The 288,358-nt window shown below is 44.2% G+C and overlaps 1 protein-coding gene and 2 non-coding genes across 7 annotated transcripts; all 3 read right to left on the reverse strand.

Annotated features, from left to right (window-relative positions):
* Positions 1–18,686: 18,686 nt before the first annotated feature.
* Positions 18,687–169,616, reverse strand: WT1 (WT1 transcription factor). 5 transcript variants are annotated; one of them, XM_069740543.1, is made up of 10 exons: positions 169,226–169,616; positions 160,760–160,882; positions 158,879–158,981; positions 147,837–147,839; positions 61,123–61,200; positions 54,494–54,596; positions 34,950–35,100; positions 34,354–34,443; positions 22,024–22,116; positions 18,687–18,933 (listed from the first exon to the last, which is right to left on the reverse strand). In XM_069740543.1, exons 1-10 carry the CDS (start codon positions 169,614–169,616, stop codon positions 18,812–18,814), a joined length of 1,257 nt encoding a protein of 418 aa, XP_069596644.1. In that variant the 3' UTR covers positions 18,687–18,811. The 5 variants fall into 5 exon arrangements, with proteins under 5 accessions (XP_069596644.1, XP_069596642.1, XP_069596643.1 ...); XM_069740541.1 differs by lacking the exon at positions 147,837–147,839 and having other exon boundaries at positions 22,033–22,116; XM_069740542.1 differs by lacking the exon at positions 147,837–147,839.
* Positions 169,617–227,343: 57,727 nt separating this feature from the next.
* TRNAS-AGA (transfer RNA serine (anticodon AGA)) lies at positions 227,344–227,425 on the reverse strand. Its single transcript has one exon. It is a non-coding gene; the product is annotated as a tRNA-Ser (tRNA).
* Positions 227,426–227,453: 28 nt separating this feature from the next.
* TRNAS-AGA (transfer RNA serine (anticodon AGA)) lies at positions 227,454–227,533 on the reverse strand. The gene has a single exon. It is a non-coding gene; the product is annotated as a tRNA-Ser (tRNA).
* Positions 227,534–288,358: the final 60,825 nt, after the last annotated feature.

Consider the following 288,358-nt stretch of genomic DNA (forward strand, 5'->3'; position numbering starts at 1 on the left):
ATTCATCCAATTCATGCGCAGGTGTGAGTGAGCCCTAAGGATCACAAAATAATCTAGACAAACCTTTGTAAAAATGTTTTCTGGTCGGTTGGAAATAAAATAGAGCTTTTTGATATAAAAGAGTAGCATTGTACTCTTGCTGAGTGTGGGCTACTCTGCTGAGTAGCACAAAATGCTATAAGGTACAAAACAATTTCCTGGGCTAGATGCAGTTAAAAATTAGTAATTAGATCAACAGGCGGTCTAGCTTCCTTCACGGGTGAAGTACCTTGGTGAGTAGCACCAAATTCTACTAGGCCGAAAAAGGATTTCCTGGGCTAGATGCCGTTACAAAATAGTAGGTAGGTAAACAGGCGGTGTAGCTTGCTTCATGGGTGGGGTACGCTACTGAGTAGCACTAAATTCTCCTAGGCCCAAAAGGATTTCCTGGGCTAGATGCCGTTACAATATAGTGGTTAGGTAAACAGGCAGTGTAACATAGTAACATAGTAACATAGTTAGTAAGGCCGAAAAAAGACATTTGTCCATCCAGTTCAGCCTATATTCCATCATAATAAATCCCCAGATCTACGTCCTTCTACAGAAACTAATTGTATGATACAATATTGTTCTGCTCCAGGAAGACATCCAGGCCTCTCTTGAACCCCTCGACTGAGTTCGCCATCACCACCTCCTCAGGCAAGCAATTCCAGATTCTCACTGCCCTAACAGTAAAGAATCCTCTTCTATGTTGGTGGAAAAACCTTCTCTCCTCCAGACGCAAAGAATGCCCCCTTGTGCCCGTCACCTTCCTTGGTATAAACAGATCCTCAGCGAGATATTTGTATTGTCCCCTTATATACTTATACATGGTTATTAGATCGCCCCTCAGTCGTCTTTTTTCTAGACTAAATAATCCTAATTTCGCTAATCTATCTGGGTATTGTAGTTCTTCCATCCCCTTTATTAATTTTGTTGCCCTCCTTTGTACTCTCTCTAGTTCCATTATATCCTTCCTGAGCACCGGTGCCCAAAACTGGACACAGTACTCCATGTGCGGTCTAACTAGGGATTTGTACAGAGGCAGTATAATGCTCTCATCATGTGTATCCAGACCTCTTTTAATGCACCCCATGATCCTGTTTGCCTTGGCAGCTGCTGCCTGGCACTGGCTGCTCCAGGTAAGTTTATCATTAGTAGCTTGCTTCATGGGTGGGGTACGCTGCTGAGTAGCACCACATTCTACTAGGCCAAAAATGATTTCCTGGGCTAGAAGCTGTTACAAAATAGTATTTAGGTAAACAGGCGGTGTAGCTTACTTCATGGGTGAAGTACGCTGCTGAGTAGCACTAAATTCTCCTAGGCCCAAAAGGATTTACTGGGCTAGATGCCGTTACAATATAGTGGTTAAGTAAACAGGCGGTGTAGCTTGCTTCATGGGTGGGGTACGCTGCTGAGTAGCACTAAATTCTACTAGACCCAAAAGGATTTCCTGGGTTAGATGCCGTTACAAAATAGTACTTAGGTGAACAGGCGGTGTAGCTTGCTTCATGGGTGGGGTACGCTGCTGAGTAGCACAAAATGCTATTAGGTACAAAACGATTTCCTGGGCTAAATGCAGTTAAAAATTAGTAATTAGATCAACAGGCAGTATAGCTTGCTTCACGGGTGAAGAACCTTGCTGAGTAGCAGTAAATTCTACTAGACCCAAAAGGGTTTCCTGGGCTAGATGCCGTTACAAAATAGTAGTTAGGTAAACAGGCGGTGTAGCTTGCTTCATGGGTGGTAAAAGCTGCTGAGTAGCACTAAATTCTACTAGGCCCAAAAGGATTTCCTGGGCTAGATGCCGTTACAAAAATAGTACTTAGGTAAACAGGCGGTGTAGCTTGCTTCATGGGTGGGGTACGCTGCTGAGTAGCACTAAATTTTACAAGGCCCAAAAGGATTTCCTGGGCTAGATGCCGTTACAAAATAGTACTTAGGTAAACAGGTGGTGTAGCTTGCTTCAAGGGTGAGGTATGCTGCTGAGTAGCACTAAATTTTACTAGGCCCAAAAGGATTTCCTGGGCCAGATGCCATTACAAAATAGTAGTTAGGTAAACAGGTGGTGTAGCTTGCTTCATGGGTGGGGTACGCTGCTGAGTAGCACCAAATGCTACTAGGCCCAAATGGATTTCCTGGCCTAGATGCCGTTACAAAATAATACTTAGGTAAACAGGCGGTGTAGCTTGCTTCATGGGTGTAGTACGCTGCTGAGTAGCACCACATTCTACTAGGCCCAAAATGATTTCCTGGGCTAGAAGTCGTTACAAAATAGTATTTAGGTAAACAGGCGGTGTAGCTTGCTTCATGGGTGAAGAACGCTGCTGAGTAGTACTAAATTCTACTAGGCCCAAATGGATTTCCTGGGCTAGATGCCGTTAAAAAATAGTAGATAGGCAAACAGGCGGTGTAGCTTGCTTCATGGGTGGGGTACGCTGCTGAGTAGCAGTAAATTCTACTAGGCCCAAAAGGATTTCCTGGGCTAGATGCCGTTACTAAATAGTAGTTAGGTAAACAGGCGATGTATCTTGCTTCATAGGTGGGGTACGCTGCTGAGCAGCACCAAATTCTACTAGGCCCAAAAGGATTTCCTGGGCTAGATGCCGTTACAAAATAGTACTTAGGTAAACAGGCGGTGTAGCTTGCTTCATGGGTGAAGTACGCTGCTGAGTAGCACCAAATTCTATTAGGCCTAAAAGGATTTCCTGAGCTAGATGCCGTTACAAAATAGCAGTTAGTTAAACAGGCGGTGTAGCTTGTTTCATGGGTGGAGTACGCTGCTGAGTAGCACCAAATTCTACTAGGCCCAAAAGGATTTCCTGGGCTAGATGCCATTACTAAATAGTAGTTAGGTAAACAGGCGGTGTAGCTTGCTTCATGGGTTGGGTACGCTGCTGAGTGACACCAAATTCTACTAGGCCCAAAAGGAATTCCTGGGCTAGATGCCGTTAGAAAATATTATTTAGGTAATCAAGCGGTGTAGCTTGCTTCATGGGTGAAGTATGCTGCTGAGTAACACCAAATTCTACTAGGCCCAAAAGTATTTCCTGGGGAAGATGCCATTACAAAATAGTACTTAGGTAAACAGGCGGTATAGCTTGCTTCATGGGTGGGGTACGCTGCTAAGTAGCACTAAATTCTACTAGGCCCAAAAGGATTTCCTGGGCTAGATGCCGTTACAAAAATAGTGCTTAGGTAAACAGGCGGTGTAGCTTGCTTCATGGGTGGGGTACGCTGCTGAGTAGCACTAAATTCTACTAGGCCCAAAAGGATTTCCTGGGCTAGATGCCGTTACAAAAATAGTACTTAGGTAAATAGGCGGTGTAGCTTGCTTCATGGGTGGGCTACGCTGCTGAGTAGCACTAAATTTTACTAGGCCCAAAAGGATTTCCTGGGCCAGATGCCATTACAAAATAGTAGTTAGGTAAATAGGTGGTGTAGCTTGCTTCATGGGTGGGGTACGCTGCTGAGTAGCACCAAATTCTACTAGCCCCAATTGGATTTCCTGGGCTAGATGCCGTTACAAAATAATACTTAGGTAAACAGGCGGTGTAGCTTGCTTCATGGGTGTAGTACGCTGCTGAGTAGCACCACATTCTACTAGGCCCAAAATGATTTCCTGGCCTAGAATTCGTTACAAAATAGTATTTAGGTAAACAGGTGGTGTAGCTTGCTTCATGGGTGAAGAACGCTGCTGAGTAGTACTAAATTCTACTAGGCCCAAATGGATTTCCTGGGCTAGATGCCGTTACAAAATAGTACTTAGTTAAACAGGTGGTGTAGCTTGCTTCAAGGGTGAGGTATGCTGCTGAGTAGCACTAAATTTTACTAGGCCCAAAAGGATTTCCTGGGCCAGATGCCATTACAAAATAGTAGTTAGGTAAACAGGTGGTGTAGCTTGCTTCATGGGTGGGGTACGCTGCTGAGTAGCACCAAATGCTACTAGGCCCAAATGGATTTCCTGGCCTAGATGCCATTACAAAATAATACTTAGGTAAACAGGCGGTGTAGCTTGCTTCATGGGTGTAGTACGCTGCTGAGTAGCACCACATTCTACTAGGCCCAAAATGATTTCCTGGGCTAGAAGTCGTTACAAAATAGTATTTAGGTAAACAGGCGGTGTAGCTTGCTTCATGGGTGAAGAACACTGCTGAGTAGTACTAAATTCTACTAGGCCCATATGGATTTCCTGGGCTAGATGCCGTTACAAAATAGTAAATAGGCAAACAGGCGGTGTAGCTTGCTTCATGGGTGGGGTACGCTGCTGAGTAGCAGTAAATTCTACTAGGCCCAAAAGGATTTCCTGGGCTAGATGCCGTTACTAAATAGTAGTTAGGTAAACAGGCGATGTATCTTGCTTCATAGGTGGGGTACGCTGCTGAGCAGCACCAAATTCTACTAGGCCCAAAAGGATTTCCTGGGCTAGATGCCGTTACAAAATAGTACTTAGGTAAACAGGCGGTGTAGCTTGCTTCATGGGTGAAGTACGCTGCTGAGTAGCACCAAATTCTATTAGGCCCAAAAGGATTTCCTGGGCTAGATGCCGTTACAAAATAGCAGTTAGTTAAACAGGCGGTGTAGCTTGTTTCATGGGTGGGGTACGCTGCTGAGTAGCACCAAATTCTACTAGGCCCAAAAGGATTTCCTGGGCTAGATGCCATTACTAAATAGTAGTTAGGTAAACAGGCGGTGTAGCTTGCTTCATGGGTTGGGTACGCTGCTGAGTGACACCAAATTCTACTAGGCCCAAAAGGAATTCCTGGGCTAGATGCCTTTAGAAAATATTATTTAGGTAATCAAGCGGTGTAGCTTGCTTCATGGGTGAAGTATGCTGCTGAGTAGCACTAAATTCTACTAGGCCCAAAAGCATTTCCTGGGCTAGATGCCATTACTAGATAGTAGTTAAGTAAACAGGAGGTGTAGCTTGCTTCATGGGTGGGGTACGCTGTTGAGTAGCACTAAATTCTACTAGGTCCAAAAGGATATCCTGGGCCAGATGCCGTTAAAAATAGTACTTAGGTAAACAGGCGGTGTAGCTTGCTTCATAGGTGGGGTACGCTGCTGAGTAGCACTAAATTCTACTAGGCCCAAAAGGATTTCCTGGGCCAGATGCCGTTAAAAATAGTACTTAGGTAAACAGGCGGTGTAGCTTGCTTCATAGGTGGGGTACGCTGCTTAGTAGCCCCAATTCTACTAGGCCCAAAAGGATTTCCTGGGCTAGATGCCATTACAAAATAGTATTTAGGTAAACAGGTGGTGTAGATTGCATCCTGTCCCTCAAAAACATAAGCTGCCATACAGCTCTGTCCGTGGAGAAATAAAAAAGCTACAACTCTCAGAATACAGCAATGCAAAAACAATTACCGTATATACTCGAGTATAAGCCGAGAATTTCAGCCCATTTTTTTAGGCTGAAAATTGCCCCTCTCGGCTTATACTTGAGTCATTCCCAGGGGTCAGCAGGGGAAGGGGAGCGGCAGCTGTCTAATCATACTCACCTGCTACTGGCACGGTCCCTGCACATCCTTGGTTCTCCGGGCGCTGACAGCTTCTTCCTGTATTGAGCGGTCACATGATACCGCTCTTTACAGTAATGAATATGGACCCGACTCCACTCCAATAGGGGTGGAGCCGCATATGAATTACTGTAATGAGTGGTACCATGTGACCGCTCAATACAGGAAGAAGCTGCAGGTGCCCGGAGAACCAGGGACGTGCAGGGACCACGCCAAGAGCAGGTGAGTATGATGGGGGCAGTGCGCTATATTCACCTGTCCCTGTTCCACCGTCGGCGCCGCTGTGTCTTCTGCGTCCTCTGCAGTGACGCTCAGGTCAGAGGGCGCGATGACGCGATTAGTGCGCATGCCGCCCTCTGCCTGAACAGTCAGTGCAGAGGACACAGAAGACACAGTGGCGCCGACGGTGGAACACAGACAGGTGAATATAGCAAGTGCTGGGGGCCTGAGCAAAGAGAGGTGAGTATGTGATTTTTTTTTTTTTTTTAATCGCAGCAACAGCATATGGGGCATAATAGTCTATGGAGCATCTTATAGGGCCATTATCAGCATTTGTGCAGCATTGTACGGGGCAAATATTTCTATGGAGCATCTTATGGAGCCATGTGCAGCATTATATGGGGCAAATGTGTCTATGGAGCATCTTATGGGGCCATAATCAGCATTTGTGCAGCATTATATGGGGCAAATGTCTGTATGGAGCATTATATGGGGCTCCTGATTCAATATGGATATTCAAAAACACTTAACCTACTGATGTCTCAATTAATTTTACTTTTATTGGTATCTATTTTTATTTTTGACATTTACCGGTAGCTGCTGCATTTTCCATCCTAGGCTTATACTCGAGTCATTAAGTTTTCCCAGTTTTTTATGGCAAAATTAGGGGTCTCGGCTTATACTTGGATCGGCTTATACTCGAGTATATACAGTATTTTTTCTATAAAATAGTTTTATTGTTTTAGAGCAGCAAAGCATTACAAAAATTATATAAATGTGGTATCGTTGTAATTGTACTGGCTCGAAGAAAAAAGCTGCCATATCACTTTTACCACACAGTGAAGAGCATAAAAAAATAACCAAAAACAATTCCTGAATTTTTTCATTCTGCGTCACAAAAATTGGAATAGAAAGCAATCAAAAAATGGCATAGTTGCTAATAACTTCAACGCATCCCTTAAAAAACAAGCCCTCACATGATTCTTGTCGGAAGAAATATAGAAAAATGATAGCTCTCAGAATTATGCAAAAATGTTTATTTGTAAATAAAAAGTGTATTTTAGTGTGTGACAGCAGCCAAATGGAAAAAAATATGAATCTGTAATTGCACCAACCCGAATAATTAAGTCGTCTATTTACTTATACTGCAGGTGAATGCAGTAAAAAATAAATAACACCAATTCTTCACCTACTGTTAATTGGTTTATTCTGCTTCCTTAAGATTGCTGTAAGTCTCGGTTCACATTTGTCCTGCACTCTGTGCTGAGCACTTTCTCCAGGGTTTCCATGTAAATCTCTAAAATATGTGATTCAGATGGAACAGATGAAGACACTGTGGACGCAATCAGGCCTATGGTGCGGCGGTGTCTGTCTTTTTAGGTGTGCATAAAAGCACGGACAAACACAGTTTTGCAAACTCTTGAAAAGTAGGACACCGTTGAACAGAGGCCGTATGGAGTCGAGAGTAACTCTGCTGCCTGATTATAGTTATTGGACCCATCACATCATTCAGATATTTAGATGGAAACCCCGATGCACGTGCTCAGCGTAGAGAACAGGATAAATGTGATCCAAAGTCCCCACTCAGGTCCCTTATCTGTCAATGAAAATATAGGGGACTTCAATGTTACTAGTAGCACAAAGGCGATGGCTCCTATCCCCCAAAAGAAATCCAGTGAATGGTGTTTTCCAAAATCCAAATCCCCACCTTCCTTCTGAGCCCACAGTGTGCCTAAACCGCAACTAGCATCTAAATGTTTGTCAGTACTGTACCAATATTAGCATACTGTACTGGGCACTGCAATGTACTGAATACTTCAATGGCAAATTTGCAATTTTGACTCAGCAACGTTCATTGCTGCTTGTTTCTGAGAAAAAACATGGAGTCAAAATTGTCACTGCACCTGTAGATAAATTCTCAAAGGAGTGTAGTTTGCAAATGGGGTCGCTTCAGAGGGTATACTGCTCTTCTTGTGCTTAGGGGCTCTGTATATGGAGTCTGCAAACTATTTTAGCAAAATCAGTGCTCCAAAAGTCAAATAGCACTCCTTCCCTCCAAGCAATACTGTGGGGCTAAGCAGTACAGTACAACCACATATGGTGAGTTGCCAAGTTCAGTGGAATTTGGTTGACAATTTTTGGTGCCATTTTTACCCATTTTCCTGTGTGAAAATGTAAAATTTAGGGATAATACAACATTTTTGTTATAAAAATTTAATTATTTTTTCTTTACAGCCCAATGGTGTAAAATTCTGTGACACACCTGCGGTGTCAATATGCTCAATGGAACCTTAGATGAATTCATTGAGAGGTGTAGTTTATACAATGGGGTTACTTATGGATAGGGGTGGTTTTGCTGTTCTGGCACCTCAAGAGCTCTGCCAATGTGACATTGTACATGCAAACCATAACAGTAAAACCTGCACTATAATATGACGCTCCTTCCCTTTTGAGCTTTCCACTGTGCCTGAAAAGTATTTCCCGATAACATGTAGAGCATTGGCGCACTCTGAAGAAATTGCACAACATACTCTGAGGTTCACGTTTTCCTATTAACCCTTATAAAATGAAAACCTGCAGTTAAAACATTTAGTGGTAAAAATGTAATTATTATTTCTTCACCACCTAATGGTATAAAATTATGTGACACAACTAAAGTGTTAATAAGCTCACTGTACCTGTAGATGAATTTATTGAGGGGTGTAGTTTGTAAGATGGGGTGACTTGTGGGGTTTCCACTGTTTAGGCACATCAGGGACTCAGCAAACATGACATGGTGCACTCTATATTCTCCAGCCAATTTTGCACTTCAAAAGTCCAATGTTGCTCTTTCTCTTCTGAGCCCTGCCGTGATCCACAACAGTAGTTTTCCATCACATATCAGGCATCTGTGTACTCAGGAAACATTGCACAACAAGTTGTATGGTACATTTCTCCTGTTACCCTTGTGAAAATGCAAAATTGGAAGCTATAGCAATAATTCTATATGTAAAATGTGATTTTTCATTTTCATGGCCCTTCTGGCTAGGCATCAACACTGGTTTGCCTCTTTAACCTTTATTCTTGCTATGAAATGTTGTTACCAATATTTCTTTAAGTACTTACCTGCATTTAAATCCTGAGTGTTTCCTGTAGGCTTTATTCATACAATATGGGACTTGTCTCTTTCTTACCTAAATACGGACCTATTAGCCTATACAGTGCCTTGCGAAAGTATTCGGCCCCCTGGAACTTTTCAACCTTTTCCCACATATCATGCTTCAAACATTAAGATACCAAATGTAATTTTTTGGTGAAGAATCAACATCAAGTGGTACACAATTGTGAAGTTGAAGAAATTTATTGGTTATTTAAAATTTTTGTGGAAAATCAAAAACTGAAAATGGGGCGTGCAATATTATTCGGCCTCTTTACTTTCAGCGCAGCAAACTCACTCCAGAAGTTCATTGTGGATCTCTGAATGATCCAATGTTGTCCTAAGTACCTAATAATGATAAATATAATCCACCTGTGTGTAATCAAGTCTCCGTATAAATACACCTGCTCTGTGAAAATCTCAGGGTTCTGTTTGAAGCACAGAGAGCATCATGAAGACCAAGGAACACAACAGGCAGGTCCGTGATACTGTTGTGAAGTTTAAAGCCGGATTTGGATACAAAATTATTTCCAAAACTTTAAATATCCCAAGGAGCACTGTGCGAGTGATCATATTGAAATGGAAGGAGTATCATACCACTGCAAATCTACCAAGACCCGGCCGTCCCTCTAAACTTTCATCTCAAACAAGGAGAAGACTGATCGGAGATGCAGCCAAGAGGCCAATAATCACTCTGGATGAACTGCAGAGATCTACAGCTGAGGTGGGACAGTCTGTTCATAGGACAACAATCAGTCGTACACTGCACAAATCTGGCCTTTATAGAAGAGTGGCAAGAAGAAAGCCATTTCTCAAAGATATCCATAAAAGGTGTTGTTTAAAGTTTGCAACAAGCCACCTGGGAGACACACCAAACGTGGGAGAAGGTACTCTGGTCAGATGAAACAAAAATCGAACTTTTTGGCAACAATGCCAAATGATATGTTTGGCGAAAAGGCAACACAGCTCATCACCCTGAACACACCATTCCCACTGTCAAACATGGTGGTGGCAGCATCATGGTTTGGGCCTGCTTTTCTTCAGCAGGGACAGGGAAGATGGTTAAAATTAATGGGAAGATGGATGGAGCCAAATACAGGACCATTCATGAAGAAAACCTGTTGGAGTCTGCAAAAGACCTGAGACTGGGACGGAGATTTGTCTTCCAACAAGACAATGATCCCAAACAAAGCAAAATCTACAATGGAATGGTTCACAAATAAATGTATCCAGGTGTTAGAATGGCCAAGTCAAAGTCCAGACCTCAATCCAATCGAGAATCTGTGGAAAGAGCTGAAAACTGCTGTTCACAAACGATCTCCATCAAACCTCACTGAGCTTGAGCTGTTTGCCAAGGAAGAATGGGCAAGAATTTCAGTCTCTCGATGTACAAAACTGTTGGAGACATACCCCCAAGTGATTTGCAGCTGTAATCACAGCAAAAGGTGGCGCAAAAAAGTATTAAGTTCAAGGGGCTGAAAAATATTGCACTCCCCACTTTTCAGTTTTTGAATTTCCACAAAAATTTAAAATAACCAATAAATTTTGTTCAACTTCCCAATTGTGTTCCAGTTGTTGTTGATTCTTCACCAAAAATTTACATTTAGTATCTTTATGTTTGAAGCATGATATGTGGGAAAAGGTTGAAAAGTTCCAGGGGGCCGAATATTTTCACAAGGCACTGAAACATTGATTTAAGTGACACTATTCATATAATTTTGTATACATAAATCCCACTGAATTCACTCTGGTTTAATTTCCTTTTTATCACCTTGTTTCCTCACTGTATGCCGTAATTTATAGAGTAGTGTTTTTCAGCCTTTTTTGGCTGAACCTATTGATCCGTTATCTGATGGTATTGTCTTGAGATACATCTCACCATATATGTTTTACTTTCTTTTGTGTATTGGAATCTACTATAGAATAGAGCATGGTGTTTTATATATATATATGTATATATATATATATATATATATATATATATATACAGTGGGGCAAAAAAGTATTTAGTCAGTCAGCAATAGTGCAAGTTCCACCACTTAAAAAGATGAGATGCGTCTGTAATTTACATCATAGGTAGACCTCAACTATGGGAGACAAACTGAGAAAAAAAAATGCAGAAAATCACATGGTCTGTTTTTTAACATATTATTTGCATATTATGGTGGAAAATAAGTATTTGGTCAGAAACAAAATTTCATCTCAATACTTTGTAATATATCCTTTGTTGGCAATGACAGAGGTCAAACGTTTTCTGTAAATCTTCACAAGGTTGCCACACACTGTTGTTGGTATGTTGGCCCATTCCTCCATGCAGATCTCCTCTAGAGCAGTGATGTTTTTGGCTTTTCGCTTGGCAACACGGACTTTCAACTCCCTCCAAAAGTTTTCTATAGGGTTGAGATCTGGAGACTGGCTAGGCCACTCCAGGACCTTGAAATGCTTCTTACGAAGCCACTCCTTCGTTGCCCTGGCGGTGTGCTTTGGATCATTGTCATGTTGAAAGACCCAGCCACGTTTCATCTTCAATGCCCTTGCTGATGGAAGGAGGTTTGCACTCAAAATCTCACAATACATGGCCCCATTCATTCTTTCATGTACCCGGATCAGTCGTCCTGGCCCCTTTGCAGAGAAACAGCCCCAAAGCATGATGTTTCCACCACCATGCTTTACAGTAGGTATGGTGTTTGATGGATGCAACTCAGTATTCTTTTTCCTCCAAACACGACAAGTTGTGTTTCTACCAAACAGTTCCAGTTTGGTTTCATCAGACCATAGGACATTTTCACAAAACTCCTCTGGATCATCCAAATGCTCTCTAGCAAACTTCTGACGGGCCCGGACATGTACTGGCTTAAGCAGTGGGACATGTCTGGCACTGCAGGATCTGAGTCCATGGTGCCGTAGTATGTTACTTACGTTAGGCCTTGTTACATTGGTCCCAGCTCTCTGCAGTTCATTCACTAGGTCCCCCCGCGTGGTTCTGGGATTTTTGCTCACCGTTCTTGTGATCATTCTGACCCCACGGGGTGGGATTTTGCGTGGAGCCCCAGATCGAGGGAGATTATCAGTGGTCTTGTATGTCTTCCATTTTCTAATTATTGCTCCCACTGTTGATTTCTTCACTCCAAGCTGGTTGGCTGTTGCAGATTCAGTCTTCCCAGCCTGGTGCAGGGCTACAATTTTGTTTCTGGTGTCCTTTGACAGCTCTTTGGTCTTCACCATAGTGGAGTTTGGAGTCAGACTGTTTGAGGGTGTACACAGGTGTCTTTTTATACTGATAACAAGTTTAAACAGGTGCCATTACTACAGGTAATGAGTGGAGGAAAGAGGAGACTCTTAAAGAAGAAGTTACAGGTCTGTGAGAGCCAGAAATCTTGATTGTTTGTTTCTGACCAAATACTTATTTTCCACCATAATATGCAAAAAAATGATAAAAAACAGACAATGTGATTTTCTGGATTTTTTTTTCTCAGTTTGTCTCCCATAGTTGAGGTCTACCTATGATGTAAATTACAGACGCCTCTCATCTTTTTAAGTGGTGGAACTTGCACTATTGCTGACTGACTAAATACTTTTTTGCCCCACTGTATATATATATATATATATATATATATATATATATATATATATATATACTTAGATTGGCAGCAATCAGGTTAGTTTTGTAGGTGCACAGAGTGGAGTCCACCTGTTTTAACATCTCCTTTTAACCTTTTCTTCATATTCTATATTATGTGTTTTCAATAAAGTTTTATTTTTTTATCAATTTTGTCTGTTTCACTCTTAATTTTGGGTAGGATTTATAGTTATTTAGGAGAGTCTTACATTGTTCAGTCTAATTATAGGTCTCTAAACGCAACATTATGTCAGCTCTTGATTCCAGACAATTTTGCACTCCAAAAGTCGAATGGTGCGCCTTTCCTTCTGAGTCCCGCCATGCCCAAACAGTAGTTTTGCTCAAAATACTCCGTATCGGTGTACTCAAAAAAAATTGCACAACAAATACTATGGTACATTTTCTCCTGTTAACCTTGTGAAAATGTAAAATTTAGGGCTAAAGCAATATTTTTGTGAGAAACATGAACATTTATATTTTGTCCTTACACATTACTTTAATTCTTGTGACTAGGGATGGGCAAACCCGAATTGTAAAGTTTGTGACCCATACCGAACACAGGTCCCGAACATGGGTGTTGGTCCTTACCACGATCCGTACTGAACTTTGTAGTCACGTGGGGCGGTCACCTGACTCACTACGTCACGTAGGTCCTAGACGCGCCGTTCACATCGCTCGCACTACACGGCGCGGTCGGCCTAAGACGGAGTGTTTCCACCCCCGACTGAAGGTTCGGTGCACGGAGGAGCCGCCACCGGCCGGGGCAGCCCTCCGTTCAAATACTCTGCTGAAGACCACGTTGATGCCATCCAGGAACTCTGCGAACCCACGGGATGTGACATGATCTACTTTTACCTCTAAAGGTATTGACTATTGATTAAGGAGATTTAAGCTTTAGACTATAGCGCTTGGAATATTTTTTAGACATGGATTATTATTTAATCTAGTATACTATTACAATACACCTACTTGTGTGTATGTATATTGGGTATATCAGCGCGAAGTATACATATATAGTTTTCAATCCTCTTAAACATTCATAAATAATTTGACAACTGGAGAACAGTGATTCTTCCACCCAGATAAATATGTGAGGGCTGCATTAACTGCCGGTCCTGTGAGGGATTAATAGCTGCTGAGTAAAAAAACGGATTGCACATGGACAGAACATGAATGACAAGTGAGATATTAATCGTCCCACTTTTCTGAATGAGAATGGCGCATATTTTTTATACACTAGTGTGAGCAAATCCTAAAAGTGAATGTCTACATATTTATTTGAAGAAATTCCTCTTGTGTGCACAAGGAACTCCAGTCCAGCACGGCCTTTCAAGCTTCTAGTAACAACTATACCCCTTCCGTTCTATTTTTGCATGATTGACACTATATGGGATACAATGAGCATAAGCTGTAACAAATAACAAAATAACTATTTCATCTCTTCGTATTACATTTTAATACCATTTAAGCAGCATATTTACAATTATTGGCCACAAAACCTGTGCAGCCTTTACACTGTTCACAAATGTCAAACTGCTTCCAAGAATTGAACATCACAATTTTTCCTCTGAAATACATGACAATACTGGAAATGGATATGCAATCAGATAATTGCTTCATTGAGAGAACTTTGTTGTTGTAGTTGTGGCATTAACTATTTACCCATCAACAAGTATTACATTCATTCCAGAGTTAACTCTAGTGCCATGGAAAAAATATAAGCATGCTTGGTCCCTAGGCATGTTAATTGGCAAACTGTTCACTTCTATTTCAAAGCTGTAAAATAAATTAAAGTCTACAAAAAATAATTCTTCAACTCAACATTCAATAATAAAAATATAAAAACATCCCACTCACACACTTGCACACTCTTACAATATTAATATATTGGACTCATGTATTGCCCCTTAAAAATTAAGTAAAGGAGCTGCCATTTTATGTCCAATCTTTATAAATGTGATGTAAGGATGAGTGCAGTATATGCAAAATTGCCTTTATATAATTTTTAGAAGTTCTGTACCTCTTTCTCATTATGTACAGTCAAGCCTACATGATTTCCAGAGGTGTATCTAGGGAGAGCAGGCAAGGAATGGATCCCGGGCACAGGCGGCAGGGGGGCACCATCAGGCCAACTGATGCGGTGGTCCAAGGTGTCTCCCTAACAGCTACATTTTACTGCACCCTGTACTAGGAGACGGCCATTTGCTGAGCCGGCTGTCAAGCTCCTCAAAGTAACTGCAATTGGTTTTGTAAATTTTGTTGGAAAATGAAAAATTGCTGATAAAGTTTTAACCTTTCCAATTCCTAACAAACATGCTTAAAAAAACTATGCTGATATAAAGTAAACATGCTAAATGTGATTATCGTGTGATACAGCTATCTGATTTAAGGGTATAAAAAATGAAAGTTTGAAAATGGCAAAGTTTTCACTTTTTTTGTCAAATGTTTTATATTTTCACAAACAAACACAATTGTCATCAACCAAAAGTTACCACTAGCATAAAGTACAACATGTCACAAAAAATTTCTCCAAATCACTGGATCCATTGAAGCGTATCAGCATTATTATGACATAAATTGACGATGGTCAGAATTTAATTTAAAAAAGCCTGGTCAAGAACTTGAAAACAGGTTGGGGGATGAAGGGGTTAGTTAAAAACAACTAGCAGCTCTTGTGTCATGTATGTTTTAGTAAATACTTTAATCCTGATAAAGTAACAATTCTGGAAAAATGTTATGGTGCCTTATTATTATTGCTCCTCTTAAACATTCATAAATAATTTGACAACTGGAGAACAGTGATTCTTCCACTCAGACAAATATGTGAAGATTTTATTAACTGCATAGGTCATGATGAGTGAAGACACAGAATAAGGAATGAGGGGGAATGTATGAGGAAACGGTATGAGGGGGATAGGTGCAGACACAGTATGGTTAGTGGGAGGATTGGTGCAGACATAGAATGAGGAGGATGGATGCAGACACAAAATGAGCGAAGTGGAATGTATGAGAAAACAGTATGAGAGGGGATGGGTGCAGACCCAGTATAGTGAAAGAGGGATGGGAGCAGAAACAGTATCGCATGTGGGGAGATGGGTGCGGACACAGTATGTGGAGTGATGGGGGAATGTATGCATTCACAGTATGAGGAGCGAGGCGGAAATGTTTGTGGAGCTAGGGTGAGGGATGGGTGAGGACACAGTATGGGAAGAAAGGAGAAGAATGAATAAGAACACAGTATGGGAGTGAGGGTGATGGGATAGGTGCAAACACAGTATGAGGAGTCAGGGGGATATGTGAGGAGGCAGTATGGAAAGCGAGGGGGTAAACACATGAGACAACATGGTTAGAAGTTGAGTCTTGAGAGGAGACAGTGTGAGGGAAGGGGAAATGTGTGAGGAGACTATTGAGGGGAATAGTTTAAGGAGACAGTATAGGGGGCAGAAAAGTGTGAGTGAGGACAGAATAGAGACTGAGTAGTGTGTTGTGGTAACATGGGAGAACAATGTACGGGCACAGCCAGGTGGGGACAGTAAGCCAAGGAGGGCGTGTGTGATGAGGGGGCACAGTACAGAGACTGGACTTTATAGGGGGAACACCATGTGAGAGGACAGTGTGAAGAGGAGACCAAGTATGGAAAGGAGGAGGTAGGGTGTAGGGCATGTACTATAAGAGGGACAGTGTGTGGGTTATATTTTGTGTATGGAATATAGTGAGAGGCAGTTATTTATTCAGGGGCTTAGCGTAGGGCAGATATTTTTATTCAGGAGGTAATGACACTGCTATTTTCTTTTGGGGTTGTGCTGCACAACACCAGAGAAGACAGAAGTCTGGAGAGACTAGATATGGATGTGAAACATCCTCATAGCATCTGGACAAGATGAAGAAAAGAAAAAGAATGACTCCAATTAGAGACAATGTCATCTATAAGATACATGAAAGTAAATGTTAATTTGTGATACTGACTAATTGTCATCAGTACTGTGGTTCCTGTATGGTCCGCAGTCTGATGGTGACTGGTAACAACTCCCAGTATCTCCTCACCATTGCTAAGGACGTACTGGAAGTTGTAGGTTCATCCAATACCAATGTATATTGGTCTGACCTGATATTACAATTGATGTATCAAGTAGTGATGGTGGTTACAGGATGCATGGCTATCTTAATAAAGCGTTGTGCAGGCTGACAAGTTGTCGGTTATTAGCTTTTTGTTAATTTTAAGAGTATTAAAGGGGTTGTTCAAGTTTGTGATGAGTATGCAGTCATTCAATGTGACTCCAGACTTTTGAATTCTCACAGTGAGAACTGTACACTGTCAGGATTCTCTGGTGCCAGTGATTTGCATACATTCGTTCATGTGCCGTCTAGACATTAATAGACTCCCTCACTCAATGAAAATGAATTGAGCATGGTCAGATACGTCTAGTCAGAATATTTCCAGAAGTATACAAATCGCATACGTGTGTTCACATGACAGTCCACTCTTGCCATCAGCAAGGGAAATTTTTGCAAGTGTGCAGTGCAGGCGTTGTGAGAATTCACATAGAGTGACTGCAGACTTTGATCTCTAACCTGGATGATCCCTTTAATTATAAAAATGGAGCCCTGTAGCATGCCAATCCCAACAGTGTGTAATATACTCACTGTCAGGATTCAGCTGTGGTTCCAGCAGTTATCACATGGCCACTTCCCTCATATGTGATTTACATAGTTACGATCTCATAACAACTAGCTTTTCTTCTTTCTTCTCTCAGCTTTTCACTGAACATTGAGAGAATTAGGGAGAGGAGCTAGTTTGCTTGTGAATGTAAGTAAGCAAATTGCATATGTGCTTGGGTGGGCCTGAATTCTTGCCCTGGGTGTCGGGAAATCTAAATACACCTCTGAAGATAGATTTCAAGATTTGCCTTTCATCCTAACTCCTTACCAAAAAAACAGCTCTCAGATATAGGGCCATGTGGAGGAACACCGTGGTGCTTTTTGCTGAACCACGCTCTGTTTGCGCTAGTTTACTGGATCTCCATAATATTGCCTAATCTCGAATGCATTGAGTTTCAGTAGAGGAAGCTGATGAGCATATCTCGCCACATGTCTTCCACCTGTGGCCATTTTCCCAATAGGGAGGGCTTTTATTTAAGGCAGTTCACTTGGGGTCAAGTAGCTTTATAGATAAAGAAAAATGGAACAAAACTTCTAAAAAGTATATTTAAAAAAGTTGCTTTCACAGTATTCACCTTTCCAACATGTTTTCTAACATTAGATACAAAAAAGACAACCTCTTTAGGGAACAATGATGGATCCAAACCTCCTTCACATCATGGAGTTTGTGAATTGTAATATACACAGTTAGCAAGATGTCTATACAGGAGAACAACTTATTTTCATTTCCATGACATAAAGTAAGAGGATAGGAGTTTGACCCAAAAATGTTGAAGATGTGCAGTATTAACTATGAAATGGAATGAGATATAGTCTCTGGACAACCAATCCTAGAGTTACAATCAGATCCTTGTGCTATGACAGCAATTTTTAATTGCTGCAAATTTTATTTTTAATTCAAACATCTTTATTAATAGAAGAATTTTTGGGCTTAGTCTAGCTCATGATGAAGGCCAAACCTTATGAAGCTGAATGCGTTTTTTGAGAGCCATGCAGCTGTACCTTTCCTCCCACCACTCCAGTTCCAATCAAACTGCATAGACAATGACAATTGCCATCAATGAAGTGAGATGGTTGATGCAACTGCCAAAGATATCCATGTGCTGGTAATATTACTGCATAAAACAGAACATCTCGCAGAATAAACTATGAACTGGTATCAAGGCTTTGTCTCCTCAGAGGACAATCAGTAGCTCTGACACCTCATCACACAACACTACATCAATGTCACCACCACTATAGATTTGTAGCTCATGCTGTAGATTATATTGCATATCTGCAAGATAAATAAGTGAAATATGGATTATGTACATCATAAGTATAGTCATTCAATTGACCAGTGTTATCCAAAGTTGTCCACATCCAGGTCATGGGTCAAACGCCAATTTTATCCAAAGGAGTCCAATGATCATTCCAAGAAAGTGACAGAGCCATGAAGGGATGTACAAAGAACCTATGTGTCTCTTTCTTAATGGCCGTTAACAAATATGAACACACTAATTCCTGTGGTCAGGTCAGCCAGCCAGAATCGCACTTCTTCAGCGATATCTAGGAATCCGCTGGGTGGATGTGCTGGAAGCTTAATATATATATATATAATACAGTAGACGTAAAAGTCTAATTGACCTCATCCCTCAGCGTCTATAGAGCCAGCTGAAGTTTGGTCATATTTCTTTGATGCATGTTGTGATGTCGGACCAATTCATCAGACCTGGCAAACTTCTTCTGACAGCTAGGCCATCTGCAACTGAAAGGTTTCTCACCTGTTAACAAAGAAATGTCCAGTTATCATAGAGGAACATCTAAAACTGCTAATTGAGAAAGAGAAATTGTAGAGAAATACAATAAGTAAGCATGCAAGGAACTCATAAAAAAAGTTAAAAGGATTTTACCATAAGCTAAATTTATCACCCATTACAGACTGATCACTATCAATCCCATAAACTATGAATAAAGTGGTGGTGCATTGTGGATATACGATAAATGTTGTTAATTGTCCTATCCCTGTAAATATAGAATTTATGAACAATTCTCTATGTGCAGATTAGCCAAGCACAGAATGGATTCATCTGCACGTATCCTCATCACCTACAAGCAGCAAACAGTGCCAAAGCTCACTAAATTGTATCCGTCAGTGTCTTCAAAACTGTGCCTGTCATTGGCCAGTAGTACATCGATAATTGCAGTTATGGGAAATGGATTCTGCAGCTTAGATTTGTCTGTGGGCCCATTGAGGGTTATTTACCACTCAAAATGTGCAAGTACTCTAAAGACAATTGCACCTGCATACATGCCCTGCACCAAATTCCTATCATTATGAGCTTTGAGAATATTGCAGTTTTGAGAAAATTGGTGTACAATAAGTCAGTCAATACATAGTGTACAAAGAGGAAAGAAAGTGTTGGCCGTATATTAAATATATGGTCAGCTATGAACCACATCTTATAGGTTTCTGTAGATTACCGGGTATATATGTGAAGGTAAATGCACCATAATTCTGTCGTAATTTGGGCCAAAGATTGTCTTTCATACTTCTAAAACCAGTTAACTGTATTACCAAAGAGTTTTTTTCTTTCTACACTGTATTACACTTTCCAGAATGTAAATCCCCCGAGAACGCTATTGGCAGCACTGAACAAACAGGGAATGTTGGTAGATTATAGCACTGCAGCTGTGAATGAGAATGGACGTTAATACAGGATGTTACTAGAAATCAATACAAGGTATTGCCTGGCAATAAAAATACTTTCATCCCAATACTTTCATCCCAGGTTGTACCAATCATTTACTCTAACTTTCCTTAAACTCCTCCTTTCCTTACTGTACATCCTCCATTTACATTAGGGGATGTGCCAACCACAGGTCAATTGTATAGACACACATTTTCTCATTTATCATTGGTCGGTACATCTCCTCATGTACAGGTGAATATTATCAAAAAGTTAATTTATTTCAGTTCTTCAATACAAAAAGTGAAACTCATATATTATATAGAGTCATTACAAACAGAGTGATCTATTTCAAGTGTTTATTTCTCTTAATGTTCATGATTATGGCTTACAGCCAATGAAAACCCAGAAGTCCTTACCTCAATAAATTAGAATAATTAACAAAAAAACATGCAACAGCTTCCTACGTGTTTAAAAAGGTCCCTTAGTCTGTTTCACTAGGCTCCACAATCATGCGGAAGACTGCTGATTTGACAGATGTCCAGAAGGCAGTCATTAACGCACTCCACAAGGAGGGTAAGCCACAAAAGGTCATTGCTAAAGAAGCTGGCTGTTCACAGAGTCCTGTATCCAAGCATATTAATGGAAAGTTGAGTGGAAGGAAAAAGTGTGGTAGAAAAAGGTGCACAAGCAACCGGGATAACCGCAGCCTTGAAAGGATTGTTAAGAAAAGGCCATTCAAAAATTTGGGAGAGATTCACATGGAGTAGACTGCTACTGGAGTCATTGCTTCAAGAGCCACCGCATATAGGTGTATCCAGGACATGGGCTACTAGTGTCGCATTCCTTGTGTTGTCAAGCCACTCATGACCAATAGACAACGCCAGAAGTGTCTTACCTGGGCCAAAGAGAAAAAGAACTGGACTGCTGCTCAGTGGTCCAAGGCGTTGTTTTCAGATGAAAAAAAAATGCATTTAATTTGGAAATCAAGGCCCCAGAGTCTGCAGGAAGAGTGGAGAGGCAAACAGTCCAAGCTGCTTGAGGTATAGTGTGAAGTTTCCACAATCAGCAATGGTTTGCAGAGCCATGTTATCTGATGGTGTAGGTCCACTGTGTTTTATCAAGACCAAAGTCAGCACAGTCATCTACCAGGAAATTTTAGAGCACTTCATGCTTCCCTCTGCCGACAAGCTTTTTGGAGTTGGAAATTTCATTCTCCAGCAGGACTTGGCACCTGTCCACACTGCCAAAAGTACCAATACCTAGTTTACAAACAACCGTATCACTGTGCTTAATTGGCCAGCAAACTCACCTGATCTTAACCCCATAGAGAATATATGGGGTATTGTCAAGAGGAAGATGAGACTCCAGACTCAACAATGCAGACGAGCTGAAGGCTGCTATGAAATAAACCTGGGGTTCCTTAACACCTCAACAGCGCCACAGGCTGATCGCCTCCATGCCACGCCGCACTGATGTAGTAATTGATGCAAAAGGAGCCCCGATCAAGTATTGAGTGCATTTACTGAACACACATTTCAGTAGGCCAACATTTCAAATTTTAAAATAATTTTTCAAGCTGGTGTTATAAAGCATTCTAATTTACTGAGATAATGACTCTTGGGTTTTCAATGGCTGTAAGCCATAATCATCAACATTAACAGAAATAAACATTTGAAATAGATCACTCTGTTTGTAATGACACTATAATATATGAGTTTCACTTTTTATATTGAAGAACTGAAATAAATTAACTTTTTGATGATATTCTAATTTTGAGAGAAGCACCTGTAAATGGGGGATATACTGAAAACAATATGGAAAGTAGGAGTAGCAAACAACTGGATGAACACCCACACTTATTAGTACATGAAATTATACTCATCCACTTGCTATACATCATCGATTGGCGATTGTGAGCCTTCGCGGGCAGGGCCCTCTCTCCTCCTGTACCAGTTGTGACTTGTATTGTTTAAGATTATTGTACTTGTTTTTATTATGTATACCCCTCCTTACATGTAAAGCACCATGGAATAAATGGCGCTATAATAATAAATAATAATAATAATTGGCGCTCGGTACAGGGAGTTTATCTGATCATGTAAAGTAGTAGCTAGACACACTGTTATGGATTAACATTAGGACAGTAAATGAATAAATAAATGTGAATAAAGGTTTACGCACTTGTTTTACCTGTATGAGTCCTGGTGTGCGTCTTCAAGTGGTCAGAACGGGAAAATTTTCTCTCACATGTTTTACATTGGAAGGGTTTAACACCTGAGGGCAAAAACATGATGGTTACTAAGAAATATTCACTTTTCATTGTACTTTCTTACGTTCAGTACAAATATCAATACTATTGACTTGCCTTGAACACCTGAGAGTGCTTTCCAGAGCAATAATAATGTTCAGCCATTTGAGCTACACTCACACAAGTTCACATTTTGAATTTATTACAAAAAGTAACCACAGATCACTAATTTATAAATTCTGGTAAATTAACAAATTTACAAAGCTGTCATTTATTATATAGAGTTTACCAGATTTCTAAGTTGCTATCAAACTGGCTGCAGATTGGACTCTAGCTGTCTACGGCTAAGGAAGTTTTGGAGTCAATCTTTGGAAGCAAAAGATTCTAAACATTGAGTCAGGTTATTATCCCAATATTTTTTATACTAGGATGTTAAATGAGTTTTCCTAAGAAAGTAACTTAGAATAGAGGATTACTGATTCCTGGGATTCTGATCTTTTGAATCCCTAGAAAATTGCACTCTGCCGAGCTCCATCCGAATGGACCAGAGGTGGAGTGTGCCATTTTTTGAGGCAGAGCTTTTCAAACTTCTTGTACTGAGGCCTCACATGTCTATCCCATTTAATATCTCTCTACTTTTGTAGGCATTATATTGTATTGTTCTTTTAATAAACTGTTTATTCTTCAAACACATTGAGAGCCAGCACATAATCTTTGTTGGATTTCTTTTCTGACGTGATTGGGTGTCACTTATTGCCAGTGCTCTCAGTGTAAGGTGTAGCGCTATGCGCAGCGCCCCTATATGATGTTCCTTTTTCCCTCCATGTAGGACTTACTCTTTGCCCCTTCCATTCCCTCAAGGGTAAGTCCGGTCTATGGCACAGTGGGTCCATAAACCCCATGTGCCATCTTGGAGCGTAACATAAGGGCTCACTCACACTTCCCTATAAATCGAACAGTGCAATCAGATAAAAAAAATCAGATTGCACTCAGACCAATGTTATTCAATGAGGCAGTGCAGAGCTGCATATTTTTTTCTCAGTTGTATTCTGCATATGAGAAAAAAATGCAGCGTTCACCAATTTTACTCCAAATTAGAAGAGTGCAAGAAAAAAATTGCATCCCATACGGACTACCATGACTTCTAAATGAGAATGGGGACGATTATTTATATGCAAGTGTATGATAATTAGTAGGTACAGTTTTATCTCCCATTTTCTTGATAAACATATATTTATGGCATCATTTTCACAAACATTATGGCTCGCATTGTGCACCAAAATCTATGTGGAAATTAAGTTCTATTAGAATCCACACTGTGACTTTTTTCCACTAGCATATTTGGAACCAAAGTCCTAAAAACAACAAGTAAAGTGTCATTTTTCAGTTTTGAATAGCGATGATGGAATCTTTTGAGATTCAAATTTGTTTGACTGACAAATTTTTCAAAAAATTCATTTTAATGCAAATTGCAATACTGTAAGGCTATGTGCACACGTTGCGGATTAGGTTTAGGAATTTCTGGTGCGGATTCTGCCTCTCCTGGCAGAAAATGCACCTGCGGATTTGTCGTGTTTTTTGTGCAATTCCGCAGCGTTTTTGTGCGTTTTTGCTGCGGCTTTCTTGCGGATTTGCTGCATTTGGTTTACCCCTGCGGTTTTCTATAATGGAATGGGTACAAAAACGCTGCAGATTCAAAAAAAAGAAGTGACATGCTACTTCTTTTAAACCGCAGCGTTTCCGCAGTGGATTTTCCGCAAAGTGTGCACAGCATTTTTTTTTTCTCATTGATTTACATTGTACTGTAAATCAATTGCGGATCTGCAGCGTTTCTGCATTGCAAAAAATGCTGCGGATCCGCAGAGAATCCGCAACGTGTGCACATAGCCTAAAGCTTCCAATTTACCTCAAAAGATGGATGTGTGCAACACTCTGAGCTCATCAAGGACTGTATCCAACCCCTTTCAAGCTTTTTAACTCAAAAAGAGCCTTAATAATGTCAAAGTGACCTCATCATAGAAACTGATGGTAAGTCGGTAGTAACCAACATCCTGTTTAATAACACATAGTTACATAGTTACATAGTTATTAAGGTTGAAGGAAGACTTTAAGTCCATCTAGTTCAATCCATAGCCTAACCTAACATGCCCTAACATGTTGATCCAGAGGAAGGCAAAAAAAAACCATGTGTGGTAAGCTCCACCTTGGGGAAAAAAATTCCTTCCCGACTCCACATACAGCAATCAGACTAGTTCCCTGGATCAACGCCCTATCAAGGAATCTAGTGTATATACCCTGTAACATTATACTTTTCCAGAAAGGTATCCAGTCCCCTCTTAAATTTAAGTAATGAATCACTCATTACAACATCATACAGCAGAGAGTTCCATAGTCTCACTGCTCTTACAGTAAAGAATCTGCGTCTGTTGTTATGCTTAAACCTTTTTTCCTCCAAACGTAGAGGATGCCCCCTTGTCCCTGTTTCAGGTCTATGATTAAAAAGATCATCAGAAAGGTCTTTGTACTGTCCCCTCATATATTTATACATTAACATAAGATCACCCCTTAGTCTTCGTTTTTCCAAACTAAATAGCCCCAAGTGTAATAACCTATCTTGGTATTGCAGACCCCCCAGTCCTCTAATAACCTTGGTCGCTGTTCTCTGCACCCGCTCCAGTTCAGCTATGTCTTTCTTATACACCGGAGACCAGAACTGTGCACAGTATTCTAAGTGTGGTCGAACAAGTGACTTGTATAGAGGTAAAATTATGTTCTCCACATGAGCATCTATGCCTCTTTTAATGCATCCCATTATTTTATTTGCCTTTGTAGCAGCTGCCTGACACTGGCCACTAAATATGAGTTTGTCATCCACCCATACACCCAGGTCTTTTTCATTGACGGTTTTGCCCAGAGTTTTAGAATTAATCACATAATTATACATCTTATTACTTCTACCCAAGTGCATGACCTTACATTTATCCACATTAAAGCTCATTTGCCATTTATCAGCCCAAGCTTCTAGTTTACATAAATCATCCTGTAATATAAAATTGCCCTCCTCTGTATTGATTACCCTGCAGAGTTTAGTGTCATCTGCAAATATTGAAATTCTACTCTGAATGCCCCCTACAAGGCCATTAATAAATATGTTAAAAAGAAGAGGGCCCAATACTGACCCCTGTGGTACCCCACTGCTAACCGCTACCCAGTCCGAGTGTGCTCCATTAATAAACACCCTTTGTTTCCTATCCCTGAGCCAGCTCTCAACCCACTTACACATATTTTCCCCTATCCCCATTATTCTCATTTTATGTATCAACCTTTTGTGTGGCACCGTATCAAAAGCTTTTGAAAAGTCCATATACACTACATCTACTGGGTTCCTTTGGTCCAATCCGGAACTTACCTCTTCATAGAAGCTGATCAGATTAGTCTGACATGAACGGTCCCTAGTAAACCCGTGCTGATACTGGGTCATGAGGTTATTCCTCTTCAGATACTCCAGTATATCATCCCTTAGAATGCCCTCCAGGATTTTACCCACAGTAGAGGTTAGGCTTACTGGCCTATAGTTTCCGAGTTCAGTTTTTGTTCCCTTTTTGAATATTGGCACCACATTTGCTATACGCCAGTCCTGTGGTACAGACCCTGTTATTGTGGACTCTTTAAAGATTAAAAATAATGGTCTATCAATGGCTGTACTTAATTCCTGCAGTACTCGAGGGTGTATCCCATCCGGGCCCGGAGATTTGTCAATTTTAGTGATTTTTAGAAGCCGCCGCACTTCCTGCTGGGTTAAGCAGGTGACATTTAATGGGGAATTTTTATCACTAGTCATTTTGTCTGCCATGGGATTTTCTTGTGTAAATACTGATGAAAAAAAGTCATTTAGCATATTGGCCTTTTCCTCTTCCTCATCCACCTTTTCACCCAGACTATTTTTAAGGGGTCCAACACTATCATTTTTTAGTTTCTTACTATTTATGTAGTTAAAGAATATTTTAGGATTATTTTTACCTTCTCTGGCAATGAGTCTCTCTGTCTCAATCTTTGCTGCCTTGATTTGCTTTTTACAGAATTTATTTAATTTTCTGTATTTATTTAATGCCTCCTCACTACCTACTTCCTTTAATTCTCTAAATGCTTTCTTTTTGTCACTTATTGCGCCCCTTACAGCTCTATTTAGCCATATTGGTTTCCTCCTATTCCTAGTATGTTTATTCCCATACGGTATATACTGTGCACAGGTCCTATCCAGGATGCTAATAAATGTCTCCCATTTTCTTTGTGTATTTTTGTGTCTCAGGATATCGTCCCATTTAATTGCACCAAGATCCTCTCTCATCCGTTGGAAATTTGCCCTCCTGAAGTTTAGTGTCCTTGTAACCCCTCTGTTACACATCTTTTTAAAGGATACATGAAAGCTTATTATTTTGTGATCGCTATTTCCCAAGTAACCCCCAACCCTTATATTTGCTATGCGGTCTGGCCTGTTGGTTAATATTAGGTCTAGCAGTGCCCCCCTTCTTGTTGGGTCCTGAACCAGCTGTGAAAGGTAATTGTCTCTCACAGTTGTCAAAAACCGATTACCTTTGCTGGAACTGCAGGTTTCTGTTCCCCAATCTATTTCAGGGTAGTTGAAGTCCCCCATAATAATGACTTCTCCTTGAGTCGCAGCTTCATCTATTTGCTTTACGAGGATATTCTCCAATGCTTCCATTATTTTTGGAGATTTATAACAAACCCCTATCAGTAATGTATTATTTTTTCCCCCTCCCCTTATCTCCACCCACAGGGATTCTACATGTTCATTAAATTCACCTATATGATCACGCCGGATGGGTTTTAAGGATGATTTTACATATAGACACACCCCTCCCCCTCGCTTATCTGTACGGTCATTTCTGAACAGACTATAGCCCTGCAAGTTAACAGCCCAGTCATGGCTCTCATCCAGCCACGTTTCAGATATCCCCACCATGTCATAATTATGCTCCAACAACATTAGTTCTAATTCGTCCATTTTGTTGGCGAGGCTTCTGGCATTAGTATACATGCACTTGATGTTCCTCTCTGTACCTCTACTCTTTCTTAAATTATTAACTGTTCTAACCCCATCCCCCATGCCACCGCCACCCCCAACTTCCTTATTTGTGCCCAGGTCTCTGTCTGCACTATCTTCCCCTCCTATAAATTGAATACCCTCCCCCCAATTCCTAGTTTAAACACTCCTCCAACCTTCTAGCCATTTTCTCCCCCAGCACAGCTGCACCTTCCCCATTGAGGTGCAGTCCATCCCTAGCGTAGAGCCTGTAGCCAACTGAGAAGTCGGCCCAGTTCTGCAGGAACCCAAACCCCTCCTTCCTACACCAATTCTTGAGCCACTTATTAACCTCCCTAATCTCCCGTTGCCTCTCTGGCGTGGCACGTGGTACAGGCAGTATTTCGGAGAATACCACGTTGGAGGTCCTTGCTTTCAGCTTGCAGCCTAATTCCCTGAAATCATCTTTAAGGACCTTCCACCTACCTCTAACTTTGTCATTTGTGCCAATGTGCACCATGACCGCTGGGTCCTCACCAGCCCCTCCCAGTAATCTGTCCACCCGATCAGTGATGTGTCGGACTCGAGCGCCAGGTAGGCAGCACACCGTTCGACGATTCCTGTCTTTGTGACAGATTGCCCTATCTGTTCCCCTAATAATTGAGTCCCCCACTACCAGCACCTGTCTGGCCTGCCCTGCTCTCCTATTTCCCTCCTTACTGGAGCAGTCACTCCCCCGGCTTTCAGAGGACATGCCTGGCTGCAGCAGTGCTACCCCTGTACTGGCACCCCCCTCATCTGTCAACTTAGCAAACTTATTGGGGTGTTCCAGATCAGGACTAGCCTCCCTGGCACTCTTCCCTCTACCCCGCTTCCTAACTGTCACCCAGCTTGCTACTTCACCATCCTGCAGCTCCATCCTACCATCCCCCCCTCATCTGTCCCATTGAGCATCTGCTCCGTGAGCAGAAGACTCCTTTCCATGTTGTCAATGGATCTCATTGTTGCCAGCTGCACATTTAGAGTCAGAATCTGGGTTTCCAAATGCACAACGTGCTCACATCTCGCACAGCAGTATGCACCCTCGATCGGCTGCTCAAGGACTGCATACATGTGGCAAGATGTGCACTGGATGGCATTAACAGTCGCACAACACAGCACAGTAACAGACTTTTCATACTTTTTTTCAATGAAAAAATGATTAAAAATTGACGCTTCTTGATCATTTGTGATCAGGGAGGCTGTTCTGTGCGTAATATTAAACCAAAATTATGGAGAGGTAACATCATCTTACGGTGTCTGAGACGAGTGATATGCCATAAATTCCATAATGCCCCCTGCCTCCTACCTACTAATATGCTTGCCAGAGGCACAGGAGGCCAAAGGTATCCTGCGTTTGGTGTCATCAATGCCCAGATGGCTGATGCCAGTACCAGGGGTGGTGGTTCTGCTGCTTGTGGCTTCCACCTTCTTAGCCTTGGCATGTTTTATTTTTTCTGTTAAACTACACCGTTCATTGTCACTTTTTTACCAAATATTTTGTTCAAGACTAAAACTTACTTTTGACAATCCTATAAAGCCCAATTATTCGACCCTCCCAAAATGGACATAACAAGAAATGCTAGGTAGGTACACGTACAGAAAGTAAAATGTACAGCAGGCCACAGAATAGGTGTTTGGTTGTCAAATGGGACTAGTAAAACAAATGTGCAAAACAGACATGCACAGGTAAATGTTAATATTTTTTTTTTCTATGCAACAAACTTCAATGACCTTCTCAAAAACGATGTAATAAGAAATGCTATGTAAGTGAATGACCAAAAATCCAGCATTGGCAACAGGTTGCTCTATTGGTATGGCATGTTCAGATGTAAAATTTGACTAGTAAAACAGATGGGCTAAAAAAAAGCTTGCAACACTTTTTGAGGTACAAAGTCACAATTAAATGTCTGTATTTTGAGGAATTTTATTTTGTATTCTCTCACTATTCTAAAATCATCCTAAAATGGCTCCTTCATTCCCTGCCTTAGCTTTTATATGGGCTCCCAAGTTGCTATGTCATGTGATGTGATAGCTGCAAAGCATTATGAGGAAGCCTTCAAGGTCGCCCCGAGGTCATGGGAGCCTTCTGTGGCTGATGCAATCCTTGGTCAGGTGTAAAAGGAAATTGGGCATTTTATGGGAGATTCAATGAAATCAAACAACAAATCAGTCAAATACACCGGGACCTGCAAATTTAATAACATTGTACACAATTTTGATTTGTATTAAATTGATGAATTCATCATACAGTGTAGGATACTATGTGGGGAAAATGTATTATTGGGGCATCATAATGTGAGTGGCATCTACTGTGGTGGTATCATACCAAGTTGGAGTCACTGTTATAGCATTATACTGTGTTATGGGCTCTGTATTTTGCGCCTGTGTTACCACCTTTAGTAAAGTGGTCTGCTGCACCCTATTTGTGCATTTTATTTTGTGACCTTGGCTGATAAATACCATTGCCTTTCTGCTACGTCTACAATTTAATTAATTTGGGAATTTAAAAAGTTCCTTTTATTGCTTTGGCTGCGCTTTTTATTTAACTGTAGAGTAGGGACTCACAATACAATGAGGACGCTTGATGTGGGTTGCGAGTTTGTTTATTTTGGCCAAAACATTAACTATTACCTCCTAATATTATTATATATTTTTTGCAGTTTTTTTCTATACAGGGTGCACCTAGGCTCATCAACGGTGACCTTGTAAACTAGGGTTTGCATCTCTGTGATGCACCGATAGAGTGTTGGGCAGTCCGAATAGTAGGTGCGTGTAATAGGCTGTTAGCTATGCACTGTGGTATACATGTTTGTGACTTGTGCTCTGTTGCAAGCTACACCTGTGTACAATTCTAATACTAGGCAATCACTCCCTCCTTGGATTGGAAGGCTGAGAGTGGTTGTTTCATCAATAATTTGCACCAGTGTTACCTCATTTAGTAAAGGGGTCTGCTGCATCCCGCTTGTGCATTTTCCTTTATAACCTTGGCTGTTAAATACTATTTACTAATGCCTTTTTGCTCTGTCTATACCCGTAGAAGCAACATACTAAATGGGATTACTGGGGGCATCATACTATAGGGGATTATTGTCTGGGCATTATACTGATGGCACCACCAGGGCATCTTACTCTGTAGAGGCATGGTGGGGGAATCATGCTGTGTGGTTGTAACTGTGAGGACATTAAACTTTGTTGGGGTCACATCATACTGTTGGGTGTACTGTTTGAGTAAATTGTTTGGGAGTTCACTGTAGGGGTACCATACTTTGTCCTGTTCGCATTATGGTGGCATAATACTCTATGGCCAGGAAATAATTCTGTATAAGGACCATGAAAGGGTTGTTGTGTGTGGGACAATAAGGGGCATTATTAGGGGCTTTATTTCTGCCAGCAAAAATGTCCCTCTCCCTGTATTTAAAAGTTGGAAGGTATGCTCTTTTGTGACTATGCGTATGTGCTATGACCCCACCTACTGCGCTGAATAATTTTATTTGAAGGGGCGAGGGCCCAATTTGGACTTTTGCTATGGTGTCCCATTATTTCTATGCATGCCTTTATACTTACAGGTTGCTTTCACAGGTTAAAGATTTTGTATGTAAGGGATTGCATTATTATACACATATAAATATATGCTGAAAAGGACTGACCTATTAAAAAAATAATAGGGGCAAGGCAAGTAATGTTTGAAAATAACAAATTGAGCTTACCAATGAGGACCCAGCAGCTCTTGTGCGTCCGTGGTCTTGTGCTGTCCCTACATGACTGATGATGTTACCTGCAGTGGTCACATGTTACAACCCTGTCAACAATAGGCCAGAGAAAAGGAGTGGAGAAGCTGCCCGAGAGTTACAGCTGCTCACCTGGTAAGTATTGCTTATTTTGTTATTTTCAAGTGTTATCAGCCTTGCCCCAAGTTTTTGTCATCAAACAACTCTTCAAAGCTGTTGATTTGAGTTGCGTTCTATTTGTTTCTTGCATTTTAGGTTTAATTTAAAAAGCACCATGTCCAAATACTGTATCAGTCCTAAATCCTGTCAAAGTACACACAGTAATAACACTGCTTCTATGTCCATGATAAATAGCTGCCTCAGGTGAGACAGTGCCAGCTCACATATGACCACAAGTCATCTGTCACTTTACAAGTGTAGTCCAGATGCACTCACAGCTGTTTCGGGAGCTGCTTGGGTCATGTCTACAATTACCTGTCAGCACGCAGGTACCACGCTCTTGCTCTATCTTAACAGAACTGATTTGGGGCAGGGCCGCAATCAGGGCATTACTGCCCTGACTGGCATATGGGGCCCGGTGGGCAGAGGGTGCCCGCATCGGGCCCCGTCTCATCTGCTCACCGGGCCCCTACCGGCAGCCGCAGGCTAAACCGGGCACTTAGTGTACTGGCTGAGCACTGAACCCATGCCCTCTTATCATTCATGAGTGGAAAAAAGAGACTTGAGGTGAAAGGTTTCCGCCCATCCTTGATGTCACGGCCGCTTATTGGCTGCCAGTACTTGACTCTGGTGGAAAAAGAGAGCGGAGTCTTCCTGTTTATGTGGCTGCTGTGAGATAAGAACGGGCTGCAGAGATGAAGGATGGGTCCATGTACAGTGGGGGGATGCGGGACATGGGAAATGCAGGAAGGGGGAGCCGCTAGTGTGGACGGCGGATAGAGCAGGGCCACGCATACCACAGATTATATGAGGTCGGTCACCAGGTCGGAAGTGGCCTGTGTCAGTGCGCATGTCTCATTTCCGCTGGGCATGCTGCCTCTTTGCTATTACCCCCTGGTCCCAGAGACATGGGCCGCTGTAGTTAGTGCTGATGGTCATCATGGTCTTACAAGGGGGTGTGTCCAAGTAATATTCTGGGGGTGTGCCTTTTGGCTGCCCCGCGTTATTACAATGTGAGCCACGCCCTTTTGTATTTTAGCTCTATATAAAAGCTCCTTGTGTGTGGGAACGGGGCAGAACGTTGGACACAGGGGCAGAACGCTGGACACTGGGGCAGAACGCTGGACATTGGGGCAGAATGCTGGACACTGTGGCAGAATGCTGGACACTGCGGCAGAATGCTGGACATTAGGGCAGAACGCTGGACATTGGGGCAGAACGCTGGACTCTGTGGCAGAACGCTGGACACTGTGCCAGAATGCTGGACATTGGGGCAGAAGCTGGACATTGGGGCAGAACGCTGGACATTGGGGCAGAACGCTGAACACTGTGGCAGAATGCTGGACACTGTGCCAGAATGTTGGACATTGGGGCAGAACACTGGACATTGGGGCAGAATGCTGGACACTGAGGCAGAACGCTGGACAAACTGGGGCAGAATGCTGGACACACTGGGGCAGAACGCTGGACACACTGGGGCAGAACGCTGGACACACTGGCACAGAATGCTGAACACACTGGGGCAGAACGCTGGACACAGGGGCAGAACGCTGGACACAGGGGCAGAACGCTGGACACACTGGGGCAGAACGCTGGACACAGGGGCAGAACGCTGGACACAGGGGCAGAATGCTGGACACTGTGGCAGAATGCTGGACACTGTGGCAGAACGCTGGACATTGGGGCCGAATGCTGGACACGGTGCATAATGCTGGACATTGGGGCAGAATGCGAGACACGGGGCAGAATGGAGATACGGGGCATGATTGGAGACACAGGGGGCAGGATGAAAGACATGGGGGCATGACTGGAAACACTGGGGGCATGACTGGAGACAGATGGGGCAGAATGGAGACACAGGGGGCATGATTAGAGACACAGGGCAGGATTGCAGACATGGGGGCATGATTGGAGACAGGGGGCAGAATAGAGATACGGGCATGATTGGAGACACTGGGGCAGGATTGGAGACAGATGGGGCAGGATCATGGGGCAGGATGGATACGATGGAGACAGATGGGGCAGGATGGGGGGATCACATGGGGCAAAATGGATACTCATGAGGGCAGGAAGGGAGAACATATGGCTGACACCAGGAACGAGACACATGGGGGCCAGGATGGGGACTATTATTACCATAGGGGCTAATTAAAGGATATTATTACTGCAGTGACGTATTTATTTTATTTTTTGATTATACTGTTTTAAATGGGTGAAGGCCTGTTACTGTGTAGAGTGATACTTTTCCGCCTTTTTTTCTTCTTGTGGTGTCATGTAGAAGTTGGGAAAAATAAGTAATGTGTTCTGCAAGCGGAGCTCGCGATATCTGAGCCCTGGCTGGAAGAAGTGATGGCGGTCTGTGCTGGATGAAAGATGAAAAACAAAGATGAAGGACTTCACCTAGAGACATCACTGGTGAGTCAGTGTGTTACCTATAGACTGAGACTATACACTGTATACCATATACAGCGCTCCTGTGTATAATATCACCAGTGATCACTGGATTACCAATACACTATATACAGAGCTCCTGTGTATAATGTCACTGGTGATCACTGTATTACCTGTACACAGACACTGCATACTAAGTACAGATCTCCTGCGTATAATGGCACTGATGGTGATAGTATTGTATTTTTTTTATTACTGATCAGTATTGTAGTATTCAGTCAATATGTGGTGGCAATATGTGGTCTGTTTATGGTGTTGTGGTATTTGTCCCTTGTATGTGCTATTTGGTCACTATGTGGTGGTAATATGTGGTCTGGTCATGGTGTGGTGGTATTTGTCCCTTTGGATGTGATATTATTGGTCATTTTAAAAATTGAAAAATAAATAAAAATATACCTAAATTGTATTGCATATTTTAGAAAATATTTAATAGGTTAGCGTAGAGTAGGGCCCGGCCAAAAGTATCTACCTTGTCATTTTGGCGGCTTAAAAAATCTTTTGGACAAAACAAAGCTGCCGGCTATATGTGTGATCTGGTGATGGGAACTGTTAATGTGTGATAGGTGAGAAGTGGAGTTTTTCCAAGAGAGAGCTGTGGGACTGTAGACAGTTTGAGGGGTGGAGCGTGGAGGCGGGATGGGGTGGAGCCTGGGTGGAGTCTCAAGGGGGCACAAAAAATTTGGACAGTATGGGGCCCCGAAATTTCTAGTGGCAGCCCTGATTTGGGGTATTGGGTATTGCTGGTTGTAGTCACCACATTATAGTTTGATTTGTTTCTAAAAATTAAGTGAGTTGATCCTTTATAGCATATATGGACAATATGTCACCAAGGTACCAACCTGTGTGTCGTCTTTGGTGCCTCTTCAGTTGATCTGAACGTGAGAACCTCCTCTCACAGTCCTTGAAATCACATTGATAGGGTTTCTCACCTTAATAGAAAATATGCATCATAAGACACAAAATCTGTTCATTTAGTAGTCCCCAAAACATTCATGGTATCTGGACATTTGCCTATATAGCTGAAAAGTATTTACAAAAGGATGAGCACCAAAAATGCAAGGCTGACATTTGGATTTTTGCCTCACATGTGCAGTTGCTGGGCCACAAATCTACAAGAGGACTGGCTCCTTTAAAGGGGTTAATCCACAGTGGAGCTAACCCTAAACTTTTTCATATGCAGTCCACAAGAATAAACATGAATCAACATCCTCACAAGAAAAAACCTGCTCATTCTTCTCAAGGAGAAAACGTATTTGTGGTACTGACAAAAATCTGCTCAATTTTACTCTCAAATCCTCACAAAATCCCAGACATGAATGAGGCCTATACTGTAAAAGCACGTTATATTTCATATAAGCAAAAGGCTTTCTACACAAACCTCTTCTCACGTGACCAACAGCTATAGACTTAGCACAGCACTCTAGCACTGAATTACCTGTGTGCTTCCTACTGTGCATCTGCAGATGGGACAGCTTAAAGTATCTCTTGTTGCATCCCGGATAGGCGCACATGAAGGGTCGCTTTTCATTGGTTTCTGATGTTGACCGTACAATAGTTGGGGTCACTCCTGGAACACGTCTGACATCCTATAATAAGAAATACATGAATATTAAGTCTTTGGTTTAATCATACTGTTAATACTTCCAAATCTGTAAATAATTAAATTACTCATCAAAGTCACCATACTTTTTTAACTTTGACATCAGTCATGTTGTGTGTTTTTGTATCACAGTTGTCTTGTGCTACAGATTTTATATTTGTGCTGACAGCTAATGCATGGACCACCGCACTGGAAGGGTATGTGCACATGCTGTGGAATGGTGTGCGGATTTTTCCGCACTGATTTTGGTAAATCCGCAGGTAAACCGCAGTTTTTGTGCGGAATCCACCTGCGGTTTTACATCTACGGATGTCAAATCCGCTGCGGATCCGCAGCAAAATCTGCAGCGTGTGCACATAGCCTTAAGGTATGTGCACATATTAAGTAATTGCTGGCTTTTGTAGCGATTACGGTATTCTGTTCAATTTTGTCACAAAAACATGGAGTCTGATGCACACGTTGCTCATTTTATCCTTGCAGATTTCAAGCATTTTCATATCTACAGCATGTCAAGTCTTTCAGCTGTTTTGCAGCTTTTTTACCCATTTCCATGCATGGAAAAAAAACATATCAAAAACACAAGGGAAAAATGCAACAAAAATGCATTAAAAATGTGTATATTTTACCCTGATTTTTTCTGCTAGGTAACATGTTTTTGGTGCAGAAATGTCTGCAGCAAATACTTAACATGTGCGCATACCCTAAACATGCATTTATAATGCAAGAATATCGTGAACAAGCATTTGGAGGATTGCTTGTTTCATGATTATCATGCAATCTAAACTGGCTGCTGACAACCCGGTGAGGGTTTACACAAAAGATCATCTTTCTTGTCCTGTAAAAACCAGACATGTGCTGCTGAGAAAAATGGCAGCTTATGTGCACTGAATGGTGTATTGTTGATCTTTAATTAGGTGAAGCATGGTCTGCCTGTGTAAGCAGAGTATTACACAACCACCAATAAGAAAAAAAGTAGCCAATCGGTGGTGGTTTAGTGCCCCTGGTCGGCTGGTGTAAACAAACTTTCAGATTCTAATTTCAATGGCACACTTTAAGACTTTCGTCACACAACTGTATGTTTCAATGGCACACTAAGACTTTCGTCACACCACTGTACGTTTCAATGGCACACTTTAAGACTTCGGTCACACCATCGTATGTTTCAATGGCACACTTTAAGACTTCGGTCACACCATCGTATGTTTCAATGGCACACTTTAAGACTTTCATAACACCACCGTATGTTTCAATGGCACACTTTAAGACTTCAGTCACACTGCCATATGTTTCAATGGCACACTTTAAGACTTCGGTCACACCACCGTACGTTTCAATGGCACACTACGACTTTCGTCACACCACCGTATGTTTCAATGGCACACTTTAAGACTTCGGTCACACCACTGTATGTTTCAATGGCACACTAAGACTTTCGTCACACCACCGTATGTTTCAATGGCACACTTTAAGACTTCGGTCACACCACTGTATGTTTCAATGGCACACTTTAAGACTTTGGTCACACCATCGTATGTTTCAATGGCATACTTTAAGACTTTCATCACACCACCGTATGTTTCAATGGCACACTTTAAGACTTTCATCACACCACCGTATGTTTCAATGGCACACTTTAAGACTTCGGTCACACCACCGTACGTTTCAATGGCACACTAAGACTTTCGTCACACCACCGTATGTTTCAATGGCACACTTTAAGACTTCGGTCACACCACTGTATGTTTCAATGGCACACTAAGACTTTCGTCACACCACCGTATGTTTCAATGGCACACTTTAAGACTTCGGTCACACCACTGTATGTTTCAATGGCACACTTTAAGACTTCGGCCACACTGCTGTATGTTTCAATGGCACACTTTAAGACTTTCATCACACCACCGTATGTTTCAATGGCACACTTTAAGACTTTCATCACATCACCGTATGTTTCAATGGCACACTATAAGACTTCGGCCACACTGCCGTATGTTTCAATGGCACACTTTAAGACTTTCGTCACACCACCGTATGTTTCAATGGCACACTTTAAGACTTCGGTCACACCACTGTATGTTTCAATGGCACACTTTAAGACTTCGGCCACACTGCTGTATGTTTCAATGGCACACTTTAAGACTTTCATCACACCACCGTATGTTTCAATGGCACACTTTAAGACTTCGGCCACACTGCCGTATGTTTCAATGGCACACTTTAAGACTTCGGTCACACCATCGTATGTTTCAATGGCATACTTTAAGACTTTCATCACACCACCGTATGTTTCAATGGCACACTTTAAGACTTCGGTCACACCACCGTACGTTTCAATGGCACACTAAGACTTTCGTCACACCACCGTATGTTTCAATGGCACACTTTAAGACTTCGGTCACACCACTGTATGTTTCAATGGCACACTTTAAGACTTCGGCCACACTGCTGTATGTTTCAATGGCACACTTTAAGACTTTCATCACACCACCGTATGTTTCAATGGCACACTTTAAGACTTCGGTCACACCACTGTATGTTTCAATGGCACACTTTAAGACTTCGGCCACACTGCTGTATGTTTCAATGGCACACTTTAAGACTTTCATCACACCACCGTATGTTTCAATGGCACACTTTAAGACTTTCATCACACCACCGTATGTTTCAATGGCACACTTTAAGACTTTCATCACACCACCGTATGTTTCAATGGCACACCTTAAGACTTCGGCCACACTGCCGTATGTTTCAATGGCACACTTTAAGACTTTCATCACACCACCGTATGTTTCAATGGCACACTTTAAGACTTTCATCACACCACCGTATGTTTCAATGGCACACTTTAAGACTTCGGCCACACTGCTGTATGTTTCAATGGCACACTTTAAGACTTTCATCACACCACCGTATGTTTCAATGGCACACTAAGACTTCGGCCACACTGCTGTATGTTTCAATGGCACACTTTAAGACTTCGGTCACACTGCTGTATGTTTCAATGGCACACTTTAAGACTTTGGTCACACCGCCGTATGTTCTCTCATGCATGTGGGCGGGGCTTAACAGAGGAAGTATGGAGCCCTCCCCAGCTATGCCCAACGCAAATGTGAAACCAGCCTTACTCATGCAATCACATAGTTTCTCCTTACAAGACACAGATTTGATAACTGAAGTGTAACTGTAATAAACTGTTCATCTAGTTGTCCATCACATGATCAGGGTGGATTTTTATCTAGCAGAGGTCAACAATGAAGATTCCTTTTGAATCACAATAAGCAGAGATCTTGATATTTGATGAACAAATAAAGGGAATCCATCAGCACATTTTTGCTATGTAATCTGAAGACATCAAGTGATAGAAGCTGAAACGCAGAATTCAGAGATGTGTCATTTGTCAAAGTGTCTGCTGTTGTTTACTAACTGTGAAGGATTTATCACTAAGATATTAACATTGCTGGACTAGTCCTGCAACTAAGCAGCTCACTGTCTATGGTCTTTGTTCACAGAGAGCATGGTGTGGGCGGTGTTAGCTTTCTCAGCTCTGCTTCATTCTAAATCTAAAAGCTCTTATTGTGTCAGAACGGCTGCCCTCAGCTGAGGTAGCAAAAACCTGCTGACAGATTCCCTTTAACCCAGGGGTGTCAAAATGCATTCCTCGAGGGCTGCAAACAGGTCATGTTTTCAGGATTTCCTTGCATTGCACAGGTGATAATTTAATCACCTGCAGAAAATTATTCCAGCACCTTGTGCAATGCTAAGGAAATCTTGAAAACACACATGGTTTGAGGCCCTCGAGGAATGCAGTTTGACACCCCTGCTTTAACCCCGTCAGCATCTCACCCAAGTCTGTTTTCAACTTCACGAACAGGCCAATTTTTACAATTGTGACTAGTGTCACTTCATGTGATAATAACTCTGGAACACTTCAACAGATCCCACTGATTCTGAGACAGTTTTTCCATGACATATTGTACTTCATGATAGTGGTAAAATATGTTCATTATGACTTGCATTTATTTTGTAAAAAAATCAGAAATTTATTGAAAATTTTCAAAAGGTAATACTTTCCTAAATTTTTATTTGTATGCCCTAAAACCAGAGAATTATGTCACACAAAATACTTTATAAATAACATTTTCCGCATGTCTACTTGACAGGAGCACAATTTTTGAAAAAAAGAAAATTTGTTAGGAAGTTAGAAGGGTTAAAAGTTGAAAAACATTTTTTTAAGGACCACATCATGTTTAACCCCTTCATGACCTTGGGATTTTCCATTTTTCCGTGTTCGTTTTTCGCTCCCCTCCTTCCCAGAGCTATAACTTTTTTATTTTTCCGGCAATATGGCCATGTGAGGGCTTTTTTTTTTTGCGAAACAAGTTGTACTTTTGAACGACATTGTTGGTTTTAGGATGTCATGTACTATAAAACGGGAAAAAATTTCAAGTGCGGTGAAATTGCAAAAAAAAGTGCAATCCCACACTTGTTTTTTTATTGGCTTTTTTGCTGGCTTCACTAAATGCTAAAACTGACCTGACATTATGATTCTCCAGGTCATTACGAGTTCATAGACACCAAACATGTCTAGGTTTTCTTTTATCTAAGTGGTGAAAAAAAATGCAAAACTTGGCTAAATAAAAAAAAATTGCACCATTTTCCGATACCCGTAGCATCTCCATTTTTCATGATCTGGGGTCGGTTGAGGGCTTATTTTTTGCGTGCCGAGCTGACATTTTTATTGATATCACCTTTGTGCAGATACGTTCTTTCGATCGCCCGTTATTGCATTTTAATGCAATGTTGCGCGACCAAAAAAATGTAATTCTGGCGTTTTGAATTTTTTTCTCGCTATGCCGCTTAGCGATCAAGTTAATTCTTTTTTTTATTGACAGATCGGGTGATTCTGAATATGGTGATACCAAATATGTGTAGGTTTGATTTTTTTTTTTATTGATTTATTTTGGATGGGGCGAAAGGGGGTGATTTAAACTTTTATATTTTTTTTCATTTTTTTCACATTTTTTTAACTTTTTTTTTTTTTACTTTTGCCATGCTTCAATAGCCTCCATGGCAGGCTAGAAGCTGGCACAACTCGATCGCCTCTGCTACATAGCAGCGATCATTAGATCGCTGCTATGTAGCTGAATTGCAGGTGTGCTATGAGCGCCGACCTCAGAGTGGCGCTCACAGCAGGCCGGGATCAGTAACCATAGAGGTCTCAAGGACCTCTATGGTTACCATTCTGATGCATCGCTGACCCCCGATCTTGTGACTGGGGTCAGCGATGCGCTCATTACCGAGCGGATGGCCGGAAGCGCCGGTTAAATGCCGCTGTCAGCATTTGACAGCGGCATTTAACTAGTTAATAGCGGCAGGTGAATCGCGATTTCACCCGCCGCTATTACGGGCACATGTCAGCTGTTCAAAACAGCTGACATGTCCCGGCTTTGATGCGGGCTTACTGCCGGAGCCCTGCATCAAAGAGGGGGATCTGACCTCGGATGTACTATCCCGTCCGAGGTCAGAAAGGGGTTAAGGAACTTTGAGGGGCCTATATGACAGATAATACCCAAAAGTGACATGATTCTAAGACCTGCACTCTTCAAGGTGCTCAAAATGACATTCAAGAAGTTTATTAACCCTTCAGGTGCTACACAGGAACTGAAGTAATGTAGAGGTAAAAAATGAACATTTAACTATATTTCACAAACATTTTGCTTTAGACCCAATTTTTTTCACAAGGGTAACAAGAGAAAATGGACCCCAAAATGTGTTGTGCAATTTCTCCTGAGTGCGTCAATGCCCCATATGTGGGGGAAATCTACTGTTTGGGAGCATGGCAGGGCTCGGAAGTGAAGGAGCACCTCTTTACTTTTTGAACGCAAAATTGTTTGGAATCGAGAGCGAATGCCATGATGCGTTTGAGAGACCCTGATGTGCCTACACACCTCCCCCACGAGTAATGCTATTTTGAAAACTAGACCCCTCAAGGAATGTATCTAGATATGCGGTGAGAACCTTGAACCCCAGGGTTCCTCACAGAAATTTTATAACGCAAAGCTGTAAAAATAAAAAAATAAAAAAAATTTTCCCACAAAAATGTTTTTTTTTTTTTTAGCCCCAAAATGAACTGCACAATTTGCTGGGCAATTTATCCTCTAATACGCTGATACCCAATATGTGAAGGAAAACTACTGTTTGAGTGCCCGGTAGGGCCCAAAAGAGCAGGAGTGTCATTTGAATCATGAGTGGATGCCTTGTCGCATTTGGAGATCCCCTGATTTGCCTAAACAATGGAAACTAGACCCCTTAAGGAATGTATCTAGATGTGTGTTGAGCACCTTGAACCCCCAGGTGCTTCACAGAAGTTTACAAAGTTGAGATGTAAAAATAAAAATTCACATTCTTTTTAACAAACTTTTAGCCCCAATTTTTTAAATTTCATAAGGGTAACAGGAGAAATTGCACCATACAATTTGTTGAGCAATTTCTTCTGAGTATACCAATACCCTATACATGGCCGTAAACTAGTGTTGAGCGACTTTTACTTTTATAGGATCGGGTCGGGTTTCACGAAACCCGACTTTTTCAAAAGTCGGGTCGAGTGAAATCGGCCGATCCTATAAAAAAGTCGGGGTCGGCCGAAACTCGAAACCCAATGCAGTGCATTGGGTTTCCAATGGTTCCCAGGGTCTGAAGGAGAGGAAACTCTCCTTCAGGCCCTGCGATCCATATTTAAGTGTAAAATAAAGAATTAAAATAAAAAATATCGCTACACTTACCCTCTGACGTGCCCTGGTACTAACCGGGAACCTTACTTCCTTCGAATCAGCGCTTCCAGGACCTGCGGTGACGTCGCGGTGACGTTGCGGCTTGTGATTAGTCGCGCGACCGCCCATGTGACCGCTCGCGCGACCAATCAGAAGCCGTGACGTCACCGCGACGTCACCGCAGGTCCTGGAAGCGCTGATTCGAAGGAAGGAAGGCTGCCGGAAAGAAGCAGGGCGCGTCCGAGGGTGAGTATATACCTAATAGGAATATACCTATTAGGAATATACCTAATTAGTATATACCTGATAGGAATATACTCACCATCGGACGCGCCCTGCTTCTTTCCGGCAACCTTCCTTCCTTCGAATCAGCGCTTCCAGGACCTGCAGTGACGTCGCGGTGACGTCACGGCTTCTGATTGGTCGCGCGAGCGGTCACATGGGCGGTCGTGCGACCAATCAGAAGCCGCGACGTCACCTCGACGTCACCGCAGGTCCTGGAAGCGCTGATTCGAAGGAAGGAAGGTTCCCGGTTAGTACCAGGGCGCGTCAGAGGGTAAGTATAGCGATATTTTTTATTTTAATTCTTTATTTTACACTTAAATCTGAATTCCGATACCAATTCCCGATATCTTAAACATATCGGGAATCGGTATCGTAATTCCGATTCCAGATTCAGAAGATCGCCAACTTCATGGCCGACCCCACGCAGGGGTCGGGTCGGGTTTCATGAAACCCGACTTTGCCAAAAGTCGGCGACTTCTGAGTATTGCCAACCCGTTTCGCTCAACCCTATCGTAAACTACTTTTGAGGCACAGTGCAAAGCTCAGAAAGAAAGAAGCGCAGTATTGGAGTGCCATGCATGACATCATAGGGCAGTTAAAAAAGAATAAAAACATTTTTTACTGCTAAATTTTTTAGCCCCAATTTTTTAAAATTTTTATAAGGGCTAATAGGAAACAAATGACCCCTGTTGTTGTGCAATTTCTCCAAAGTACGCCAATATCCTACATATAATCAGTGACTACTTTTAACACCTTTACGACATGTCTGATTCCCTCCCTTTGATGTGGCTCCAGGACTGAGCCCACATCTTTCCTGGCATATGTCAGCTGTTCTAAACCTGTCCAAGGTCAGGAAGTAGTTCCCAATCTGGATTAATGGATAGGTCTAAGGTCATGAACAGGTTAATACAGACAGAAAATTCCACAAAAAAACAGAATACAAAACTAGGAGATGGCCATGGTTAAATCTTTAAATAGTCATGGTCAGTGCATCAAGTATACTTTCATGGATACCAAATTCAAAATTAAAGGGCTGTTCCTGGACTATATATTAATAGCTTTATTTAATCAATGAGTGATTAGTGGTAAACCGATATACGGATTATTCTAATATATAGTCCGATATGTACAGTATAGACAATTTTTTAGATTTTTCTCTTTTAATTTTTTCATTTCATTTTTAAAGTTCCTTAAAATGTAATACAAAAATAAACCTGTAAATTTTGTAAAGCCATAACACACAATATAAATGTCATCATCACATGACTTCAAGCATAGTTGGACATTGTTTTTAGATTGATATTTATATTCCCCCTACCGCATTGTGTAGAGCTACAATGTAATATTCCTTGTCCTGTTTGTGTTGTTTGCTGTCAGTTGACCCTTTAGTGATACAATATTGCTGGTTACTAACTATATGTTCTGCACAGATCAGAACGATGATTTTCCAGTAAACAACCCATCTCTTGTTCCTCTGATGCTTCTGTCTCTTTATAATTTGTGATAAATAATTTAGATGGTAAAACTGATTTATGCAGCAGAATTGAATCCAGAACCTGAAACATATTCTTCACCAACAAAACAAAGGAAAATGTGGGATAGTTTGGTAGTGAAGAAACAACAAAGGAACATTACGGACTTCTTTAGTGCAAATTGTCTCTTCAGAGAGGAAGAGGACTAGAACTCTAGTGCCACCTATTGGAAGTAGCAATCCTAACAGTCAATGTTGACCCTTTAACGAGCCTTGTCACATGACTTAGGATAAAAGCCAAACCAGAATCTCAATTTGCAGACACTGTGTTTCGGGGTACTGCCCCTCGTCAGTGCAAAGTGCAGATCTGGTTTGGCTGAGTGAGAGGCATCTGACCGGGATCCAAGAATATCGTTTCTCTTTGTGGAGAGTGACATGATAAGCATGTAGAGATGAGGAGACTTAAAGCCGCAATGCTCCTCTGGGAAATATGCAAATTGTCTCTTCAGAGAGGAAGAGGACTAGAACTCTAGTGCCACCTATTGGACTTCGTTAGAAAAGTGTATTATGCGCACTTTGGTGTGAAACTAGGTGAGAAGAAGTTGTGGGCTCCACATGTAGTGAGTTCTGACTGTGCAGAAGAACTACAACAGTGGTTTAAAGGGAAGAAAAGGAGCTTTTGTTTTGCCTTTCATCTGGAGGGAGCCGCAAAATGATAGTGAAGACTGATACTTTTGTACATGCAGTGTGGAGAGATTCATCCTTAAAAATATGAAGGAAATTATATACCTGGACCTCCTGTCTGTGATTTACTTTGTGAAGAGAAAACACCGTGTGCACAGCTCACAAACTGGTGCTAAGACTTAGGTTCCCAAACCGTCAATATGTGTAATATAAAAGTCTAGCACTCAACTTCAGTAACCGTAGAAACAATTGTAACCGTAGAAACGATTTATTAGTAGCACAAGAAACGTTTCAGTCCCTTGGGACTTTCATCAGTTACTACAACTCAGATGAGAGGACGTGGTATAGAGCTGAGCGAGATGTAGCTAAACATGGTATAACATAGCCAGGTAGGTATTTACACCCTACCTGGCTATGTTATACCATGTTTAGATACATCTCGCTCAGCTCTATACCACTGCCCCAGTTGGCCTCCATAGGCACGATGTGCACGTCCTTCGGTTCCACCTATATTCTCTCAGTCCCGTCCACTGGCTCGATCACGTCCTCTCATCTGAGTGACACTTAGCCTGGCTATTTGCTACTACTTCCTTTTTCATATATTTACAAGCGATATACAGTGGGGCAAAAAAGTATTTAGTCAGTCAGCAATAGTGCAAGTTCCACCACTTAAAAAGATGAGAGGCGTCTGTAATTTACATCATAGGTAGACCTCAACTATGGGAGACAAACTGAGAAAAAAAAATCCAGAAAATCACATTGTCTGTTTTTTTAACATTTTATTTGCATATTATGGTGGAAAATAAGTATTTGGTCAGAAACAAAATTTAATCTCAATACTTTGCAATATATCCTTTGTTGGCAATGACAGAGGTCAAACGTTTTCTGTAAGTCTTCACAAGGTTGCCACACACTGTTGTTGGTATGTTGGCCCATTCCTCCATGCAGATCTCCTCTAGAGCAGTGATGTTTTTGGCTTTTCTCTTGGCAACACGGACTTTCAACTCCCTCCAAAGGTTTTCTATAGGGTTGAGATCTGGAGACTGGCTAGGCCACTCCAGGACCTTGAAATGCTTCTTACGAAGCCACTGCTTCGTTGCCCTGGCGGTGTGCTTTGGATCATTGTCATGTTGAAAGACCCAGCCACGTTTCATCTTCAATGCCCTTGCTGATGGAAGGAGGTTTGCACTCAAAATCTCACGATACATGGCCCCATTCATTCTTTCATGTACCCGGATCAGTCGTCCTGGCCCCTTTGCAGAGAAACAGCCCCAAAGCATGATGTTTCCACCACCATGCTTTACAGTAGGTATGGTGTTTGATGGATGCAACTCAGTATTCTTTTTCCTCCAAACACGACAAGTTGTGTTTCTACCAAACAGTTCCAGTTTGGTTTCATCAGACCATAGGACATTCTCCCAAAACTCCTCTGGATCATCCAAATGCTCTCTAGCAAACTTCAGACGGGCCCGGACATGTACTGGCTTAAGCAGTGGGACACGTCTGGCACTGCAGGATCTGAGTCCATGGTGGCGTAGTGTGTTACTTATGGTAGGCCTTGTTACATTGGTCCCAGCTCTCTGCAGTTCATTCACTAGGTCCCCCCGTGTGGTTCTGGGATTTTTGCTCACCGTTCTTGTGATCATTCTGACCCCATGGGGTGGGATTTTGCGTGGAGCCCCAGATCGAGGGAGATTATCAGTGGTCTTGTATGTCTTCCATTTTCTAATTATTGCTCCCACTGTTGATTTCTTCACTCCAAGCTGGTTGGCTATTGCAGATTCAGTCTTCCCAGCCTGGTGCAGGGCTACAATTTTGTTTCTGGGGTCCTTTGACAGCTCTTTGGTCTTCACCATAGTGGAGTTTGGAGTCAGACTGTTTGAGGGTGTGCACAGGTGTCTTTTTATACTGATAACAAGTTTAAACAGGTGCCATTACTACAGGTAATGAGTGGAGGAAAGAGGAGACTCTTAAAGAAGAAGTTACAGGTCTGTGAGAGCCAGAAATCTTGATTGTTTGTTTCTGACCAAATACTTATTTTCCACCATAATATGCAAATAAATTGTTAAAAAAACAGACAATGTGATTTTCTGGATTTTTTTTCTCAGTTTGTCTCCCATAGCTGAGGTCTACCTATGATGTAAATTACAGACGCCTCTCATCTTTTTAAGTGGTGGAACTTGCACTATTGCTGACTGACTAAATACTTTTTTGCCCCACTGTATATGTTGCATATTTTTTGACCTAAACTTCATGTAAACCCTGTCTGTTTATTTGTGTTTCTCTTGTATATACTTTAGTTATTTTTGTACAGGATGTACTTCTTTTTTGTTATTCCCCCTTTTTTATGTTGTAGTGACTGATGAAAGTCCCAAGGGACTGAAACGTTTCTTGTGCTACTAATAAATCGTTTCTACGGTTACAATTGTTTCTACGGTTACTGAAGTTGAGTGTGATTTACTTTGTGACACACGGTCCAAGAAGACCTGTCCCTTCACCTCTGGAAAAACTTGAAGATACACCTGATTCAGAAGATTCAGAACATGAAGAGCAGGATTCTGATGAAGACTTTCACAAGAGCCACAGCTTTTTTCACAGCTCGAATTAATTGATTTAGTTAGGACTTTAACTTTCCTAAACATTGTGCAGAACTATTACATTTCTAGACTAAAAGAAACAAGCCTGCAGGACAGCTTGAATTTCTTTGGAACCTGCTTATTTACTATCTGTGCTATTCTGTGTTGCAGCCTTTCATCAATTTTTCTCTGCCGTCCCCATCCAGGAAGATTAACTACAGTGCCATGGGTTGTAAATTTCTTGATTATGTTGCACACCGTTGACAAAGGAGCATCAAGTTCTCTGGAGATGGACTAGAAGCCTTGAAGTTGTTGATATTTTTCAACAATTTTGGTTCTTGAGTCCTCAGACAGTGCTCTTCTCCTATTTCCATTCCCCATGCTTAGCGTGGAGCACACAGATACACAATGTTAGGACTGGCGGAACGCACCAAGACAGATGGTATAGATGCGTTCGCAGTCCGGGGTCCACTGTGCAGGTGAAAACCTGCTGCTAGCAATTAGCAGACTATATGGCGGTACACTAGAGTATACACGCGTGGGTTAACCTCCCCCAGCGTGAAAGAAGCAATCCTGTTAAGGCACAGGACCGCGGTACCGCACCTAAAGCGCGAGCAAGTAGTCAGCGAACTCAACCCCAACTGGGATTGAAGTCCGATTAGACCCTTGCTGGCGCAACACCGCAACTGGGTGTGAAATGAAACAGAAGAGCATGCAGTGCCGCACTGACGAACGCCACTAACCACCCAGGCTTGGGTAAGGAAAGCACAGAGGAAGTGCACGGCGCCGTACTGGCGGTTACAGCAACTGGACGCTATAATGTGTGACTAGTGCTGTAGGATAAGTCGGGCGCTAGGTAGCAGCCATACACCTTCCGCGAACAGTCATACTATAGGGTAGGGGTATCCAAGGACGACTTGCACTCACAACATACACACATTAGCAATTGTTTGACAATACTAGCGCATGGCCGTGCGGTCATGCGCAGTTTATATAGCAGCAGCACAGGAAGTGGCCACAGCACTTTTGCCCTTCTAGGACCTGCCAAGAGGACCAATGGAATGTGCTGCAGAGCCTGAGCACATGACCCTCGATCTCCAACGGGAGACCTTACGCTGGGCATGCTCAGTACGTGCAGACAAGGACTTAGTCCCAGAGAAGTCCGCTCGCTGCTGACCAGCACAGACTTTAATAGCAGAGACTGGAGAAGCAGCAGTAACTCTCAGAACAGAGTGAGAATGAGCAAGACGCTGGGACCGACGTCCTTGCTGAGCAGACTCCACTGCGGCTGGACAAGAATGGGAAACCGCAGCGGAGGTGGCTCGAGATTCCCCCTGTGCAGAAGCGGGAACTTGACCCCTAACATTACCCCCCCTCCTAGGGCCCCCCCCTCCTTGGGCCTCGCTACGTTCGAAGGCAGCAATGAGCTGCGGAGCCCGAATGTGCTCAACAGGCTCCCAGGACCTGTCCTCGGGGCCATAACCCTTCCAGTCCACCAAATAAAATTTTTTACCACGCACCACCTTGCACCCCAAAATAGCGTTCACCTCATAATCGTCCGAAGACGAACCCGAGTCGGAGAACCGGGACATATACACGGGTTTCAAGAGGGACACATGAAAGGTGTCGGTGATACCCAGGCGTGGCGGAAGGGCCAAACAATAGACCACAGGATTAACCTGCTCGAGGACCTTGAAAGGACACAAGTAGCGAGGAGCAAATTTAGTGGACTCAACTCGCAGCCTGATGTTACGGGCGGAGAGCCACACCAAGTCGCCAGGAGCAAAGGTCGGAGCGGGGCGCCGATGAGCATCGGCGGAGGACCTCATTCTCTCCTTAGAGGCCCGAATGGCATCCTGAGTGCGGTCCCAAATATCCCGTGCCTCCACAGCCCAGTCTGCCACCCTGGAGTCGGCGGAAGACACGGGCATAGGCACAGGTACCCGTGGATGCTGACCATAGTTGAGGAGGAATGGGGTTTGTCCAGTGGAGTCGGCTACGGCGTTGTTCAGTGCAAACTCTGCCCATGATAGCAAGGATGCCCAGTCATCCTGCCTGGCTGAAACAAAATGTCGCAGGTATGTGACCAAGGTCTGGTTGGCCCTCTCTACCAACCCATTCGTCTCGGGATGATAAGCGGAAGAGAGATTCAACTCAATACTGAGAAGACGACACAGCTCTCTCCAGAACCGAGACGCAAACTGGGGACCCCGGTCACTGACAATTTTGTCAGGCATACCATGTAGGCGGAAGATGTGCTTAATGAACAAGGCAGCCAAGGCCCGTGCAGAAGGTAACCGTGGTAGCGGCACCAAATGCACCATTTTCGAGAAATGATCGGTGATGACCCAAATGATGGTACAGCCGCGAGACTTGGGCAAACCCATGACAAAGTCCATCCCGACCATCTCCCAGGGCCTATCTGCCACCGGCAAGGGATAGAGCAACCCAGCTGGCCTTTGACGCGGAGATTTATTTTTGGCGCAGGAGACACACGCCAGAATATAATCCCTGACATCCCGGACCATATGCGGCCACCAGTACGTCCTCGCCAGTAGCTCAGATGTCCTCTTTGTCCCAAAGTGTCCACCCACTCTGGACGAATGAGCCCAAGAGAGAACCTCCGGTCGCAAATTAATGGGCACAAAAGTCTTGCCCGGAGGCACAGACTCAAGCGAAACCGGTGCTACGGTTCTCAGGCTCTCAGAGGGAACAATAAGCCGAGGCTCCTCTTCCTCCTCTTCAGTTGAAATAAGGGAGCGAGAGAGAGCATCAGCACGAATATTCTTCTCCCCGGCGAGAAAATGAAGAGAAAAGTGGAACCGGGAAAAGAACAAGGACCATCTGGCTTGGCGAGAATTTAGCCGCTGGGCTGTCTGTAAGTAGACCAAATTTTTGTGGTCAGTGTAAACCTGGAAGGGAAACCGCGCACCTTCCAGAAGATGTCTCCACTCTGAAAAGGCCAACTTCATTGCTAGCAGCTCCCTATCCCCGATGGAGTAGTTTCTCTCTGCTGGCGAGAACGTCTTAGAGAAGAAGAAGCATGGATGCTTCCGACCTTGAGCATCCTTCTGGTAGAGGACTGCTCCAGCACCAACGGACGAGGCATCCACCTCCATTAGGAATGGCTTATCCACATCGGGACGATGTAAGATGGGAGCGCTAGCAAAGTGGGACTTAATAGAAGTGAAGGCCTTGGAGACCTCTTCCGACCACAATTTAGGATTCGCTCCCTTCTTGGTGAGGGCTACCAAGGGAGCTACCAGAGTTGAGAAGTGGGGAATGAACTGGCGGTAATAGTTAATGAACCCCATAAAGCGCTGCACCGCTTTAAGAGAATGGGGCTCTTGCCAGTCCATCACAGCCTGTAGTTTGGCAGGATCCATAGCCAATCCCTGGTCGGAGATGATATAGCCCAGGAACGGCAAAGACTCCTGCTCAAACATACACTTCTCCAACTTAGCGTAAAGAGAGTTTGCCCGTAGGAGGTTGAAGACTCTGCCAACATCTCTCTGGTGGGAGTCAATATCTGGAGAAAAGATGAGAATATCATCCAGATAGACTACAACTGAGGTGGAAAGCATATCCCGGAAGATGTCGTTGACAAAGTCTTGAAAAACGGCTGGGGCATTACAGAGCCCGAAGGGCATCACCAGATACTCATAGTGCCCATCTCTGGTGTTAAACGCCGTTTTCCATTCGTCCCCCTCACGGATGCGAATCAGGTTGTAAGCACCCCGCAGATCTAATTTAGTAAATACCCTTGCTCCCCGAAGCCTATCGAAGAGCTCAGATATCAAGGGCAAAGGATACTTGTTCTTAACGGTGATAGCGTTAAGACCCCTGTAGTCTATGCATGGACGTAGCTCCCCATTCTTCTTCTGCACGAAGAAGAACTCTGCCCCAGCAGGTGACACTGACTTCCTGATAAACCCTCTTGCCAGATTCTCTTGAATGTACTGAGACATGGCCTCCGTCTCCGGGAGAGATAATGGATAAACTCGACCCCGGGGAGGCTCGGCACCAGGCAAGAGATCGATAGGACAGTCATAGGGGCGATGGGGCGGAAGGGTCTCCGCCGCCTTCTTGGAGAACATGTCTGCGTAAGACCAATATTGCTTGGGGAGAGAGGATAGATCTGCGGGTACCTCAGTAATAGCAACCTGAACGCACTCTCGGTGACACCTACCCCCACATGATTCACCCCGTCCCAGAATTCTGCCTGAGGACCACTCGATGTGAGGAGAGTGGTACCGTAGCCAAGGTATCCCCAACAGGACCTCATCAATACCCTCAGGAATGACGAGCAGAGAAATAATCTCCTGATGGGATGGCGACAGGGACAGAGTAACAGGGATGGTCTGATGTGTTATCTGTGCGGGGAGTGTCGACCCATTCACCACTCGTACCGTTACTGGTTGAGATAGCATAACCAGGGGTATTGCGTGACGTTGGGCGAAGGCAGAAGACATAAAATTGCCCTCCGCCCCAGAATCCACGCAGAGGTCTACCGAGTGGGAGGATGAGCCAAAGGTAATTGTCCCCTTAAAGGACAATTTGGAGGCAAAGGTCGCAGTGTCTAGTGCACCTCCACCTACTACCACTAGACGCTGACGTTTCCTTGACCGCTGATGACATCTGGTGGCAAGATGTCCTGACTGTTGGCAAACATGGCAACCCTGGAGTGCACGAGCGGTCTGGGACTTAGATTCCGCTCGTGACACCACCTTAGGTTCCTGGAACTCAGGAGCCTGGACTGGAGATTCCAAAGGTTTGGCGAAGGTGGGAGCCAGCCGAAACCTCTGCCTACACTGGGCTCGCTCTAACCTCCGCTCGTGAAAAAGGAGGTCAATGCGAGTAGATACTGCTATTAACTCCTCCAGTGTGGCGGGAATCTCCCTAGTGGCCAGAGCATCCTTAACGTGGACAGCCAGCCCCCTCCAAAATATAGCGATAAGGGCTTTATCCGACCACTCCAGCTCAGATGCCAGAGTGCGGAAATGGACGGCAAAAAGGCTGACCAAGGACGAGCCCTGAGTCAGTGCCAACAGTTGGAGCGCCGTGTCATGGGTGACACGAAGTCCTAGAAAGACCTGTTTCAGAGTGCTCAGGAATAACGCCAAACTTCCCTCCAGCTGCTGGATGTACCGCTGTAAACGCTGGTCGTCCGCCATTTTACTAGCCAGACCCTGGCGCTAGTATTCTGTTAGGACTGGCGGAAGGCACCAAGACAGATGGTATAGATGCGTTCGCAGTCCGGGGTCCACCGTGCAGGTGAAAACCTGCTGCTAGCAATTAGCAGACTATATGGCGGTACACTAGAGTATACACGCGTGGGTTAACCTCACCCAGCGTGAAAGAAGCAATCCTGTTAAGGCACAGGACCACGGTACCGCACCTTGAAGCGCGAGCAAGTAGTCAGCGAACTCAACCCCAACTGGGATTGAAGTCCGATTAGACCCTTGCTGGCGCAACACCGCAACTGGGTGTGAAATGAAACAGAAGAACATGCAGTGCCGCACTGACGAACGCCACTAACCACCCAGGCTTGGGTAAGGAAAGCACAGAGGAAGTGCACGGCGCCGTACTGGCGGTCACAGCAACTGGATGCTATAATGTGTGACTAGTGCTGTAGGATAAGTCGGGCGCTAGGTAGCAGCCATACACCTTCCGCGAACAGTCATACTATAGGGTAGGGGTATCCAAGGACGACTTGCACTCACAACATACACACATTAGCAATTGTTTGACAATACTAGCGCATGGCCGTGCGGTCATGCGCAGTTTATATAGCAGCAGCACAGGAAGTGGCCACAGCACTTTTGCCCTTCTAGGACCTGCCAAGAGGACCAATGGAATGTGCTGCAGAGCCTGAGCACATGACCCTCGATCTCCAACGGGAGACCTTACGCTGGGCATGCTCAGTACGTGCAGACAAGGACTTAGTCCCAGAGAAGTCCGCTCGCTGCTGACCAGCACAGACTTTAATAGCAGAGACTGGAGAAAAAGCAGTAACTCTCAGAACAGAGTGAGAATGAGCAAGACGCTGGGACCGACGTCCTTGCTGAGCAGACTCCACTGCGGCTGGACAAGAATGGGAGACCGCAGCGGAGGTGGCTCGAGATTCCCCCTGTGCAGAAGCGGGAACTCGACCCCTAACACACAATGCAACGATTGAGTCATCTACTTCCCTTTTTAACTGATTTCAGATGTTAGTTTTCCATTGCCCACACCAGTTACTTGTCATAGGTGAGTTTCAACAAGCATCACATGCTTGAAACAAAGGTGCTTACCAACAAATTTGTGGGAATACTACTTCATTTTCTTGAACAATTTCAAGGGTGCCAACACCTTCGGCCATGACTGTGTATTCTGTATGTGTCTATTTGTATCTATTTGTATTATGAGCCATTGAGTTACCTCCTGATAGACCATTACATTATATATATAATTTTAATTATAATTCAATAAAGTTATTTTTTTAAATATACTTCGGTGGTAATTGTTTCATTGGGTTTTTTCTTTTTATTTAGAAATATGGAAATTTGAAAGGAAAATGATCTAAAAAAACATTTAACTTAAAAAAAGATTTAAACAAGGTCATTATCTGATTATCTGACACGTTCTCATTAGCGGGGTTCAGTACTTCCTACTATTGACCTTACAAAAAAAAGTCACGTAATAGTTAGACAAATTACCCACTGTAAAACAAGGGATCCACACATTATTTTTGCTGGGGCCCTGCCATGTGGTCTTTGTCTTCTAGAAATGTAAAGCACTTCGGTGCTGGACAGTACATTTTTCAGCACATCTTTTAAAGGAACCTGTCAGTTGACCCATGGTGCCCAATCATAGGCAGCATGATTCACAGATGAGCCACATGATTCTAGACAAATGACTCAGTCTTAGCAAAATGTAAGCATTTCTGAAAAAAATATTCTTTGAAGAGCCATCTAAAGATCATCAGAGGTGATTGTCTGGTATGTACATAGAGAGACCTGTCAATCACCTGCAGCGGCGCTGGTCAGAGACGGCCGGGTGTGGAGCCGGCTCTTCAAAGTATATTATTGTGCAACCATGTTGCCATCCTGAGATCACCTGACAGGTTCCCTTTAATATCTATTTACTGAAGGTTTATTTAGCTGACAGCTTTTTCTCTTGACCTGCCCACAGACATACACACACTCAGTTTTGACCATACTCATAAATCTGTTGGCCTTTCTGAAATCCTTGAGTTTGGCCACTTTTGCTCTTATGTATATGGACACCTTAAGAATGATACTGGGTTCCACAAAACGACTTATCATGTTCAACCAGCAGTGTTGTATCGTCATCTAATTTCTACTAGCATAGGCCAGATTATGGTAGGCTATAGGACCCCCTACAGAACAGTACATATTACCACTAACAAAAGAAAAGATAGAAAGTTAGAAAGGAGAGATAGAGACCTTAAGGTTTTAGATACATTGGAACAAAGTCCCAATTTACCTAATCTGTAATCCATCCCTCTTAATAATAATATATATTTCCTGTATATGTCAGTCAAAAAACAAACATCCTACAACATTCTTAATGTAAAGATTCCATTCTTACTTGTATGCCTCTGAAAACGCCATGTGTGTGTATCCGGTACTGACCCCCACAGCTGTATAACATTGGGGCGCTGTGACTGTCATTTTCATAAGTCGTCCCATGACTGTAAGTAGAAAAACATTGAATAAATACGTAGATTTTTTTGCTTCAGTGTACATAAAAGTATTAGTAACAAGTCAAATAAAACTGATAACGATCGGATCTGTGCTAACATAGATACACAGTGACTTCTCCCAAGGACTGTGCGGTGTACACTTCAAGAAAACAATTTATCAAAATATTGTTGTTTTTGTACAGATCAATAAAATGACATAATGGATGTATTTTGTGCCATGTGAGGATTATTTTAGGGGGGTTTAACACCATGGAAGGGTATACATCATTTACTGATCACTGTCAAACTCACTTCTAGAGAAAATGTCCTTACTCCCAACATTAGTAACAGACACCACATACACTAATAAAACTATGTTGATACCTGCGTTGGGGGCCATAATTTAGTATCTGTTGATTTATAATCAGTTCATCCATCTTGGCCCAAAAAGAACTATAGAAAAAACTCGACAGCACTACTAAAACAAAGAAGTCATTAAAGGGGTTGTACCCTTTCAATTACATTTCTATCCCAACTGCAACCTGATATGAAACAACAAACAGCTCTGTACTCACCCAAAGTCACCGGTGAGTCTCTTCTGCTGCTTCTAGTGGATGGCATTGGCTGGAGTGCTGATAAGTGATGAACGAATATACTCGTTGCTTGGATCTTCCCAAGCACGCTCGGGTGGTCTCCGAGTATTTGTAAATGCTCGGAGATTTAGTTTTTGTTGAGGCAGCTGCATGATTTACAGCTATTAGCCAGGCTGAGTACATGTGGGGGTTGCCTGGTTGCTAGGGAATCCTCACATGTATTAAAGCTGTCTATCAGCTGTAAATAATTCAGCTGCGGCAAGGAAAGCTAAATCTCTGAGCAGTTACACGAAGCCCACCCAAGCATGCTCCGGAAAACCCGAGCAACGAGTACCCTCGCTCATCACTAGTGCTGATGTCACCTCGATAGCGTGGCAGCCAATCAGTGAGCCCAGTGGCTCTGCATGTGTGGACAGAACACCACCCTCAGCGCTACTGAGCTCACGGATTGGTTGTCACACTGTCAAGGTGACATCCGTGCCGCAGCCAATGCCAGAAATAAGGGGGCATCGGTGGACTTGAGGTAAGTTTATTGCTTAATAACAAGCTGCAGTCGAGATAGAAAGTTTATTGAAAAGGAAAAACCCCTTAAAGAAAGTCAAGAAATGTTCATACTTAGAACTGCATATAATCACGTTTTAATTATGGATAGAGCAAAAGATAATTATGAAGAAAAGCCGTGAAGGAAATAAAAAGGTTGAGGGGACTTCTGGAAAACTCTGTATTACGGATGTATGAGGCTTATGTTTATGGACAATGACACTAGAAGAGTTGAGCTCTGCATTGTAACTCTCAGCCAAACAAAGATTGATAAAAATGTTGGCGTTCTATCTCAAAGATGAGGCCATGTCTAGGGCTGATTTTCCACAGATTCTGCAGCCTTGGACATAAAGAAGAGAACAAAACCTTTCATCTTCTCCTGCAGGGCTGTACATCATCCATACAGATTCCTTTCCTTTATCCTGAAAACATTCTCAGGTCAGATATTTTTTTTTCTAACAGGCTGTGAACTTTCAGATGGGCTGAGTTCCATTAATTGTAAAGCTGAGGATCTCTATTTTTTCTATTGTATTCTATTTATTAGCCATAAACTCCCATCCTCATCCTTTATGTTCAGAGGTCACATATTTCTCAAGGTTGGTGCATTTCCTCACTGCTGCCTTTAAAGAAATCCCCAACATTTGAATATAGAGAAACATTCAAAGTAAATCTACACTTTTAGAACCACCTTAAAAATTACATTATGGTACTGTACTTAGTGGTGACCTCCGGAAAATGTCATGTTTTTAGCAATTACTTACGTTTTCTATCTTATGCTTCCTAACATGATGTGTAAAGTCGCATTAATGATCTGTAATATGGCCTGATGAGCTGTTACGAGACATTTTGGAGTCTAAGGGGTAACATCAAGGCCTGACATGTTACTGTAAGAAGACTTATATGCCAAGCAATGCTCCTCTGGGAAATTAAATTTGCAAATTACCTCATCAAGAAAAGAAGGTGACGTGAACTCTCGTGCCACTTACGGGAAGCAGCAATCCTAAAATTCAAAACTGACCCTTTATCAAGTTGTCATGTCACATGACTTAGCACAAAAGCCAAACCAGAATCTCAATTTCCAGAAATGTGTTTCTGGGCGGCGCTATAATTTTAGTACAACTTGCATATTTAATTTCCCAGAGTCAAGTAGTGGGAGGATAAGACAATATTGTAGTTCTCCGGATAAAGAATTTGGTCCAACATTTAAATGCGTTGAGTTAAACAGAATGGTCAATCCTGGGCAATGTCTTCTGGATTCTTAAATTATATCAGCAGAGCAGACTACTACTCCTATTCTCCCACTACTTGCCATATGACGTCACCGCATGAACACTGCCGGAAAAAGCCGAAGACTGCCGAGTGCAGTGAATACTGCCGGCAGGTAATGAGAGGCCCCAGAAGCAGATGCGGCAGGGACACAGCGAGACTGGAGGACACGTTGCTGGACAGGTAAGTGAAATTCTAATGTTCATTATTAATTTTCTGCTTTTTTTTACACTTCCCCCTCCCCATCCCATATATGTAAAGTCAGAGTTCGGAGTTCGGACGCAAGTTCATGTCATCTCCGGCCCCAAACTCAAACTTTACAAAAAACTTGGGCGAACTCACTGATCCCGAACATCAGGGAGTTCGCCAATCACTACTCATGACCAATAGACAATGCCAGAAGTGTCTTACCTGGGCCAAGGAGAAAAAGAACTGGACTGTTGCATAGTGGTTCAAGGTGTTGATTTCAGATTAAAGTAAATTTTGCATTTCATTTGGAAATCAAAGTCCCAGAGTCTGGCAGAAGAGTGGAGAGGCCACAATCCAAGCTGCTTGAGGTCTAGTGTGAAATTTCCACAACCATTGATGGTTTGGGGAGCCATGTCATCTGCTGGTGTAGGTCCACTGTGTTTTATCAAGACCAAAGACACCAGACCCAACAATGCAGATGAGCTGAAGGGTGCTATCAATGCAACCTGGATTTTATAACATCTCAGCAGTGCCACAGGTTGATCGCCTCCATGCCACGCCGCATTGATGGAGTAATTGATGCAAAAGGAGCCCCGACCAAGTATTGAGTGCATTTACTGAACATACATTTCAGTAGGCCAACATTTTGTTTTTTTAAATCATTTTTCAAGTTGGTGTCATAAAGTATTCTAATTTACTGAGATAATGACTTTTGGATTTTCATTGGCTGTAAGCCATAATCATCAACATTAACAGAAATAAACACTTAAAATAGATCACTGTTTGTAATGACAATATTTGAGTTTCACTTTTTGAATTGAAGAACTGAAATAAATTAACTTTTTGATGATATTCTAATTTTGAGAGAGGCACCTGTATATCAAACTTTTTGTTTTATATGTCTTTATGAATTATTGTCTATTACTTTAAGTAGGGGAATATTTACCTAAACTAGCAATTTGTTTTTATTTATCTGAGTAGGTAGAACTTTCTGGGCTGATTAATTTCTTAAATCATAGCAGTTGAAGCTCCTTTTTTTTCGGAAACAGTGTCCAAATCCTCTGCATAACCAAAACATTTGTTTTTCCTTCTAGCCACCACTTGAATATTCCCATCGCCAAAATCCTATCCCAATATGTAGTAGTAGGTGTAAAAATAATAATATTTCAAACACCTTGAATTAGAAATATAGAATAGTTCTTCTGATTCATTTTCATTTACCCCATGTGCAGGTCATTGCAGTAGCTTAGATATCCATTGATATCCATGGTTAGGATCACTAACAGCAAACTAACTGTCACTTTGTGAGTGGTTGTAACCATGGATACCTAAGCTACTGCAAGGTACTGCACATGGGGTAAATGATATAATGAATCAGAAGAACTATGCTACATTTCTATTGGAGGCATTTGCTATCATTATTATTATTATTATTATTATTATTATTATTATTATTATTATTACTACTACACCGAATACTTATTGGGATAGGATCTTTAAGATGGTAATACCCCTTCAAGCACCTACTACATACAGTTAAAGGGAACCTGTAGGCGATTTATGCTGCCCAAACTTTGGTCAGTATGAATCACAGTATGGCTGCACAATTACAAGAAAATATACTTTGAAGATCTGGTTGTGAACCGTAAGCAGAGACAAAGCTAGTCCAGCTGGGCTCCTGGAAGGCTCTCCCCAGCACTGCTGCAAGTGAAGACAGGTCTCTGCCTAGGTACACGCAAGAAAGAAAGCTGTGAAAATTCTCCGTGGGGGATGGAAAAGCAGTTCATGGTTTAAACTGCTTTAGTATTTACCCTCAAGATATAAAGAAGAATGTTTTCATCAGACATTTGCATAACTATTAATCACATGGGTTTCACCATTCAACATCCCTTTCATTTCACTTTGAGGCTCACTTTCTCTACCATGTTTGTACGCGTCAGCTCTCACACACAATGAGGGCTCAATTATTCTTAAAATTGTATGAGATGATAGAAAATCATCTTTTTTCTTCCAGAAACAGAACTACACTTATGATAAAATTGCGCTTAATATTGTAGCTCAGCCAACTTGAATAAAGTTGAGCTGGGAGACCACACATACAATGGAGAAAATAAGCATTTGATAAGCTGCCAATTTTGCAAAGTTTTCCCGCCTAAAAAGAATGGAGAGGTCTGTAATTTTGATCATAGGTACACTTCAAATGTAAGAGACAAAATCTAAAAATAAATAACAGAAAATCACATTGTACGAATTTAAAATAATTAGATTGCATTTTATTGCATGAAATACTGTAAGTATTTGATCACCTACAAACCTGCAAGAATTCCGTCTCACAGACCTGATAGTTTTTCCTACTCTGCACTACCCTGCCCACACACTCAATCATACTACAGTCTCTCCACCATGGCCTAGACCAAAGAGCTGTCTAAGGACACCAAGAACAAAATTGTAGACCTGGACAAGGCTGGAATGGGCTTTAGGACAATAGGCAAGCAGCTTGGTGAAAAGGCAACAACTGTTGGCAATTATTAGAAAATGGAAGAAACACAAGATGACTGTTAATATTCCTCAGTCTAGGGCAAACTTCCTAGGGTAAAGATAATTCTGAGAAAGGTCAGGAATCAACCCAGAATTACATGGGTCATTGACTTGAAGAGAGCTGGGACCAGAGTCCCAAACATTACTGTAACACACTACGTTGTCATAAATTAAAATCCTGCAGGGCACGCAAGGTCCCCCTACTCACACCAGCACATGTCCAGGCCCATTTGAAGTTCACCAATGACCATTTGAATGATTCAGAGGAGGCATGGGAGAAGTTCATGTGGTTAGATGAGACCATAATAGAACTTTTTGGTATCACCTCCACTCGTTGTGTTTGGAGGAAGGATGAGTACAACTCAAAGAACACCGTCCCAACCGTGAAGCATGGTGGGGAGAAACATCATACTTTGAGGGTGATTTCCTGAAAAGGGGACAAGACAACTCCACCATATTGAAAAGAGGATGGATGGGGTAATGTATTGTTAGATTTTGTCCAACAACCTCCTTCCCCCAGTAAGAGCATTGAAGATGGGTCGTGGCTGGGTCTTCCAACATGACAGTGACCTGAAACATAGCCAGGACAACTAAGAAGTGGCTCCACAAGAAGCATTTCAAAGTCCTGGAGTGGCCTAGCCAGCCTTCAGATCACAGCCAAAAAGAAAATCTTTGGAGGGAGCTGCAACTCAATGTTGCCCAGCGACAGCCTTGAAACCTGAAAGATCTGGAGAAGATCTGTATAGAGGAATGGGTCAAATCCCTGCTGTACTGTGGTCATACTTGGTCAAGAACTACAGGAAACGTCTGAACTCTGTAATTGCAAACAAATGTTTCTGTACCAAATATTAAGTTCTGTTTTTCTATTGTATCAAATACTTATTTCATGCAATAAAATGCAAATTAATTACATAAAAATCATACAATGTGATTTTCTGGATTTTATTTTTAGATTCTGTCTCTCATAGTTGAAGTGTACCTACGATAGAAAAATTAAAAACCTCTCCATTCTTTGTGGGGGGAAAACTTGCAAAATCGTATCAAATGCTTATTTTCCCACTGTAACCCATGGACAAAGGTAGCACTATTTTTGGAAGAATTTAGTTCAGAGAACATTATTTAAAATTTTTTTCCCATATATAACAAAATAAAGTGCAACCTGAGGCAATTAGTACGGTGAATCTCATCTAGCCAAGATAGTAACAATAAAAATGATTGACCATTTTATAAAATAAATACATATTTATCACTTGCGGCAGGAAAAAAGAAACTCCGCTCATGATTTTTGCTTTTATTTTATGGTAAATAATTTCAGGGTGTTGTGTCCTGCAATCACCAGTAATAGCTCTAAGTCACCTTATGTAAAAAGTGAATGGAATAAAAGTATAAAATAGATTAGGCAGTCTTACCTCTTCAGTGATGTACCCAAGTTCATCTGATTCCATGTCATACATTCCAGCTGTGAGGTCATTTGGTAGAGGTTATCACTGTAAAAACCCCAACACAATAGACACTGGTTGTTGTAGTGTATCAAACATACATATCTCAAAACTTATTTCATGTGCTTCTCTAAATGTATCTATTCATTGTAAGCTTAGACCTGTTAACCAGAGTTTTTTGGTCTTTAAAGAAGCACCTCTGTTAATAGTTTTCATCCTCTTAATACATTGCAGTCATCATATTATATAGCACTGTGCAGTCACAATTGCTTATTTCTCCAGTTAAGTCTACTCATTTACATTACGTCTTTGATGTCACATGATTAAAAACAGACTAGATGAATAATTTCTAGCTCTTTGGCTCTATGTAGAATGAAGAAGTCAATTTTCTCTGCATGAGTCATCATTAGAACTACAAAACTATATCACTACAAAGTCCCTGGCAGCCCATTCCACCTACTGTTCAATTCCCATTCCAGCTGCTCCCGCCCCCTTACTTTTACCTCTCTTATTTGTTTCCTTTTATCAGTGAGATAGGATTGTGTAGTTCTGATGCAGGAAAAAAAGACTTCTTGTTTATCCATAGAGCTTAGAAAGATTCGGCTAATCTGTTTTTAGTCTTGTGATGTCAGACCTAATGGAAAACGAAAGAATTGACTGGGTAGAAGAGTAAAGTAAGCAATTCTAAGTGCACAGTGCTACATAGTATGATAATTGCAATATATTAAGAGGATAAAAACTTTGGAGTGTTTTTAAAGGACAAGTTTTTAAAGGGAGTCTGTCACCACACAATGTGCACTTCAAGCTAACCACCTAGCATTGTAGGAGTACAGCTGTTTCAGTTTTAGTATCTGTTCCTTTATTGTCCCAAAAAATAACTTTATTGTAATATGCAAATAAAGGTGCTTAGTGCACCCTTGTGGTGGCTACATTCCTTGGTGCACAGTTCCACCTACATATTTAGATTATGTCCACTCTTGGTATGTTGTCTTATCCAGAGCGAGTGCTGCCTGAAGATAAGCCTCCGTTATGTGAACACTGTCCCTGTGCAGCACAGACCTCACTCTCTCCTCACTGCTCTCATTGCCACAAAGCTGTGCCCGAGCGATGTGAGGAGCGATGTGAGGAGCGATGTGAGGAGATGTGAGGAGCGATGTGAGGAGATGTGAGGAGCGATGTGAGGAGCGATGTGAGGAGCGATGTGAGGAGATGTGAGGAGCGATGTGAGGAGATGTGAGGAGCGATGTGAGGAGCGATGTGAGAAGATGTGAGGAGCGATGTGAGGAGCGATGTGAGGAGCTGTGAGGAGCGATGTGAGGAGATGTGAGGAGCGATGTGAGGAGCGATGTGAGGCGCCAGGAGGGGGATTTGTGTGCACTCACATCTGCACTGAAGTGATAGCAAAGAAGACAATGTCAGAAGCAAGGAGAGAGGGATTGTGTGCTCACTCGTGCACAGATACAAGACAGCACATAGCCAACAAACATGGAAGGAGTGGCCGTAATCTTCATTAAGTGGAACTAAGGCGTTATAGAGTACTCATATATACATATTACAATATAGCTTTTTATGGGCAACAAGAAGAATGGATTAGAAAAGCTAAAAATGTTTTTTTTTTATTGTTGCTGCATCTCCTACAAGACTATGTCATTAGTGTAATCCTAATTTAGGGTAGCACACTCCCTTTAAATTGTCATGCTTATGCCAGGCCCGGTCTCATAAATTGAAGGCTCTATGGCCACATTCACACATTCAGTATTTGGTCAGTATTTAACCTCAGTATTTGTAAGCCAAAACCAGGAGTGGGTGATAAATACAGAAGTTGTGCATATGTTTCTATTAGACTTTTCCTCTATTTGTTCCACTCCTGGTTTTGGCTTACAAATACTGATGTAAAATACTGACCAAGTATGATTGTGGCCTAAGCCATAGTGAATTTTCTTAAATTTTTTACTATCATCCAGTAATCCATAAATTTTTATTATGTGAGGCTAATTACATGTTATAAATTTACAAAAATATTTGACTATATAGTGAGGAAAATAAGCATTTGATGCACTGCTGATTTTGCAAATTTTCCCACCTACAAAGAAATGAGAGTTCTATAATTTTTATCGTAGGTACACTTAAACTGTGAGAGACAGAATCTATAACTAAAACAAAAAAATTTCATTGTATGATTTTTAATTAAATTGCATTTTATTGCATGAAATAAGTATTTGATCAACTACCAACCAGCAAGAGTTTTGGCTCTTACAGACCCGTTAGTTTTTCTTTAAGAAGGCCTCCTACTCTGCACTCATTACCTGTATTAATTACACCTCTTTGAACTCGTTACTTGTATAGAAAACACCTGTCCACACACTCAATCACACTCCAACATCTCCACCATGGCCTAGACCAAAGAGCTGTCTAAGGACAACAGGGACAAAATTGTAGACCTGCACAAGGCTGGGATGAGCTACAGGACAATAGGCAAGCAGCTTGGTGAGAAGGCACAATAATTATAAAATGGAAGAAACACAAGATGACTGTCAATCTTCCTCAGTCTGGGGCTTCATGCAAGATCTCACCTTGTGAGGTAAGGATGATTTTTTAGAAATGTCAGGAAAGCCCAGAACTGCATGGGAGGACCTGGTCAATGACCTGAAGAGAGCTGGGACAACATTCTCAAACATTACGTTAGTAACTAGTGTTGAGCATTCCGATACTGCAAGTATGGGGTATCGGCCGATATTTGCTGTATCGGAATTCCCATACCGAGATCCGATATTTTTATGATATCGGAAATCGGTATCGGAGTGTGCGGTGCGTATGGTTCCAAGGGTCCCGAGGAGAGGAAACTCTCCTTCAGGCCCTGGGATCCATATTAATGTAAAAAATAAAGAATAAAAATAAAAAATATGGCTATACTCACCCCTCCGAAGGACCCTGGCTGTCACCGCTGTGAGCGTCCGCATCTGTTCCTGAGAATGCAGTGAGTGAAGGACCTTCGATGACGTCGCGGTCAGGTGAATGGTCAGGTGAGCGGTCAGGTGACCGGTCACCTGATCGCGACGTCATCGAAGGTCCTTCACTCACTGCATTCTTAAGGACGGAGGCAGACGCTTGCAGCGGTGACAGCCAGGGTTCGTCAGAGGGGTGATTATGATTATAGCCATATTTTTTATTCTTTATTTTTTACATTAATATGGATCCCAGGGCCTGAAGGAGAGTTTCCTGTTGTGAATTCTGTGGCAGAGCTCCCTCCTGTGGTCACAAGTGGTACTTCGGCTGATTCTCTCTATGAGCTTCTGTTGGTGGAGGGAAGTGGTACTGCGGCTTCTGAGTTTCCTCCCTCAGGTGATCTGGTGAGGTCGTTAGGTGCTTCTCTACTTAACTCCACCTAATGCTTTGATCCTGGCTTCCTGTCAATGTTCCAGTGTTGGACTTGCTTTTCCCTGGATCATTCCTGTGGCCTGCTGCTCTGCATAGCTAAGTTCTTCTTTGCTATTTGTTTGCTATTTTTTCTGTCCAGCTTGTCTAATTTGTTGCTGGAAGCTTTGGGACGCAAAGGGTGTACCTCCGTGCCGTTAGTTCGGTACGGAGGGTCTTTTTGCCCCCTTTGCGTGGTTTTCTTTAGGGTTTTGTGTAGACCGCAAAGTTACCCTTTCTATCCTCGATCTGTTAAGAAAGTCGGGCCTCACTTTGCTGAATCTATTTCATCTCTACGTTTGTCTTTTCATCTTAACTCACAGTCATTATATGTGGGGGGCTGCCTTTTCCTTTGGGGTATTTCTCTGAGGCAAGGTAGGCTTATTTTCTATCTTCAGGCTAGTTAGTTTCTCAGGCTGTGCCGAGTTGCATAGGCAGAGTTAGGCGCAATCCACGGCTGCCTCTAGTGTTGTTTGGAGAGGATTAGGGATTGCGGTCTGCAGAGTTCCCACGTCTCAGAGCTCGTTCTATGATTTTGGGTTATTGTCAGATCACTGTATGTGCTCTGACCACTATGTCCATTGTGGTACTGAATTGCCTTTCATAACAGTACAGGAAGCCCAAAGTACTAATGATTCTCAATAGAGAGAAAAAAGAAGTTCTGAGACCATTTTTTTTTCTTTGCACTGTGTTTTGCCTTTTTTTTCCCCTAGACATTTGGGTGGTTCAGTACACAGGTGTAGCGATGGACATTAGAAGTCTGTCTTCATTTGTGGATCAGCTCTCGGCAAGTGTACAAAAGATTCAAGACACTATTGATCAGAAATCTATGTTAGAACCAAGAATTCCTATTCCTGATTTGCTTTTTGGAGATAGAACTAAGTTTCTGAGTTTCAAAAATAATTGTAAATTATTTCTGGCCTTGAAACCTCGCTCCTCTGGTGATCCAGTTCAACAGGTTTTGATTGTTATTTCTTTTTTGCGCGGCGACCCTCAGTACTGGGCGTTTTCTCTTGCGCCAGGAGATCCTGCATTGAGTAATATCGATGCGTTTTTCCTGGCGCTCGGATTGCTGTATGATGAACCTAATTCAGTGGATCAGGCAGAGAAAAATTTGCTGGCTCTTTGTCAGGGTCAGGATGAGATAGAGGTATATTGTCAGAAATTTAGAAAGTGGTCCGTGCTCACTCAATGGAATGAATCTGCGCTGGAAGCTTTGTTCAGAAAGGGTCTCTCTGAAGCCCTTAAGGATGTCATGGTGGGATTTCCTATGCCTGCTGGTTTGAATGAGTCTATGTCTTTGGCCATTCAGATCGGTCGACGCTTGCGTGAGTGTAAATCTGTGAACCATTTGGCGGTATTACCTGAGCTTAAACCTGAGCCTATGCAGTGCGATAGGACTTTGACCAGAGTTGAACGGCAAGAACACAGACGTCTGAATGGGCTGTGTTTCTACTGTGGTGATTCCACTCATGCTATCTCTGATTGTCCTAAGCGCACTAAGCGGTTCGCTAGGTCTGCCACCATTGGTACAGTACAGTCAAAATTCCTTCTGTCCGTTACCTTGATCTGTTCTTTGTCATCGTATTCTGTCATGGCATTTGTGGATTCAGGCGCTGCCCTGAATTTGATGGACTTGGAGTATGCTAAGCGTTGTGGGTTTCTCTTAGAGCCCTTGCAGTGTCCTATTCCATTGAGAGGAATTGATGCCACGCCTTTGGCCAAGAATAAGCCTCAATACTGGACCCAGCTGACCATGTGCATGGCTCCTGCACATCAGGATGTTATTCGCTTTCTGGTGTTGCATAATCTGCATGATGTGGTCGTGTTGGGGTTGCCATGGCTACAAGCCCATAATCCAGTGTTAGATTGGAAATCCATGTCGGTGTCCAGCTGGGGTTGTCAGGGGGTACATGGTGATGTTCCATTTCTGTCAATTTCGTCATCCACCCCTTCTGAGGTTCCAGAGTTCTTGTCTGATTACCAGGATGTATTTGATGAGCCCAAGTCCGATGCCCTACCTCCGCATAGGGATTGTGATTGTGCTATCAATTTGATTCCTGGTAGTAAATTCCCAAAAGGTCGACTGTTTAATTTATCCGTGCCTGAGCACGCCGCTATGCGCAGTTATGTGAAGGAATCCCTGGAGAAGGGGCATATTCGCCCGTCATCGTCACCATTAGGAGCAGGGTTCTTTTTTGTAGCCAAGAAGGATGGTTCGCTGAGACTTTGTATAGATTACCGCCTTCTAAATAAGATCACGGTTAAATTTCAGTACCCCTTGCCATTGTTATCTGATTTGTTTGCTCGGATTAAGGGGGCTAGTTGGTTCACCAAGATAGATCTTCGTGGTGCGTATAATCTGGTGCGTATCAGGCGAGGAGATGAATGGAAAACTGCATTTAATACGCCCGAGGGTCATTTTGAGTATCTAGTGATGCCATTCGGACTTGCCAATGCTCCATCAGTGTTTCAGTCCTTTATGCATGACATCTTCCGAGAGTACCTGGATAAATTCCTGATTGTGTACTTGGATGACATTTTGATCTTCTCGGATGATTGGGAGTCTCATGTGAAGCAGGTCAGAACAGTTTTTCAGGTCCTGCGTGCTAATTCTTTGTTTGTGAAGGGATCAAAGTGTCTCTTTGGTGTGCAGAAGGTTTCATTTTTGGGGTTCATCTTTTCCCCTTCTACTATCGAGATGGATCCTGTTAAGGTCCAAGCCATCCATGATTGGACTCAGCCGACATCTCTGAAAAGTCTGCAAAAGTTCCTGGGCTTTGCTAATTTTTATCGTCGCTTCATCTGCAATTTTTCTAGTATTGCCAAACCATTGACCGATTTGACCAAGAAGGGTGCTGATTTGGTCAATTGGTCTTCTGCTGCTGTGGAAGCTTTTCAAGAGTTGAAGCGTCGTTTTTCTTCTGCCCCTGTGTTGTGTCAACCAGATGTTTCTCTTCCGTTCCAGGTCGAGGTTGATGCTTCTGAGATTGGAGCAGGGGCTGTTTTGTCGCAGAGAGCTTCTGATTGCTCAGTGATGAAACCATGCGCTTTTTTTTTCCAGGAAGTTTTCGCCTGCTGAGCGAAATTATGATGTGGGCAACCGAGAGTTGCTGGCCATGAAGTGGGCATTCGAGGAGTGGCGTCATTGGCTTGAAGGAGCTAAGCATCGCGTGGTGGTATTGACTGATCATAAGAACTTGACTTATCTTGAGTCTGCTAAGCGGTTGAATCCTAGACAGGCTCGTTGGTCGCTGTTTTTTGCCCGTTTTGACTTTGTGATTTCGTACCTTCCGGGCTCTAAAAATGTGAAGGCGGATGCTCTGTCTAGGAGTTTTGTGGCCGACTCTCCGGGTTTGTCTGAGCCGGCAGGTATCCTCAAGGAAGGAGTAATTGTGTCTGCCATCTCCCCTGATTTGCGGCGGGTGCTGCAAAAATTTCAGGCTAATAAACCTGATCGTTGTCCAGCGGAGAGACTGTTTGTCCCTGATAGGTGGACGAATAAAGTTATCTCTGAGGTTCATTGTTCGGTGTTGGCTGGTCATCCTGGAATCTTTGGTACCAGAGAGTTAGTGGCTAGTTCCTTTTGGTGGTCGTCTCTGTCGCGGGATGTGCGTGCTTTTGTGCAGTCCTGTGGGATTTGTGCTCGGGCTAAGCCCTGCTGTTCTCGTGCCAGTGGGTTGCTTTTGCCCTTGCCAGTCCCGAAGAGGCCTTGAACACATATCTCTATGGATTTTATTTCTGATCTTCCCGTTTCTCAAAAGATGTCAGTCATTTGGGTGGTCTGTGATCGCTTTTCTAAGATGGTCCATCTGGTACCCTTGTCTAAATTGCCTTCCTCCTCTGATTTGGTGCCATTGTTCTTCCAGCATGTGGTTCGTTTACATGGCATTCCAGAGAATATCGTTTCTGACAGAGGTTCCCAGTTTGTTTCAAGGTTTTGGCGAGCCTTTTGTGGTAGGATGGGCATTGACTTGTCTTTTTCCTCGGCTTTCCATCCTCAGACTAATGGCCAGACCGAACGAACCAATCAGACCTTGGAAACCTATCTGAGATGCTTTGTTTCTGCCGATCAGGATGACTGGGTGTCCTTTTTGCCTTTGGCTGAGTTCGCCCTTAATAATCGGGCCAGCTCGGCTACCTTGGTTTCGCCATTTTTCTGCAATTCTGGGTTCCATCCTCGTTTCTCTTCAGGACAGGTTGAGTCTTCGGACTGTCCTGGTGTGGATACTGTGGTGGACAGGTTGCAGCAGATTTGGACTCATGTAGTGGACAATTTGACCTTGTCCCAGGAGAAGGCTCAACGTTTCGCTAATCGCAGACGCCGTGTGGGTCCCCGACTTCGTGTTGGGGATCTGGTTTGGTTATCTTCTCGTCATATTCCTATGAAGGTTTCCTCTCCTAAGTTTAAACCTCGTTTCATTGGTCCGTATAGGATTTCTGAGGTTCTTAATCCTGTGTCTTTTCGTCTGACCCTTCCAGATTCTTTTTCCATACATAACGTATTCCATAGGTCATTGTTGCGGAGATACGTGGCACCTATGGTTCCATCTGTTGATCCTCCTGCCCCGGTTTTGGTGGAGGGGGAATTGGAGTATATTGTGGAGAAGATTTTGGATTCTCGTGTTTCTAGACGGAAACTCCAGTATCTGGTTAAATGGAAGGGTTATGCTCAGGAAGATAATTCCTGGGTTTTTGCCTCTGATGTCCATGCTCCCGATCTTGTTCGTGCCTTTCATGTGGCTCATCCTGGTCGGCCTGGGGGCTCTGGTGAGGGTTTGGTGACCCCTCCTCAAGGGGGGGGTACTGTTGTGAATTCTGTGGCAGAGCTCCCTCCTGTGGTCACAAGTGGTACTTCGGCTGATTCTCTCTGTGAGCTTCTGTTGGTGGAGGGAAGTGGTACTGCGGCTTCTGAGTTTCCTCCCTCAGGTGATCTGGTGAGGTCGTTAGGTGCTTCTCTACTTAACTCCACCTAATGCTTTGATCCTGGCTTCCTGTCAATGTTCCAGTGTTGGACTTGCTTTTCCCTGGATCATTCCTGTTGCCTGCTGCTCTGCATAGCTAAGTTCTTCTTTGCTATTTGTTTGCTATTTTTTCTGTCCAGCTTGTCTAATTTGTTGCTGGAAGCTCTGGGATGCAAAGTATACCTCCGTGCCGTTAGTTCGGTACGGAGGGTCTTTTTGCCCCCTTTGCGTGGTTTTCTTTAGGGTTTTGTGTAGACCGCAAAGTTACCTTTTCTATCCTCGCTCTGTTAAGAAAGTCGGGCCTCACTTTGCTGAATCTATTTCATCTCTACGTTTGTCTTTTCATCTTAACTCACAGTCATTATATGTGGGGGGCTGCCTTTTCCTTTGGGGTATTTCTCTGAGGCAAGGTAGGCTTATTTTCTATCTTCAGGCTAGTTAGTTTCTCAGGCTGTGCCGAGTTGCATAGGCAGTGTTAGGCGCAATCCACGGCTGCCTCTAGTGTTGTTTGGAGAGGATTAGGGATTGCGGTCTGCAGAGTTCCCACGTCTCAGAGCTCGTTCTATGATTTTGGGTTATTGTCAGATCACTGTATGTGCTCTGACCGCTATGTCCATTGTGGTACTGAATTGCCTTTCATAACAGTTTCCTCTCCTTCAGACCCTGGGAATCATGCAGGATACATTCCGAAATTTGTGTCCCATTGACTTGTATTGGTATCGGAACTCAGTATCGGCGAGATCCGATATTTTGCCGGTATCGGCCGATACCATCCGATACCGATACTTGCAAATATCGGAAGGTATCGCTCAACACTATTAGTAACACATTAAGCCATCATGAATTAAAATCCTGCAGGGCATGCAAGGTCCCACTGCTCACACCAGCACATGCCCAGGCCCATTTGAAGTTCATCAATGACCATTTGGATGATCCATAGAAGTCATGGATGAAATTCATGTGGTCAGATGAGACCGATATAGAACTTTTGGTATCAACTCTATTCACCGTGTTTGGAGGAAGAAAAAGAATGAGAACAACTCCAAGAACACTGTCCAAACCGTGAAGCATGGTAGCAGAAACATCATACTTTGAGGGTGCTTTTCTGCAAAGGGGACCAGATTTACTGCACCGTATGGAAGGGAGGATGGATGGGGTCATGTATTGTGAGATTTTGGCCAATTACGTCCTTCTCTTAGTGAGAGCATTGAAGATAGGTCATGGCTGGGTCTTCCAGCATAAGAATGACCCAAAACACACAGCTAGGACAACTAAGGAGGTAAGAAGCATTTCAAGGTCGTGGAGAAGCATAGTCAGTCTCCAGACATGAACCCAATAGAAAATGTAGGGAATATTAAGTGCTGTTTTTCTATTGTATAAAATACTTATTTCATGCAATAAAATGCAAATTAATTATGTAAAAATCTTACAATGTGATTTTATGGATTTTTTAAAAAGATTTTTTAAGAAGTATATATACAAAATAATGGAAGGCATGAACATAGATGTTTAGGTTTTTTTTTATATATTTTTCCATAGTACACCATTCTCATATTAAAAACATGAAATAATTCCTGTAAAAACCAGGAACAAGTTAAATGAAGTTATGGACATAACAGTAGTGTTTATTTGAAAATTCTTGGAATTCTTTGCAGGATCTGTCTCCCCCTTTTCTCCAATTATAAGTAATGACAAAGAGAACTCACTGGTTATTTGGTTATTATTAAGCAGACTGTGTAAATATATGACTTAAAATATTTCAACTCTTGAGGGAATCCAAGTATGGCATACATGTATCAGATTGAAATTGAGTGTTCACACACGTGAGAGTAGTACAAGTGACAGGTTTTATAGTTGACAGATCACATTTCGTTTAACACAGTTTTTTTAAAACCCATATGCAAATACATATTAACTTTTAAATCCTCAAAATCTGAATATTTAAGGAAACACCTCTAAAATGGCCACTTTGGTGCAAGCTTTAATAGACCCTCTTTTATATACCAGCTCAAGGAATTGTCCTGCCAAAATCAGACATCTTTGTATGCAGCAAGCTCCCTCTAGTGGTTGATCTAGGCAGCTAAACTTTTTATCTTTTAACTTTATCATCGCACAAATAAAATTAGGAAACAGAGACCTCTGTCAGAAATATCCAGACATAATATGTAATAACTGAACATAGAGGTTTTTCAGTGGTTTTCAGATAAGAAACTTAAAGTTATAGACATTTTCCATTTTATTTTTAAAAAATTAACTAATGTGGAAATTGATGGCAGTAACACATCTCAAAAACCTCAGGACAAGGTAAGCAAAAGGCTCAAAAAGTAAGTGGTACTGATAAAAAAAAACCTTGTATCTCTTAAGATTCTTTTACCCAATCTCTGTGCGTTCTCTGTGGCCAAGTAATGCTACCTTTTTCCACAAGGCGGTACTCAGTCAGTGAAGAAATAGTCAGACAGGTCATATCAGGAAAAGAAAGCTTTAAGCATCACTCTTCAGATATGGAATCCAGGCCCACGGAAACACTACAAGGTTTGAAGATGCCATCCCATGGACATGTTTTGCTGACATTCCCATCGCCTTTTACAATGATTAAAGATGATTTGAACGCATTCCTGATATGTACTAAACAATAACATCTGGAGGTCGATTTGCAACTAAGTCATATGACTCTGTATAAAAATAGTATATTAGAGAGGTAGAGTCTCTCAAAAGCAAAGATGGTCAGAGGTTCACCAATCTGTGAACAACTGGAACAATTTCAGAAAACTTTTTCTCAATTTAAAATTGCAAAGAGTTTGAATATTGCTCCATCTATAGTACATAATATCATCAAAAGATTCAGAGACTGGGGGAAAATTAATGAGCAGAGCAGGAAAAACAATAGGGATTTGGTCGTGTATATCACTCCTTGGGTTCAGGAATACTGTAGAAATCTAGTGAACACAGCTCACCGTGCAAACCACAGATGAATCAAAATTTTAAATACTTCATGGAAATCTCGAACACTGTGTCCTATGGACTCAAGAGTAGAAACACCATCCAACTTGTTATTAGCACACAGTTCATAAGCCGGCATCTCTGATATGTTTATGGGTAATAAGTGCCTATCGCATGGGCAGCTTACTCATCTTGAAAGGCACCATCAATGCTGAGCATTATATAGAGTTTTTAGAACAACACATGCTCCCATCCAGACCATGTCTATTTCAGGGAAGGCATTGCATATTTTAGTAAGACAATAGTAAGCCACTTAATACATCCATCACAACAGCATGGCTCCACATAAGAAGAGTTAAGGTGAGGAACTGGCTGTCTGCAGTCAAGACATTTCTCCAATAGAAAACATTTGGTGCATTATGAAGTGAAAAAACTGGCAAAAAAAGATGCAGGACTATGGAGAAGCTAGAATCCTACATCTGTCAAGAATAAACTAAATGAAACAACAAAAAAAAGTGCCAGCCAACTGGAACGGGAGTATGTTGTGGAATACAACAAAACAGTGGCACTACTTAGTAGGGTGGAAATAGTTTAACCTAATACAGATTCACCTTTCCTCCACAAAGAATTGGGCTCCAGAGCATGGTGTAAAACAAGCTGTAGCAATCCAATGAAATGGAACAGGATTTATTCAAATGCATAATCAACATAAATGAGAACACTCCAACTGATTTGTCAGAAAACCTTTAGTTTCCTTCCAGAGTCAACATCTTCTATGGGATACCATACCACTAAACACTCCTACAAATGTGGGCTACTAGTTGCAAAAAAAAAAAATAATGTTGCTACCAAATTCATTCAAGACCTTGTTGAAGTGTTGGCATCCTTGAAGTTGTTCCAGAAAATTAAGTATTTCTCTCAGAAAATTATTGCAATTGCACATGTTTTGCTTCAAGCATGTGATGCTCGTTCAAACTCACCTGTGGCAAATAACAGGTATGCACCATATGAAAATCACACCTGAAACTAGATAAGAAGAGACGTTGACTCAAACTTTGCATTGTGTATCTGTGTGTGCCACACTAAGCATGGAGAACAGAAAGAGGAGTCTGTGTACTTGAGAACCAAAATTGTTGAAACATATCAACAATCTCAAGATTTCAAGTCCATCTCCAGAGATCTTGACGTTCCCGTGTCTATGTAGCAAACATAACCAAGAAGTTTACAACCCATGGCATAGTAGCTAATCTCCCTGGCCGTGGACGGCAGGGACAAAATGACTAAAGGTTGCATTGCAGGATAGTCCAGAGGATGGATAATCAGCCCTAATCAAGTTTCAAAGAAATTCAAGCTAGTTTGCAAGCTCCGGGTGCATCAGTATCAGAGCGAACTATCCATTAACATTTGCATGAAACGAAAGCGCTATGGCTGGAGACCCAGGAGGACCCCACTGCTGACCCAGACATAAAAAGCTAGGCTGGAGCCAAAATGAGTAAGCCAAAATCCTTCTGGGAAAGCATCTTGTGGACAGATGAGACCAATATAGAGTGGAGTACCCCATAGGACCGTGGGGTACTCGGGCCGGGACCGGCGGCACTTAAAGCGGTGGTCATGGAAGTGGGGACCCAGTAAGTGGCCCTGGGCGTCCAATTAAAGGGGATGAAATGTAGTGGGAAATAAAGTCTATGGAGAAATGTTTGTGACGCCACCAGGGATAGCCGACGCTGCTTATAGGAGACCACTGGGGCTGATGGTGTTGCAGCAGAGTTGGTATAGCTCCTCACAGGTAAGAGCTTAGTCCTCAGGGCTACCGGTGCAGTTGGTAAGGGATGATAGCTGGTGGTGTGCAGGATGGAGGGTGCGGGAAATAATTGAAGGGCACAGGGTTTTCAGTCTCCTTTACCTTTTACTGGTGACTTCCAGGTGCAGTCCTGTCACAGGTTACAGGTGTAGATGGGGTCCGGGCGGCCTGGAAGTATCTTGGGATCCACTTAGCCAGGTGGGTTTGGTGACCTTCCTTCTGCACTAAATTGTCTGTCCCTTGCTGCCTGAAGCTTTACACAAGTTCCTCTCGGTGTCTGTTACTCCTAACCTGTATAGTTGACAGCATGAGCCGTTCATGGGCACTGTCTTTTCACTGGCATCCCCAGGCTCCTGACCTGCTGTGGTGCCTCCAGGTGTTAGATGGGCCAGGAGATCTGCAATCTCCAGCCCTCCGGTTCTAGCTTCTGGGCCTTTAGTAGCCGTGCAACTACGGACTCCGGTGTATGGTTTCTTTGCCATTTTATCCTCTCCCTTTATCCTTTTATCTCTCTACTCATGTCCTTCCTCTCCCTTCAGTGTCTCATACTAAACTGACTAACCCCGCCTCCAGACCAGAACTTATAGGGAAGTTCCCCTAAAACCTGGTTTAGAGCTCCCCCTTCTGGTCAGGAATCAGGAAGGTGTTGTATGTTTGTGTAACCTGCCAAAAGGATCCCTCCTTACTCCCAGGCATGACATTACCTCCCTCCCATGAGGAAGGCAATGCCATTGTGGCAACTGCACTCCTAGGGTGCCACAAGTGCATTTTGGTAAAGCACATTCTACTGTTTACCGAAAACGGAATGAGGGCTACAAGGAAAAGAACATAGTACCCAACCTGAAGATTACCAAAAGATTTTGGATCGCAATGTAGTGCCCAGTGTCAGTGCTTATTCCCCTTTCCACCAGTAGCAGGCCTTTTGCCACTCATTTTGGTGCTTAACTAATTCGCAACACTGTAGTTGTTAGCACAAAAAACGATGGATGGAAACCGAGCAGAGCTGAGTGGCCAAACTGTGGTACTAGCCCAATATGATTTACTGGGTAAGATGCAGTAAAAAATTATTAGATACACAGGCGGTGTAGCTAGCTTCAAAGGCAGGCTACTCCGCTGACGTGCAGACACTGCTACTAAGCCCAAAACGATTTACTGGGTTAAATGCAGTAAAAATTTAGATACACAGGCGGTGTAGCTAGCTTCACAGGCGGGCTACTCAAATGACTACCAGACAATGCTACTAGGTCCAAAATGATTTACTGGGCTAGATGCAGTAAAAAATTATTAGATACACAGGCGGTGTAGCTAGCTTCACAGGCAGGCTACTCCGCTGACGTGCAGACACTGCTACTAAGCCCAAAAGGATTTACTGGGTTAGCTGCAGTAAAAAATTATTAGATACACAGGCGGTGTAGCTAGCTTCACAGGCGGGCTACTCAAATGACTACCAGACAATGTTACTAGGCCCAAAACGATTTACTGGGTTAGATGCAGAACAAAATTAGATACACAGGCGGTGTAGCTAGCTTCACAGGCGGGCTACTCCACTGACGTGCAGACACTGCTACTAAGCCTAAAACGATTTCCTGGGTTAGATGCAGTAAAAAATTATTAGATACACTGGTGGTGTAGCTTGCTTCACAGGCGGGCTGCTCCGCTGACGTGCAGACACTGCTACTAAGCCCAAAACAATTTACTGGGTTAGATGCAGTAAAAATTTAGATACACAGGCGGTGTAGCTAGCTTCACAGGCGGGCTGCTCTGCTGACGTGCAGACACTGCTACTAAGCCGAAAAGGATTTACTGGGTTAGATGCAGTAAAAAATTATTAGATACATAGGAGGTGTAGCTAGCTTCACAGGCGGGCTACTCAGATGACTACCAGACAATGCTACTAGCCCAAAAGGATTGGCTGAGCTAGATTACACCAAATGCTGTAACAAACACTTGCACAGCACTGGCACAGACCTGCCTGGCAAAAAGTGCTATGAACTGCTGTAACCTACCCTGAAAAGGGCTGATATTACAACTAGTCCCAACTCCCTAAACCTCTCTCTCTCTACAGTAACTGCAAATTCGCTCGCAGTTCACACTTTTATACTGTATAGCGCCCACAGCAGCAGCTGTGCCGTCTAACACTAAGCTGTAGCAGTGAGAAAATGGTGGCGAAGGGGAAAATGGCTGGTTCTTATAGGGCAAGGACATGTGACATACACAGCCAATGACACATGCCCTTGCTTGTGTGCATCACATGCACATTGCTGTGTGTGTGCGCACTGCTGATAGGCTGAGAGACTGCATCGCCCCACTGTAAATGCGGGAAAGAAAAAAAAATGGAGATCAGCATTATTTCAGCACAGATCTATCCCCCGCACCCTATACACTGAAACAGTCTATTAACAATGATAAACAGTTTTAATGTGAAAATCAAGTTAGGCTTTTGCTGAACAAACAGTTATTGAACAGAAACTTGAACAGCCAAATTTTAAGCAAATTGTTCGAGTTCGTCGAACGACTCGAACGACGCCAAAACAGCTCGAATTTGAAATTGGCGAACAGTTCGACTCGAACTCTGCTCATCTCTACTCCTGAGCTGTGTTTGTGACAAAGGAAGCTGAACCTTGCTGGGTTTTTTTATGTTTGTTTCTTGAGTGGGTAGATCCCAGCAACAATATGGACTGTGCTATATAATACATTTTGTTTTCCCGTTAAGCCAGAAAGGATGTGTTTATTTTTGCTAACTCTGCAGTGGTTTATGCAGTACCATTAATAAACCAGCAGAAGATTAAAGAGACGACGTTCCTGTGTCTATTTCTATGTGCAGCTGAGTTACCTGATCTACCACAGTTGGTGCTTGAAGTGTGGATGACTTCCCCAGGGAGCACGTGTGATGGCTGTGGATAACCTGCATTTCTTGGGTGAAGGCAGCAGTGATCCCGGAAACAAAGTCAGAATGCATGGAGATGAAGTATCTGGTCCAAGCTCAACAGCAGCTAACACAGCAGGGAACAAATAAACTATTGGAGCTGCAGCTCCAATAACAGCAGAAGCAGCAAGGGAAGCAGGAGGTACATATGTGGCAGATGGAACTCCTCGCAGAGGTCATTCATGGAAGGCCAGCAGCCTCTCACCCAGGTGATGGCTTATACATCCTGAAGGTGGTAAGACAAGCAAAAGATGACCCCAGGTGTTAATGTTGAAGCATTTTTTACTGTTTTAAAGGATAGTAGAGAGGGAGAAGCTGCCACGGCTGCAGTTGGCAGGAGTGCTGGCCCCATTTTTACCTGGTGAACCCCAAAAGGCTTATTATGACCAGGCCTTACAGGATGCATAGGAGTATGCCAAATTAAAAACTGAGATATTGACATGTTCAGGAGTGACTATTTCTGTCAGAGCACAAAAAGTAGACCACTCGGCGCATTGTGGGGACAAACCTCATCGCTCCCAAATATTCAACTTACTGCATCTCGTGCAGAAGTTGTTATGGCTGGAGTCCTCCCAACCAGCCCAGATGGTCCAGGGTTTTGTCATGAACAGATTTATCCATTCCCTTCCTAAGCCAGTGCAGACCTGGTTTGCCCAGGGGGACCCCTGGAATGAGGATGACCTGGTTGGCCTAGTGGAACGATACCAGGTAGTAGAGAAGTCCTTTAGGAAATCAAGCGTTGTTGCATCCACATACTGGAGTGCTCAGAAGGAGCCTGATGCTCAAAAGAAGGGTAATAGAGTCACGGTCCCAAGGGTCACTGAGGGGTTGCAAAAGGCAGCTGGGAAGGACTAAAGTTGTTGGAGAAGTCACGTCCGAGGCACATAGCTGTCCATTTTCCTTTGTCCGCCAAACAGATAGACTGCAGCATAGGGAGGCGCTTTTCATATTATGCTTATCCAGCCTGCTGTGTGGACTATCAGCCCGGTGAGGGACCACATGCATGCACCCTTGGCAATAAATGGGGTGCTGATGACTGGGCCCTTGGATTCAGGGTTGTTTGGTAGCCCTCGTAAGAGCCACAGTCCCAGATCAGTTAATCCTGGGAAAACTCATGGGCATCCGCTGTATTCTCAGGGATGCCAAGGACTTCCCTGTTACTCAAGTGACTATGAGTTCCATGATGTCAGAGTAGTTAAATACCTGCTACACCCAGTGATAATAGGGCATGACTTTCGCTTGTTCTGGGACTTGTGACAAAAGGCAGGGGTACCAAGATACTAAGACAGGAGCCAGTCAAATCATGAAGAATCACCATTGCAGATAGAGATGGATAAATTCTCCCTGTGTGTCCTTGCTGGCAATGAGGATGAGACGGTAACCCATGAGGCCGAAATTACAGAGTTGGGAGTTTCTGGGGGGAATTTTGAGACTGCTCAAATGGGGGACCTTACAATAAAAGGGGCATTTGGACTATATTACTGTGATAAATGAGTTTGTCCCAGAATCGGTTGCTGATACTAGGTTTGCATATTTCACGGTAAATGGGGATTTACTATATTGAGTCACTAAACTGGGAGAGGAAGTATTAGAACAGTTGTTAGTACTGGCACCCATAGGTGTAGGATGTCATGGCGCCACCTGCCGCCGCTCCTGCCGCCACTCCTGCCACTCTCTGCACGCTGACATACTTACCCATCCCAGCACACTCCAGCGGTGTGCGTGCACCTTCCAGTCTCTTCTCCAGACTCGCCGCCGGTCCCTGGTTCTCGTCAGGTGCGCGCCTCTCACTGTCCATGCACACTTCCTCTCTCTGGTCTGCAGACGCTCCATTCCTCCACTCTATGATTCTGGAGGATCTTGACCCGGAAGTTCTGCAGCACTCGGTCTATTTAAGATAACTCCTTCCTCTGCTCCATGCCTGATTGTCATTTGTCCTCATTTGACCAAGGTCCTTTGGTGCCTTGCTCCTTCCTGTGCATCTGCCATATCCTGCCTGTCCTGTGTCTCTGCCATACCCTGCCTGTCCTGTGTCTCCGCCATACCCTGCCAGTCCTGTGTCTCCGCCATACCCTGCCTGTCCTGTGTTTCCTCCATACGCTGCCTTTCCTGTGTTTCCGCCAAATGCAGTCTGTCCTGGGCATCCGCCATATCCTGCCCATTCTGTGTCTCAATAAATATACACCAGCACCTCGCAAATTCTGACTGAGTGCACGCCATTATTATATTCATTCTGTGTCTCAGTCATTTCCAGTCTGTCCTGTGTCTCCGCCATATCCAGTTTGTCCTGGGCATCTGCCATATCCTGACAATTCTTAGTCTCAGTCATTGCCAGTCTGTCATGTGTCTCCGTTATAGCCAGTTCTGTGTCTTTTCCGCTTCTACTTCCTGTCCCCGGGTATCAGCTTCTGCGGCAATAGTCTGCCTTGGGCTTGTCCCTAACACTAAAAAATCAAAAACTCAAGAATCCCTAAAATATAACTTTTAATCAATAAAGTTAAAAACTGTTTATTCCAAATTTAAAAGACATACTGACCAAAAAATATTTTTTCACCACAGGGAATACAAAGATGTAAGCTATCTGATCCTGTCAGGAGCCCTAATACTGGTCCCTACCTGACAGCGGAGGTTGGCACCCTAAGTGGTGGCTCTCCTATCCTCTCATTATCTGGATCGTCTATATCCCCTGATGAACCCCCGCTATATTTTAGGGATCCTTGAGTTTTTGTTTTTTTTCTGTCTAGGATTCCGTCTAGAATTTGTTTGTTGGTTTCTAGTGTTGATACTGGTTGGTATGGCAGGCTTTTTGTCTGGACCCCTGGATACTAAAAGGTGGTTGGATGACGCTAGGGAGGCATTCTCGGACGTTGAGGGTACGGGGAATTCACTGACTACTCCCACTCTAAAGAGTCTTTTTTCTGACCTCCTTAATGCGTGTAAAAATAATATAAGATCTTGGTGGGAGGTACAATCCCTAGAGAACTATATCAAGAACAAAATTATACCTTATGGATTGAGGATACATTTGGTACCAGCACCTAGGTGTATATCCCCGACACTCTTAAAGAGGTGGGAGGAAGAATCCATCTCATCATCTGTGAGATTTATGCAGATTCTGGTGGATGAGGAGAGAAAAACTTTGGATAAAACTGCCACTATATTAAATCAGTTGATTGAAAAAACTTTAAAATTTAAAACTGACCCCGATTTTGTGACCAGGGAGGCTCCCCTCTCCACACACGGCTGCAGGTTGGTACTCCTTGTACGTGCTGTATTATCAGCGATATGCAGGCCTATATTAGGTTTCACCTATTTAACTATATGGGACTTTCCCTGTAAATGATTGACTCATGCCCATGGTTTTTGGCAAATATTAGTTATATGGTATACCCTGCTACATCAAGTTTGCACTAGGCACTTTAATGGTACCCTTCAGTATACATATTGTTGCACCAGGCACTTTATTTGATACTCTCTCGTATACTTTGTATCTCCCTGCATTAATACTTTACCTGCAAGCATTTATTACGGTATATATTTATTACCTATTGCTACCACGTGTTTGGCCATTTATTTATAACACATCAGTATGGCTCCTATTGTTTGCACATCTCATTATGTATTATCCTTTTGACTGATGTATGCTACTCGTGCATATTTACACTTGTGGTATTAATATAATTGACTGTTGTCTTGCTCTCTAGTGCAGTATCACGTCCGTGTGTGACACTAGTATCGTCCTCTCATTTTCTCATTGCATCTTCTTACTTGGTTTTATTTGTATTTTTTGTATCTTTTTCATGTTGTTCTTTAATAAAATTGATTAACTTTTTGCTCTAGTGTCCATTTCTCTTTTGGGTGTCTATTATATGTATTATGGCGGAGCATTTACCTCCGGTGCCCTCTTTGTAGGTTTATTAATGCCACTATATTAAATCAGTTGATTGAAAAAACTTTAAAATTTAAAACTGACCCCGATTTTGTGACCAGGGAGGAATCCTTGAAGACAACTGTGGATAGATTCCACCTTGAAATCAAGGATAGGAAACATAAACGATTCCTCAAAGATAGTGCTGAGTTTAAGGAGGAACGGGCCTATCCCTCATTACAGGTGACTCAAACACAAAATACTGAGGTATCTTCTTCAGATATTGAGTCCTTGACGTGGACTCAGTCTCAAGAGTCTTTGTACTGAGACAAAATCCAAGGACTAGGGGGCGCGGTAAACGAGGCCGGAGATGGCAAAATTGCAGTACAGAGAGGGGTTGTCCCTCTGCCTCCTCCTCATCCTCTATTTTAGAGGATCGAGGGAATCTCCGTTACTATCTGAGGAATCGGACTCTTACAAATCAACAAAAATAGGGGAAGAAAACCAGATCATAAATCTCTCCTCTTATGAGTTGTCACCTGTGGAAAAGAGGGTCCTATCTTTGGGCCTTAGTTTTGTCCCGACCACGAAATTTGACCTATTTAATTGGATCAAGGATCTCAATCTGTTCAACAGAAAATTGAAATGGAGACGTTTCTTTCAGAAAAATAATTTACAGAAGTGCCAACAGCTAGGCATTTCTTATACTGACCTTGCTGATTTGGAGGTATTGGAGGATCTTGCCGAGGAAGGGTCTCGAGTGCCTGGTGAGGGCCGTTTCTCTGAGTTAAAACCTACCAGTAAAAAGATGCCTCCTCCTAGCGATTATGGCAGCATTGAAATTTTTCAAAAACTGGTGACTGATATCAATAGGGTAAATCCAGGCTTTGACTCAACCTTTCCTAATTTGACTAGTATTGAGAGGAGGGCGTTGGAAGCCCTCAAAAATAACCACTCGATCGTGATTAAGCCTTCGGACAAAGGTGGTAATACTGTCATAATGGATAATAAGGGGTATGTGGATATGTGCTCGGCTATTGTGTCCGATAGGTGTTCTTATGAGAGTCTTAGGCGTGACCCAACAGGTGAATTTTTGCAGGAACTCTCAGGTATTTTGACATCGGCTTTACAATGTATACTTATTTCTAAAAGTGAATTTGATTTCCTTTTATCTAGGTCTCTAACTACAGCAACATTTTATGCACTACCGAAGGTGCACATTGAGGGGACGCCCCATTGTATCAGGCGTGGGTGCCCTTGCACAAAACTGTAGTATTTATTTGGATAAATTGCTGCGTCCATTTGTATATTAGGGATACGGGTGACCTCCTTACGAAATTGAAAGGTATTACAATAGATCCTGATACCATCATTGCCTCGATAGATGTTGAGGCATTATATAGCAGCATCAGGCGTGAGGACGGCCTGAGAGCCGTCAACTTTTATTTGAGTGGGAGGGGAGTCCATCTTGGACCACACAATGGATTTTTTATTGAACTGCTAAGTTTTGTTTTGCAGCGGAATTTCTTTCTCTTCAATGATAAATTTTACCACCAGCTCAGTAACACAGCGATGAGGAGCCCCTGTGCCCCCACGTACGCTAATTTGCTCCTGGGCTGGTGGGAGGACACTTTTGTGTTTCGGGATGAGGATGAGGTGTGGGGCCCCAGAATTATTTTCTGGAGCCGATACATAGATGACATCCTAGTCCTGTGGAAAGGGGATGTTGAGTCCTTTACCGGATTCATGCGATACCTTAACAGTAATATCAAGGGCATGATATTCATGTATGAGATAGGGATGGAAAAAAATCACCTTTCTGGATGTTCTTATCTCGAGACAGAGTGATGGCCACCTAAGTACTACCATTTTTCGGAAACCCACGGCTACAAATAGCCTGTTGAGGTGGGAGAGCCACCATCCGTGTCCTTTGAAGAGAGTTATCCCCAAGGGACAATTTTTCAGATTGCGGAGAAACTGTTCTAGGTTTGGGGATTTTGAGGCAAAATCCCTGGATTTGAAACACCGGTTTGTGGATAAGGGGTATCCGAGTGATATCATTGATTCCGCATATCAGGTTGCATATAATACCAACTGGGCTTCGTTGCTGATACCTAAGAGAAATACCGATACAGAATCTATCACCCGCTTAATTGGCACAGGCGATGACCAATCAGGAAGTGTCTACCATATACTGAAAAAACATTGGCAGATCCTTAGATCGGACCCTGATTTTTGTGAGCACATATCCCCATACCCCTCAGTCACTTACAGAAGGGGAAGATCAATAAGAGACATGGTGGTACACAGCCACTATGTACCTCCAAAGAAATCCAGTACGTGGTTGGAGAACAGGTCCCACGGAACGTTTAGATGTGGGCATTGCCCCTTTTGTAAGCATATATTACCTTCAAAAATGTTTAAGAGCTCTGCAACTGGAAGAATCTTCCAGATGAGACACTTTGCAAATTGCAGGACAATGGGAGTGGTGTACCTTTGTACCTGTGGGTGTCCAAAAGATTACGTGGGAAAAACCAAACGCGCGTTTCGTGTATGTGTCGGAGAGCATCTAGGGGATATTAGACATGGCAGAGATACCCCTTTGGCGCGACATGTTAATGAGGTACATGGTGGGGATTCCAACTCCGTGTTTTTAATGGTTATAGAAGTCATCTCCCCCTCAGTTAGGTTGGGTGATTGGGACAGAAGAATTATACAACGTGAGATGAGATGGATATACCTGATGAAGTCAGTGAGCCCTATGGGCCTCAATGAACAGATGTCTTTCACAAGTTTCATCTAAAACCACTGCTTGTCTTATTTATTACTTCTGCCGGGTATATTGTTACCCTAAAATAAATGAGCCTGCGGCTGCTATTGTGTATTTTTATTCCTTTTTTTATGTTTGTCCATGTCCTTTGATTATGTAAATGTTTTGTAGGAGTGATCTCCACCTGTGCAATTTATGATGGGATTTATGGTGTCACTAATGGGATTTCCTGAATTTTGGTACAGTGTTGGCTATTCTATTTTATAATAAGTCCTTTCCCTTTGTAGCATATGTTTATTGGTGGCGATGTTGTTGTTGTTGGCTCACCTATAATAATATCATGTGATTGGCGGTTACTCCTCTGTGACTTTGTGTCCCCACGGTTGCTTTTCAGGTTATGCATGCGCTATGGCTTTGGGGCTATCCCCACAATGCGCACGCAGATATGGGAAACACGGCTGGTGCACCGTCCATTGACGTGCACTCTGATGGCACGCTGGTGGGTGGAGACTGGCCCCATTTTGTTTCATCTATAGCCATATCATGTGATTGGGGGAGGTTATTTTTCTGTCTCCATGGCCTGTAAAGAATTTGGTCAGTTGACGCATGCGCCATGTTCCGTATGACGCGCACTGATATGAGTAGCATGTTATGTACGCTGGCTGGAACGCATTTGCGGTCCAGTGACGTACACTCTGCGCGCTGGTGGGGGGAGACTAGCCCCACATGTTATGGACCCGGAAGGGAAGATGGTATGTATTGCGTATGGGTGAGTGGCTCTCCTATCCTCTCATTATCTGGATGGTCTATATCCCCTGATGAACCCCGGCTATTCTCACAGGGGGGAAATGCGTCGGGTATAGCTAGGGATGACATCCCTACCGGAGGTCTTCTAGGTGATCTGATGGATGCCTTCAGCGCTTCGAGATGGAAGGACCCAGATGAGTAGAAGCGCTTCATGTGTTGTATATATTCAGTAATGAGAATAGGGCATCGCCATCTAGACACATATGTATGGAAATATGCCCTAGTGACCTCTGGGAGATGTTCTTTTTGTTTTTTCCGCTCCTTTGTTTATATCTGGGCATTTGAATATCATTGGATAATGCTGTTTACCGGATACATATATATCCATGGGGCCAATTTGAATGTTGTATGACCCCTCCCCTGTTTTTTTGGAGCGGTTTCTTAACTATTGTACATTTTGGATAAATGAGACATTGACATCTTTTATTGCCCATTTACTTTATGTATATTTATACCAATACCCTATTACGGGTTTATGTTTGAAAACAATTTTTGTTTTTTTGCTGAGTTTTGTTTTTCTGATTTTTTTCTCGTTTATTTTTCCATTTTTGCTGTGTTTTTCTATTTTTTTCATTTTCTGGGTAATAAATATATTGGGACACGGTTCTCTTAGGACCATAGGGACTATATATAGGGCTATCAGGGTAAGCCGTCGTGGAGCGGGGGCGCCTACCGCTGAAACTTAAGGTGCCAACCTCCGCTGTCAGGTAGGGAGTCGGGACCAGTATTAGGGCTCCTGACAGGGTCAGATAGCTTACATCTTTGTATTCCCTGTGGTGAAAAAATATTTTTTTGTCAGTATGTCTTTTAAATTTGGAATAAACAGTTTTTAACTTTATTGATTAAAAGTTATATTTTAGGGATCCTTGAGTTTTTGTTTTTTTCTGTCTAGGATTCCATCTAGAATTTGTTTGGTGGTTTCTACTGCCCCTAGCACTCCCTTTATTGGGGGTGGTCCACCAGGCCAGCTCACCCTTGGGAGGCTCGTTGTCATGGTTCTGCGGGTTCACTTTAGGAGTTCTAAAATATTTGACATAGGAGAGTAGACCTGGCCCATTCTCATGTCCTGTGTGGACATCTGGGAGTAGACATAACCCAAAAGTGAGTCTGTTATGACCTGGTGGTCAGGACAATAATGGACCTGGTGGTTAAGAGCACACGGAATGACCTGATAGTTACTGATAATAAAGGACGAGCTCTGGGATGTGGGAACTCTGCTGACCGCAATCCCTAATCCTATCACACACACTAGAAATAGCCGTGGATTGCTCCCAACGCTCCCTATGCAACTCGGCACAGCCTAAGGAACTAGCTAGCCCCGAAGATAGAAAAATAAAGCCTACCTTGCCTCAGAGAAATTCCCCAAAGGAAAAGGCAGCCCCCCACACACAATGACCGCGAGTAAAGATGAAAATACAAACACAGAGATGAAATAGATTTAGCAAAGTGAGGCCCGACTTACTGAACAGACTGAGGATAGGAAAGGTTGCTTTGCAGTCAGCACAAAAACCTACAAAAAGACCACGCAGAGGGTGCGAAAAGACCCTCCGCACCGACTCACGGTGCGGAGGCGCTCCCTCTGTGTCCCAGAGCTTCCAGCAAGCAAGACAACAATAAAAATAGCAAGCTGGACAGAAAAATAGCAAACCAAAGAAAATACAAGCAGGAACTTAGCTTCTGCTGGGAAGACAGGTCACAAGAACGATCCAGGAGTGAACTAGACCAATACTGGAACATTGACAGGTGGCATGGAGCAAAGATCTAAGTGGAGTTAAATAGAGCAGCCAGCTAACGAATTAACCTCGTCACCTGTGGAAGGAAACTCAGAAACACCCACCAGAGGAAGTCCATGGACAGAACCAGCCGAAGTAGCATTCATGACCACAGGAGGGAGCCCGACAACAGAATTCACAACACGAGTCCTTCAAAGCTTCTACTGTCCTTGGTGTCACAGATAGATTGTTAATTATTGCCAATCCTGTCCTACCTGCCAGTTAACTATGCCCATCTCCCACTTCCCAATCCGCTAATGCTGTTACCCATTAAAAAAGTCCCATTTGAACAGATTGCCATGGACCTTATCGGGCCCCTAGATAAGTCTGCCAGAGGGCACCAATATATCCTGGCAGTCATGGACTATGCAACACTGCACCCAGAGGCAGTACCACTGAGAAACTGCTTCACCAAGAGTATAGCCTGAGAGCTAGTTCATATTTTCTCCTGGATGGGCATGCCAAAGGAGGTCCTGATGGACTAGGGAACGCCCTTCATGTCCAAACTAATGAAAGAGTTATGTAAGGCTCTCCAGATTAAACAACTCAAGACTTCAGTGTACCATCCTCAGACTGACGGCCAGGTGGAGAGGTTCAATAAGACCATGAAGTCCATGCTTAAGAAGGTCATGTAGAAAGATGGCCTTGACAAGGATTGTCTACTTTCTGTTATCTATTACAGAAGGCCTCTACAGGGTTCTCATCATTTGAGCTGTTATATGGATGACAAAGGTAATGCTGATTGTGAAGGAGAACCTCCTTCAAGCACAAGAGGCATCAGCAAAAGTCTATAATCAACAGCGAGGCTGAGACAATTTAGCACTGGAGACCGAGTGTTGGTGTTTATCCCCCTGGTCAGACGTGAACTACAAGGTCCACCAGTCAGGGAGAAGAAAACCGTACCAGATCAACCTGCTTAAACTGTGGCGAAACAGCAAACCGGTGGAAGCTACGTGCCTGGGGCCAATCCAGAAGCCAAGGTCAAGGATGTCACAGTGGCAGAGACACTGTCACCGACCCAGAAACAATAATGCCAATAACTGCTTCAGGTGAACAGGGACCTGTGTTTGGAATTGCAAGGATGTATGCAGGTTGTTGAGTATAAAATCCTGATGGAACCACATGTGCAAGTGAACCAAAAGCTGTATTGAATCCCCAAAACCTTCTGTGAGGTGATATTGAAAGCGGTGGGCAGAATGTTGAACCTCGACGTCATCAAAAAGTCAAAGAGCAGCTTTGCCAGCCCCACTGACCTTGTGCCAAAGCCTGATGGAGAGTGGTGTTTCTCTAACAACTACCAGAAACTAAATGCGGTGTCCAAATTAGATGGATATCCAATGCTCCAGGTCGATTAACTCATTGAGAGGCTAGGTTCAGCCAGATATGTTTGGTATCAGTAAGATCAACCCTCCTAAGCCATCTATATGGACACTTTTAATTAAAATAAACCCTAGATGCAGATTCTCATATAGATCTATGTCCGGCCCACAGATCTTTACAGCTCATTTACATGTTAAAAAAAAAACCTGGATTTTTGTGGAATAAGACATTGGATTACAGATATCAAGGAAACATTTTATTCAGCTTCCTATGACCTACATGCCCATATACTGTAGATGGCTCTGGAGGATTGATTCTGCTGACAGATTTCTTTTAAGCTCACACAATATTCTTCATATCAATTCTAAAATGAGAGACGCTCCTGCAGTTTCCCCATCATCCCGTGCTGGTCTGTACCATTACATTTAGCAATTCCACAAATTCTTCCTGTAGCACAGTGTAATTAATATCTTTGAGACCAGTTTTTTATTAGAAATACCAGTTCAGGGTCTTGCAGCAGGAGTTTCTTTTAAACCTGAACTGACACGTCATTATTAACATGAAATGTTTTTTCCTTCTTCATGTTCGGCTGGGCACTCTTCAGCATGTGATGCCATTCTTTTCCAGTTTGTCATAAATTTTAAATTGTTACATATCATTATGCTTCGTTGGAAGAGCGCCACCAGAAATAACACAGACAATCCTGCATTTATTAATGTGGTTACACCAGTTTAGGAGTATAGTATGTCTTAAATAGTCACAAACCATAGAGCTTTCAATGTTTGCACAAGTTTTCTCAGCAGATTTGAAAAGTGTAAAGCAAAAGAAGGCATAGGTAACAGGTACAGGGGATTTGTCTCCTAATTTTTGACAGATGTAATAATTGAGAAAACAAAAAAAAGTACAATTTTTTATATAGATGTACAGTACAGACCAAAAGTTTGGACACACCTTCTCATTTAAAGATTTTTCTGTATTTTCATTACTATGAAAATTGTACATTCACACTGAAGGCATCAAAACTATGAATTAACACATGTGGAATTATATACTTAACAAAAAAGTGTGAAACAACTGAAATTATGTCTTATATTCTAGGTTCTTCAAAGTAGCCACCTTTTGTTTTGATGACTGCTTTGCACACTCTTGGCATTCTCTTGATGAGCTTCAAGAGGTAGTCACCGGAAATGGTCTTCCAACAATCTTGAAGGAGTTCCCAGAGATGCTTAGCACTTTTTGGCCCTTTTGCCTTCACTCTGCGGTCCAGCTCACCCCAAACCATCTTGATTGGGTTCAGGAATGGCGTAGCACCCCATCACTCTCCTTCTTGGTCAAATAGCCCTTACACAGCCTGGAAGTGTGTTTGGGGTCATAGTCCTCTTGAAAAATAAATAATTGTCCAACTAAACGCAAACCAGATGGAATAGCATGCCGCTGCAAGATGCTGTGGTAGCTATGCTGGTTCAGTATGCCTTCAATTTTGAATAAATGCCCAACAGTGTCACCAGAAAAGCACCCCCACACCATCACATCTCCTCCATACTTCACGGTGGGAACTAGGCATGTAGAGTCCATCCGTTCACTTTTTCTGCGTCTCACAAAGACACCATGGTTGGAACCAAAGATCTCAAATTTGGACTTATCAGACCAAAAGCACAGATTTCCACTGGTCTAATGTCCATTCCTTGTGTTCTTTAGCCAAACAAGTCTCTTCTGCTTGTTGCCTGTCCTTAGCAGTGGTTTCCTAGCAGCTATTTTACCATGAAGGCCTGCTGCACAAAGTCTCCTCTTAACAGTTGTTGTAGAGATGTGTCTGCTGCTAGAACTCTGTGTGGCATTGACCTGGTCTCTTATCTGAGCTGCTGTTAACCTGCGATTTCTGAGGCTGGTGACTCGGATAAACTTATCCTCAGAAGCAGAGGTGACTCTTGGTCTTCCTTTCCTGGGACGGTCCTCATGTGAGCCAGTTTCTTTGTAGCGCTTGATGGTTTTTGCCACTGCACTTGGGGACACTTTCAAAGTTTTCCCAATTTTTCAGACTGACTGACCTTGAATTCTTAAAGTAAGGATGGCCACTCGTTTTTCTTTACTTAGCTGCTTTTTCTTGCCATAATACAAATTTTAACAGTCTATTCAGTAGGATTATCAGCTGTGTATCCATCAGACTTCTGCACAACATAACTGATGATCCCAACCCCATTTATAATGCAAGAAATCCCACTTATTAAACCTGACAAGGCACACCTGTGAAGTGAAAACCATTCCCGGTGACTACCTCTTGAAGCTCATCAAGAGAATGCCAAGAGTGTGCAAAGCAGTCATCAAAACAAAAGGTGGCTACTTTGAAGAACCTAGAATACGAGACATATTTTCAGTTGTTTCACACGTTTTTGTTAAGTATATAATTCCACATGTGTTAATTCATAGTTTTGATGTATTCAGTGTGAATTTACAATTTTCATAGTCATGAAAATACAGAAAAATCTTTAGATGAGAAGGTGTGTCCAAACTTTTGGTCTGTACTGTACATCTGTTTAAAGAAGATGTTTTAATTTTCTGATTTTTAGACCATTTAGACCAGTACTGAATTTATTAAAGGGAACCTGACACCCCCCCGCACCCACTCCCCCCCGGCATTTTTAACTAAAAGAGCCACCTTATGCAGCACTAATGCTGCATTCTGTCAAGGTGGCTCTTTCATTTGGGGTCCCTTCCAATGCTGCAATATTCATTTTTTCTATTTGCCATACCTGTAATCTGTCCGGGGGGCATGTCTTTTCCCCCCCGGACACAAAGCCTCCCAGCAATCACTCGGCCCCTCCATGCACCGGGAGCCGCCTCCTGTGCCTTTATTAACGTTCCCAGCGCCTGCGCTGTAAGTTCCCATCATGTGATGTAAGTCAAAGGGCAGCACAAACTGCGTATGCCCGAAAAAAGATCTTACAGTGCAGGCGTTAATGAAGGCAGAGGACGCGCCGCCCGGCACACGGAGGGGCTGAGTGATGGCTGGGAGGCGTTTGTGCCTGGGGGAAAAGACATGCCCCCCGGACAGACTACAGGTATGGCAGGTAAATTAAAAAAACGAATATTGCAGCGTTGGAAGGGACCCCAAATAAAAGAGCCACCTTGACACAATACAGCATTAGTGCTGCACAAGGTGGCTCTTTTAGTTAAAAACGCCAGGGGGCTTACAGGTTCCCTTTAAGGCACATTCTAAGAAATTTCATACAATTTATACTTTCTCTTAGACTGGCATAATGAAAATCAGTCTGTGGGTCTCAAACAGTTTCACCAGTTGATGCTGTTTTAAACACTGGAAGAAAAAGTACAGAGATTTTGGACACATAAGAGGTTCCAGAGGCATCATTTTGCCCAATTACTAAATGTATAATTCCCCTTATCTACTATTTACTATTTAGAATACTAATGTCTTCTTATGTGGCAGAAGGCTGTACAACCTCTCAGATGCCTAAGCTTGGATGTGACTGTTATCTTTGAAACTTCTATGCTTACTCCCCTATATTGTGATCATAGGCAGATTTTAATGAAGGCAATCTGGGGGGAACCATGTCAAGATTGCCCTCATTTCCTGGCAGGGAGCTTTCCTGAAGCTCCGCTGCCATCAATACAGAATGGAAGCGCAGCTCCAGGGGAGCTCCAGTCACCTTTTTCATGACACAAAGATTCGATGAGGTCACCAGCCAGCACCGATGCCGCAGTTGGAGCTAGCGCATTGATATCATCATGCAATCATGTACACACCAGCCACAAGAAGATGTGATATCACTTGTGGGGGAGGCGCTGATCTCTGCTCACTCATTCTTTACTTACACTGTGCAATGACAGTGCGCTCTGTTGCCGACTCATCACTTCTGTTAACAGCCAGGGAGAGAGTGCATTGTAACTGTGCACTGAGAAAAGCAGTGCACAGTGACAGGATTCTAGGAAGCATGCATCCAGATTGACAGACAACATGTCCTCAGTAGAGCAAGAACCAGCCAAAGCCCTGCAACACAGGTCACTGATGATACCTTATTTTAGGGAGAGGGCAGAGGTTGTGGCAATAACTGTAGCCTCTATCCCCTCATGACGCTTCGGTTGAGTATCCCAGCATACATAAAGCAGTTGGTAGAGTGAGGGAACAGTAGGGAATTTTTTTATTAAAGTATATTGGAAAAAAAAGATTACATTATAAAAAAAGAGTTTAAGATGAAAATAAAAATGAGTTTTGGACCACCCCTTTGCACGATGTGCACTGAGTGATCTGTTCCATATAATAAAGCATCCGCTGTTGTTATGTATATAGTGCTGCCCCATAATATTTAGCATCATAGCACTGTCCCGTATTATATAGCATCCTCTCGTTATATATAGTGCCGTTTATTATTGCATAGTATCCTCCAGTATGTATAGCGCTATGTTATTTTGTACAAAAGGGAAAATGTCTCTATCATTTTGGATCGGCAGATGTACACCAGAGCACCTCTGTGTTAATCATTTGACCTATCACATGATCTCTCAAGGCCACCGAAGAAACTGTTTGGAGAGATTCAAATAACCACCATTCTTTATATGAAATATCTTTTGGATTTACTATATATCTGCAGCGCGGACCGTATCCACAGTAACGCTTCATCTATCTATGATATCTCATGGGAATTATGTGGCATATCATGTGATACATCAAGTGCTGGGGGGAACTTGCCCTCTAACCTGCCGGGGCCCTGGCTACTCTTAATCTACCCCCAATTGGGATATATTAGATTCACAAGAAAAAAAAAACATGTATATGCCATCATCATAAACTCATTGTAACAGTGCATAAAGGCCTTTCTAAAATAAGCCTCAAAAGAATTAAAGGGAACCTGTCACCCCCAAAATCGAAGGGGAGGTAAGCCCACTGGCATCAGGGGCTTATCTACAGCATTCTGTAATGCTGTAGCTAAGCCCCCGATGTAACCTGAAAGATGAGAAAAAGAGGTTAGATTATACTCACTCAGGGGCGGTCCCGCTGCGGTCCGGTCCGATGGGCGTCGCGGTCCGGTCCAGGGGCCTCCCATCTTCTTATGATGACGTCCTCTTCTTGTATTCACGCTGCGGCTCTGGCGCAGGCATATTTTGTCTGCCCTGTTGAGGGCAGAGCAAAGTACTGCAGTGAACAGTCTCTGGGTAAGGTCAGAGAGGCCCGGCGCCTTCGCACTGCAGTACTTTGCTCTGCTCTCAACAGGGCAGACAAAGTACGCCTGCGCTGGAGCTGCAGAGTGAAGACATGAAGAGAAGGTCATCCTATGAAGATGGGAGGCCCCGGACCGCGACGCCCATTGGATCGGACTGCCCGCCCAGGTGAGTATAATATAAACTCTTTTTGTCATCTTTCAGTATACATTGGGGGCTTAGCTACAGCATTTCAGAATGCTGTAGAAAAGCCCCTGATGCCGGTGGGCTTACCTCACCTTCGATTTTGTGGGTGACAGGTTCCCTTTAACAACCAATAGCTAGTTATAGCTTGGGCTCCTTATAGTTTTATGGATTTGAAAATTTACATTAAGAACAGATAGATAGATAGATAGATAGATAGATAGATAGATAGATAGATAGATAGATAGATAATAGATAGATAGATAGATAGTGAGGCAGTGATGGGTATTATATGCGAAGGGCGCTATGTATCCTCCAGGATGCGCATAGAAGCGTATTGAGGCCACTGGCGTGCATTGCAGTCACAGGTATAGCTGTGGTTGCAATGCATAATAAAACTAAGTGTGGTCTTGGACAGGCTATTTGCCCAAGGCAGATTTAAGAAAACCCGGCATGGGCTTTTATTTTTAGAGTGAACTATAGGATGGTAGTAGAGCAGATGGTAGTTTGCTCCCTCCAGGCCGAGTCTTACAAGTGGCCCATTGCCACAGATTCCATTAAAAAACCTTGCATTAAAGGGTTAGGTATGTCAGTGTTTGTTTGCAAGTAGCAGAGCAGGTGGCTCTGCAACAGCAGGCTGGTGTTAGGTAACACAGAGCCAATAGCAGGGAATACCTGACACCCTGCAGCGTGATACGGTGGTGCGGTTGCCCTCGGCAACTGGTCTCAGATACTGACTGTTGTGACACCCCAGCAGTGATCCAGAGGATAGTGCGTGCTGTTCATTTTGTAAGTTGTTTGGACATTGAATACATTTGCTGTGAACTTTCTGGGTCACTGCCTCATTATTGCATGGTGTTAACACCGCAGCACTACAATTGGTGAAGAATGCGGGCAGTGTAAATTGAGGCTTACCCCAATGCCAGCTGCATGTCTGTCATTAGGCCTGCCACACTGCAACCCAGGCCTGCAGACAAGATGAAGGAAATCCTTAGGTAGCGGGTCCTAAGACAGCAACAACAGCAACAGACCAATAACCTGTTGCTGCAGCAAAATGCATCCCTGCATGAGGCACCTCCAGCACCGACCCTGGATCATCATCAGGCCTGGGACAAGCTTTTTATAGAAGTTGAGTTTGGAAGACAACGTGGAAGCTTCCCTCACTGTTTATGAGTGCACTGCAGAGCAGGAGAGCCAAATTCCCAGTGGGTGGTGGCTCTGTTTCTGAGGGCTGACGAACTAAAGGCCTACTTTGACCTCAGTTGGGAGGACGCCCAGGACTATGCCAAGCTAAAAGGTGAAATCCTTGCCCAACTGAGGGTAAATACCTATGTAAGAACCCAACGAGATTTTTCATCGACTTTTGTGGAGGCCCAGCCCACCCAGTCTCAGGTTTATGACTTACTGCAGCTTGTGAAAATGTGGCTCCAATGTGAGACCTTGTCTCCAGCCCAGAAGCTGGAGAAGGTGGTGGTAGACAGGCTGGTGAGAGCTCTGCCAGCAGCCATACAGCGTTGGGTGGGGCAAGAGGACTTGGGCACTCTAAACCAGGTGGTCGGACTGACTGAGCGGTACACAGCCACTCAGGACTTTATACGGGACTCTGCCCCATTGCGGGTGTCCCGCCGGACCCTACAAGCATCGGAGCCGGGGAAAGGGTCGAGTTCCCTTGCTGAGGACAGTCAGCCCCGAGAATATACTGAGGGGTTATCCTGGAGTGAGAGTGGCAGGAGACCAGTTTCCCCCAAAACGGTCTCAAAGACTAATGGTGCCTCCAATATCAGGTGCTGGCGATACCAAGGGCCCAAACACGTGACTGCCAACTGCCCCCTGATGGCTGAAATTATGGACTCTGGGTTTATGCGCAGAGTTTCTATATATGCCCAGTCAGTCTGTACCGCATCTACAGACACTGCATGAAGCGAACCTCAGCTGTGTCAGGTATTCATCAACGGGTACCAGATGGAGGCTCTCCTGGACTCAGGGAGCTTAGTGACTCTGGTCCATGGGTCACTAGTTGGACAACCCCATAGGTCGGAAAGTGGGAGTGGTGTGTGTACATGGGGAACTCCGAGAGTTTATGTTTTCCACCCCGTGTGGAGAAATAAAACATGTGGTGGGAGTGGTAAAGACCTTTACATAAGGGACTGTGTTGGGAAGAAACTTGCCCCTGTTCTCGTCACTGTGGGAGCACAGGGTTAACCCTCCCAGGGTAAAGATTATTCCAGGCACGGAACCCAAAGATCCCAATTCAGGGATACCTGCTGTAGGGGTCGCCAAACTAGGGACAGAGTGTAACCCTGATAGGTTTCCACTAGAGGTATTGGCAGGAGAAGTTAAGGAGACTTCATTTATCCCTGAGCTGGAAGTATCCCCTGGTATGTTTGGGACAGCTCAGCTACAGGATCCCACCCTGGCCTGGGCATGAGAAAGAATGTTGGAAATAAATGCGGTGGCTCAGCACCCGGGTGCAGAAATGTTATTTCCCCGCATGGCTGTCAACTAGGGTTGAGCGACTTTTACTTTTTTAGGATCGAGTCGGGTTTTGCAAAACCCGACTTTGTCAAAAGTCGGGTCGGGTGAAATCAGCCAATTATAGTGAAAAGTCAGGGGCCGACCGAAACACGAAAATAAATGCAAGTCAATGAGGAATCAAAGTTGGTAGTGAGTGGAGGACAGGAAAACACAGTGCCCATTTTAATGCCAAAACATCAATTCTTATTATTTAAGCTTGTCAATCTTAATTTACTTAATAATAATAGTTAGTCATTGAAAACTGGGGGTCATTTGGCTAAAGTTGTGGGGGGTAGAGCTGGCTCAAGATTTTCGTGGCCCAGGAAACGCGGAATACGTCACGGCGGTGGAGCAGGGAGAGGTAAGTATTTCAACTTTGCAAGTGCTGTGATCCTGAGCGAGCAGCGGGGCTGTCATGATCCCAATGGCAGGGGATCACAAAAGGACAAGCACACAAAAAACAGAACAAGCTCTAGGGTGATGGAAACTGAGCTGACCGCGATCCTGAACCTAATTCACAACACTAGCAGTAGCCGGGGAACGTGCCTACGATGATTCTAGATGTCTCGCGCCAGCCGAAGGACTAGCTTCCCCTATTAGAAGAAACAAAAACCTCTCTTGCCTCCAGAGAAACACCCCACAGAAATAGCAGCCCCCCACATGTAATGAAGGTGAAATGAGAGGAAAGCACATACGTAGTAATGAAAACAGATTCAGCAAAATGAGGCCCGCTAAAACTAGATAGCAGAGGATACAAAAGTGAACTGCGCGGTCAGCGAAAAACCCTACAAAAAACCATCCTGAAATTACCTGAACTCATGTGCCAACTCATGGAACATGAGGAGTAATATCAGCCCACTAGAGCAACCAGCAACAAGGAATCACATAACTGCAAGCTGGACTAAAACAAAAATAAAGCAAAACGTGGAACAGGAAAATCAAAAACTTAGCTTGTCCTGAAGATTACAGAAGCGGGAAGCAGAGGTAACAAGACACACTGATTACATTGATCGCCGGCGAGGAAATGACAAGAAAGCCAGGTTAAATAGGAAACTCCCATATCCTGATAGAACAGGTGGACACCAGAGACCGCAGAGAACACAAGTCACCCAGTACCATCTGTAACCACCAGAGGGAGCCCAAAAACAGAATCCACAACAGTACCCCCCCCTTGAGGAGGGGTCACCGAACCCTCACGAGAACCACCAGGGCGACCAGGATGAGCCCTATGAAATGCACGGACCAAATCAGCAGCATGAACATCAGAGGCAACCACCCAAGAATTATCCTCCTGACCATAACCCTTCCACTTGACCAAATACTGAAGTTTCCGTCTGGAAACACGAGAATCCAAGATCTTCTCCACAACATACTCCAATTCTCCCTCCACCATCACCGGAGCAGGAGGCTCAAGCGAAGGAACAACAGGTACCTCATACTTCCGCAACAACGACCGATGGAACACATTATGAATAGCAAACGATGCCGGGAGATCCAAACGAAACAACACAGGGTTAAGAATTTCCAAGATCCTATAGGGACCGATAAACCGAGGCTTGAACTTAGGAGAAGAGACCTTCATAGGAACAAAACGAGAAGACAACCACACCAAGTCCCCAACACGAAGTCGAGGACCCACGCGGCGACGGCGATTAGCAAACTGCTGAGCCCTCTCCTGGGACAACTTCAAATTGTCCACCACATGACTCCAAATCTGATGCAACCTATCCACCACCATGTCCACTCCAGGACAATCAGAAGGCTCCACCTGACCAGAGGAAAAACAAGGATGAAACCCCGAATTACAAAAGAAAGGAGAAACCAAGGTAGCAGAACTAGCCCGATTATTAAGGGCAAATTCGGCAAGCGGCAAAAAGGTAACCCAGTCATCTTGATCAGCAGAAACAAAACACCTTAAATAAGTTTCCAAGGTCTGATTAGTTCATTCCGTCTGGCCATTCGTCTGAGGATGGAATGCAGACGAAAAGGACAAATCAATGCCCATCTTAGCACAGAACGTCAGCCAAAATCTAGACACAAACTGGGATCCCCTGTCAGAAACAATGTTCTCCGGAATCCCATGCAAACGAACCACGTTCTGAAAAAACAGAGGGACCAACTCAGAGGAGGAAGGTAACTTAGGCAAGGGGACTAGATGAACCATCTTAGAAAAGCGGTCACACACAACCCAGATGACGGACATTTTTTGAGAGACAGGGAGATCCGAAATAAAGTCCATGGAAATGTGCGTCCAAGGCCTCTTCGGGATAGGCAAAGGTGACAACAATCCACTGGCCCGAGAACAGCAAGGCTTAGCCCGAGCGCAAACTTCACAAGACTGCACAAAAGAACGCACATCCCTCGACAAGGAAGGCCACCAAAAAGACCTGGCCACCAAGTCTCTAGTACCAAATATTCCAGGATGACCTGCCAACGCAGAAGAATGGACCTCGGAGATGACTCTACTGGTCCAATTATCCGGAACAAACAGTCTTTCCAGCGGACAACGATCAGGTTTATCTGCCTGAAACTCCTGCAAAGCACGTCGCAAGTCTGGGAAGACAGCCGACAAAATCACCCCATCCCTAAGGATACCAGTGGGCTCAGAATTTCCAGGGGAATCAGGCACAAAACTCCTAGAAAGAGCATCCGCCTTCACATTCTTTGAACCTGGCAGGTATGAAACCACAAAATCGAAACGGGAGAAAAACAGTGACCAACGAGCCTGTCTAGGATTCAGACGCTTGGCAGACTCAAGGTAAATCAGATTTTTGTGATCAGTCAAGACCACCACACGATGTCTAGCACCCTCAAGCCAATGACGCCACTCCTCAAATGCCCACTTCATGGCCAAAAGCTCCCGATTACCAACATCATAATTCCGCTCAGTGGGCGAAAACTTTCTAGAAAAGAACGCACATGGCTTCATCACCGAGCAATCGGAGCTTCTCTGTGACAAAACCGCCCCCGCTCCAATCTCAGAAGCATCAACCTTAACCTGAAAAGGAAGCGAAACATCTGGCTGACGCAACACAGGAGCAGAAGAAAACCGGCGCTTAAGTTCCTGAAAGGCCTCCACAGCCGCAGGAGACCAATCAGCAACATCAGCACCCTTCTTAGTCAGATCCGTCAAAGGCTTAACAACACTAGAAAAACCAGTTATGAAACGACGATAAAAATTAGCAAAGCCCAAGAACTTCTGTAGACTCTTAAGAGATGTAGGCTGCGTCCAGTCACAAATAGCCTGAACCTTGACGGGATCCATCTCAATAGTAGAAGGGGAAAAAATATACCCCAAAAAAGAAATCTTCTGGACTCCAAAGAGACACTTTGAACCTTTTACAAACAAAGAATTGGCCCGCAGGACCTGAAACACCTTCCTGACCTGCTGAACATGGGACTCCCAGTCATCAGAAAAAACCAAAACATCATCCAAATACACAATCATAAATTTATCCAGATATTCACGGAAAATATCGTGCATAAAGGACTGGAAGACAGAAGGAGCATTAGAAAGTCCAAAAGGCATCACCAAATACTCAAAATGGCCCTCAGGCGTATTAAATGCGGTTTTCCACTCATCACCCTGCTTAATCCGCACAAGATTATACGCACCCCGAAGATCAATCTTAGTGAACCATTTAGCCCCCTTAATGCGAGCGAACAAATCAGTCAACAATGGCAAAGGATACTGATATTTGACCGTAATCTTATTCAAAAGACGGTAATCTATACAAGGCCTCAAGGAACCATCTTTTTTGGCCACGAAAAAAAAACCTGCTCCCAAAGGAGATGAAGATGGACGGATATGTCCCTTTTCCAAGGACTCCTTAACATAATCCCGCATAGCAGTATGCTCTGGCACTGACAGATTGAACAAACGACCTTTAGGAAATTTACTGCCAGGAATCAAATCTATAGCACAATCGCAATCACTGTGAGGAGGAAGCGAATTGAGCTTAGGCTCCTCAAAAACATCCCGATAATCAGACAAAAATACAGGAACCTCAGAAGGAGTAGATGAAGCGATAGAAATCGGAGGTGCATCATCATGAACTCCCTGACATCCCCAGCTTAACACAGACATCGCCTTCCAGTCCAAGACTGAGTTATGAGTTTGTAACCATGGCAGACCAAGCACTAAGACATCATGTAAATTATACAGTACCAGGAAGCGAATCACCTCCTGATGAACGGGAGTCATACGCATGGTCACGTGTGTCCAGTACTGAGGTTTATTCATAGCCAAAGGTGTAGAGTCAATTCCTTTCAAAGGAATAGGGACTTCCAGAGGCTCCAGACTAAACCCACAGCGGTTGGCAAATGACCAATCCATAAGACTCAGGGCAGCGCCTGAATCCACATAGGCATCGACGGAAATGGCTGATAATGAACAAATCAGAGTCACAGACAGAATGAACTTAGACTGTAAAGTACTAATGGCAACAGACTTATCAACCTTTTTTGTGCGTTTAGAGCATGCTGATATACTGTAACATGAGCTGAATCACCACAATAAAAACACAACCCATTTTTCCGCCTATAGTTTTGCCGTTCACTTCTGGACTGAATTCTATCACATTGCATTGTCTCAGGTGCCTGTTCAGAAGACACCGCCAAATGGTGCACAGGTTTGCGCTCCCGTAAACGCCGATCAATCTGAATAGCCATAGTCATAGACTCATTCAGACCTGTAGGCGCCGGGAACCCCACCATAACATCTTTAATGGCCTCAGAAAGGCCATCTCTGAATCTTGCAGCCAGGGCGCACTCATTCCACTGAGTAAGCACCGACCATTTCCGAAATTTCTGACAATATATTTCTGCTTCATCTTGCCCCTGAGAGAGAGCCAATAAAGCTTTTTCAGCCTGAATCTCTAGGTTAGGTTCCTCATAGAGCAAACCCAATGCCAGAAAAAACGCATCCACATTGAGCAACGCAGGATCCCCTGGTGCCAATGCAAATGCCCAATTCTGAGGGTCACCCCGCAGGAAAGATATTACAATTTTGACTTGCTGAGCAGGGTCTCCAGAGGAGCGAGATTTCAAAGAAAGAAACAACTTGCAATTGTTCCTAAAATTCAGAAAACTAGATCTATCTCCAGAAAAAAACTCTGGGATAGGAATTCTACGTTCAGACATAGGAACATGTACAACAAAATCTTGTATATTTTGAACCTTAGCAGCAAGATTATTCAGGCTGGAAGCCAAACTCTGGACGTCCATGATAAACAGCTGAGGTCAGAGCCATTCAAGGATTAAGAGGAGGTAAGACGCAGCCAGGCTGCAATTAAGGCTAGGCAGCAAACTCTGAGGGAAGGAAAAAAAAAAAAAAAAACACTTCCTCAGACTACTTTTCCTCCTACTTCAGCCAATACGATTACCACTTTCTGGCCGGCGATACTGTCATGATCCCAATGGCAGGGGATCACAAAAGGACAAGCACACAAAAAACAGAACAAGCTCTAGGGTGATGGAAACTGAGCTGACCGCGATCCTGAACCTAATTCACAACACTAGCAGTAGCCGGGGAACGTGCCTACGATGATTCTAGACGTCTCGCGCCAGCCGAAGGACTAGCTTCCCCTATTAGAAGAAACAAAGACCTCTCTTGCCTCCAGAGAAACACCCCACAGAAATAGCAGCCCCCCACATGTAATGACGGTGAAATGAGAGGAAAGCACATACGTAGTAATGAAAACAAATTCAGCAAAATGAGGCCCGCTAAAGCTAGATAGCAGAGGATACAAAAGTGAACTGCGCGGTCAGCGAAAAACCCTACAAAAAACCATCCTGAAATTACCTGAACTCATGTGCCAACTCATGGAACATGAGGAGTAATATCAGCCCACTAGAGCAACCAGCAACAAGGAATCACATAACTGCAAGCTGGCCTAAAACAAAAATAAAGCAAAACGTGGAACAGGAAAATCAAAAACTTAGCTTGTCCTGAAGATTACAGAAGCGGGAAGCAGAGGTAACAAGACACACTGATTACATTGATCGCCGGCGAGGAAATGACAAGAAAGCCAGGTTAAATAGGAAACTCCCATATCCTGATAGAACAGGTGGACACCAGAGACCGCAGAGAACACAAGTCACCCAGTACCATCTGTAACCACCAGAGGGAGCCCAAAAACAGAATCCACAACACGGGGCCCACTCATTGGCACTTGGCACTGGCACAGGGCCCCTCATAGTACGGTGGTCCCGCAGCCAGAGACACTTTTGCGTACTATGAGGGGCCTTGTGCCAGTGACGTCGCCAACGAGTATGCCCCCCATACCTGATGAAGGAACCTGCACTTTCATCTGCACCTTCCTTTTTGTCCCGGTGTAAGGTGGTATAGTATGCGGGAAGGGGAACCTGACTTTCAGCAGGGTCAGATTCAGGCTGTGTAGAGTGCAAGGGGAATGTAATGGTCTGGGTCAATGTACCAGCAGACTCATCTAGTAGTGGCTGGGCAATGGGCAGGATGAGGAGGAAACACAGATACAGGCCCAAATACAAAAGTAGGCTAAATCCAGTTCAAAATTGGTAACAGGACTAAACAGGCGGCATTGCTTTGTTCAGTGGAGGACAACTGTATTGAGTGTCGCAAGACACAGTTTGTAGGCCCAAATTAAAGAAGTAGGTTAAATGCAGTTCAAAATTGGTAACAGGACTAAACAGGCGGCATTGCTTTGTTCAGTGGAGGACAACTGTAGTGAATGTTGCAGGCACAGTTTGTAGGCCCAAATACAAAAGTAGGCTAAATGCAGTTCAAAATTGGTAACAGGACTAAACAGGCGGCATTGCTTTGTTCAGTGGAGGACAACTGTAATGAGTGTCGCAGACACAGTTTATAGGCCCAAAAAAAAAAAGTAGGCTAAATGCAGTTCAAAATTGGTAACAGGACTAAACAGGCGGCATAGCTTTGTTCAGTGGAGGACAGCTGTAATGAGTGTCGCAGATACAGTTTGTAGGCCCAAATTTAAAAAGTAGGCTAAATGCAGTTCAAAATTGGTAACAGGACTAAACAGGCGGCATTGCTTTGTTCAGTGGGGGACAACTGGAATGATGTCGCAGACACAGTTTGTAGGCCCAAATTCAAAAGTAGGCTAAATGCAGTTCAAAATTGGTAACAGGACTAAACAGGCGGCATTGCTTTGTTCAGTAAAGGACAACTGTAATAAGTGTCGCAGACACAGTTTGTAGGCCCAAATTAAAAAAGGTAGGCTAAATGCAGTTCAAAATTGGTAACAGGACTAAACAGGCGGCATAGCCTTGTTCAGTGGAGGACAACTGGAATGAGTGTCGCACACACAGTTTGTAGGCCAAAAATAATAAAGTAGGCTAAATTCAGTTCAAAATTGGTAACAGGCCTAAAAAGGGGCATTGCTTTGTTCAGTGGAGGACAACTGTAATGAGTGTCGCAGACACAGTTTGTAGGCCAAAAAAATAAATTGGGAAAAATGTCTGCCAAATAATTGTTCATAAATTAACAGGTGGCATAGCTAGGTACAGGGGTGGGCTCCTCTGCTGTGTAGCAGACATTGGTAGTAGGCGCAAAGTATTAAGTGGTCAAAATGGAGGCCAGGGCCCCTGTATATTTTAACTATCATCTAGCATTTTCACAAATTTGTATTGGCAGTGCCATTGAAGGATTTAACAGCACAGACTACACAGTGGTGGAGGAGGGAGAGGTAAGCATTGCAAGTGGTAGAGCACTGTTCGAGCTGGGGGGGGAACACTCTCTCGTGGACGGCGGTACTGGCACAGGGCCCCTCATAATACAACTGTGTGTCTGACATTGGTTGTGCACCACCACCATCAGAGACACTTCATTGTACTATGAGGGACCCTGTGCCAGTGCCGTCGCCCAAGAGTGGGCGCACCCATCTGTCCAGGCAAGCGGCACTCGCACGGGTGCTTGCGCCAGGTGGTGACCACGGCCCTGTGGGGGGAGTCAGCCCATTTAGAGAGGTATAAAAATGGCCTATGGTGGACATTCAGCTGCTGCAAATGGAGGAATTGGAGAAGTCAGTAAGAGGAGGCCAAAAGCAAGACATTTTTCAGGCAAGCTACGTGTCAGCTGGAGAAGGTGGGGCGAAATCATTTGAAATCCATGATTGGTTCATTTTAATGAAGGTTAGATCATCAACATTCTGGGTAGCCAGACGTGTCCTTTTTTCGGTCAGTATTGAATCAGCAGCACTGAAGACTCTTTCTGATAGCACACTAGAAGCAAGGCAAGCGAGATCCTGTAATGCATATTCTGCCAATTCAGGCCAGGTGTCTATTTTAGATGCCCAGTAATCAAAGTGGAATGACCTGTGAGGGAGAATATCGATAAGGGAGGAAAAGTAGTTCGTAACCATACTGGACAAATTCTGTCTCCTGTCACTTTGAATCGATGCAGCACTACCTGTCGTGTCAGCGGTCATTGCGAAATCACTCCACAACCTGGTCATAAAACCCCTCTGTCCAACGCCACTTCAGATTTGTGCACCTCTAACACCTCTGCCATGTTGCCCCCTATTGCTCGGGTGAGAACCATCACCGCTGCTGTGTGCTGGGAATGCTGGAACCAAACGTTCTACAAGAGTTGCTTATTTGGTAGCCAATATTTGCTCAAGGTTCTCATGTGGCATGATATTTTGTAATTTTCCTTTATATCGTGGATCCAGGAGGCAGGCCAACCAGTAATCGTCATCGGTCATCATTTTGATAATGCGGGGGTCCCTTTTTAGGATACGCAAGGCACACTCAGCCATGTGGGCCAATGTTCCAGGTGCAGGTGTCAGGTGTCCCTGAGCAGACAATGGCTGACTTTCATCAAGGGTTCCCTCGTCGGCTGCAGACGCCAGCTCCTTAATGTGCATCAAACTTTGCATCAGCAGACGCATTAGTGGGATGCTCATGCTTATGATGGCGTCGTCTGCACTTACCAGCCGTGTGCATTCCTCAAAACACTGAAGGACTTGACAGAGGTCTTGGAGCTTCGACCGCTGCACACCAGACAACTCCATGTCTGCCATCCAACTGCCTGCCTGTGTATGTGTATCCTCCCACAAATTAAGATGTACACTGGCCAGCCATGACTGAGTTTGTTGCTGCAAGTACTCGGCCAGTACTTCCGCGGTGTGTCTGTTGTCGCCCAAACACTTCATTTCTAACACAGCCTGCTGACACTTACCACTAGCTGTTCGATAATGGGACACCTCGTGTGCAACACTGGCAGCTGCGGATGGAGTAGTCGTGCGACTGCGCTCTGTGGACAAGCTTTCGCTTCTGGAGGAGGAGGAGGGGTGGCGAATGCCTGCAGCCACCTGTTTCCTAGACCGTGGGCTAGGCAGAACTGTCCCACTATGGCTGTCCCCTGTGGACCCTGCATCCTCCACATTAACCCAGTGTGCCGTGATGGACACGTAACGTCCCTGGCCATGCCTACTGGTCCATGAATCTGTTGTGAGGTGCACCTTTCTACTTACTGATTGCCTCAGTGCATGCACAATGAGGTCTTTGACATGCTGGTGGAGGGCTGGGATGGCTTTTCTCGCAAAGAAGTGTCGACTGGGTAGGTCATAGCGTGTTACTGTGTAGGCCATCAGGGCTTTGAAAGCTTTGCTTTCAAATAACCGGTAGGGCATCATCTCTAATGAGATTAGTCTAGCAATGTGGGCGTTCAAACCCCGTGTATGCGGATGAGAGGATGAGTACTTTCTTTTCCTAACGAGAGTCTCTTGTAGGGTGAGCTGGGCGGATTGAGAGAGGGTTGGTGATGGTAATCTCGATGTTGGCCTACATACAGTGTTTCATACCAATAACCCTACTGACTGCTTTGGCCTTGCGACGATACCTCCACATTTGCTGCTGATGGTGTCCTAACCGGTGGGCTTACAGTGAGGGAAGCAATGTAGCGTTGCTGACTACCTTCATTCTGAGCAGGTGCACCAACGGTACGGGACGTTTGGTAGTTAGTCCAGGCTTGCAAGTGCATGCTGGTTAAATGTCTAAGCATGCACGTTGTATTTAAATTTTGAAGATTCTTCCCTCTGCTAAAGGTCTTTGAGCATTTCTTACAGATAACTTTTGACTGATCATTCGGATCTTGGTTAAAAAAATTGCCATGCTGCACTCTTCCTACTATGGAATACCTTTTCAGGCATTGCACGCTGTGCTACCTTCACCGGATGGCCACACTGTCCGAAAACTGTTTTTGTTTTTGACAAATGTTTTTGGCCTGATACGGGCCTGCCAGATGACAGCTGTTGCGATGTTGATGGCTACTGCAGATCATCCTCCTCCACTTCACAACTACTGGAAGCGGCACCCTATTTCCCCAATGGCTGCCAATCTGGGTCAACAACTGGGTCATCTATCACCTCCTCTTCAATGTCATGTGCACCTTCCTCTGTGTCACCGTGTAAGGGGCTATAGCGTTCCTGACGGGGCACCATAGTGTCATCAGGGTCAGATTCTGGCTCAGTACACTGCAAGGGCAATGTAGTGATCTGAGTCAATGGAACAGCATTATAATCTAGCTGTGGCTGTGCATCAGTTCACTCCATGTCCAATTCATCTTGTAATGGGCTGTTAACTATTTCCCATTCTAACCCAGGCACGGTATGTGTAAAGAGCTCCATGGAGTAACCCGTAGTATAACCAAACGCATCCTTCACTTTTGGTTTGGGTGAAGGACACAAGGAAACGTCTTGTTCCTGACCGGGATCATCCACTGACGACTTGCTGCTTTTATATTTGGAACTTTCTGAAGAGGAGGCGAATGAGCTAGATGTTGAGTCAGCAAGGAAAGCCAAAACTTTTTCCTGCTGCTCAGGCTTTAAAAGCCATTTTCCTACTCCCAGATAAGGGAGCCTTCGAGGCCTTGTGTAGCTAGACGCTGGCTCAACACCTCCAGCCTTAGGTGCTATTGTGCTTTTGCCACTACCACAAGATGCACCACCACCACCACCATCAATACTAGCTCGCAACCACAGCCCATGGCCTCTTCCTCCTGACTTCCTCATTTTAGGGAAAATTCTAACCAAAATAACAACCGTTATATGGTACTGTAAAACAAGGTAGAAGGTGAATATAAACGCGTTGAGATTTTAAATCCTCCTTTTTTTTGGGGGGGGGGGGGGAGACTGAACAAAAAATCAGGCCCTGTGCAAAAAACTACACAATGTAAGTGGCAGAAAGTGGCTGGCTGAGATACGACAAACTAACAGGACAGAAGTATATCCACTTTGTGAGAATTTGAATCTCCCTCTTTTTTGAGGGAAACTGAACCAAAACTTAGGCCCAGTGTATATAACAATGCAATCTAAGTGGCAGAAAGTGGCTGGCTGATATACACCAAACTAACAGGACTGCAGTAGATCCACTTTGTGAGAATTTGAAACTCCCTTTTTTTGAGGGATTTAGAAATACCCTGGTTTAGGGAAAGAGGGGAAAAAAAGAGACAAGTGCGGCGCTTCCTCTGAGCGTAATACGTTTTTACCAACAAGTTAAAAACATTTCTTTTATTTGTAGTTATGCTCACCTTCTATCGGTAAGAAATGCACGTTGAGATTCTCAAGGAATCAATTCTTTAGGCAACTCTTCTTCGTATGTTGTATAATCCAATAAGGTGTGCAGCTCACTTTGGAGAACTATGTGTTGATCCTGCTTCAGATCCACATAGGTGGCGATTTCAAAGGGAAAAAACTCCAAGTAAATGTGGCGCTAAGCACCTACGGATTTTTTGAATGCATCCACTTCAAGTGAAAAATGTTAATAAAAATTCATTTATTTTCTCAAAATAAAAAAATAAAATATACTTGTATAATATTTGAAAAAAACAGTATAACGCGTTTCGGCTGCTATTTTTACAGTGCAGCCTTCATCAGGTAGCAAAAAAACAAAACAAAAAAAAAAGAACAAACAATACAATAAGCACTATAAAAAAGGGAGACTGACCCAAAACTCAGGCCCAGTGTATAAAACAACGCAATCTAAGTGGCAGAAAGTGGCTGGCTGACATACACCAAACTAACAGGACTGCAGTATATCCACTTTGTGAGAATTTGAAACTCCCTTTTTTGGGGGGAGACTGAACCAAAACTCAGGCCCAGTGTATAACACAACACAATCTAAGTGGCAGAAAGTGGCTGGCTGACATGCACCAAACTAACAGGACTGCAGTAGAACCACTTTGTGAGAATTTGAATCTCCCCTTTTTTGGGGGAGACTGACCCAAAACTCAGGCCCAGTGTGTAAAACAATGCAATCTAAGTGGCTGGTAGATGTATGAAAAAATACAAGGACTGTAGTACAATTTCAATCTCCCTACAATGATCTCAGGACAAGTATGGCAGAAATAAAAAGGACTGCTGCACACAAAAGTGTGGACAAATAAACAAGATAACTGTGCAGAAAGGAGCAACAGGATTTTTGCTTTTTAAAAAGCAGTTGGTTTGCACAGCGGCGTGCAAACAGCAATGCAGCTATCAGGGAGCCTTATAAGACAGCCTAATAAGTTACAGAGCTGATGCACAAAAAAATAGCCTCCACTGTCCCTGCTAACAAATACTGGTGTTGGACAGTGGAAATCGCTACAGCACAAGCAGTTTCGGGGGTTAATCTTCCCTCCCTATATCCCTTCTTCTGATGCAGCTGCAGCAACCTCTCCCTATGCTACGATCGGCAGAAGTAAGATGGCGGTCGGCGTGCATGCCCTATATAGCCCCTGTGACGCCGCAGAAAGCTAGCCAATCACTGTCATGCCCTTCTCTAAGATGGTGGGGACCGAGACCTATGTCATCACACTGCCCACACTCTGCATCTTCCTTCATTGGCTGAAAAATGGCACTGAACGCGTCATATGAAACGCGACTTTGGTGCGAAGATCGCTGACCTCATGGCCGATCCCACACTAGGATTGGGTCGGGTTTCATGAAACCCGACTTTGCCGAAAGTCGGCGATTTTTGAATTTGTCCGATCCGTTTCGCTCAACCCTACTGTCAACCAAGAGCTATTGTATAGGATTGATAAAATCCGAGATGAAGTGGTAAAACAGCTGGGCCGTGCTAGATATGGCAAACACACATGCTGAGAGGACACTTAGGGGTAGAGAAAACCCTAAAACATATACTGGAGTGGTTCTTTTGGCCAGGGGGGTATGCAGAGGTTCAACAGTATTGTGAGTCATGTCTCGAGAGCCAACTGACCACACCCATTGCGAAGTTCCGGAGTCCTTTGGTGCCTCTGCCCATCACAGAGGAACCCTTTAAGAGGATAGTAATGGATCTAGTGGGCTCTATAGTGAAAGCTGCCCATGGCCATTATCATATTCTGGTCATAGTGAATTATGCCACGCGGTAATCAGAGGCGATACCACTTCACCATACCTCGGCAAAACTTATCTCCCATGGGCTGTTTGCAATGTTTTGTCGCATTGAGCTACCAAAGGAGATCCTTACTGATCAGGGGATTCCTTTTATGTCCAAGGTGACCAGGGAGCTATGTAAGCTGCTCCAGATTAAACAGCTATGCACGTTGGTGTACCACCCACAAACTGACATAATAAAAGTAAGTGTGGTCTTGGACAAGCTAATTGCCCAAAGCAGGTTTAAGAAACCCGGCATGGGCTTTTATTTTTGGAGCGAACAACAAGATGGTAGTGGTGCAGTTCACTCCCTCCAGGCCGGGTCTTACAAGTGGCCCATAGCCACAGATTCCATTTACAAACTCTGCAGTGAAGGGTTGGATGTGTCGGTGTTTGTTTGCAAGTGGCAGAGCAAGTGGCCCTGCAACAGCCAGCTAGTGTGAGGTAACACAGAGCCAAGAGCAGCGAATGCCTGGCAGCCCGTAGCATGATACGGTGGTACAGTCGCCCTCGGCAACCCATCTCGGATACGGACTGTTGTGATGCCCCAGCTGTGATCCGGAGGATAGCATGTGCTGTTTATTTTGTGAGTTTTTTGGACATTAAATACACTTGCTGAAAACTTTCCTGAATCACTGCCTCATTACTGCACAGTGTGAATACCGCGGCACTACAATAGATAGATAGATAGATAGATAGATAGATAGATAGATAGATAGATAGATAGATAGAGACAAAAAAATTGAATAGTACAACTCAACACTTGTGGGTGCACAGGTCTTCTCAGCAGTTCAGCCAATACTTGCTCAAGTCCATAATAAGAAAAAAAGCAAAGCTGCACTCCATTAACTTCAAATGAATAAGTAGATTAATCAGACCAACATGGTGTGGCAACGTTTCGGCTCTAGAAAGGCTCAGTGTGAGCTGAAACGTCGCCACGCCTAGTAGGTCTGAATACTTATTCATTTGAAGTTAATGGAGTGCTGCTTTCCTTTTTTCTTATGATAGATAGATAGATAGATAGATAGATAGATAGATAGATAGATAGATAGATAGATAGATAGATAGATAGATAATTGTCATAAAAATTGAGATAATAGAAATGGTATAATTTCATTTTACTATTCGACTGTAAGATTATAGAAATTAGAAGCACATGAGTAGTGTATAATAGCCATGTTTCGTCAAACTCAATCTGACAGGTGCCCCGCCCCTATCAAAGTGTATCAAAGTGTGTAACCCCTCCCCTCCCCTTGTCTGACGGCTGGTATCCAGCTGTCCCGCCTTGTTTGATTTCCCCTTTTGATATAGTTTAATATAGTTTAATTTGTTGTAGTTTTGATATTATTCCCGTATTTTGTGGAATAACACATGTTTATAATTATAGCCTAGTCGTGTATTTATTTTACACGTGGTTTATAACACCTTTTTCATTTGTTTTATAATAGATTTTATACGTAGCCCCGAGTTTGATTCTGTAAGCTTTTGTTTTATTCACAGTGTATCCATATAGTGAATAGGGCTGATGTTTCTGTATGCAATCCTACATCCTGTTATGTGAAAAGTATTCTCAAACACTAACTAAATGGTGAACATTACCTAAATTAGGTTAACTGTGGGTCAGAGGCTTATAGCACCTAGGTCAAGCAATTGTTGTTGTATTTGCGTACCCCATAAATGTTTATTCTCACAAACAGAAAAGTTATTGTGTCCTGAAGATGGCATCTGAGGTTATTTGTTTTTTGTATTAGCTTTCTCAGAAAACAGCTGTGTTATCTGAGGGTCAGATATTTTTGTACAAACTCATGCTGTTTGGTGATCTTTGTGAAGCAGAACTTTGTTTTATAACACATTTGTACTTGTATTGTACCTGAATTGATATTTGCTTTCTCTTTTTTGTGTCCTGAAGATGGCATCTGCAAAGTTATTTGTTATCTACTGAGGCCATTGCAAGTTGTGTTTATTCACATTGTAGCAGGTTTTATCCTTGTGGCTGCCTTATATACACAGAAGAGATATGCACCAATGTCACAACACAAGTTATAATATGACCCAATGTTACAACACAAGTAAGAAGCGGCGTGTTTTATACGAATAAAAACCAAAGACACGATATTGTAAAAAAAATTTAAAAGATTTATTTCTCACGATAAAACAACAGCTCAAATTTTAAGTTAGCTAACAGCATGATGCTGACAAATGCATCTTTGCTGTATCTGATAACGACACGATGAACAAATAACGGCGCCTGAAAATCTTGATGTCACAAAATCTGATACGGCTCGATCATTATTCTGCATGTCAGACGTAAAATTTTGTAAAATCTTCTTAAATGGAAAGCCTCGCGCTATATGGTATAATACATATATGCAATAATGACCGCATACACTGCTATACAAATCTTGAATTTGTGCGCTCTGATAACAATAAGAATAACAATTCTTGTTCAGGAATGTCACAAAAGCGCGTGGAAAGATAATATTATCCGCACGGAAGCCGTAACTGTCAAAAAATATGCCCGTCTTATCGTCGCAGAGTACGATTAATATCCAGTGGCGACCAGCTTGATTTGCCGGGTCTGTATTCACAATATATGCCGCGGGTCTCTGAGTCACTCTTTCTTCCGGAAGCAAATCACACGGAAACACACCGGCGAATATGCGGTCTGTATAATTATCGGACCGCGCTACAACTGTAAGCTGCAGACTGTCCATCGTTGCTTAATTAAAATCGTACAAGATCTCTCGCCTGTTATTAATTTCCAGAATGGTGTGGTTGACTGCAAAGACAATCATATTTATCGTGTGGGGTGTCGCTATCGCAAAGCGGACTTCAGCACGCAGATTACCTGTTTTAATGAGCGAGAAATGGCCTCCAGGCTCTTGATCAGGCGATAAATCAAAAGCAAATAGCGTGAAGCCAGCCATAAATTCTTCACGATCTATCGCCATGGCACAATCAGCCTTTTGCTTGCCCGATATATGGGCAAGCGCCATATATTCTCTGATGGCTAAATCAGCATTAAAATTAGGATTATAAGGCCTCGCGGGTATCTGCTGACCATCCAGATATAATGCCGCGTGATTGACGTGGTAGTGGTGAAAGTCCAGTGGGTTTTTTGTATAAGAACCGCTGAAGCCCTCATTATCTACAAACCCCAATATAACAGTTTTTGGTATCTGTCCTAGGAAGAGGTTCTCGTGGTTCGTGATTCGTGTCCCTGCGGCGATGCTGTACACTTTCAGGCATGTTCGGTCAACAGCGTACTTGGCTGTTGCTGCTAGGAGGGCCTGGCTGTGGCCGATTCGGACAGCCGGTGATACCTGCACTCTTTTCACATAGAGAGCCGCCTGCGAGATTTGTACCTTCAGCGGCTCGGCTTCTGCGGACATGAGGCAGAAAGTATCCTTATTTCTTGACAGTTTAACCTTAAGGTCAAGGCCGTTCAATATTAACTTTGGCTGGTTAAATATATCCCCAAATATGGGTCCCAAAAGGTCGATGGGTTTTGAGCGAGAGGCGGCACTGGCTCTTTTGATAAATCCCGCATTTGCGCCATCCAGGCGCCTGTCATTATGATGCCCCGCAGTGTCTTTATAGAACAAGCCGGCTGTAAATTGCGATGCCAGCGTCTGTGAACTGTAATTTAAAAGGGTCTCTATGTAGGCTCTATAGCTGTAGAGATTGTCCGATTGTGAGATAAGTCGGTCTCCCAGAGTAATATCGACCTGGTTAAAAAGAGTGGCTAGAGGGTAGTTTATGAGCGCCACACGCGCACCATCGGCGATGGCCGTATTATCATGCTTCACGATGCGACAGCTTATGTACAGTAGCGTGTTGTTCAGATCATAATAATAATCACCACTACCAGATATGTAAAACTCCAACGGTCCATTGTCTGACAGAGCAGCAACAGGCTGTACTTCTACAAATAGAGATTTCTCGATACTTGTTTGAGTCGGTGGTACGGCAAAAATATCCAGTTCAGATTTTGCGCACTCTACAGAAGCGTCATGCAGGAAAGCCATGGTAACTGATTAGAAGATGTCGTCCGCAGAGCGTCTTACTCGTTTCTGACGGGGGCGTCTCTTGGATGTAGTTTTATTCATGAGCATCGGCGGTAAAGGAGGACAAACGCGGCGCTTTCTTTTTTGGGCTTTTTTAGCGACATAGATTATCCCAGAGCCGTCTTGATGGGTTGGCGTATTTATCCTTTTCATAAGGGCAGTCGATGCGGATGTCACGGCATCTGCAGCGATGTTCCGGGCAGCAGTCCGAACGTGTGGTTTTACTAATTCTAAGCCTTTTCTGAAAAGCGGCACGGCGCGACGAAATAAACCTTTAAATAGTCCTGCCAGTCCAGAGCCATACATGTACTCGCTCCCGCGGAATCCCTCTAGACCGTGCCCCGACTGTGCAGTATAGTAGCGGGCATAAACAGCAGGATCTCCATACACCCTTTGAGACAGCATTTTATCGTGTCAATGCTGGCGAGGTCTAAAATGTAATCGCACTATACACTTGCCGTATCTGAATTTAACCGGCGTTCCCTGGTCCGACATGACTGTAATGTTTATGGAGTCAAAGTGTTGCTTGCACAGCGGTATGTAATCGGGCCGTGAGTAGCGCACCGTGACAATATCATTATCATCGCCGCTAACTTCTACGGTTCGTAGCAGTTGAACGTAACTGTCACCTACAAGTTGATGCTGAATTATATCAGTGTATACAAAAAGCGAATAAAAACCAGCCTTTGAATCGGGGTAAAAGCGGCGATTCCACGGCATTAAAGCAACGGGGGAGTCATCGACGGTCTGCAGGCCGAAAATAAATTTTAACTTAGTACCCAGAGTAAACTGTATAGGGGATGGGTCGGTCAGGATCACCTCGCGGCGTAGCTCATCATACCGTATTCTGTAGGCAGGCGTAGATAAATACAGCGCTTCTATTCGGGCATTGACCGCGCCAACTAGCTTAGGAATGGACGAGTAAAATCCTGATTTTATGTGATACTGTACTAAAGGTTCGCCGTGTTTAGCCGCGTAGAAGCTCCCTTCAAAAGCATCAAACGTGTTCCACGTATGGGGGTACTGTATTTCCGTTAACGCCACCTCATAATCTGCCGAAAGATGAACGGCCCGCGCTAACTTGGTATTGTACTCCGATATTGTGTTTTCAGGGTAGATTTTAATTGACGAATTACTGGGTAATGTCACGAAAAATGAGCCCGCTTCCATGGTTATATATCTGTCAACTCTGAGGCCGGGATCCAACTATTGAATTTTTCGGGGTAGCCCAGCCATTTGACAAAGCAATGACTCACACCCCTGACACGTTTTTTTCTCAAAATCTTTTCTACTCTGTAGACACGATCCTCATCCATAGGTATTTTTTGCAGCTCTTCCTTATAAAATGACCCCTCTACAGGCTCTCCGGCTAAATCACTGATTTTATAAAGGGGTTTATGAAATTTATTGGAGACGCCGGTGATTAAAAAAATCTCATCGCTGTACGTCTTCTCATAGCCCTTACAGAAGGTCGATTTATAGCGCGATATTCTCACATGAGAGCCGACCGTTAAAGACGGTTTAATCGGTTTATTAGTAATAGTAGAACTGTAAATATTGCGCCAGATTTGCATCACGTTTCTCTCTGACACAGACGCGGGACTACAGCGGATCGTTGAGTGGTACGTATGGTTGTAGCTATGCAGCAAATCCGGTAAAATATCAATATACCTAAAGGTATTATGATGCGTAAGATAGCGCCACATACGGGTTTTTAATGTGCGATTAAAACGCTCGACCATAGCGGCTTTTACATCATTGTTTGTAAAAAAGTGATGAATATTGTACGTATTACATAGCTGTTTGAGTGATGAATTTATAAATTCTTTGCCGCGATCCGTCTGCAGTTTCTTCGGTATGCGCTTATCATTTTGAAATATTAATTCGAACGATCTGGCGACACTAGCGCCTGTCTTGTTTGTCAAGGCTACGCACCATGCGTATCTCGATAGAACATCAATCACCGTCAGGATGTATTTGACATTATCATTTTCCCTTGAATAGTCAATTAAACTTACGAGATCCGCCTGCCACTGCGCATCAATGGCCGAGACGTAAATTTTATTTGTCAAAAAGCGTTTTCTAGCAGGCTTGTGTAGCGTGTAGGTGTCTTGCTTATTTAACCAGGCAATAACATCAGATTTCTTTATACCGCGTGCTCTTGCAGATCTAAATAATTTGTCAATACCCGAGAATGAGCCGGGTGCGCGGCATGTAAAATATTGTTTTTCTAATATGGCATCATACGATTTAGACGTCATGATTGATTAAAATGATTGTGGTTCGTTAATCAACAGCCTGCTTCTTTCAGAAATTCAGCTGTATAAAAATTCCTGTTTTAATCCGGATATATCATGCCTGAGTTAATGCATGCATTAATTGCATGTATGGTTGTGTTCTGGGTGTTAACAGCAGGCGTGTGGTGGGGGCGTAACTGGGTGTGTTTCTGGGTGTTAACAGGTGAGCTGGTTTCTGACACTCAGGATAAATACAGGTGGCTATTTTACAGCGTCGTGACATTCCCGATGATGTGAAAATTAAAATGTATAGCGCTGTGCTACAACGCTACTTGGTACATACGAGGCACAGCTCAAAAGAAGTAACGGCTTTAAATCTCGTTAGCCCTCCTGATCCTGGTCAGCAGCAATTGCCAAATACCGACTCTGATAAAAATCATGAGATCGCTGAAATTGTCGGACATATAAACCAAAGATATAAAAAGAATGCTGAATTTTTACTAAACAGGCTGCTGCAGAATAAAAATGTCACAGCATGGAATAATAATGCTGAATTTATTTTCAAAGGATCCGTAATACCAGGGTCTAACTTACTGGATTTGGTACGTAGTACAACGCAGAGTCATGCTCTGAACAGTAGAAATTTACCACCGGGTTGGGATTCATTTATGCAGGCTATGGCCGAACTAAATATGCCGTCTACAGTTGTGGGTAACCCCGCTACTAGGAAGCTTTTAGATGAATTAAAAATTACCAACAGTGAGACACGCTCTGTATCTACACCGCTGAAGTTAGCGGCGGTTCCCCGTACAATTCAATCTTTACATTCCCCGTCATTAGGTACCACACGTGGAACTCTGCTACCTAAAAAAAGGTCTCTACCGATGCTGCAAACCATGTGGCTCACGATGTAAAGAATGTACTGGATAAATGCTGTACACGCCTTGTAACGCTATATTAATTATTTTGTAAGAAGTGTAATTGTTCATTGTACTATTTTAATGTTTTTACTTTTTATATTCTGTATGAATTTTTATAGTAATGAAATGTCTTTGAGATGCTGTTTTATTGTGAGAAATAAATCTTTTAAATTTTTTTTTACAATATCGTGTCTTTGGTTTTTATTCGTATAAAACACGCCGCTTCTTACTTGTGTTGTAACATTGGGTCATATTATAACTTGTGTTGTGACATTGGTGCATATCTCTTCTGTGTATATAAGGCAGCCACAAGGATAAAACCTGCTACAATGTGAATAAACACAACTTGCAATGGCCTCAGTAGATAACAAATAACTTTGCAGATGCCATCTTCAGGACACAAAAAAGAGAAAGCAAATATCAATTCAGGTACAATACAAGTACAAATGTGTTATAAAACAAAGTTCTGCTTCACAAAGATCACCAAACAGCATGAGTTTGTACAAAAATATCTGACCCTCAGATAACACAGCTGTTTTCTGAGAAAGCTAATACAAAAAACAAATAACCTCAGATGCCATCTTCAGGACACAATAACTTTTCTGTGCCGACCAACAGCCCAGATGTCCTGTTTGCAGAGTTTATTGCCGCTCGAGCGTGTGCCTAGATTATCACAAACAATTTGGATTAGGCGACCCAGCATTCTGCAGACTTAAAACATTTTGTGATAAATGCAACCTTTTTGTCCCCAGAAATAGTGAAACAGAGCATAAATGTAATGGTTTGCGCTGTCCTGTATGTCGCAGACATATAAATAAATTCGATGCCCATCTTTGTTACATGCGGAAGTATGTAGCACAGGATGAGTCAGATTGCTATATCTTTTATGATTTTGAATGTATGCAGGAGACAGGCACGCACATCCCGAATTACATTTATGCTACAACGCTGTATGGCCACCCCTCCTGGGAGTTTGAGGGCGATACCTGTACACATGACTTTGTACAGTTCTTTACAAGCGGTAAATTTTCAGATCATACATTTATTGCCCACAATGGTGGAAGATATGATGCATACTTTATTGTTAAGGAACTGATTTCTGAAAAACTACAAGTACAGTTGATAACCCAAGGTGGCCGCCTCTTGTGTGTGTCGCTACCCGATTTGTCTATAAGGTTCATAGACTCTCTAAATTTTATCCCCATGAAACTCAGTAAATTACCACAGGCCATGGGCTTTTCAGGAGGCAAAGGGCATTTTCCACACTTTTTCAATACCAGAGAAAACCAAAACTATGTAGGTCCCATACCTGATGTAAAATATTATGGGGTGGAGTACATGTCACCTGGTGAGAAGGTAGAGTTCCTGGAGTGGTATGAGACACAGGTAAATACAACTTTTGACTTCAAGGCCGAGCTAAAATCTTATTGCAAACAAGATGTTGAAATTTTGAGACACGCCTGCGAGATCTATAGAGAGCGTATTATGCAGATGACGCAGAAAAATGTTAAAAAATACTGTAAGCGTCAAAAGCAAAAGATTGTAGTGCGCAGATGTGTTGATCCTTTTCAGCTCATCACCCTGGCCTCGGTGTGTATGACAATGTACCGGTTTAAATTTCTACCAAAAAAGACAATCGCCATTTTACCGGGTGATAATTATCACAAGGCAAAAAAGCGCTACTCGACACCCGCTATACAGTGGCTCATGTATGTAGCCCACTCTGAGAACATCGACATACAGCACGCTTTGAGAGGCGGTGAAAAACAGGTCGGGAAGTATTTTCTAGATGGCTATGCCTATGTTAGCGGCCAGCACATAGCCTTTGAATTTCAGGGGTGTTTTTACCACGGTTGTCCCGTGTGCTATAATGAAAATGACACAAATAAGGTCACAAGCACGTCCTACGGCCAGTTATATTACACCTTTTTAGCTAAAAAGCGTTACTTACAGTGTTGCGGGTACACAGTAAGACTGATGTGGGAACATGAGTGGAATGAAATGGTTGAAAATGATTCTAACCTTCAAACATTTCTTCGTCAGATGGAATTCCCCGCTCCTTTAGACCCCCGTGATGCGCTTTATGGCGGGCGAACTAACGCCATTAAGCTCTATCACCATCTGGAAGAAGGGGAGACTTTACACTACTACGATTTCACCAGTCTGTACCCCTTTGTAAACAAAACTAAAACATACCCTGTAGGCCACCCAGACATCATCTACGACAATTTTGGATTCATTAAAAAATACTTTGGCATTGCTAGAGTCAAGGTCTACCCGCCGAGAGATTTATTTTTTCCAGTTCTACCGGTAAAACTCAACAAAAAATTAATGTTTCCCCTTTGCTACACATGCGCTGCAGATTCCCAGGCAGATATTTGTGCCCACAGTGATGAAGAACGGGCGCTGACAGGCACCTGGTGCACTATAGAGCTCGAGATGGCGATAGAAAAAGGGTATCGGATCGCTCACATCTATGAAATATGGCATTTTCCTAAAACCACTGATGATCTGTTTGCGCCTTACATTAAATTACATCTTAGGGATAAGCAGGAAGCCTCTGGTTATCCTAGCTGGTGCACTGATGACGCCAAGAAACGGCAGTACATTGACTCTTTTCTTGAAAAAGAAGGTGTCCAATTACGGCCTGAAAATATAGCTGTCAATCCTGCTAAGCGCCAGATCTCCAAGCTTTTCTTAAATTCTTTATGGGGAAAGTTTGCTCAGAGATCTAATCTATCATGTACCAGCATTGTTAGGGATCCAGATGAGCTTTTTAAGTATTTGTTCCTGCCTTACTATGACATTTCGATGTTACATTTCCTTGATGATGACACCGCAACCATTAACTGGAAATATGCAAAAGGCCACCACACACTCAACAAAAACACAAACATTTTTATAGCGTGTTTTACAACAGCGTATGCTCGGTTAGAGCTCTATTCGCTGCTGGACCGGCTGCAGGAGAGGTGCCTTTATCACGACACAGACTCAGTTATTTTTGTACAGAGAGATGGTGAGTGGCAACCGCCTTTAGGCGATTACCTGGGGGAGCTGACCAGTGAAATACCCGATGGTACACACATCACAGAATTTGTATCCGCGGGCCCCAAAACTTACGGCTACAAACTCAACACCGGTAAAACTGTCTTAAAAGTTAAGGGGATAACACTAAATGTTGGTAACTCTCAATCTATTAATTTCAACAGTCTGAAAGATCTAGTTCTGGACTACCCGCGCAATTCTGCCGCAGAAACTCAGAAACGTATTGTCGTACAGCAGGCGTCCATTGTGAGAAATAAAAAGTACTGGGATATTGAAACAAGGCCATTACGCAAAACACAAAAGTGCGTTTATACAAAGCGGCGACTATTAGACGATTTCACAACATTACCTTTTGGGTATTAGTCGAGTATTGTGATGGATACGCGTCTGCAACACCCGTTCTCGTGCATTCTAGCAGGCCCGTCTAATTCTGGAAAGAGCTATTTTGTAAAACAGCTGCTATATAATATTGAAGCTAATTTTTCTCAGAAACCTGATAATATTGTATGGTTTTATTCGTGTTGGCAAAAACTATATGATGAAATCTCTCTCTCTTTTCCCCACGCCAGATTTGTGGAGGGTCTGCCGAATACATTCGTAGATGACGAATTATTCCCACCGGAGAAGGTGAATTTGGCGATTGTTGATGATCTCATGGAGAGTGCTAGTGGGAATTGTGAGATAGAAAAAGCCTTTACCAAGTATGTGCACCACAGAAATCTCAGCATTTTCTACCTGGTGCAAAACATATTTTGTCAGGGCAAGAAAAGCCGTACGATAAATTTAAACACAAAGTACATGGTGCTTTTTAACAACCCCCGAGATAAATTACAAATTTTAACTCTAGCTCGTCAGATGTATCCCGGAAAAACACGTTTTTTCCTAGAAGCTTTTGAGGATGCCACGCGGGAGCCTTACGGGTATTTGCTTGTAGATTTGAGAGCTAATACTCCTGAGGATCTGCGTTTAAGGACTGGGTTGTTTCCACCCGCGCTGCCCGCTGTCTATGTTCAGAAGAAAAAAACTTCTAAAAAGTGAATTTTACCAGGTATCAGACATTCTACGCTGTGGTCGTTGTGATGTAAAGATGTCTGAGAGGCTCCGGCGTAACTGGGCTCTCTTAAAAACCCTAGTGAAAGCAACCCCCGCTGTCAGAAAGTCTATTTTGCGCGATGCAAGCAATGATTTAATTACAGCCATAGGCGAGATTGCTTTAAATATCTTAAAAGGCAGGATTCCGCTGAAAGAGCGCCAAAAAGGTATATTAAAGAAGTGGCGTAAAGCTATAAGAACCCTGAGCGACAGGTCTCAGCCCATAAAGAAAAAGAAGCGCCTACTAAAACAGGCCGGCGGGTTTATCGGTCCTCTTTTAGCTTTTGCAATCCCAATAATAACAAGCCTGATCGCCGGAAGATAATGGAGCATACAACGAAAATGTATCTAGTCCCCAAACAGGAGCTAGACAAACTAAGACCCGGTACTACAGATAACATACGCGACAGTGTTATTCGGCGCCTTGATGGTGAGATTAGCGACATTTTACAGCGTCGTGACATTCCCGATGATGTGAAAATTAAAATGTATAGCGCTGTGCTACAACGCTACTTGGTACATACGAGGCACAGCTCAAAAGAAGTAACGGCTTTAAATCTCGTTAGCCCTCCTGATCCTGGTCAGCAGCAATTGCCAAATACCGACTCTGATAAAAATCATGAGATCGCTGAAATTGTCGGACATATAAACCAAAGATATAAAAAGAATGCTGAATTTTTACTAAACAGGCTGCTGCAGAATAAAAATGTCACAGCATGGAATAATAATGCTGAATTTATTTTCAAAGGATCCGTAATACCAGGGTCTAACTTACTGGATTTGGTACGTAGTACAACGCAGAGTCATGCTCTGAACAGTAGAAATTTACCACCGGGTTGGGATTCATTTATGCAGGCTATGGCCGAACTAAATATGCCGTCTACAGTTGTGGGTAACCCCGCTACTAGGAAGCTTTTAGATGAATTAAAAATTACCAACAGTGAGACACGCTCTGTATCTACACCGCTGAAGTTAGCGGCGGTTCCCCGTACAATTCAATCTTTACATTCCCCGTCATTAGGTACCACACGTGGAACTCTGCTACCTAAAAAAAGGTCTCTACCGATGCTGCAAACCATGTGGCTCACGATGTAAAGAATGTACTGGATAAATGCTGTACACGCCTTGTAACGCTATATTAATTATTTTGTAAGAAGTGTAATTGTTCATTGTACTATTTTAATGTTTTTACTTTTTATATTCTGTATGAATTTTTATAGTAATGAAATGTCTTTGAGATGCTGTTTTATTGTGAGAAATAAATCTTTTAAATTTTTTTTTACAATATCGTGTCTTTGGTTTTTATTCGTATAAAACACGCCGCTTCTTACTTGTGTTGTAACATTGGGTCATATTATAACTTGTGTTGTGACATTGGTGCATATCTCTTCTGTGTATATAAGGCAGCCACAAGGATAAAACCTGCTACAATGTGAATAAACACAACTTGCAATGGCCTCAGTAGATAACAAATAACTTTGCAGATGCCATCTTCAGGACACAAAAAAGAGAAAGCAAATATCAATTCAGGTACAATACAAGTACAAATGTGTTATAAAACAAAGTTCTGCTTCACAAAGATATGGTGCTTTTTAACAACCCCCGAGATAAATTACAAATTTTAACTCTAGCTCGTCAGATGTATCCCGGAAAAACACGTTTTTTCCTAGAAGCTTTTGAGGATGCCACGCGGGAGCCTTACGGGTATTTGCTTGTAGATTTGAGAGCTAATACTCCTGAGGATCTGCGTTTAAGGACTGGGTTGTTTCCACCCGCGCTGCCCGCTGTCTATGTTCAGAAGAAAAAAACTTCTAAAAAGTGAATTTTACCAGGTATCAGACATTCTACGCTGTGGTCGTTGTGATGTAAAGATGTCTGAGAGGCTCCGGCGTAACTGGGCTCTCTTAAAAACCCTAGTGAAAGCAACCCCCGCTGTCAGAAAGTCTATTTTGCGCGATGCAAGCAATGATTTAATTACAGCCATAGGCGAGATTGCTTTAAATATCTTAAAAGGCAGGATTCCGCTGAAAGAGCGCCAAAAAGGTATATTAAAGAAGTGGCGTAAAGCTATAAGAACCCTGAGCGACAGGTCTCAGCCCATAAAGAAAAAGAAGCGCCTACTAAAACAGGCCGGCGGGTTTATCGGTCCTCTTTTAGCTTTTGCAATCCCAATAATAACAAGCCTGATCGCCGGAAGATAATGGAGCATACAACGAAAATGTATCTAGTCCCCAAACAGGAGCTAGACAAACTAAGACCCGGTACTACAGATAACATACGCGACAGTGTTATTCGGCGCCTTGATGGTGAGATTAGCGACATTTTACAGCGTCGTGACATTCCCGATGATGTGAAAATTAAAATGTATAGCGCTGTGCTACAACGCTACTTGGTACATACGAGGCACAGCTCAAAAGAAGTAACGGCTTTAAATCTCGTTAGCCCTCCTGATCCTGGTCAGCAGCAATTGCCAAATACCGACTCTGATAAAAATCATGAGATCGCTGAAATTGTCGGACATATAAACCAAAGATATAAAAAGAATGCTGAATTTTTACTAAACAGGCTGCTGCAGAATAAAAATGTCACAGCATGGAATAATAATGCTGAATTTATTTTCAAAGGATCCGTAATACCAGGGTCTAACTTACTGGATTTGGTACGTAGTACAACGCAGAGTCATGCTCTGAACAGTAGAAATTTACCACCGGGTTGGGATTCATTTATGCAGGCTATGGCCGAACTAAATATGCCGTCTACAGTTGTGGGTAACCCCGCTACTAGGAAGCTTTTAGATGAATTAAAAATTACCAACAGTGAGACACGCTCTGTATCTACACCGCTGAAGTTAGCGGCGGTTCCCCGTACAATTCAATCTTTACATTCCCCGTCATTAGGTACCACACGTGGAACTCTGCTACCTAAAAAAAGGTCTCTACCGATGCTGCAAACCATGTGGCTCACGATGTAAAGAATGTACTGGATAAATGCTGTACACGCCTTGTAACGCTATATTAATTATTTTGTAAGAAGTGTAATTGTTCATTGTACTATTTTAATGTTTTTACTTTTTATATTCTGTATGAATTTTTATAGTAATGAAATGTCTTTGAGATGCTGTTTTATTGTGAGAAATAAATCTTTTAAATTTTTTTTTACAATATCGTGTCTTTGGTTTTTATTCGTATAAAACACGCCGCTTCTTACTTGTGTTGTAACATTGGGTCATATTATAACTTGTGTTGTGACATTGGTGCATATCTCTTCTGTGTATATAAGGCAGCCACAAGGATAAAACCTGCTACAATGTGAATAAACACAACTTGCAATGGCCTCAGTAGATAACAAATAACTTTGCAGATGCCATCTTCAGGACACAAAAAAGAGAAAGCAAATATCAATTCAGGTACAATACAAGTACAAATGTGTTATAAAACAAAGTTCTGCTTCACAAAGATCACCAAACAGCATGAGTTTGTACAAAAATATCTGACCCTCAGATAACACAGCTGTTTTCTGAGAAAGCTAATACAAAAAACAAATAACCTCAGATGCCATCTTCAGGACACAATAACTTTTCTGTTTGTGAGAATAAACATTTATGGGGTACGCAAATACAACAACAATTGCTTGACCTAGGTGCTATAAGCCTCTGACCCACAGTTAACCTAATTTAGGTAATGTTCACCATTTAGTTAGTGTTTGAGAATACTTTTCACATAACAGGATGTAGGATTGCATACAGAAACATCAGCCCTATTCACTATATGGATACACTGTGAATAAAACAAAAGCTTACAGAATCAAACTCGGGGCTACGTATAAAATCTATTATAAAACAAATGAAAAAGGTGTTATAAACCACGTGTAAAATAAATACACGACTAGGCTATAATTATAAACATGTGTTATTCCACAAAATACGGGAATAATATCAAAACTACAACAAATTAAACTATATTAAACTATATCAAAAGGGGAAATCAAACAAGGCGGGACAGCTGGATACCAGCCGTCAAACAAGGGGAGGGGAGGGGTTACACACTTTGATACACTTTGATAGGGGCGGGGCACCTGTCAGATTGAGTTTGACGAAACATGGCTATTATACACTACTCACATGGAAAGTTAAAGTTTGGAATGTTTTGGGCATCTGACAAGTGAAACCCTCCAGCAGTATAAAAGTGATGACAGTTTTACTATACTGCGTGATTTTAAATGTAAGATCTGGGCTACCCATTGTTAATCAGAATAATTATCTGGGATCATCTTGGATAAGAATAGACAGAAATAAATGAAGTGTTTTGTATTGGTCTGTAAATTTTGGAACTCAATAATGCCTCCGAATGGAACAAATATAAGTCAAAGCTAAAACTAGGACTGCTACATAAACCTGCAGAAATCATTAGGATCCTTAGCAACACTTTCTTTTCATATTTCACTATCCCCATGTGTTTGTTGTTAATAGCCTCTTGGATGAATAGATAGATAGATAGATACTGTAGATAGATAGATACTGTAGATAGATAGATAGATAGATAGATAGATAGATAGATAGATAGATAGATAGATAGATAGATAGATAGATAGATAGATAGATAGAAAAAAACAGGCAGCACTCCAAAAAAAAAAAAAAAACTGTGGCTTTAATGATCCATTAACAGCAACGTTTCTCAGGCTTGAGAAAGGCAGAGAAATCTGCCAAAACGTTGCTGTTAATGGATTAGTAAAGCCACAGTTTTTTTACTTTTATTTTTTGGAGTGCTCTCTGGTTTTTTCTGATTTTCTATTTTGGAGGTTGAGACATTACCTTAACAGATCTTATTGCACTCGGTTTCTTTTGGTAGTGCTGCCAAATTTTCTTTAATTAGATAGATAGACAGACAGACAGACAGATGATTGATAGATAGATAGATAGATAGATAGATAGATAGATAGATAGATAGATAGATAGATAGATAGATAGATAGATAAATAGATAGATAGACGCAGAAGGAAAGACAATTAAAGAATGAAATAAAGAAGGAGAAAGAAGAAAAGAAAGAGAAGGCATGGGAAAAAAAGAGAAAAGGAAGGAAGAAAGAAAGAAGGAAGGAAGGAAAGAAAGAAAGAAAGAAAGAGAGAAAGAAAGAGAGAAAGAAAGAAAGAAAGAAAGAAAGAAAGAAAGAAAAAAAGAAAGAAAGAAAGAAAGAAAGAAAGAAAGAAAGAAAGAAAGAAAGAAAGAGAGAAAAAAAGAAACTGCATACTAATCTGCAGTTAAATACTGTTTGGAATAAATTTGTGCAGGCAGAAAATCTATATAATTGTCTAAGGGTCACTTCCGTCTGTCCTTCTTTCTTTCTGTCACGGATATTCATTCGCTGATTGGTCTCGGCAGCTGCCTGTCATGGCTGCCACGATCAATCAGCGACGGGCACAGTCCGGAAGAAAATGGCCGCTCCTTACTTCCCGCAGTCACTGCCTGTCGCCCGCATACTCCCATCCGGTCACCGCTAACACAGGGTTAATGTCGGTGGTAACGGACCGCGTTATGCCGCGAGAAACGCACTCCGTTACCGCCGCTATTAACCCTTTGTGTCCCCAACTTTTAACTATTGATGCTGCCTATGCGGCATCAATATTAAAAAATGAAATGTTAAAAATAATAATAAAAAAAAAAACTGCTATACTCACCCTCCGTAGTTGCTCGCACCAGCCGCCATCTTCCGTTGCAGGTTCCGGTGGCAAAGATGGTATGGGAGAAGGACCTGCCATGACGTAACGGTCATGTGACCGCAAAGTCATCACAGGCCCTGCGCGCCTGCGCGAGAAGGGCCTGCCATGACGTCACGGTCATGTGACCGCAACGTCATCACAGGCCCTGCGCGCCTGCGCTAGAAAGACCTGCCAAGACGTCACGGTCATGGGACCGGAACCTGCCGTGGACTACAAGGGGCCCTCGGAAAAGTGAGTATATGTTTATTTTTTATTTTTTAGCCTGTGACAAACCTGACTGGGCAATATACTACGTAGCTGGGCAATATACTACGTGACTGGCCAATATACTATGTGGCTCTGTGCTATATACTACTTCGCTGTGAAATATACTACGTGGCTCTGTGCTGTATACTACGTCACTGGGCAATATACTACGTGACTGGGCAATATACTACATGGCTTTGTGCTGTATACTACATCACTGGGCAATATACTACGTAGCTGGGCTATATACTACGTGACTGGGCAATATACTACGTTGCTTTGTGCTGTATACTACGTCACTGGGCAATATATTATGTAGCTGGGCTATATACTACGTGACTGGGCAATATACTACGTCACTGGGCAATATACTATGTGGCTTTGTGCTGTATACTACGTCACTGGGCAATGTACTACGTAGCTGGGCAATATACTATGTGACTGGGCAATATACTACGTCACTGGGCAATATACTACGTGGCTTTGTGCTGTATACTACGTCACAGGGCAATATACTACGTAGCTGGGCTATATACTACGTGACTGGGCAATATACTATGTCACTGGGCAATATACTACGTAACTGGGCAATATACTACGTAACTGGCCAATATACTATGTGGCACTGTGCTGTATATTACGTCGCTGTGCAATATACTACGTAACTGGGCAATATACTACGTGGCTCTGTGCTGTATACTATGTCACTGGGCAATATACTACATCACTGGGCAATATACTACGTGGCTGGGCAATATAATACGTGGCTGGGCAATATACTACGTGGCTGGGCACTATACTATGTGGCTGGGCAATATACTACGTGACTGGGCAATATACTAGGTCACTGGGCAATATACTACGTGGCTGGGCAATATACTACGTGGTTGGGCAATATACTACGTGACTGTGCAATATACTACGTGGCTGGGCAATATACTATGTGGCTGGGCAATATACTACGTGGCTGGGCAATATACTACATGGCTGGGCAATATACTATGTGGCTGGGCAATATACTACGTGGCTGGGCAATATACTATGTGGATGGGCAATATACTACGTGGGCTGTGCAATATACTATGTGGCTGGGCAATATACTACGTGGCTGGGCAATATACTATGTGGCTGGGCAATATACTACGTGGCTGGGCAATATACTATGTGGCTGGGCAATATACTATGTGGCTGGGCAATATACTACGTGGCTGGGCAATATACTATGTGGATGGGCAATATACTACGTGGGCTGTGCAATATACTATGTGGCTGGGCAATATACTACGTGGCTGGGCAATATACTATGTGGCTGGGCAATATGCTACGTGGCTCGGCAATTATCTACATGGCTGGGCAATATACTACGTGGGCTGTGCAATATACTATGTGGCTGGGCAATATACTACGTGGCTGGGCAATATACTACGTGACTGTGCAATATACTACGTGGCTGGGCAATATACTATGTGGCTGGGCAATATACGTGGCTGGGCAATATACTATGTGGCTGGGCAATATACTACGTGGCTGGGCAATATACTACATGACTGGGCAACATACTACATGACTGGGCTATATATTACGTGGGCTGTGCAATATACTACGTGGACATGCATATTCTAGAATACCCGATGCATTAGAATCGGGCCACCATCTAGTGAAGTTATCTTCTTCTTGCAGTCGCTTCACTTCCAATCAAGTGTTGTGAACAATCAACTCATAATGTTGGTCCTAGAAACAACACATACTAAGGTACTCCACAGTGAGCTACTCAAGGAAGAGGTAATTATATAACTAAGGTAATGATCTGCATTCTGTACAGTGCTGTTGGGATAAAAGCTAAATAGAGGATTGTAATAATAGTGAATGTCCACCGTTTATCTCGATGTCATTATTATTGATATTTAATGCTGCACATACTATGGGCAGCATGAATCAGAGCCGAGCTGCACAACTGCACCTAGGTATGTCTTTTTCTAAGACTCTCTCCACCCTTCGCCATGTGATTGACGGGTGTCTCCCATGGGTGTACATAATGGTAGAGACATCAATCAGCTAGAGTGGTGCAGGAAGAATACAGCTGGGGCAGAGCTGGACTAGCCTCATCTCTCCGTATGGATCTTCAAACTAACTTTCCTCAGAAATAGGTTTTAGTGAAAAACATACTTGCCTGCACGACTGCAGAATACAGGCTCTGATTCATTCCGCCCGCAGATTGGGCAGTATGAATTTAATGACAGGTTCCATTGTAATACTTTACTTTATGCTTGTGAATGGGATTTCTGCCAGAAAAAAACAGAGCCTGACCACCATTAATGGCCTTTCATATTATGACATACAGCACCGTTATATAAATATAATGCAGGCCATTTCCATAAGACGTCAAATGATCTGCTGAGTGTTTTTAAGACTTTGAAGGCAACCTGGACAATCAGCGATAATCTGTTGTAAAAGCCTCACATGTACCTTCTTTCTATGTGTATTCTTTCTTTCTTCTGGGGATGTGAGTTATTGACCTTTCCCCTTTTAACTCTACACAACAGATGTGACAAGTGTGCAAACCTCAGTGCATGGCACAAGTGGGGATGGTGCAAGCTGACAGCGCTTATCTCGCAGCATAAACACTCCTGTCTACCGAGGAGCACAAAGTCATCCGAAATATCTTGACTGATACGGAAACAGTCACGAGATATTTATGGGGTTGATGCTTCTTGGTGCAGGTTGGTCATCAAATTAATTTAAAACTTGATGCTAATAATTGGAATATCTATGAGGTTTTGTGGACTGAAGATTAATATGTCAAACACTCGGATAGACAATACTTTTCTGTACCAGCCAGTAATGAAAGTTCCCTGCCAACATTATCACATTGCCAAAAATATATATTTATATATACAGTATATTGGTGTCTGCATGAAGGCAGACACCATTCACAAGTTGTGATCCTCTGATATTCCTCATGTGTCTGTCACCTACTAAATAGGTAAAGTCTCAGGTCTAGTTGCACAATTGCAATCATTAGTACTGCAGCTTTCTTGCGGTAGACATATATTGCATATCCACAGAGTAAGTCATAAATATCTGATACCTGCTAAGCCAGAAGCTGGCATTGAAGAAACCATTGCATGCCGTGATTTTTTTTCAAGCACAGATTCAGTCCGAAAAAGAAAAATGCTCATCTGTACTTCCCTATAGAATGGCATTGATTCAAGTGCTGTCCATTTGCCATCTATTTTTACATAGACAGCCCTCCAACCAAAAATACAGTTGTGTGAACTTGGCCTGAATGTAAATGTGGCACCCCTAGGGGTATTTGCCACAAAAATAGTTACTGACAGTAAATACAAATACTAAAATAGCAAGACTGCACTACCACCTCCGGCCAGAAGGGGGAGCTCCAGAGACTCCCCTTGATCCATTCTGGTCTGAGAGAAGAACTGGCAGTTGGGCTAAGGAGCTGAAAGTGAGAGGTCATACAGCTGAATTTCTAACAGCCCTATGACGGTTTCCACCGGCCTGAGGAGAAGAGGGATAGAGAAAAAGGACATTGTGAGAACCGGGTAGCATTAATCACTACCCAGAACAGGCGCAAAGACGGATACCGGATCCGTGGCTGTATTCATTATATATAATACAGCAACCGGAAAACGTGAGGTGATATCAGCTTCACTAGGGCCGGACGCAGCAACAGATACAGAGTTCAGTGGTACTCCCGGAGGGGGTAAGCCGATAAAAGGACTCGGGTTGCCCGTCGAACCAGGACCCGGAGGGGACAGATTGGGCCGGCAGCCAGTTCACATACAGCAGCAGGGCCACATAGAAACTGCGTACAATAAGAGGCGAAGACCCCGGCAGGGTCAAAGTAACTCAGAGTTCCCATACAGACTCCGGTGACAGGACTGGTTGTAAATCCCTTTATGTTGAAGTAAACTGGTTAAACGTTTCAGTGCCTCAGTCTTTCATTTGGACAATAGCCATCTATCCAGGATCGGGATCATCACCGCTGGGAGAACCTGCTGCTGATCAAGTAAGTGCCTGTTCCCTCACGATACCCCTTACACTGTGCATTGCCTGAGACCACAGCACCGGGTCAAGCCACCCGTGACATCCCCCTCAAGAGACAGACCCCATTGGTCCGGTGCTGGGTACCCCGGTCTCCTGGGCGTCACAATTGGCGTCACAAACAGGATCCAGCCAGCTCGTATACCGGGTATTGTGTGCCGTGATTGGAGCCCAAAACTGTGAAAACTTGGATGAAAAATCTTGAAAATTGACTTTATTAAAGAAAATTCCATTTCCCATTAAAAACTATTGAAAGTGACTTTTCCCCATTGGTTATAATAGAGTAAAGATGGCCGCCATCACCTCATAACCGTTAGGCACGAGACTGTTAATTGAGCTACGCCATTACCTGAGCCCCAGTCTGACTGAAAAACTTCAGAATCCGCCATTACAGAGCGCGTGGCGGGCGGGAGCAGCAGGGGGCGTGTCATTGTGGGCGGCACCAAGCTGAGCGCTCTGACGTCAGAGCAAGGGGAAAGCCAATCCTGCTGCACAGCAGAATGAATCTACACTATCCCGACGGAAGCGGAGGACCAGAAGGGTCCGGATTAACTAAGGGGGCACAGTATGTCGCAGCACGGAGACGCCGCAGCACCCGGCGACGCTAATGCAGCTGAAAGACAGAGTGTCGATAGAGAGTCCGGTAGCGCAGCGGTGCAAGGAGTGGCGCCCATCATGCCGTTGCTGATGCCATATACCCCGGGTGGCCCGTGGCTTCCAATGTATGAAGGTGAGCCTAATACCCTTGACGATTTCAGAGAAAAGATGCTGGCCCATTTTGACATGTTCCCCGTGGGTGAAGTTCAGCGTGTTAAGGTACCTTCACACATAATGATATTGTTAACGATATCGTTGCTATTTGTGACGTAGCAACGATATCGTTAATGAAATCGTTATGTGTGACAGCGACCAACGATCAGGCCCCTGCTGGGAGATCGTTGGTCGCTGAATAAAGTCCAGAACTTTATTTCGTCGCTGGACTCCCTGGAGACATCGCTGGATCGGCGTGTGTGACACCGATCCAGCGATGTCTTCACTGGTAACCAGGGTAAACATCGGGTAACTAAGCGCAGGGCCGCGTTTAGTAACCCGATGTTTACCCTGGTTACCATGCTAAAAGTAAAAAAAAACAAACACTAGATACTTATCTACCGCCGTCTGTCCTCCAGCGCTGTGCTCTGCACTCCTCCTGTACTGGCTGTGAGCCGGAAAGCAGAGCGGTGACGTCACCGCTCTGCTTTCCAGCTCACAGACAGTACAGGAGGAGAGCAGAGAAGCAGAGCGCAGCGCTGGAGGACAGACAGCGGTAGGTAAGTATCTAGTGTTTGTTTTTTTTAACTTTTAGGATGGTATCCAGGGTAAACATCAGGTTACTAAGCGCGGCCCTGCGCTTAGTTACCCGATGTTTACCCTGGTTACCGGCATCGTTGGTTGCTGGAGTGCGGTCTGTGTGACAGCTCTCCAGCGACCAAACAGCGACGCTGCAGCGATCCGGATCGTTGTCGGTATCGCTGCAGCGTCGCTTAATGTGAAGGGGCCTTTAGTCTCCTGATGATGCAGTTAAGTGGCCATGCTAAGCGAGAAGTCACAGCATGGGCAGCTGATCTAAAAGGCACTGTTGAACGCATATTTGCTGGATTAAAAGCTACATTTGAAACCACTGCCGGCAGCAAAGCTAAAGTACGATTCTTTAATTGCAAACAAAATGCTAATGAGGGCGTGAGAGACTTTGCCTTAAACCTGCAGGAAGCCCTTAAATCACTTACACTGGCTGAACCCATTTTTAACACCGGAGCGGATAAACTGCTAAGAGATCAATTTATTGAGGGACTCTACACCCCTTCTCACCGGGGGCATGTGAGCATGCTTGTTTTTAAGAACCCTGAATTGACATTTGCCCAATTAAAGGAGAGCGCTATACGTCTCCAGCTGGCAGAGGCACCTCGGGATCAGGATCCTGCGCAACTCATGGCAGAGGCACCTCAACAACAGGGAGTGCCAGTGACATCAGCTATGTTCGGGGCCATTGCTAAGCCCCTGGGGCCCAGTACTAATGAGGCTCTTCAACAAAAGCTTGACTCTTTAACTGATGTTGTTGCTTCAATGGCTAAAACCATGCAGGAGATGAGAGGACCCAAGATGGAGTTGGCAAACCGTAGAGAAGATGTTCCATGGATGAGACCCCGGAGATACCCGACATGGAGAGGACGACCCCGGGACCGCTACCAACCGGATGGACAGCCCATTTGCCGCTGTTGCCAGCAGCCAGGCCACTTAGCACGAGATTGTGATTTAAACGGGAATCCCCTGGGAATGCGGGCCGCTTCGCAGGAATGAACTTTCAAGGCCCAACACCCTGGCACGACAGGTACATCGGAGGACGACCCATTATCCCTATCGTGCTGGATGGAATTCCCCTCAACGCTTTGCTGGACACAGGTTCCCAGATTTCATCTATACCGTATATCCTTTAAAAGAGATACTGGGCTGATGCAGATATTGATAAAGGGCCCTCAGATGTTGAACTAGATATATGGGCCAGTAATGGTAAGTTGGTACCGAAACTACGATTCAGGGAGATGACCATAAAGATTGGTAAAGTAGAATTGAAGAAACAGGGTATAATTGTTGTTGATGTTGACCGGCGGAACTGTGAACCAACTGTATTGATAGGAATGAATGTGTTAGAGAACTGCTTTGCCGAAGTTATTTCTGTCTTACAGCAAATTGCTGAAACTGCCCAATCCTACCAGCAGAGAGTTCTCCGGAGGGAAATAAAAGTATTGATGTTAAGGCAACAGGTAGAAGTTGCAGGTGGAGAAATTGGCAGTGTGAGGGTAAGTGATCCAACGTCTATTGTAATCCCACCAAAAACAGAAATGCTGGTATGGTGTAGAGCAGCCATTGGTACTAAGGGACGAGATTATCAAGCCTTAGTAGAACCAGTGTACACCGACAGCAGGCCCACTATACTCACAGCATGAGGGGTAGTCGAGGTACACCGGGGACGAGTGCCGGTACGACTTTTGAACTGTGGAGAGGAAGAGGTCACTTTGCCAAGGTATGCTACAGTGGCAAAGATATATACTGCTGACAACAATGCCATCACAACCATTGAGCCCTTAGAACCAACCTGTCAGGTGGAAGGCAACGGCTCAGATGGAGAATTGGAGGATTGGTGCCAACAGCTACACGTGGGCATAAATTCAACACCTACCCATCAAAAACAAGGGGTGTATAGGCTAGTGACGGAATATGAACAAGTCTTCAGTAAGCACCCATTGGACTTCGGACGGATAGAAGGGGTAGAACACACAATCCCCACCAGTGACCATCCCCCAATAAAAGAAAGATATAGACCCATACCGCCAGCTCACTATCAGTGTGCAAAAGATATGCTGAGGGAGATGAAACAGGCCGGGGTAATAAGAGACAGCTGTAGCCCCTGGGCGGCCCCTCTAGTGATTGTCAAAAAAAAGGACGGAACCATGAGAATGTGCGTAGACTACCGGCGGATTAATAACATCACCCATAAAGACGCCTACCCCTTGCCTAGGATAGAAGAGTCCTTGACTGCTTTGAAATCTGCTAATTATTTTTCCACCTTAGACTTAACAAGTGGGTATTGGCAAGTCCCTGTGGCTGAGAGAGATAAGGAAAAGACGGCATTCACCACACCAATGGGTCTATGTGAATTTAATCGCATGCCATTCGGACTCTGCAACGCATCCGGTACCTTCCAGCGGTTGATGGAATGCTGCCTCGGACACAAGAACTTCGAGACCATCCTCCTGTACCTAGATGATGTGATTGTCTACTCAAAGACTTACGAACAACACTTAAAAGACCTGGCAGAAGTGTTCGAAGCCTTATCCAGGTATGGCATGAAAATCAAGCCATCCAAATGTCACCTTCTCAAGCCAAAGGTACAGTACCTGGGACACATCGTGAGTTCGGAAGGAGTAGCACCGGATCCCGAGAAAATAAGCGCCATAAGGGATTGGCCAAGACCTACCAACGCAAAAGAAGTGAGGCAATTCCTGGGATTGGTGGGTTACTATCGCAGATTAATAAAAGGATTTACCAAGTTGGCAGCACCCTTGCAAGACGCCTTGGTAGGGCAGACGAAGAAACCTTCAAACCGAAACCCTCCTTTTCAGTGGAACGACGAAAGGGAAGACTCCTTTGAACAACTAAAGAAGGCACTAACCGGAGAAGAGGTTCTGGCATACCCAGATTACCATCAACCTTTCATCCTCTACACTGATGCCAGTAATGTGGGACTAGGAGCGGTGTTGTCACAAAAGCAAGATGGTCTGGAGAAAGTCATCGCCTTTGCAAGTAGAAAGCTCCGGCCAACTGAAAGAAATTCAGAAAATTACAGCTCCTTCAAATTGGAACTACTGGCAGTAGTTTGGGCTGTGACTGAACGTTTCAAACACTATCTGGCCGCTGCAGAATTTATTGTCTATACTGACAACAATCCGTTGACCCATCTGGACACAGCCAAATTAGGTGCGTTAGAACAGCGATGGATAGCCCGGTTATCTAATTACAACTTCATAATCAAGTATCGAGCAGGTCGCAAGAATGGAAATGCCGATGCCCTATCCCGGATGCCACACTTGAGAGATGTAGAAGAAGAAACGGGGGAGCTTGAAGAAATTGAACTACCAGCCTTCCATCATCCCAAGGCAAAACATCATCAGTCAAGTACCTATCAGAAACAACAAGAGGTGAATTTTAATCCGTTAGCACACCATAGATGGGCTGACACCCAAGACAGCAATCCGGCTGTGAAGTTGGTGAAGGAACTGCTGACTGAGCAAAGTGCATATCCCGATGAGGATGCCCCAGAAGAGACGCATCAACTCTGGAAAGAGAGAGGCAAAATGTTCCTGTATCAAGGGAAGCTCTGTAGAAGGTACACCAATCCGAAAACACATGAATTGGTTTGGCAGATTATCGTGCCTAAACAAGATGTGAAGATGGTCCTCGAAGCTTACCATAATGGTGCTGGTCACTTCGGTTGGAAAAAGTTAGAAGTACTTCTAAGAGAAAGATTTTATTGGGTCGGGATGAGAAAATCAATCGAACAGTGGTGCAGAAATTGTGGCCCGTGCAACCTCAGAAGAAACGATCAAAAGAACCAAAGAGCACCACTGCAGCCCATAATCACCAAACAACCACTTGAACTTGTAGCCATGGACCACGTGAAGTTGACACCAAGTCGGTTCGGCTATGTCTATGCCTTGACAATCGTGGACCATTATTCAAGCTTCTTGGTAGTAGTACCCGTAAAAGATCTGACAGCAAAAACAGCAGCCAAAGCGTTCCAAACGTACTTTTGTAGACCCCATGGATATCCGGAACAGGTTCTCACCGACCAAGGTACAGCCTTTGAATCAGAGATCTTCAGAGAATTCTGTAATATGTATGGTTGCAAAAAGATCCGGACGACGGCCTATCATCCACAAACAAACGGCTTATGCGAGAAGATGAACCATATTGTAATAGACCTACTAAAGACTTTACCTGAGACAGAAAGGAATCAATGGCCAGAGAAATTGCCTGACTTGGTGGATCTGTATAATCATGTCCCGGTGAGCTCCACCAACTGCACCCCAGCTTACCTTATGCGTGCAAGACCCGGCCAATTACCAATCGATCTAGAAATGGGAATTCTGAAACCAGACGCAGAAGTTCAAGACTCCAATTGGGATATCATACGGCAAAAGCAGTATCGCCAAGTGCAAGAGAGTGTGGAAAGAAGCCTTCAGCAAACTAGAGAAAGACAAGAGCGAACTTTCAACCAGAATGCTCTAGCGACCCCATTAAGACCGGGTGACCAAGTGCTCAAGAGAAATCGTCGAACCAATAAACTAGACAATCAGTGGGAAGCCGTACCCTACACAGTTTTACCAACAAGAATGGATAATCCTAAAATGTGTCTCATTAGCAAAAACGGAGGCTTAACATCTGTACTAGTGTCAAGAGACAATCTTAAATTATGTCCGGAAGCATTGAAAGAGCCAGAAGTTGCCCAGCCAGAACCAGAAGTTATTCAACCCATGCAGGTCCAACCAGTAAAGGAAAAAGAAGAGGAAATGTATCACACCTGTATAGGAGACTTTCCCAAAACCCTACTAACATACCATGGTGCAGTAGTGGTTCCCATGGTGGCCTTTTACCCAACACCGAACCCAATACCAGAAGTCCCAAGACAGGAAGAGGCTGACCCCGTACTACGGGAGGTTCCAGGCCAGGAAGAACAGATTCCTGATCAGAGTAATCCCATTCACGGTGGACTTGCCAACTCCATAGTCGTGGAATTATCTTTAGTAGAGCAGGCAGAGACTACATCCGCAGTAGACAGTAGTACACCACATGAAGAGACACCGCTATTACGTAGATCACAGCGTAGTACCCAGGGTCAATTACCGGCCAGGTATGCAGATTACCAACTATAAAACTATAGTCATCGTTATCATTCTGCAACGTTTAAGCCCAGTGCCTACAGAGACTTGTCTGTATGAACTTCTTGCATATTCTTGAACTTGTTATCAACACGGAGGCACTAAATCAAAGCTACGGAAAGACTGCTTTTTGAACTTTGCTTTTTGCTCTTTTTGAACTTTCTTTAGACTTTATATTGACAACTCTGTTGGAAAAATGGAACTAAATTCCTGGACACAAAGTGCAGTGCCTTTCCTAGTACCTTCAAGGATAGAACTGTATTAATGGACGCTATTTGAAGTGACTTTTTACAGAACTCTATTTTTGTTTCCTTGAGTGGTTTTTGTAACTTTTCATTTTTAAGACTCTGTACATATTAATTGTTATTTCAAAATGTTATCGTCCCACAGTCCCGGAGTACTGTTCTTAACTAAGGGGGAATGTGGCACCCCTAGGGGTATTTGCCACAAAAATAGTTACTGACAGTAAATACAAATACTAAAATAGCAAGACTGCACTACCACCTCCGGCCAGAAGACTCCCCTTGATCCATTCTGGTCTGAGAGAAGAACTGGCAGTTGGGCTAAGGAGCTGATAGTGAGAGGTCATACAGCTGAATTTCTAACAGCCCTATGACGGTTTCCAGGCCCAAATCACCGGCCTGAGGAGAAGAGGGACAGAGAAAAAGGACATTGTGAGAACCGGGTAGCATTAATCACTACCCAGAACAGGCGCAAAGACGGATACCGGATCCGTGGCTGTATTCATTATATATAATACAGCAACCGGAAAACGTGAGGTGATATCAGCTTCACTAGGGCCGGACGCAGCAACAGATACAGAGTTCAGTGGTACTCCCGGAGGGGGTAAGCCGATAAAAGGACTCGGGTTGCCCGTCGAACCAGGACCCGGAGGGGACAGATTGGGCCGGCAGCCAGTTCACATACAGCAGCAGGGCCACATAGAAACTGCGTACAATAAGAGGCGAAGACCCCGGCAGGGTCAAAGTAACTCAGAGTTCCCATACAGACTCCAGTGACAGGACTGGTTGTAAATCCCTTTATGTTGAAGTAAACTGGTTAAACGTTTCAGTGCCTCAGTCTTTCATTTGGACAATAGCCATCTATCCAGGATCGGGATCATCACCACTGGGAGAACCTGCTGCTGATCAAGTAAGTGCCTGTTCCCTCACGATACCCCTTACACTGTGCATTGCCTGAGACCACAGCACCGGGTCAAGCCACCCGTGACATCCCCCTCAAGAGACAGACCCCATTGGTCCGGTGCTGGGTACCCCGGTCTCCTGGGCGTCACATAAACAAAGGCTACATTGTTTAACCCCTTAGTGACAGAACCAATTTGGTACTTAATGACCAGGCCAATTTTTGCAATTCTGACCACTGTCACTTTATGAGGTTATAACTCTGGAACGCTTCAACGGATCCCGCTGATTCTGAGAATGTTTTTTCGTGACATATTGTACTTCATGTTAGTGGTAACATTTCTTCGGTATTACTTGCAATTATTTATGAAAAAAAACGGAAATATGGCGAAAATTTTTTAAATTTTGCAATTTTCAAACTTTGTATTTTTATGCCCTTAAATCAGAGAGATATATCACGAAAAATAGTTAATAAATAACATTTCCCACATGTCTACTTTACATCAGCACAACTTTGGAAACAAATTTTTTTTTTGTTAGGGAGTTATAATGGTTAAAAGTTGACCAGCAATTTCTCATTTTTACAACACCATTTTTTTTTAGGGACCACATCACATTTGAAGTCATTTTGAGGGGTCTATATGATAGAAAATAACCAACTCTGACACCATTCTAAAAACTACACCCCTCAAGGTTCTCAAAACCACATTCAAGAAGTTTATTAACGGCGCTGTGGTTTAAGTACCCTTAGCGGCCACCGTTAAAAGGCGTATCGGCGGTCGTTAAGGGGTTAATAGACCAAAAGATCGTAGGCTACATCCATGCATGCTACATTTAGTGTGACAAAATTCAACAAAATTTGCAGGCGAAGTTGGCAGCCACAAATCTGCATCAAATCATGGACTATCTTGGTGCTAATTTTATGCGGCTTTCTCTTTTGCAGAAAATAATCTGCAATCTCTCCATAATTAGCACCTGCATATAGTCCTCCAGGAATGAGGTGACAGGCCCTTCACTGGCTGCCATTTGTCATTAGGACATATCATTGCTAGAGACCAGGACAGAGATCAGCGGATGAGGAGGCAAATGTTGGCACCAAAGTGTCAGGGGAAGCTGATAAACTCGGCATACTGTAATATACAGTATATATATATATATATATATATATATATATATATATATATATATATATATATATATATATATGTGTGTATATATATATATATATATATATATATATATATATATATACAGACCGAAAGTTTGGACACACCTTCTCATTTAAAGATTTTTTTGTATTTTCATGACTGAAAATTGTACATTCGCACCGAAGGCATCAGAACATGTGGAATTATATACTTAACAAAAGAGTGTGAAACATCTGAAATTATGTCTTATATTCTAGGTTCTTCAAAGTAGCCACCTTTTGCTTTGATTACTGCTTTGCACACTCTTGGCATTCTCTTGATGAGTTTCAAGAGGTAGTCACCGGGAATGGTCTTCCAACAATCTTGAAGGAGCTGGGAATGGTTTTCACTTCACAGGTGTGCCCTGTCAGGTTTAATAAGTGGGATTTCTTGCCTTATAAATGGGGTTGGAACCATCAGTTGTGTTGTGCAGAAGTCTGGTGGATACACAGCTGATAGTCCTACAGAATAGACTGTTATAATTTGTATTATGGCAAGAAAAAAGCAGCTAAGTAAAGAAAAACGAGTGGTCCTCATTACTTTAAGAAATGAAGGTCAGTCAGTCCGAAAAATTGGGAAAACTTTGAAAGTGTCCCCAAGTGCAGTTGCAAAAACCATCAACCGCTACAAAAAAACTGGCTCACATGAGCACCGCCCCAGGAAAGGAAGACAAAGAGTCACCTCTGCTTCTGAGGATAAGTTTAGCCGAGTCACCAGCCTCAGAAATTGCAGGTTAACATCAGCTCAGATTAGAGACTAGGTCAATGCCACACAGAGTTCTAGCAGCAGACACATCTCTACAACAACTGTTAAGAGGAGACTTTGTGCAGCGGGCCTTCATGGTAAAATAGCTGCTAGGAAACCACTGCTAAGGACAAGCAACAAGCAGAAGAGACTTGTTTGGGCTAAAGAACACAAGGAATGGACATTAGACCAGTGGAAATCTGTGCTTTGGTCTGATGAGTCCAAATTTGAGATCTTTGATTCCAACCACCATGTCTTTGTGTGACGCAGAAAAGGTGAACGGATGGACTCTACATGCCTGGTTCCATCCGTCAAGCATGGAGGAGGAGGTGTGATGGTGTGGGGGTGCTATGCTGGCGACACTGTTGGGGATTTATTCAAAATTGAAGGCATACTGAACCAACATGGTTACCACAGCATGTTGCATGCTATTCCATCCAGTTTGCGTTTTTTTGGACCATCATTTATTTTTTAACAGTACAATGACCCCAAACACACCTCCTGGCTGTGTAAGGGTTATTTGACCAAGAAGGAGAGTGATGGGGTGCTATGCCACATGACCTGGCCTCCACAGTCACCAGACCTGAACATAATCGAGATGATTTGGGGTGAGCTGGACCGCAGAGTGAAGGCAAATGGGCCAACAAGTGCTAAGCATCTCTGGGAACGCCTTCAAGATTGTTGGAAGACCATTCCCGGTGACTACCTCTTGAAGCTCATCAAGAGAATGCCAAAAGTGTGCAATGCAGTCATCAAAGCAAAAGGTGGCTACTTTGAAGAACTTAGAATTTAAGACATAAATTCAGTTGTTTCACACTTTTTTGTTAAGTATATAATTCCACATGTGTTAATTCATAGTATTGATGCCTTCAGTGTGAATGTACAATTTTCATAGTCATGAAAATACAGAAAAATCTTTAAATGAGAAGGTGTGTCCAAACTTTTGGTCTGTACTGCATGTATATATATATTATATATATATATATATATATATATATATATATATATACACTGCTCAAAAAATGAAGGGAACACTTATACAACAGAATATGACTCCAGGTAAATCAAACTTCTGTGAAATCAAACTGTCCACTTAGGAAGCAACACTGTTTGACAATCAATTTCACATGCTGTTGTGCAAATGGAATAGACAACAGATGGAAATTATTGGCAATTATCAAGACACACTCAATAAAGGAGTGGTTCTGCAGGTGAGGAGCACAGACCACATCTCAGTGCCAATGCTTTCTGGCTGATGTTTTGGTCACTTTTGAATGTTGGTTGTGCTTTCACACTGGTGGTAGCATGAGACAGACTCTACAACCCACACAAGTGGCTCAAGTAGTGCAGCTCATCCAAGATGGCACATCAATGCGAGCTGTGGCAAGAAGGTTTGCTATGTCTGTTAGCATAGTGTCCAGAGGCTGGATGCACTACCAGGAGACAGGCCAGTACACCAGGAGATGTGGAAGGGGCTGTAGGAGGGCAACAACTTAGCAGTCGGACCGCTACCTCAGCCTTAGTGCAAGGAGGAATAGGAGGAGCACTGCCAGAGCCCTGCAAAATGACCTCCAGCAGGCCACAAAAGTGCATGTGTCTGCACAAACGGTTAGAAACCGACTCCATGAGGATGGTCTGAGTGCCCGACATCCACAGATGAGGGTTGTGCTTACAGCCCAACACCATGCAGGATGCTTGGCATTTGCCCCAGAAACCAGGATTGGCAAATTCGCCACTGGTGCCCTGTACTCTTCACAGGTGATAGCAGGTTCACACTTAGCACATGTGACAGACGTGACAGAGTCTGGAGATGCCGTGGAGAGTGATCTGCTGCTAGCAAAATCCTTCAGCATGAACGGTTTGGCAGTGGGTCAGTAATGGTGTGGGGTGGCATTTTTTGTAGGGCCGCACAGCCCTCCATGTGCTCACCAGAGGTAGCCTGACTGCTATTACGTACTGAGATGAGATCCTTAGACCCCTTGTGAGACCATATGCTGGTGCAATTGCCCTGTGTTCCTCCTAATGCAGGACAATACTATCCAGCAATGTCACGTTGCACTACACAATGTCCATGAGTTGGCAGATGCTTTAGTCCAGATCTGGGAGGAGATCCCTAAGGAGACCATCCACTGCCTCATCAGGAGCATACCTAGGCATTGTAGGGAGGTCATACAGGCATGTGGAGGCCACACACACTTCTGAGCATCATTTTATTGTCTTGAGGCATTTCCACTGAAGTTGGATCAGCCTGTAACTTCATTTTCCACTTTGATTTTGAGCATCATTCCAACTCCAGACCTCCGTGGGATATTAGTTGTGATTCACATTGATTATTTCTAGGTTTTATTGTTCTAAACACATTCCACTATGTAATGAACAAAGATTTACAACTGGAATATTTCATTCAGTGATATCTATGATGTCATGTGGGATTTTAATGTTCCCTTTATTTTTTTGAGCTATATACAGCTCTGGCAAAAATTTAGAGACCCCCACATTAAAACCCTGTCATGGGCAGCGCAATCTGCAGACGTGAACCCCATTGAAAACCTCTGGAATGTAATCAAGAGGATGATGGAAAGTCACAAACCATCAAACAAAGAACTACATAATTTTTTGCGCCAGAAGCAGTGTGAAAGACTGGTGGAAAGCATGCCAAGATGCATGAAAGCTGTAAATAAATATCATGGTTATTCCACAAACTATTGATTTCTGAACGCTTCCTGAGTTAAAACATTAAATTCGTTGTTTTCTATATGACTATGAAGTTGTTTTCTTTGCATTATTTGAGGTCTGAAAGCACTGTTTTTTTTTTAAAAATGTTGACCATTCCTCCTTTTCTGAAAAAAATACGAAATTTATTGCTTGGAAATTCAGAGACATGCTGTCAGAAGTTTATAGAATTTACATTTTACTCAAAAATGTACCTATAAAGAGAAAAATCAGACAAACTGAACATTTTGCAGAGGTTTCTTAATGTTTGCCAGAGATGCATATCCTACTCAAAAAATCAAGGGAACACTAAAATACCACGTCCAAGATATCACTGAATGAAATATTCCAGTTGCAAGTCTTTATTCATTACATAGTGGAATGCATTGAGAACAATTAAACATAAATACTATCAATGTAAATCAAAATTATATCCAATGGATGTCTGGATTTGGAATGATACTCAAAATCAACAAGGAAAATCAAATTACAAGTTGATCCAACTTCAGTAGAAATGCCTCAAGACTAGGAAATAATGTTCAGTAGTGTGTGTGGCCTCCACATGCCTGTATGGTCCTGATGAGGCGGAAGATGTTCTTCTGAGGGATCACCTCCCAGACCTGGATTAAAGCATCATCCTGGTCAGTCTGTGGTGCAACGTGGCATTGGCGGATGGAACAAGACATGATGTCCCAGATGTGCTCGATTGGATACAGGTCTCCAAAATGGGCAAGCCAGTCCATAGCATCAATGCCTTCATCGTGCAGGAACTGCTGACACACTTCAGCCATGCAAGGCCTAGCATTGTCATGCATCAGAAGGAACCCAGGTTCCTGTGCACCTGCATATGGTCTAACAATGGTTCTGAGACTCTAATTCTGGTATCTGATGACAGTTAGGGTACTTCTGGCTACCACATGGAGGGCTGTGCGGCCCTCCAAAGAAATACCTCCACACACTATTACTGACAGACTGCCAACCAGTCATTGTTGGAGGATGTTGCAGGCAGCAGACCATTCTCCACGGCGTCTCCAGACCCTGCCACGTCTGTCACATGCGTTCAGTTTGAACCTGCTCTTTTCCGTGAAGAACACATGGCGTCAATGTCTAATCTGTCAATCTTAATGTTCTTTGGCAAAGGTCAATAATTGCCATGCATGTTGTTGGGCTGTAAGCACAACACCCATGTGTGGATGTCGAGCCTTCATACCACCCTAATGGAGTATGTTTCTGACAGTTTGAGCAGACACATGGATGTTAGTGGCCTGCTGGAGGTCAATTTGCAGAGCTCTGGCAAAGCTCCTCCTGTTCCTCCTTGCACAAAGGCTGAGTTAGCGGTCCTGCTGCTGGGTTGTTGCCCTCCTACAGCCCCTCCACATCTCCTGGTGTACTGGCCTGTCTCCTGGTATCTGATCCATGCTCTGAACACAGTGCTGCCAGACACAGCTATTCTTTTTGCAACAGTTCACATTGATGTGCCATCCTGCATGAGCTGCACTACTTCAGCTCTTCTGTGGGTTGGACACACCGCCTCATGCTACTGTACAGTAACCGCTAGGGGTGAGAGCAATGACAAAATGAAAAAGTGACCAAAACAACAGCCAAAAAGGATGAGAACAGAGAAATGATCTGTGGGCACCCCCTGCAGAACCACTCCTGCAGGGGTTGTCTTGCTAAATGCGTATCATTTCTACTTGTACTCTGTTCCATTTGCACAACAGCAGGAGAAATTGATTCACAATCAGTGTTGCTTCATAACTGGACAGGTTGATTTCACAGAAGTGTGATTGACTTGGAGTTACATTGTACTATTAAAGTGATCCCTTTGTTTTTTTGAGCAGTATATATAGTGTACATATAAATTCTTTATAAACTGGGTACACTGTTTTATGTTTATATATACACATGTATAAAACAGTATTGATAGTTTATCAGCTTATCCTGTCCAATCTGAACTCACCATGAGGCTAGGGTCACACGGGCGTAGATTCTCTCACCTGCAAGAATTGGGTTGATTATACAAATCACACTCTGATCAAATTCTCATCAGAGTTTGATCTGAGTGTCAGTATAAAGTGTTCAGATTCTCTCAGATGGGGAGGAGATGGAGAAAAAAATCTCTGATGTTCGCCATTCTGTCAGTCCATGGAAATCAGACTGCACTCAAATGACACCGTCTAACTCCCTGATGAAAAGATAGCAAAAAACCCATTGGAGTGTTGTGAGGGGTTCCGTGGGGTTTCATGGGGGTTGGTATTTATCACATTCTTATTACCAATTATATGAGTTCAGGTTTGATTCTAATAGGACTAAAGCAATTATCATGGCTGCTATTTATTTTGATTTTAGCAAAACAAAACAATTTTTTCTTTTTTGTGCTTGCCTTAAAAAATGTTGTGCATATCATCCATATCACTATGGAGAAAATCGCACTAATCACCTTTTCTATTACTGCATGATCTTTTGTATCAACTGTTAATTTATCTTATTATTTTTTGAAAGCAGGATATTGATTTTTCTTTAATATATTTTCTGATCTCTATGAAATTTATATTATTGATTGTTGTTTTTCCCCATATGGTACTCTGCACACCCCGTTCCCCACATATATATATATGTATATATTTTTATATATATATATATATATTCAGATATTGTGTTAGGAGTCGAGTTTCCTCTGCTGCACAGGGGGAATCTCGATCCGTCTCCGCTGCGGTCTCCCATTCTCCTCCAGCCGCAGTGGAGCCTGCTCAGCAGGGACGTCGATCCCAGCGTCTCGCTCAGTCTGACTCTGTGAGAAGAGTTAATGCTGCTTCTCCAGCTTCTGCCTGTAAAGCCTATACTGGTCAGCAGCGAGTGGACTTCTCTGGGACTAAGTCCTTGTCTGCGCACACTGAGCATGCCCAGGGCAAGATCTCCCGTTGGAGATCGAGGGTCATGTGCTCAGACTCTGCAGCGCATTCTATTGGTCCTCTTGGCAGGTCTTGGAAGGGCAAAGTTTCTGTGGCCGCTTCCTGTCCTGCAACTATATAAACTGCGCATGACCGCACGGCCATGCGCTAGTGTACAATTTAATACGTGTGTTTGTTGTGAGTGCAAGTCGTTCTTTAAATACCCCTACCCTATTGTATGATTGTTCGCGTATGGAGTATGGCTGCTATCTAGCGCCCGACTTATCACTCAACGTGTCACACACGTGTCAGCGTCTACTGCTGTGACCGCCAGTGCGGTGCCACGCGCCAGTGTGCGCTTCCTGACCCACGTCTGGGTGCTTAGTGGTGCCTGCCAGCACGGCACAGTTCGCACTTCGGTGCCTTAATTATATATTTCCTTACACACCCAGTAGCGGTATAGTGCCAGCAAGGGTCTAATCGGACTACAATCCCTGTTGGGGTTTAGTTCGCTGACCACTTGCTCGCGCTCTATGTGCGGTACCGCGGTCCTGTGACGCAACAGGATCGCTTTCTTCACGCTGGGTGAGGTTTAACCCACGCGTGTATACTTTTGAATACCGCCATATTGTCTGTCATTTCCTAGCAGCAGGTTTCACCTGCACGGTGGACCCCGGACTGCGAACGCATCTATATCATCTCTCTTGGTGCGTTCCGCCAGTCCTAACATTACACTAGCGCCAGGGTCTGGCTAGTGATGACAGACAAACAGCAATCTCTGCGGCATATCCAGCAGCTGGAGGGTAGGTTGGCGGCTCTCGAGAGCGCGACCTCAGCTGTGGATGTTACTGCAGTAGCTGTACAGGCTGCCAGCGTGGCTGCAGCTACTATGTCCATTGCCACCCCTGTTCCGACATTATCTCGCCTCCCGCTGCCAGAAAATTATTCTGGTGATAGCAAGTTTTGTAGGGGATTTGTGAGTCAGTGCTCTATTCACCTCGAGCTCCTGGCTACACGTTTTCCCACAGAGCGGGCTAAGGTGGGATTTATTCTGTCTCTATTGTCGGACAGGGCGTTGGAATGGGCTACGCCGCTGTGGGAGCGTGGCGATCATGTGGTGCAGAGTGCTCCGCTGTTTCTGAGCGCTCTGAAACAGGTCTTTTTAGGACCTCAAGTCACCCATGATACTGCGCTCCAATTGCTGGCATTAACTCAGGGTGAGTCCTTGGTCAGTCATTTTGCCGTCCAATTCCGCACCTTAGCATCTGAGCTGGATTGGTCGGATAAAGCTCTTATCCCCATATTTTGGAGGGGCTTGGCTGACCACGTAATGGACGCTCTGGCCACTAGGGAGATTCCTGCCACACTGGAGGAGTTAATAACTGTCTCCACTCGAATTGACCTCCGTTTTAACGAGCGGAGGTTAGAGCGAGCCCAGTGTAGGCAGAGGTTTCGGCTGGCTCCTACTTTCGCCAAACCTCTGGAATTTCCGGTCCTGGTTCCTGAGTCACATGAGGCCAGGGAAGTGTCACAAGCAGGATCTAAGTCCCGGACCGCTTGTGCACTCAGGGTCTGTCATGTTTGCCAGCAGTCAGGACATTTAGCCACCAGATGTCCTCAGCGGTCGAGGAAACGTCAGCGTCTAGTGGTAGTAGGTGGAGGTACACTAGACACGGCGACGTTTGCCTCTAAGTTGTCCTTTAAGGGGACAATTACTATTGGCTCATTCTCCCACTCGGTAGAGCTCTGCGTGGATTCTGGGGCGGAGGGCAATTTTATGTCTTCTGCCTTTGCCCAACGTCACGCAATACCCCTGGTTATGCTTGCTCAACCAGTAACGGTGCGAGTGGTGAATGGGTCGACATTGCCCTCACAGATAACACACCAGACCATCCCTTTTACTCTGTCCATGTCGCCATCTCATCAGGAGATAATTTCTCTGCTCGTCATTCCGGAAGGAATTGATGAGGTCCTGTTGGGAATACCTTGGCTACGGTACCACTCTCCTCATATCGAGTGGTCCTCAGGCAGAATTCTGGGTTGGGGTGAATCTTGTGGGGGTAGGTGTCAGAGGGAGTACGTTCAGGTTGCTACTACTGTGGTACCCGCAGATCTATCCTCTCTCCCCAAGCAGTATTGGTCTTATGCAGACGTGTTCTCCAAAAAGGCGGCGGAGGTCCTTCCGCCTCATCGCCCCTATGACTGTCCTATTGATCTCTTGCCTGGTGCTGAGCCTCCCCGGGGTCGAGTTTATCCGCTATCTCTCCCGGAGACGGAGGCAATGTCACAGTACATCCAGGAAAATCTGGCAAGAGGATTCATTAGGAAGTCAGTGTCACCTGCTGGGGCAGGGTTCTTCTTCGTGCAGAAGAAGAATGGGGAATTGCGCCCATGCATAGACTACAGGGGTCTTAACGCCATCACCGTTAAGAATAAGTATCCTTTGCCCTTGATATCTGAGTTATTCGATAGACTTCGGGGAGCAAGGGTATTTACCAAATTAGATTTGCGGGGTGCTTACAACCTGATTCGCATCCGTGAGGGGGACAAATGGAAGACGGCCTTTAACACCAGGGATGGGCACTATGAATATCTGGTGATGCCCTTCGGGCTCTGTAATGCCCCAGCCGTTTTCCAAGACTTTGTGAACGATATCTTCCGGGATATGCTTTCCACCTCGGTCGTAGTCTATCTGGATGATATTCTTATCTACTCTCCAGATATTGACTCCCACCGGAGAGATGTTTGCAAAGTCTTCGACCTCCTACGGGCAAACTTCCTCTATGCCAAATTGGAGAAGTGTATGTTTGAGCAGGAGTCTTTACCTTTCCTGGGCCACATCATCTCGGCCCAGGGATTGGCTATGGATCCTGCCAAACTACAGGCAGTGATGGACTGGCAGGAACCCCATTCTCTGAAAGCGGTGCAGCGCTTTATGGGGTTCATAAATTACTATCGTCAGTTCATCCCCCACTTCTCAACCCTGGTAGCTCCCTTGGTATCCCTCACCAAGAAGGGAGCGAATCCTAAATCGTGGTCCGAAGAGGTCTCCAAGGCCTTCACTTCTATTAAGTCCCACTTTGCTAGCGCTCCCATCTTGCATCGTCCCGATGTGGATAAGCCATTCCTAATGGAGGTGGATGCCTCTTCCGTTGGTGCAGGAGCAGTCCTCTATCAAAAGGATGCTCAAGGTCGGAAGCATCCATGCTTCTTCTTCTCAAAAACCTTCTCACTAGCGGAGAGAAATTACTCCATCGGGGATAGGGAGTTGCTGGCAATGAAGTTGGCCTTTTCGGAATGGAGACATCTCTTGGAGGGTGCTCGGTTCCCATTCCAAGTCTTCACAGACCACAAGAATTTGGTCTATTTACAGACAGCCCAGCGGCTGAATTCTCGTCAGGCCAGATGGTCCTTGTTTTTCTCCCACTTCCACTTCACTCTACATTATCTCGCCGGGGAGAAGAACATTCGTGCTGACGCTCTCTCTCGCTCCCTGGTGTCAACTGAGGAGGAGGAGGACGAGCCTCGGCTCATTGTCCCTTCAGAGAGTCTGAGAACCGTAGCTCCGGTTTCGCTTGAGTCTGTGCCTCCGGGCAAGACTTTTGTCCCCATCAATTTGCGTCCGGAGGTTCTCTCGTGGGCTCATTCGTCCAGAGTGGGTGGACACTTTGGGGCAAAGAGGACATCTGAGTTGTTGGCGAGAATGTATTGGTGGCCACATATGGTTCGTGACGTTGGAGACTACGTTCGGGCATGTGTCTCTTGTGCCAAAAATAAGTCTCTCCGTCAACGGCCAGCTGGGTTGTTATACCCTCTGCCGGTGGCAGACAGGCCCTGGGAGATGGTCGGGATGGACTTTGTGGTGGGTTTGCCCAAGTCACGTGGCTGTACTGTCATTTGGGTTATCACCGACCATTTTTCTAAAATGGTGCATTTGGTGCCGCTTCCCCGGCTACCTTCTGCACGGGCCTTGGCAGCATTGTTTGTTAAACACATCTTCCGTCTTCACGGTATGCCAGACAAAATTGTCAGTGACCGGGGTCCCCAGTTTGCGTCTCGGTTCTGGAGAGAGCTTTGTCGCCTTCTCAGTATCGAGTTGAATCTCTCTTCGGCATATCATCCCGAGACGAATGGGTTGGTGGAGAGAGCCAACCAGACCTTGGTCACATATCTGCGACATTTTGTCTCTGCTAAACAAGATGACTGGGCATCTTTGCTACCGTGGGCGGAGTTTGCTCTTAACAATGCTGTAGCTGATTCCACTGGACAGACCCCATTCCTCCTTAACTATGGTCAGCATCCGCGGGTACCTGTGCCCATGCCCGTGTCTTCCGCCGATTCCAGGGTGGCAGACTGGGCTGTGGAGGCACGGGACATTTGGGATCGCACTCAGGATGCCATTCGGGCTTCCAAGGAGAGAATGAGGTCCTCCGCCAATGTTCATCGGCGCCCCGCTCCGACCTTTGCTCCTGGCGACTTGGTGTGGCTCTCCGCCCGTAACATCAGGCTGCGAGTTGAGTCCACTAAGTTTGCGCCTCGCTACTTGGGTCCCTTCAAGGTTCTCGAACAGGTTAATGCTGTGGTCTACCGCCTGGCTCTTCCTCCACGCTTGGGTATCACCGACACCTTTCATGTGTCCCTCTTGAAACCCGTATACATGTCCCGGTTTTCCGAGTCATCTGCCGGGACATCGGGTTCGTCTATGGACGATTACGAGGTGAACGCTATTTTGGGGTGTAAGGTGGTACGCGGCAAAAAGTTCTATCTGGTGGATTGGAAGGGTTATGGTCCAGAGAACAGGTCATGGGAGCCTGCTGAAAACATTCGGGCCCCACAGCTCATTGCTGCCTTCGAACGTAGCGAGGCCCAAGGAGGGGGGGGCCCTAGGAAGGGGGGTAATGTTAGGAGTCGAGTTTCCTTTGCTGCACAGGGGGAATCTCGATCCGTCTCCGCTGCGGTCTCCCATTCTCCTCCAGCCGCAGTGGAGCCTGCTCAGCAGGGACGTTGATCCCAGCGTCTCGCTCAGTCTGACTCTGTGAGAAGAGTTACTGCTGCTTCTCCAGCTTCTGCCTGTAAAGCCTATACTGGTCAGCAGCGAGTGGACTTCTCTGGGACTAAGTCCTTGTCTGCGCACACTGAGCATGCCCAGGGCAAGATCTCCCGTTGGAGATCGAGGGTCATGTGCTCAGACTCTGCAGCGCATTCTATTGGTCCTCTTGGCAGGTCTTGGAAGGGCAAAGTTTCTGTGGCCGCTTCCTGTCCTGCAACTATATAAACTGCGCATGACCGCACGGCCATGCGCTAGTGTACAATTTAATACGTGTGTTTGTTGTGAGTGCAAGTCGTTCTTTAAATACCCCTACCCTATTGTATGATTGTTCGCGTATGGAGTATGGCTGCTATCTAGTGCCCGACTTATCACTCAACGTGTCACACACGTGTCAGCGTCTACTGCTGTGACCGCCAGTGCGGTGCCACGCGCCAGTGTGCGCTTCCTGACCCACGTCTGGGTGCTTAGTGGTGCCTGCCAGCACGGCACAGTTCGCACTTCGGTGCCTTAATTATATTATTCCTTTCACACCCAGTAGCGGTGTAGTGCCAGCAAGGGTCTAATCGGACTACAATCCCTGTTGGGGTTTAGTTCGCTGACCACTTGCTCACGCTCTATGTGCGGTACCGCGGTCCTGTGACGCAACAGGATCGCTTTCTTCACGCTGGGTGAGGTTTAACCCACGCGTGTATACTTTTGAATACCGCCATATTGTCTGTCATTTCCTAGCAGCAGGTTTCACCTGCACGGTGGACCCCGGACTGCGAACGCATCTATATCATCTCTCTTGGTGCGTTCCGCCAGTCCTAACATATTGTTTCTTAATTGTTTTTGTTATCATGTTTTTCTGATTAATAAAGTTATTATATTACCTTGTTTGAACACATTTGTGGGTTGCACTCAAATGACATCTGAGGTCAGTCCAGTGTTTACCATGGACTCACTGACTTCCATGGCTGAGTACAAGCCCCAAATATCAGATAAAACTCGATATTGGGCGATAAGGGCTTGAGCAGGTGACTGTATTTTTGCACATGTCCGATTTTTTTCTTGGACAGAGGCTGGATCACATTCGGCCATGCAAGTCAGTTTTTTTCTCCATCTTCTCCTCATCCAAGATGATTGGATCACAATATGCTGACACTCGGATCAGAGTTTCATCAGAGTGTGCTTTGCATGACCCTTACTTGTACCAACTACGGATGAATTCACATTGCATGGAGCCATCTGAAAATTCAAGCACAGTCATGGGCTCATGGCTTTATGTTATTGTGTAAAAATAGTTTCCATTCAGTTCTGTCTAAAAATAATCTGTTACCAAACCCCTTCAAGCACATTTCTTCTCTACTGCTAAATGCGTAGAAAGATTGAATTGGATTAATGTACTTTGGAGAAGAATGAAAGGAAACCGAGTCCAAGTGAAAAAGAGAGACTTTAAAGGAACTCAGTAGTAGATCATTCTGAGTTTGTTTTGGCCTGCAGAGTAAGGATGACGAGTTCTTGACCCCTGCAGTGGATGAAGCTTTAATCTACACTGCAACTCCCCCAATCTGTAGACCCTGGAGGTGAGACTCTTGAGGCTGGGACTGCATGTTCACTGTCCGAGAGGCCAGCAACGGGCTAGGTTCAGCAACTGAAAGTTAAGTGTATAGATAGCAGAATACTTGGCTACAAATCATAATAGTGGTTATGAACAATAATTACTATTATTATTATTAATAACCAATTTATATACAATGCAACTTTAGTAGGATACATATAAAAGTACTACACATAGGGTGCATGCATTAAGCATCATGATAGGTAAAGTTTTAGTCTATCATTTTCTCCAGTGAGTGATGAAGCCTTTTTAAGGCTGAGTTTACATGAGTCCATTGCATCCAACTCAGTATTTTTAGCCTAATGTCACAAAGTGGATCAGAACGTAAGGCAAATCTAAAGCAAAATTGCATGAGTTGCTTTTAGGCTTTTTTCGCATTAACTCCCTGGTGTTAGGGCCAGGATCCCATTATAACATGAAACGTTATGATCTTTCTTTAAAGATGTAGCTCGCAGGAGATTGGAGTGCTCTTCAATCTGGGCCATTTCAGCAGGTAGTGACTGCCCTTTTTATCGCAATGTATGGCACAGAAAATTTATGACAGGAGCAGTAAAGGATTCAACTGTACATCCACTTTAAGCAAGAGGTTAACTTTGAAAGAATAATTCTGCTCAGTGAAAAATGTTAATGTCTCTAAAAGCTGTCTGATTTAGAAAACTCCTATCCATATCACCTTTGAGTGAATAAAATACAGAATCTTCTCTGAACAAGACCAACCCCATCCCATCAGTCACAGTGCAGAACCAATATAAGAACAGCTTCCACTGTGGAGAACCACATGGGTATAACAACCCAGGCAAAGGCAGAGCAACTGCAAAGGGACCCAGCAGCTGAAAGACCTATTTCCACTGTTAAAATAGCCTCCATGACAAGTAAAAAGGCATTATTTAGGGAGAGAGTTGCAAGACTATTTTAGAATGTAGAGCACGGAATGTCCAAATGGGGACAGATCAACCACCATTGGTCAGGATGATCATAACCCTTCTATTTCTTGACCTTAGTCATCGCTGACAATGGTCATTGCAGATGGGGTCCTGTAAGTTCCGTTCTGGATCTTCATTGTTACTTGTTAAACTTATGGAGTCCTATGCAATACACATATGGTCATGGGTTTCAATTGGCACCAAATAATGGTTAATCTTCCGAAAAAATTTCAGAACAAAACAGTTTAGAATTTTGATTGGTAACTTGTATACTGTCCTTAATTCACCTACACTCATTTTTTCTCATATTCCCTGCTATTCTCTGATGTCCTTAGACACTGATCATCTTTAGTAAAGGTCACTCTATGCATTCATGAAATGCACTATGGCTGATAATGTAGAGCCCAATACACTGCACCATTCCCTACAACCAATGAATGAGGAATATGGTGGTTCAGACTCCACGCTGCCAAAGGTTCAAAGATATGATCACACACAACGGTGAAGCATGGATGCGGTTAATTTTCAACGCATCTCAAAGTTTCCAAACTTCTTCATCAGGAGACCCAAACCTTGGGCAGCACGGACCCTGAACTACCATATTCCTCATTGAAACGTGTCTCCTTGGTGGTCCTGCTGCAGCTTCACATGCTTCTATAGGAGTTGTAACTGTCACAACCCTATCAGGTGAACAGATCTATAATATTTTACACCACTTGGTTATCAGATGAGACCCTATTTGTGATTTTTTGTCTCTCTAGTTTTACCATTTGATTCCTTACAGCCAAACATTTTGAATGCATGTGATTACCACCTGATATCATTTTATATTGGTATGACATGGATCAGTACAAGTGCATACATAGACGAGAAGTAGTCCGCACCTTCTAGGGGAACCGGGAGAGTGGGGACCCAGTCTTGGTTGGTCCCAATCTCTTTATAATTAGGTAACAAGCATTTGTGAAAACTGGACTTGGATATTGACGTTGTCATTTCCCTACCCCAACTGCTCTCGCCAAGTAATCATTAAACACCAGAAATGTAAAAAACAAATGCTTTGTCCATCCTAAGGCATTATTAGAGTAAAGTTCTGGAAAAAAAAATTTCCTTCTACACATGAGACCTATTATTTCACATCATGTATTACTGAAGAAAGAAAATGTAGGAAAAGATCTCATGCCAAGACAGAATGCATCAATATTTATTGGATATGGAGTCATCTTAGGGGAAATATGACTTAATTTTCCCCACTGGTTTTATGGTGCAGTTTGTACCAGTCACCAGACAAGTCTTATCAGAGTGATACAGGACTGTATCCAAGTTCACCGAGAGTTGAGAAATGATTTCCTATTCACTGCTGAAATTGTTAGGAAAGGGAATGTGATACTTTAAGTGTGTCTTGAACCTGCACTATATCTTTCCTGCTCCTACAAAAAGGTGGAAATTCTTCAGCGTTAATTATGATTAAAAGCTGTTCAATAATATTTGGTGAAACTGAAATTCACCAGCAAACACAGCAAAGTCCATTAAAGTCCAATTCATTTAAATGTCTAAATTGTTAATCACTATAGAAAACACAGACAAGTAGCTAAGACTATGGCACAGACAACTATTGCAGTTAAGAAACGTTCAGGCAACCTTTATTATTGGGCTCTGTTTAATTTGGAAGAGTACGAAAGAGCTCTGGGGTAATGTAAAACCAACTGTACATTTCTGATATGAAAAGTCAAAATTTTGAAAAAAAAGTCAGCATTCAGAATTACAACTCCAGAATTCTGAGAGTAAAATCCATGTTTTGTGAAGAGGCCTAAATAAAATTACACAAACTTGTCAGATTTCTAAATTGATTAAGACCAATCTCTGGATGAAAAGTTTGAAAACAGTCTAAAATCATTCTAAGGTGGCTAGCATGTATAAAATCATTCTATTAATTTAAAAAATCTGAGTATTTTTACCAAATACTTTAGTTTTAGTTGTTCTCTGAGGGCTTCTTTGTAGGCTTCTTTGTATAGATGCCCTGTCAGCAATGCCCCGCGTGGTAAAGACCATAACAATTAACATATTAGGTGCACATCTCTCCTCAACTGTATGGCAGATTTAATAAAAAACAATACTCGGCGAACGGCAAAAACTGGACATCTTTTGCCTTAAGGATGGAAAATGGACAATTGTTCTAGCAACATAATTTAATTAGGAACAAAGTTGTGCCATGACTTTCGGGTATTATCATGCCACATTTGTCACAAAAAGTAACATGGGAGCATAAAGAGAAAGGATGAGGAGACAAAAGTACCAACTATATCTAGAAAGACACATTTTTCAGTTTACAGATTTACTTATAGCATTACAACATCTCAGTCCAGTTTAAAGCTTGTGTCTCACTAAGGCTACTTTCACACTAGCGTCGTACGAAGCACATCGCAATGCGTCGTTTGGGAGAAAAAACACATCCTGCAAAGTTGTCTGCAGGATGCGTTTTTTCCCCATAGACTAACATTAGCGACGCATTGCGACGGTGCGAGGGTTGCGTCGTGTTGTGACGGACTGTCGGAACAAAAAACCGTTGCTTGCAACATTTTTTTTGTGCGTCGTGTCTGCCATTTCCGACCGCGCATGCGCGGCCGGAACTCCGCCCCCTCCTCCCCGCAACTCACAATGGGGCAGCGGATGCGTTGTAATAATGCAACCGCTGCCCCCGTTGTGCTGCGTTGTCACAGGATGTGTCGGTACGTCGGCCCGACGCACTGCGACGGGCCGACACCGACGCTAGTGTGAAAGTAGCCTAAGCAGATCACCTGCAGGCAACTTTAGCCTATTAACATACAGCATCGCCTGTCGCTCATTCATACATTCAGGCATTCCAAAATAGTATCATATTTCTCTCAAATTAATTTTGGTCTCTTGTGTGTGTGTACAGAGGGAATTATGATCTTATGATTACGCCATAGTAAGGTTGTGTCTGGCCACATTGCAAGTAACAAAAACTGTATAGGTTTGGGTGCCTTGTAATATATTGTGGTTTTTGCCGCATTAATGATTGACTAACATAGATGTATATCATGGTATAAGCCTTATGGGCGGCTTGGATAGTTAGTTATATATTCATGCACACTGGCACTTTAAAATAGGACATCTTTCTCTGAGGCAATTCATTGACATATTACCTATAAATTGGTCTAATAACAATTATGGAATAAGTTATTTTGTGACTTACCTTACTATCTATTATAAGCCTGTCATTGCTTAGACATCTGTGCCGTCACATAAAACCAGTTATTGGATTAGGAGGCATTCTTTACATTTTGAAATTGTATATGTTGAATGATGAATTTTTTGTATTCATTTGTTATAAATAAATTTATGTTTGAACTGAATATTCTGTGGCCTGTTTAATAGCATGGGAGGCCTCTTTTGTGAACTTTTGTGTTGAATGTGTTCTTTGGAGATTTGATTATCGGACTAATATGTATAAAAGGGATTGTAAATTACAGGGATTGTGTGTTTGCAGTCACAATATCTCCTATTTCACCCTCTATGATCACCATTAATTTTCAGAATCCTGCCGTTTTTATATCCAGTTCAGCATGAATTTATTTGTCACATGCACTGACACTTCATTTTTGGAAGGAAATAAATGTTAATTTTAATGGAAGACCCTCACAAATCATTATATAGTCTATTTGAACCTGGCACTAATATTTTGTCATCCATATTTTGGTCAAAGCGTCAAATAGGAGGAGTCTGCTGAACATTATGTCTGACCGAGCACACAGTGACCCTGTCTGCTTCGTTAAAGCCAATGGCCCTGTCAGAAGATATGCCCAAATCCCATTTTTTCAGGGCTTCAGATTTAAATGCCAATGGAGACCCAGAGGTACAGTACAGACCAAAAGTTTGGACACACATTCTCATTTAAAGATGTTTCTGTATTCTCATGACTGTGAAAATTGTACATTCACACTGAAGGCATCAAAACTATGAATTAACACATGTGGAATTATATACTTAACAAAAAAGTGTGAATGAACTGAAAATATGTCTTATATTCTAGGTTCTAAGCATCTCTGGGAACTCCTTCAAGATTGTTGGAAGACCATTCCCGGTGACTGCCTCTTGAAGCTCATCAAGAGAATGCCAAGAGTGTGCAAAGCAGTCATCAAAGCAAAAGGTGGCTACTTTGAAGAACCTAGAATATAAGACATATTTTCAGTTGTTTCACACTTTTTTGTTAAGTATATAATTCCACATGTGTTAATTCATAGTTTTGATGCCTTCAGTGTGAATTTACAATTATCATAGTCATGAAAATACAGAAAAATCTTTAGATGAGAAGGTGTGTCCAAACTTTTGGTCTGTACTGTATATTAAGAGAAATGGAAGGGGTTGTATCAGATTACAAAACAGCACCCCTTTTGTTGTCCATTGGCTAATTCTCATTTTGCAGGGAAGCCCCATTCAGGGAAAATGAGCTGAGTGGCAATACCAGGCATGACTAATGGCTAAGGTTGGTGCCCAGCTCAGAGATAGAACCTAAGAAAGTATGGAGATCATCTTGTATTCCAAGTGCATCAATTACTACGCATTCTTCCACACATCCTGAGAGTCATATGAGGGACCATTGCAAGCAGTGCCCACGTGCAGACTGGTTTGTGAACATACAAGAATTAGAAAAAGTAGAACGAGAGAGACAATATAGTCCTCCAACACCAATAAACTTAAATGTAAAGAAATTTTATTCAAACACAAAGTTTTTAAGAACAATTAAAAATAGGAAATGTCAGTAAACCATACATGTGATGGAGAAAACGCAAACGCTGGACATTCAGCAATTAGATTATGCCTTGAATAGGGCGGTGTATACATATAGGGTATGCCACATATAGGAAACCACAAACCAATATAAATCAAGGTATGAATAAAACTAAATACAGGACATAAAGTGCAGAGTGCACAGATGGTTGAATTCATTCATGTGGCTATAATATATCCAAAGGCATAAAGCAACACACATTAAGTAAATACCATTATTACTATAGTATCAGGCTAAATGCACCCTTCTGAGGAAGACACAAGATCGAAACGCACGTTAAGGGTTACGCTGGACCTGCACTTATATAGGGTAATTATAATAACTTTGGGTATTTTATGTCTGATATTTTCATTCTTATATTTGGGTACCTCAAAGTTATGGTGTGCACATTATTGGTCACTTAGCCTGATACTATAGTAATAATGGTATTTAATTAATGTGTGTTGCTTTATGCCTTTGGATATATTATAGCCACATTGATTCAACCATCTGTGCACTCTGCACTTTATGTCGTGTATTTAGTTTTATTCATACCTTGATTTATATTGGTTTGTGGTTTCCTATATGTGGCATACCCTATATGTATGCACCGCCCTATTCAAGGCATAATCTAATTACTTAATGTCCAGCGTTTGCGTTTTCTCCATCACATGTATGGTTTACTGGCATTTCCTATTTTTAATTGTTCTTAAAAACTTTGTATTTGAATAAAATTTATTTATATGTAAGTTTATTGGTGTTGGAGGACTTTGTTGTCTCTCTCGTTCCATTGGTTTGTGAACATAGTTGTGGCAGTTTTCTCAGACACTAATAATTGGGTTGTACAATCGGCAACAGCTGTCAAACAAAGCTGTAACATCTAAAGAACAGTTGTATGACATATCCAGAACCATGGCAAGGATTCAGGGATGTCACTACTAATACACACGTGTCACAAGTGCTGTTGATGACCATCTAATCTGTTACACAGTGGAGATTTAGACATCTGAGGAACATACCTGTTGTATGGTGATCTGAGCAGGAGGGCCTGGCTGCCGGTGCAGCTGTCAGTAGGGGTATGGCAGCCATACACTGGAGGAGGTACAGAATACTGCTGCTCCCCTGCAGGGAAATGAGAGCCAATTTACAAACACCACCCTGACATGTCATCAGCTACATCAATTACCCTCATGTTCTCCATGCACAGTTCTCATGTAAATCACATGTGGAATGCATTAAGTCCCAGAGACTGATAGATTGGACTGCTCTAAACAATGGCACCGCACAACCATAGGTACTGTCGTTTTCTAATATTATGTGAATTGTATCTAAACTTCAGAATTGCAGCTCAACTATCTGCAAATGAGGTGGATGGATAGGTAATAGATAGATAGATAGATAGATAGATAGATAGATAGATAGATAGATAGATAGATAGAAGATAGATAGATAGATGATAGATAGATAGATAGATAGATAGATAGATAGATAGATAGATAGATAGATAGATAGATAGATAGATAGAAGATAGATAGATAGATGATAGATAGATAGATAGATAGATAGAGATAGATAGATAGATAGATAGATAGATAGATAGATAGATAGATAGATAGATAGATAGATAGATAGAAGATAGATAGATAGATGATAGATAGATAGATAGATAGATAGATAGATAGATAGATAGATAGATAGATGATAGATAGATAGATACAGTAGATAATCGATGATAGATAATAAATACATAGATAGATAATAGATAATGGATAATAGATAGATACCTGTAGACGATAGATAGATAGATAGATAGATAGATAGATAGATAGATAGATAGATAGATAGATAGATAGATAGATAGATACAGTAGATAGATAGATAGATAGATAGATAGATAGATAGATATAGATAATAGATAGAGATAGATAATAGATAGATAGATAGATAGATAATAGATAGATAGATAGATAGATAGATAGATAGATAGATAGATATAGATAATAGATAGAGATAGATAATAGATAGATAGATAGATAGATAGATAGATAGATAGATAATAGATAGATAGATAGATAGATAGATAGATATAGATAATAGATAGAGATAGATAATAGATAGATAGATAGATAGATAGATAGATAGATAGATAGATAGATAGATAATAGATAGATATTAGATAGATAGATAGATAGATAGATAGATAGATAATAGATAGATAGATAGATAGATAGATAGATAATATATAGAAGATAGATAGATAGATAGATAGATAATAGATAGATAGATAGATAATAGATAGATAGATAGATAATAGATAGATAGATAGAAAAAGTAAAAAACAAAATAGTAGGAAAAATAGCTAAAATAATTTTTAGGATTTGTGTTTTTTTTATAATGTCCTGTCTCTGGCTGGAGTGACGCGTGTTGGTGGTTGAATATTGCAGACTGCTGTATACATTACACTGTGTATTCAGACGAGCTCGGCTTAGTAGGGATCCTCAGACAATGTAATGTGTGGTGTTCTCCATCTCACATGGGAATTTGGCAGGGATGAGTTTGATACTTAGCATGACTAGGAGTGATGACAAATTGTTCTACTTATGATTTGCTATAGAGATGAAGATACACCTACTGCAAAAAGTAATAGCCATGCCCCCGTACTATCTGCCAAACCATTTTAGGACAAAGTCTCCTCTGCTATATCTGTGAATGGTGAATCTGAGAGTCACCTCAAGACTATACTGCAATAACAAGAATATGCTATACTATATACCACGAATATACTGTATGTGCCTTATAAAGAAATTGGTGAAGGACAGCCACATAATTATCAGACACGCACACAGAGTGTTCTACCATAGCACTATGCAACACATATAGGACCCACAGAGAGCACTTACCTAGGGAGGTTTGTTGGCTGATGGGGTCTTCATGTTTGAATGAGTGGTTAGGAAACTGTGCTGTGTGGTGAGATGGAGTATGACCATAACTTGGGGTGCCATCAAAAGCCATTGCACTGTAGCCTGCAAAAATCAAAACATTTCCATGTAACATGTAGAAGTTTAGTGACATCTACTAGGTAATGCTAGAAACAGCATAGAAAGATGATCCAAAAATAAACCCTTTCTTCAGATATCAGTATATAAACTCATTTGTGAAAAAAATGGTATATGTGTGATCAGTGTTTTGGATCAGTGTGTCATCAGTGTATGGTCCGTTTTTACCATCAGTGTGACATCAGGGTTTGGTCCGTGTGTCCGTTTTTACCATCAGTGTGTCATCAGTGTATGGTCCATTTTTACCATCAGTGTGTCATCAGTGTTTGGTCCGTGTGTCCGTTTTTACCATCAGTGTGTCATCAGTGTATGGTCCGTTTTACCATCAGTGTGACATCAGTGTTTGGTCTGTGTGTCTGTTTTTACCATCAGTGTGACATCAGTGTTTGGTCTGTGTGTCTGTTTTTACCATCAGTGTGACATCAGTGTTTGGTCTGTGTGTCTGTTTTTACCATCAGTGTGACATCAGTGTTTGGTCTGTGTGTCTGTTTTTACCATCAGTGTGACATCAGTGTTTGATGTTTTTCTTGGACCCATAGTCTTATATTGGCACTTTTCATCCATGATACCAGAAAAAAAAACAGACACGTCTATATGATTTTTGCACAGACACACAGTCCATGATAAATAGCCACATGGATTATAACGGGTATGTGTTGTAACCGTGAGAAAATGGGTAGACTGTAGAAGGGAAGACCGGGCTGCCAGAGCTGCTGAAGCGCTGGGTCTGGAACTGCTGGGGCCAAACCTCTTGTTTCTGGAGGACCGAAATTGCTGCCGGAGCGAGCCAGTAACCAGGGTGAAAGGGGCATGGCCAGTAAGGCTTCTTTCACACTAGCGTCGGGCCCGGCCCGTCGCAGTGCATCGGGCCGAGGTTACCGACGCTAGCGTTGCCTCCGCCGAACAACGGGTGCAGCGGATGCTGCTTTTCAGCGCATCCGCTGCCCCATTGTGAGGTGCGGGGAGGTGGGGGAGGAGTTCCGTCGGCTGCAAAAAATGTTACATGGAACGTTTTTTGCGGCCGACGGTCGGCCGAAACACGGCGCAACCGTCGCGCGACGGTTGCGACGTGTGGCAATCCGTCGCAATGCGTCGCGTAATGTTAGTCAATGGAGAAAAAACGCATCCTGCAAACACTTTTGCAGGATGCGTTTTTTCTGCAAAACGACGCATTGTGACGGATTGCAGTTAACGCTAGTGTGAAAGTAGCCTAAGTGTGAGGTAAAATGGATTGCACCGCAACAGAAGTGGTTTTCCCGCCAGAACACTGATGAGGTACAAACCGCAAACACCGAGAGGGGAGCAATAGGCGCGGCGTGAAGAGAAAGGGCAGCATAGTCATGGACTCACCGAAACCGGCAGGTGCGCAGAGGAGCGTGCGATCGATAGAGCATCGCAGTACAGATGTCTGTTGGGTGTCAGCCGATATCCAGAGGGGCGCACGCTGGGTAAAACATAGCAGTGCAGCCCTTCAGGCCACAGCGGCTGCTTAAGGAGACCCGCGAAAGGAATCTTGTAAAAGGGCTAAGAGCGGAGGGCACATCAAACACTATCATCTATGGGCTCAACCTGCAGCATGCCACAAATCTTGTGGGGAGCTCTTCTCTCTTACTCCACAAGTATATGGACTAGGGGCTGAGCGGTTAGACCTGGAGACCGCCTGCTGCCGCCAGAAGAAGACATTCTGCGATCCACGGGGTCTTCAGAAAGTGACAGGCTACAGAGCCACAATAAGTGAAGTGTTAATCAGAGACTGTTTAGTTAAACCAAGTTTATTCAGTTTAGTTTTGTACCCTTATACCCTACTATCTCCCTGCGTGGAGTTCCCTACTGTTGACTAATTAAATATAGTTAATCCCTGCTCTGCAGCATGTGTGTTACTGCACCCCAATGCCTGCAGATTACAAGACCACGCATGTTCCACATGGACGTCTGAATGAGGCCTAAAACTGACATTGTTTAATGGTTACTTTCACGAACTTGAATAGCCCAACATCATGTAACAGCATTTGTCATCTCATTGTAGTTGCAGTTACATGTAACACAGTTCAATTCTATTTCCAACTATTACGCTAATATTTGATTGAACAGATACAAATGAACACTATGGGGATGGATTCACACTCAACTTTGGTGCAGTATCAGAGCTGCTTTAGTCTGGGGTTTTTTAACCAGAAGTAGCTCAACAGATTACAAATGATGGGAAAAGAATGCATAATATATCTGATGCCCTCAGGCATTTTATTTCCATGCACTGATCCCGAAACCGATCCCAACGTTACGTGAAATATTGTGATCCGACCTCCGGACTCACTCCGGGACTAATGCAATGGACAGGTGAGAACAATGGGATCGGTTCTCCCATCAGGATCCAAAAGGCATTTTAGTTTAATGCTGGTTGGAAACCACAATGCCGTGCTGGAGATGTGTGCAACAGGCCGGAAACGGAACGGGTGGATCCAAAGACAGAGGACACTTTGCTTTTACTCTTTTTCTCCATTTTGGATTCAGTCTTTGATCATATAAAAACTGCACCAAAATGGATGATTCAGCTTTGAAGTCTATGAGTGGAAGTGGAAAATGTCCAGAAAAAATGTAAGAACATGCTGCACTTTGGGTGAAAGGGTGACAAACCCCCACAATAATGCACCTTTATATTATGGCCGCAGGGTTTCCAGGACACAAAACCTGGCCATATCAGCCATACATCACTAGCCCAAACAGCCTGGGATACAAAAAGGCGCAATACTGAGGACATACAGTGAAGTAGCACTAGTGCGTGTGCAGCCCAACAGTGAAGTGACCAGCAATGGATTGTTTAACCCTGTAAGTGCCTCTCCTCAGCAAGACAAATACTGAGCACAGTAATCTCTATGAAAAGCCTCCGCACTGATGTTTTGCAGTCAGATTATGATGCGGCAGGTTACGCCAGACTAAAATGAGCAAAATCCATCAAAATCAGGAAATTTTGCATTAAAAAAAGCACAAATGTAACAATTCTTACACCCAAATATGAATTACGTTATTTATTACACAAGTGACGTTCTGCAAGCCCCATCCAAATAACTAGGGCGGGCACAGATATTTCTGCAACAAATGTGAACAATCATATCTACTTTTAAGAGACCAGGATCATCAATGAAATATTGTGCAGACTACAGCACATCTACGGTAATATTTCCATCATCCGTGGAAATGTAAGAACTAATTTTACAAAATGAACCTTTTCCATTCAGTATTGTTTGCTCGGTAGGAGGATGAGATAGCATTATTCTCCGCTATGACGTTCTCCATAGCGTTTTCCCCTATAGCCTACAATAGTATGTCACAAAAGATGAATGAAATGCATATATAAAAACTTACAGAAAACACATCTGACATGCATGGTCATCCAGTCTGGGAGTCACTAAAATCTCCCTTGTGGACCTGAACTTACAGACCATTCCATACTTTCCCCACGGTTTTAAATATTTACTGTGCAATAGCTGATCACAGAGAACAATCACTGGCCATACAGTAACAGGTAGTAAGGCTTGTTCACACTCAGCAGAAACGTCCAGCTATTTTCAGAATAGACAATTAGACTGGTTGAGAAATCTTACATACAATACTTCACAAGTGGAAAAAACTCAAGTATCCAAAAAGTGAATAGAAGGAAGAGTGAACTTGAGAGAAATGGCAGTGAGTGAACTTTTGACCAGGACGGTTTGCTGTATATCCGCTTTATTCAATATCTTAATCAGTGACTTCTAGTATCCTGGGACTTTAAAGATTAATCCGCAGCCTCTGCAATATCATTACGGGTTTTTATCTTTACGTATAAATGAGGTGTTTCTGCAGTGATGTGTGTGTATATATATATATGGGATTTTCGTAGTTTGCAGTATGTAAATATACCTCAAAGCTCCAGTTATTTCTACTACAGTAAATGGGTCATGAAGTTGTAAGTTTCCACTCACAGGCATGAATGAAGGCAGGTAAAACATTATATTTATGGCTAGATATTTTAACATTATGTTCATCTAAAATGTTCCTATCTTGTATATACAAAAAGAGATTCACATAATCTATATTATCAGACAGCAGAACATTAAAAAGAGCTACAACCATGAAGGAGAAAATCTAAATAAATAATAATGACAATAAGCTATATAATTGTAGTAATGAAAACAATAATAATAAACATCATCCATGTTTTAATCTGGACAGTGACTAAAAATTCCGTTTGTAAAAAAAAATCATTCTCCTATACTTTGCTCCTTTGCTTTGTATTTTTAGTTTTCTTCTCTCCACAGAAAAACATATATATATATATATATATATATATATATATATATATATATATATATATACTGTATATGTATATAATTTATTATTATAGCACCATTTATGATATATATATATATATATATACATATATATATATATATATATATATATATATATATATATATATATATATATAATGACAAAATTGGAAGCAGAACACCATCTCCAGTAGAAAGAATGTTATTTAGTACCCATCTTGTAAAGCTTCGGCTTCATGTGTGAGAGCCTTTATATATATATATATATATATATATATATATAAACAATTATATATAATTACCCCCAATGAATGGAAAATTACCTAATATTCATTTTACATGGCCATATCCTTTGTACCCTACATTATGAGACCTGAGTCCATACTGTTCTATGGGATTGTTACCAATTATCCAACATATCAGCTGTTGTTCTGGATCCCTCAAGGAGCCGCATACAAAACGCTGCAAACTGCTTTCTTCAATCCGCCTTCTTGATTTTGGAGTATAAGAGAAGTGACATCTAATGCAGTTTTGACTTCAGTTGTGATGATAAATATAAACCTGGCCTTAGTTGTATCAAAAAAATAACCTCATCATATTTATGACAAATTGTGTCAGCTTTAAATATTTTAACTATTTATTCACTATATATTTAAAAGGTGCATATTTACTCAGGATATATTGTATCTGTTTGAATGTATTGATTTATTTCATAACATTTCTTAATGATATACATTTAGATATTTTTCCACCTATATTTACTGCTTTTATTCATAGCCCCCAAAAATACAGTAATAGATTGCATTATCCCCGGTGAGTGGAAAATTACTTGACAAAAAATAACCTGCTTATATTTATACCAAACAAATGTAGAACCGAAAGAGGCGCACACAAGCAATCCTTGTGCAAAAAGTTCAACAAAGTGCAAAATAATCTGTTCTATTTATCATATGATCAAAATAAGAAATGTATTAAGGGAATTTATGTATGTACCAAAGCAATGGCATCAAACCTGAGATGATCTATGAAGCACTGAGCCGGGCATTTTCATTAATTACACAGGGCTAGTTAGGAGCAATAATGCAATACTTCAGTGGAAAGTAACTGGACTAATTACAATGAAATATTTTCTTAGCTCTCCATCTCCTTTTTCTGCAACTTATTACTGCAACTATAGGGAAATGATCATCTAGAATAGTTGACTTTTACCTAATTACTTGCAAAATATTTTTTTATTATAACCAAATAAATTTTATTCTGAAACATCTGGAAATACATATATATCAGTGGATAGAAAAATATTTATAATTGAGAGTATATTGAGAGTAATTGAGAGATATTAATGGCTAATTGTCCTGATAAAAGCACTATACAACTGGGAGTCTTTAAAGATACATAGCTAAGTGTCCTCACACACACAGATATATAGATATACATATACATATATATATAGCTATATATATACATACATCTATAGATATGTGTATTACAAATAGCTAAATAGCTATTATTGGATGCACATTTTATAATACTGCATTACAGATTTTATTTATTTTCATTTCTTGTATTTTCTATTCACCTATTTAATTTTTTCTTATTACAAGTTATTATATTGGTTTGGAATTGTTCATTTTCTGTTTATTTTAAAATTATCTTCCAATATTTAACCTACTGATTTAAATAACTGTTTTAACAGTTACACACTTGGCTATTACTATTATGTCTTTTATTTAACAACAACAACAAAAAATTCAAAAATCCCCTGAACAATAGCAGCCAATGCTGCTTACAATGTATCTAGATGATGAGTCTCATCTGTGACCTTGACAAGTCCATCTGAAAGACAGAATGATGTTTTGGTCACATTTCCTGGTCCTTCCTGACCCAAAACCTCGGGAATGTGATAAGGGACTGAAGCTCTGAGCAAAAGCTCTGCTGATAGCAAGTTCTATGTAATTAGAGCTTTATCACCCCAGGGCTGATTACAGGGTGCTGAAAACCAGAGTGCTCCCCAGCTGGGTGCCTGAAGAGGGGTCCGGAGGAAAGAAGGAACAAGGAATGGAGGAGATGTTCTCAGAGCAGCTCTGCAGGACTTGGCAGAATGGGACATTGTTCTATCAAGGTGACAACTTTCCCACGAAGAAGACCTTCCAGCCTTGAGCAGCTCTACTCTGACACCAATAGGATCAACTAGAAGGACCCCATGCATAGTATTATACCAAATATTTAGGAAAACTATCAGTGATGGAGAGCAAAGATTCCAGGGGATGAAAGGAAAGAAAGAGAGAGAGAGAGAGAGAAAGAAAGAAAGAAAGAAAGAAAGAAAGAAAGAAAGAAAGAAAGAAAGAAAGAAAGAAAGAAAGAAAGAAAGAAAGAAAGAAAGAAAGAAAGAAAGAAAGAAAGAAAGAAAGAAAGAAAGAAAGAAAGAAAGAAAGAAAGAAAGAAAGAAAGAAAGAAAGAAAGAAAATGAAATATGTATAAATGAGTAGATATAAAAAAAGGAAATGGACTTTTTATATTTTTTTAAATATCTTTTCTACTCTTAACTGTCTTTCTAATAATTTCTCTGTATATCTATCTAATAAAATGCATATTTTGTCTTTCTCTCTGCAGATAGTTAATGTGAGGAAAAAAAACTATTAGTTACAGGAAAAATATTTATCTCTGTACCGTTTAGTTATTAACGTATCCTCCACTAAGGACTCTAAATTATTAATATTTTATCATTAAACTGAGCCAATAACTTCATGACCGTCCAGTGCCCCCCGGACCATGGCGCCAGGACGCCTCACACAGCGGCATATCGTCCCTACCCTACAGCTCAGTGCCAGGGGATTATATTCGGGGCGATCAGGTCCCAATAATCCAGACGGAGAGGTGTTTGTAAATCCAGAGAGTGCGGAGATTACACGGGAGGCTCCATCCTAATCCTGTGTAACATGATGACAAGCAGGGTGACCGTGAACATGAAGGGCCAGCAATGGCTTCTACCGGCCCCACACCCGCACTGCTGAGCTGTAGCAGCTCTATACTAAATATATATAATCAGCATGATACATACTAGATCTATTTCTACATATGGTATTCTCCTACTAACAAATATATATATATATATCTCATCAGGTTCTTTACTAATATATATATATATATATATATATATATATATCTCATCAGGTTCTTTACTACTAATATACATACATATATATATATATATATATCTCATCAGGTTCTTTACTAATATATATATATAATATATATATCATCAGGTTCTTTACTAATATATATATATATATATATATATATATATATATATATATATATATCATCAGGTTCTTTACTAATATATATATCATCAGGTTCTATACTAATATATATTTATACATGTATCATCAAGTTCTATACTAATATACTAATATATTTGGATCATCAGGTTCTATACTAATATATATATATATATATATATATATATATATAGTATATATATATATATATATATATATATGCATCAGTAGGAGATGATAGCTAGAATATCATATTTAGAAGACAGAGCAGTTTATTGCTTATTTCTAAGTTCATTGTGTGAAACATATTCACATGTTGGAACCGAATCGTGGCCACAATGGTCTTATAACTAAACCATCGCCTTTTGGACTCTTTTGGTGTGCTGCCTCCAGCTTTATTTTAGATAGAATACTAGATAGACACACAGACAGATAGATAGATAGACAGACAGACAGACAGGTAGATAGATAGATAGATAGACAGACAGACAGACAGACAGACAGACAGACAGATAGATAGATAGGTAGATAGATAGACACATAGATAATAGAATTTTATATTCCAATGTTCTGCTTGTTAGTAGGCTTTGGATAATGTCACTGACAGTCCTCCCCTCTCCGCTCCTCGCCCCTCAGTACAGTATAATCCCTGCTGTGATCCATTTCTCCCGGTATTACACCGTACAGACATATGATGGTTCCATTGAGGAGCACAGACCCACCTTGGTTCCTGATACTTTGCTGGTTCTCCAGGCAGTTGGACAGGTAGGGGGCATTGGGGAACATCCTGGGCTGCCCGGTGGAGGCCTGGCTGGGCGGGGGAGCGCTGAACGGCCCGTACCTGCAGGCTCCGGCCGCGGTGCCCGAGAACTGCCCGGAGAAGTGCACGGTGAAGGCGCTCAGACACTGGTCCTCATGGAGGTCGGGGTTCCAGCTGGGCTCCTGCTTGATGAACGAGTGTGAGGTGAGGGAAGTGTATGGAGCTCCTGGGGGGAAGTCCAGGACCGGTGCCCACTGCCCACTGCTGCTGACTGGCATGTTACAGCTACTGTTCCCGGAGAGAGAAGAGACCGGGGGCAGCAGGGCACTCATGTCCCTCACATCAGACCCCATCTGAAGACTGCAGGGGCTGGGGCTGGGCTCCAGAGCAGGTCCTCAATAGCTCGGAGAATCCCCTGGACTCTCCTGTGACCAGAGCCCTGCAGGAGCTGTGGAGAGTGGGAGCTGCCTCTCCTTGTGTCTCCCACTGGCCGGGACCCTAATGCTCTAATAGGGGCTTCTCCTCACTGGGGGTGGAGTCCAGCCCCATCTCCATTCATTCACATCCCCTGGTGTCTACATCACAGGCGTCTATCACCGAGTCCTACCCCAGCCACAGAGGAAGGATCAGGGAGGGGATCAGGTACCCCAATGATAGAAAATGCAAGGGGTGCAAATACAGCAGAGATGTAAGTATCTGTAGGAATGGAATCAAATAACTAGATCTGATAGGAGATTTAGGAAAATGCAGAGAAATTCACAACTCAAACATTTGCTCCAATGTAAAAATACACTAGAGAGTATAAGGTCAGAGTAAAGTGGAGATCACACAGATATAGATAATAGATAGATATGAGGATAGATAATCCATAGATAGATAATAGCATGTTCAGATAATAGCAGATAGATAATAGATAGATAATAGATAGATAAATAATAGATACATAATAGACAGACAGATGATAGATGGATAGATAGATAGATAATAGGTAGATATGAGGATAGATAATATATAGATAATAGATAGATACATAATAGATACATAATAGACAGACAGATGATAGATAGATAGATAATAGGTAGATATGAGGATAGACAATAGATAGATAGATAGATAATAGCATGTTCACAGCATGTTCAGATAATAGCAGATAGATAATAGATAGATAATAGAAAGATAGAGAGGTAGATATTAGATAGATAATAGATAGATAGATAGATAGATGGATAGGAGATAGATAATAGATAGAAATAAATAAAGAAAAGATAGATAAAATGACAGATAGATGATAGAAAGGTGGGTGTACAAAGGTGAAAAGATTTAATTATGAGAGAAACAATATAATTATAATTATTATTATTATTATTTCTGGAAGTGATGTATATGACTGATGTAAATATCAGGTAATGATTGTCTATTTAGTGATCTGCTTTGCTTCTGCATAAACAGACAAGATGCTCCCAGGAGATAGAGATCTGTCAGCGATCAATTAGCCGGAGTGGCATGTCCTTAATTTCACATTCTACGATAATGAACTTTCACCTTCCCGCTATCACTTCCCAGTGTGACTTGTTGCTGCACTTTCACACGCTCCTGGGGGGGATGGGCGCACCCTACAATCCGGCACAAAGCCCCTCACTGGGTGACATCCAGCTGGGACAGGAGCGGCCATTCCACAGGTGACCTCACAGCCCAACATCCCAGTGTGGCACCCACCATGTGGGACAAGGAGTGATTTATGTATGGTGTTAATGAATTCATTACAAATAATTAAGTACGGGGTTCCAGCAGTTTACCAGAATTGTATTTTCAGTATCATCATAAATTGTATTATTCTGTAACTTTTTCTGTCTATGGTCATTGATTGTAACTGACCTTTACACGCACAAGTTTCTGAAATGATAAAATGATAAGCACTTGTCACAAAAATGTGATGTCAAAGTAGAAAATTATCCTCAATTTTATTAGTTATATATTGCTTCAGAACTTAAACCGCTTGTGATCCAAATGGTTAAATTGACATGCTCCATCTCTGTCTCGTCATATATACATATATCTGCATACATCTCCACATACATATACGTATCTCTCTATACATAGCTACATTCCACGCTACATCTCTGTCTCGTTATATATATACATATATTTACATACATCTCCACATACATATATGTATCTCCCTATACATGGATACATTCCACGCTACATGCGATCTTTATCTCATTATATATATACATATATCTGCATACATCTCCACATACATATATGTATCTCCCTATACATGGATACATTCCACGCTACATGCGATCTTTATCTCATTATATATATACATATATCTGCATACATCTCCACATACATATATGTATCTCCCTATACATGGATACATTCCACGCTACATGCGATCTTTATCTCATTATATATATACATATATCTGCATACATCTCCACATACATATATGTATCTCTCTATACATGGATACATTCCACGCTACATGCGATCTTTATCTAATTATATATATACATATATCTGCATACATCTCCATATACATAAATGTATCTCCCTATACATGGATACATTCCACGCTACATGCCATCTTTATCTAATTATATATATACATATATCTGCATACATCTCCATATACATAAATGTATCTCCCTATACATGGATACATTCCACGCTACATGCCATCTTTATCTAATTATATATATACATATATCTGCATACATCTCCATATACATATATGTATCTCCCTATACATGGATACATTCCACGCTACATGCCATCTTTATCTAATTATATATATACATATATCTGCATACATCTCCATATACATAAATGTATCTCCCTATACATGGATACATTCCACGCTACATGCCATCTTTCTGTGGATTGTGCTTCTTTTGATGTAGATGTCGCACTTTGATACCTTCTTTTCATTGATGCATTGTTATTATAGTACTAATTTATTCATTATTTACATTATGCACTTTTGTTCTTGTTAATTATTATCGCTTGTGAGAATTGTTGCATTAGTTTTTCACCGAATCTCTCCGGTATGCGAGTATTGAAGGAGATCAGTTTGAGAACTGTTCTATCCCACAGCCATGTACTTTTGATCTTCTATATAAATATCTACTTACAATTTTTATCTAATCATAAGATTAAAACCAGGGAAGTCAGTGGATGCCTGTGTGGTCGGGTGGGTGTCTCCCCCCTTATAAGCCTATGAGGCCCGTGGTCAGTAATCAATGAATAGCGCCATAAAGAACTGGAGCGGAGTCAATTTGCCGGTCAATTAAGCAGCTCCTGCCATTGGGATTTAATAGCCAGCAGGGATTAGGGCCGCCCCGTGCTAATTGGCGGACACCTTGGCCTCCATTTCCTCGCATTGAAAAGCTCTACAAGGTTACAGAGCAAAAATAGAGCAGTGATTGCAGCAGCGCTGCATTGTGTCCCGGGCACAGGGTCAAGGTCAGTGGGGGCAAGGGGCACCTTCAGTCACAGATCTGGGGGCACTGGGGTCTGCTCTCACATGGGACAGGACATGTATGTGCTGTAAAAGGACAAGTGACTGTAGAATGGACATATTTATAATGTCAGCATCTGCAATATATAGATGTGTGTGGATAAGGCTCCTCATATACGTGTATATATATATAATATTCAATTAGTTACAATTCCTAATACTCTTTCTAGACCCTTCTATCTTTGTAACCTGCCAGTCAGTAGATAATAGTCCACTGAGGCTCTCATTTTAATATTGTTCTGAAAAATCTCTGCATTTTCTGTTTTTCATGACTTAATGGCTACCTTTCATGTTTTCAGGTATTACATTAAAGTCTACAATGCAGTCTGACATGTAACAGTGTGTTTTGTGGTGTGGTTTTTCTTTTCTTTTGTTAAGTATTGCTTTAGGTCACATTCACACGTTCAGTGTTTTATATCAGTATTTCACAGTCAAAGATGGGTTTCTATTATACTTTTCCTCTGATTGTTCCACTTTTGGTTTTGGATTACAAAATATGGAATGTGTGAATATCACTGCATGACTTTTTTTAAGCATTTTTTTTCCCTATAATTTTCTCTTGGGCTTAAAAAATATGCATATTACAGAATCAAGGAGATAATAATAGTAAAAAAAAACCACCAAGATGCCTACAATCCTACATATGTGGGTTTAATACAGACAAAGACATTTTTTTTTCTTACATATATTTGCCTCCACCTGAATAACATATATATATATATATATATATATATATATATATATATATATATATATATATATATATATATATATATATATGTATATATATATATATATATATATATATATATATATATATATATATATATATATATATATATATATATATATATATATATATATATATATATATATCAGCACGGTGGCTCAGTGGATAGCACAGCAGCCTTGCAGCGCTGGAGTCCTGGGTTCAAGCCCCACTAAGGACAACATCTGCAAAGAGTTTGTATGTTCTTCTCCGTGTTTGCGTGGGTTTCCTCCGGGCACTCCGGTTTCCTCCCACATTCCAAAAACATACTGATAGGGAATTTAGATTGTGAGCCCCAACGGGGACAGCAACGATAATGTGTGATAATGTAAAGCGCTGCGGAATATGTTAGCGCTATATAAAAATAAAGATTATTATAAAGATTATTATATATAAAAATCTGGCGCTGCATGCACGTTCTGACTAACATGCTGAATGGAAACTTAGGAAGGAATTGACCCCATTAGTTCCCACGTGTCCCACCCTACAAGTTCAGTGGCCCGGACCATCACCATAAAGTTTTGCTATCAGTTGTAATCTGGTTGAGTTGCATCAGGCTAAAGAAATAACTGATCATGATGCAACAGATGTGTGAACACACACCAAGACTGCAGCGTTTTCACTGGTGTTCTGACATTTTGTAGCCGATGTTGCTTTAATAAAGTAAAACACACTACACACAGCATATTTTTGAGGCTCACTGCATTATCTTTCTCAAAATGTAGCATGTTCTGGCTGTGCTGTTGTTTTTCTGGGGATTGCCCCATAAACTACTCTGTGATGCCTCAATCACACGCCCGTGTTAAAAAAAAAAAAGTGAAAAATGTTTCCAGTGTGATCACTCAGTGTTTTGGATCGGCACGTCATCCATTTGTTTGTTTTTATCTTCAGTGATTTCATGGATGGATCGATACATTCTAGAGCTTCTCCTATACTATAATAATAATAATAATTTTTATTTATATAGCGCCAACATATTCCGCAGCACTTTACAAATTATAGAGGGGACTTGTACAGACTATAGACATTACAGCATAACAGAAATACAGTTCAAAACAGATACCAGGAGGAATGAGGGCCCTGCTCGCAAGCTTACAGACTATGAGGAAAAGGGGAGACACGAGAGGTGGATGGTAATAATTGCTTTAGTTATTCGGACCAGCCATAGTGTAAGGCTCGGGTGTTCATGTAAAGCTGCATGAACCAGTTAACTGCCTAAGTATGTAGCAGTACAGACACAGAGGGCTATTAACTGCATAAAGTGTATGAGAACATGATGCGAGGAACCTGTTTTTTTTTTTTTTTTTATTATAAATAGGCCACACAGGGATCGTTAGGTTAATGCATTGAGGCGGTAGGCCAGTCTGAACAAATGAGTTTTTAGGGTACGCTTAAAACTGTGGGGATTGGGGATTAATCGTATTAACCTAGGTAGTGCGTTCAAATAACACTACTTTGCAATGCTAATCATGGGCAGCACACGGACCGTCCGCGGATCCCGTCTGTGCTGTACGGATTTATCACTGACCCATAGACCAGTGTTGGCACTTTTCATCATTGATACTGGAAAAAAGTGGTCATGCCTCCATGTGCTTTGCACAGACACCCGGTCCTTGAAAAAAACAGATCTGTGAATAGCACCATAAATTATAATGGGCACCAAGGACAACATCTGCAAGGAGTTTGTATGTTCTCCTGTGTTTGTGTGGGTTCCCTCCGGGTTCTCCGGTTTCCTCCCACATTCCAAAGACATACTGATAGGGAATCTAGATTGTGAGCCCCATCGGGGACAGTGATGATAATGTGTGCAAACTGTAAAGCGCTGCGGAATATGTTAGCGCTATATAAAGATTATTATTATTATTATTATGTGGTCAGAGTGGATGAAACATGGACATCTGAAGGCGGCTTCAGGCTGGGTTCACATATCCGTTGTATCAGCCTCCGTTTTTTGAGCCTGATACACCTTAAGGGATCTTGGGTAAGAGAATCCGCAAAGCAATGTCAGACATATGAACGAGCATTTCTGTGCTGTGTGTGGGGGCCATAATACATCTGATGACGGTGTGCACTGGTTCAGTGCCTCTTACTGAATACAAATCTTTGCATATAACATTTTTTCTGTATCCTCCAGAACCTGTCAGATACAACAACTCACGCACCACATGGTGGGAGAGATAGTAATATTTCTATAGAACCTACATATACAGCAGCACTTTAGAATTCAGGGGGGACATGTACAGATAATATCAAACACATGGAGTGACACCTAATTCACCAATTCAAACGAGGAATGAGGGCCCTGCTCACAAGCTTACAACCTGTGAGTGTGAACGTGGCCGATCAGTATTTGTTAGTCACAACAAGGAGTGACACAATCAGAGGCCAAGTATAATAGAATCACGTCACTTCTGGTTTTAACTTAAACTACTGAACGTTTTAGGGTAGGTGCACACGGTCAGTAATTGGCAGCACTTTGGATGCAGCACATGTCCGCTCCGTCCAAAGCGCTGCCGGCTATTGAACGCAAGTGATTCTGCATGTGTTCATTGAACGTACGGATTCACCACATCCAATACATTGTATGAGTGAAATTATCTTGTGGAGACTCGCGTCTCCACAAGATAAATAGACATGCTGAAATCTGTAAAGATGCGCCACATGTCCGTCCGGGTAATCTGCGGGCATCGGTGCACGCATAGTGGGCGTGGGATTTCCTGAAATCACATCCACTACGCTGTAACATCTGGACACTGTGAGTTTTGAGTTGATATGATAGGACTGCCTAAGAAGATGTGTCTTTTGGGCATTCTTAAAACTGTGGACTTTGGTTATTAATCAAGTTGTCTGGGGTAGTGCAATCCAGAGAACTAGTGCAGCGTGAGAGAAGTATTGAAGGTAGGAATAAAAGGCTCAGATAATGGAGAATATTAGCCTTTAGGGCAGTCCCACACAGCTAGATAATTCCGGTACCGGAGAAATCGGTACCGGAATTATCCGTGTCCGTGTGCCCATGCGTTTCTGTGGCACATCAGTGTGGCGCACGTGTGGCACACGTGTGCCGCCCGTGTGCCCACTGGGTACCACACGCACCATGCAGGAGACAGTGCTAAAGTTTAGCACTGTCCCCTGCATCTGGTGCTGAAGCCGCCATTGATATCTTCTCTGCAGCAGCGTTTGCTGTAGAAAAGATATGAATATTCCTTTTTTTTTTTGTTTCTCGTGTTTAAAATAAAGATCCATGTCGCCACCCCCCCTCCCACCCTCTGTGCGCCCGCCCGCTGTTCTTAAAATACTCACCTGGCTCCCTCGCTGGCTGGCGCTGCTTCCTGTCCTGGCCGCACCTTCTACTGTATGTGGTCACGTGGGGCCGCTCATTTACAGTGATGAATATGCGGCTCCACCCCTATGGGAGGTGGAGCCGCATATTCATGACTGTAATCAGCGGCTCCACGTGACCGCTCATACAGTAGAAGGTGCGGCCAGGACAGGAAGCAGCGCCAGCCAGCGAGGGAGCCAGGTGAGTATTTTAAGAACAGCAGGCGGGCGCACAGAGGGTGGGAGGGGGGTGGCAACATGGATCTTTATTTTAAACACGAGAAACAAAAAAAAAAGGAATATTCATATCTTTTCTACAGCAAACGCTGCTGCAGAGAAGATATCAATGGCGGCTTCAGCACCAGCGGGGGGGGGGACAGCGCTTACTGTAGCGCTGTCTCCTGCATGGCACACGGACTGTACACGGACAACGTCCGTGTGCGGTACGTGTTTTACACGGACCCATTGACTTTAATGGGTCCGTGTAATCCGTGCGCTCCCACGAACACTGACATGTCTTCGTGTTCGGCACACGGAGACACAATCCGCAAAAAATCAATGACATCTGCACAGATGCATTGATTTCAATGTGTCTACGTGTGTCAGTGGCTCCGGTACGTGAGGAAACTGTCACCTCACGGACCGGAGACACTGACGTGTGAAACCGGCCTTAGAGGAATGGAGGGCACGGGTGGGGTGGTAAACAGAATTAAGGAAGGAGATGTAGGGTGCATCATTATAGAAAGGTTTGTGAGTGATTGTGATAATTTTATATTGTACTCTGTAGTGGATGGGTACCAGAGCTGTGACTGACTCAAGGTGGAGGCATTGGTGTAATAGTTGGACAGGCAGATTAATTTGCTGCATTCACGATAGATTGGAGAGGAAAGGGTCAGTGAGGGGGGAAAAAACAAAATCTATTTGTTGCAGAAAATCACATGGGTATGGAATTTTATGGCATTTTCCTATAGGCTTTCTCTATGTATCAGTCACAGGAACAACCCAATTAAAATACCATAACAAAGATTGTTAGATATAAAAAATGCAAAAAAGACGGTAAAGGAGCCAGAAGTTAGATAATATAGCATTATGCAAGTTGGCAGTTTAGCTAATGCTTAGAATATTCTATAGGGCGATACGCACCACTTATGGGTGTTTGAGAGCTAGATACTGTATATCCTGCTAGATATACTAAGGCCGGCCTCACACTCAGCGTATGAAAATACGGTCTGTTTTTTACGGCCGTAGTACGCAGAAATGTTCCCAAAATAGTGATCCGTATGTCATCCGTAGGCAGGGTGTGTCAGCGTATTTTGCGCATGCCATCCACCGTATGTAATCCGTATGGCATCCGTACTGCGCGATTTTCTCGCAGGCTTGCAAAACGGACATACAATGGATCCATGGTCTCAAATATTCATTAAAACATATATACTGCCTATATATATATATATATATATATATATCAGTGAGACACATATATGTATATATTAATATTTCATACAGCGCTAGATAGCAGAAAAGCCGGTAATTTAATTGCCGGCTTTTCCGATCTCCTTCCTAAACCCGACATGATATGAGACATGGTTTACATACAGTAAACCATCTCATATCCCTTCTTTTATGACATATTCCTCTTTAGTAATGTAAGAAGTGTTTTGTTGTAAAATTTGGGGTCTCTAGCTATTAAATTAAAGGGTTAAATTGTGGAAAAAATTGGCGTGGGCTCCCGCGCAATTTTCTCCGCCAGAGTGGGAAAGCCAGTGACTGAGGGCAGATAGCTTGATGGCATTAAAGCCCATTTTTTTCATTTTTTTGTGCTGTTTTCCCTTTTTTACTCTTATTATTGGAAGCCATTTGAACATTGGTTTGGAAAGCGCTGCACGACAATTGTGGTAATACTGGATGCTGTTCTAATTTTGACTCATATATATATATACCCCTATACTATGTGTAGACATTTATCTTAGCTATTCTATTCTAACCTGTCAGTGTGATTTTACTGTACACCGCACTGAATTGCCGGCTTTTCTCTCTAACACTGATGCGTATTTCTCGCAAGTCACACTGCTGGTCTGTGTGTAATCCGTATTTTTCTGGCCCCCATAGACTTTCATTGGCAATTTTTTTGCGCAATACGGTGACAAACGCAGCATGCTGTGATTTTCTACGGCCGTAGAAGACCGTATAATACGGATCAGTAAAACACGGCTGATAGGAGCTGGGCATAGAGAATCATTGTACCGTATGCAATCCGTATTTTCTGCACCTCTCATACGTCCGTAAAACTCGCCAGTGTGACGTAAAACTCGCCAGTGTGACGTAAAACTCGCCAGTGTGACGCCGGCCTAAGGCTTTTAATTCTGGCAGCGCTATCTAGATTTACATGTCTATTATCTATCACTTCGGAAATGAACTAGAGGGATTTGTGTTTCCTTTCACAATTGGTGCCGCACTTCTGCCTGCAATCAGCTCTATAAATCTTACAGGCACCTATAGATATCTGTTCACACTGATAAGTCATAACACAGGGGATCTGTCTCCTCTCAAGTGTGTGAGTCCATGACAGTGAACCTGCTGCTCACACTCGTATATATCATCATGCTGCCTCTCATGACTTCAGCTGCACTTTGCAGTGTGCTTTATACATTTTTCTGGAGTAGAATAGAAATTAATTTTCAGGACTAACAATCTATCTAAATATCCATGACAAGTCAGTGGCATGTTGGCACCCCCACATGGCACTGAGGACATATACACTGCCAGGACCAGTTATGCCTGTAAACTAGGCTTGGGAAAACTGTGTGCATGCCTGTCTTCCAACTACAAGCGCTCCTCTGTGTGCATGCCTGTCTGCTAACTACAAGCGCTCCTCTCTGTGCATGCCTGTCTGCCAACTACAAGCGCTCCTCTGTGTGCATGCCTGTCTGCCAACTACAAGCGCTCCTCTGTGTGCATGCCTGTCTGCCAACTACAAGCGCTCCTCTGTGTGCATGCCTGTCTGCCAACTACAAGCGCTCCTCTGTGTGCATGCCTGTCTGCTAACTACAAGCGCTCCTCTCTGTGCATGCCTGTCTGCCAACTACAAGCGCTCCTCTGTGTGCATGCCTGTCTGCCAACTACAAGCGCTCCTCTGTGTGCATGCCTGTCTGCCAACTACAAGCGCTCCTCTGTGTGCATGCCTGTCTGCCAACTACAAGCGCTCCTCTGTGTGCATGCCTGTCTTCCAACTACAAGCGCTCCTCTGTGTGCATGCCTGTCTGCCAACTACAAGCGCTCCTCTGTGTGCATGCCTGTCTGCCAACTACAAGCGCTCCTCTGTGTGCATGCCTGTCTGCCAACTACAAGCGCTCCTCTGTGTGCATGCCTGTCTGCCAACTACAAGCGCTCCTCTGTGTGCATGCCTGTCTGCCAACTACAAGCGCTCCTCTGTGTGCATGCCTGTCTGCCAACTACAAGCGCCCCTCTGTGTGCATGCCTGTCTGCCAACTACAAGCGCTCCTCTGTGTGCATGCCTGTCTGCTAACTACAAGCGCTCCTCTGTGTGCATGCCTGTCTGCCAACTTCAAGCGCTCCTCTGTGTGCATGCCTGTCTGCTAACTACAAGCACTCCTCTGTGTGCATGCCTGTCTGCTAACTACAAGCGCTCCTCTGTGTGCATGCCTGTCTGCCAACTACAAGCGCTCCTCTGTGTGCATGCCTGTCTGCTAACTACAAGCGCTCCTCTGTGTGCATGCCTGTCTGCCAACTACAAGCGCCCCTCTGTGTGCATGCCTGTCTGCCAACTACAAGCGCCCCTCTGTGTGCATGCCTGTCTGCCAACTACAAGTGCTCCTCTGTGTGCATGCCTGTCTGCCAACTACAAGCGCTCCTCTGTGTGCATGCCTGTCTGCCAACTACAAGCGCTCCTCTGTGTGCATGCCTGTCTGCTAACTACAAGCGCTCCTCTGTGTGCATGCCTGTCTGCCAACTACAAGCGCCCCTCTGTGTGCATGCCTGTCTGCCAACTACAAGCGCCCCTCTGTGTGCATGCCTGTCTGCCAACTACAAGTGCTCCTCTGTGTGCATGCCTGTCTGCCAACTACAAGTGCTCCTCTGTGTGCATGCCTGTCTGCCAACTACAAGCGCTCCTCTCTGTGTGCATGCCTGTCTGCTAACTACAAGCGCTCCTCTGTGTGCATGCCTGTCTGCCAACTACAAGCGCTCCTCTGTGTGCATGCCTGTCTGCCAACTACAAGCGCTCCTCTGTGTGCATGCCTGTATGCCAACTTCAAGCGCTCCTCTGTGTGCATGCCTTTCTGCCAACTACAAGCGCTCCTCTGTGTGCATGCCTGTCTGCTAACTACAAGCGCTCCTCTCTGTGTGCATGCCTGTCTGCCAACTACAAGCGCTCCTCTGTGTGCATGCCTGTCTGCCAACTACAAGCGCTCCTCTGTGTGCATGCCTGTCTGCTGATGGTTTCCACTGGTTGCCAACTACAAGCGCCCCTCTGTGTGCATGCCTGTCTGCCAACTACAAGCGCTCTTCTGTGTGCATGCCTGTCTGCCAACTACAAGCGCTCCTCTGGGTGCATGCCTGTCTGCTCATGGTTGTCACTGGTTGCCAACTACAAGTGCTCCTGTGTGCATGCCTGTCTACTGATGTTTCTCACTGGTTGCCAACTACAAGCGCTCCTCTGTGTGTGCATGCCTGTCTCTGTGTGCATGCCTGATTTAAATCCAAATATGTCGGTAGAAATAAGAGCTAAGGTTAGATGCCAACAAGGCCAATTTCACAAGTCATTGAAATGGGGACTATACTTGGATTACAATCCCCTGCCCAGTCGCCAGGTCCCCTGACCTTAGCGGTTTGTGTCATATTGGCTAGGAGGCTGTTGGCTCAGATCAGGAGTCCCAGTGGTTGTTCCACTATTGTTCCGTTGCCAAAATATCAAGTAAAAACAGCTTGCCCTTTCTTCTCAGAACAGTAAGGAAGAAGAGGACACGCCACTGGCCAGTGTTTGTAGATGCAAGATCAAGAAAAAGGGACCTGGCTTCCAGATCCAATTACAGATAATCATGATTTTATTGTGAATCCATTAAAAACATGCACACACATTCTAGAAATAAAATGAGTAAAGGGAGACCTCTGCGAGACCCAAGTGTTCTTAATCCTCACTGCCAAATAACAATGGCACACGGAATGATCTATTACAGGTCATTCAGTGCACAAGTGAATAATGGTCTGTCTGTAGAAACAGGCTATTAAATGACCACAGACCAGCAAACGGTTTGTGGGTCGGTGGTCACTTAGGCTGCCGTCACACGATCAGTATTTGGTCAGTATTTTACCTCAGTATTTGTAAGCCCAAACCAGGAGTGGGTGATAATACAGAAGTGGTGCATATGTTTCTATTATACTTTTCCTCTAATTGTTCCACTCCTGGTTTTGGCTTACAAATAGTGATGTAATAATAATAATAATAATCTTTATTTATATAGCGCCAACATATTCCGCAGCGCTTTACAGTTTAACAGTTTCAAACACAAACAGTAACAACGTTAACAATACAATAATTAAAGCGAAATAAAACGCCCCTGCTCGTGAGAGCTTACAATCTACAATGAGGTGGGGGAGATACAAAGTACAGGTGTGTATTTACAATGATGGTCCAGCCATCTTCAGGGGGATAGATGGGGATAGTGAATGGGCTACACACAAACATAACATGACTTTACAGTATGTAAAATACTGACCAAATACTGCTAGTGTGACGGCAGCCTTAGCGATACCCATTGCCTGCCAAAATGGGGAGTGTAACCAAAACACAGAACAGGTGTCAATCTGTCAATGACAGTTTTCCTCTGATGCAGAATATTTCGGTGTGTGAATAAGCCCCTACACAGAATTACTAAATCTGCCCAAAGTGTTTTAATATGTGATGTTTTTGTAGCGTTTTGACAGAATTCTGGGTGGTGGTTTTTGTGTGATTTTTTTAATTTTTTTACATGCACCACTCTCTAGATATCATTTATTGGGTTTCTAAAATAAAAATGGTACGGAAATGCTTGTAAAGAATTCTATTATAAAGCACTCTGAATTCCTGTCATTGTTGACTGTTTAGAAACACTGTATACATGTGAGAAGACCTAATTTTATGGAAAATGTTAAAATGCACATGCAAATATTGGTGTTTTTAATGCAGTTGAAGATATTAAAAACATTATTTTCTTCATTCACATTGAAAGGAAAAAAGCTACAACAGCTTCTTTATGAAATATTTTTTTTTTTTTTTTTACTTACGGCCACATTCACACGTTCAGTATTTTACATCAGTATTTGTAAGTAAAAACCAGGAGTGGGTGATAAATACAGAAGTGGTGACTGGTTTCTTTTATACTTTTTTTTCTTCGATTGTTCCACTCCTCCTGATTTTGTCTTACAAATACGGAGGTAAAATACTGAACCTGTGAACCTGGCCTTAAGGGGATGTCTGACAACTTAAAAAAAATAAAACTCCCTATGACAACTTTCCCCCTAAGAGATTACATAAAGAAATTAGCTAATTTTGTGGCAGAAATCTGCATTTCTTGGCGTACAGTGACACGTTGTATAATACTCCTTTTATGATAAGTCGTCATGGATGAGACTTTTTGCAAACTGCGCCAGAATTCTGGTTAATGTTGCTTGATAAGTCTCTGCACCTTGCAATGCACGGCTCTCTCGGGCCTTTACTCACATTATTGCCATAGTGTTCCTTTAAAGGGAATGTGTCTACTATATTTTTACAACACATAACTAGAATCATAAAGAATATTTATTTTTACTCTATTTTTTTCAGACATTTGCTTTACAGGAGTCACATAGAATAGAGGAGATGATAAAATGGAGATGATGATGATTGAATTCAATGGATTTTAGACACATTTTGTGACTTGTACAGAGGTTACTGTGTAGGGAGGGGGAGCATGTGAGCTGTGACAATCACCTACTGTATTTGGCAAATCCTGAGTTACTTACTTGTATGTATTTAAGTATTGTAATCCTGCCTGTGCGGTCTCGCTCACACCACCGTATTATTCGGACGAGTGCCATCCTATTTTTAGCGGATATCGGAGTGCTATCTGATAAATATAGGATAGCACTCGGACCAATGTTATTCAATGGGGCAGTGCAGATGCACAATTTTCTGTCAGTGAAAAAGAAAAAATATCGATGACAGCATTCTGCAATTTCACTTTGAAATTGGAAGATACTCACCCAATAAAGTTTATGGGTGCATCAGACAACATCTGAGTATGGTCCGATTTCTGCATACACACACAATGGAGAAGTTTTGTTCTCCCCCTTCTCACTGAGCTTGATGATAATAATGAGATTATTGCTGAGAAGTGAACACTAGTGTTGAGCATTCCGATACCGCAAGTATCGGGTATCGGCCGATACTTGCGGTATCGGAATTCCAATACCGAGATCCGATACTTTTGTGGTATCGGGTATCGGTATCGGATACATAGAGATGTGTAAAATAAAGAATTAAAATAAAAAATATTGATATATTTACCTCTCCGGCGGCCCCTGGACTCAGCGCGGGTAACCGGCAGGCTTCGTTGTTCAAAATCAGCGCTTTTAGGACCTGAGAATCACGTCCCGGCTTCTGATTGGTCGCGGGCCGCCCATGTGACCGCCACGCGACCAATCACAAGCCGCTACGTCTTTGAAAGTCATTAACGCGCTCATTTTTCAAAAATGAGCGCGCTAATAGCTTGTGGTGACGTCGCGGCTTGTGATTGGTCGCGTGGCGGTCACATGGGCGGCCCGCGACCAATCAGAAGCCGGGACGTGATTCTCAGGTCCTAAAAGCGCTGATTTTGAACAAAGAAGCCTGCCGGTTACCCGCGCTGAGTTCAGGGGCCGCCGGAGAGGTAAATATATCAATATTTTTTATTTTAATTCTTTATTTTACACCTCCCTATGGATCCCAGGGCCTGAAGGAGAGTTTCCTCTCCTTCAGACCCTGGGAACCATGAGAATACCTTCCGATACTTGATGTCCCATTGACTTGTATTGGTATCGGATATCGGTATCGGCGATATCCGATATTTTTCGGGTATCGGCCGATATTATCCGATACCAATACTTTCAAGTATCGGACGGTATCGCTCAACACTAGTGAACACTATTTAGCAAAAAGTGTCAGTCTAAGGCCGGAGTCACACTACCGTAGAATATGGGTGAGTGCTATGTAAGAAAACATCGGCCCAGTGTTATCTATGGGACAGCAGACATCACCGTTTACTTTCTTAGGCCGGTTTCACGCGTCAGTGTCTCCGGTATGTGAGGTGACAGTTTCCTCATGTACCGGAGACACTGACACACGTAGACACATAAAAATCACTGCATCTGTGCAGATGTCAGTGATTTTTTGCGGACCGTGTCTCCGTGTGCCAAACACGGAGACATGTCAGTGTTCGTGGGAGCGCACGGATTACACGGACCCAATAAAGTCAATGGGTCCGTGTAAAACACATACCGCACACGGACGTTGTCCGTGTGCAGTCCGTGTGCCGTGCAGGGGACAGCGCTACAGTAAGTGCTGTCCCCCCCACTGGTGCTGAATCCGCGATTCATATCTTCCCTGCAGCAGCGTTTGCTGCAGGGAAGATATGAATAATAGTGTTTAAAATAAAGATCTATCTGCCGCACGTGTGCCACACTGATGTGCCATGTGAGCACACGGACACACGGACACGGATAACTCCAGTACCGATTTTATACGGTACTGGAATTATCTGGATGTGTGAAACCGGCCTCAGGTGTTTTCAGCGTGCGTGTAAAATCGCAGCATGATGCAACTGTACGCGTATATTGTCCGAGACTCACCAATGCAAGACTATGGGTGCGAGAAACTCAGATGCCACATGGACCATTCGTGTAGCTTGCGACAAATACGCACACATTTTCCTCATTTCAGCCCGTTGAGCCATTAAATTCATTGGGGAAAATCAGTGAGAATTTAAAGCTATACGCATATCATACGGATGTCATATGGATACATGGGTGCGAGAAAATCGCATCATCGCATTGCAAAGGCATTACATACAGATGACTATACGGAGAACACTTATGCGACTCTTGGCAAGGAGACTCGGACTGTTTTTTTTTTTTATAAATTATGTGTGACCCAAGCCTTAATAACCAGTTCAGTGGGCAAAGTAAAAACTGCAGGATATTAAGACTTTGTTAAAAAAAAATAAATAAAAAAGTAACGGATAATATGGAAAATGTAATAAAATCTTAAAAGCTAATAATAAAAAAAAATAATGATTCAATATAAACGCATGACTTGTGGAAAGCCACTGATGACAAATAATATCCCCTCGAGTTGTACCAAACTACAATCACCGTTCTGCAGCATTGACCAACACTCCTACGTCTTGCGTGTGCTTTTCATTTTTCCTGTATGTTATTCCTAACGAAAAGAAACATGTGAAAAAATCGAGTTAACGCTTTCCAACTAGATAACACTTTTCTTTCATTATACTTTAATACTACAGTGATGAAGAATTCATCTCCACTACAATAGAAGCTGAACTTCATCTATTATCCTGAGATCAGAAGGTGTGGGTGCACGGGGAGTGAGTCTCCCACTGCCGCCTACTTTAAACTTTGGGATATTGTCATCAACATCTGAAGACTGGAGATTTGGATCCTGTTAGACCCTCTCCATCGGGGGATTTGAATCACTCTCCGCCTGTCTATATTGTGCTTCCTCTGTAACCTTACAAGCAATGTACAACTGTAAAAACAGGCAGTAGACCAGCTATCTGTCAGGACTGTGAAGGAACTTCGCAAAGTAATAAATAGTGGCTGTGACCTCCAGGTGGCCTTTACCAGAACCAAACTATGCACATACTCCATCCTACAGTGAATGTTATTGGTCTGAGAATTCCAACATGTATCCAAAAGAAAAATGAACGTGGATTAATGAACACAGAGAGCTCATTATCCAACACTACATGATGTGGACCCAATTGCTGCTGAGCTTTCCAGATCCGTCCGACAGTCAATACAAAAATTTGGACCTTTTATAATACAAAAAGTTAATATATTATTAGATGGTTAGGTATGTGCACACCCGGCTCTAACATAAATCATGGTACTGCTAGGGTGATTGGGGATGGGTGCCTATGGCACCATTGTCTGCTCTGGATGAATGATGCTTTATGTGGAAGGTCCATTATCAGCTGGTCTTCTTTGATGTGTTTTATTTTTTTTTTTTACTGAGGACCTAGAGATAAAGACAAGAGAAAAAAATGATAGTTACTAGTCAGGAAAGAAAACAGCACCTTGCATGGTAATAGTCAAGGATGAGAGAAGGGTCCTGCCCTGCTACACAGATTCTAAGTTTTTTCCAAACTATAGCAGAAGTTCTTAGCTTAGAAGTCTACAAAGTGGTGATAAGGAGGGGGCACATTCCTGTCTTCAAAATAAAACTTACTTTACAAAGGGTGTCAAGAAGAAACAGATGTAACATGCTTAAAGAAGATATTTACATAATATATTAATATTAAGTGATGATAAAAAAAAAAGTATGCAGGCTACAACTCAAAAAATAATTCCCAGATCTGCACATTCCTCAACCAAGAATGTGCAAAAACCCTAGTGCATGTCCTCATCTCTTGCCTCATCTACTGCAACCTCCTGCTTTGTGTCCTCCCCTTTACCACTCTCGCACCCCTTGAATCTATTCTAAACTCTGCTTTCCGACTAATCCACCTGTCCCCCCGCTATTCCCCGGCCTCTCCTCTGTCGTTTCCTTCACTGGCTCCTCATTACCCAGAGACTCTAGTACAAAATCCTAACCTTGAAGAAAGTAATCAGCCACATTCGTGAGATTAGTGCAAAAAATAAGTTTTTGTTTATTATTTCATGTTTTACACCACAGTGAATTACTGATAGTGATGAATATTATGGTAGCTTAGGTACAGGTAACGTTTCGACCCAGACTGGGACAAACGTATAACCAGCTGTGTAGAGAATGTGAACAAGTTGCTAGATTGGAAGACGGCTATCAAAATATCCCAATGGGGGCATAGGTGTCCGAGTGGTCTTGATTAGAGCGCACCCTGCACTATCTGTGGGGATCACCTTACCTTATGTAATGAACAACAACAAAAGATGTTTTCACTAATCTCCGTGCAGCTGATTACTTTCTTCTTGATTTATTGGAACTCTCCAGTTCAGCCAGCACCACACTGACACCTGAGTGCGAGTCTTATATATTGTCTACAAAACCCTAACCTTGGCATACAAAGCCATCCACAACCTGTCTCCTCCATACATCTGTGACCTCGTCTCCTGGTACTTACCTGCACGCAACCTCCGATCCTCACAAGATCTCCTTCTCTAGCCCCCCTACCTCCTATTTCTACAACCACATACTAGATTTCTGCCATGCATCCCCTCTACTCTGAAACTCTCTACCCCAAGAAATCAGACTCTCGCCTACCATGGAAACCTTCAAAAGGAACCTGAAGACCTACGTCTTCCGACAAGCCTACAACCTGCATTAACCTCTGATCCACCATACTGCTGCATGACCAGCTCTATTCTCACCTACTGTCCATGGAAGTGGGACGTCTGCTGAGTTCTCCACGGTAAAACCTTGGAAAATCTACCGAGTACTCTGGTGTAAGACCTTCTCCTAATGGTCCTCCTCTGCTCTGGCTAGGACATGAGGCTTCTGAATGGGTGGCCCTGATGAATTAACTTAGAATGTAAGTCTGCAAGGACAGGGTCCTCTCCCCTCTGTATGTAACCCTGTATGTGACCTCTTTCTCATGTACAGCATCATGGAGTTAATGGTGCTATCTAAATAATAATAATAACTGAAAATCTATTTTAAATTACACTTCAGGGTTAATTACAAATTATTACTCATTTATGGGGAAGAGTCTAGCTGGATTTCTTACTCTAAAAAAAGTTGCTGCAAGGTTTTGGATAAGTATTAGACCTCACAGCATTTGTAAAGGTAAAGTAAAACATGCGGAAGAAGGAAATTTATGAACTCCTACCGCCGTCTGGACTGTTGCTTGGAAAATAACAAAAACACCAAGTGTTAAAAAAAAAAAAAATAGCAAGAAAATGGTTACATTTTGAATTCGTGGTTTGTCTTAAAATACGAAGTAGCATACAGGAGAAAGGAAAAAAAAATGTGGAAGACAACCTTCTTCAGTCTGCAAGAGAATTGTCACAGAAAGATGTCGGTGTCAGGTATTTGTTCACTTCAGTACAGTGAGTAGAGGAGAGTGGAGCGGTTTCTCGATACAAGACCTTTTAAAATGTAAATGTGAGTTTAAGTAACTTTGTACACACTTTGTTTTTTAGCTTGCTAATAGTTATTTCATATTGTGCTCTCCATTTCTGTAGAGTTCCTTGCAGTACACCTACAAGTTCTGCTAAATTTTGATTGGTTCAATCAGATGTAAGTCATTTGATCTTATGTAGAGCTGTAATATGCCCTTGTCATTTTAGGGGCTTTAAAATCATTTTAAATCATTTTAGGAATAGAAAAATGAATTACTGAATGAAATGCCATTATAAATTACTAAATACATTTAATTAGCAAATCATTTATTTTATTTAATGCGGTATTCCTGCCCCTAAAGACACCAATCCCATCACATCGCATTGTATTGTAATGTATATCAGTTAGTGTTTGGTGCTAGGGAAAGTGATTGGCGAGTAAAGTGAGGAGAGCTGCATATATGGTTGAGCCTAAGTAAGTGGGGCCTAAGGACGAGGGATAGTGCAATCCCGGTCACCAGTAGAGGAAGCAATGGGAAGTGTGTTCTGCCCAACGGTGACACATGTAGATTTGTGGACCCACTGTGCCACAAGACCGGGTCTACCTAGGAAAGGATGTAGCTAAGCGGCTACCAGGTGTTCATTGGAGCTTCTAATGGTGGAGACAGACTGGGCTGCAGGTAGCCACCAGGTACCACTCCTGGGCAGAGCCGCTAACCCTGGGGTAAGGTTCAGTGACACTGGTTTGGGCTAAGTTCAGACACACTGGTCAAGGATACTGGATCAGGGACTGGCCACACAGAGACCGGGGGACAATGTACAGGCCCTGGCCTCATTGGTACCAGGGAACTTCAGATTCAGCACTGGCCACACCAAGACCAAGGGAGAACATTTGGGCACTGGCCGCAGTGGGACCCGGGCTTCGAGTCCAGGACACTTTCTGCACCGAGACCAGGGATTCGGGCTCAGGATACTGGCCGCAGCTTCACCAGGAGTCCTAACAGCTGCACTGGCAGAACACCACACTACCTAATGATTTAACTTCCGCGCAAAAAGATGATACTATGGTCCAAATTAATCAAAACGTAGACAAACTTTATTGTTAAAATTCACATACACTAGTGAAGGTGGAGGCGTCTCCCCTGGACATCTAGACTGCATCTACCTTACTGGTAATTACCATTGGCTTTATGCTTATACCCTTCTATATGTATCTCAGGGTGTACTGGACCCTGATGAGAGAATATGGTGGATTTTACCGTTTATGAATTAGCAGTAGACTTTTATATGTATTACTGCTTCTTTGTACTACATATAAATGTTTCTATATTTTGATACTCTATAAGTGGCTATGGATCATTGCATGTCCATTGCTAGGTGCTCAGGATGACGTGCTTCTTTTGCACAGCACATATGTAGTTCATGGTTCTGTATCTTCACTTCCCTTCACTAGTGTCTGTGAATTTTAACAATAATGTTTGTCTACATTTTGATTAATTTGGATTATAGTATCTTTTTGCGTGGATGTTATTGCGGCGATTGGTCATTTAGTCCTTTTGTACATACGGGTACCTTATATCACAATTTGGGTATTGTGTACCATGCAGAAACGCCTTATAAGCTGCTATCTAATGATTTTACTTTTTGCTTAGTGACTCCCAAAGGGAGAGGGAGTCTTTTAGACAAGACGTCTCCCAACTGTATTGTCTGGGAGCCATTTTGCAAGTTTACTAAATTATAGTAAATGCCTCTCAGCTATATGCACACTGCCCCATTAAGAGCAGGGGAGCACATGCACTAAGTATGCTGCCGGGAACTGCGGTGCGCGCACACAGAGCATGAATCACACCAGGGACTGCGGTGAGTAAAGGTACCGTCACACATAGCGACGCTGCAGCGATACCGACAACGATCCGGATCGCTGCAGCGTCGCTGTTTGGTCGCTGGAGAGCTGTCACACAGACAGCTCTCCAGCGACCAACGATCCCAAGGTCCCCGGTAACCAGGGTAAACATCGGGTAACTAAGCGCAGGGCCGCGCTTAGTAACCCGATGTTTACCCTGGTTACCATCCTAAAAAGTAAAAAAACAAACGCTACATACTTACCTACCGCTGTCTGTCCTCGGCGCTCTGCTTCTCTGGTCTGGCTGTGAGCGCCAGGCAGCCAGAAAGCAGAGCGGTGACGTCACCGCTCTGCTTTCCGGCTGACCGACGCTCACAGCCAGAGCAGGAGGAGAGCAGAGCACAGCGCTGGAGGACAGAGAGCGGTAGGTAAGTATGTAGTGTTTGTTTTTTTACTTTTAGGATGGTAACCAGGGTAAACATCGGGTTACTAAGCGCGGCCCTGCGCTTAGTTACCCGATGTTTACCCTGGTTACCAGCAAAGACATCGCTGAATCGGTGTCACACACGCCGATTCAGCGATGTCTACGGGGAGTCCAGCGACGAAATAAAGTTCTGGACTTTCTTCCCCGACCAGCGATCTCCCAGCAGGGGCATGATCGCTGCTGCCTGTCACACTGGACGATATCGCTAGCGAGGACGCTGCAACGTCACGGATCGCTAGCGATATCGTCTAGTGTGACAGTACCTTAACCCAGGGTCCTTGCATGGAGAGAGAATGCAGGAGCAATGGACTTCGCACTGTGAGCAGGATGCAGTGATGGACAGGAGGCAGAACAAGAGTTAACAGATTTATTATCAACTGAATATAGAAGAAGGCGGGCACCGCTCATAAATATAAATGTATCCAGGGGTGCTACCAGTGCACCCAAGCATATGCTGTAATCACCAGAGAAAAAGAAGGCGCCAGAGATGGTGCACACCACTTAATGAATATGTGAAAAAAGCTATATTGTATAAACAACTAGTGCAAATATTAAAAACATTTAAACATTTAAAAGTACATAAAAGATGAAACATGATAGAGACTCATCATAAACACAAAAATTCTAAAAGTATCACAATAGAAAGCCAATGGGCCTCAAAAGTGGCAATGCTACAATAAGCCAATATGTATGAGTAGGGGGGATATAAATAATGTAACAATAAACAATAAAAATGTACATAACTACTTGTACGAAGATATTTGGGCAGATGTATAAATACCATTGCCTTCAGAAAAATATTTTATATCTACTGATGTAAAATGGTGTGAGAAATACCCACATGGACTCAAATTGGTGTATGCAAAACACATCCCTAATATCCCTTAATCAACATGCAGATATGAAAAAGAAAACACTTAGTTTTATGGGATTTGAGACCATGAAGAAATTAATACCTGTTAAAAGGACAGATGGAGTACCATATATAAGAAAAAATCAAAATTAACCTTATAAGTCCATGAATGGGACAGTAGAAATGTATAAGGTAAGGTCAAATAAACCTTATGAGTCCATAAACAGAAAATGGTAAAAGTGCAAACCCACTTGCCGAGGCCTGTTGGAAATTGAATATTAGTCACGTCCCAACGCGTGTCGCTATGCCATGTAGCTTCATCAGGGGAGGTAAATATTATGTGATCCAGTCTCATATATATGGAAGTAAGTGCACTTACTGTTGTTATCCAGATCACCGTCACCTGTGTTGGCGTTCCGAAACACATGTGGAGCAGTCAAAGAAAATGTGTGATGTACCTATGTCACTGATCGGTGTGCGTGTCAGGCCTGCGTTACAATGTCCGGAAAGGCTCAATGCGCACGCACGTCTTGTATAATACTAAAAGGGCCGACACTTTGGTCATTTAGAACAACTGTGCATGCGTCCACTAGATATCTGCGCTCCACAGACTTGCATTCCAATGGTTGAAAGAATTCAACGCACACGCACTCCTTGCATAGTAACACAGAGGTCGTTACTTTGGTCTGCCAAAACAACTGCGCATGCGCCCACTGAATCCAGCACTCCATATCAAGGAGATAATCCTAAATATATCCTCTGTGGCGGAAAATCATAGTTATATTACTAAATGACCCAATACAGCAGGACAGAATGTTAGAGTCCCTAATCAGAGCCTGCACTTTGAAATGAACAAAAACACAATTGAAAAAATGAATGAATTGTATATACTGGCTCCAAAACTGTATATGAAAACACTTATGCATGGACACATATACACAGTATATATAGATGAATCACTGGGAGACTCCTTACTAATACTAAGGGTCTATAGATATATGACATAAGAAACCCAGTGAATAATAAATCTTCATTTATACCACAGGGGGCAACTGAATTGATTTTATAAATCCATCTGGATTCTAATCTGAGTAATTCTCCTTGGTGATCCAAGTGTTGTTGGGTAATTTTTGTAGACCAACCACCTTGAGGCCATGTAGGCCTCCTCCCGACCCATAACTACGAATTCTCTTCTAACCCTGAAGTCATGGTCGTCTTCGACTACGAAGAACAAGCATCATCATATGTATATATAACATATAGACAAAAAAGAACACAGCAGCACATGTGCATGAATCTAGGCCATGTGAAAACACAGAAAAACATTAAACATTCAAAATAGATTATACTTCTCAAAAACATTTAACAAAAAAAAAAAAAAAAAAAAAAAAAATATATATATATATATATATATATATATATACAGTGGGGCAAAAAAGTATTTAGTCAGTCAGCAATAGTGCAAGTTCCACCACTTAAAAAGATGAGAGGCGTCTGTAATTTACATCATAGGTAGACCTCAACTATGGGAGACAAACTGAGAAAAAAAAATCCAGAAAATCACATTGTCTGTTTTTTTAACAATTTATTTGCATATTATGGTGGAAAATAAGTATTTGGTCAGAAACAAAATTTCATCTCAATACTTTGTAATATATCCTTTGTTGGCAATGACAGAGGTCAAATGTTTTCTGTAAGCCTTCACAAGGTTGCCACACACTGTTGTTGGTATGTTGGCCCATTTCTCCATGCAGATCTCCTCTAGAGCAGTGATGTTTTTGGCTTTTCGCTTGGCAACACGGACTTTCAACTCCCTCCAAAGGTTTTCTATAGGGTTGAGATCTGGAGACTGGCTAGGCCACTCCAGGACATTGAAATGCTTCTTACGAAGCCACTCCTTCGTTGCCCTGGCGGTGTGCTTTGGATCATTGTCATGTTGAAAGACCCAGCCACGTTTCATCTTCAATGCCCTTGCTGATGGAAGGAGGTTTGCACTCAAAATCTCACGATACATGGCCCCATTCATTCTTTCATGTACCCGGATCAGTCGTCCTGGCCCCTTTGCAGAGAAACAGCCCCAAAGCATGATGTTTCCACCACCATGCTTTACAGTAGGTATGGTGTTTGATGGATGCAACTCAGTATTCTTTTTCCTCCAAACACGACAAGTTGTGTTTCTACCAAACAGTTCCAGTTTGGTTTCATCAGACCATAGGACATTCTCCCAAAACTCCTCTGGATCATCCAAATGCTCTCTAGCAAACTTCAGACGGGCCCGGACATGTACTGGCTTAAGCAGTGGGACACGTCTGGCACTGCAGGATCTGAGTCCATGGTGGCGTAGTGTGTTACTTATGGTAGGCCTTGTTACATTGGTCCCAGCTCTCTGCAGTTCATTCACTAGGTCCCCCCGCGTGGTTCTGGGATTTTTGCTCACCGTTCTTGTGATCATTCTGACCCCACGGGGTGGGATTTTGCGTGGAGCCCCAAATCGAGGGAGATTATCAGTGGTCTTGTATGTCTTCCATTTTCTAATTATTGCTCCCACTGTTGATTTCTTCACTCCAAGCTGGTTGGCTATTGCAGATTCAGTCTTCCCAGCCTGGTGCAGGGCTACAATTTTGTTTCTCGTGTCCTTTGACAGCTCTTTGGTCTTCACCATAGTGGAGTTTGGAGTCAGACTGTTTGAGGGTGTGCACAGGTGTCTTTTTATACTGATAACAAGTTTAAACAGGTGCCATTACTACAGGTAATGAGTGGAGGAAAGAGGAGACTCTTAAAGAAGAAGTTACAGGTCTGTGAGAGCCAGAAATCTTGATTGTTTGTTTCTGACCAAATACTTATTTTCCACCATAATATGCAAATAAAATGTTAAAAAAACAGACAATGTGATTTTCTGGATTTTTTTTTCTCAGTTTGTCTCCCATAGTTGAGGTCTACCTATGATGTAAATTACAGACGCCTCTCATCTTTTTAAGTGGTGGAACTTGCACTATTGCTGACTGACTAAATACTTTTTTGCCCCACTGTATATATATATAATATTACATATTACGAAGCCCGAGGTTTAGTAATGACCAGGTGTCAGCCAGACACCATCATTAATAAAGTGGTAAATAAAGAGTTAAATGTGATAGAAGACGAAGCCGGATGGGAGCACAGTAGTCCCATCATACGATGCCTGGCTACACATACACACACACACACACTCTGCGTGAAACGCAATAGCTGTTTAATTTTCAAAAACATTAAAAGGGTATGTTCCCATGGTCAGTAAACGCTGCGGGTTGGACGCTGTGTGCTTCCACAGCGGCCAGATGTTACAGCATAGTGGATGAGATTTGAAGAAATCCCATCTCCACTATGCGTGCATCGGCACCCACGACTTTACTGCGGAGATGGACATACGGCATGTCTTTCCAGACTGCAGCATGTCAATTTATCTTGCGCAGACACTCAGTCTCTGCAAGATAAATGTCCCCATACAATGTATTGAACACTGTGATTCTGCACGGTTCAATGAACACATGCGGAATCACCTGCATTCAAAAACTGGCAGCGCTTTGGACGGAGCGGACATGTGCTGTGTCCAAAGCGCTGCCGGTTCCTGACCGTGGGAACATACCCTAAAAAAAATTGTGTGGGCTCCAGCGTAATTTTCTTAACCAGCAGAGGGAAAGCCGATGGCTGATGTTGTTAGTATTCTGGGAAGTAGCCAATCACCATAAAGGTTCTTAGGCTATTAATATCAGCTCACAGATGTTTGCTTAGCCTTTACTGGCTGGTTTACAGGGGAACCCCCCCAAAAAAAATTGACATGGGGTCCCCCTATAAAATCGAACCAGCAAAGGCTAGGCAGACAGCTGCAGGCTGATATTAATAGCCTGTGAAGAGGCCATGGATATTGGCACTCCCCCAGGCTAAAAACATCAGCTCTAAGCTGCCCCAGAAATGGCGCATCTTATAGATGCGCCAATTCTGACACTTAGCCTCGCTTTTCCCACTTGTCCTGTAGCAGTGTCAAGTGGGGTAAAATTTGTGGGGTTGATGTCACCTTTGTATTGTCAGGTGACATCAAGCCCACGGCTTAGTAATGGAGAGGCGTCTATAAGACACCTGTCCATTACTAATTTTATAGTTATATGGTCAATAAAGACACAGCCAGAATAAAGTTCTTTATTAATTTTAATTAATAGTGATGAGCGAATGTGCTCGTCACTACTCGTTACTCGCCCGAGTATCACTATGCTCGGTGTACTCGGCGAGAACCGAGCATTTCCGAGATTATTCGGCGGTAACTGGTGTCTCCACCCAGCATTTTTGGTGGACTTTAGAGACCCAATCATGCTGCAGGTATTGTCTGACAGGCCATAAAATGCCGCAGCCATCTTTGTTGTGGTCGTGCAGTGATTGGCTTGGCTGCACAGCATCATCCCGAGTATGAGACCTGGCGCCTCCCTGCTCGCTGCATTCATCTCCGGATTCAGCGAGAGTAGGAAGAGCTGCTGCAGAGATAAGGTCAGAATCATGCTTTTAATGGTTAATGTAGGTCTGCAACTGTTATTTTCACAGCTCATGAGAAACCAACAGTCCTTTTTAGGGCTACCGTATATAATCGAGTGTAAGCCGAGATTTTCAGCCCATTTTTTTGGGCTGAAAGTTCCCCTCTCGGCTTATACTCGAGTCATACCCGGGGTCGGCAGGTGAGGGGGAGCGGGGGCTATCTAATTATACTTACCTACTTCTGGTGCGGTCCCTGCACGTCCCTGCTTCTTCCAGCGCTGCATATTCTTCCTGTACTGAGCGGTCACATGGTTCCGCTCATTACAGTCATGAATATGCGGCTCCACCTCCCATAGGGGTGGAGCCGCATATTCATTACTGTAATGAGCGGTAACGGTGACCGCTCAGTACAGGAAGAATATGCAGCATCGGGAGAAGCAGGGACTGCACTGCGTCAGGAGCAGGTAACTATACGGGGAGGGGGAGCGCTCCTCGTTCTGTCATCAGCGTCCTCTGGCTGTGACGCTCAGGTCAGAGGGCGCGGTGATGTAGTCAGTGCGTGCCCTCTGCTGAACGTCAGTGCTAGACGGAGCCGCACCCGAACGAGGAGCAAGTAAAAGTGCCGGGGTCCTGAGCGACGGAGAGGTGAGTATATGATTTTTTTTTTATCACAGCCACAGCAAATGGGGCAAGTGACTGTATGGAGCATCTGTATGGGGCCATAACGATTGTGTAGCACTATAAGGGGCAGTGACTGTATGGAGCATCTGTATGGGGCCATAACGATTGTGCAGCACTATAAGGGGCAGTGACTGTATGGAGCATCTTATGGGGCCATAACGATTGTGCAGCACTATAAGGGGCAGTGACTGTATGGAGCATCTTATGGGGCCATAACGATTGTGCAGCACTATAAGGGGCAAGTGTCTGTATGGAGCATCTTATGGGGCCCTTATTACACTTTATGCAGGATTATATGGGGCATATTTTAATATGGAGCATTTAATGGGGCCCATCAAACTTTATGGAGCATTATATGGGGCTCCTGATTCAATATGGATATTCAAAAACACTTAACCTACTGATGTCTCAATTAATTTTACTTTTATTGGAATCTATTTTTACTTTTGACATTTACCGGTAGCTGCTGCATTTCTCACCCTAGGCTTATACTTGAGTCAATAAGTTTTCCCAGTTTTTTGAGGCAAAATTAGGGGGGTCGGCTTATACTCGGGTCGGCTTATACTCTAGTATATACGGGTAATTCGTGGGTCCCGAGATTGCAGCGCTAGGTAGGCAGGGCACAGTATATCCACATTAGTGCAAGACCTGCAGGCACTGTATTTGCGTACGTAGCTTCCACTGCATCCCTCCCAAAGCTGCATAACTGTCTGCTGCTGCTTATTTACCATATACCTAGTTGCAGTTTTCATTTTTTTTTTTCAAAAAATTCACCCCTCCAAAAAAATATACAGTCTGTTATGTCAGACTGAGTCCTGGTGCATCTGTAGAAAAATCATAGTTTGTCAGTTGTGTGTGCTAGCCTTGTACTACTATTTATTTATTTTTTTTTATTTTATTTTTTTTTTATAAATTCACCAAAAAGCCAAATGAGAAATTAATACAGTCTGTTATGTCAGGCTAAGTCCTGGTGTTTGTTTTTTTTTTAAATTCATTTTTCCGCAGTAGCATAGTTCTGTGTGGTAGCCTTGTACCAAAAAACAAAGGCCTCATATATCGTCGTGCTCCAAGTTTGGGCATTTTAGGCCGGTTTTCCACTGTTTTTGCTGCCTGTGACTCTACTTATATACAGCACTATTTTGCAGTTTCCCCCCCCCCAAAAAAAAAAAAACCAGGCCAAATATTTGTCAGTGTGGTATTTCCGTGACAGGCCTTATATATCTGCATGCTCCAAGTTTGGGCATTGTAGGCCAGTTTCCCACTTGTTTTGCTGTCTGTTACTCTACTTATATACAGCACTGTTTTGCATTAAAAAATACAGGCCACATATTTGGCAGTGTGATATTTCCGTGACAGGCCTCATATATCTGTGTGCATTTTAGGCCGGTTTTCAACTGTTTTGCTGTCTGTCACTCTACTTATATACAGCACTATTTTGCATAAAAAAATAAAAAATACAGGTCACATATGGAACAGTGTGGTATTTCTTGAAAAATACTTCTCTTTAAAGTTGTTATGGCTGCTTCATGACTGTGTTAAATGCTCCAACTACTACTACCACCATCATCATCTTCTGCCTACAGGCAGTCACTGCGCACATAGAAAGTCTGTGGAGCAGAGTGTGAACGCTTGGGTGGTGTTGTGCTCTGTCTCTGTATTATGACGGCGTTTTCTCCCGCCAACAAAAGCGGTACTGCCATAAAGTGAGAGTCATGTGCCCAATGACCGCCAGAAAGCGAGGTACTGTGCGCTCCATGAACGTGAGTACAACGCACGTGTGCAGTAGAGAGAGACAGTTCATGCTCTGTGTTCAGCTTTGCTAAACAATAATTAAAGGGCACAAAGGACGTTGGTACGGTCAGCAAAATAGTCCCTCTGCATTTTCCCAAACTTTGCACTCCTTGTGAGAGTCCACCATGCCTCAGGGCCAGGACTATGGGAGGGTCTGAGAAAACTCTCCCCGACCTTTGCCAGTGTTCCACTGCCTCTGCTGGATTGGAGTTGTCTCTCTCACCTGTACTCGTTACTTGACCAACGAACTGTGACCTCTTCTGCTAGCGTTTTCAGATGGGAATTTTTTTACATAATTCAGCAAGAAGGGCCCTGGAATAAGAGATATTAAGTTCTCCTTGTAGCGTGGGTCTAGAAGTCTCAACAACAATCAGTATTGCCTGTCACCCAAGATTTTGAGAATGTGAGGGTGACGGGAAAAGCATTGTAACTAGTGTTGAGCGATACCGTCCGATACTTGAAAGTATCGGTATCGGATAGTATCGGCCGATACCCAAAAAATATCTGATATCGCCGATACCGATATCCGATACCAATACAAGTCAATGGGACATCAAGTATCGGAAGGTATTCTCATGGTTCCCAGGGTCTGAAGGAGAGGAAACTCTCCTTCAGGCCCTGGGATCCATAGGGATGTGTAAAATAAAGAATTAAAATAAAAAATATTGATATATTTACCTCTCCGGCGGCCCCTGAACTCAGCGCGGGTAACCGGCAGGCTTCTTTGTTCAAAATCAGCGCTTTTAGGACCTGAGAATCACGTCCCGGCTTCTGATTGGTCGCGGGCCGCCCATGTGACCGCCACGCGACCAATCACAAGCCGCGACGTCACCGCAAGCTATTAGCGCGCTCATTTTTGAAAAATGAGCGCGTTAATGACTTTCAAAGACGTAGCGGCTTGTGATTGGTCGCGGCCACGCGACCAATCACAAGCCGCTACGTCTTTGAAAGCCATTAACGCGCTCATTTTTAAAAATGAGCGCGTTAATAGCTTGCGGTGACGTCGCGGCTTGTGATTGGTCGCGTGGCGGTCACATGGGCGGCCCGCGACCAATCAGAAGCCGGGACGTGATTCTCAGGTCCTAAAAGCGCTGATTTTGAACAACGAAGCCTGCCGGTTACTCGCGCTGAGTCCAGGGGCCGCCGGAGAGGTAAATATATCAATATTTTTTATTTTAATTCTTTATTTTACACATCTCTATGTATCCGATACCGATACCCGATACCACAAAAGTATCGGATCTCGGTATCGGAATTCCGATACCGCAAGTATCGGCCGATACCCGATACTTGCGGTATCGGAATGCTCAACACTAATTGAAACATAAACTCAGCCATGCGACCAAGACTGCAAACAGTCGATACTTCTGTGTCCTCACCAAGAGGACAACTGACCATGGCTCCCCCTCCTCCTTGTCATAGTAACATAGTAACATAGTAACATAGTTAGTAAGGCCGAAAAAAGACATTTGTCCATCCAGTTCAGCCTATATTCCATCATAATAAATCCCCAGATCTACGTCCTTCTACAGAACCTAATAATTGTATGATACAATATTGTTCTGCTCCAGGAAGACATCCAGGCCTCTCTTGAACCCCTCGACTGAGTTCGCCATCACCACCTCCTCAGGCAAGCAATTCCAGATTCTCACTGCCCTAACAGTAAAGAATCCTCTTCTATGTTGGTGGAAAAACCTTCTCTCCTCCAGACGCAAAGAATGCCCCCTTGTGCCCGTCACCTTCCTTGGTATAAACAGATCCTCAGCGAGATATTTGTATTGTCCCCTTATATACTTATACATGGTTATTAGATCGCCCCTCAGTCGTCTTTTTTCTAGACTAAATAATCCTAATTTCGCTAATCTATCTGGGTATTGTAGTTCTCCCATCCCCTTTATTAATTTTGTTGCCCTCCTTTGTACTCTCTCTAGTTCCATTATATCCTTCCTGAGCACCGGTGCCCAAAACTGGACACAGTACTCCATGTGCGGTCTAACTAGGGATTTGTACAGAGGCAGTATAATGCTCTCATCATGTGTATCCAGACCTCTTTTAATGCACCCCATGATCCTGTTTGCCTTGGCAGCTGCTGCCTGGCACTGGCTGCTCCAGGTAAGTTTATCATTAACTAGGATCCCCAAGTCCTTCTCCCTGTCAGATTTACCCAGTGGTTTCCCGTTCAGTGTGTAATGGTGATATTGATTCCCTCTTCCCATGTGTATAACCTTACATTTATCATTGTTAAACCTCATCTGCCACCTTTCAGCCCAAGTTTCCAACTTATCCAGATCCATCTGTAGCAGAATACTATCTTCTCTTGTATTAACTGCTTTACATAGTTTTGTATCATCTGCAAATATCGATATTTTACTGTGTAAACCTTCTACCAGATCATTAATGAATATGTTGAAGAGAACAGGTCCCAATACTGACCCCTGCGGTACCCCACTGGTCACAGCGACCCAGTTAGAGACTATACCATTTATAACCACCCTCTGCTTTCTATCATTAAGCCAGTTACTAACCCATTTACACACATTTTCCCCCAGACCAAGCATTCTCATTTTGTGTACCAACCTCTTGTGCGGCACGGTATCAAACGCTTTGGAAAAATCGAGATATACCACGTCCAATGACTCACCGTGGTCCAGTCTATAGCTTACCTCTTCATAAAAACTGATTAGATTGGTTTGACAGGAGCGATTTCTCATAAACCCATGCTGATATGGAGTTAAACAGTTATTCTCATTGAGATAATCCAGAATAACATCCCTCAGAAACCCTTCAAATATTTTACCAACAATAGAGGTTAGACTTACTGGCCTATAATTTCCAGGTTCACTTTTAGAGCCCTTTTTGAATATTGGCACCACATTTGCTATGCGCCAGTCCTGCGGAACAGACCCTGTCGCTATAGAGTCACTAAAAATAAGAAATAATGGTTTATCTATTACATTACTTAGTTCTCTTAGTACTCGTGGGTGTATGCCATCCGGACCCGGAGATTTATCTATTTTAATCTTATTTAGCCGGTTTCGCACCTCTTCTTGGGTTAGATTGGTGACCCTTAATATAGGGTTTTCATTGTTTCTTGGGATTTCACCTAGCATTTCATTTTCCACCGTGAATACCGTGGAGAAGAAGGTGTTTAATATGTTAGCTTTTTCCTCATCATCTACAACCATTCTTTCCTCACTATTTTTTAAGGGGCCTACATTTTCAGTTTTTATTCTTTTACTATTGATATAGTTGAAGAACAGTTTGGGATTAGTTTTACTCTCCTTAGCAATGTGCTTCTCTGTTTCCTTTTTGGCAGCTTTAATTAGTTTTTTAGATAAAGTATTTTTCTCCCTATAGTTTTTTAGAGCTTCAATGGTGCCATCCTGCTTTAGTAGTGCAAATGCTTTCTTTTTACTGTTAATTGCCTGTCTTACTTCTTTGTTTAGCCACATTGGGTTTTTCCTATTTCTAGTCCTTTTATTCCCACAAGGTATAAACCGCTTACACTGCCTATTTAGGATGTTCTTAAACATTTCCCATTTATTATCTGTATTCTCAGATTGTCATTCTCAATTCATTCATTCATTCTCAATGTCATTGTCAATCTGTATTCTCAGATTGTCCTCAGGGCTCCACGACTTTCGACAAACCTCAGTAATATCCTTGTAAATACATCATTGTAAATACATTTCCCTGTAGTTTTAATCTCCCCCACCTCATTGTAGATTGTAAGTTGTCATGAGCAGGATGTTTTTTTTTCTTCGGTTTATTGTTATCGTTACTACTTAGTGTAGATTGTAAGCTGTCATGAGCAGGGTAGTTTTATTTCTGTTTTAATTGTTGTATTATTGTTATCATTGTTACTTAGGACTGTTGTGTTTTGAAACTGTAAATATGTTGATGCTATATAAATATAACTATAAATATTAATATTAGAACACAGAGAAGCAGGATGGAGATGTTAATTATGGTGTCATTGCTGATCACCATCTTGGTGAATTCCTCAAAATTTTGGAGGATGGTACATATGTCTGACATCCATGTCCACTCCTGAGATCTTACATGTGAATTCACACTTGTTTATGCTGGTAGTCAACAACTGCCCTCTTCAGCTCACAAATCCTTTCCAAAATATGCAGCGTAGAGCTTCAATGCATGGGGAGGATGTCATGATCTGTACTTTTTTCCCCGTCCTGTATTTTGTATAATATGTCATGATGTGATGCGACTTCTCTTTCGTTGTATTTACTGTACATTTTGCAATGTCATGGGGTGTATGTAACTAACCTGTCTCCTTCCCCCAATACTTGCAGCCCTGAGCTATAATGTAATTAAGCTTTGTCCACACCACTAGGGAAAGAATAGCCATTCTTCCTCACAGCAGGTGGCTAGTCAAATGTAAATACTGCCAAGACTGCCTGGAGCCCACCAGTCTACAATCTTCTGGTGGACCCAACCATTGAATAGAAGGTGTGACCCCCCTTTATGGGCGGATCCCAGGAGCTCAGACAATCCATTCTTATTTTGAGATCAGATGTGAGTTGATCCTTGAAGGAGAAGGAGTGGGGATTCTTAGCTGAGGCAAGACCCCACGCCCATCTAGGACTGTGGAAGCGAACGGGGCGAGACTTGAGCTGAGGACATATCTCGTCGTTCATGAGATTGTTTTGGGATCCCTTGGACTAATTGTGGACTATTGCTTTGTTACCTAGCACAAGGATTATCGGGAGGTGCCCCCGAATATGTTCCGTTGGACTAATTGTGGACTATTGCTTTGTTACCTGGCACAAGGATTATCGGGAGGTGCCCCCGAACCTGTTCCATTGGACTAATTGTGGACTCTGTAGATCTACCTGCATGTGTTGTTCCAGCGTTCTTGATAATAAATCTGTTGAATCATTCCTCGGCCTGTTGTCCCTTCTTGCTCTGCCGTACACCCCGTCACAAACTGGTGGCAAGCAGTGGGACCAGAGCAGAAGGAATGGAGGACAATGGCCCAACATCGGGAACCAACACCGCAGAGTACAAGAACTGGACTTTGGGGAGCCTACAATCAAAGGCCCGTGAAGTAGGAGTCCGTTTTAAGGGACTCTCCAAGGAGCAGCTTATTGAGGCTTTGGAAGGAGTTCGCCTGCAAGATGACGCTGAGGAAGGACCCTCACAGCAAATGGAGGAAAGACTGCAGCCGGAGGTAAATACCCAAAAAAGTCAGTGGGTTGTGTGGTACGAGGAGGAGTTGGCATTGCTGGGAGAAGAGGCCACCATGTACGATAAGAGGGAGGCCATTCACAGAGCTCAGGAGAGGGAGGCCATTCACAGAGCCGAGGAGAGGGAGGCCATTCACAGAGCCGAGGACAGAGCTCAGGAGATGGCATTGCTGGAGAGGCAGATCGCTTTGGAAGCAGCTAGAAGCTCCAGACACACTGTAACCCCAGCACCCACCATGAGGGAACTCCCCAGAGTGTCCCGCAAAGACTTCAAGCCCTTTAATGAGGCTGCAGGCTACATTGAGGGCTTCTTCCAGGACTTTGAGCATCAGTGTCGATTAATGGAAGTCCCGGAAAGGGACCGAGTCCGACATCTGGTAGGGCTCTTAGAGGGTAGAGCTGCCGCAGCCTATAGAGCTATGGACCCTCAGGGAAACTGTGCGTATGCAGAGATTAAACGGACTATTCTAGAACATTATGCTGTTACCCCAGACACTTACAGGACTCAGTTCCGTACTTTAGCCTGTGATGAGGAAGTGTCTTTCAAGATGTATGCCCACAGACTCAAACAAATATGTCATCGCTGGCTGGAGGCAGAGGAGGCCTTAACCTGGGAGACCTTCCTCCAGATTATCTTAAAAGAGCAGTTTTACTTCAAGTGCCCTGCTGAGATCCGGGAATGGGTGCGTGAGAGGAGACCAGCCACTGTGGAGGAAGCTGCAGCTCTAGCTGATGAGGCTCTCACCATCAAGCCTCAGTGGAGGGTTCTGTTGGAGGATGGAGAGAGGCCTACCAGCTCCACAACACCGGTGGCCCCCTGTTCTTCTGTCCCCATTGTTCCCCGTTCCTCTAAGCCACCACCTCATGCTGATACCCGTGTAAATGTGCCTCCAGTTGCTTCTACTGCGTTTTCTGGAATACGACGAGGAGAGGAAGTAGCAGAGCGCAGGTGTTATGGTTGTGGGCATCTGGGGCATCTGCAGGCCTCATGCCCAGCCAGCTCATGGAGAAGTCGTCCTCAAACCCCTACAGCGCCTTCAGGTGGGAGCCGGCCTCCAGGTTCCCTTGCCCCTCGCCCAGGAGGACGCCTTGGATGGAGTGAGACCAAGCAGAGATGCTGTCGATGTGGACAGCCGGGGCATCTGCGGGCCTCCTGCCCAGCTGTTCAGGTGAGGATTAGTCCTGTACCCGGTCGTATTATTAATTGTGTACACCCAAGTGCCATGGAGGACGACGTGTCACCACTACGTGAGGACTGGCCTAGTGCCTCACCCACCCGTGTTGCACCACTGGGAGTTTATGGTGTGCGACCCGCAGCTATGACAGCTTCTGCTCATCGAGGTAGGCACTTGTGGGAGGTTGTGCTGGATGGACAGAGACTTATTGGATTTTGTGACTCGGGGGCTTTCCTCACACTGGCTGATCCCCGAGTGGTTCGGCCTGAGGCAATCCATCGAGGACCTGGGATTGTCATTGAACTGGCTGGTGGACAGTGGAGGACTATTCCCACAGCCACTGTGGATCTGAACTTTGGTTTTGGGGTCAGGCGATGTGTGGTTGGGGTGATGGGTGGTCTGCCTGCAGATGTTCTCCTGGGCAATGATGTGGGAGAGCTACGATGCCAATTTGTGGCTGCATGAAGCCACATGTAAGTTACGCTCTGCCTGTGTGTACTTAACCAGCGACCTGTAGAGGTCCCTGGTACGTACACAAATTGGGAGGGGAAGGGATTGTCATGATCTGTACTTTTTTCCCTGTCCTGTATTTTGTATAATATGTCATGATGTGATGCGACTTCTCTTTCGTTGTATTTACTGTACATTTTGCAATGTCATGGGGTGTATGTAACTAACCTGTCTCCTTCCCCCAATACTTGCAGCCCTGAGCTATAATGTAATTAAGCTTTGTCCACACCACTAGGGAAAGAATAGCCATTCTTCCTCACAGCAGGTGGCTAGTCAAATGTAAATAGTACTGCCTAGACTGCCTGGAGCCCACCAGTCTACAATCTTCTGGTGGACCCAACCATTGAATAGAAGGTGTGACCCCCCTTTATGGGCGGATCCCAGGAGCTCAGACAATCCATTCTTATTTTGAGATCAGATGTGAGTTGATCCTTGAAGGAGAAGGAGTGGGGATTCTTAGCTGAGGCAAGACCCCACGCCCATCTAGGACTGTGGAAGCGAACGGGGCGAGACTTGAGCTGAGGACATATCTCGTCGTTCGTGAGATTGTTTTGGGATCCCTTGGACTAATTGTGGACTATTGCTTTGTTACCTGGCACAAGGATTATCGGGAGGTGCCCCCGAATATATTCCGTTGGACTAATTGTGGACTATTGCTTTGTTACCTGGCACAAGGATTATCGGGAGGTGCCCCCGAACCTGTTCCATTGGACTAATTGTGGACTCTGTAGATCTACCTGCATGTGTTGTTCCAGCGTTCTTGATAATAAATCTGTTGAATCATTCCTCGGCCTGTTGTCCCTTCTTGCTCTGCCGTACACCCCGTCACAGAGGACATCACACACTAGTCAGTGAGACAGAAGCTGCAAGTGCTGCAGAAGCACGTCAAGGGCGGATGAAGCTCTAGCTGACTTTCTAAAATTGGTACGCAGAGCCTCGTACTTTTCCTAGCAGATCTGGCACCTCTGTGTCGTTTTTCAGGAAATGTTGAACAATGAGGTTAAGCACACGGCCCAGGCATGGGACGTGTGTGAGCTTGCCTCGACACAGAGCAGCCACCAGGTTCCAGCCATTGTCACACAAGACCATGGCTGGCTGAAGGTTCAATGGTGTCAGCCACAGTTCTGCCTGCTCTTTCAGAGCTGTCCACAACTCTTCATCATTGTGCGGCTTGTCACCTAAGCATATTATTGTCAGCACAGCCTGTTGCTGTTGTTGGCTGAGGCAGTTCTCCAGTGCTTCCAGCTTGTGACTGATGTGCTACTTGCGGAGGTGGAGGCTCAAGAGGAGGAGGTGCAGGAGCTAAAGACTGTGGGGGCAACCCAGATTGACGTAGAGCCCACAATACTCATGGTTGGTCGGACGTGCACCATCCCAAGGTTGGACTGGGTCCCGGCTTCCACTATGTTAACCCAGTGTGCTGTTAGGGTGATGTACCGTCCCTGACCACAAGCACTTGTCCAAGTGTCTGTGATTAGGTTGACTTTACCAATAACAGCATCTTGGAGGGCACAGGTAATGTTTTGGGACACGTGCCTGTGTAATGCTGGGATGCCACACCGGTACGAAAAGTCCTGCATGTTCGGGGCCTCGGGGTGATCCTCGACTCTGCCCTCTCTTTCAATATACATATCCACACTGATCTGCTTTCTCTAATTCAGCATTTCTCGAACATGTTGCACTTTGCCCTTTAGACAGACACATGCGTCTTTGGCAACATATTTTTGACAGGCATTTTTTAGGCCGAGTCTATCATCTGTTACATAGATCTTCTGACGTGCATGAAACACATTCTGGTAATTGGTGGCTAAACGACTAATCATTGTAGGCTGTATCCTGGATGTCATACCTCCCATAGCCACTGCTGTTATTAGTCATGTACGTTCCCATTCCTGTCATCACCATGCCCCTTTTACTTATCATTTAATCCAACGATTCATCCACCATATTTTTACTAAAAACCTGCACCTTCCCAGCAGCAACTGTGTAGGAGACCACTTTACAGTTTTGCAAGGAGTTTATGATGCCCATAAACAATGTTTTTTAAAAAAAATAGCCCCCCATGGGGAAATGTGTGACAGCCCATGCACTTAGTTTTTGGGCATTACAAGAGTAGGAGACCCGCTCCTTTAAATAGGGAATAGGTTTAATGAGGCCTTCCTCCACCTCTCATCATTCTCCACCTCTAGATCACCAGGGTTCACGTGTTTCGTGCTGCTACAGACAGTCAATTTTTGGGCAACGGTGTCTATGATCTCTATGAAATATTTTTTTTAAATTTACCCCCATGAGCAAATGCTTGTCAGGCCATGAACTCCAATACAAGTCTCAGAGACCCACACCCCTACATTGGGCCTACTTCTTAACTCTGTTTCCTGCAATGTCTCTTCCTTATCTCCAACGACATGGGTGAACATGTTCTGTACTTTTATAGGCCATAGCATTTTGAGCAAGGGGGCTGTGATGGCAATAGTATATGTTTAAAAAAGGAACCCCCCATTGGTGAAACCACATCCATGTTGGCAAAGACTTAATAGCATTTGTGTACCTTAAAGAGCTCACTTGAAAAGCTCTTTTTGTGTTGCTCACATTGGACACCATACACTTCATATAAATTTGATAAAGCAATGCTGTTAGTTTGGCTCAGTAGTTCATTACAAATATTTCTTTGTTCACTATATTAGTATCTCTCCTTGAGAGCCATAACTTTGGCTGCATCAAATGTACAAATGGCGAATATACAAATGGCAATTTGGAATCCAGATTAAAATACTGTATACTGAATGCATTCAGACAATCACATAGCTGCATTTCTTGTAAAACATTTACAGATGTGACAGACAATGCTCATAGTGACACAATCTTGATAAATGTTTGTTTATTCTCTTCACAAACAGTTCTAAGCCTCTATATGTTTGCTGTTTGTCATTGTAAAACATTAAGGTTTACTGAAACTCTGCCTGTGGTGGTTTGATCTATATCCTTGTGGTTTTTATATTCTAGGGGTTTATGGCCCCTCATCTCACTCCATGATATCTCGGTTTCATACATCCTTGAAAACTGGCCACTTGAAGGGCTGGGTGAAACTAGAGTTACTACATAGTGTAAATCACTATATAAGACCAGAGAAACATGACTAAGACAGATGCCAAAACTGGGGTACCTGTACATGTACAGTGTGCTGATGCCTGCATTATTGGGGACCCCCATGCAGTGTAGGTAATCTCCCAGGGGTTCTCTGTCTTGGTGTTGCTTCACTGATATTCCAGACGTATGATGTTTAAAAGCCTCTTGTGGATGATGTAAGTATACCGTATGTAGTTAATCTTTATATATACATAATCATTATATGTATTTAAACCTTATATGTACTTTTTAACCTTTGTATGTTAACATATACAAAAGTGTACGCACTCACACTAGTCAGTCATATTATTCCTTGAATTTTGTAGTTTGCAATAAAATTGCATTGTATTGCAAGTATTAGCCTTATTTAAAGCCGTATCTGAACCTTAGTGTTAAAAACATGGCAAAAATTTTTCCAAATTCTCCTGTAAATAATTCTGCAAAGAGGGAACCATCATACCATTAAAAAATACAAATACAAGTGGATTTTCATGGGTCCATCCAGTACGTGGGTTCCAATGCGTAATGGGCTTCATATGACTATGCAGCAGGGCTGGCCTTGCTGCAAATATGTAAAACAAAGGAGTACGGGAGTACAAAATGCATATTGTGAAGTGAATTTGCATGGGGCCATCTAGTATGTGGGTTCAAAGGCTTATTGGGGTGCATATAAATTGATAGCAGGGCAGGCCTTGCATTCAATGCAACATTTTTTCAGGAGGTTCTGCTGGACATCTTATGAAAGGAGTATTGTGGTGCATCGTAATTCTCAGCCCATCCACTCACAGCATAGGCTACAACAGTTTAGGAGACCCACTGTTTAAGAATGGCCCTTTAAGAAGATTAATGTCGCCTGATGCCCCAGTAAAAATAGGCTCTGTGACTTTAAGAGTCCCACCTTCATAGATGAAACAAGATGGGTCTGCTTATGTTTCACACACCACATGGCGAGCTAGGGTTGCTAAGTGTTACAATGACATTTCACATTGAATTCATTTGTAGTGATTGGAAGCAATGTTAAAGTTGAAAAACGCTCCAAAAACACTACATCTGAACTAAGCCTAAGTGGGTGAGGAACATATCGGTCTGGGGTTAATAATTTGGCCTTACAGGCAAGTCATTAACCTGCAAAGGATGTACCTTAACATATTTCCCTGCAAAATCCGTTTTGGTTTTGTTTTAGTGTGTTTTTTTGTTGCACTGGGAAAAATGGCATGAATCTCAGAAAAAAATGTTTACAGCTGTGAATTAGAAGTCAGGAATGCTTCCAGGGGTGATCCCCATGATATCCCTGTGTCATTTGAGCAGTGTTTCCATCATTTTCAGACGTTTTTAGACCTTAAAAGGACCCCCGGGGGATCGTGGTAAAAATACTCGGGTCTCCCATAGACTTACATTGGGCTCGTTGTTCTGTCCGAGTATTCCAATCTGCTTGACCCGAGCAACGAGCACCAGAGCATTTTAGTGCTCGCTCATCACTATTAATTAACCATACTTACTGCATTGACTAATCCCTAAATCCCTCGGTCTCCTGCCACAAAAATAAAATAAACTAACACAAATACATGGGAAGAGGGAATCAATATCACCATTACACACTGAACGGGAAACCACTGGGTAAATCTGACAGGGAGAAGGACTTGGGGATCCTAGTTAATGATAAACTTACCTGGAGCAGCCAGTGCCAGGCAGCAGCTGCCAAGGCAAACAGGATCATGGGGTGCATTAAAAGAGGTCTGGATACACATGATGAGAGCATTATACTGCCTCTGTACAAATCCCTAGTTAGACCGCACATGGAGTACTGTGTCCAGTTTTGGGCACCGGTGCTCAGGAAGGATACAATGGAACTAGAGAGAGTACAAAGGAGGGCAACAAAATTAATAAAGGGGATGGGAGAACTACAATACCCAGATAGATTAGCGAAATTAGGATTATTTAGTCTAGAAAAAAGACGACTGAGGGGCGATCTAATAACCATGTATAAGTATATAAGGGGACAATACAAATATCTCGCTGAGGATCTGTTTATACCAAGGAAGGTGACGGGCACAAGGGGGCATTCTTTGCGTCTGGAGGAGAGAAGGTTTTTCCACCAACATAGAAGAGGATTCTTTACTGTTAGGGCAGTGAGAATCTGGAATTGCTTGCCTGAGGAGGTGGTGATGGCGAACTCAGTCGAGGGGTTCAAGAGAGGCCTGGATGTCTTCCTGGAGCAGAACAATATTGTATCATACAATTATTAGGTTCTGTAGAAGGACGTAGATCTGGGTATTTATTATGATGGAATATAGGCTGAACTGGATGGACAAATGTCTTTTTTCGGCCTTACTAACTATGTTACTATGTTACTAAATACTCCCTGTCCGCCGTAGTCCATTGAATAATGAGTGTCCCACGACGATCTCATGTGTACAGCAGTCACATTGGGAGATGTGATTGCTCTACATCGCCTCCGGTGATACACTGAGAGTTCACCGGAGTTCATATTCTCACTTACAGCACCGCTGCGTGAGAATTTTCTCACGCAGCGGTGCTGCAAGTGACAGCTTTGAACTCCAGTGAACTCTCACATGGCTGCGCAGTGATACACTGCAGGAGGATACCTCCTGTCACTGTATCACCGGAGGCCGGGTAGAGCGGTCACATCTCCTGATGTGACTGTTCTACTCGTGAGATCGCCGTGGGACACTATATTAAATAGACTACGGTGGAAAGGTTAAATATATGGTGGTTCATTATTTTATTTTTATTGCAGGAGATCAAGGGCATCAGAAAATTAGGTGTTTGGTGAGTATAAATGCCATATGTGATTATGTAAATGTGTTTTTTTTTTTTACACTTGAACCCAGTTGCCGGATAATGGGACTACTGCCCCATCATCAGCTCATGCTGTCACTGTTGTATGTGATAGAAGACATAGCCGAATGGGAGCACAGTAATCCGATCAGACGATGCCTAGCTACATGCACGCATGCATATCCGCACACACAGTCTCCACCTGCACAAATATTCTCCGCCTACACACTCTTCCTCCTTCCTTTCTGCAGAGTATTTGGCACGCAAATCTGCAGCTAATCCACAGACATTTTTACACCTGTGGTTTAGCTGTGGATTTGACTGACTCCATGTAAGTCAATGGGTGCAGAAACGCTGCAGATCTGCAAAAGTTATTGACATGCTGCGGAAAATAAAACGCTGAGAATGTGTACAGAATTTTCTGCAGCATGTCCACACCAATTCTGGATTCCTGTTCATTATCATTGCCTGAGCACTCTTTGTGGATTTGGTGCAAATCCACATGGAAAAACGCTGCGGATCCACAACAAAGTCCACAACGTGTGCACATAGCTTAATGTGCTGTTCGTCCTTCGTAGTCAAAGATGACCATGACTTTAAGGTTTAGAGGAGGATCAGTGGCTGTGAGTCCGAAAGTGATTGAAGAGGCCAATCGTGGCCCTGAAGGCACGCCCACATACGTGACATAAGTAAGTAGATGTGGTCAGGACAGTAGATAGAGCTTGTGCCTTGTTCACATCTCGCTTTTCTTTTTGCCTCAAAGATTCTCCTATCTTAATCTGCACATGCTCCAGAGGTGATCCTGCCTCGCCAAGCTGGACGGTCCAGGGCAAGCTTCTCAGATTTGTTAATGTCGACTCGCAGGTTTTTGAGAGATGCTTTAAGCAGTCTTTCTAAGGGCCCCTTTCCACTTGTGTGAGAAAAAAACGGTCCGATTTACGGACCGAAAAAACTGATGTAACGTCTGCGAGTGCCATGCGAGTGTCATGCGATTTTTTTTATCGCAACATCCGTATGACATCCGTATTGCTGTCCGATTTTTACGCTCCCAGGCTTTCTAGGAAAGTTCCCACGATCTATGAACAGCCAGCAGAGGGCGCCTCACCGCAAATGAAGCTAAATATAGCTCATTGATCTATATTTAGACTCATTCCCCGGGGTTTTGCAGCGAGGAGTAGCATTGCATTAGCAAAGCTCCTGGCTGCAAAATGTTTTAACCCCTTCAGAAGGATTTACATCATTGGACTTTACAGATCTGTGGAAGGTAAGTATATTGTTGGTTTATTATTTTTTTTTTGTCACAGAACGAGGGTCTTCACTGAGTGGATTGGGCGTTAAATAAAAAATTACAACAACCTTTGTTTTTATTTCATTAAAATAATTTGTAATAATGTGTGTGTGTATTTTTTTTAACCCTTTCTTTCAATTGGATTAATAATGGATAGGTGTCATAATTGACGCCTCTCCATTATTAATTAGGCTTAATGTCACCTTACAATAGCAAGGTGGCATTAACCCTTCATTACCCCATATCCCACCGCTACACGGGAATGGGAAGAGAGTGGCCAAGTGCCAGAATAGGCGCATCTTCCAGATGTGCCTTTTCTGGGGTGGCTGGGGGCAGGTGTTTTTAGCCAGGGGGGGGCCAATAACCATGGACCCTCTCCAGGCTATTAATATCTGCCCTCAGTCACTGGCTTTACTACTCTGGCGAGAAAATTGTGCGGGAGCCCACGCCAATTTTTTCCGCCATTTAACCCTTAAATATAATAGCTAGAACGCCCAAATTTTACATATACACACTACTAACATTAGTAGTGTGGAATATACAAAAAAAAATGGTGATATGAGATGGTTTACTGTATGTAAACCAGGTCTCATATCATGTCGGGTTTGTGAAGGAGAAAGCAAAAGCCGGTAATTGAATTACCAGCTTTAAAGCTATCTCGCGCTGCATTAAATATAAATATATATATATAGCTGTCTCCCTGACATATATATGTATATATACCTATTCTATGTGTATATATCTACTCTCATCTAACCTGTCAGTGTGATTTTACTGTACTCTGCGCTGAATTGCCGGCTTTTCTAAGGACACGGGTGCGTAAAAATCGGACAGCACTCGCATGGTGCGAGTGCTGTGCGTTTTTTGTCTCGCACCCATTGACTTGCATTGGCGAGTCTCGTCCGAGAATCTCAGCAATACGCAGCATGCTGCAATTTTTTTTCTCAGCCGACACAGATTTTTCTCAGTCCGATTTCGGCTGGGAAAAAAATCGCAAATGGAGTGTCACATATTGATTAACATTGGTCCGAGTGCAATCCGATTTTTTATCGGATTGCACTCGTCCGTTTTCCTCACAAGTGGAGATGAGCCCTAACATTTCTTCTGTCCCCCTCTGCTCGCTTTCCCTGATACAGTTCTCCATACAGCAGTTATGTAGTCAATCAGCTGTCTGGCATTCTGACCACATTTACAGCCCACCTGGCTTGGGCTTTCAGCAGGAGAGTATAGATGCTGCAGAGCCCAGCTTGTTTCAGGATTTCCATTTCAGAGATATTGTCTTGCAACTTAATATGGAGAACTCTGTGGAGACAGCACAGGTGAAAGTGATGGAGCTGTTTGGCATGCAGGCAGTAGACAGTCCAGGTTTCACTGGTATAGAAAAGAGTAGTAAGGACCACCATGCAGAAAACCTTCAGCTTAGCAGTAAGGCCGGCGTCACACTTGCGAGTTTTACGGACGTAAGAGCGCAGAAACTACGTCCGTAAAACTCGCAAAAAATACGGCACAATTATTCTCTATGCCCCTGCTCCTATCTGCCGTATTAAACTAATCAGTATTATATGGCTTTCTACGGCCGTAGAAAATCGCAGCATGCTGCATTTGTCACTGTATTGCGCAAATAAAACGTCAATGAAAGTCTATGGAAGCCCCAAAAATACGGATTACACACGGACCAGCAGTGTGACTTGCGAGGAATACGCAGCGCTGTTAGAGAGAAAAGCCGGTAATTCAGTGCGGTGTACAGTAAAATCACACTTACAGCTTACAGTAGAATAGGTAGAATAAATGTGTACACATAGAATAGGTATATATATATATGTCAGTGAGACACATATATGTATATATATTAATATTTCATCCAGCGCGATATAGCAGAAAGCCGGTAATTCAGTTACCGGCTTTTGCTTTCTCCTTCCTAAAACCCGACATGATATGAGACCTGGTTTACATACAGTAAACCATCTCATATCCCCATTTTTTTTGCATATTCCACACAACTAATGTCAGTAGTGTGTATATGCAAAATTTGGCCGTTCTAGCTAGTAAATTAAGGGGTTAAATGGCAGAAAAAATTGGCGTGGGCTCCCGCACAATTTTCTCCGCCAGAGTGGTAAAGCCAGTGACTGAGGGCAGATATTAATAGCCTGGAGAGGGTCCATGGTTATTGGCCTTCCCCCTGGCTAAAAACATCTGCCCCCAGCCACCCCAGAAAAGGCACATCTGGAAGATGCGCCTATTCTGTCACTTGGCCACTCTCTTCCCATTCCCGTGTAGCGGTGGGATATGGGGTAATGAAGGGTTAATGCCACCTTGCTATTGTAAGGTGACATTAAGCCAAATTAATAATGGAGAGGCGTCAATTATGACACCTATCCATTATTAATCCAATACTAGTAAAGGGTTAAAAAAAACACACACACATTATTAAAAATTAATTTAATGAAAAAAACACAAAGGTTGTTGTATTAATTTATTCTACTCTCAATCCACTCACTGAAGACCCTCGATCTGTAAATAAAAAAAAAATAATAAACCAAGAATATACATACCTTCCGAGGATCTGTAAGGTCCAACGATATAAATCCATCTGAAGGGGTTAAAATGTTTTGCAGGCAGGAGTTCTGCTAATGCAGCGCTACTCCTGCCTGCAAAACCCCGGAGAATGTAGGTAAAGTAGGTCATTGACCTATATTTACCTGCATTTGCGGTGAGGCGCCCTCTGCTGGCTGTTCCTAGATCGTGGGAACTATCCTAGAAAGCTATTTTATATTTTAACCCCTTCAGATGGATTTACATCGTTGGACCTTACAGATCCTCGGAAGGTATGTATATTCTTGGTTTATTATTTTTTTTTTATTTACAGATCGAGGGTCTTCAGTGAGTGGATTGAGAGTAGAATAAATTAATACAACAACCTTTGTGTTTTTTTCATTAAATTAAATTTTAATAATGCGTGTGTTTTTTTTTTAACCCTTTACCAGTATTGGATTAATAATGGTTAGGTGTCATAATTGACGCCTCTCCATTATTAATTTGGCTTAACCCCTTCCCGACCTTTGACGCATACGCTGCGTCATGAAAGTCGATGCCATTCCGACCCATGATGCAGCGTATGCGTCATGGAAAGATCGCGTCCCTGCAGATCCGGTGAAAGGGTTAACTCCCATTTCGCCCGATCTGCAGGGACAGGGGGAGTGGTAGTTTAGCCCAGGGGGGTGGCTTCACCCCCTCCCCCGTGGCTACGATCGCTCTGATTAGCTGTTGAAAGTGAAACTGCCAATCAGAGCGATTTGTAATATTTCACCAAAAAAACTGGTGAAATATTACAATCCAGCCATGGCCGATGCTGCAATATCATCGGCCATGGCTGGAAACACTAATGTGTTTTTCCACTAAGGTTGGGGTAAGAACTAGGGTTAGGGTTAGGTGTAGGGTTAGGTGTAGGGTTAGGGGTAGGGTTAGGGTTAGGGGTAGGGTTAGGGGTAGGGTTAGGGTTAGGGGTAGGGTTAGGGGTAGGGCTAGGGGTAGGTGTAGGGTTCGGGATGTGCACACGTATTCTGGTCCTCTGCGGATTTTTCCGCAGAGGATTTGATAAATCCGCAGAGCTAAACCGCTGTGGATTTACCGTGGTTTTTCTGTGCATTTCATTGCAGTTTTACAACTGTGATTTTCTATTGGAGCAGTTGTAAAACCACTGCGGAATCCGCAGAAAGATGTGACATGCTGCGGAATGTAAACCGCTGCGTTTCCGTGCAGTTTTTCTGCAGCATGTGTACAGCGATTTTTGTTTCCCATAGGTTTACATTGAACTGTAAACTCATGGGAAACTGCTGCGGATCCGCAGCGTTTTCCGCAGTGTGTGCACATACCTTTAGAATTAGGCTATGTGCACACGGTGCGGATTTGGCTGCGGATCCGCAGCAGTGTTCCGTCTGGTTTACAGTACCATGTAAACCTATGGAAAACCAAATCCGCTGTGCCCATGGTGCGGAAAATACCACGCGGAAACGCTGCCTTGTATTTTCCGCAGCATGTCAATTCTTTGTGCGGATTCCGCAGCGTTTTACACCTGTTCCTCAATAGGAATCCACAGGTGAAATCCGCACAAAAAACACTGGCAATCCGCGGTAAATCCGCAGGTAAAACACAGTGCCTTTTACCCGCGGATTTTTCAAAAATGGTGCTGAAAAATCTCATACGAATCCGCAACGTGGGCACATAGCCTTAGGGTTAGGGTTGGGTTGGAATTAGGGTTGTGGTTAGGGGTGTGTTGGGGTTAGGGTTGTGGTTAGGGGTGTGTTGGGGTGTGATTAGGGTTACGGCTACAGTTGGGATAAGGGTTAGGGGTGTGTTGGAGTTAGAATTGAGGGGTTTCCACTGTTTAGGCACATCAGGGGGTTTCCAAACGCAACATGGCGCCACCATTGATTCCAGCCAATCTTGTATTCAAAAAGTCAAATGGTGCTCCCTCACTTCCGAGCCCCGACGTGTGCCCAAACAGTGGTTTACCCTCAAATATGGGGTACCAGCATACTCAGGACAAACTGCGCAACAATTATTGGGGTCCAATTTCTCCAGTTACCCTTGTGAAAATAAAAAATTGCTTGCTAAAACATCATTTTTGAGGAAAGAAAAATGATTTTTTATTTTCACGGCTCTGTGTTGTATACGTCTGTGAAGCACTTGGGGGTTCAAAGTGCTCAGCACATATCTAGGTAAGTTCCTTGGGGGGTCTATTTTCCAAAATGGGGTCACTTGTGGGGGGTTTCTACTGTTTAGGCACACCAAGGGCTCTGCAAACGCAACGTGACGCCCGCAGACCATTCCATCAAAGTCTGCATTTCAAAAGTCACTACTTCCCTTCTGAGCCCCGACGTGTGCCCAAACAGTGGTTTACCCCCACACATGGGGTATCGGCGTACTCAGGAGAAACTGGAAAACAACTTTTGGGGTCCAATTACTCCTGTAACCCTTGGGAAAATAAAAAATTCTGGGCTAAAAAATTATTTTTGAGGAAAGAAAACATATTATTTTCACGGCTCTGCGTTATAAACTTCTGTGAAGCACTTGGGGGTTCAAAGTGCTCAACACACATCTAGATAAGTTCCTTTCGGGGTCTAGTTTCCAAAATGGGGTCACTTGTGGGGGGTTTTTACTGTTTAGCCACATCAGGGGCTCTGCAAACGCAACGTGACACCCGCAGAGCATTCCATCAAAGTCTGCATTTCAAAACGTCACTACTTCACTTCCGAGGCCCGGGATGTGCCCAAACAGTGGTTTACCCCCACATATGGGGTATTACCGTACTCAGGAAAAACTGGACAACAACAATTGGGGTCAAATTTCTCCTGTTACCCTTGGGAAAATTAAAAAATTCTGGGCTAAAAAATTATTTTTGAGTAAAGAAAACTTATTTATTATTTTCACGGCTCTGCGTTATAAACTTCTGTGAAGCACTTTGGGGTTCAAAGTGCTCACCACACATCTAGATAAGTTCCTTTGGGGGTCTAGTTTCCAAAATGGGGTCACTTGTGTGGAGTTTCTACTGTTTAGGCACATCAGGGGCTCTGCAAACACAACGTGACGCCCGCAGAGCATTCCATCAAAGTCTGCATTTCAAAACATCACTACTTCCCTTCCAAACCCCGACGTGTGCCCAAACAGTGGTTTACCCCCACATATGGGGTATCAGCGTACTCAGGAGAAACAGGACAACAACTTTTGGGGTTAAATTTCTCCTGTTACCCTTGGGAAAATAAAAAATTGCGGGTTAAAATATCATTTTTGAGAAAAGAATAATTTTTTTTTTATTTTCATGGCTCTGCGTTATAAACTTCTGTGAAGCACTTGGGGGTTCAAAGTGCTCACCACACATCTAGATTAGTTGCTTTGGGGGTCTAGTTTCCAAAATGGGGTCATTTGTGGGGGATCTGCAATGTTTACGCACACAGGGGCTCTCCAAACGTGACATGGTGTCCGCTAATAATTGGAGTTAATTTTCCATTTAAAAAGCCAAATGGCGTGTCTTCCCTTCCGAGCCCTGCCGTGCGCCCAAACAGTGGTTTACCCCCACATATGGGGTATCAGCGTACTCAGGACAAACTGGACAACAACAATTGGGGTCCAATTTCTCCTATTTCCCTTGGAAAAATAGGAAATTCTAGGCTAAAAATAATTTTGGAGGAAAGAAAAATTATTTTTTATTTTCATGGCTCGGCGTTATAAACTTCTGTGAAGCACCTGGGGGTTTAAAGTGCTCAATATGCATCTAGATAAGTTCCTTGGGGGGTCTAGTTTCGAAAATGGGGTCACTTGTGGGGGAGCTCCAATGTTTAGGCACACAGGGGCTCTCCAAACGCGACATGGTGTCCGCTAACGATGGAGATAATTTTTCATTCAAAAAGTCAAATGGCGCTCCTTCCCTTCTGAGCCTTACCATGTGCCCAAACAGTGGTTTACCCCCACATGTGAGGTATCGGTGTACTCAGTAGAAATTGCCCAACAAATTTTAGGATTCATTTTATCCTGTTGCCCATGTGAAAATGAAAAAATTGAGGCTAAAATAATTTTTTTGTGAAAAAAAGGTACTTTTTCCTTTTTACGGATCAATTTGTGAAGCACCTGAGGGTTTAAAGTGCTCACTATGCATCTAGATAAGTTCCTTGGGGCATCTAGTTTCCAAAATGGGGTCACTTGTGGGGAAGCTCCAATTTTTAGGCACACAAGGGCTCTCCAAACGCGACATGGTGTCCGCTAAAGAGTGGAGCCAATTTTTCATTCAAAAAGTCAAATGGCGCTCCTTCCCTTCCAAGCCCTGCCGTGCGCCCAAACAGTGGTTTACCCCATATGTGAGGTATCAGCGTACTCAGGACAAATTGGACAACAATGTTCATGGTTCACTTTCTCCTTTTACCATTGGGAAAATAAAAAAATTGTTGCTAAAAGATCATTTTTGTGACTAAAAAGTTAAATGTTCAATTTTTCCTTCCATGTTGCTTCTGCTGCTGTGAAGCACCTGAAGGGTTAATAAACTTCTTGAATGTGGTTTTGTGCACCTTGAGGGGTGCAGTTTTTAGAATGGTGTCACTTTTGGGTATTTTCAGCCATATAGACCCCTCAAACTGACTTCAAATGTGAGGTGGTCCCTAAAAAAAATGGTTTTGTAAATTTCGTTGTAAAAATGAGAAATCGCTGGTCAAATTTTAACCTTTATAACTTCTTAGCAAAAAAAAATTTTGTTTCCAAAATTGTGTTGATGTAAAGTAGGCATGTGGGAAATGTTATTTATTAACTATTTTGTGTCACATAATACTCTGGTTTAACAGAATAAAAATTAAAAATGTGAAAATTGCAAAATTTTCAAAATTTTTGCTAAATTTCCATTTTTATCACAAATAAACACAGAATTTATTGACCTAAATTTACCACTAACATGAAGCCCAATATGTCACGAAAAAACAATCTCAGAACCGCTAGGATCCGTTGAAGCGTTCCTGAGTTATTACCTCATAAAGGGACACTGGTCAGAATTGCAAAAAACGGCAAGGTCTTTAAGGTCAAAATAGGCTGGGTCATGAAGGGGGTTAGCCAACAGGCCAGACCGCATAGCAAATATAAGGGTTGGGGGTCACCTGGGTAATAGTGATCACAAAATAAAAAGTTTTCATGTATCCTTTAATAAGATGTGTAGTAGAGGGGTTGCAAGAACACTAAACTTCAGGAGGGCAAATTTCCAACGGATGAGAGAGGATCTTGGTGCAATTAACTGGGACGATATACTGAGACATAAAAATACACAAAGAAAATGGGAGACGTTTATTAGTTTGTTAATAAACATACTAGAAATAAGAGGAAACCAATATGGCTAAATAGAGCGCAATAAGTGACAAAAAGAAAGCATTTAGAGAATTAAAGGAAGTAGGTAGTGATGAGGCATTAAATAAATACAGAAAATTAAATAAATTCTGTAAAAAGCAAATCAAGGCAGCAAAGATTGGGACAGAGAGACTCATTGCCAGAGAGAGTAAAAATAATCCCAAAATATTCTTTATCTACGTAAATAGTAAGAAACTAAAAAATGATAGTGTTGGCCCCCTTAAAAATAGTCTGGGTGAAATGGTGGATGAGGATGAGGAAAAAGCCAATATGCTAAATGACTTTTTTTCATCAGTATTTACACAAGAAAATCCCATGGCAGACAAAATGATCAGTGATAACAAAAATTCCCCATTAACCCCTTCATGACCTTGGGATTTTTCATTTTTCCGTGTTCGTTTTTCACTCCCCTCCTTCCCAGAGCCATAACCTTTTTATTTTTCCGTCAATTTGGCCACGTGAGGGCTTATTTTTTGCAGGACGAGTTGTACTTTTGAACGACATCATTGGTTTTAGCATGTCGTGTACTAGAAAACGGGAAAAAAATTCCAAGTGCGGTGAAATTGCAAAAAAAGTGCAATCCCACACTTGTTTTTTGTTTGGCTTTTTTGCTAGGTTCACTAAATGCTAAAAATGACCTGCCATTATGATTCTCCATGTCAGTACGAGTTCATAGACACCTAACATGACTAGGTTATTTTTTAGCTAAGTGGTGAAAAAAAATTCCAAACTTTGCTAAAAAAAAAAAAAAAAAATTGCGCCATTTTCCGATACTCGTAGCGTCTCCATTTTTCGTGATCTGGGGTTGGTTGAGGGCTTATTTTTTGCGTGCTGAGCTGGCGTATTTAATGATAGCATTTTGGTGCAGATACATTCTTTTGATCGCCCGTTATTGCATTTTAATGCAATGTCGCGGCGACCTAAAAAACGTAATTCTGGCGTTTCGAATTTTTTTCTTGCTACGCCGTTTAGCGATCAGGTTAATGCTTCTTTTAATTGATAGATCGGGCGATTCTGAGCGCGGCGATACCAAATATGTGTAGATTTGATTTTTTTTTATTGATTTATTTTGATTGGGGCGAAAGGGGGGTGATTTAAACTTTTATATTTTTTTTATTTTTTTCACATTTTTTTTAAACTTTTTTTTTTTACTTTTGCCATGCTTCAATAACCTCCATGGGAGGCTAGAAGCAGGCACAGCACGATCGCCTCTGCTACATAGCAGCGATCTGCTGATCGCAGCTATGTAGCAGAAATGGAGGTGTGCTGTGAGCGCCGACCACAGTATGGCGCTCACAGCCACCGGTCATCAGTAACCATAGAGGTCTCTAGGACCTCTATGGTTACCATCCTGACGCATCGCCGACCCCCGATCATGTGACGGGGTCGGCGATGACGTCATTTCCGGCAACCCGGCCGGAAGCGGTGGTTAAATGCCTCTGTCTGCGTTTCACAGCGGCATTTAACTATTTAATAGGTGCGGGCAGATCGCGATTCTGCCCGCGCCTATTACGGGCACATGTCAGCTGTTCAAAACAGCTGACATGTCCCGGCTTTGATGCGGGCTCACCGCGGAGCCCTGCATCAAAGCAGGGGATCTGACCTCGGACGTACTATCCCGTCCGAGGTCAGATAGGGGTTAAATGTCACCTGCTTAACCCAGCAGGAAGTACGGTGTCTAAAAATCACTAAAATTGACAAATCTCCGGGCCCGGATGGGATACACCCCGGAGTACTGAAGGAACTAAGTACAGTCATTGATAGACCATTATTTTTAATCTTTAAAGAGTCCATAATAGTTACCTCGAGTTGCAGTGATGCGCCCTCTACGGGATGTCCTCATATGAACTCGAGCCTGGGAAAATATTCTGAAAATATTCTGAAAAGTTCCCAGGCTCGAGTTCATATGAGGACATCCAGCAGGGGGCGCATCACCGCAACTCAAGGAAACTACAGGTCATTCACCTATATTCCATTAATTTGCCAGGTTTTTACAGGCAGGGGCGGCTGCATTAGCAGGCTTCTGCTTGTAAAATTAGTTAACCCTTTCAGATGGATTTACAGCGTGGGAGGAGACTGATCATCAGAAGGTATGGAATATTGTTGTTTGTTTTTTTTTACATTTGTTACAGGTGACAAGAGTCTTCAGGTGGATTACCAGTGTAATAAAATATTACAACAACCTGTGTATTTATTTCATTAAAATACTTTGTAATAATGTGTGTGTGTGTTTTTTTAACCATTTCATACTATTGGATTAATAATGGATAGGTGTCATAATTGATGCCTCTCCATTATTAATCTGGCTTAATGTCACCTTATAATATAGCTAAGGCATACAATGAAATAGGCCCTGTCTAAATCCTCAGGATCAAATATAATAGCAGCAATAGAGGATATCCATAATCTAAAACATAACTTTTAATACATCCAAGTTAAAAATCTGGATCCACACAAACAAAACAGAAAAACGTGCTCAAGTGAAACAGTGCTCAAGATAAAAAATTGGAGCAGTCTTACCAATTAGACGAACAGATAAGGGAAATCCCTCAAGTTATAGGAGGAAGGTGGTACCGATTGTATTAGCCAGGTAGGAGGGTAGGGAAATAATATGTAAACCACTGCCTTCCCTGTAAACCCTCCACGAACTCCTGTCCTGACAAGGACAGGCCCCAAGTATGTCCTGCTATGGATACCCACCAACCAACAAAAGAAACGAAAATAATGTCTATAATCTCCCAACGCGTTTCAACTCCGATGGGGGAGAATCATCAGGGGAGTTGTGTGATTCATGACCAATGGGTCTGCCGTAGTCCGTAAAAGATAATAATCAAGTCTCATTCAAGAGGGTCCGTGTATATCCGGGGTCCCGCAGTGGCAGGGAATACCCGTGTCCGATTAACAGGTGTCCGTTATGTCCGTAATCTGTAAGGAGTCCCTGACATCCAGTTAATGTCACCTTACAATAGCAAGGTGACATTAACCCTTCATTACCCCATATCCCACCGCTACACGGGAATGGGAAGAGAGAGGCCAAGTGCCAGAATAGGCGCGTATTCCAGATGTGCTTTTCTGGGGTGGCTGGGGGCAGATGATTTTAGCCGGGGGGGGGGGGCAATAGCCATGGACCCTCTCCAGGCTATTAATATCTGCCCTCAGTCACTGGCTTTACCATTCTGGCAGAGAAAATTGCGCAGTAGCCCACGCCAATTTATTCCGCGATTTAACCCTTTAATTTAATAGCTAGAGTGCCCAAATTTTGCACATACACACTATAAACATTAGTAGTGTGGAATATGCAAAAAAAAGGGATATGAGATGGTGTACTGTATGTAAACCATGTCTCATATCATGTGGGGTTTGCGAAGGAGATAGGAAAAGCCGGCAATTGAATTACCGGCTTTTCTCCTATCTAGCACTGTATGAAATATTAATATATATACATATATGTGTCTCACTGACATATATATATATATACCCCTATACTATGTGTAGACATTTATTTTAGCTATTCTATTCTAACCTGTCAGTGTGATTTTACTGTACACCGCGCTGAATTGCCGACTTTTCTATAGAACACCGCTGCGTATTTCTCGCAAGTCACACCGTGTGTTATCCGTAATTTTCTCACCCCCATAGACTTTCATTGGCGATTTTTTTTGCGCAAAGCGGTGACAAACGCAGCATGCTGCGATTTTCTACGGCCGTAGAAGACCGTATAATACGGATCAGTAAAATACGGCAGACGGGAGCTGGGCCATAGAGAATCATTTTATCGTATGCAATCCGTATTTTCTGCACCTCCCATACGTCCGTAAAACTCGCTAGTGTGACGCCAGCCTTAAGCTAATAACAGACACGGTGAGCAGTGAGACTATGGAACTCTCTGCCGTATGATGTTGTAATGAGTGATTCATTACTAAAATTTAAGAGGGGACTGGATACCTTTCTTGAAAAGTATAATGTTACAGGGTATATACACTAGATTCCCTGATAGGGCGATGATCCAGGGAACTAGTTTGATTGTCGCATGTGGAGTCAGGAAGGAATTTTTTCCCCAATGTGGAGCTTACTCTTTGCCACATGGTTTTTTTTGGCCTTCCTCTGGATCAACATGTTAGGGCATGTTAGGTTAGGCTATGGGTTGAACTAGATGGACTTAAAGTCTTCCTTCAACCTTAATAACTATGTTACTATGTTACTATATTTAGGGGGTTAAAGTACTAGGAGTGGTGCGGGACCACTCCTTGCACTGAGTGCTGGGTGTCAGCTGTCAGAATCAGCTGATACCAGGTGACTATTGTGCTTGCACAGCCTGTGTGCGTGTACGATTGTGATGTAGTAATAATACGTTCCTGGCCAATAAGGCCCAGGGTGTGTGGAAATATTATTACTGCAAATGTCGGAAAAGGGTTAGGGAATCCAAAATTGAAATTATTATTAAAAATATGGAAATGTAGTACCCAATGATGCAGAGGAACACCCTCACCTGTTTGGTACTTGGGCCAGTTTTGGATGGCCTCAATCTTGTTTTTTTGGGGTTTCGTAACCCTGCGGCCAATCAGGTATCCTAGGTACCGGGCTTCCCTGAGTCCTATTGCACATTTCATTCTGTTCGCTGTTAACCTCGCTATTCTGAGAGACCCCAGCAGTGGTTGTACCTGGGACAGGTGGGTATTTAAGTCAGCACTAAAGCGTCTAAATATGCAGATGCATATTTCCGATGAGATTCTTACACTATGTCCTTCAGCCTCTGGAATGTGGCTGGAGCCCCATGTCATCCAAAAGGCAAGATGACTTAAGGGGGAGTCACACATAACGATATCGTTAACAATATTGTTGCAACGTCACGCTTTTGGTGACGTAGCAACAATCCCGCTAACGATCTCATTATGTGTGACAGCGACCAACGATCAGGCCCCTGCTGGGAGATCGTTGGTCGTTGGGGAATGATCAGGACCATTTTTTGGTCGCTGATCACCCGCTGTCATCGTGGGATCGGCGTGTGTGATGCCGATCCAGCGATGTGTTCCCTTGTAACCAGGGTAAATATCGGGTTACTAAGCGCAGGGCCGCGCTTAGTAACCCGATATTTACCCTGGTTACCATTGTAAAAGTAAAAAAAAAAAAACAGTACATACTCACATTCTGATGTCTGTCACGTCCCCCGGCTTCCACAGGGTTAAAACTGCTTTCGGCAGGAGCGCTGCTAATGTGTCAGCGCCGGCCGTAAAGCAGAGCACAGCTGTGACGTCACCGCTGTTACTGCCGGCGCTGACACAGTCAGTGCAGGGAAGCTCTCGGCAGCAGCGCGTGCATTAGCAGCGCTCTTGCCGAAAGCAGTTTTAACCCTGTGGATGCTGGCGGGGGACGTGACAGACATCAGAATGTGAGTATGTAGTGTTTTGTTTTTTTTTAATTTTACAATGGTAACCAGGGTAAATATCGGGTTACTAAGTGCGGCCCTGTACTTAGTAACCCAATGTTTACCCTGGTTACCTGGGTGCTGCAGGGGGACTTCGGCATCGTTGAAGACAGTTTCAATGATGCCGAAGTCTTTCCCCTGATCGTTGGTCGCTGGAGAGAGCTGTCTGTGTGACAGCTCCCCAGCGACCACACAACGACTTACCAATGATCACGGCCAGGTCGTATCGCTGGTCATGATCGTTGGTAAGTCGTTTAGTGTGACTAAAGCTTTAGCGATAGAGACCCTCTGGCATTATAAAAGCCGTCTTTTCTTTTGTTGATTCTGTTAATGGGACCTGCCAGTAACCTTTGGTGAGATCGAGCATGGTAAAGTAACATAACATAGTAACATAACATAGTAAGGCCGAAAAAAGACATTTGTCCATCCAGTTCAGCCTATATTCCATCATAATAAATCCCTAGATCTACGTGCTTCTACAGAACCTAATAATTGTATGATACAATATTGTTCTGCTCCAGGAAGACATCCAGGCTTCTCTTGAACCCCTCGACTGAGTTCGCCATCACCACCCCTCAGGCAAGCAAATAGTAACATAAAACTATAGGAACATATTCGTAGTCGGCAGGATTTGAACCTGCGCGGGGAAACCCCAATGGATTTCTAGTCCATCGCCTTAACCACTCGGCCACGACTACTCAGACAAAAACTATAGGAACATATTCGTAGTCGGCAGGATTTGAACCTGCGCGGGGAAACCCCAATGGATTTCTAGTCCATCGCCTTAACCACTCGGCCACTGGGCCTCTCCCTTCACAATTAGCTTGTGCACATGGGACATTGGATAGAGGTCAAATTTTGAGACCTGATTTAATTTTCTGAATTCATTACAGAATCGTAATGACCCGTCTGGCTTTGGTATCAGCACAATGGTGCTAGCCCACTCACTCTAAAACTTCTCCATGACTTCCAACTGAAGCGTTTGCTTCACTTCGGCCACGATGATTTGCCTCTGGACTTCTGGCACCTGGTAATGGTTTCATCTGTACCTTTACCCACGGCTTGGTTACAATGTCATGCTGGATCACTAAGGTCTGCCCCAAAAGCACTGAGAATACATCCGCATTCTGTTACACCAGAACCCGAGCCTCCCGTCGCTTCTGTTTCCTGTTTCATAAGAGTGTCATTTATTTTAACCTGACCCCCTTCCGCATCCTTGGCCGGTGCCAGAGGGTTCCACATTGGTACGACCGGAGTTGCCTCCGTGACCAAACATTCCCGGTCCTTCCAGGTTTTTAGCAGGTTTACATGGTACAGTTGTTCGGGTTTCCTCTTTCCAGGCTGGTACACTCTATAATTTACTTCTCCCACCTTCCCCCATATCTCATATGGCCCTTGCCACTTGGCCATGAGTTTACTCTGAGGGGTGGGCACTAGCACCAACATCAGGTCCCCTTCTTTAAAGGACCTAACCGTGGCTCTTTTATCTTACCTGCAGCTCTGCGCGGCCTGGGCATCCATCAGATGCTCATTTACTATGAGCCTCACTGCCGCAATCTGGTACTGCATACTTGCCACATTCTCGATCACACTCCGATGCAGAGTAGGCTCCTGTTCCCATATTTCTTTAGCTACGTTGAGCAGTCCCATCAGATATCTGCCATACAATAGCTCAAACTGTGAGAAACCTGTGGATGCCTGTGGTACTTCACAGATAGCGAAACATTAGATAGGGCAACAACATGTCCTAGTCTCTAAATCTTTGGAGACCACCTTTTTGATCATGGATTTTATAGTCTTATTAAATCTCTCCATTAACCCGTCGGTTTGTCGGTGGTACACTGACGTGTGTAGCTGCTTGACCCGGAGCAGGTTACAAAACTACTTGGTCAGCTTGGACATAAAAGGAATCCCCTGATTGGTGAGGATCTCCTTTGATAGCCCAAGGTGACAAAACATGGCAAACAGCTCATGGGCTATTAGTTTTGCCGAGGTGTGGCAGAGGTGTTGCTGGGTACCACATGGCATAGTCCACTATGACCAAAATATGTTGATGGCCACGGGTGGACTTCAGTATAGGCCCCACCATATCCATTGCTTTCCACTCAAATGGTACCTCTATGATCAGCAGAGGTACCAGTGGACTTCAGTAGTTTGTGGTGGGCGATTTTAGTTGGCACTCTGGACACATGTAACAGTACCTTTGGATCGCCGCGTAAATCCCAGGTAAAAAAGAAATGCTGCAGTATGCACTCCTGCATCTTTTTGGCCCCAACTGCTCTCCCAGCATGTGGATGATGTGAGCCATTTCGAGCACCGCCCGATGGTAGGATTGGGGTACTACCAGCTGTTCCATCATCTCATCCCAGATTTTATCCACCCTGTATAACAAATCCTGGTGGATAGCCATGCAGGGAAAAACTGCCTTGGCAACTGGTTGCTGAGCCACTCCATTTATCTCTATCATCCTTACTCGTGCCCGGGCCAGAGTAGGATCCTGGAGCTGAGCTGTCCCGAACTTACCAGGGGACACTTCCAGCTCGGGGATTGGTGGGATCTCCTCAACCTCTCCTGCCAATACCTTTAGGGGAAACCTATCGGGGTTACACTCTGTCCCTTGGTTGGCGACCCCTATGGCAGGTATCCCTGACTTGGGATCATTGGGTTCTGTGCCCGGAATAACATTTACCGTGGGAGGGTTAAACCCTGGTCTCACACAGAGACCAGAATAGGGGCAAGTATCTTCCCAACACAGTCCCATATGGACGGGTCTTCACTACTCCCAGCACATATTTGATTTCTCAACACAGTGTGGAAAAGTAATCTATGTGGTCGGGTATGCTCGGACTTTCCCATGTATACACACCACCTCCACTTTCCATCTATTGGGGTTGTCCCTGGCGACAAGGGACCATGGACAAGAGTCACTAAGCTCCCTGAGTCCAAGAAAACCTCCGTTTGGTACCCATTGACGAGTACCTGGCACAGGTGAGGTTCACTGCCAGTAGTGTCTGTAGTGGCAGTGCAGACTTCCTAGGCATACATAGACATACAGCGAGTATACCTGCAGTCCATGGATTTAGCTGTCAGGGGCAGTTGGTAGCCACATCTCCGTGCCCTTGGCACCACCAACACTTAATTGCTGCAGCACAACTAGACCTTGGGGCCGTTTTAGGGGAAGTGGGTTTCTTGTCAATCTCAATTCAGGTTACCTCATCATTATGTTCTCATTCCTGGTTGACCCAAGCAGAGGGTCAGGGATCTTTCCCAGGCTCCTGGGCTGGCGGTGTCCGACGTGACAGCCGAAGTGGAGCAGTGTCCCGTATAAAGTCCTGAGTGGCCGTATACCACTCAACCAGTCCAACCACTTGGTCCAGAGTGCCTGGATCCCCTTGCCCCACCCAACGTTGTATGGCTACTGGCAGAGCCCTCACCAGCCAGTTAACCACCACCCTCTTTACCATCTGGAAAGGAGTTAAGGTCTCGGGCCATTTTTTTACCAGCTGCAGCAAGTCATATGCCGGAAACCTGTTGGGGTGAGACTCCGCAAAGGACCACTGGTATACTCGCTGAGCTCACACGTGTATTGACCCGCAGTCACGCAAGGATCTCGCCTCTCAGCTTCTCATAGTCCAGTGCATTGTCCTGACAGGTCCATGCCTTCTGGGCATCTCCCGTCAGGAAGGGGGCCACCACTTCAGCCCACTGGGTCATTGGCAGGCTCTACTGCTCTGCTGTGCATTCAAACACGGTGAGGAAAGCTTCCAAATCATCTGGAGGACTCCTCTTCCTCAGCGCTGAAGGACTTTGTACAGTACTTCTGACCAGAACATGGCAGCTTGGGTGGACATCTTTCGCAGAGCCACAACTTGTTTCATAATCAGCTCATTAGTCTTTTGCTGCTGGTGATACAATAGCTGATGATGATGATTGTGCTGCTCCTGCCATTGCTGATGCTCCTGCTGCCATTGCTGAGTGAGGACCAACTGCTTCAAATGCTCCTCCATCTCATCGGCAGGCTTGAGCTGTAGCGTTACTGACATGCAGCAGGCTTTGGGTATACCTCATTTCACACTGCCCGTATTCTCCAACCATATGTAGTGTAGCAGGGTTGGTGCAGTGTGACAGACAAGCAGTGACCACAGGAAAGTTCAAAACAAAGTCTCATTTAATGTTCAATGTACTCACAAACAGAAAGCAAATGGTATTCTCTGGATTGCAGCCGGGAAACAAGACAGTCTGTATCCAAGACCGGTTGCTGTGGGCGACTGCACCACCGTGTAGGCTGAGGGGTGCTGATTAGTGATGAGCAAATATACTCGCTACTCGAGATTTCTCGAGCATGCTCGGGGGTCCTCCGAGTTTTTTTTAGTGCTCGGAGATTTAGTTTTTAGCACCGCAGCTGAATGATTTACTTCTGTTAGCCAGCATAAGTACTTGTGGGGATTCCCTAGCAACCAGGCAACCCCCACGTGTACTTATGCTGGCTAACAGATGTAAACCATTCAGCTGCGGCAAGAAAAACTAAATCTCCATGCACTAAAAAAATACTCAGAGGACCCCCGAGCATGCTCGAGAAATGTCGAGTAACGAGTATATTCGCTCATCACTAGTGCTGACGCTTTGCAGAGCCACCTGTTCTGCAGTTTGCAAACCACGTCTGACACACCCAACCCTTTGCTGCAGGGTTTTTACAAGCAATCTGTGGCCATAGGCCACTTGCAAGACATGGCCAGGAGGACGCGGACTGCCCCACTGCCATCCTGTAGTCTGCTCCAAAAGTAAAAGCCCATGCCGGGTTTTCTTAAATATGCCTTGTTGTATAGAACACATGACACTGCCTCACACTCTGTACTCCCCTATTGGATTAACAATCATGACATTGGTATTGTCGACTATCATGCTTAATTACCTTCCCCAAGGGATCACCGACCCCTTTTCCTGCCCAACCACCGAATAACGACATGAGTGTCAAGTTGGATATAATTGGCCACAGCGGCCTTTATTATAACAAACAAAACATATAACCATAAATGAGCTGGGAAGGGGTCCTTGAAGCTAAAAATCTGGTGTCACCCAAAGTATAAACAAGTGGACAAGAGACCAACGATAGATTACCCTCAGCCGTTACCCCACAGGCTCGAGAGCACCAAAATACCCCGAAGGGTTACCATTGTCCACTTCCAACTTAGGAATCTGGCCCACCGTTACCAAGATTCCCCCAGATCACCAGACCCGCAACCAAAACTTAAACCAACTGGAGAATCCGTATCCCGACGGACCCCCCAGGCCAATTTAGCACCAACTCCAAGGACCCCTCCCCCCGCCTACAGCCACTATGACCCGAACAGAAAAAACAAAAACACCCTTGAATCATAACAAAAAAGGGGAGGGCGGGCGGGACTGCTCTCGATTCCACAGAGCGGGAAGTGAAGCGCTCCTCCCCCTGTTCCCACCATACCCCTCGCCGGCAGTACCCCTCCTCCAGGAACGAACCCCACGCCCCCTTTTCTCCCTGCTCCAAACCCCCTGTCATGGCGGCTTTCTCGTACGCCGCCCGGGGGAGGGGGCGGGCGGCTCGCTCCAGCCTGTCTTGACATTGGTATAGTCGACTATCATGCTTAATTACCTTCCCCAAGGGATCACCGACCCCTTTTCCTGCCCAACCACCGAATAACGACATGAGTCTCAAGTTGGATATAATTGGCCACAGCGGCCTTTATTATAACAAACAAAACATATCACCATAAATGAGCTGGGAAGGGGTCCTTGAAGCTAAAAATCTGGTGTCACCCAAAGTATAAACAAGTGGACAAGAGACCAACGATAGATTACCCTCAGCCGTTACCCCACAGGCTCGAGAGCACCAAAATACCCCGAAGGGTTACCATTGTCCACTTCCAACTTAGGAATCTGGCCCACCGTTACCAAGATTCCCCCAGATCACCAGACCCGCAACCAAAACTTAAACCAACTGGAGAATCCGTATCCCGACGGACCCCCCAGGCCAATTTAGCACCAACTCCAAGGACCCCTCCCCCCGCCACCAAGAGGATACTTGACCCCCTCAAGTACCCGAGACCCCACCAACCTTAACCGCTATGGCCTGCTCAATTCCAGACTGTAAGCCCAAGGCCCACAAATCCGTGCCCACCGCGTTCAGATGAACCCCGTCACCCAAGAGATATTGGTCACCACCACACTCCAAATCAAAATGGTGCACGGCCATACCTCCGTTCCGCACAACAAAACCCGACATGGCCCGATTCACCTTAATTCAGGCTTTGTTGATCTTGTCCACCGATCTGGCATGCCTCCAAGATGTCAGAGGAACAATCTCAGATCACACTATGGTCATCTCCCGAAACGAAACCCACAACCGGAGCATGTCATGTTTAATGTCCCGGATCAACTCCCGACAAGGACGAATTCCCAGGTCGTTTCCCCCGACGTGTAGAACCAAAATATCGGGGGGCCTGTCCAGTCGAATGCCATTGTGCACCTCCTCCAGGACTCTGTTCCAACCTAAACCCAGAAACCCCAACCACCTGATGACGGCCACGTCCCTGGAAAACCCGAGCTGTCTTCCATCCTGTCTGACGTCGGCCCGTCTCGCGCCCCAGTACACATAAGAATGGCCGACAATCCACACCAACAGCGGGGATGAACCTGGAAAACATAAGCAACTTAGGCAATCCCAAACAAACAAAAATCAAACCGTTCCAAGCTGTTCAAGGCCTCACATAACTCCGATAACGACCGGACTCCCACCGCCCAATCCTCCGCACCACCTCAGGAGCCAATCCATTTCGCGCAGCCTCAGTAGCAGCCCCGATCCGGAAAGAATGGGAAGCAAACCTAGCAGCATCTACCCCAATAGCCTTTAAACACTGCCGAAAAACCGCTACAAACTGATATTTAGACAGGAAGGACCCATCCGCATGACACAACAAAGGCCCGCCGCCACGCGGGCGAAAACTAACAAAAGCCTGCCAGGAACTGATAGGACACATAACAGAACCAGGAACTGCACCCAAAACTACTTTTTTACCCCGCCCCATCTGATCCGTCTTAGACCTTTGAATCCAAAACTGCAAAGACCCCTCGGAAGCAAAAAATCCCCCGCCCACAGGCCCCCCTGACGAACCGTAGTAGGCGAGACCAACTCCCCAATCCTCAAAGCTCCGTAAAAGGCCAACGAAAAGGCTAAGCGAAACAACGCAACCTCGAAACTAGAAACACAAATGTCACTCAAACGTACCCCCAACCGCTCCAACATCTCAAAAGACACCGGGCGCCTACAATCACCCCGGCTGCATGATCTTCTCAGCCCCTTCGCAGCCTGCCTTACCAGAAAGGACTTTGTCACGTCCTGGAGACCCCGTAACTTGAAACCGAAAGCTAACGCCGCTATCATCCTGTCCACCTTCGCCACCGACCATCCCTGATCCGCCCCATGCCTCAACCACAGCAACAACGCCCCCACCTGTTCCGAACCCGCATTCGCAACACCACCAGCCGCCAGCCATCTCTCCCAACTGTTCCATACCGCCTGATAAACCGACCACGTACTCGGAGCCAAGGACGCTTGTATTAAAGGCTCTGCAGCCCGGACACCACACTCCAAAGTTCCGCCGGGCATTCCAGGCCCGTCTCCTCGGCATCTGGCGCCAGCGACCGAAAACGCTCCCACTGGAAACGAGACAAAGAATCGGCAATGCAGTTATTAACACCGGGCACATGCAAAGCTGTGAAATAAGCATTCAGGTGTAAGCAAGACAAAACCAACTGCCGAAGAACTCTGATCACCGGGGGAGACGCCGTCGTCAAACTGTTGATGGCACACACAACCGCCATATTATCACAGTTAAAACGCACCCTTCTGTTCCGAAACTCGCCGCCCCACAGCTGCACCGCCACCGAAATTGGGAAAATTTCCAACAATGTGATGTTCCGTACTAGACCTGTTTCAAACCAGGCTTCCGGCCATCTGGCCGCGCACCACCGGCCCCTAAAAAAGGTCCCAAAACCAATACCGCCCGAAGCGTCAGTGAACAAATCCAAATCAGCGTTACCCACTGCCTCTTCCATCAACAACGAACGCCCGTTGTAACAAGACAAAAAACGGTCCCAGACCTCCAGGTCAGCCTTATGCTCGGCCGACAAACGCACAAAATGATGCGGGGCAGTGACCCTGGCCGTAGCACTGGCCAGTCTCCGTGAAAAAATTCTCCCCATGGGAATAATTCGACATGCAAAATTCAACTTCCCCAAGAGCGACTGCACATCACGCAGAGGCAATTTTTTCAAACGTCTAGCTCGGGCCACCTCCTCCCTCAGACCCAACACCTTGTCCACCGGCAGCCTAAACTCCCATTTCTCGGAATCAATGACAATACCCAAAAAGGACAAGCTCGTGCACGGGCCCTCAGTCTTGCCCGGCGCCAACGGAACCCCGAAACGCTCCGCGACCCAAACAACAGTCTTTAACAAGACCTCACAATATGGAGACCGGTCAGGGCCTACACACAAGAAATCATCCAGATAATGAATTACCGAGTCCAAGCCGGACACATCCCGCACCGCCCATTCCAGAAAGGAACTGAAAGCCTCAAAATAAGCGCACGACAGCGAACAGCCCATTGGCAAACATCGATCCACATAAAACCCGCCGTCCCAATAACAGCCTAACAACCTCACGCTATCAGGGTGAACCGGCAACAAACGAAAGGCCGACTCAATATCGGTTTTAGCCAGCAATGCTCCCCTACCACAACTGCGCACCCACCTGGCTGCTTCATCAAACGACGTATAGTCCACCGAACTGAGCTCCGGATCAATCCCGTCATTAACCGACCTCCCCTTCGGGTATGACAAATGTTGAATGAGCCGGAACTTATTCGGCTCCTTCTTGGGCACTACGCCCAAGGGTGACACCACCAAATCTTCCAAAGGAGGAGTCAAATACGGACCCGACATCCTACCCAACGCCACCTCCTTACTCAACTTCTCAGACACCACCGACGCATGCAACTTGGCCGATCTAAGATTCTTCAACGTCGGAGGTACCGCAAAACCCGGAGCCGGTATACAAAAACCAACATCAAACCCGGACCGGAGTAACTCTGCCCTTTCCCTATCAGGATACCTATCTAGATAAGGGGCCATCGCGACCAGCTTCACTGGAGTCGCCCCCTTTGGGATTACCCTCTGGCCTCCCTTTCTTCTTGAAACATTTAGAGGCTCCGTGTGAGCCGCCATTGCAGTGTGAGCACAAATGCTTGAACTTGCAAGTTGCCCCGAACTTACACTGGCCCTCGTTGAACTGCCAACACACGCCATGCCTCTGACCGCCGGATTGTCCCGCTGGACCACCGGCTCCTGAAGAGGAACCCTGCCCAGAACCTTGGCCGGAAGTTCCGGCCCCCCCCCCTGAAAGGAGTGACCAAACTTCATCGGCGCCATCACCCGTAACCACAGGCCGATGTCCTTCTGATCCCATCTGATCGCTGGACGAACCGCCTTCCGCTGCTGAAACTGCTCATCATATCGTAACCATGCTTGGCCACTATAGACCCTATGCGCCTCCCCTATGGCGTCCATATAACAAAACAAAGCTGAACAATTCTCGGGAGCCTTTTCGCCAATAACACTCGCCAAAATCGCAAATGCCTGAAGCCAGTTCACAAACATCTGAGGAATCAGGCGCCACCGCCGCTTTTCCTCATCTTCCTTCTTACTATCCTCTTTTTTATTCTTGTCCAAATTAAATTTCTCCAGAGGTAACAGCGAAAATATCTCCACATACTCATCCTTCCAAATCTTCTCACGCACTTCTTTCTTTAAATGCGCCCCTAACGGCCCTTCAAAGCACACGTACACCTCACCACGCGCCTTGTCATCGAGCCGAATACCCCCTTCCTTCTCCTTCTCCGTCTGTACAGACACCGACACCGGCTCGGCCGAACCACTCTGGTCGCCCGACCCACTGCCTAACGACGCTAACCCCGAATCGAACAATCCGACCCAAGCTGACAAAGGGGACGGACCTGGCCTACCACTATTCAAACGAGACAACAGCTCCCGCACCCCCGACAACAACTCACCCACCCCTTCACGACTCGTATCCGCACTCACGCCACGCTCCACACACCCCCCAACCCGATCCACCGCAGTCATAATCGGCGTTGACAAAACACAGAATGGTTCTCACCAGGCTGCAGGAGAGCTGCGGTCCCCCCAGCCGCAGACGCCATCGCCATCCCGCCGTCTCTTGACCGCGAAGCCGTCCGTGCGTCCATCCTGACGTGGACCTCGCTCCTCACCGATCCCGCTGCTCCGCCCCCGGCAGAGGGGACTGTGCCGACCCCGTCACTCCAGGAGGTCGCCGGGAATCCGTCGGGCCCAAACCCAGACCCGCCGACCACAATGCTGCCATCTGCCGCCGTCCCCTGGGAAGGTGCGGGCCCGGTCGCAGCTGGAAGAGGGGAATGACGAACCCCTGCTGAATCTGGCCGCCCCGCTGAGTCTGGGGCGCCGCCTGCTGCTGATGGGATGCTCCCCCGCCGTCTCGTGGCGCCGCCAGGACCAGGCCGCACGGGACCGGAGTGACCGCCGCGGCCCGCCGTGCCACCGCCGCGTCCTGTGACCGTTCTGGCGCGCGTGGGCCCAGACCCCCCGGTGAGTGAGAGCGAGGGCCCAGCCGCCGCTGCAGGCCCCAGCGCAGCCGATGGATTCCTCCCAGACCGCGGCCTGCTGGGGCGTTTGCACGCAGGCACACGGCCCAGAGGGTCCCGTGAGGGGCTCCTGCGCCGCCGCTGGGGAGTCGGGGCGGCATCGGGGGACAATCGCTGAGGGGGGCGCACGCGCCTGGACCGCCGCTCACCGGGCCCAGCCGCAGATGTATCCGCGCCGCCGCCGCTGGGACCACCCAAGATCCCTGCCAACTGTGCCTCCAGCCACCCAGGAGGCTGCAGCGCCGCCGCCGCCCGCAACTGGGTAAGCACGCTCTCAATGGCCGCCATAATGTCGCAGGGGGCAGCGCTCCTTCCTGCTCTCGATTCCACAGAGCGGGAAGTGAAGCGCTCCTCCCCCTGTTCCCACCATACCCCTCGCCGGCAGTACCCCTCCTCCAGGAACGAACCCCACGCCTCCTTTTCTCCCTGCTCCAAACCCCCTGTCATGGCGGCTTTCTCGTACGCCGCCCGGGGGAGGGGGCGGGCGGCTCGCTCCAGCCTGTCTGTAGATTCAGTTTTTAGTACCATCTTTATGCTGATGACGCACAATTATACACCTCTTCTCCTGACATCATCCCTGTACTACTACAAAATACGAGGGGTTGTCTGTCCGCTGTCTATAGCATCATGTCCTCCATCTATCTAAATGTCACATGGGTGACTCACATAGGGGCTAAGTGCCACCGTACACGCTGCAGTCACCGATCTGTTCTCTTCAGTCACAGGGTGTCTCGCTTCATCCTCCAGATGCTTGCAAGTCTCCACCTGGCTATAGGGCATTTAACCCCATTATGTCCTGTAGAGGTTAGATTCTCTGGGTTATCCTTAAGTAGCATTGGGTTTATTAGGCAGCTCCTCCCACCACTGCTCACCTGATCTAAGGTTCTAGTTCAGTCTCTGTCTAGATTCCTGTAATGGGATATCTTTTATTTTCTGTCCTGTTTTCTGACCTGGCTTGCCTACCCGTTTATCCTGAACTCTTCGCTCCTGCACTAGGCTACATGCATTGAACCTGTGTGGCCTGCCCTGACCCCAGATTCTCTGGCCACGTCTTTACCTCTTCCCACCTGTAGCTCATACCTGATCCTCCCGTGAGCTGCTGCAGACTCTGGGATTGCCCTGGAGTGGCACCTGGTGATTATTGGTGGTAAAGCCTATCCTCACCATCACAGGCTCTAGTGAATATCCGGTAGTCACTTAGTTATTCCCCTACAGTGTAAGGGCATAACTATGACAGGATGGATCCACACCCACCAGTATTACACTGAAACACAATTTTTCCAAAGCTAAACTTTTCATGTTTCGTCTCTCTACTAATCTATCTAAACAAGATGCTACTATTTTTGGGTGTGGTTCTACCTTAACTGCCAAGCTGCACTCTCGCTGTTTTGGGGTTATCTTTAAGTCAGATCTATCCTTCACTGCCTATATTAAATTATTTGCTTGGTCAAGCCACTTGCACCTCAAAGATATCTTAAGAATCTGATCTTTTTTTGCCTTTCAAACTGCAAAAACTCTTAAGCTATGTGCGCACGTTGCGGATTTGCTTGCAGAAATTTCTGCAAGTTTTCTGCATCTCTTGGCAGAAAAACATAGCTGAAAATACGTGCTTTTTTTATACGTTTTTCGGGTATTTTTTCATGCGTTTTTGTCAATCCATAGAGCTAAATAAAGATATATTATTAAAAAAAAAGAATTGTGATGTAATTTCCCTGTTCAACCTCTTCAGACAGATACCGTCATTAATATTATATAAAGGCACACATACTGTCACCAGCCTATGTAGGAGCATTAACATAATTAGCCTACATATATTGTAACAAAACAGCAACTGTTAGGTGCGTCCCCACGGTCAGTAATCGGCAGCACTTTGGACGCAGCACATGTCCGCTCCGTCCAAAGCGCTGCCAGCTTTGAACGCAGATGATTCCACATGTGTTCATTAAACCGTGCGGAATCCTCGCGCCCTATACATTTTACGGGGTCCAACGCACATCATTTACGCACCGTGTTTACAAACCCTCAGAAATCTGCGCGAAATGCAATATCTGTTTATTTTTCAAAAATTTTCCCCACATATTTTTAATAACCAGCAGAGGGAAAGCTGATGGCTGAGGGCAGATGATAATATTCTGGGAAGGAGCCAATAGCCATAAAGGTTCCCAGGCTATTAATATCAGCTCACAGCTGTTTGTTTAGCCTTTACTGGCTAGTTTACAGGGGAATTCCAGCACAGGCTAGGCAGACAGTTGCGGACTGATATTAATAGCCTGGGAAGGGGCCATGGATATTGGCGCCCCCCAGGCTAAAAACATCAGCTCTCAGCTGGCCCAGAAATGGCGCATTTTTTAGATGCACCACTGCTGGCACTTAGCCTCGTTCTTCCCACTTGCCCTGTAGCGGTGGCAAGTGGGGTTCATATTTGTGGGGTTGATGTCACATTTGTATTGTTAGGTGACATCAAGCCCACAGGTTAGTAATGGAGAGGCATCTATAAGACTCCTATCCATTAGTAACCCCAATATGATATTGTAGAAAAACACAGACACCCAGAATAAAGTCCTTTATTTGAAATAATCACACTGACTCCTTTTAATGAATCTAAATTTACCATACTGCTGAACTCCTAATCCCCGATGCCCTCGTCTCTTGCAAACTATAAAAAAAAATAAACCAACATATAATACTATCCTGTCCGATGTAGTCCACTTAATACCAAGTGTCCACGGTGATCTCACGTGTAGAACAGTCACATCAGGAGATGTGACAGCTCTACCTGGCTTCCGATACACTGACAGGAGGTAAGCGCTCCCGCAGTGTATCACTGAGCTGCCATGATAGTTCACTAGTGTTCATCAGCTCCGGTGCTCTCACTTACCGCACTACCGCTGTGTGAGAACTTTCCCACGCAGTGGTGCCGTAAGTGAGAGCACTGGAGCTGATCAGCTGGTGAACTCCGGTGAACTCTCATGGCAGTTCAATGATACTCTGCGAAAGCGATCAACTCCTGCCAGTGTATCACCGGTGGCCAGGTGAGATCGACGTAGGACACTCGGTATTAAATGGACTAGGGCGGAATGGTGAGTATATTTTGGTTTATTATTTTTGTTTATTTGCAGGAGACATGGGCATCAGGGATTAAGTGTTTGGTGAGTAATGTATGTATTGTATATGTGAATATGTAAATTATGTAAATGTTTTGATTGAAAACAGGCACCAGTTGATGAGAGTATTCTGCCATCAATGGCTCATGCTGTCTCTGTCATATGTGATATAAGACATAGCCGGATGGGAGTAGTAGTCCCATCAGACGACGCCTGGGTATACACATCGCATGGGTACACACAGACACACACACATATTCTCCGCCCACACACTCTTCCTCCTTCAGACATCATTTACTGATCATGTGCACAGCACTTCAGGATTGTCATTGCATTACCTTGCATAAGTATTCATTTGCTTTTTTGGAGCATTTCTGAGCGTAAAGATGCAGCGAAAATACATCAAAATCGCATCGTGTGCACATAGCCTTACTGTTGTTGATGCATTCTCATCTGGACTACTGCAACACTCTACTAATCAGTCTCCCTTTACCATCCTCTCTCATCTTTAATCTATCCTGAATTCAGAAAGAATTATATTTCTGGCCAGCAGCTACACCAATGGCTGTAGCTTGTGCCAATCATTGCACTGGTTACCAATCTTCTGTAGAGTCCAATATAAATGTATCACTTTTATGCACAAAGCTCTCCACAGTTCTGCACCTCCTGTTTCATCTCCATCTACTACCCTACCTGTGATCTCCATTTCACAAAAGACCTAAGACTAACATTCTCTATAATCGAAACCTCCCAGACTGCCGCGACCCAGGAAACTATTCTCCCACAACGTGATGCCACACATGAATATTTAACTATAACTTGTTTATTTTATGAAATAACTTGTTCATATAACTTAAATCTTTTTCTTTTGGCTTAAAGTTAGGGTCGCAGCTAGTGTTGAGCGATACCGTCCGATATTTGAAAGTATCGGTATCGGATGGTATCGGCCGATATCCGAAAAATATCGGATATCGCCGATACCGATATCCGATACCAATACAAGTCAATGGGACACAAATATCGGAAGGTATCCGTAATGGTTCCCAGGGTCTGAAGGAGAGGAAACTCTCCTTCAGGCCCTGGGATCCATATTAATGTGTAAAATAAAGAATAAAAATAAAAAATATTGATATACTTACCCTCGGACGGGCCCTGGTTGTCACCGCTGCAATCGCCATGCTTTTCTTCCTAAGAATGAACGCTTTAATGACATTCGATGACGTCGCGGCTTGTGATTGGTCGCTGAGCGGGCAGACCTAAGAATGACAGGGCGTGTCTAAGGACCGCCAAAAACTGGCACGAAAAAAGGGGGGAGCCGTTTTCGTGGATGAACAATTGTGACCCGCTGCTCCTGACCTGCATGTAACTTTTGATCAACGCTAAAGGGCAAATCGCCCCCCCTGATGGCAAAAAGAGGGAATCAAGTGCCCCTGCCTTCCTGATCGGTTTTGGATCTGCGCACCTTCACTCTCAACTCATCATCACAGATCACTATGTCGTCCAGCTGCAGGCCGCCTGCCCTGCGGCGGGACGAGGGGAGTATCTCGCTGACCCGCATGGCCCCGAAAAAAGCCAGGCCGTAAGCCACCGAGATCAAAGTGGCTTCGTAAATAGAGTCGCAAACATTAACCGAAGCCTTAACCAAACTGGACAGTAGAGGGAAGTAAAGAGGCCTCCTTTGGTCATTCCGCACGCTTGTCCGACACCAGCCTTTCAGTACTTGCCCGATCAAAAAATGCTTGGTTGAATCGGGCCACCCGCGTAGCTTAAAATGGAAAGCCACACGCGATAAGCGGTTGCGAGCCACCGCTCCCGAAACCCCGGAGGCCTGCAATAGCGCCAGGAAAGCCAAAGTGACCTGAAGCCTCAGGGAGTCTGAATTACCTACCGGTTTCTCAGCTGCCAAACTGCACCACTCATCCCATGCCTTACCGTATGATCTCCAGGTGGTCGGAGCGATGGAAGACCTTATCAGGGGAATTAATTCTCCAGGACATCCCAAACCGAAGGAGGGCATTCCAGGATTCGCTGTTGTTCCCTCGGCTGCCGGCCACACCGTACCTGTGAATCAGACCGATGTTTGACATTCGTAAAACAGTCATTCATACTGTTATAGGCGCTCACCTTTATCCATGTGTTGGACTCCAAGCATTTTAACACCGTAAAACCGATGACCTTTATGACAGGTAAAGAGGAAGATGGCAGGAAATTAATGGCATGTATAGCCTTGTCCTTTCTAAGCTGCAGTCGGATATGCTTGTTGCATAAAAACTGTCCCCAAAGTTCCATGGCCGCCGCCAGGGGGAACAACTCAGCTAGAACCGGGTCCTGGGGCCATGCTCTGGCAACCCAAGATTCAGGCCATGTACCCACGCAAGTCTGGCTCCCAAAACTGACACTGAAACCTGCCGTGCCCGCCGGTCCAAACCTTAAGCCTAGGCTGTCACTGTCGCATTCATCCTCCTAAAAACACTTTTTGCCATTGTAGGAAATGAGAAAACGCTGCCATATGATCAGATCCCTGCGCAGTTGAGCGGTGATCCTAATCCTGTGGTGAGGTTGCCTCACGCCTCTCGTGGCCAGAATCAACCTGCGAGAAAAGATTCTGCCCATCGGCATTATCTTACAGGCGAAATTCAGTGATCCGAGAAGGGATTGCATTTGAACTAGGGAAACCTTACCGACCGATAAGCACCCCGCGATTAGGTCTAACAGCTTTGCGATCTTGTCTTGGGGCAACCTGAATTCCATGGCGACCGAGTCAATTTCGATCCCAAGGAAGGTGATTACGGGGACAGGACCGACCATTTTTTCTGGAGACAGGGGGATGCCGAAAAGGGACTTGACATCCTTAAATTGGGCCAGGGCCTGGGAACACGATTCCGAATTGGCCGGGCCCACGAGCAAAAAATCGTCGAGGTAGTGCGTAATCGATGGCAAACGCATTACCTTGCGAGCGACCCATTCCACAAATGTGCTAAACATTTCAAAATAATGGCAGGAAATTGAGCATCCCATAGGGAGTCATGTGTCGTAGTAGTATCGGCCCTCGAACATGGCTCCTAACAAGTGGTTGCAGTCTGAGTGAACCGGGAGCAGCCGGAACGCGGATTCGATATCTGATTTGGCCATAAGGGCACCCGGCCCAGCTTTTCTGACCATTTCAACGGCTCTGTCAAAAGGTATATACGTTACCGCGGTGTCATCTCCCGGGATGCCGTCGTTCACCTATCTGCCTTTTGGGTAGGACAAATGGTGGATCAGCTGGTATTTACCCAATTCTTTCTTGGGAACTATGCCCAAAGGGGAAACCCGTAAGTTATAAAAGGGGAGGGCGTCGAATGGGCCTCGGAAGCAGCTTGAATTTCCTTATTTAATTTTTCATACAGGATAACTGGGAAGTCCCTGGCAGATTTTAAATTGGGGGACAATTGGGGTTTATTCGAAAAAATGAAAGGGATGAAAAAACCAAAAGAAAAACCAAAACTGAGTTGTGCCGCAGCCGGTTTATTGGGGTATCTGGTCAGCCACGGTTACATGTTTTTTACGCTCACCGGTGTCAGATGGTTCACCCCCTGGTGTCTTGTTGCTATTCGCTTTTTGAGGGGGTCTGGAGCATTTTGATGGATGCAGAGTGAGTTCCCCCGCACGCAGAACATTCCTGCTTGTATTTGCACAATCCGTAGAATTTGCAGTGGCCCTCATTGAACAGCCAACAAGTGCCAGGTCTTCGTATAACCGCTGACCCTGTACTGCTGGCCGGGCCGGCGGGCGACCCGGGAAAGGGCTGCAGGGTTTTCTGAGCCATCATCAATCGCAACCACGAATCAGTGGCTTTGACCCCCCACCCCAAGCGTGGGTTAATGGCTAGCCGGTGGCGGAAATCTTCGTCATATTTCCACCATGCCGAACTGCCGTGGGACTTGTATGAACTGTAGATGCTGTCTAAATAAATGAAGAGCTCGGAACAGCGTTCCGGGTGCTTCTCTCCCATCACTCACCCTAAAACCGCGAAAGCCTGCAGCCAATTGTTAATAGTTTTGGCCACTTTCGGCTTCCTGTCGTACACTTTTTTGCCTACCCATCTCTCCTTATCCACCGAGTGCTGCTCGGTGGATACGAGGGACCAAATGTCGATGAACTCGTTAGCCCAAATTTGTTCCTTCACGCTAAAGTCTAGATGTGACCCTAGGGTTGGAACACCGCAAAAGAGTCCATCTTTGTAAATGTCCAGGCGGGGAGGGGGGAGGGATGGTTTAGGTGGTGCCGCCGGTTGCAGCAACCTGGGATTTACAAAAATCCTGCCGCCGCCCGCGCTAAACGGGATCGCGTCCGCTAAATTCACAGTCTTACCCCTATCACCGCCCCAAGCCCCAGTAAAGGCATACTCACCGGGTTGCATACTAGGTTCCGGGCGACTCTGCTTTTGAGTTCCGTGGGTGGTAGCACTTTGCCGCTCCCCCTGGGACGTGGACCTGTGTCGTGATGAACCGTGTCGACGAGACTGGCTGGATGAACTATCCGACGAGGATGGAGAGCGCCACCTTGACGACCTAGACCGCCTGCTGCGACGGCTGGATCTGGACCTATGGGAATGCCCCCTGCCACCGTAGTGCTCCCTACGCCTTTTTCGTCATCGGCGACAGTGTCCGGATGACGACGAAGAGGAGAGGCTGCGCGCGGAGCGGTTACCTGCGCTCTGACCGCCAACCAGAGCCGGGGTGCAAGCACCCTGTGCGGGAGGTCCAACATCGGTTGCCACCAGCGATACGACTGCTGAAGCGTTCTGATGTTCTCCTGCTCCTGCTGCTAATTGTGATGGGACTACTTGCCCCCCAGGAATTAGTGAAGGGGGTGTTGTAAAAATCAATGGGCATGAGGGGAAAGGGGATTCCACTCTAATTCCTGTGTGTCCAGCTACAGTTTGCTGCCCGAATACTGAGGAAGAACGTATCTGCTGTTGGGCTGCTATTAACGCCTCCCACCCCCTCCCTGTATTATTGCTACTTTCCCCCATTGATTGTGGAGTCGGGGAAATTATCTCCTGTGATTCTTCTACCCCCTCAGTCTCCTGCGACGACACAGATGACCCCTGAACTACCCCCATACCAGCAGCAGTTAAAGGACCTGACCCAGCTATGGTGCCCAGCGGCTGTTGCTGTGCAACCCCTCCCCACGAAACAGTACCCGGCGAGAGAGCGGCACCGAAAGGTTTCAGGATGGCCACCTCCTGTGCCTGCCCGACCGCTGCTGCTGAGTAGCGCTGTCTGCTGCACACGTGTGAGGAAGCGCGCGTACTTGCGCCGCGCGTGCTCCGTTTTGAATGTAATGGCGGGTTCAGGCGAGCCAGATCGCCGCCCGCCCGCCCGACGGCATAGCCTGGCTCGTTGCAGGGAGGGAGCCGCTCCCAGCCAATAGCGCTCCCCCCGGGATGTGGACCTGTGTCGTGATGAACTGTGTCGACGAGACCGGCTGGATGAACTATCCGATGAGGATGGAGAGCGCCACCTTGATGACCTAGACCGCCTGCTGCGACGGCTGGATCTGGACCTATGGGAATGCCCCCTGCCACCGTAGTGCTCCCTACGCCTTTTTCGGCATCAGCGACAGTGTCCGGATGATGACGAAGAGGAGAGGCTGCGCGCGGAGCGGTTACCCGCGCTCTGGCCGCCAACCAGAGCTGGGGTGCCAGCACCCTGTGCGGGAGGTCCAACATCGGTTGCCACCAGCGATACGACTGCTGAGGCGTTCTGATGTTCTCCTGCTCCTGCTGCTAATTGTGATGGAACTACTTGCCCCCCAGGAATTAGTGAAGGGGGTGTTGTAAAAATCAATGGGCATGAGGGGAAAGGGGATTCCACTCTAACCCCTGTGTGCCCAGCTACAGTTTGCTGCCCAAAAAAACTGAGGCAGAACGTATCTGCTGTTGGGCTGCTATTAACGCCTCCCACCCCCTCCCTGTATTATTGCTACTATTGCTATGCTATGCTATTGCTATGGTGCCCAGCGGCTGTTGCTGTGCACCCCCTCCCCACGAAACACTACCCGGCGAGAGAGTGGCGCCGAAAGGTTTCAGGATGGCCCCCTACTGTGCCTGCCCGACCGCTGCTGCTGAGCCGCGCTGTCTGCTGCCCACGTGTGAGGAAGCACGCGCACTTGTGCCGCGCGCGCTCCTTTTTGAATGTAATGGCGGGCTCAGGCGAGCCGGCGGGCGGGAGGCTCTGCCAGATCGCCGCCCGCCCGACGGCATCGCCTGGCTCGTTGCAGGGAGGGAGCTGCTCCCGGCCAATAGCGCCGCTAGCCAGTCGCTGCCCTCCCTGCTAATCTTCTCTCTCACCGCCTCCTGGAGCGGGTCCATGGTGCCGGCAGCCCCAAACAGGTCCGGGTCCAAGTGAGAGGATCTGGAAACCGCAGAGGGGCGCGCTAGCCCCTTTTCAAACGAGGCCATGCCCCCCAGCGATGCGGCCTCCAATCCCCAGCGCCGTCACCCTGTGGGAGACCGGGGAGGAGCCATGTAGAGGCCCGGCAGTCAGGGGACAGCGGGACTGCCGCAGTGTCCCTCATTCTCGTTTCCAAGACTTTTATTGTGCTGCGCCAGCATTCTAGAATGCACTACCACAGAAAATCCAGTTAATTTCCTGCATCCACAGTTTTAAACAAGCTCTAAAAACACATTTCTTTAGACTGGACTATTAGGCTATGTGCCCACATTGCAGAAATGCTGCTTAAATGTCCACAGCATTTCTGCAACTCCCTGCCTTGGGTAAAACGCATGCAGAATTCGCATGTGTTTTGCAAGCGTTTTTAGCTTGCAGAATGCTTGCGATTTCCAAACGATTTGAAGCATCGCTTGGAAAAGTGATTGACAGGTTGGTCACACATAGTGCTTGACAAGTGTCACCAACCTTTTACTATTGATGCTGCCTATGCAGCATCAATAGTAAAAGATAGAATGTTAAAAATAATTAAAAAATTAAAAATATGGTTATTCTCATCTTCCGACGGCCCCCGATCTCCTCAGTGGTGCTCCCGATACATTCGGTTCCCAGGGATGCTTTGCACGAAGGACCTTTGTGAAGTCACGGTTGCGTGACCGTGACATCATCGCAGATAATTTGCGCAATGCATCCTTGGTAACTGAAGCCGCCGCGTGCACCGCTGAGAGTCGGAAGGACTCCGGGGGTCATCGGAAGGTAAGTATATCCCTATTTTTTATTTTAATTCTTTTTTTTTTTTTTACAGAAATATGGTTCCCAGGGCCTGAAGGAGAGTTTCTTCTCCCCCCAGACCCGGGTACCATCCGCACATGAAGCGCTCACATTACGCATGGTGGGCATAGCCACATGCGTAAAGTGAGCGCTTCAATGCAATCTTATGGCTGCAGAATCGCCGCGATTCCGCAAAAATAATCAACATGCTGTGGAGTTTACAGCTATTTGATTCCGCAGCCGGCACAGCAACTGCGGAATCCCATAGGATTGCATGGGAATGCGGTTTTTAAGCATTTTTATGTGTTTCTGCTGCTGCAAAAAACAAGGCAGAAATGCATAAAAAAAGCATGGTGGGCACAAAGCCTTACTTCACCTCACTAATTTAATTATGCACTGTTCCTTCCTTCATTAAGTTTCCTCTGAATTTGGTCGCTTCTATCATGAATTTCTACACACTCCATGCTCTCAATAGCACTTTGTATTTGGACATCTACAGATACTGGATGGTGACTGGTTATGTAGATTTATTTGAATACCCCTATTTATTATACTGATAGCTGGACTATACACTCCAAGCAAGCACTTTTAATATTTTGTGTCCCCCATTTCCTCACAGAATGTAAGCTTCGGAGCAGGACCCGCACTCCTTTTGTAATAATTGTGTTGTGTTAGGCTGCTTTCACGCTAGCGTTTTCCTCCGGGCGTCCAAAAGTGTCGTTGCGACGCATTGACGGATGCGTAGTAAAGACAGGAAAACGGATACAACGCTTCCATTTTTTTCGACGCATGCGTCAGCGATTCGCTAGACGGTTCAGTTGAAAAACTGGATACGTTGTATCCGTTGTTTCCGTTTTTTCCATCCGTTTAATCCGTTTTTACGACGGATGCGTTTTCAACACCTACAGGGGGGATTGTCCTTGTAGTTGATTGGCTACTGGAAAATATGGGAAAGTATATATAGACAGTCTGTACAGCCCATCTTTGAAAGGTTTTAGAGAAAGTGGCAGAGATGGAAGGAGTGCTTGGGAGGATTGCGAGCGTGGTTACCGATGTGATTTTTTAAACCGATCGCCTGGATATCATGGTTCGGGATCAGGAGGCGGCAGCAGAAAGACGGTGGATGCGTCACCATCGACGTCGCAGACTACGGATTCATCCCATTAACGCACTGCGGATGACCCGTGGCGTCTATTCTACCCTGTACATGGAGTTACGGCAGAACCCGGTGAAATTCTATAATTATCTTCGGATGAGGCAGGACCACTTTGATGTGTTGCTTGAAAAAGTCGTGGATGACATCCAAAGGCAGGACACCCGCATGAGGTCTGCCATAACTCCGGCAGAGCGGCTGATGGTGACCCTGCGGTAAGTAAATTTTTGGGGAACCAAATTGCTCATATGTAATGCCATGCCAGCATATTTTAACTAATAGAAAACAACATACTATGGTCCCCAAAATATGGCGCTGTACACAGCGTTGCATTTTCTGGACCATGTAAATATTTACCGTGTATGGGCCCATGTATGCAGAGATATAAAAATGTTGATGTTTTTATGTGCACAGCAACATCCTCACCCCACAAAAAAGTGTCATTTGTAACTTTGTTCCATAAAAATACAGATATTTCTTTAAATTGCTTTCAAATGACATTTTTTTACCTGTCTTTACAATCTTTTCTAACTATTCTTTTGCTTTTTCACAGCTTTTTGGCTACCGGAGAATCTCTAACGTCACTACACTACCAGTTTCGACTTTTAATATCGACCATTTCCGGAATTGTGAAAGTGACCTGCCTGGCGATATGGGATGCCTTGCACACGGAGTACATTCCAGAACCAACAAGGGACATCTGGCTGCGGAGCGCAGAACATTTTGAAAAAGTGTGCCATTTCCCTAATTGCTTGGGGGGCAATCGACGGAAAACACATCCGTATAGCAAAACCGGCAGGAACAGGCTCTGAGTACTACATCTATAAGAAGTACTTATAGATGTACTTATAGATACTACGGGACCAGCTGCTTCGAAAGCATCACCAAACCAGGGATTCAAGCTTCAGGAGGCTAATTTGCATATTCCAGGTGCCTTCTGGGAGAAGCGAAGTCTCCCTAAGCTAGAAGATCGTTGGGTACAGCCGGGACCAGCTGCTTCGAAAGCATCACCAAACCAGGGATTCAAGCTTCAGGAGGCTAATTTGCATATTCCAGGTGCCTTCTGGGAGAAGCGAAGTCTCCCTAAGCTAGAAGATCGTTGGGTACAGCCGGGACCAGCTGCTTCGAAAGCATCACCAAACCAGGGATTCAAGCTTCAGGAGGCTAATTTGCATATTCCAGGTGCCTTCTGGGAGAAGCGAAGTCTCCCTAAGCTAGAAGATCGTTGGGTACAGCCGGGACCAGCTGCTTCGAAAGCATCACCAAACCAGGGATTCAAGCTTCAGGAGGCTAATTTGCATATTCCAGGTGCCTTCTGGGAGAAGCGAAGTCTCCCTAAGCTAGAAGATCGTTGGGTACAGCCGGGACCAGCTGCTTCGAAAGCATCACCAAACCGCGCGCCGTAAGGACATTATTGCAAGAGAGCTTGGCTGAGTAGATTACACAAGAAGGAAAACACACAGCAAGTCAGCAGGATCTAGGAGCAACATGGCAGATGTGACAACCTACATGGTGAGCTGCAGCATGTGCTACATGTTCACAGATCGACCAGAAGAAGAATCCAATTTCACCTGTCAGAAGTGTAGACTAGTGGCCCTTTTAGAAGAAAAGGTGCGGGGTCTGGAAGAAAGAATAGCAACTTTGAAACTCATCAAAGAGAATGAAGACTTTCTAGACAGAACAGAAGCATCTCTACTGGTCACAGAAGGTGCAAAAAGTGTCAGAGAACCTCCAAAAGCAGATGAGTGGAAGCATGTGACCAAAAGAAGCAAGAAGACCATGGAGAAATCACCAACCACACAACTGAAGAACCGATATCAAATCTTTGTAGAGGATGAAGATGGCACACCTAAGAATGAAGCAATACCAGCAAGCAAAAAAAGAAAAGGGCACACAGCAACAAGTGACAGCAAAAAGTACAGCCAAGAAGCAACGAAGAGTGGTGGTGGTGGGAGACTCACTACTGAGAGGCACCGAAGCAGCCATCTGCAGACCGGACATAACTGCAAGAGAAGTATGCTGCCTTCCAGGTGCGATGATCAAGGATGTGACCGATAGGATACCAAAGCTCTTCAGCTCCAAGGACGTCCACCCATTTCTTCTGATACATGTTGGCACCAATGACACGGCAAGGAAGGACCTACCGACAATCTGCAAGGACTTTGAAGAGTTGGGGAAGAAAGTAAAGGAACTGGATGCACAGGTAGTTTTTTCTTCTATCCTTCCAGTAGACGGGCATGGCACCAGGAGATGGAACAGGATCCTTGATGCAAACAACTGGCTAAGACGATGGTGCAGACAACAAGGATTTGGATTCCTGGACCACGGTGTGAATTACTGGTATGATGGACTCCTCGCCAGAGACGGACTACACCTCAACAAACCTGGGAAACACACATTCGCCAGAAGACTCGCTACACTCATCAGGAGGGCGTTAAACTAGAAGAAGAGGGGACGGGAAGAAAAACATTAGACTCGAACAAAGACGACCCAGGAAAACATACTCAGAAGGGAGGTAAGAACATTTCTAAAACAATCCACAGTGAGGAGATTGGAACAAAACAAAATCCTCTAAACTGCATGCTCGCAAACGCCAGAAGCCTGACAAACAAGATGGAAGAACTAGAAGCAGAAATATCTACAGGTAACTTTGACATAGTGGGAATAACCGAGACATGGTTAGATGAAAGCTATGACTGGGCAGTTAACTTACAGGGTTACAGTCTGTTTAGAAAGGATCGTAAAAATCGGAGAGGAGGAGGGGTTTGTCTCTATGTAAAGTCTTGTCTAAAGTCCACTTTAAGGGAGGATATTAGCGAAGGGAATGAGGATGTCGAGTCCGTATGGGTCGAAATTCATGGAGGGAAAAATGGTAACAAAATTCTCATTGGGGTCTGTTACAAACCCCCAAATATAACAGAAAGCATGGAAAGTCTACTTCTAAAGCAGATAGATGAAGCTGCAACCCATAATGAGGTCCTGGTTATGGGGGACTTTAACTACCCGGATATTAACTGGGAAACAGAAACCTGTGAAACCCATAAAGGCAACAGGTTTCTGCTAATAACCAAGAAAAATTATCTTTCACAATTGGTGCAGAATCCAACCAGAGGAGCAGCACTTTTAGACCTAATACTATCTAATAGACCTGACAGAATAACAAATCTGCAGGTGGTTGGGCATTTAGGAAATAGTGACCACAATATTGTGCAGTTTCACCTGTCTTTCACTAGGGGGACTTGTCAGGGAGTCACAAAAACATTGAACTTTAGGAAGGCAAAGTTTGAACAGCTTAGAGATGCCCTTAATCTGGTAGACTGGGACAATATCCTCAGAAATGAGAATACAGATAATAAATGGGAAATGTTTAAGAACATCCTAAATAGGCAGTGTAAGCAGTTTATACCTTGTGGGAATAAAAGGACAAGAAATAGGAAAAACCCAATGTGGCTAAACAAAGAAGTAAGACAGGCAATTAACAGTAAAAAGAAAGCATTTGCACTACTAAAGCAGGATGGCACCATTGAAGCTCTAAAAAACTATAGGGAGAAAAATACTTTATCTAAAAAACTAATTAAAGCTGCCAAAAAGGAAACAGAGAAGCACATTGCTAAGGAGAGTAAAACTAATCCCAAACTGTTCTTCAACTATATCAATAGTAAAAGAATAAAAACTGAAAATGTAGGCCCCTTAAAAAATAGTGAGGAAAGAATGGTTGTAGATGACGAGGAAAAAGCTAACATATTAAACACCTTCTTCTCCACGGTATTCACGGTGGAAAATGAAATGCTAGGTGAAATCCCAAGAAACAATGAAAACCCTATATTAAGGGTCACCAATCTAACCCAAGAAGAGGTGCGAAACCGGCTAAATAAGATTAAAATAGATAAATCTCCGGGTCCGGATGGCATACACCCACGAGTACTAAGAGAACTAAGTAATGTAATAGATAAACCATTATTTCTTATTTTTAGTGACTCTATAGCGACAGGGTCTGTTCCGCAGGACTGGCGCATAGCAAATGTGGTGCCAATATTCAAAAAGGGCTCTAAAAGTGAACCTGGAAATTATAGGCCAGTAAGTCTAACCTCTATTGTTGGTAAAATATTTGAAGGGTTTCTGAGGGATGTTATTCTGGATTATCTCAATGAGAATAACTGTTTAACTCCATATCAGCATGGGTTTATGAGAAATCGCTCCTGTCAAACCAATCTAATCAGTTTTTATGAAGAGGTAAGCTATAGACTGGACCACGGTGAGTCATTGGACGTGGTATATCTCGATTTTTCCAAAGCGTTTGATACCGTGCCACACAAGAGGTTGGTACACAAAATGAGAATGCTTGGTCTGGGGGAAAATGTGTGTAAATGGGTTAGTAACTGGCTTAGTGATAGAAAGCAGAGGGTGGTTATAAATGGTATAGTCTCTAACTGGGTCGCTGTGACCAGTGGGGTACCGCAGGGGTCAGTATTGGGACCTGTTCTCTTCAACATATTCATTAATGATCTGGTAGAAGGTTTACACAGTAAAATATCGATATTTGCAGATGATACAAAACTATGTAAAGCAGTTAATACAAGAGAAGATAGTATTCTGCTACAGATGGATCTGGATAAGTTGGAAACTTGGGCTGAAAGGTGGCAGATGAGGTTTAACAATGATAAATGTAAGGTTATACACATGGGAAGAGGGAATCAATATCACCATTACACACTGAACGGGAAACCACTGGGTAAATCTGACAGGGAGAAGGACTTGGGGATCCTAGTTAATGATAAACTTACCTGGAGCAGCCAGTGCCAGGCAGCAGCTGCCAAGGCAAACAGGATCATGGGGTGCATTAAAAGAGGTCTGGATACACATGATGAGAGCATTATACTGCCTCTGTACAAATCCCTAGTTAGACCGCACATGGAGTACTGTGTCCAGTTTTGGGCACCGGTGCTCAGGAAGGATATAATGGAACTAGAGAGAGTACAAAGGAGGGCAACAAAATTAATAAAGGGGATGGGAGAACTACAATACCCAGATAGATTAGCGAAATTAGGATTATTTAGTCTAGAAAAAAGACGACTGAGGGGCGATCTAATAACCATGTATAAGTATATAAGGGGACAATACAAATATCTCGCTGAGGATCTGTTTATACCAAGGAAGGTGACGGGCACAAGGGGGCATTCTTTGCGTCTGGAGGAGAGAAGGTTTTTCCACCAACATAGAAGAGGATTCTTTACTGTTAGGGCAGTGAGAATCTGGAATTGCTTGCCTGAGGAGGTGGTGATGGCGAACTCAGTCGAGGGGTTCAAGAGAGGCCTGGATGTCTTCCTGGAGCAGAACAATATTGTATCATACAATTATTAGGTTCTGTAGAAGGACATAGATCTGGGTATTTATTATGATGGAATATAGGCTGAACTGGATGGACAAATGTCTTTTTTCGGCCTTACTAACTATGTTACTATGTTACTTTTCTATTGTACTCATGGCCATAGCGGATGCCCACTGCAAATTTCTGGCTGTGGACATTGGAGCCTATGGACGGTCCAACGACTCCCAAGTGTTCAAAATGTCACCGATGGGCCGTTGTTTGTATGGCGATACATACGACTTTCCACCTGCCAGACCACTCCCGGGAACAGGACCACCTATGCCATATGTCTGTGTGGGTGATGATGCCTTTCAATTGTCTCCACACCTCCTCAAGCCGTACTCAAGCCGAAACTTGACCAGAACCAAAAAAAAACTTTCAACTATCGTTTAACTAGAGCACGTAGAGTGGTGGAGTGTGCATTCAGCATTCTTACAGCAAAGTGGTGCGTACTTCTCACCGCCATATCTCTGCACATACGAACTGTGGATGAAGTTGTGAAGGCCTGCGTCGTCCTCCATAACTATGTACTTTCCAAGGATCCCGTTTCTGTGGATGATGAGGATTTGGAGACCACCCTGTGGAATTACCAAAGCAGCTCTGTACGTTCTGCCGGTTCTGTAACCAGAATGAGGGATGACTTTGCCAAGTATTTTGTTTCACCTGTGGGTATGGTGCCCTGGCAAGATAACATTGTGTGAACTTTAATTTAAGTTCTTGTTGAATTACCACCAACTTCATATTAAGTAGAATACACTTTTGTATATGCGGTGTAATAAACCCAATGTTTATACGTTCAAATGTGCGGTGTGTTTTTATTTCCAATTATTAACATACCAAGTGAATCAACCATAACCAGATTTTTATTTTTTTTTTAAAACCAAATTTATTTAAAAACTTAATTTAACAAACTTGAGTACAGTTTGGTAGAAATAGTGTCAATTTTTTTTGTTTTTTTATTTGTACACATTCTCAGTTTTTCTGAGTATTTTTTTTTAAACCCATTATTTTTCTTTTTTTAAACCGAAAAGTAACAACACAGAAAACAAAAAAACATTTACAAATCTTGAAAATGTGTGGTGGAGATATCACCGGAGGGGCTATCTTCTAGGACCACGTCGATAGGTGAGGACTGTGTTGGTGGGGTGGATTGATGGGGAGAAAATGCTGTTGCCCGAGCTGGGGAGGGTGTTGTAGAGCTAGGGGTAGGAAGAGTAAACGGGGAAGGAAAGCCAGTCGAGGAAAACATTGGGGAACACAATGATCTTGGAGGCCGGAATGGGAATTGGGACAGGGGTTGGTATTGGGACTGGGGTTGGTATTGGGACTGGGGTTGGTATTGGGACTGCTGTGGGAAATTTGTAGTGCCAGTGTGGGGAGGTGTGGGAGTGTGGGTCATGACCCGCAGTAGAGCAGTATGGCATTCGTGCATTACCTGCATCTGCTGGTCAAGAGTTAGCTTTTCCATGCTCCTGAGCATTGATTGGAAAAACAGATTGGCCGGTGATTGACTTACATCTGAATGCAGCCTATCCAAGCGACTTCTGGTTTCAGTGTGGGTTTCACTAATGCGTGCTTGCACCATGCTGAAACCAGCAGTGACTTGCTCTCCCAAAATCTTGAACGAGTTTTGAAAGGATGCATTCAGATGCAAGAACTCAGGAGCATAGCTCCTTTCTGGACCCATCTGTCGCTGCCGCCACGAACCTAACGGTGGTATAGAGGTGGCAGGATCTGAGGGGTGTGGTAAAGGGAACGCTAAGTCTGTACCAGCAGATACAAGTACCGAGGGATGCGATGCTGCTCCACTGCTGGTGGCTGTGGATGTGGATGGGCCAGAGGTACCGTAAGGGACAGCTGAGGGGTCAGAGGGATGTGTCCTACCGACGTGGCCCTCGGTGACGGACTCCTGAGAGATCGCTACAGAGGGGTCCGAGGATGTTGCAGGCGCATGGTGGCTGGAGAAGGTGCTGTGAAAAAGCCCAAAAAAATAACAATTAATATTGATTAGAGACAAAGCCCTGACTAAAACCAAACAAGTTCAATTGGTCATTCGATGGCCTGTTGAATACTTACACTCTTTGCAACATGCTCTCACGTAGGAAGGACAGGGCCGGCCCATGTTTATATCTAGTCCTTCTTCGGTGTCCTGAGCCACTCGGTGCCTGCATCTCCTTTTTGAACTCCCTCTTGTAGCGATCTCTCAGTGACCGCCACCGCTTCCTAACCCTTTCACCTATAAAGACAAGAATACAATCAAGTTAGTTATAACGCATTACATTCTGTTCAAAACATAACTGTAAAGTTCATACTTACATTCTTTAGTCTGCTGCCTTGGATCAAGATCCTCCCACCTTGGCAGAACATTACGGCATACTTCCTCCCAAAGCCGACGTGTCACATATGTGTCTGCATGGCGGCGGTCACCCATATGCCAGAGCGGCTGCCGTTCACGGACCTCCTCAATTAGACGGTCAACATCTATAACCATCGTGTCCTCTGTGTCTGAATCAGCAGCGCCCTGTTGATATTTATTAAAAAACATACAAAGAACATTACTACACTGATTCCAAAAGATATTGTAATTGACGCAAAATGAAAACAAAAAACACACACCTGACGGCGACCACGGCCACGAGTACGTCGGCTCCGGGAGCATCTTCCTGTGCAGCAGACTGGAAAACATTAAAAAGAATTACGTTAAAGTTTTGCATTTGATGTATGTGTACTGTTATTTATGTTATGGTTTTTATGTGTTGGTTGATCAGTGATGCGTGAAGCTGTTTCAACAACACTTACACTCTGTGCGCCCTCTCCTTGGGTCTCTCCACCCCTCTCGTCTTCTTCTGAGAGTCCCTCAGCAGATTCAGCTTCCTGTGAAAAAGAATAAAGGCATATAGTAGTAAGAAAAATTGTATACGTGCAGCTACAACATATGTAAACATCGATAATTTTACCGCAACACGCTCCCGCTGTGGAGAAGGGCTCTCAGAAGAAGACATTGTTCTTGACATGTCACTGGTCCCAGTTGGCTCTGCAAGTATAAAATCCTTTGCAATCTACTATACACATTCAAGTTGAAGCTGTAGTTGTGGGGACTTTATACTTACATCGTCAAAGCGGCTGTGGTTCCGGGGTCCCTTCTGGGGGGGGGCTGTGGTCCCTGTTTGGCGGTGGGTGATCCAGGGTGGGTGGGCCTCGTCACTGGTCCAAAGTGGCTCTGCAAGTATAAACAAGTTAATATTGTTAGTAACAAACCACCACAGTCCAAAATTTAAATGATGTCATAACCACCCTGCTGCCATTCTCAGAGCAATGTTCAAGTTTGGAGATAAAAAAAACGCACCAAAAAATAAAAGGCCCTCCAGTCATAGCAGAACTCCATAATGGTATTTTATGTGTTACCTTTAAAACCAACAACCCCCACACCCACCCAAAAAAAAAAAAAAAAAAGTAAACTTTAAAGGCCTACACACCATTTCAAAATATATATGTGATCTTAAAAGATCCAAATGAACCAGATTTAATTTCCCTTCTTAAAAAAATAACCCCAGCAACAACACAAGTTTACCCTGTGTGTACATTTGTACATACACCATTTACAAATTTACCTTAGTGAAATGATACAACGGAGATTTTTGCATAAACATTTTATTAATTTTTTTTTGTTTTTAAATTTTTTTAGGGTGTTATCAGCACAATAGGAGCGATACTGCTCTTTATTTGAAATACAAGTACATCACATGGAAATTAATTCCACAAAAAAAACACAAAATATATATTTTCATATAAAGCTCACACACGCTTGACACATGCTGACACACGCCGTCAAACTAACCACAGGCTGCACAAATCTCACAACTTGGTAAATATATCACTAAAAAAAAAAAAAAAAAGAAACACGCGCATGGACGCATGCACACACAGACACATGCACGAAAGGACATATGTGCAGGCAAAATGCACAAATACACCAAAAAACTCGTCCGTACGCAAACACAAACACATGCACACACACAATATAACACAGCCAGCTAAAAGCACAAGGCACAAATAGACACACACACACACACACACACACACACATGCAAAAATGGCAGGAATCAGGCTGGAGCTCAGCTGACTGGAATCACAAGGGCAGGCCTCAGGCTGGAGCGGGACTCTTGGAGGACGGTGGCTGGTGCAGTACGATGTCAGGCCTCTGGCTGTATTCGGGTTTTAGCTCTGGTTCAGGTTTTAGCTCTGGTATAGCTCTGACTGTATTCTGTATGCCACAAACACATGCACACACACACACACACACACACACACACGAAAAAATGGCAGTATATATACTCACGCTGGAATGATGCAGAAGGCTTGGCACCGGATGGCAAGCTGGGCAGATGCTGGCTGGGCTTCTGGCACTGGCTGTGGAGATGTTGGCTGGCAGGCAGGCTGGCTGGCTTCTTCTGTCTTCAGTCTTTGGCATCTGTGGTTGAAGGCTCTGGCCTGGTTTATATAGGTTTGGTGATGTCTGGTGAAATTGACTACAAATTCAACTTCTGAGCATGCCCAGTGTAAAAAAAACGGATTGCAGCGCTGCATTCCGTCAAAAAACGTGTCCCGACGCATCCGTCGCTCATAGCCCGCCATTATAGACAAAGACGCATTAATTAGGAAGTGTCGCGACATGTTTTTGTTGCGCAAACAAAAAACGTTACACTCAACGTTTTTTCCAGACGACGTGTCTGCGCATTCCGACGCATCCGTACAAAAACGTACACAACGCAGGTCAATGCGTCGAAATGCGTCTGTAATGCAAGTCTATGGGAAAAAAACGCATCGGTCGGGAAATTTTGCTGGATGCGTTTTTTTCCCAAAATGACGCTTTTCGACGCCCTGAGAAAGACGCTAGTGTGAAAGTAGCCTTAGGCTGGCATCACACTAGCAGTATTTGGTCAGTATTTTACATCAGTGTTTGTAAGCAAAAACCAGGAGTGAGTGATAAATGCAGAAGTGGTGCATATGTTTCTATTATACTTTTCCTCTAATTGTTCCACTCCTGGTTTTGGCTTACAAATACTGATGTAAAATACTGACCAAATACTGCTAGTGTGACGTCAGCCTTAAATGTGTTATTTACTTGTATAACGGACACTCTGATTTGTAAAGTGCTGCTGAATATGTTGCAGCTCTAGAAATAAAATTATTATTGTTAAAGCCAGTAAGTGGTTAGAATTTTACACGTGACTTGATGAGTTGTTATTTCCTCCACTGTATGTGCTGCAAAAAACACACTAGATTGATGGCTTTCTATTCCCACCTTAGAGCAGAGTCAGAACATTAAGTGGTTATTTGTGGCCGTCTCTATTATTTCACCGTAAATCTTTTAAATTCTGGAACTAATTACACTGAGAATATGTCTCAATTTGTTCTGCATTAATGCCACAGCCGAGGCTGCACCCAAAGATGATTCTCAGCTTCATGAAGTTGTTGAACTGAGACTAGCACAGGGTGAAATAACCATCTGGAATTTCAGTCTGAAGTTACAGGGAAGAGCCCCTGACCTCACATTCAACTTTTATAAGAGTAAACCAGTACAGAACATACACAGTGCACCTGTAAGAAAGGGAAGTCACAACATTCAAGATATTATTATTATTATTATTATTATTATTATTATTATTATGTAAACAGTAATTGTTAATATTAAACTTAAAGGGAACCCGTCACAAAAAAAAACGAAAAACTATATTAACCTGCAGATATGGGGTCAATCTGCAGGTTAAAGGCTAACCTGCGCAGCAGCCTCACTTAGCGAACGCTGCAGGGAAAAAATGAACTTTATTTATCCCGGCAGCATTCTGGTTTCAGCTGGCCGCAATGTCAGTCAGTGCTGGGAGTGCCGTTACTTCTGCTTGAAGAACCGCCATGTGAACTAGAACTAATAATTATCCCACATTTTGTGTATAAGGGATACAGTTGTGGCCAAAAGTATTGACACCCCTGCAATTCTGTCAGATAATACTCAGTTTCTTCCTGAAAATGATTGCAATCACAAATTCTTTGGTATTATTATCTTCATTTAATTTGTCTTAAATGAAAAAACACAAAAGAGAATGAAGCAAAAAGCAAAACATTGATCATTTCACACACAACTCCAAAAATGGGCCAGACAAAAGTATTGGCACCCTCAGCCTAATACTTAGTTGCACAACCTTTAGCCAAAATAACTGCGACCAACCGCTTCCGGTAACCATCAATGAGTTTCTTACAATGCTCTGCTGGAATTTTAGACCATTCTTCTTTGGCAAACTGCTCCAGGTCCCTGATATTTGAAGGGTGCCTTCTCCAAACTGCCATTTTTTGATCTCTCCACAGGTGTTCTATGGGATTCAGGTCTGGACTCATTGCTGGCCACCTTAGAAGTCTCCAGTGCTTTCTCTCAAACCATTTTCTAGTGCTTTTTAAAGTGTGCTTTGGGTCATTGTCCTGCTGGAAGACCCATGACCTCTGAGGGAGACCCAGCTTTCTCACACTGGGCCCTACATTATGCTGCAAAATTTGTTGGTAGACTTCAGACTTCATAATGCCATGCACACGGTCAAGCAGTCCAGTGCCAGAGGCAGCAAAGCTACCCCAAAACATCAGGGAACCTCCGCCTTGTTTGACTGTAGGGACCGTGTTCTTTTCTTTGAATGCCTCTTTTTTTCTCCTGTAAACTCTATGTTGATGCCTTTGCCCAAAAAGCTCTACTTTTGTCTTATCTGAGCAGAGAACATTCTTCCAAAACGTTTTAGGCTTTTTCAGGTAAGTTTTGGCAAACTCCAGCCTGGCTTTTTTATGTCTCGGGTAAGAAGTGGGGTCTTCCTGGGTCTCCTACTATACAGTCCCTTTTCATTCAGACACCGACGGATAGTATGGGTTGACACTGTTGTACCCTCGGACTGCAGGGCAGCTTGAACTTATTTGGATGTTAGTCGAGGTTCTTTATCCAACATCCGCGTAATCTTGCGTTGAAATCTCTTGTCAATTTTTCTTTTCCGTCCACATCTATGGAGGTTAGCCACAGTGCCATGGGCTTTAAAGTTCTTGATGACACTGCGCACGGTAGACGCAGGAACATTCAGGTCTTTGGAGATGAACTTGTAGCCTTGAGATTGCTCATGCTTCCTCACAATTAGGTTTCTCAAGTCCTCAGACAGTTCTTTGGTCTTCTTTCTTTTCTCCATGCTCAATGTGGTACACACAAGGACACAGGACAGAGGTTGAGTCAACTTTAATCCATGTCAACTGGCTGCAAGTGTGATTTAGTTATTGCCAACTAGGGTTGAGCGAAACGGATCGTTCATTTTCAAAAGTCGCCGACTTTTGCCACAGTCGGGTTTCATGAAACCCGACCCGATCCCTGTGTGGGGTCGGCCATGCGGTACGCGACTTTCACGCCAAAGTCGCGTTTCAATGACGCGAAAAGCGCCATTTCTCAGCCAATGAAGGTGGACGCAGAGTGTGGGCAGCGTGATGACATAGGTCCTGGTCCCCACCATCTTAGAGAAGGGCATTGCAGTGATTGGCTTTCTGTCTGCGTCGTCACAGAGGCTATAAAGAGGCGTTCCCGCCGACCGCCATCTTACTGCTGCTGATCTGAGCATAGGGAGAGGTTGCTGCCGCTTCGTCAGAAGCAGGGATAGCGTTAGGCAGGGTCCATTAACCCCCAAACCGACTGTGCTGTAGCGATTTCCACTGTCCAACCCCCCATTTTGTTTGCAGGGACAGTGGAAGCTACATTTTTTTTTTCTCAGCGCTGTAGCTCATTGGGCTGCCCTAGAAGGCTCCCTGATAGCTGCATTGCTGTGTGTACGCCGCTGTGCAAACCAACTGCTTTTTTCAAAGCACAAATCCTGTTGTTCCTTCCTTTCTGCACAGCTATCTTGTTTGTTTGTCCACACTTTTGATTTAATTTGTGCAGCAGTCCACTCCTTGTTATTGCTGCCTGCCATACCTGGCAGAGATTACTGCAGGGAGATAGTAATTGTAGGACAGTCTCTGTTTTTTTTTTTTTTTTAATTCTCCCTAAAAAAAAAAGTAGTGGGAGATTAAGATTGGCATTTCTGCTAGAGTGCCAGTCCTGTGTGCCATCTCTCTCATATAGTGGGCCACAGAAAGCCTAGTGTCTGTTTTTTTTTGTTTTTTTTGTTTTGGTTTTTAAATTCTCCCTGAAAAAAAAAAAAATAAACAGTGGGAGATTAATATTGGCATTTCTGCTAGAGTGCCAGTCCTGTGTGCCATCTCTCTCAAATAGTGGGCCACAGAAAGCCTAAGCCTATTGTTAGGAGTCGAGTTTCCTCTGCTGCACAGGGGGAATCTAGATCCATGTCTGCTGCGGTCTCCCATTCTGCTTCGGCCGCAGTGGGTTCTGCTCAGCAGAGGCGTCGCTCCCAGCGTCTCGCTGGGACTGATTCTGTGCAGGGGGTTACTGCTGCCTTTTCTGGCTCTCCTGTTGTACCCTGCACTGATCTGCGGCGAGCGGGCTTCCCTGGGACTAAGTCCTTATTTGCACACACTGAGCATGCCCAGGGCAAGATCTCCCGTTGGAGATCGAGGGTCACATGCTCAGGTACTGCAGCACATCCCATTGGTCCTTTTGGCAGGTCCTAAAAGGGCAAAACTTCTGTAGCTGTTTCCTGTGCTGCAACTATATAAACTGCGCATGACCGCACGGCCATGCGCTAGTATTGTCTTGATAATATGTGTGTGTGTTGTGAGTGAAAGTCGCTCTTTAAAATACCCTCCCTATTGGATGACTGTTCGCGGAAGGTGTATGTTTGCTATCTAGCGCCCGACTTATCCAACAGCACGTTACACACATAACAGCATCTAGTTGCTATGACCGCCTGTACGGCGCCGTGCGCTTCCTCTGCGCTTTCCTTACCCAAGCCTGGGTGGTTAGGGGCGTCCGTCAGTGCGGCACAGCATGCACTCTCGTGCCTTTATATACTATTTTTATAGTTTCCTTACACACCCAGTTGCGGTGTTGTGCCAGCAAGTGGTCTGATCGGACTTCAATCCTGTGTTGGGGTTGTGTTCGCTGACTTCTTGCTCGCGTTCTATGTGCGGTACCGCGGTCCTGTGACTCAACAGGATCGCTTCCTTCACGCAGGGTGAAGTTAACCCGTGCGTGTATACTTATAGTACCGCCATATAGTCTGTCTTACTAGCAGCAGGGTTTTTACCTGCACGGTGGACCTCGGACTGCGAACGCACCTAGTTTCATATCTTCTATACTTGGTGCGTTCCGCCAGTCCTTAACATAATACTAGCGCCAAGGTCTGGCTAGTAATGACGGATGATCAGCGTTTACAGCGGTACATCCAGCAGCTGGAGGGAAGGTTGGCGGCTCTAGAGCGTTCAACCTCAGCTGTGGATGTTACTGCTGTCGCTGTTCAGGCTGCAAGTGTGGCTGCAGCTACCTTGTCCACCGCCGCCCCTGTAGCGACGCTATCTCGCCTCCCGCTACCAGAGAAATTTTCTGGTGACAGTAAGTCCTGTAGGGGTTTCGTGAGTCAGTGCTCAATACATCTCGAGCTTCTGGCCTCTCGTTTCCCTACAGAGTGGGCTAAGGTGGGCTTTATCATATCCTTATTGTCGGACAGGGCGTTGCAGTGGGCTACGCCGCTGTGGGAGCGTGGCGATCATGTGGTGCAGAGTGCTCCGTTATTCCTGAGCACTCTGAAACAGGTCTTTTTAGGACCTCGTGTCACCCATGATACGGCGCTCCAACTGTTGGCATTGACTCAGGGCTCGTCCATGGTCAGCCTTTTTGCCGTCCACTTCCGCACTCTAGCATCTGAGCTGGAGTGGTCGGATAAAGCCCTTATCCCTATATTTTGGAGGGGGCTGGCTGACCACGTTAAGGACGCCATGGCCACTAGGGAGATTCCCGCCACACTGGAAGAATTAATAACAGTATCTACTCGTATTGACCTCCGTTTTCACGAGCGGAGGTTTGTTATGAAAGGTAATTCAGTACCACAATGGACATAGAGGTCAGCGCACATACAGTGACCTGGCAATAACCCAAAATCAAGAACGAGCTCTGAGACGTGGGAACTCTGTTGACCGCAATCCCTAATCCTCTCCAACCACACTAAAGGCAGCCGTGGATTGCGCCTAACGCTCCCTATGCAACTCGGCACGGCCTGAGAAACTAGCTAGCCTGAAGATAGAAAATAAGCCTACCTTGCCTCAGAGAAATACCCCAAAGGAAAAGGCAGCCCCCACATATAATGACTGTGAGTTAAGATGAAAAGACAAACGTAGAGATGAAATAGATTTAGCAAAGTGAGGCCCAACTTTCTGAACAGAGCGAGGATAGGAAAGGTAACTTTGCGGTCAACACAAAACCCTACAAAAACCACGCAAAGGGGGCAAAAAGACCCTCCGTACCGAACTAACGGCACGGAGGTACACCCTCTGCGTCCCAGAGCTTCCAGCAAGCAGAAAAAAACAAATTGACAAGCTGGACAGAAAAAAACAGCAAATAAATAGCAAAGAGGAACTTAGCTATGCAGAGCAGCAGGCCACAGGAACGATCCAGGAGGAAACAGGTCCAATACTAGAACATTGACTGGAGGCCAGGATCAAAGCATTAGGTGGAGTTAAATAGAGCAGCACCTAACGACTTCACCACATCACCTGAGGAAGGAAACTCAGAAGCCGCAGTACCACTTTCCTCCACCAACGGAAGCTCACAGAGAGAACCAGCCGAAGTACCACTTGTGACCACAGGAGGGAGCTCTGCCACAGAATTCACAACAGTACCCCCCCCTTGAGGAGGGGTCACCGAACCCTCACCAGAGCTCCCAGGACGACCAGGATGAGCCATATGAAAGGCACGAACAAGATCGGGAGCATGGACATCAGAGGCAAAGACCCAGGAATTATCTTCCTGAGCATAACCCTTCCACTTAACCAGATACTGGAGTTTCCGCCTTGAAACACAAGAATCCAAAATCTTCTCCACAATATACTCCAACTCCCCCTCCACCAAAACCGGGGCAGGAGGATCAACAGATGGAACCATAGGTGCCACGTATCTCCGCAACAATGACCTATGGAATACGTTATGTATGGAAAAAGAATCTGGAAGGGTCAGACGAAAAGACACAGGATTAAGAACCTCAGAAATCCTATACGGACCAATAAAACAAGGTTTAAACTTAGGAGAGGAAACCTTCATAGGAATATGATGAGAAGATAACCAAACCAAGTCCCCAACCCGAAGTCGGGGACCCACACAGTGCCTGCGATTAGCGAAATGTTGAGCCTTCTCCTGGGACAAAGTCAAATTGTCCACTACATGAGTCCAAATCTGCTGCAACCTGTCCACCACAGTATCCACACCAGGACAGTCCGAAGACTCAACCTGCCCTGAAGAGAAACGAGGATGGAACCCAGAGTTGCAGAAAAACGGTGAAACCAAGGTAGCCGAGCTGGCCCGATTATTAAGGGCGAACTCAGCCAAAGGCAAAAAGGACACCCAGTCATCCTGATCAGCAGAAACAAAGCATCTCAGATATGTTTCCAAGGTCTGATTGGTTCATTCGGTCTGGCCATTAGTCTGAGGATGGAAAACCGAGGAAAATGACAAGTCAATGCCCATCCTACCACAAAAGGCTCGCCAAAACCTCGAAACAAACTGGGAACCTCTGTCAGAAACGATATTCTCTGGAATGCCATGTAAACGAACCACATGCTGGAAAAACAATGGCACCAAATCAGAGGAGGAAGGCAATTTAGACAAGGGTACCAAATGGACCATCTTAGAGAAGCGATCACAGACCACCCAAATGACTGACATCTTTTGAGAGACGGGAAGATCTGAAATAAAATCCATAGAGATATGTGTCCAAGGCCTCTTCGGGACCGGCAAGGGCAAAAGCAACACACAGGCACGAGAACAGCAGGGCTTAGCCCGAGCACAAATCCCACAGGACTGCACAAAAGTACGCACATCCCGCGACAGAGATGGCCACCAAAAGGATCTAGCCACTAACTCTCTGGTACCAAAGATTCCAGGATGACCAGCCAACACCGAACAATGAACCTCAGAGATAACTTTATTCGTCCACCTATCAGGGTCACACAGTTTCTCCGCTGGGCAACAATCAGGTTTATTAGCCTGAAATTTTTGCAGCACCCGCCGCAAATCAGGGGAGATGGCAGACAAAATTACCCCCTCTTTAAGAATACCCGTCGACTCAGATACACCCGGAGAGTCGGGCACAAAACTCCTAGACAGAGCATCCGCCTTCACATTTTTAGAGCCCGGAAGGTATGAAATCACAAAGTCAAAACGGGCAATAAACAACGACCAACGAGCTTGTCTAGGATTCAACCGCTTGGCGGACTCGAGATAAGTCAAGTTCTTATGATCAGTCAAGACCACCACGCGATGCTTAGCTCCTTCAAGCCAATGACGCCACTCCTCGAATGCCCACTTCATGGCCAGCAACTCTCGATTGCCCACATCATAATTTCGCTCAGCAGGCGAAAACTTCCTGGAAAAGAAGGCGCATGGTTTCATCACTGAGCAATCAGAACTTCTCTGCGACAAAACAGCCCCTGCTCCAATCTCAGAAGCATCAACCTCGACCTGGAACGGAAGCGAAACATCTGGTTGACACAACACAGGGGCAGAAGAAAAACGACGCTTCAACTCTTGAAAAGCTTCCACCGCAGCAGAAGACCAATTGACCAAATCAGCACCTTTCTTGGTCAAATCGGTCAATGGTTTAGCAATACTAGAAAAATTGCAGATGAAGCGACGATAAAAATTAGCAAAGCCCAGGAACTTTTGCAGACTTTTCAGAGATGTCGGCTGAGTCCAATTATGGATGGCTTGGACCTTAACAGGGTCCATCTCGATAGTAGAAGGGGAAAAGATGAACCCCAAAAATGAAACCTTCTGAACACCAAAGAGACACTTTGATCCCTTCACAAACAAAGAATTAGCACGCAGGACCTGAAAAACCGTTCTGACCTGCTTCACATGAGACTCCCAATCATCCGAGAAGATCAAAATGTCATCTAAGTACACAATCAGGAATTTATCCAGGTACTCTCGGAAGATGTCATGCATAAAGGACTGAAACACTGATGGAGCATTGGCAAGTCCGAATGGCATTACTAGATACTCAAAATGGCCCTCGGGCGTATTAAATGCAGTTTTCCATTCATCGCCTCGCTTAATACGCACAAGATTATACGCACCACGAAGATCTATCTTGGTGAACCAACTAGCCCCCTTAATCCGAGCAAACAAATCAGATAACAATGGCAAGGGGTACTGAAATTAAACCGTGATCTTATTTAGAAGGCGGTAATCTATACAAGGTCTCAGTGAACCATCCTTCTTGGCTACAAAAAAGAACCCTGCTCCTAATGGCGACGATGACGGGCGAATATGCCCCTTCTCCAAAGACTCCTTCACATAACTCCGCATAGCGGCGTGCTCAGGCACATATAAATAAAACAGTCGACCTTTTGGGAATTTACTACCAGGAATCAAATCGATAGCACAATCACAATCCCTATGCGGAGGTAGGGTATCGGACTTGGGCTCATCAAATAAATCCCGGTAATCAGACAAGAACTCAGGAACCTCAGAAGGGGTGGATGACGAAATAGTCAGAAATGGGACATCTGTTGTGAATTCTGTGACAGAGCTCCCTCCTGTGGTCACAAGTGGTACTTCGGCTGATTCTCTCTGGGAGCTTCCGTTTGTGGAGGAAAGTGGTACTGCGGCTTCTGAGTTTCCTCCCTCAGGTGATCTGGTGAGGTCGTTAGGTGCTTCTCTACTTAACTCCACCTAATGCTTTTATCCATGCTTCCTGTCAATGTTCCAGTGTTGGACTTGTTTTTCCCTGGATCATTCCTGTGGCCTGCTGCTCTGCATAGCTAAGTTCTTCTTTGCTATTTGTTTGCTATTTTTTCTGTCCAGCTTGACTATTTGTTTTGCTGGAAGCTCTGGGACGCAAAGGGTGTACCTCCGTGCCGTTAGTTCGGTACGGAGGGTCTTTTTGCCCCCTTTGCGTGGTTTTCTTTAGGGTTTTTTTTGTAGACCGCAAAGTTACCTTTCCTATCTTCACTCTGTTAAGAAAGTCGGGCCTCACTTTGCTGAATCTATTTCATCCCTACGTTTGTCTTTTCATCTTAACTCACAGTCATTATATGTGGGGGGCTGCCTTTTCCTTTGGGGTATTTCTCTGAGGCAAGGTAGGCTTATTTTCTATCTTCAGGCTAGTTAGTTTCTCAGGCTGTGCCGAGTTGCATAGGCAGAATTAGGCGCAATCCACGGCTGCCTCTAGTGTTGTTTGGAGAGGATTAGGGATTGCGGTCTGCAGAGTTCCCACGTCTCAGAGCTCGTTCTATTATTTTGGGTTATTGTCAGATCACTGTATGTGCTCTGACCGCTATGTCCATTGTGATACTGAATTGCCTATCACAACAGACATCACCATGTACCCCCTGACAACCCCAGCTGGACACAGACATGGATTTCCAATCTAATACTGGATTATGGACTTGTAGCCATGGCAACCCCAACACGACCACATCATGCAGATTATGCAACACCAGAAAGCGAATAACCTCCTGATGTACAGGAGCCATGCACATGGTCAGCTGGGTCCAGTACTGAGGCTTATTCTTGGCCAAAGGCGTAGCATCAATTCCTCTCAATGGAATAGGACACTGCAAGGGCTCCAAGAAAAACCCACAACGACTAGCATACTCCAAGTCCATCAAATTCAGAGCAGCGCCTGAGTCCACAAATGCCATGACAGAATACGATGACAAAGAGCAGATCAAGGTAACAGACAGAAGAAATTTTGACTGTACCATACCAATGGTGGCAGACCTAGCGAACCGCTTAGTGCGCTTAGGACAATCAGAGATAGCATGAGTGGAATCACCACAGTAGAAACACAGCCCATTCAGACATCTGTGTTCTTGCCGTTCAACTCTGGTCAAAGTCCTATCGCACTGCATAGGCTCAGGTTTAAGCTCAGGTAATACCGCCAAATGGTGCACAGATTTACGCTCGCGCAAGCGTCGACCGATCTGAATGGCCAAAGATATAGACTCATTCAGACCAGCAGGCATAGGAAATCCCACCATGACATCCTTAAGGGCTTCAGAGAGACCTTTTCTGAAAATAGCTGCGAGCGCACCTTCATTCCACTGAGTGAGTACGGACCACTTTCTAAATTTCTGACAATATACCTCTATTTCATCCTGACCCTGACACAGAGCCAGCAAATTCTTCTCTACCTGATCCACAGAATTAGGCTCATCGTACAGCAATCCGAGCGCCAGGAAAAATGCATCGATATTACTTAATGCAGGATCTCCTGACGCAAGGGAAAATGCCCAGTCCTGAGGGTCGCCACGCAAAAAAGAAATAACGATCCTAACTTGTTGAACTGGGTCACCAGGGGAGCGAGGTTTCAAAGCCAGAAATAGTTTACAATTATTTTTGAAACTCAGAAATTTAGTTCTATCTCCAAAAAACAAATCAGGAATAGGAATTCTCGGTTCTAACATAGAATTCTGAACCACAAAGTCTTGAATACTTTGTACTCTTGCCGTGAGCTGATCCACACATGAAGACAGACCTTTAATGTCCATTGCTACACCTGTGTCCTGAACCACCCAAATGTCTAGGGGAAAAAAAAGGCAAAACACAGTGCAAAGAAAAAAAAATGGTCTCAGAACTTCTTTTTTCCCTCTATTGGGAATCATTAGTACTTTTGGCCTCCAGTACTGTTATGGAAGGTAATTCAGTACCACAATGGACATAGAGGTCAGCGCACATACAGTGACCTGGCAATAACCCAAAAAACAAGAACGAGCTCTGAGACGTGGGAACTCTGTTTACCGCAATCCCTAATCCTCTCCAACCACACTTAAGGCAGCCGTGGATTGCGCCTAACGCTCCCTATGCAACTCGGCACGGCCTGAGAAACTAGCTAGCCTGAAGATAGAAAATAAGCCTACCTTGCCTCAGAGAAATACCCCAAAGGAAAAGGCAGCCCCCACATATAATGACTGTGAGTTAAGATGAAAAGACAAACGTAGAGATGAAATAGATTTAGCAAAGTGAGGCCCAACTTTCTGAACAGAGCGAGGATAGGAAAGGTAACTTTGCGGTCAACACAAAACCCTACAAAAAACACGCAAAGGGGGCAAAAAGACCCTCCGTACCGAACTAACGGCACGGAAGTACACCCTCTGCGTCCCAGAGCTTCCAGCAAGCAGAAAAAAACAAATTGACAAGCTGGACAGAAAAAAACAACAAACAAATAGCAAAGAGGAACTTAGCTATGCAGAGCAGCAGGCCACAGGAACGATCCAGGAGGAAACAGGTCCAATACTAGAACATTGACTGGAGGCCAGGATCAAACCACTAGGTGGAGTTAAATAGAGCAGCACCTAACGACTTCACCACCTCACCTGAGGAAGGAAACTCAGAAGCCGCAGTACAACTTTCCTCCACCAACGGAAGCTCACAGAGAGAACCAGCCGAAGTACCACTTGTGACCACAGGAGGGAGCTCTGCCACAGAATTCACAACAGAGGTTAGAGCGAGCCCAGTGTAGGCAGAGGTTTCGGCTGGCTCCCACCTTCGCCAAACCTTTGGAATCTCCAGTCCAGGCTCCTGAGCCCCATGAACCTAAGGTAGTGTCACGAGCGGGATCTAAGTCCCGGACCGCTCGTGCACCCCAGGTTTGCCATGTATGCCAACAGTCAGGACATCTTGCCACCAGATGTCATCAGCGGTCGAGGAAACGTCAGCGTCTAGTGGTAGTAGGTGGAGGTGCACTAGACACTGCGACGTTTGCCTCCAAATTGTCCTTTAAGGGAACAATTACTTTTGGCTCATCCTCCCACTCAGTAGAGCTCTGCGTGGATTCTGGGGCGGAGGGCAATTTTATGTCTTCTGCTTTCGCCCAACGTCACGCAATACCCCTGGTTATGCTACCTCAACCAGTAACGGTACGAGTGGTGAATGGGTCGACAATCCCCGCACAGATAACACATCAGACCATCCCTTTTACTCTGTCCATGTCACCATCCCATCTGGAGATTATATCTCTGCTTATCATTCCTGAGGGGATTGATGAGGTCCTGTTGGGGATACCTTGGTTACGGTACCATTCTCCTCACATCGAGTGGTCCTCAGGCAGAATTCTGGGATGGGGTGAATCATGTGGGGGTAGGTGTCACCGAGAGTGCGTTCAGGTTGCTACTACTGAGGTACCCGCAGATCTATCCTCTCTCCCCAAGCAATATTGGTCTTACGCAGACGTGTTCTCCAAAAAGGCGGCGGAGACCCTTCCGCCCCATCGCCCCTATGACTGTCCTATCGATCTCTTGCCTGGTGCGGAGCCTCCCCGGGGTCGAGTTTATCCATTATCTCTCCCGGAGACGGAGGCCATGTCTCAGTACATTCAAGAGAATCTGGCAAGAGGGTTTATCAGGAAGTCAGTGTCACCTGCTGGAGCAGGGTTCTTCTTCGTGCAGAAGAAGAATGGGTAACTACGTCCATGCATAGACTACAGGGGTCTTAACGCTATCACCGTTAAGAACAAGTATCCTTTGCCCTTGATATCCGAGCTCTTCGATAGGCTTCGGGGAGCTAGAGTGTTTACTAAATTAGATCTGCGGGGTGCTTATAACCTGATTCGCATCCGTGAGGGGGACGAATGGAAAACGGCGTTTAACACCAGAGATGGGCACTATGAATATCTGGTGATGCCCTTCGGGCTCTGTAATGCCCCAGCCGTTTTCCAAGACTTTGTCAACGACATCTTCTGGGATATGCTTTCCACCTCATTTGTAGTCTATCTGGATGATATTCTCATCTTTTCTCCAGATATAGACTCCCACCGGAGAGATGTTGGCAGAGTCTTCGACCTCCTACGGGCAAACTCTCTTTATGCTAAGTTGGAGAAGTGTATGTTTGAGCAGGAGTCTTTACCGTTCCTGGGCTATATCATCTCCGCCCAGGGATTGGCTATGGATCCTGCCAAACTACAGGCTGTGATGGACTGGCAAGAGCCCCATTCTCTTAAAGCGGTGCAGCGCTTTATGGGGTTCATTAACTATTACCGCCAGTTCATTCCCCACTTCTCAACTCTGGTAGCTCCCTTGGTAGCCCTCACCAAGAAGGGAGCGAATCCCAAATTGTGGTCGGAAGAGGTCTCCAAGGCCTTCACTTCTATTAAGTCCCACTTTGCTAGCGCTCCCATCTTACATCGTCCCGATGTGGATAAGCCATTCCTAATGGAGGTGGATGCCTCATCCGTTGGTGCTGGAGCAGTCCTCTATCAAAAGGATGCTCAAGGTCGGAAGCATCCATGCTTCTTCTTCTCTAAGGGTACCGTCACACACTGCCATTTCGATCGCTACGACGGTACGATTCGTGACGTTCCAGCGATATCGTTACGATATCGCTGTGTCTGACACGCAGCAGCGATCAGGGATCCTGCTGAGAGTCGTACGTCGTAGCAGATCGTTTGGAACTTTGTTTCATCGCTGGATCTCCCGCTGTCATCGCTAGATCGGTGTGTGACACCGATCTAGCGATGCTATCCAGCGATGCGTTCGCTTGTAACCAGGGTAAACATCGGGTTACTAAGCGCAGGGCCGCGCTTAGTAACCCGATGTTTACCCTGGTTACAAGCGTAAAACTAAAAAAAAACAAACAGCACATACTTACATTCTGGTGTCCGTCAGGTCCCTTGCCGTCTGCTTCCCGCACTGTGACTGCCGGCCGTAAAGTGAAAGCAGAGCAAAGCGGCTGTGCTTTCACTTTCACTTTACGGCCGGCAGTCAGTGAGTGCGGGAAGCAGACGGCAAGGGACCTGACGGACACCAGAATGTAAGTATGTGCTGTTTGTTTTTTTTTAGTTTTACGCTTGTAACCAGGGTAAACATCGGGTTACTAAGCGCGGTCCTGCGCTTAGTAACCCGATGTTTACCCTGGTTACCCGGGGACCTCGGCATCGTTGGTCGCTGGAGAGCTGTCTGTGTGACAGCTCCCCAGCGACCATATTACGATTTACCTACGATCACGGCCAGGTCGTATCGCTGGTCGTGATCGTAGGTAAATCGTATAGTGTGACAGTACCCTAAGACCTTCACGCCAGCGGAGAGAAACTACTCCATCGGGGATAGGGAGTTGCTAGCAATGAAATTGGCCTTTTCAGAGTGGAGACACCTTCTGGATGGTTCGCGGTTTCCCTTCCAAGTTTACACGGACCACAAAAATTTGGTCTACTTGCAAACAGCCCAGCGGCTAAATTCTCGCCAAGCCAGATGGTCCTTGTTCTTTTCCCGGTTCCACTTTTCCCTTCATTTTCTCGCCGGGGAGAAGAATATTCGTGCTGACGCTCTCTCTCGCTCCCTTATGTCAACTGAAGAGGAGGAAGATGAGCCTCGGCTTATTGTCCCTTCTGAGAGCCTGAGAACCGTAGCGCCGGTTTCGCTGGAGTCTGTGCCTCCGGGCAAGACTTTTGTGCCCATTAATTTGCGACCGGAGGTTCTCTCTTGGGCTCATTCGTCCAGGGTGGGTGGACACTTTGGGACAAAGAGGACATCTGAGCTACTGGCGAGGACGTACTGGTGGCCGCATATGGTCCGGGATGTCAGGGATTATATTCTGGCGTGTGTCTCCTGCGCCAAAAATAAATCTCCGCGGCAAAGGCCAGCTGGGTTGCTCTATCCCTTGCCGGTGGCAGATAGGCCCTGGGAGATGGTCGGGATGGACTTTGTCGTGGGTTTATCCAAATCTCGCGGCTGTACCATCATTTGGGTCATCACCGATCATTTCTCAAAAATGGTGCATTTGGTGCCGCTACAACGGTTACCTTCTGCACGGGCCTTGGCAGCGTTGTTCATTAAACACATCTTCCGCCTACATGGTATGCCTGACAAAATTGTCAGTGGCCGGGGTCCCCAGTTTGCGTCTCGGTTCTGGAGAGAGCTTTGTCGTCTTCTCAGTATTGAGTTGAATCTCTCTTCCGCTTATCATCCCGAGACGAATGGGTTGGTAGAGAGGGCCAACCAGACCTTGGTCACATACCTGCGACATTTTGTTTCAGCCAGGCAGGATGACTGGGCATCCTTGCTATCATGGGCAGAGTTTGCACTGAACAACGCCGTAGCCGACTCCACTGGACAAACCCCATTCCTCCTCAACTATGGTCAGCATCCACGGGTACCTGTGCCTATGCCCGTGTCTTCCGCAGACTCCAGGGTGGCAGACTGGGCTGTGGAGGCACGGGATATTTGGGACCGCACTCAGGATGCCATTCGGGCCTCTAAGGAGAGAATGAGGTCCTCCGCCGATGCTCATCGGCGCCCCGCTCTGACCTTTGCTCCTGGCGACTTGGTGTGGCTCTGCGCCCGTAACATCAGGCTGCGAGTTGAGTCCACTAAGTTTGCTCCTCGCTACTTGGGTCCCTTCAAGGTCCTCGAACAGGTTAATCCTGTGGTCTACCGTCTGGCCCTTCCTCCATGCCTTGGTATCACGACACCTTTCATGTGTCCCTCCTTAAGCCCGTATACATGTCCCGGTTTTCTTAGTCATCTGCCGAGACATCGGGTTCGTCTACGGACGATTTCGAGGTGAATGCTATCTTGGGGTGCCAGGTGGTACGTGGCAAAATTTTTTTTTGGGTGGACTGGAAGGGTTACGGCCCTGAGGATAGGTCCTGGGAGCCTGCTGAGCACATTCGGGCTCCGCAGCTTATTGCTGCCTTCGAACGTAGCGAGGCCCAGGGAGGGGAGGGCCCTAGGGGGGGTAATGTTAGGAGTCGAGTTTCCTCTGCTGCACAGGGGGAATCTAGATCCGTGTCTGCTGCGGTCTCCCATTCTGCTTCGGCAGCAGTGGGTTCTGCTCAGCAGAGGCGTCGCTCCTAGCGTCTCGCTGGAACTGATTCTGTGCAAAGGGTTTCTGCTGCCTTTTCTGGCTCTCCTGTTGTACCCTGCACTGATCTGCGGCGAGCGGGCTTCCCTGGGACTAAGTCCTTATTTGCACACACTGAGCATGCCCAGGGCAAGATCTCCCGTTGGAGATCGAGGGTCACATGCTCAGGTACTGCAGCACATCCCATTGGTCCTTTTGGCAGGTCCTGAAAGGGCAAAACTTCTGTAGCTGTTTCCTGTGCTGCAAATATATAAACTGCGCATGACCGCACGGCCATGCGCTAGTATTGTCTTGATAATATGTGTGTGTGTTGTGAGTGAAAGTTGCTCTTTAAAATACCCTCCCTATTGGATGACTGTTCGCGGAAGATGTATGTTTGCTATCTAGCACCCGACTTATCCAACAGCACGTTACACACATAACAGCGTCTAGTTGCTGTGACCGCCTGTACGGCGCCGTGCGCTTCCTCTGCGCTTTCCTTACCCAAGCCTGGGTGGTTAGTGGCGTCCGTCAGTGCGGCACTGCATGCACTCTCGTGCCTTTATATACTATTTTTATAGTTTCCTTACACACCCAGTTGCGGTGTTGTGCCAGCAAGTGGTCTAATCGGACTTCAATCCTGTGTTGGGGTTGTGTTCACTGACTTCTTGCTCGCGTTCTATGTGCGGTACCGCGGTCCTGTGACTCAACAGGATCGCTTCCTTCACGCAGGGTGAAGTTAACCTGTGCGTGTATACTTATAGTACCGCCTTATAGTCCATCTTACTAGCAGCAGGGTTTTTACCTGCACGGTGGACCTCGGACTGCGAACGCACCTAGTTTCATATCTTCTATACTTGGTGCGTTCCGCCAGTCCTTAACACCTATTGTCTGTTTTGTTTTTAAATTCTCCCTGAAAAAAAAAATAAAGAGTGGGAGATTAATATTGGCCTTTGTGCTTGTGTGCCAGTCCTGTGTGCCATCTCTCTCAAATAGTGGGCCACAGAAAGCCTAGTGTCTGTTTTGGGTTTTAAAATTCTCCCTGAAAAAAAAAAATAAACAGTGGGAGATTAATATTGGCCTTTGTGCTTGTGTGCCAGTCCTGTGTACCATCTCTCTCAAATAGTGGGCCACAGAAAGCCTAGTGTCTGTTTTTGGTTTTTAAATTCTCCCTGAAAAAAAAATAAACAGTGGGAGATTAATATTGGCCTCTGTGCTTGTGTGCCAGTCCTGTGTGCCATCTCTCTCAAATAGTGGGCCATAGAAAGCCTAGTGTCTGTTTTGGGTTTTAAAATTCTCCCTGAAAAAAAAAAAAAAAGTGGGAGATTAATATTGGCCTTTGTGCTTGTGTGCCAGTCCTGTGTGCCATCTCTCTCAAATAGTGGGCCATAGAAAGCCTAGTGACTGTTTTGGGTTTTAAAATTCTCACTGAAAAAAAAAAAAACAGTGGGAGATTAATATTGGCCTTTGTGCTTGTGTGCCATCTCTCTCAAATAGTGGGCCATAGAAAGCCTAGTGTCTGTTTTTTTGTTTTTTGTTTTTTTTTTGTTTTCAAATTCTCCCTGAAAAAAAAAATAAACAGTGGGAGATTAATATTGGCCTTTGTGCTTGTGTGCCAGTCCTGTGTGCCATCTCTCTCAAATAGTGGGCCACAGAAAGCCTAGTGTCTGTTTTGGGTTTTAAAATTCTCCCTGAAAAAAATAAATAAACAGTGGGAGATTAATATTGGCCTTTGTGCTTGTGTGCCAGTCCTGTGTGCCATCTCTCTCAAATAGTGGGCCACAGAAAGCCTAGTGTCTGTTTTTGGTTTTTAAATTCTCCGTGAAAAAAAAAAAAACAGTGGGAGATTAATATTGGCCTCTGTGCTTGTGTGCCAGTCCTGTGTGCCATCTCTCTCAAATAGTGGGCCATAGAAAGCCTAGTGTCTGTTTTGGGTTTTAAAATTCTCCCTGAAAAAAAAAAAAAACAGTGGGAGATTAATATTGGCCTTTGTGCTTGTGTGCCAGTCCTGTGTGCCATCTCTCTCAAATAGTGGGCCATAGAAAGCCTAGTGACTGTTTTGGGTTTTAAAATTCTCACTGAAAAAAAAAAAAAACAGTGGGAGATTAATATTGGCCTTTGTGCTTGTGTGCCATCTCTCTCAAATAGTGGGCCATAGAAAGCCTAGTGTCTGTTTTTTTGTTTTTTGTTTTTTTTTTGTTTTCAAATTCTCCCTGAAAAAAAAAAAACAGTGGGAGATTAATATTGGCCTTTGTGCTTGTGTGCCAGTCCTGTGTGCCATCTCTCTCAAATAGTGGGCCATAGAAAGCCTAGTGTCTGTTTTTTTTTTGTTTTTGTTTTTAAATTCTCCCTGAAAAAAAAAATAAACAGTGTGTTAGGGGTCGAGTTCTCGCTTCTGCACAGGGGGAATCTCGAGCCACCTCCGCTGCGGTCTCGCATTTTTGTCCAGCCGCAGTGGAGTCTGCTCAGCAAAGACATCGGTCCCAGCGTCTTGCTCATTCTCACTCTGTTCTGAGAGTTACTGCTGCTTCTCCAGTCTCTGCCATTAAAGTCAGTGCTGGTCAGCAGCGAGCGGACTTCTCTGGGACTAAGTCCTTGTCTGCACGTACTGAGCATGCCCAGGGTAAGATCTCCCGTTGGAGATCGAGGGTCATGTGCTCAGGTTCTGCAGCACATTCCATTGGTCCTCTTGGCAGGTCTTGGAAGGGCAAAAGTGCTGTAGCCACTTCCTGTGCTGCAACTATATAAACTGCGCATGACCGCACGGCCATGCGCTAGTATTGTCTTACAATTGTTAATGTGTGTATGTTGTGAGTGCAAGTCGTCCTTGGATACCCCTACCCTATTGAATGTCTGTTCGCGGAAGGTGTATGGTTGCTATCTAGCGCCCGACTTATCCTTATCCTGGGCAGCACGGTGGCGCAGTGGTTAGCACTGCAGCCTTGCAGCGCTGGGGTCCTGGGTTCTAATCCCACCCAGGACAACATCTGCAAAGAGTTTGTATGTTCTCTCCGTGTTTGCGTGGGTTTCCTCCGGGCACTCCGGTTTCCTCCCACATTCCAAAGACATACTGATAGGGATTCTAGATTGTGAGCCCCATCAGGGACAGTGATGATAATGTGTGCAAAACTGTAAAGCGCTGTGGAATATGAAAGCGCTGTGGAATATGTTAGCGCTATATAAAATAAAGATTATTATCCTACAGCACTAATCACACATTACAGCGTCCAGTTGCTGTGACCGCCAGTACAGCGCCGTGCACTTCCTCTGTGCTTTCCTTACCCAAGCCTGGGTGGTTAGTGGCATTCGTCAGTGCGGCACCGCATGCACTCTTGTGCCTTAATATCGTTATTCAGTTTCCTTACACACCCAGTTGCGGTGTTGTGCCAGCAAGGGTCTAATCGGACTTCAATCCTAGTTGGGGTTGAGTTCGCTGACTACTTGCTCGCGCTTTAGGTGCGGTACCGCGGTCCTGTGACTTAACAGGATTGCTTCTTTCACGCTGGGTGAGGTTAACCCACGCGTGTATACTTTAGTGTACCGCCATATAGTCTGCAAATTGCTAGCAGCAGGTTTTCACCTGCACGGTGGACCCCGGACTGCGAACGCATCTATATCATCTGTCTTGGTGTGTTCCGCCAGTCCTAACAGAATACTAGCGCCAGGGTCTGGCTAGTAAAATGGCGAACGACCAGCGTTTACAGAGGTACATCCAGCAGCTGGAGGGAAGGTTGGCGGCTCTTGAGCGTACAACCTCAGCTGTGGATGTCACTGCTGTAGCTGTGCAGGCTGCAAGTGTAGCCGCAGCCAGTTTGTCCGCTGCCACCCCTGCTCCGACTTTATCCCGTCTCCCGCTTCCTGACAAGTTTGCTGGCGACAGTAAACATTGTCGCGGATTCGTGAGCCAGTGCTCTATACATCTTGAGCTCCTGGCGTCACGTTTTCCTACGGAGCAGGCGAGAGTGGGATTTATCCTATCTCTCTTGTCGGGCAGGGCGTTGGAGTGGGCAACGCCACTCTGGGAGCGAGATGATCGTGTGGTACAGAGTGCTCCTCTCTTCTTGGACACTCTGAAGCAGGTCTTTTTAGGGCCTCGGGTTACCCACGACACCGCACTCCAATTGTTGTCTATTGCACAGGGTACGTCCGTGGTCAGCCAGTTTGTCATCCAGTTCCGAACTCTAGCTTCAGAGTTAGAGTGGCCAGACAAAGTTCTTATTCCGGTGTTCTGGAGGGGACTGGCAGACCATGTGAAGGACGCCTTGGCCACTAGAGCGATACCGGCCACACTGGAGGAACCTATTTCTGTGTCTACCCGCATCGACCTCCGTTTTCACGAGCGGAGGTTGGAGCGGACCCAGTGTAGGCAGAGGTTTCGGCTGGCTCCAACTTTCGCCAGACCTCTGGAATCCCCTGTCTTGGCGTCAGATTCCCATGAGGCCATGGAGGTTTCTCGAGCGGGACCTAAATCTCTAGCCGCTCGAGTACCCGTGGTTTGTAATAACTGTCAACAACATGGACATTACGCCAATAAATGTCCGCAGCGGTCGGGAAACGATCGCGTCTAGTAACCATTGGCATTCTCCTCCAAACTGTCCTTTAAAGGGACAATCCTGTTAGGCTCTTCCACTCTAACAGTCGAGCTTTGTGTGGATTCAGGAGCAGAGGGAAACTTCATGTCCTCTGCTTTTGCTACACGTCATGCTATACCACTAGTCATGCTCGCCAAACCAATAACGGTTAGAGTTGTGAATGGGGCGACACTCCCACTGCAAATCACACACCAGACAGTTCCGTTCTCGCTGTCCATATCTCCTTCCCACCAGGAGATTATTTCCCTTCTTGTCCTTCCTGAGGGAATGGATGAGATTTTGCTGGGAATACCCTGGCTCCATTTCCACTCCCCACATATTGAGTGGTCCTCAGGGAGAATATTGGATTGGAGTAAGTCTTGTTTGGGCAGGTGTGTGAGTGAGTGTGTACAGGTCTCTACTACCGAGGTACCCGCAGATCTTTCATCACTTCCCAGGTATTATTGGTGTTATGCAGAGGTGTTCTCTAAAAAGGCTGCTGAGACTCTACCGCCGCATCGCCCTTACGACTGTCCTATCGACCTCTTGCCTGGAGCCGAACCTCCTCGGGGAAGGGTATATCCCCTCTCACTCCCTGAGACGGAGGCTATGTCTCAATACATTCAGGAGAATTTGGCAAGAGGGTTTATATGGAAGTCAGTGTCTCCGGCAGGGGCGGGATTCTTCTTCGTGCAAAAGAAGAACGGGGAGTTACGTCCTTGCATCGATTACAGGGGTCTCAATGCTATCACTATTAAGAACAAATACCCGTTGCCCCTGATATCGGAGCTCTTTGACAGATTAAGGGGAGCTAAAATATTCACCAAATTAGATCTGCGGGGTGCCTACAATCTGATTCGCATCCGTGAGGGGGACGAGTGGAAAATGGCTTTCAATACCAGGGATGGGCACTATGAGTACCTGGTGATGCCTTTCGGGCTCTGTAATGCCCCAGCCGTTTTTCAGGACTTTGTCAACGATATCTTCCGGGATATGCTTTCTACCTCGGTCGTAGTCTATCTGGATGATATTCTCATCTTCTCTCCAGATATTGACTCCCACCGGAGAGATGTTGGCAGAGTCTTCGAACTCTTACGGGCGAATTCCTTATATGCAAAGTTGGAGAAGTGTGTGTTTGAGCAGGAGTCCTTGCCTTTCCTGGGCTATATCATCTCGGCCCAGGGATTGGCTATGGATCCTGCCAAACTACAAGCAGTGATGGACTGGCAGGAACCCCATTCTCTTAACCCCTTCAAGACCCAGCCTATTTTGACCTTAAAGACCTTGCCGTTTTTTGCAATTCTGACCAGTGTCCCTTTATGAGGTAATAACTCAGGAACGCTTCAACGGATCCTAGCAGTTCTGAGATTGTTTTTTCGTGACATATTGGGCTTCATTTTAGTGGTAAATTTAGGTCAATAAATTCTGCATTTATTTGTGATAAACACGGAAATTTGGCGAAAATTTTGAAAATTTCGCAATTTTCACATTTTGAATTTTTATTCTGTTAAACCAGAGAGATATGTGACACAAAATAGTTAATAAATAACATTTCCCACATGTTTACTTTACATCAGCACAATTTTGGAAACAAAATTTTTTTTTGTTAGGAAGTTATAAGGGTTAAAATTCGACCAGCGATTTGTCATTTTTACAACGAAATTTACAAAACCATTTTTTTTAGGGACCACCTCACATTTGAAGTCAGTTTGAGGGGTCTATATGGCTGAAAATACCCAAAAGTGACACCATTCTAAAAACTGCACCCCTCAAGGTACTCAAAACCACATTCAAGAAGTTTATTAACCCTTCAGGTGCTTCACAGCAGCAGAAGCAACATGGAAGGAAAAAATGAACATTTAACTTTTTAGTCACAAAAATTATCTTTTAGCAACAATTTTTTTATTTTCCCAATGGTAAAAGGAGAAACTGAACCACGAAAGTTGTTGTCCAATTTGTCCTGAGTACGCTGATACCTCATATGTGGGGGTAAACCACTGTTTTGGCGCACGGCAGGGCTTGGAAGGGAAGGAGCGCCATTTGACTTTTTGAATCAAAAATTGGCTCCACTCTTTAGCGGACACCATGTCACGTTTGGAGAGCCCCCGTGTGCCTAAAAATTGGAGCTCCCCCACAAGTGACCCCATTTTGGAAACTAGACGCCCCAAGGAACTTATCTAGATGCATAGTGAGCACTTTGAACCCCCAGGTGCTTCACAAATTGATCCGTAAAAATGAAAAAGTACTTTTTTTTCACAAAAAAATTCTTTTAGCCTCAATTTTTTCATTTTCACATGGGCAACAGGATAAAATGGATCCTAAAATGTGTTGGGCAATTTCTCCTGAGTACACCAATACCTCACATGTGGAGGTAAACCACTGTTTGGGCACATGGTAAGGCTCGGAAGGGAAGGAGCGCCATTTGACTTTTTGAATGAAAAATTATTTCCATCGTTAGCGGACACCATGTCGCGTTTGGATAGCTCCTGTGTGCCTAAACATTGGCGCTCCCCCACAAGTGACCCCATTTTGGAAACTAGACCCCCCAAGGAACTAATTTAGATGCCTAGTGAGCACTTTAAACCCTCAGGTGCTTCACAAATTGATCTGTAAAAATGAAAAAGTAATTTTTTTTCACAAAAAAATTCTTTTCGCCTCAATTTTTTCATTTTCACATGGGCAGTAGGATAAAATGGATCATAAAATTTGTTGGGCAATTTCTCCCGAGTACGCCGATACCTCATATGTGGGGGTAAACCACTGTTTGGGCACTCGGCAGGGCTCGGAAGAGAAGGCGCGCCATTTGACTTTTTGAATGGAAAATTAGCTCCAATTGTTAGCGGACACCATGTCGCGTTTGGAGAGCCCCTGTGTGCCTAAACATTGGAGCTCCCGCACAAGTGACCCCATTTTGGAAACTAGACCCCCCAAGGAACTTATCTAGATGCATATTGAGCACTTTAAACCCCCAGGTGCTTCACAGAAGTTTATAACGCAGAGCCATGAAAATAAAAAATAATTTTTCTTTCCTCAAAAATGATTTTTTAGCCTGGAATTTCCTATTTTGCCAAGGATAATAGGAGAAATTGGACCCCAAATATTGTTGTCCAGTTTGTCCTGAGTACGCTGATACCCCATATGTGGGGGTAAACCACTGTTTGGGCGCACGGCAGGGCTCGGAAGGGATGGCACGCCATTTGGCTTTTTAAATGGAAAATTAGCTCCAATCATTAGCGGACACCATGTCACGTTTGGAGAGCCCCTGTGTGCCTAAACATTGGAGATCCCCCAGAAATGACACCATTTTAGAAACTAGACCCCCAAAGGAACTAATCTAGATGTGTGGTGAGGACTTTGAACCCCCAAGTGCTTCACAGAAGTTTATAACGCAGAGCCATGAAAATAAAAAAAAAAATTATTTTCTCAAAAATGATCTTTTAGCCTGCAATTTTTTATTTTCCCAAGGGTAACAGGAGAAATTTGACCCCAAAAGTTGTTGTCCAGTTTCTCCTGAGTACGCTGATACCCCATATGTGGGGGTAAATCACTGTTTGGGCACATGCCGGGGCTCGGAAGTGAAGTAGTGACGTTTTGAAATGCAGACTTTGATGGAATGCTCTGTGGGCGTCACGTTGCGTTTGCAGAGCCCCTGATGTGGCTTAACAGTAGAAACCCCCCACAAGTGACCCCATTTTGGAAACTAGACCCCCAAAGGAACTTATCTAGATGTGTGGTGAGCACTTTGAACCCCCAAGTGCTTCATAGAAGTTTATAATGCAGAGCCGTGAAAATAATAAATACGTTTTCTTTCCTCAAAAATAATTATTTAGCCCAGAATTTTTTAATTTTCCCAAGGGTAACAGGAGAAATTTGACCCCAATATTTGTTGTCCAGTTTCTCCTGAGTACGGTGATACCCCATATGTGGGGGTAAACTACTGTTTGGGCACATGCCGGGGCTTGGAATTGAAGTAGTGACGTTTTGAAATGCAGACTTTGATGGAATGCTCTGCGGGCGTCACGTTGCGTTTGCAGAGCCCCTGATGTGCCTAAACAGTAGAAAACCCCCACAAGTGACCCCATTTTGGAAACTAGACCCTGAAAGGAACTTATCTAGATGTGTGGTGAGCACTTTGAACCCCCAAGTGCTTCATAGAAGTTTATAATGCAGAGCCGTGAAAATAATAAATACGTTTTCTTTCCTCAAAAATAATTATTTAGCCCAGAATTTTTTATTTTCCCAAGGGTTACAGGAGAAATTGGACCCCAAAAGTTGTTGTCCAGTTTCTCCTGAGTACGCTGATACCCCATATGTGGGGGTAAACCACTGTTTGGGCACACGTCGGGGCTCAGAAGGGAAGTAGTGACTTTTGAAATGCAGACTTTGATGGAATGGTCTGCGGGTGTCACGTTGCGTTTGCAGAGCCCCTGGTGTGCCTAAACAGTAGAAACCCCCCACAAGTGACCCCATTTTAGAAACTAGACCCCCCAAGGAACTTATCTAGATATGTGGTGAGCACTTTGAACCCCCAAGTGCTTCACAGACGTTTACAACGCAGAGCCGTGAAAATAAAAAATCATTTTTCTTTCCTCAAAAATTATGTTTTAGCAAGCATTTTTTTAGATTCACAAGGGTAACAGGAGAAATTGGACCCCAGTAATTGTTGCGCAGTTTGTCCTGAGTATGCTGGTACCCCATATGTGGGGGTAAACCACTGTTTGGGCACACGTCAGGGCTCGGAAGTGAGGGAGCACCATTTGACTTTTTGAATACGAGATTGGCTGGAATCAATGGTGGCGCCATGTTGCGTTTGGAGACCCCTGATGTGCCTAAACAGTGGTAACCCCTCAATTCTAACTCCAACACTAACCCCAACACACCCCTAACCCTAATCCCAACTGTAGCCATAATCCTAATCACAACCCTAACCCCAACACACCCCTAACCACAACACTAACCCCAACACACCCCTAACCCTAACCACAACCCTAATTCCAACCCTAACCCTAAGGCTATGTGCCCACGTTGCGGATTCGTGTGAGATATTTCCGCACCATTTTTGAAAAATCTGCGGGTAAAAGGCACTGTGTTTTACCTGCGGATTTTCCGCGGATTTCCAGTGTTTTTTGTGCGGATTTCACCTGCGGATTCCTATTGAGGAACAGGTGTAAAACGCTGCGGAATCCGCACAAAGAATTGACATGCTGCGGAAAATACAACGCAGCGTTCCAGCGCGGTATTTTCCGCACCATGGGCACAGCGGATTTGGTTTTTCATATGTTTACATGGTACTGTAAACCTGATGGAACACTGCTGCGAATCCGCAGCCAAATCCGCACCGTGTGCACATAGCCTAATTCTAAAGGTATGTGCACACGCTGCGGAAAACGCTGCGGATCCGCAGCAGTTTCCCATGAGTGTACAGTTCAATGTAAACCTATGGGAAACAAAAATCGCTGTACACATGCTGCGGAAAAACTGCACGGAAACGCAGCGGTTTACATTCCGCAGCATGTCACTTCTTTGTGCGGATTCCGCAGCGGTTTTACAACTGCTCCAATAGAAAATCGCAATTGTAAAACCGCAGTGAAATGCGCAGAAAAAAACGCGGTAAATCCGCCATAAATCCGCAGCGGTTTAGCACTGCGGATTTATCAAATCCGCAGCGGAAAAATCCGCAGAGGACCAGAATACGTGTGCACATTCCTAACCCTAACCCTAGCCCTAACCCTACCCCTAACCCTACCCCTAACCCTAACCCTACCCCTAGCCCTACCCCTAACCCTACCCCTAACCCTACCCCTAACCCTAACCCTAACCCTACCCCTAACCCTAACCCTATTCTAACATTAGTGGAAAAAAAAATATTTCTTTTTATTTTTTTATTGTCCCTACCTATGGGGGTGACAAAGGGGGGGGGGTCATTTATTATTTTTTTTATTTTGATCACTGAGATAGGTTATATCTCAGTGATCAAAATGCACTTTGGAACGAATCTGCCGGCCGGCAGATTCGGCGGGCGCACTGCGCATGCGCCCGCCATTTTGGAAGATGGCGGCGCCCGGGAGAAGACGGACGGGACCACGGCTGGATCGGTAAGTATGATGGGGTGGGGGGGGACCACGGGGGGGGGATCGGAGCACGGGGGGGGGAATCGGAGCGCGGGAGGGGTGGAACGGAGCGCGGGGGGCGTGGAACGGAGCACGGGGGGGCTGGAATGGAGCACGGGGGGGTGGAACGGAGCACGGGGGGGGTGGATCGGAGTGCAGGGGGGTGATTGGAGCACGGGGGGGTGATTGGAGCACGGGGGGAGCGGACACGAGCACGGGGGGGAGCGGAGCACTGGACGGAGGGGAGCCGGAGCAGTGTACCGGCCAGATCGGAGGGCTGGGGGGGCGATCGGTGGGGTGGGGTGGGGGCACACTAGTATTTCCAGCCATGGCCGATGATATTTCAGCATCGGCCATGGCTGGATTGTAATATTTCCCCCGTTATAATGGGTGAAATATTACAAATCGCTCTGATTGGCAGTTTCACTTTCAACAGCCAATCAGAGCGACCGTAGCCACGAGGGGGTGAAGCCACCCCCCCTGGGCTAAACTACCACTCCCCCTGTCCCTGCAGATCGGGTGAAATGGGAGTTAACCCTTTCACCCGATCTGCAGGGACGCGATCTTTCCATGACGCCGCATAGGCGTCATGGGTCGGAATGGCACCGACTTTCATGACGCCTACGTGGCGTCATGGGTCGGGAAGGGGTTAAAGCGGTGCAGCGCTTTATGGGGTTCATAAATTACTATCGCCAGTTCATTCCCCATTTCTCAACTTTGGTAGCTCCCTTGGTATCCCTCACCAAGAAGGGAGCGAATCCCAAATCGTGGTCCGAAGGGGTCTCCAAGGCCTTCACTTCTATAAAGTCCCATTTTGCTAGCGCTCTCATCTTACATCGTCCCGATGTGGGTAAGCCATTCCTTTTGGAGGTGGATGCCTCATCCGTTGGTGCTGGAGCAGTCCTCTATCAAAAGGATGCTCAGGGTCGGAAGCACCCATGCTTCTTTTTCTCAAAGACCTTCACACCAGCGGAGAGAAATTACTCCATCGGGGATAGGGAGTTGCTGGCAATGAAGTTGGCCTTTTCGGAGTGGAGACATCTCTTGGAGGGTGCTCGGTTCCCATTCCAAGTTTTCACGGATCACAAGAATTTGGTCTATTTACAAACAGCCCAGCGGCTGAATTCTCGTCAGGCCAGATGGTCCTTGTTTTTCTCCCGGTTCCACTTTACCCTACATTATCTCGCCGGGGAGAAGAACATTCGTGCTGACGCTCTCTCTCGCTCCTTCGTGTCAGCTGAGGAGGAGGAGGACGAGCCTCGGCTCATTGTCCCTTCGGAGAGTCTGAGAACTGTAGCTCCGGTTTCGCTAGAGTCTGTGCCCCCGGGCAAGACTTTTGTTCCCATCAATTTGCATCCGGAGGTTCTCTCTTGGGCTCATTCGTCCAGAGTGGGTGGACACTTTGGGGCAAAAAGGACATCTGAGTTACTGGCGAGAATGTACTGGTGGCCACATATGGTTCGTGACGTCGGAGACTACGTTCAGGCATGTGTCTCTTGTGCCAAGAATAAGTCTTCCCGACAACGGCCAGCTGGTTTGTTATACCCTCTGCCGGTGGCAGACAGGCCCTGGGAGATGGTCGGGATGGATTTTGTTGTGGGTCTGCCCAAGTCTCGTGGCTGTACCATTATTTGGGTAATCACCGACCATTTTTCTAAGATGGTGCATTTGGTGCCGCTTCCCCGGTTACCTTCTGCACGGGCCTTGGCAGCGTTGTTTGTCAAACACATCTTTCGTCTTCACGGTATGCCAGACAAAATTGTCAGTGACCGAGGTCCCCAGTTTGCGTCTCGGTTCTGGAGAGAGCTTTGTCGTCTTCTCAGTATCGAGTTGAATCTCTCTTCGGCTTATCATCCCGAGACGAATGGGTTGGTAGAGAGAGCCAACCAGACCTTGGTCACATATCTGCGACATTTTGTTTCTGCTAAGCAGGATGACTGGGCATCCTTGCTACCATGGGCGGAGTTTGCTCTTAACAATGCTGTCGCTGATTCCACTGGACAGACTCCATTCCTCCTTAACTATGGTCAGCATCCGCGGGTACCTGTGCCCATGCCCGTGTCTTCCGCCGATTCCAGGGTGGCAGACTGGGCTGTGGAGGCACGGGACATTTGGGATCGCACTCAGGATGCCATTCAGGCTTCCAAGGAGAGAATGAGGTCCTCCGCCGACGCACATCGGCGCCCCGCTCCAACCTTTGCTCCTGGCGACTTAGTGTGGCTCTCGCCCGTAACATCAGGCTGCTAGTTGAGTCTACCAAGTTTGCACCTCGCTACTTAGGTCCTTTTAAGGTCCTCGAACAGGTTAATCCTGTGGTTTACCATCTGGCCCTTCCTCCACGCTTAGGTATCACCGACACCTTTCATGTGTCCCTCCTTAAGCCCGTCTACATGTCCCGGTTTTCTGAGTCATCTACTGGGACATC

Source organism: Ranitomeya imitator, chromosome 9 (genome assembly GCF_032444005.1).
Source record: "Ranitomeya imitator isolate aRanImi1 chromosome 9, aRanImi1.pri, whole genome shotgun sequence".
In the NCBI taxonomy this organism is placed as follows: Eukaryota; Metazoa; Chordata; class Amphibia; order Anura; family Dendrobatidae; genus Ranitomeya; species Ranitomeya imitator.

What these genes read in the sequence shown, in the direction of transcription:
- WT1 (XM_069740543.1), bottom strand. Translation starts at nt 169,616, where the DNA reads ATGGGGTCTGATGTGAGGGACATGAGTGCCCTGCTGCCCCCGGTCTCT. An exon ending in GCACCAAAGACGACACACAG is followed by an intron (nt 22,117 to 34,353) that starts GTTGGTACCTTG and finishes TTTTGCCCTCAG; the next exon opens with GTGTTAAACCCTTCCAATGT. An exon ending in GACTCATACAGGTAAAACAA is followed by an intron (nt 18,934 to 22,023) that starts GTGCGTAAACCT and finishes CTTTGTTAACAG; the next exon opens with GTGAGAAACCTTTCAGTTGC.